This window comes from Pongo pygmaeus, chromosome 5 (genome assembly GCF_028885625.2).
Source record: "Pongo pygmaeus isolate AG05252 chromosome 5, NHGRI_mPonPyg2-v2.0_pri, whole genome shotgun sequence".
In the NCBI taxonomy this organism is placed as follows: Eukaryota; Metazoa; Chordata; class Mammalia; order Primates; family Hominidae; genus Pongo; species Pongo pygmaeus.
The window spans coordinates 40,148,438-40,436,795 of record NC_072378.2 but is presented as its reverse complement, the minus strand read 5'-3'; the positions used below and the strand labels follow the sequence as shown (position 1 = coordinate 40,436,795).

Genomic DNA, 288,358 nt, shown 5'->3' with positions numbered 1-288,358 from the left:
GACTCTTCTGAAATTCCCATGGTGTCACTGTTGTTGCAAACTAATTGGAAGGTGTTGCACTTCTACGCTTTTAACCAATTAGTCCAAAACCTCCTGAAATTTTGAAAGCCACTTTCTAACCTGCTTAAAACATCTAGATCTTAACATGCAGACATGAGACTCTTTAGACACTGTTCTCCAGAACACAATTACGATATTGGAAACATTTGAAAATCTGCTTTTATAATCTCTCCATAGTATGAATTTATTCTCAAAGCAGTTTTTTGCTTTATTGTTACTTTGCTTTTATCTTGAAGGGAAAGATTTCTCCAAGGATATCCAATTGTGTTAAGGTTAGCAAATATGGAATATTTGACACTTGAAAAGATAAATGCTTAACTTACCTTAATCTTTATTTTTAAGATAGGCCATAATGAAAAATTCTCGTACCACAGATATTCATTCTAATTGCAAAGAATCACAAGGCTTCTATGATCTAAAAATCTTTTTTTCACTAAATTAGGCCCCTCAATGACAACATCTAGTGCAATGTACACTGTTTTCAGCTTCTTCCTGTTTGCGAATGATGCAATGGATGAATTGCACATCCTGATACATCTGTAAACTCACCCTGGTATCAATAGTGATACTTACATTTTCCTTGAAGGGGTTATTTAATGTTGAATATGGCTCACAGAAGTAATTTTAGGTTTATATCATTTTTGAAGTAGAAACTGGCAGATACCACAATCTGAGACATGTTCAAAACATTTATACTTTCTTCCAACTGTATAGCAACCTCCCACACTATAATTTGTTCTAAACCTCATTTCTTCAAATCTTCAGTATTTGCTGTTTATCTGCCAACAGTGTTTGATATGTATGGTTCTATTGTTCCCAGTGTATTGTAGCAATTTCTATCATAGAACCAAGTGTTTCCTCAGTGGTAAATGGATCTTTATCTTTCACTCCTCAACATATCATTGCTAAATTAGTGAAGTCTTAGAGTATTGGAGTAAGAATTACGTAACTCTACAAGACACTGACAGAATTGTAGATACGTGCTCTGTGTACTTAGTGTGAAGTTATCAGGATTAGCAAGACGTCAAAAACATTAACATATCAAGTCATTGCGTATATACTTATGGAAGTAATTTTCTATGCTAATCTAGAAAATCTTACCCTAATAGTCTATAATTTCAATTAGTCCCTTGGCAGATTTATTGGGAGAGCTAATGTTTTACCTTATATGGCTATTGAAGAAACATACTAGAAGTAATTTGTCAGCTCTTGCTCTCAGGTGCTTATACTAGCTTCTTCAATCTGTAGTTTCACTGTAGCAGTATGTTTTTTGAGATGGGGGTCTCACTCTGTTGCCCAGGCTGGAGTGCAGTAGTATGATCATAGCTCACTGCAGCCTCAAACTCCTGGGCTGAAGTGATCCTCCCACCTTAGTCTCCCAAGTAGCTGGAACTACAGGTGCATGCCACCACACCTGGCTTCCCTGTAACAATCTTTCAATCACATGCTTTATTAGTCTGTTCCCACATTGCTATAAAAGAAATACCTGAAACTGGGTAATTTATAAAAGAAGTTTAACTGACTCACAGTTCTGCTGCAGGCTGTTCTGTAAAGGAAGTTTTGTAGAAGTAATAGTGGCTTCTACTTCTGGGGAGGCCTCAGGAAGCTTCCAATCATGGCAGAAGGTAAAGGTGGAGCAGGCCTTACATGGATGGAGCAGGAGCAGGAGAGAGAGGGGAGGTGCTATATACATTTAGAGGACCAGATCTCATGAGAACTCACTATCACAAGGATGGTACAAAGAGGATGGTGCAACACTTATTCATGAGAAACATCCCCCATGATCAAATCACCTCCCGCTAGGTTCCACCTTCAACATTAGGGATTACAATGGGACATAAGATTTGCACAGGGACACAGATCTAAACCATATTCTGCCCCTGGCCCCTCCCAAATCTCATGTCCCTCTCACATTACAAAGTACAATAATCCCTTCTCAACAGTCCCCCAAAGTCTTAACTCATTCCAGCATTAACTCAGAAGACCACAGTCCAAAGTCTCTTCTGAAACAAGTCCTTTCTACCTATGAGCCTGTAAAATCAAAAACAAATCAGTTACACTCAAAATACAAGGGGGTATAGGCATTAGGTAAATACTCCAGTTCCAAAAGGGAGAAATCAGCCAAAAGAAGGGGGTTACGGGCCCCATGCAAGTCAAACCCAGCAGGTCAGCCATTAAATCTTAAAGCTCTAAAATCTCCTTTGAATCCTTGTCCCACATCCTAGGTATGCTGGTATAAGGAGTGGGCTCCCAAGACCTTAGCCATCTCCACCCTGTGGCTTTGCAGGTTTGATCTCTATAGCTGCTCTCATAGGCTGCTATTGAGTATTTATGGTTTTTCCAAGCTCAGGGTGCAAGCTTTCAGTGTGGATCTATCATTCCAGGATCTGGAGGACAGTGGCCCTCTTTTTACAACTCCATTAGGCAGTACCCCAGTGGGTACTTGGGGGGAGGTGAGGCTCCAACCCCACATTTCCCCTCCACAGTGTCCTAGTTAGATATTCATGAGGTCTCTGCTCCTGCAGCAGGCTTCTGCCTGGACATCCGGGCATTTCCATACATCCTCTGAAATCTAGGAGGAGGCTTTCAAGCCTCAACTCTTGTAGTCTGTTCACCTGCAGGCTGAACAGTACACAGAAGCCACTAAGTATTAAGGCTACAGCCTTTGAAGCAGCAGTACAAAGTGTACCGGGGACCCTTTGAACCATGGCTGGGGCTGGAGCAGCTGGGACACAGGGAGCAGTGTCTGAGGACTGTGCAGGGTGACAGGGCCCTAGGTCTGGCCCAGAAAACCATTCAGTACTCATAGGCCTCTGGGCCTATGATGGGAGGGGCTGTTGATCTTCCAGAGGCAGCTGACAGTGTAACCTGCCCTGGCCTAAGCTCTGTGTCAAATCTTGAGTCTATGTGTATTTCAAAGTCAAGTAGTTGAGGGTCAGTAACCCATAAATGGAGTCTAAGAGGTAACCTCACATTCATGAGGGGAGGGGAAGTTCACTCCAAGTTCTCAGTGGAGTCTGAGACCTCACCTTCCCAAGGTGGGTGAGGAATACACTCCAAGTTCTTACTACAGCAAAACATACATTTGCTTAAGCTGTTTGGCATCCCTTCAAAGCTACATAACAGCCCATTCCCTCTGAAGCCAGAGGCAGGGATGTATGCTGAAAAAAGAGCTGATATAGTAGATTTGTTGTGGGAAGTCTGCAACAGCTGCTGTCTACAATAACACCATTAACAAAGGGTAAAAGTTTCCCCTCTGTTGCAAGATATTCACCTTGTCCCTCTAAGAACTAACTGGTTCATGGAAATCTGTTTGGAGAAGTCAAGAGGTCCTGAAACCAGGAAAGAATGGCAGAGGAAGGCTCTAGGCTCAATACAGGCAAACAGTTGCCCTCTTGCCCGAATACCAAAGGCCAAGGCACTTCCATCTTCCACTGAAGTTGCAAATGTTCTTTGCATATCTTAAATATACAAACTTTCAGGGCTAAAGAAAAACTGTCAAATGTCTCCCAACTGGATTAGTTATATATACATTTTTAAATGTCTTCATGATTTTAAAACTTGTGGTTTCATTTTATACAATTATTCACACATTTATATATAGCTTCAACATTGGCATTGTCATAGCTAGTGACAAGCTGAGTCACCTAAGTTTTCCAGAGCTTGTGTGCTCTTAGTCATATAACAGATATTAGTTAAATCAGATACAACTGCAGGAAACTTGAACCCAAACCACAAGGACCTTTTTTATGATACAAGTATCAGTCTTTACCCCTATTCCTCCAATGGTCATGGGTTTGTTTCCTACAGTGTAACTCCATTGCTTTAAAAAACCTATAAAAGACCTATTTGTAATAACATCTAAAATTTGACTGAGACATAGGGCATACCCTCAGAAACAACTACTGAGTTGGTGTTAATGTGAGAGAAACTGCTCACTTCCTGTATTAATGCAGTTGAGACCTATAGCACAGTCTTGAACCAGCGTTGATTGAGGTCTCTTCCAGTTAACATATCTTCCCCAAATGGCATTTTGTATTCTAAATTTATTGAGACTATACCAAAATGGAGTTTTTGTAAAGACTTTCACTTAATTTGGCTTTCTCTCTCCTGAGGGATGTTTTTTGAGGGAGAACTAATATCCAGGCATATGCCACATGTTCTTCATAATTCAGTCCAGGCAGCATGCTGCATGACACATGGCTAACTTTGAGCAATTAGTCACTACTGTAGTAGGGTCAAATGACAAATCCCTCCTTTATCTCTGCCATCCCCCAAGTTCCTGGGCCTATTCAGATTTGGGCATTCAGAAGAAAACACCAGAATGATGGAAGCTGTATTTAGAAAGAGAAGTTTGCAAGGAAAAAAACTATCACAGAATTTAAAAGGGGAAGAAATACTGGCAAGAATAAGTTTGAGGTAGAACAGAATTTCCGAGGAGCTTCCTCCTTTTGAAGAAAGGTGAAGGGTATCAGTGGGGAGAATGGTTAAGATCTTACCGAACAAAATACTTGTTTACTCTTTGAGATCTTACTAAGTTAAGAAAGCATAGTACTTGTGATGACTTGTCAGATTCTGCTCCTTTGAAAAGACTCAAGCAGAGATTGGACCCTGCAGGATTTATGTAACAGTAAGATTTATTGTCCATTGAACAGAAAGTCAATATACCAAAACACCAAGGTTGAAGTCAAGAAAACTTAATTGTAGAGCCACTAAATTAGGTGGGTGGAAACCTCAAATCTTACCTCCCCGAGAGGTTTGGAGAATAAGGTTAAGGGATCTAGTAGAAGGATGGTGGGATGGATGGCGGGCTGAGGTGTGAGGGGATTGCTGATTGGCCCTAGACGTGAAAGGTAAAGTCATGGGACAGAAAGATGAAAAAATGGCATTCTTATGCTGAGTCAGTTCCTTGGTTGGATTTTCAGATTGGTTGGCACCAGCCATCCTGCTGGAATTTGGAGGTCCTGAAAAACCAAGCAATGTTTGAGCAAAAGTCTTATTCTAGCCTGAGCAGAGATGCTATCTATAGGAACAATGAAGAAGCAAGTGATCAGCATATTACATGATTCTCAATTGGCAACTGCAAGGAAGAGGGTCAAAATACACCAGTGTGCCCTGGTTAATGCCTAACTATAATTCTGCCTAAAGCCTGGCTTGTTAGTGTTAACCCTGTGAGGGTGGTCTTGGTATCCCGCGACTCACTGATTTTCTGAATCCTGAGGCAGGAATCAATAAGGAAGGATTCAGGGTATGACTGCTGTCAGCTTCCTGCTGAATGGGATACACATGGAAGTATCATGATCAGGATTAGAGAAATGAAGCTGTTTTGCAATAGCCTATAGGTACTCGTGCATGCCAGGCCTGGGGCTCCCACCCTGCGTAATGAAAATAATAGTCCTCTCCTCTATAGTTTCAGCACAACATTTAATGGAATACTAAATTATGAGGTAAATTATGAGCCCTATTAGTGAAAAGGAAAGCTCTAATTTCAGGAGCTCTTGTAAAACTGATCACAAGGCCTGGGGCATTCATGAGAAGTCCAGAAAATCAATCAGGCAATTCTGGGGCTTCTGGAGAGAACTGCTGTAGCCAGGTGGCCTGTTGTCTAATCTTGTCCACATGGGTTTTGACTTCAGCTGAGGCACTGTATGTACACAAGTTGTATTAGCTATTGCAGACTCCACCCTGTCCTGCCAAGATAGTCAAGAGCAATCTCATCTAACAGAACCCAAGCCAATGGATTAACTTCTTTGGGTGGCTACTGCAGATGCAGTTTCATCAGCAAGAGTTCCTAAGGTAAGAGAGAGGTTTCTAATCACATTCATGGAACACTACTCCATACCAGAGTAACAGTCTGCCCAAAGAAATACTCGGCTCCATCTTTGTACCCAGGCAAGTTCTGGTTTATGAATCTCCAAAGCAATTATGAGGAACCTTTTAGTTCTAACAAATTTCAGGGCTAGTCTAGTGCTTAGTCTCAGCAGATCTACCTATAGAAAGAAACTAGCCCAATGGGCAAGTTCCTCATATATACCAGCTGTCAATGCATTTGTAAGCCCAGGGAGGGGATTCTCTGGGAACCCCCACAAACAATAGGCATACTGTAAGCACACAGGACCCTAGGCAAGTTGTGTAGGTTAAGCCTGGAGTCTTAAGCAGGGCTTTGGGGATTGGACTAAACCAAAGATTTGTAGCTAGTGAGTTTATTTCCAAGCACTGCTTTTTGTAGTAAGGAGCTACTGAATTTGACAAGACCTAAGGCAAGAGTTCAGAGGTATGACTGAGCAGGCCTTTAGGGGATGATAGAAATACAAGAATATGGGCTACTAATATTCCTGTCAAGCTGATAGTAAACTAAACAGTGGGAAAGGGTATAAGTATTTCCTTAGCAAAACTGATCAAGGTAGTTCCAAGAAGCAGGGGCATATAATGGTGCCTTCTTTCATATAGTATTTCTTTGGTGGGTCAGAAAAAAAAACAAATAGATGGTTAGTGATATCAACAGGCTTAGAACAGTTAATAACTTCGGGGTATAGAGAAAATCAACTCTTCAATAAAGGAGTTAGAAGCAATTGGAGAGAGAGCCTTGGATAAGCTACATTTACTAGATAGGTCACTTGATGGGGGTCTCTCATATTCTGTGACAAAGTTGGGAAAAGCCATGAAATTACAGGAATGACTAAAGGATTATTATGGTCATGAATCAAAAGATTTGGAATGATATCCAGCAGTCAGATTTCCCAAAGAGGCCAAAGTCTGGGAAATTCTAGTCGTGGGGTTATCTTCTCAAGCCAGCACAAGAGTCAAGAGTGATTAAAAACCAGAATCATGTTGATCCTTTTCCAGAAAGACAAGATAAAAAATGACATGTCCAATTCTATCCAGGCTATTAATCGAAGTTCTCATATCTTGAGTAAAATAAGGATAGCTAATGTGCTGAATGATTATTATAGCTCAGATACCAAAACATGATCCATAAAAGTTCAAAAAGTAACAAATTTTATTCCTAATAGCCATTTAAAAATTCAAACAAAGGGAGAAAGCATAAATCCAGACAAATTCAGGGAAACTGCTGCTCAAGCTCTGGTGTTTGCCTTTAAGGTAGTAAAGTACTTGACTCATCAAAGTAAAATAGCAATGTCCTCTGAAGAAAGTCATAACATATGGATGTCTAAACATAGGAATACATGGAACTACTTTAGCATGGCATAAAATATGTAAAATGCATGAGACTCCTGTCACTGTGATCAAAGGAATTATGAAATAAACATGCAATCTAGGCACTTAGCAAGGCAGAGATGGGTAACCTGTTTTTTTCCCCAAAGTCTAAAAATACTTTATTTTTTTACTTAAAGTTCAGGGGTACATGTGCAGGATATGCAGGGGTTTTTTTTACACAGGTAAATGGGTGTCATGGGGTTTTGTTATACAGATTATTTCATCACCTAGGTAATAAGCCTAGTATCCATTATCTTTTCTCCTCTCTCCTCCCAACCTCCACCCTCAAGTAGACTCCAGTGTATATTTCCTTCTTTGTGTTCTTAAATTCTCATCATTTAGCTCCCACTTATAAGTAAGAACATATGTGATAGTTGGTTTTCTGTTCCTGCATTAGTTTGCTAGGGATAATAGCCTTCAGCACTGTTCATGTCCCTGCAAAGGACATGATCTCATTCTTCTTTATGGCTGCGTAGTATTCCATGGTATCTATTTACCACACTTCCTTCACCCAGTCTATCATTGGGCATTTAGGTTGATTCCATGTTGTATTAGTCTATCACACTGTTATAAATACCCAAGACTGGGTAATCTATAAAGGAAAGAGGTTTAATTGACTCACAGTTCCACATGGCTGGGGAGGCCTCAGGAAACTTTCATGGCAGAAGGTGAAGGAGAAGCAAGGACCACCTTCACATGGCAGCAGGAGAGAGAATGAGGAGTGAAGCGGGAAAAGCCCCTTATGAAACCATCAGATCTCATGAGAACTCACTGTCAGGAGAACAGCATGGGGAAAACTGCCCCCATGATCCAGTTACCTCCACCTGGTCTCTCCCTTGACACATGAGAATTATGGGGATTATAACTTCGGATTTGGGTGGGGACACAGCCTAAACATATCACATGTCTTTGGTATTGTGAATAGTGCTGCAGTGAACACGTGTGTGTATGTGTCTTTATGACAGAATGACTTATGTTCCTCTGGGCATATACCCATATACCCAGTAGTAGGATTGCTAGGTGGAAGGGCAGTTCAGCTTCTAGCTCTTTGAAGAATCACTATACTGCTTTCAACAACGTTTGAACTAATTTACACTCCCACCAACATTATATAAGTGTTCCCTTTTCTCTGCAACCTCAAAAGCATCTGTTATTTTTTGACTTTTTAAATTAATAGCCATTTTGACTGGTGTGAGATGGTATCTCATTGTGGTTTTGATTTACATTTCTCTGATCACTAATAAGTCTTTTATGCTTGTTTGCCACGTGTGTATTTAGAAAAGTGTTCCTGTCCTTTGCCCACTTTTTAATGAGGTTTTTTCTCTTGTAAATTTAAGTTCCTTAGAGATGCTGAATGTTAGACCTTCGTCAGATGCATAGTTTACATTTTCTCCCGTTCTGTAGGTTGTGTACTGTAATTGTTTCTTTTGCTGTGCAGAAGCTATTTAGCTTAATTAGATCCCATTTGTCAATTTTTGCTTTTGTTGTAACTGTTTTTGGCATCTTCATCATGAAATCTTTGCCTGCGCCTATATCTGAATGGTATTGCCTAAGTTGTCTGCCAGGGTTTTTATAGTTTGGGGTTTTACATTTAAAGCTTTAATCTATCTTGAGTTGATTTTTGTATATGGTGTAAAGAAGAGGCCCACTTTCAATCTTCTGCATATGGCTAGGCAGTTATCCCAGAACCATTTATTGAATAGAGAATCCTTTCCCCATTGCTTGTTTTTGTCAGGCTTGTCGAAGATCAGATAGTGGTAGGGGTGTGGTCTTATTCCTGGGTTCTCTATTCTGTTCCATTGGTGTCTACGTGTCTGTTTCTGTACCAGTACCATGTTTTGGTTACTGTAGCCCTGTAGTATAGTTTGAAGCCAGGTAGCATGATGCCTCCAGCTCTGTTCTTTCACTCAGGATAGCCTTGGCCACTCGTGCTCTTTTATGGTTCCATATGAATTTTAAAATAGTTCTCTAGTTCTGTGAATGCCAATGGTAGTTAGATTGAAAACAGCATTAATATGTGGTGTTTGGTTTTTTGTTCTTGCGATAGTTTACTGAGAATGATTTCCAGTTTCATCCATGTCCCTACAAAGGACATGAACTCATCATTTTTTATGGCTGCATAGTATTCCATGGTATATATGTGCCACATTTTCTTAATCCAGTCTATCATTGTTGGACATTTGGGTTGGTTCCAAGTCTTTGCTATTGTGAATAGTGCCACAATAAACATACGTGTGCATGTGTCTTTATAGCAGCATGATTTATAGTCCTTTGGGGTATATAACCAGTAATGGGATGGCTGTGTCAAATGGTATTTCTAGTTCTAGATCCCTGAGGAATCGCCACACTGACTTCCACAATGGTTGAACTAGTTTACAGTCCCACCAACAGTGTAAAAGTGTTCCTATTTCTCTACATCCTCTCCAGCACCTGTTGTTTCCTGACTTTTTAATGATTGCCATTCTAACTGGTATGAGATGTTATCTCATTGTAGTTTTGATTTGCATTTCTCTGGCCAGTGATGGTGAGCATTTTTTCGTGTGTTTTTTGGCTGCATAAATGTCGTCTTTTGAGAAATGTCTGTTCATGTCTTTTGCCCACTTTTTGATGGGGTTGTTTGTTTTTTTCTTGTAAATTTGTTTGAGTTCATTGTATATTCTGGATATTAGCTCTTTGTCAGATGAGGAGGTTTCTACCAAACACCGCATATTCTCACTCATAGGTGGGAATTGAACAATGAGAACACATGGACACAGGAAGGGGAACATCACACTCTGGGGACTGTTGTGGGGTGGGGGAGGGGGAAGGGATAGGTTTAGGAGATATACCTAATGCTAAATGACGAGTTAATGGGTGCAGCACACCAGCATGGCACATGTATACATATGTAACTAACCTGCACATTGTGCACATGTACCTTAAAACTTAAAGTATAATAATAATAAAAAATAAAGAAAATAGCATTAAATCTTCAAATTGCTTTGGGCAGCATGACCATTTTAACGATATTCTTCCTATCCATGAGCACTCAATGTTTTTTGTTTGTGTAATCTGATTTATTTGAACAGTGGTTTGTAGTTCTCCTTGTAGAGATCTTTCACCTCCTTTCTTAGCTGTATTCCTAGGTGTTTTATTATTTTTGTGGCAATCGTGAATTAAAGTCCGTTTATGATTTGGTTCATTGCTTGACTATTGTTGGTATATAAGAATGCTGTTGATTTTTGCCCATTGATTTTTGTATCCTGTGACTTTGCTGAAGTTATCAGCTTAAGCTTTTGGGCTGAAATGATGGTTTTCTGGATACAGGATCATGTCATCTGCAAACACGGATAGTCTGACTTCTTCTCTTACTATTTGGATGCCTTTTATTTCTTTCTCTTGCCTGATTGCCCTGGCCAGCCAGAGTGCTAATTTGGCCAAAACTTCCAATACTTTGACTAGGAGTGGTGAGAGAGGGGCATCTTTCTCTTTTCAGTATTTAAGGGGAATGCTTCCAGCTTTTGTCCATTCATTATGATGTTGGCTGTAGGTTTGTCATATATGGCTCTCATTATTTTGAGGTATGTTCCTTTAATATCTAGTTTGAGAGTTCTTAACATGAAGGGGTATTGAATTTTATTGAAGCCTTTTCTGCATCTATTGAGATAATGTGGTTTTTGTCTTTAGTTCTGTTTATGTGATCATGTTCTCCAAGATTGAAATCAATCCAGATACTACTTTTGCTTTTCCTATGGTCTTCACAACCCACAGACCAGGAGATTTCCCCCGGGTGCCTATGCCACCAGGGCCCTGGGTTTCAAGCACAAAACTGGGCAGCAGTTTGGGCAGACACTGAGCTAGCTGCAGGAGTTGTTTTCATACGCCAGTGGTGCCTGGAACACCAGCAAGGCAGAACCGTTCACTCCCCTGGAAAAGGGATTGAAGCCAGGGAGCCCAGTGGTCTAGCTAGCTCAGCAGATCCCACTCTCATGGAGCCCAGCAAGCTAAGATCAACTGGCTTGAAATTCTCGCTGGCAACACAGCAGTCTGAAGTTGTCCTGGGATGCTCAAGCTTGGTTGGGGGAGAGGCGTCTGCCATTACTGAGGCTTGAAGAGGAGGTTTTCCCCTCACAGTGTAAACAAAGCTGTGGGGAAGTTCCAACTGGGTGGAGCCCTCTGTAGTTCAGCAAAGCTGCTGTAGCCAGACTGCCCATCTAGATTTCTCCTCTCTGGGCAAGGCATCTCTGAAAAAAAGGCATCAGCCCCAGTCGGGGGCTTATAGATAAAACTCCCATCTCCCTGGGACAGAGCACCTGGGGGAAGGGGTGGCTGTGGGTGCAACTTCAGCAGACTTAAACATCCCTGCCTGCCAGCTCTGTGCAACGGATCTCCCATCACTGCATTCAAGCTCTGCTAAGGGTCAGACTGCCTCCTTAAGTGGGTCCCTGGCCTCCATGTCTCCTGACTGGGAGACACCTCCCAGCAGGGGCTGACAGACACCTCATATAAGAAAGCGGTGGCTGGCATCTGGTGGGTGCCCCTCTGGGACAAAGCTTCCAAAGGAAACAGGCAGAAATCTTTGCTGTTCTGCAGCCTCTGCTGGTGATAGCCAGGCAAACAGGGTCTGGAGTGGATCTCCAGCAAACTTCAGTAGACCTGCAGCAGAAGGGACTGACTATTAGAAGGAGAACTAACAAACGTAAACGAATAGCATCAACATCAACAAAAAGGTTGTCTACTCAAACCCCATCCGAAGGTCACCAACATCAAAGACCAAAGGTAGATAAATCTACGAAGATGGGGAGAAACCAGCACAAAAAGGCTGAAAAGTTCAAAAACCAGAATGCCTCTTCTCTACCCTCAATCGTTAAGGTTGTTGACCTTTGAGTGGGTTCCTTAACAGTCTGGCAACTTTTCCATAGGGCTGCTGTGTTTTCCTGGGGGTCTGTTCCAGTCCCTAGTCATCTTAGATTTTCTAGTACCTAAAGGTATCACCACTGAAGGCTGTGAAACAGCAAAGATGGCAGCCTTGCCCCTTTCTCTGGAAGCTTAGGCCTGGGGGGTTACAGACCTGTTGCTGGCCCAAACACACCTGTAGGAGGTAGCTGGAGACCCTGGTTTGAAGGTCTCACCCAGCCAGGAGGAATGGGATTGGGGATTCAAGCAGTTCAGTCACACTTTCATAGAGCAACTGTGCTGTTCTGGGGTACTGCTTCCACCCCTAAGTGCCTCAGATAACTCCAAAGCCCACAGATAGGAATGTCTAAGTTGCGCAAACAGCAAATATGGCATCCCACCTCTCCCTCTGGGGGCTCCATCCCAGGGAGAATTCAAATCTCTGTCCACCAGAGAACACGGGCAGGCATGGCTGGAGGCCCCAGTTGGGAAGTCCTGCCCAGTAAAGAGGAAAGGATCAGGGATCTGCTTAAAGAAGCAGTGTCTGGCCACATTTTGGTAGAGTAGCTATGCTGGGGGATTTCTTTCACTCCCAGTCAGTGTGGACTCTTCAAAGCCCACAGGCTGAAACAGTTGAGTTGCCCAAACAGCAAAGATAGTGGCCTGCCCCCCTCCCCACCTCCCTGGGAACTCCGTTCCGTCCCAGGTAGGTGTTGTAACACCGTTGCCAGTGGCTGGCTGGAATTCCAAACCGGTAGGTCTTATCCTGTGAGGCGCCATGGAAGTGGGGCCTGCAGACCATCGCTACTCAGCCCCCTTCCTAGGGGTACGTACAGAGGTCCAACCTCCTGCCTTGCCTGAGTTGCGGTTGCCTTTGCCGGGGAGCCCAGAGCTGGAATATGTAAAGCTTCTGGGTCTTCATGCTTGCCTGAGGAGCTGTTCTTTCAAGATTCCACACAGCTCTGTGTGTCAGACCAAAGGCCCTGGTGGAGTGGGTTCATGAAGGGATTGCCTGACCCGAAAATTGCAAAACTGTGGGAGAAGTATGGGTTCCCGGGGTTGTACATTCACTCACTTGAGGGGAGTTTCCCTTGGCTCTGTTACTCCTGGGTGGGCCATCATCCTTCCCTGCTTTTCTCTATTCTCCATGGGTCAAGCTGTTTGTCTGAGCAGTCCCGCTGCAAGTACCTGGATGTTTCAGTTGAAGATGCCATATTTACTTGCCCCTTTTTTCCTCTCTGTGAGAGCTACATACTGTAGCTGTTTCTAGTCAGCCATCTTGGCCCCCTCACCTAACTTCTTACATAGGATAACAGTAATGAATCCAAAAACAGTATAATCAAGGTATAAGAGGTTAGGCTATTAGCAGAAAACAGATGGAAAGCTTAGGCTCTGAAGTCTGGTATTTTCTAGTTAGTTGTTTTTCTTAGAAAAACTTGAGGTCAATCAGACTTGCTCATCCATTAGGTAGTGTTTAGCAGCCTTTGGATGACTCAGCTCTGAATGTGGGTCAGATGGGACAAGCTCTGCACAGCTGTGGTAAACTCAAGCCTTAATTCCCACACATTTCATGGAGGAGCAAGTCACCAGCAACACTTCATATGGTCCATTCTATTAGGGCTTCAGCTGATCATCAGGGTGCTGGTTTCTAAACAACCTGCTAGAAGACTTATGGCAGTCAAACCTAAGGATTGCACATACCTGACAGTGTCTAGCTCTTCTACACATATGCTTTTGCAGCCTTTCAGTTTAGAGAAGCACAGGAAGTTTCTCCCATATAAGATTTCAAAAGGGCTCTGTTTGGACCCAATTGTAGGGACCACTCTTACTCTGATCAGGGCAAAAGGCAAAGCCTTATTCCAGGTCAGGTTGATTCCTGACAAATCTTAGCCTTTTTCAAGGTATGACTCATCTTTTCAGTGTTTCCTCTGTACCAGGGCCTTCAAGCAGTGTAGTTTCCAAGTTGCGCCAAGGTCTTCATAAACATCCTGAGTTACTTTGTCCACAGAGGCAGCACCACTGTTAGAGCAGAAATGGGCAGGCCAAACTGCTGAGGGACAACTTTGAGTAAGCCTTAATAACTTTTTTCCACAAGGGAATGCTTGAATCCATCCTGAAAGTGTCTATAAACATAAGCAGATAGTTTCCCATGACCCTTAGCATCATGGTGAAGTAAATCTGCTAATCTTCAGTTGGCCTTTCATCTCACACCTGGACTCCTTGCACCAAGAGTAGAGGATTAGTTTTGAAGTTGTTTCAGGCACAAATACACTTTGAACAGCGATATTCATATGTGGGCTAAGATATTTCTGAATCCATTGGAGAGTGACATCCCAGTCATATGATGTCATGAATGTCCAATGCCATCTGTGAGTTGTCCAGGACTATTCTCTTTTATATATCTATCTGTCCTAGGTTTGTTGATTGGGGTTAACCCCAATCAAGTGCTCTTTTCAGATCATTCCAATACAGTATATAGGTGATTCAAGGTCTATTTCAGGCATTAATAAAGTTTTGGACCTTTTCTCTTGCTGCTGTCTTTGCAGCCTTGTGTGCCCAATTGTCTTTTACCACCAAACTGTCAACTGATGCCCAAGGCAATGAACTATTGCTACTCCTTTAGGGACCAGGGCCACCTTCAACAGAGTTTAAAATTCTTAGCATGTTTAATTTGTTATCAGAGGTTAAAAATCCCCTTTCCTTCCAAATGGCTCCATGAGCATGAACCACAGAAAAGGCTAATCTTGAATCAGTATAGATTGTGGCTCATGGGTGTTCATCTAGTTGAAGCACCCAGGTCAGGGTGATGAGTTTGATGGCTGCTGTGAAACCTTGGTGGTTCTTAGTTTATGAGAATCTAAACAAGTCATACAGCAAAGGAAATGCAACATAGAGTAATTTATTGCAAAGGAGAAAGAATATGTTGAAAGTTAGGTGCAGAACGGGTAGTATACCCTGAGATTCAGGGTAGGATGCTCATAAGGATGAGACAGCAAAGACTGGCACTAGACTCCCTTTATGGGAGTCTTACATGATTATTCATAAAGGGGTGGGAAGAGCTATTGGTAAACATGTTCTGGGTGGTTCTTTGCACACGTGCAGTAGTGGTACCTGCTTGTTCAAAACATATGTCACATTAGCACCTTAAATATCCACCCAGGGGTGTGTTTTTTACTATTAAAATGAGCAAAGAGCCAGTCTGAGGACAGGTAAAAATGCATGTTCTCTACAGGGGAAATTGCCTACTGGAGATAGCTGTGCTTGAATAAGCTTGACTACAATGTGAATGCTGGGGCTTATTGTGTTAACTGTACAGAAGCCATGTCCCAAGGACATGGTTACCACCATGACTACCCATCCTGCCTCAAGTTCATCTTTCCATCCTTACTTCCCATAAGGAAGTATTTCAGCTTCTAAAACTGGCCAGTGTGTTATTGCAGCATATACAGCTTTCTGCTGTCCCTGGTCCATGAAGCTTCCATCTGTGAACATATCTCAATTGATCTTCCAAGGGTATGTTGGCAAAATATGGTTGGCTCAAATAAACTTGTTCCATAATTTGCAAACAGTCACCTGTAGGTTCAGATGCTATCTGCGGGAGTAAAGTAGCAGGGGTTAAGGTAGAAACAGCTCTTAATATCACATTTGGGTCATCCTGAAGTATAGCCTAGCCTTCCAGAGGTCAGCCAATAGCCTTTCTATTCCAATAAAAGTACACAGTAAAGGGTATACACTGTGGTAAGCTGGCCCTGGGTCCCCAAAGTAGATCACAGGTGACAACAACTGCCCAAAGGCAAGGTGGCCATCCCTTGGTGATGTCCAACTACTTTTGAAAAGTAAGCAACTAGCCTCTTGGTGTTCCCCATGTCCTACATCAGCAGTCCTAAACCAACTTTGCCTTTCATATACAAAATAGGTCAAATGGCTTCCCTTGAGTCAGGGAGCAGGTTTTTCTGTCCTTGAGAGTTAAATCTAAGATATCTAACCAAGGGCTGAGATTTGAGCCTTTTTCTTGGATGTTTTATAAACCCCATTTAGCCAGAAAATTTCAGTATGGTGTTTGGATTGGAAGCCTCTCTGGTTGCACTAGTAACTAGTGTCATGAACATATTGGAGCAGAGCCTCATCTTTTAATTGCTAACCCTGGAGGTCCTTAGGGAAAACTTCCCCAATAGTGGTTGGAGTTCATAAAGCCCTGGATGACAAATGACAATATTGTTGTTTTCTCCTTAGTTATATGGATCTTCCTTCCAAATGATTCTTTGGATTCTGGACTTGGAATGCAAACGAAAGCATCTTTCATATCTAAGACTATAAACCAGCAAAGCTCACCAATTAAGGTTGTGAGTAATGTATAAGGCTGGAGACCACTGGATAAATGCCTTCTATAACTTGATGAACGACTTTCAAATCCTGAACAAACGTATATTCTTTGGTCCAGAGTTTCTGAACTGGGAGGATAGGTTATTAGACTTTGCCAGTCCCCATATAAGTTCAACCTGTAGGAAAGTGGAGAGCAAATGGTGAATAGTTCATCATGCTTGTTCTCTCAAAGGGTGTTTCAGATTGAGTGGTACCATCTCTGTGTACACCTTTACCTATACTAAGGTTGTGGAGTTGGCCCTCCTTGGCCTCCCATCTGCCCATGTATCAGGATTCATCTCTTATGGCAATTCTTCAGAAATAGGCACAGGCTTTTAAGCTGCTTATAACAACGAAGCTTGCAAAGGTGCAAGCTTGACCTGTGAGCATTCTGATACTCAGCCATCCGAGAGAAAATGTAACCTTTGCATTCAGTTTAGTCAAGAGATAAAATCTCAAAATAGGTCATTCAGGCACATATAAGCTGTTTTTAACTGGACTTGTCCCAGTTGATCCAAGGGTTGGAGGAATGGTCTTCAGGGTCTCCCCTGAGGCCCTAGTCACTTTCATAGTTTCTAACAACAGTTTGGATATGCATGTACTTAATGCCAAATAGGTGACACCACTATCTACTAGAAAGTCCAAAAGTTGATTTTCCATGGTCATAGGTGACCCAAGGTTCCATGTGGGAAATATGGAGTATATTAGTTGGGTTGGAGGGAGACCTTGTACTGTCATTTCTAACCCTCAAAATCTTCAGCCCTCTAGACCCTTCAGCTATTTTGGGTATCTGTTGAACAGGAGACTGATTCCCTTCTTAACCCCCTATACCCCACCCCCCACCCCCATATTGGCCCTTTTGAAGTATAGGTAATCTTTTTTCCAATGGACCCTCCTGTCTGCAATAGACCCAGTGGTTAGGACCGCCAGTGGGGTGCTTCTTTTTGTGGGGAGCATGGGGCCCAGGAAGGCCCTACCTTAAGTGGAATTCCTGTGGAGTACCCTCAGGGTGGTCTAGAGTTTCCTTGAGTCAGAGCAGCTACCAGCATGGTGGCTTGCTGTCGCATTTTTTCATTGTTCTGACATTGATCTTTGCTGATGAATACCTTGAAAACAATCTTCACCGATTGGGACAAAGACATGGCCAATGTTCCTTTTTGCACCTTCCTCTGAATATCAGAGGCACTTTTGCTAATAAACATCATGTATATTATCTTAATTTTCTGGTGCCTTAGTGTCAATACCAGTATATTGCCTGAGTGCTTAAAAAAAGTGTTCCAGGATTTCTGAGGGGTTCCACCTGGGTTCTTGTCCTACTTCTTGAAACTTAAGGCTTCTCTGCTTTGGTATTCCTTTATGGTGTCTAGCCAGAGTGAAATAATGAGCACAATAATGCCCAAGCTTATCCCTACCTCCGGTGTTAACATTCTACTTAGGGTTGGCTGTGGGTACTGTGACCTGGGCAGCTGCCCACACTGGGTTACTGGGGGAATCAGCATACTGGGGGGATCTACCTCTTCTCTAGCCTTTTCTAAGACCATTCTCTGTTCCTCAGAAGTTAAGTGTGTTTAACAAGCTTTAGACACCCTAGTGGGGTTATAAGTTGCAAAGATAAAGGGGAAATTTTTCATTTTGGATCATCCCAATAGGTAGGCATGTCATTTTTCCAATTAAGTCAGAAGTAGATAATGAGGAATAGACCCAAACAAGCCCTGTGGATTGCCCTGTGTCAGCATCAGTCCCTCCATGGGTAGCTATTAATGGGGGAATTGCTGTGCTAGAGCTAAAGTGGTGCCCTGGCCAAATTTGGTTCTCTGACAGTAGCAACAAGGGAAACCATTCCTGTAGCTCCAGGTTCCTGCCCTTTTGAAGGCAGGGAGTCTGATTCAAGTGCTTGTGGCATGGTCACATCTCTTCCATGAAGTGGGGGAGGTTGAAACCAATGGCTCATTCAACTGAACTAGCAAAGTATTGTCATCCTTCTCCTGTGATTCCACTAATATGAAATTGTTTGCATTAACATTCCATTGTACCATGATTTTGCATTTTTCTGTATCAGCTTTTGTCAAAGCAACACAAAACATTGTACATAAGGAATTTCATTCAATTTTTCTTTCTTACACAACAGGTGTAACTATAAGATGGTATTATAATTAAGGAAAACATTTTCTGGCCTCTTTCCCTGTATTCTAATGAGTACTGGGGCCAGGCTGTATTACAAAGTAAATCACTTTCTATGTGTTTGTAGGTAAGAAACCCAATTTTGGAGGATACAGCCCAATGGACTGCTTGGGGGGAATCAAATTAGCATTTTCCATATCAACCAAGACAAAACTCCACTGTACACACAACAAACATGAGCTGTTCTGCTCAATGCTGGAGTTCAACCTGGCAAGGCTCACACTTGCCCCAGCTAGTACCTGACACTATTGATCCATACGAGGTGGGGGAGACATGACCCCCAGCCAGTAATCTAGCAAATGGTCATTCAGTGTGATAGAGAAGATGGCCACCCTGAGTTAGGCTACCAAGCTGCTGACTACTCCGGGACTCACTAACTGCAAGTAGTAAGACAGAACAGGTTCCAAGTCAGGCCAACTGAGCTTTCACCAGCAACTCCTTCGTGGTTTTCATACAAACAAGACACGACGAAACATAAGGTCTCACAAGTTGGTTCCGTAATTTGATTTTGAAACTAAGACCTAGACAAGTCTAAGAGTACCTCTCCCAGAGAGGATCCTTTATTCCCTTTTTGGTTGGAATAAGTCCCACCCACCCACCCACCCTCACCCCCAACAAGGCTTTTCCTAGTGATAAGGGAGGGTCAACAAGACCTCTGGAGAGGCTACAGGACCTCCAAGGAGATAAACAAGTTAGAAGGAAAAGTGGGTTCTTCCAGGTCCAGATACCATATTTGTGCTGGAAACAAGTGTATGCACCAATGCTGAGCAATGCCCAGCCAGCAGGGAAGGCTTCAGGAGCCAGATGACCTCTTGAGTTTGTCTCTGAGCAGACTGAAATGACAAGTAGGGAAACCGAGCCATGGACAGATTCCCACAAGGGGTCTCCTGACTAGATTGCCACTAAATAACATAATTGTAACAGATTCATTGCCTGATGCCTGGCAAGTCAATATACTGAGACATTGAGGGTTGCAGTAGTGTTTAATCACAGGGCCACCCAAATGGGAAAGAAGGAAACCTCAAATCCACCTCCCTGAGAAGTTTCGAAATAGAGCTTTTAAGGACTCTGGACAGATGGCAGGCTGAGGTGTGGGGGATCACTGACTTGTCCTGAAAATGAGAAGTTAAGTCATGTGACAAGGAGATGAAGAAATGGCATCCTTGAGCTGAGTCAGTTTCTCAGATGGTCTTCAGTCTGGTTGACACCAGATATTCTGCTGGAATTTGGGGTTCTGGAAGCAACTTAAGCAATGTTTGAGCAAAAGTCTTATTCTAGCATTAGAGAACCTAATGTACAGGAACAATGGAGAAGCAAGTAGTCAGCATGCTACGTGACTCAGTTGGCAGCTGCAAAGAAAGTGGGTCAAAATGTGCCAACACACCTTAATGCCTAACTATAATTCTACCTAAAGCCTGGCTTGTGCTTCTTGTCAACCCTGTGAGGGCAGTTCCACATGTTCTCTTTAGGGCTGTAATATCACCTGACAGCTCTATGTGCTTGACATAGTATGGTATAAATTAGATAATTGGTCTTTATTCCTGTTTTCTAATATACAGGTCCTAAAACTTCTGAAGTGATGCTAATTATGACTAGTGTCCCCTAGATAGCTTCAGGATGGGAGCTGGTCACTGGAAAGACTAAAGCATGATTAGAGGGTTGGGACTTGCAGCCCCACCCCACAACCTTTGGGTTGTCAGAAGAAAAGGCTAAAGGTTAAGTTGATCACCAGTGGTCAAAGATGTAATCAATCATGCCTATGTAATGAAACTTGCATAAAGTCCAAAAGGGCAGGTTCATAGCTTCTGGATAGCTGAACGCATTGATGTGCCTGGAAGGTGACATGCTGAAGAGGCCGTGGAAGCCCTGCAACCCTTTCCCACATGCCTTGCCCAATGAGTCTCTTCCATGAGGCTGTTCATATGTGTGTTTTGTAATAGTGTTTATAAAAAATGGGTAAACATAAGTAAAGTGCTTCTCTTCTGCATATGTATCCCGTAACTTAAAGTAAAAAAAAAAGTGCTTCTTTGAGTTCTGTGAGCCATCTAGCAAATTAAATGAACCCAAGGAGAAAGGCGGGTTGCAGAACCCTTGATATGTAGCTGGGAGTGGTACCTGCACTCCAAAAAGGGGGTCAGTGTCCTTGAGTGCTGGGGTTAAGGTTATCTGACCACCTTGTTGCGGGACAGACTAGAATACTAACCACTGAAAGTGCCTTTGTCCTGAACTTTGGCTACTTGTATAACTCAAATGAGTGTAAAACAGGCCTTATCAATTACTTCCTCTAATACTCGCTTTTGTTCCCTGTGTCCAATATCTACCTCTTGAAGATAATCCCCATGGCTCTCAAAATATGGGGCTATGTTTGGCCTTGGAGAAAGTTAGCCCTGTTTGACCTGTCCACTTCTGCTAGTTATTTCTACTGGCAGGGCGCTCTTAAACTATCCTTGATGCCTTTCAGTTCTACTGATCCAAATCCAGTCATACCTGCAATGGGATCCCACATTGGAGTAACAAAGTTACAGCTGACTAAAATTCAATTCCCCTGTTCACGGTTTCTAAAATACAATGTTCATGTTCAAAAGAGAACTCAGCATTCATTAAATGTTATTTTGACCCCAGACTATCAGCCCAAAATTCCCTTTCTCTGGGGAATCCTATTTCAGGGACTCTTTCCCCTTTTAACCTAGAGAACCAACAGTGCCATCGTAAGAAGTCCAGAGACTTCCAAATAGCTCACTCTTCTCTCTCAACTCTGCACACCAAGATAAGAGGTAATAGCTTTGCTAAGTCCCCATTGCAGGTTATTGTGTTACAAATGAATCCCACGGTAACAGTTGATTATTTGTCCTTAACCTTATTCTAAAAGGTGTTTTACAAGAAGTTTCTCCTTAGTGGACATTCTGTGCTCAATCTAGATCCTCCAATTTCTTTTAAATTGAGGTAAAATACACATTATCTTAACCACTTTAAGAAAACAGTTAATTATGTTCACGTTTACAACCTCCAGAATTCTACATCTTCCCAAACTGAAACTTATATACCCCTTTGTACCTTCCCCCACAGCTCCTGTAAGAACCATTTTATCTTTATGAATGTGATTATTGTAGGTACCTCATAAGTGGAATAATAAAGTATGTCAGTTTGTGATGGGCTTATTTTGCCTAGTGTAATGTCCTCAAGGCTCATTCACGTTGTGACATGAGCCAGTTTTCTTTTTAAGGCTGAACAATATTCCATTGTATGTGTATACATTTTGTTCATCTGTGGGACACTTGGGTTGCTTCTACCTGTCGGCTATTGAGAATAATGCTGCTACGAACATGGATATATAAACATCTGAGGCCCTGATTTTACCTCTTTGGGGTATATACCCAGAAGTAGAATTTCTGGTTCATATAATTCTAATTTTGATAAACTACCGTACTCTTTTTCATAGTGCCTGTACTATTGTATATTCCCACCAACAGGGCTTCCAATTTCTCCACATAGGGTTTTTTCCATGGTAGCCTTCCTAATGAGTGTTAGGGGGTATTTCATTGTGGCTTGGATTTGCATTTTGCCAATGATTAGTGGTGTTGAGCATCTCTTTGTGTGCTTTTTCACCATTTGAATAGACATCCCTCAGATGAGTCCACTGCCCACTTTTTTAGTTGCTGTTGAACTGCAAGAGTATCTGGCATATATTCTGGATATTAACCCCTTGTAAGATATGACTTGCAAATACTTTCTCCCATCCCACAGGTTGCCTCCTCGCTGTATTCATTGTGATCTTTGCAGGGGCATTTGTAACTTTATAGTCCAATGTATCTGTCTACTTTGGCCTATGCTTTTGTCATGTCCAAGAAACTATTGCCAAACTAAATGTCAAACTGGTTTTCTAAGTTCTATAGTTTTATGTAAGTCTTTGATCAGTTGATTGTTTATATATGGGATAAGCCTTATAAGGTAAAGTTCCAACTTTTCTTTTGCATGGGGATATCTAGTTTACTCAGTACCACTTTAAGAGGCTATTCTTTCCCCCATTGAATGGTTTTGGCATCCTTGTCAAATAACTTGACCATAATGATAGGATTTACTTCTGGAGTACTCTTCTATTCTATTGGTCTATGACTTTATGGCAGTATCTCAGTATCTAGATTATTGTAGCTTTATAACTTTGAAGTCAGGAAGTATAAGACTTCCAACTTTGTTCTTTTTCAAAATTGTTCTGGCTATTCTGGGTGTCTTGAAATTCCATATGAATTTAGTTAAAACTTTACTGTTTCTACAAAAAAAATTGAGACTGTGATGGAGGTGACACTAAATTTGTAGATAAATTTGGATAGTATTACCATTAATAACACTCCAATCCGCAAACATGGAATGTCTTTGTGTCACTGTCTCTCATTAGTGTTTAGTTTTCAGTGTGTAAGTCTTTCACTTTCTATGTTTATTCCTAAATATTCTTTGTGACTATAAGTTTTCCTTTTCTTAAAATTGCTGGTGTATGGAAACACAACTTATTTTTGTTTTCACATCCTGCAACTTAACTAAATTTGCTTATTTAAAAGGCTTTTTTTAAACTTAAAATTAAGTTCCGGAATACATGTACAGGATGTGAAAGTTTGTTACACAGGTAAACATGTGCCATGGTGGTTTGCTGCACAGATCAACCCATCACCTAGGTAATAAGCCCCACATGCATTAACTATTCATCCTGATGCTCTCCCTCCCCCTGCTCCCTGGACACGTCCCAGTGTGTTTTTCCCTTTCCTGTGTCCATGTGTTCTCATTGTTCAGGTCCCACTTATAAATGAGAACATGTGGTATTTGTCTGCTCCTGCATTAGTTTGCTGAGAATAATAGCTTCCAGCTCCATTCATGTCTGTGCAAATGACATGATTTCATTCCTTTTTATGGCTGCAATAGTATTCCACAATGTACATGTACCACATTTTCTTTATCTGGTCTATCACTTATGGCCATCTGGGTTGATCCCATGTCTTTCCTATTGTATATAGTGCTGCAATGAGCATACACATACATGTATCTTTATAATAGAATGGTTTATATCCCTTTTGGGTATATACCCAGTAATGGGATTGCTTGGTCAAATGGTATTCATTTCTAGGTCTTTGAGGAATCGCCACACTGTGTTCTGCAATGGTGGAACCAATTTACATTTCCACCAACAGTGTAAAGTGTTCCTATTTCTCCACAGCCTAACCAGTATCTGTGGCTTCTTGACTTTTTTTATAATTGCCATTCTGGCTGGTGTGGTTTTGATTTGCATTTCTCTAATCAGTGATGTTGAGCTTATTTTCATGTTGGTCGCAAAAATGTCGTCTTTTGAGAAGTGTCTGTTCATGTCCTTTGCCCACTTTTAGAATGGGGTTTAACAGGCATTTTTATGGAATCTTTAGGGTTTTCTACACGAAAGATCATGTCTGAACAGAGAATTATTTCCAATTTGGATGCCTTGTTACTATTTCTTCCCTAATTGCTCTAAGACATCCAGTAATATGTTAAATAGAAGTGGCAAAGACAAGGCATTCTTTAGCCTTTTCCAATCTTAGATCTGAGTTTCTAGTTTCTCACCACTGAGTATGATGGCTGTGGGCTTTTCATATGAGATATTTATGTTAAGATAGCTTCCCTCTATTCCTAGTTTGAGTGTCTTTAATTATGAACACGTAAATTGAAGTTCTTTCTCCACATCAATTTTGCTTTTCCTCCTTCATTCTGTTAATGTGGTACACTACATTGACTTTTCTCTTTCATATACAGAATCATCCTTGAATTCCAGGAATGGAGCCCACTTGGTCATGGTGTATGATCCTTCTAATGTGCTGTTAAATTGTTAGTATCTTGTCATAAATTTGTCTCAATATTTATCACTAATACTGGTCTGGTGTTTTTTGTCTTGCTTTAGTGTCAGGGTAATGTTGGCCTTATAGAATGTTTAGAAGTATTCCCTTTTCAATTTTCTGGAAGAGTTTTGGGAGGGTTATTAATTTTTCAACGTTTTAGAACATACCAGTGAAGCCATCTGTCCTGGGCTTTTAATTGTTTAGAGGTTTTAAATGACTGATTAAATCTCCTTGCTGGTTATAGGCCTGTTCAGATTTTCTTTCTTAATAAGTTGGTGTGTATGTTTCTAGGAATTTATCCATCTCATCTAGGTTATCCAATCCTTTAGCATACAATTATTCCTAGTATCCTCTTAATGTTTTTTGTTTTTGTAAAGGCAATTGTAATGTTTCATCTTTCATTTCTGATCTTAGTTATTTAATTCTAAATCTAGTTGTTGATTTTGTTTGCAAAGAACATAGTTTGATTTCTCTATCTCTACTCTAATTTTGATTTCTTTTGGTCTGCTTGCTTTTAGGTTTAATCCGTAACGTTTCTGTGTTTAGTTGTGAAGTTACGTTGTTGATTTGAGACCTGTCTTAAATGTTTACAGCTATAAATTTCCCTCTCAGCATTGCTTTCATTGCATCCCATAGGTTTTTATATATTCTCTATCTTGGTTTATCAAGATTTTCTATCATCCCTTGTGATTTCTTTGATTAAAGGGTGTATTATCTAATTTCTAGTTTTTCTTGTTTTCTAGTTTTATTCCATTGTGATCAGAAAAGATAACTGTATAATTCAATCCTCCTAAGTCTATTAAGACTTGTTTTTTGGACTAATATATGGGCTATCCTGAAGTATGTTCCGTATGCACTTGAAAAAAATGTGTATGCTGCTGAGAAGAATGTTCTGTACAGACAAGTTGTACCCAACAGACATGTAGTGGTGTTCAGGACCTATTTCCCTATTGGTCCTGTCTGGTTGTTATATCCACTATTGGAAGTAGGGTGTTAATTTGTGGTTGTGAAGTTGTCTATTTCTGTAATTTTGTCAATATTTGCTTCATATAATTAGGAGCTTTGATATGTGGTATGTTTCTCACTGTATGCACATTTACCTTTAAACATGTTAAGAGCCTCACCCCTACTTCTCAGGAGCTTTGTTCTATTGTGCCTCTCTTCGCAGAATCTCTCATCCTCAGGAGCCCATGGGTCTGCAGCCACCTGAATCTCATGCTACAGAACCTGCCACTGCTTTCAGGGGCTTCCAACCTGATATTCAAACTATGCTGCCACTCCTGTCAGTGCTCAGTCAAGTGACACAGAAACCAATCCTTCAGGTTTTTCACAGACAAGTCAGAAATTGGCAAGTTTCATCCTTTATGTGCCAAGGAAGGGGCCAGGATTTGGGCAGCTTTCTTCTAACCACCCACAGATGTGGTAAAGCAAGGCTGAGCAAAAATGCTGAGTAATTTCCTATCATTGAGTGTGGTTTCTTGGGTTGAGCATGAGCTTGATTGCTGCAGCTTCTAAATTGGTTTCTAGAGTTCTCACAATGCTACTCTGACCTGTGTACTTCATGTTTCCATGATGGGGGAATAAGCCAGTGTTTTCTATTCTGCCATCGTGCTGTCACTTCCTCAATTCCTTGTTACCTTTCCTGTGCATCTCTTCCTGGCTTTGTGTTTTTACTTCCAATAGCCTGTATATGTGCCTCTTCTTGGGAGAACTGACCTCAGGAATTGGGACCATCTCATATGTAGGCAGAGAAAACCAGACATCCCTGGGAGCTTGTCTTCCTGGAACAGTCCTTGGCCAGTGACTAGAATGAAAATTATGCCTCTGACTTTGGGTGCAGAGCCCTCCTGTGGGATCAGGCTGCAGCTGGTCTCCGGGACCTTGCCTAAATCATATCCTCACTTGATTGGCTTTCTTTTCCCTGTCCTGCTTTTGTGACTTCCTTACTAGATCCTCCTGGCAACCTTTCCTTAATCATTTGTACTTATCTTCACCTCAAGGTCTGTTTCTAGGATCTGTTTTGGGACTCTTCCTAAGACCCAAAGTACATACTGCATTTCTCTATGCAAACAGCAGCTTATAGCTTCTCAGGATTTCAAAAAAAAAAAAAAAAGGTATTCTTTTATACATGACTTTTCATAGTAGAAAAATAGATTTTTCCCTAAACCCCTATCTGACTTGTAGAAAAGTTGGATATTGTAAGGAATATGGGACAGGGGAGAACCAGCAAGGAGAACAAAATTATTTGATTACTGGTCCTATTGGGTCCTCAGAGAAAAGAGATGGCATAATTAATAGGCTTAGTGTTTAATAAAGGGACACTTTAAAGAAGTAGAGGCAGGGTGAAGGAAACTACCAACGGTGAAACACCAAAGGAATAGCAAAAGGAGCACTTACCGCCACCAGAACCTGGAGGGGTGTACAGGAGAAGCTGTTGCTAGAACCCAGTACAAGCTTCAGCCATGGGGTCTAGATCACCAAGCAGGAACTAAAGCTTTTGGTAAAGGAATACAACCCTGCCAAAGATGGCCTTATAGGGAAAGGAACAGAGGGAATAATACCCCATCCTGTTCTCCTCATCCTTGGCCTCTTGTGAGTGCCTTCTAGGGGCTGAGTTCACTAAAAGCCACAGGGCAAGTATAGAAGACACAACTGTGTCACTAAGATGCCCAACAAGAACAGGCTTGCTGCCCAGGTACAGGAAGCCACTTACCCAAGGTCATGAAGCCACCAGTGACTGAGGTGTGGCGGCAAAAGCCCAGGTGTGTCACCCACACACAGAACAAATGGAAAATATTTGCTTTGGAGCTCTCCATCAAGCTGGCCAAAGCTTTTCTTGGCCTGCCTAGCAGTCAGATTATTTTCTCTGCTTAATCCTGCTTCTTCCCCTTCCTTTCACTGGTGTCGATACCTAATAAACACCTTGCATCCCAAACTGTCCAACCTATAACAGCAAGAGAGATGAGTGATACAATCACACAGGTTAGCCTCCTGTGTGCAGAGCAAGACAGAATGGCTCTAGGGGGAAAACACGGAATAACCAGGAAGTCTACACTTAGAACAGTTGAGCACAGTGAGTGGCAGCTAACTCGTTAAAGGAAGAGAGGAAGTTAACCTGATGCCCTTCAATCTGAGGGCCTGGACCACTTGGGGACATATGTAGGAACCTGGGGAGCTATGATTATCAGGTGTGCATGCCTGTCACACAGCAGTGTGCAAGGCTGTCTGCATATGGCTGGTGCTGACTCCAGTGGTCTATGTGCATGTCGGCCCTGTGTGAGACTCCCCTGAGTGCTGTCAAGGAAAACTCTACAATGGTGCTAAATGATGCCGCTCTAAGTGGGATGATTAAACAGTTCAGTGACAGCATCCTCCCAGGGAGAAGAGCAACAGGAGGCTCCTGAGGACACACCTGAGTACATCACAACAGGGTTCCAGTGAAGGGAGCTGGCTAGCAGCACAGGAAGGTGGTGAATGCAACTTGTTCCAGGAGAAAGGTGACCTTGCCCTTTTTGGGGGAAAAGTCCCCTCTGCACCAAGGTGCTCTGCTCAGGGATGGTAGGGAGCTGCTGTTCTCCTCAGGCCAGAGCTAGGGAGCTGTTGGACTGACACAAGCTTAAGGCATAGTCAGTTGTCAGTACTGTGCCATTTGTTCTGAGTCCCCTCGGGCCCTCTTGTGTAATGCCGCATTTCATCCAGATTTTCTTGGATTTAAAGGATGCAGCTCTTCCATATGTTAAATTCCTCCCCATTACAGGGAGATTCCAGGACAGACTTTAGGGTGCAAGGTGTTGATTAGAGGTCAATGCCTATGAAAGCAGGGAGGAAGTAGAAAGGGGAATAGAAGTCGAATAATAATAATGCAAACTCAACAGAGCCTCAGCTGATCCCGTGGGGAACTCTGCAGCCACTCCTGCCCTCCAGTTTTGGGCCAAAATGAGCAGCCCTCTACACCTTACCCCTCTGTCACTGGGCACAAACTACCCAAGGAAGAGATGGGCTCAAGTCCTTTCTTGGTGGATCTGGATTGGCACATCTCCATGTTTAAAACACTTTCCCAGTTGTGGCTCTGGTAGCCTATAGGATGGGGCTGCTCTCTGACCAATGTACAGACCCCAGACTGTGGATGGAAAGGATGACAACCCCTGAATCCCTGTTAAGGTAGAATAGGAGCTACTCTTACATGAGACAATGGGGTTCTGTGATGGATCACAGTAGTTCCTGTTAGTCTGTAAAGTGCAATTTGAATTTGTTTCAGACGTTCAGCTTGAACCTACACTCAGCCTCCTTGGCACATCCTTGGTACATCCTTTGTGTCCCCTCCTCCCTAAGACAGCCAGACTCAGACTGAGGACACATAAGCCTACTATAGGTATCCTCCTTAGGCATGGGACTAGTGATTGCAGAGCAGGAAATACATTAAGAATCTGGATAATTAGATATACACTAGTACCTGAGTGTCAGCAAAACTGCCATTCCCTAAATAGAGTGCTTTCCCTCTCTTGGCCCCTGGTGTTCCCCTCTGTGATCATCTGAATGGTGCTTCTGCTTTGGAGGAACTGGATTATGCTGTCACCCTGAGCCCTTCTGATCAGGCTGCTCTCACCATCCCCCTGCTTCCTGTCATAGCCCCACAGACAAGGAATGGCTGTGTACTGAGCTCAGGAGAAGCGGCAGTCACCTCGGGGCTCCTGTAGTCTTTCACCAACTGCAGATGGGGATCTGCAGGCACTTATTCAAGATTGTGCTGTGTGTCAGGATGAGACTGAGGGCCTATTTGCTTTTGTCCCCAACCACCTGGTATACAGCTACCTGAGCACCATGTCACTTGTCTCCTTGAGCTGCAGTCTGGAAAGATGAGGCTTGCATTGCCTGCTTTTGCCCAGCTATAGTTGGGAGGGTAATCAGAAACGTGCCTGGGTAACCCTAGGACTGAGCTCTAAGCCCAGAGCCAGATCTCCCCAAGAATCAGGGTCCTGCCTAGCTGAAGATTCCAAGCCTCTGTGGCCTAGATATTGCCCCTGAGGCTTTTTCACAAAATCTGCAGTTTGCTGTACCATATGCCACTCCTGGGGCATAACCCAGTGGCAGGGGCTATTTTCAGGCACATTGATGCCAGGGATCACTGAGTGGCCTAAAATGTTGCTTCTAGGGCTATTTTTTCCATTCCTAGAGGCACCTGTCAGTTAAGTTGGGACCAACTCCCAAATCCCCCTGCCTCTGGAGGGGCTAGAGGGAGCTGTCTGCCAAGGGATGCTGCTGACACTGAGGCTGGCGGAGCTCCACAGTCACTCAGCTCTTGGGATCTGTCAAAGGGGCCCTGATAGGGAACTGATGGCTCAGTCAAATTTGAATCATTAAAAAAAAGTTGACTTCCAAAAGAGCTAACTTGGAAGCTGTGGGTCATAGAAGAACTGTCTTAGTCCATCTGAGCTTCTATAACAATACCATTAACTGTGTGGCTTATAAACAGAGGTCTATTTCACACAGTCCTGGAGGCTGGGAGGTCCAAGATCAATGTTCTGGCATATCTGGTATCTGGTGAGGACCTGGTTCATAGATGACACCTTTTGCTGTGTCTTCTAATGACAGAAGGGGTGAGAGAGCTCTCTGGGGTCTCTTTTATAAAGGCACTAATCCCATTCATGATAATTTTACTCCCATGACCTAATCACTTCCCAAAGGCTTCACCACCTAACACTGCCTTGAGGATTTAGGATTTCAACATGAATTTGGAAGAACACAAATATTCAGACCATAGCAGGAAGCACAAAGAATGATCAAAAACATCAATGAAGTTGTTACCACACCTGAGCCCAAAGGTATTGGGGGTGTCCAGCTGGGAAGGTCACCAGAACCCAGGGAGCCAGTTCAGAAGAAAATACAGCCTTGAGTGGAACAGTGACTTTTTGCCAAGGGTACACTCAGCTGGAGGTGACCCTCCTGCCCTTCCCTGCTATTCTTTCCAGTTTCCCCATTAACTGAAAACAGCCAGGAGACAGGGGAGGGAGCCCAACTGATGCCATTCACACAGCTCAGCCTTCCAAGGTAGAGCGGGGAAAGATGGAGAGTTTATCTGGAGCAAGTAGGACACATGGGTACAGAGTTTTAGCTTCCTCTTCAAGTGTGTGTATCCCTATCAAAGCTCATTCCCAAGAGCTGGCTAAAAGGCTGGTCTCTTATGTGCTTGTATTTATCTATTGCTGCATAACAAATTACCCTAAAACTTAGTGTCTTAAACATTTATGACCTGATGGTTTCTGTGGGTTGGGCATCTGGGACAGGGTATCTGAGGAGTTTCATCTGCAGGCTTGACTGGGACTGGATCATCTGCTTCCACAGTGGCTGATTCACACACTCCTAGCTCAGATGACCAACCCTTCCTGGTTTGCCCAGTATTGTTTGTTTATGGCAGCTGTGGCAAGCTACAACAGAAGAATTGACTAGTTGACAGACCACTTGGCCCTCTCATCCTGAATACTTAAGGTTTGGCACTTTCTGTAGTTTGCCAAACCTTGACATAGACTCATGCTGAGAATCAACTCCAGAGGAAAAAAAAGCTTCTTGGCCCCCACATTTGTAGCAGATGCTCTACCTTGGTGAATACACATCTGTAGATGCCACCTCAGGACTGAGCTAAGCCTGTCCCCACAGATATTAGGGCCAGAGTCTCAAGATCCCACCTGATTGGAGATTCCAAAGCTCTGAAGCGTGGATATCTTAACACCTATTTGAAGTGCATCACAACATGTTTATCAGTTTTGGCATTATGGGTGAGAAACTCATTTAAGTAAGACAGTGTTGGTGGCCTGCCCACATCCACTAGTTCTTACCACTTCAGTGCCCCCTAGCTCAACTACTGACTAGCATCTATGACTCTTCACCTGAGAGCTTTCTCTAGCTATTGAAATTTAGCACATGGCCGGTCAGAAGGCTAGGGAACTAACACCACTGAGAGAAGTCCTCAGCCAATGACTTACAGGAGCTGATGTATGAATACCCCAGCTGCCTCTTCCTTCCATGGCAACAACTCTGTCCTGTACTGGTTCTCAGAATTCCCCTGTAAAGGTGTGCTCCAGTTGCCCTTCGTGGTAATAAGCTTGCTAACACACCAATTGTTGACTATCTTCCCTTTGTCTCACTTCTTCCCTCCCTTTCCTTGGCTCCCCTCTAAATAACTTGCTCAAATCATGAGCTTGGGGCTCCTCTGTCAAAACCCAATTTAAGACACTGGACACTCAGACCTGAGGTGGCCTGAGGAAGCCCTCGATCTGGCTTAGATAGCTGATTCCAATGGCTCACTTGGCTGCTTACTTGCTGTATGACTTCCTGGTTTGAAAGCAGCATGACTCTGCCAAGTTTTCATCTATAAGATGGGAATGCCACATTCTTGATATCCTGATTGAGACTAATAAGAAATCCCCAAGAGCTCATTTGACATGAATCCTGAGTCATCGGAACGGAATGATTAGATGGAAATCTCTGCCTTTGCCCCTAGTGTGCGCACAATAATCACCACTCCTTTGGCCTTCTGCTATGAACAGTATGGTCAAGAGTGCTGCCCTACAGGTGATTCAGTGGATCAAACAAGAGTGGAAAATGAGGAAAGAGCCCCTGCGAGTGTCCTGCTCCCTGAGGAGCCTGAATGGGGCGGAGGCAGAAGCTTACTCACCTCACTGGGGCAAGTAGCTGGAACTGGTGGTATGCCATGGTCTGAATGTGTCCCCTAAATGTTCATTTGTTGGCAACTTGGTCTCCAATGTGGCAGTGTTGAGAGTTGGGACCTCTGGGAGGTGACTGAGTTGTGAGGTCTTGCCCTCATGAATAGATTAATCTGTTCATGGATTAATGGATTGGGTTCTTGAGGGGAATGGATCATGAGTGGGTCTGTCATAAGCCAGTTTGGCCTTCTCTCAGAAGCCCTTTCACCATGTGATGCCTTCTGCTATGGGATGATGCAGAAAGAAGACCTTTTTGCCAGATGCAGCCCCTCAGCCTTAGACTTCTCAGTTCCAGAATTGTATAAGAATTTTCTTTATAAATTATTCTAACCTTAAGTATTCTGTTAGTTACAGAAAATGGATTAAGACATGGCACATATGATGGCCCTCTTGGATTCAAGATATTAATGGGTTCAAGCGAGGTCCTTTTGGGTGCCCAAGCCTGAGGACAACTGTCTGCCAAATCTGTCAGTTTTCCATGGATGGCAATGCCAAATCTGATGTTGGCCCTTAGGAACAGGCATTCTATGGAATTTCAGAACACAATACATTACGAGCCAGGAAGTGGCACAGGAAGTATCTGGAATATAATGTATCTTAACTGAATTACTGAACTGTGGGAATCTTGATTTCACTGTATCAGTCGATTCACAGTACATGCTAACTTTATTTTGACAGATACTGATCTAATGTTGCTTATTTGCTTGGAGTCTGACAAAACTATTGTCTTGGTGCTGAAATTAACATCCCATCCCAGGGTGAGAGCAACAGGAATGTGTTGGGAGATAATGGTCTTTTATGATAGAGAATTTCAGAGCCAATATGGGAGGCAGGCTAATATTTTCAAAGGTAGTTGGATAAAGTAACATTCCAGATGATGATTCTAGATAGGGTATACTCCAAGAAAGACTTCTGGAGGTGAAGTACATTAAGCAAGACAGAGATAGATGGGATTGAGGGAGAAATGTAAGCTGGCTGGAAAAGGGGCTTATAAGAAAAAGCTTAAGAAATTGAAGCTTTCAGAAGAAGCTGGATGGTCGTGGAAGCCATCATATTGCCTTCAAGTCAATCTTGGGTTATAATTTAGCCTAACTACTTACAAGCTAAGAGCATTTGGGCAACTTTCATGATTTCCGCTCCAATCATCAGCTTTTTAGTATATAACATGCGGATTGACAACTATTTCCTAAGGGTGCTAAGAGGACTAAAGTACCGTGTTGGTAGAATGTCTAGCACACAGTAAATGGTCACCAAGTGGTAGTCACTGTCATCCCATTCTAACCTCAAGTATTCTGTTAGTTACATAAAATGGATTAAGACATGCAGAAGAGGGATATAAGTTGGACTATATGGCCCAGGAACTAGAAGTTACAGGGAGACACACTGGACGTTCGAAGTACTGTCTGAATAATAGTGGATGCCCTAGGAGTCAGCAGACTCTCCTGTACTGAGCAACAGCTGCTGCAGGGTCATTGCTTGGCTGGGCTGCTGTAAAGGGTTTTGAGACAGTCTTGGGTGGGTAGTCAGATAAGAAGGTTCTAAGGTCACCTCAAACCCTGTGAGGGATGTGCACTAATCTTGTTTTTCAGACCCACTAGACTTTGGGTGAACCTTGTTCTGACCAAAAACTCAGTTTTGTTTCCAAATCTCTTCTGTCAAAACCTTGTTGTATCTCACTGCCCAATCAGGGATTTTCATTAGTAGTGAGGTAGATAATAGGTATGGAAAATATTTTGACCTCCTTCAAATCTAAGAAAAATACAAATTACATTCCAGGAAATTTATTACAAATTGAGCTTCTGCACATAGCCATGCCCACCCTAGACAAGTTCTTGAACCTTATGCAGATTAAATCACTGTAAATGCACCAGGAGAAGCCTTGCTATTTAACCTGCATCACAGGATGATTCTCACGTTGGAGGATTCATGAGAGGAATGGATTTGTTTTTATTAAAGTGACTAGTGAAACCATTTTCCAATTACTACTTATCATAAAATGAGTTATGTTCTCAGAAGAATTTCTTGGATCATTGACTAAGTATGGGGGAAGAGTTTAAGGACCTATGCAAGTCCTATAGACCTCTGTCTTTGCTGTAGGCCTTGACCTTGCCTTTACCAGCCCTGCTTCTGGGACTCTTCTGGATGTATACGTGTGTGTGTGCATGTGTGTGTATATGTGTGTATATATGTGTGTATATGTGTATGTGTGTGTATGTGTATATGTGTATGTGTATATATGTATATATGTATATATGTATATATGTGTGTGTATATGTATATATAACTGGCTACACAGAATCTTAGTGACCCTCCTATTTTCCTTGGACTTTTTTAGAGTACTCAGGGCTGACTTTTGCCAGCATTTGCATCTGATAGCTTTTTTTCTGAAACTGTAAGGCAATTGACATTACCTTAGAGCTGCCCTCAACCAGTAACTGGCAAGAACATAAGTACCCCAACTTCCTCTTACACACACACCCGACCTGGGGGAGATAATTCTGAGACATTAACTCTGCACCAGTACCTAGGGTCTCCAAAAGGAAGTAAGTTCCTGTTGCCCTTCCTTTCTGTAGCTTTATTGGCCTCCTTCCCTTCTCTGTATCACTTCCTATGTCCCTACCAGTTCCTCTGCATCCCCCAAATAAACCTGCATTGAATCCTTTGAGGAAACATAAACTAAGTCTCTGGCTGTGTCAATCCCTTATGAGCCCTATTATAGATTGTTGAATACCAGGCCCCCTTCTCTGTGTGCACACCTATACTTTGTCTCCAAAGATCTCAAGGAGGAGCAGTGCAGCCCTCAAACTGTGCCATAGTGGGGTCATGGGATTTGGGACTGGGGACCTGTTCCAAGGAAAGTTGCCAAGGGTCCATTTGGCTATTTGTTGAAGACTCAAGTCCCAGAACCAGGGCACAGATTGCTGCAGGGAGCAAGGTATTCTTAATCACCTTATCCTGAAATACCCACCTCTTAGTCTTAGATAAATTGACTTTTCTAGATTCTTAAGATGAGTCTGGCATCTGTGTCCCTGAGAAGTCCATTTGAGGGGGAGCTGCTGTGTGGATGTCTGCCACTGCCCATTTGAGGAGAGTTTTCTTACCAGACAGTCCTGCCTTTCCTTCTACCCACAGGATCGGTGGGGAAGACGTGTTCTTGGTTAAAGGCTTAGCAAAGTTCTTGGCATCATGTGGTGGTGCAGGCTTGTAATCCCAGCTATTCCAGAGGCTGAGATGGGAAGACCGCTTGAGCCCAGGTGTTTGAGACCATCCTGATCAACAAAGCAAGATGCTTTCTCAAAACTAAAACAAAATACAACCAAGTGAAACACCACAAGATTTGTCAGGCACAGTGGCACATGACTGTAGTCCTAGCTACTTGGGAGGCTCAGGCGGGAGTATCCTTTAAGTCCAGGAGTTCAAGTCCAGCCTGGGCAACGTGGTAAGATCCCATCTCAAAGTTTAGCAAAACCCTGCCTACTTTTACTTTATCCGAATATCAACTTGAACAAAATATGCCTACTTTTATGCAATGATTTCCCCATGCCCCTACAAGGGGAGGATACAACCCATTGGGAAGATTTGAGGGAAACTGAGAACTACATCTTTGCGTAGAGGTTCTTATCAATGTCTTATGGCTACTGACCTTTTCATATATAAGGTACCCATTTCTGCAGTTTACTTTCTTTATTAATATTGATTCAGTTCATTATCTCTGTCCACAAACTAACTTGATCTCTTGATTCAAATTCAGAAGGCATGTTAATCGCTCCTATCTTAATAGAAGTAAAATTCCTTGAGTAGCAAAATCACAATTTCTGAGTAGGGCTCAGGTTGAAGTTCAGGCGGAAAAACCCAGGCTGGCTCACTGCCACTTCAGTCTGGGCCTGGCTGAGATTTCATAGTGTTGATGGATTCTCTACATCCCCTGCCCCTCATATTTCCTTCCATGAATATACTGCAGATAACCCAAGCGTATTTAGAATGTCATTGTTTTGGTGGAGGCGGGGAAGGTGCTTGTCCCCCAGGTGATGTGATAGGTCTGTTGCACAGGGCTCCTCCCTCTGTGTATAACCACTGATGCCAGACACATGGCAGTTCAGTGGAACTGAGCTGGTAAGAAGGAACAGAGGAGAGTCATGAGCGATGTTCACAAGGGAAACTCTGAATTTTTAATTTGAAAATGGTAACCAGTTTTTTATAGGTAAATATCATTTACAAATTGCTGCTACTGTATTAAATTACATCCAGTGGCATCACTTTTGTATCAGACCCATTAGCTTTCTGTTTATTGGTACATGGAATTACCACTCCACCTCCTCCCTCTGAGTTGGATGGGACCTTTAATAAGAGGTGGCACTTGAGGTGCCATCGTGGATAGGAAAGGAGCAAGGCAGATGCCAAGGTGGAGATACGTGGCACAGACGGGAGGTGCTAAGGGTGTGATAGGATTCCTTAAACTTAGAGCCCCTTAGGACATCTCCCTTAGTTCTTTGCCTAGATTACTAGACTCCTGTGACTTCTGTGTTTGTAATTCATCCCCAACTTAAATAACTTCACAGCAATAAGTGTCATCATGGGAAGAAAGAAAGAAGATCAACTTTGCTGAAGCTATACCTTGGGGACCTGAGAGTAAATTATATATGGGGACAAGGAGTTTACTGTTTTGCCCTAGAAAGGAATACAGATAATTCTTGGGGCACAAGGTGAATCTTTAGCATCGATGCCCTCATATGTCCCATTTCAGTAGAGCTGTGGTGAATCTTTGTGGGACCTAGTGAGAATGGCCAAATTTTGATAGAAAAGAGAACCAGAAAGCAGGCCGAGGTGGCAAATTTCAATGTAAGACTATAAGCTCCCTCAAGGGCAGGACTCTCATCTTTGGTCCCTAGTGACAAGCAAGATGTTTTGATAAATGTGATCCATGTTTGTGCTCAGAAAATGCATGTTTGAATGGAGGGACTCCTGGGAGCCATCTTGGCTGCTGGAGGTGAGCTTGAGCTCATAGTTGGGCTCTGTAAATGTCAGGGTCCTTAGAGGGGAGAAGCAATTACAGTTCTGACATTTGGAGCATAAGGCAGAGCTCGTGGAAAATGCCTGGCCCAGTGAACTATTATGGAAGCTGCTGAGTGGAATGGGCAGCAGATTTTATTGGGAAGGTTCGGGGGGAATTCTCTCATCTTCCTATTTATGCTGTTTTCCTCTCAGCTTTCCCACCCCTAGGATGGACCACAACACTGCTATACCATAAATACTTGTTAAAACCATGCTCTCTTCCTTCACAGGCTGCCTTGTTTGTGAAGGAAGAGTAGGGTGAATTCAAGGAACAGAACATTCAGGGTGGTTGGAGGGAGGCAGTCTAGTACAAAATAGGTGTATTAGTCAGGGTTCTCCAGAGAGACAGAACTAATAGGATATATGCATATATGAAAGGGAGTTTATTAAGAATCTACTCACATAATCACAAGGTGAAGTCCCAGGGACAGGCCATCTGCAAGTTGAACAAGGAAGCCTGTAGTGGTTCACTCCAAGTCCCGAAACATCAAAAACAGGGAAACCAACAGTGCAGCCTTCAGTCTGCAGTCGAAGGCCTGAGACTCCCTGGCAAACCACTGGTGTAAGTCCAAAAGCCAAAGAACCTGGAGTCTGATGCTCGAGGGAAGGAAGCACCCAGCATGGGAGAAAGATGAAGGCCAGAAGACTCAGCAAGTCAACTCATTCCACCTTCTTCCACCTGCTTTTTCTAGCAGTGCTGGCAGCTGATTGGGGCCCACCAAGACTGAGGGTGGGTCTTCCTCTCACAGTCCACTGACTCAAATGTAAATCTCTGGCACCCTCACAGACACACCCAGAAACAATACTTTGTATCCTTCAAGCAAGTTGACACTTAATATTAACCACCACAATGGGAATATTCACCACACACCTGAATGACTGTATAAAATTAATTAGGGTTACTTTTTCTTTTTTTTTTTTTCTGTCATAGCCTGTCATTTTTTATTTACAGTGTTACCAGCCTACAGCAAGAAGCTGTCTTTGCCTAGCTCCAGAAAGCTCAGGGCACTCGAGCTACCATTTTCTCTATTAGCAAGGATGAAGATGTTCCAATGTCTATTCTCCAAGGTCATCTTTGGGTAATTTACTAGATCCCTTATATACAGACTTATCTAAAACCTCCAACTCCCTCCCACCTCCAAATGAGGGACAGCTGGATAGTCTCCATCATAATCTTATCTCCAATGAGGTGGTTGGTGATCAGAGCTGCTTTTGTGCCTGAACCAGTTTTATAACAAAAAGGAATGGACTGAAGTTGTAGTAGGAGTGAACATACTACTTGAAACCCTAGGTCCCTGATTTTTTGATTCAGAAAATAGGGGCCAGTGTTAAAGCTACTTAGTCTGACATCTGGAATTCCATGAACTACCCCAGTCTTATCAACCCTAACTCCTGATGTCTGCATGGGCTTAAACCCTGAAATAATTTCTAGAAAGGGCTCCATCTGAAATTAAGGCAACCAAATAGTCTAAATTTTATAGGGCCGTCCTTCAGACTAGAAATGGTGATTTTTTAGCCAGAGTTTCTATTCCTACTGTGTACCCTCTTCCACCCCCACAGTGCTGGTATCACAGCTATGCCATAAATACTTGTTAAAATTACATTAGAAATCATAAGCCAAGAAAATAGTACATCTTAGAATTTTGTCCATTGTGGCACTTTTGTCAAAGTATCTGTTTTATGTTAAGAAGCAGGAGTCAAATCCTAACTAGTGTATCACCCAAGCCATTTCTTAAATGCCATGTGACTCTCAACACATTATGGTGATTTGTCTCCATTAGCCCCATTTGTCTCTTATTCCAGCTCTCTATCTGGGTTCTATGACTGGATCATAACTTAAAGTAGAAATGTTCCTGGGAGGGGCAAGGGATCAACCAAAACATTCTAGACATAAGGCTTTAGTTCATAGGTACAACTGTAAAGTGGAAAAATGAAGCATAGTCTAGGGCACGAATATGTGTATTTGAGGGTATGTGGAGGTACCAGAGGCTTTTCCCCCTATAAATTCCTAGCTCCTGAAAAATCTATCCCCAATGTCTGGCATTTAAAACCCAATTAACTGAATGAAATCTTATAGCATAACTGACTCCCAGTCAGTTGCTGCTAACCATAAATAGTTGGTCAAAAAAATGAATGATCCCCCAGAAAGTGATTTTTCTAACTCCCTACTTTCCTCCACCCTCACTGCTCTGTCCCACCTTGTGCCAGTTGCCCATGTTCCCTAGATCTGGTCTTGCTGACTTGATTGAGGAGGAGTTACAGCTGTGGCAGAGTCCACCAAAATACAAGTCTATTAAAAGCATCAGTTCATCAAAGTCCATGAAGTTAACTTGCTGGGTAAGGGGTCCCATTGGATTAGATTTTTAATTGATATGAAATGCAGCCCAGAAAACTGGGGTCTTGGGGAAATTTGATTCCTCAGCCTGGCAATAATTAACCAACCTCCTCCAGAGTTACTGCCCCCTGGAGTATTGGAGTTGTTAAATCACCAGGCAGGGGGAAATTCTATTATCTAGAAGCCTAACCCTTATGTATTCAGTTCTTTCCTCTACTCCCTTCCCATCTTACTGTTGTAAGTGAGCTATTTCTGACTCAAGGCTGCCAAGGAGACTCAGATCCTATAGAACCATAAGACAATGAGTGAATGCCTGTTCCTTTGGGTATCATCATCTCTAACCTGTTGTTTTCAGGGGCAAATACATAGGAATCAACGTGTTCAAACTGCTGTACCAGAATATCATAGGCAGAATGGCTTGTAAATGTATTTCTCACAGTTCTTGAGGCTGAGATGTTCAAGATCAAGATAATGGTAGGGGACTACTTCCTGGTTCATAGATGATGCCTTCTCACTGTATCCTCACATGATGGAAATGGCAAGGTAGATCTCTGGGGTCTCTTTTATAAGAGCATTAATCCCACTCATGAAGTCTCCATCCTCATGACCTAATCACCTCCCAAAGGGCTCTACCTTCTAATATCACATTGGTGATTGGGTGTCAACATACAAATTTGGGGAAAACAGATAGTATCCCACCCCTGGCCCTCTAAAACTTGTCCTTCTCACATTAGATATTCATTCATCTCAATAGTGCCAAAATTCTTAACTCATTCCAGTATCAACTTCAAAGTTGAAGTTCAAAGTCTCATCTAAATATTATCTAAATCAGATATGGATGAGACTCAAGGAATGATTCATCTTAGAACAAATTGCTCTCCAGCTGTGACCTATGAAATCAAACACATTATATGCACCCAAAACACACTGGAGGGATGGACAGAGGATAGACATTTCCATTTTAAAATAAGGAAATAGGGAAGAAAAGGATATTGGGGCCCAAGCAAGTCCAAAGCTCAACAGGGCAAACAACAAATCTTAAGGCTCCAGAATCTCTCTCTGACTTGATGTCCCACCTCTAGACCCACTAAGGTGGGAGTTGGACCCTCAGGGCCTTCAGTGGCACCACCCTCATGACTTTGCTAGGTACAGCCCATGCCACAGCTTTCATGGGTTATAGTGGGTGACTGGCTCTTCTAGGCTGGAACTACACACCAGTAGCTCTACCAGTTTTGTGGTCTTAGGAATGGCTTATCCCCCATGACTCTGCTGGGCATTGCCCTGGTAGGGGGCTTTCTATGATGGGCCCTACCCCACAGTTTTCTGGGGCATCCTTGGCAATCTTAGGTAGAGGCTGCCATACCTCCATAGCTTCTCCTGGTACAGTGCACACTGCACCTAGCATAGACAACGCGTGTGGCAATGGAGCTCAGGGAGTGGAGCCTGTGATGTGAGGTGGCACCACTATAGCAGCCCCTCCTTTAAAATCATCCTGGCTCATAGACGCTTGCATTCTGGGTCTGTGATTGGGTGGTACCCTGATTTCTGAATTGTCTTCAGGGCTTATCTTCCATTGCCTGGGACAGTAAGTCCTGGCTTCTCTTTAGATTACTGACTAATATCTTTATCAGATGGTCATCCCCTTGTTTTCTCCTAAACATGCTTTCTCATTCCTGATAATTTTCCAAACTTAAGTTCTGCTTTCCTTTTGATTACAAATTTCATCTTTAAATTGTTTTTGTGCATTTAAGCATTCAAGAGAAGCCAAGTCACACCTTTGACACTTTGCTTAGAAATTTCTTCAGCCAAATATCCTATTTCATTGTTTACAAATCCTACCTTCCACAAAACACTAGAAGATAAACATAATTCAGTCAAGTTCTTTGTGACTGATCGCTTTTCCTCCAGTTTCCAATAACATTTTCTGCATCTCACACCTCATCAGAATGGCCTTTACCATTAATATTTCTATCAGAATTCTGTTCATGAGCACATAAGTAGTCTCTAAGAAGACTGAGCCTTTCTCTATAGCTCTCCTACTCCTTACAAGCCCCCACCAGAATCACCCTTTACAGTCTATTCATGGCAATGCAGGCTTTCTCTAGCATGGACCTCAACTCTTCCTGTCTTTACCCACTATCTAGCGCCAAAGCTGCTTCCACATTTTAGGTATTTGTTGCAGGGACACCTAACCTACTTCTCAGCACCAATTTTGAGTCTATTCATTCTGATATAATAATACCTTAGACTAGATAGCTTATAAACAGAAATGTATTTCTCATAATTCTGGAGGCTGGGAAGTTCAAGATTAAGGCACCAGTATATTTGCTGTCTGACGTCCCATTTTCTGGCTTATAGATATACTTTCTCGCTGGTAGAAGAGGTGAGGCAGCTGTCTGGGGTTCTCTTGTAAGGGCAAAAATCTCATACATGAAGGTTCCACCCTCATGATCTCATCACCTACCAAAGGGCCCTACCTCCTAACAACTGATTGATAATTAGGGTTAAACATGAATTTTGGGAGGACACAAAAATTCTGATCATTGAAGAGCCCTTTAGACTGTCATTCCAGGGCTTAAGAGATTTTCTACTACCCTCTGTAAGCCTGTAAAGCCAAGATTGTGGAGCAGGGTCACAAACTGTGACAGTCATACAATGTAGAAAATAACAAAGGCAAACTGTGTCTTCCCTACAAGGAATAAAAACAAAATACAAAAATACAAACTAATAAATTGCCAGTCCATTTCATGTTGCTATAACAGAATATGTGAGACTGGGTAACTTTAGAGATTTATTACAGTTCTGGAGGCTGGGAAGTCTGTCAAGGGACCACATCTGGTGAAGGCTTCTTGCTGTGTCATAATGTGGAAAGCTTATGGCAAGAACATGGAAGGGAGATGGGAGGGGAGCATTAGGAAGGGGTCCAAACTAATCCTTTTCATCAGAAACACAATCCAGTGATAACCAACTCTATTCCATGACAATGGCATTAATGCATTCAAAAGGGCAGAGTCTTTGTGACCTAATCACCACTTAAGGGTCCCATCTCTCCCCAATGTTGCATTGGGGATTGTCTCCAACACAAACTGTGGAGGACACATTCAAATCATAGCAAGAACGGATACACGTGACAAGATGAATCTCAAAACTTTTTTTTTTTTTCCAGTGAAAGCCAGGCACAAAAGAGAAGCTGTGATTCTGTGTAAAGTTCAAGGACAGGCAAAACCTGTTGTGATAGAAATTAAAATAGGATTTGCCTATAAGGTGTCAGAATAGAAAATAACTACTAAGAGTGTGAGGGAGGTTTCCTGAGTAATAGAAATAGTCAAGTACCACATGATGTTTTGGTCAACGATGGACCAAATGAGTTGGTCATGTAAGATTGATTCCGTATCTTTTTCTATGTTTAGATACATTTAAATATACAAATACTTACCATTATGCTACAACTGCCTACAATATTCAGTAATATGCTGTATAGGTTTGTAGTCCAGAGCAATAAGCCGTGTCATATAGCCTAGGTGTGTAGTAGGCTTATACCATCTAGGTTTAAGTACTCTGTTCGCACAATGACTAAATTGCCTAATGCATTTCTCAGAACAAATCCCCATCATTAAGCCACACGTGGCTGTAGTTTATATATTGAGTGTTTGGTGCTTAAACAGGCATATACAGTTGTTAAAATTCATTAGGTTGTATGCAGAAGATCTATGCATTTCTCTATATGTAAATTTTACCCCAATAAAAGAGACTTGAAGGGAACAAATACACATACCTCCTTTAACTCAGCAAATTCTACTGAGAATTTCTCATGTCATTAAGCAAGTATATAAAAACTCATTGCAGTGCTTATAATAGAAAAATATAGAAATAGAACTTAAATGCTCAGCAGTATAGTTAAATTATGGTAGCTCAAAACAGAATGCTCTATGGCCATGAAAAAATAATGTTGAAATGTACTTTGACATGGGAAAATACAAAATGTGATGAATTATAAACATGAGTACAAATCCATTTTTGCAAACACTAAATATAACTGGCTTTTTTGTTTGGCTTAATTACAGGCAAAATTTATGCTTTTCTGAGTCCTATAAAGTATATAACAGTATATGTGTCTATAATTTGTGCAACTTAAATTTCTAGTTGTATTCTTACACATCTTTAATTAGATTTGGGACAGCTCCTACCACAGTGCCCAACTCTTAGAGTGCCAATGCTCATAGTCTGTTCTGTCTCCTCCATTTCTTTCTCTTCTACTCAGGCTCTCAATCTTATATTCCTTTTTTCTCTCTGGAATAAAATCTGGGAGCTTAGTTTTTCCATATCATTGATACACTGCCACCATTTAGTCCAGAGGAAGATACCCATTTCTTCTTTTGGACTTGAACTTTTCAGCCTCCTAGCAGTGGTCTGCTTCCACTCACAGCGATCTAGTCCACACTCCTAGGTTTGTGCACTCTGCTCTTTCATGAACGTGCAGAGTGACCTGGATGGGACCTATGTACCCTTGAGAGCTTCAAGGGCCAGTTTGTTGGTGCCTTGCTCCTACTTGCAGGCCCTGGCCTCAGGTTCCAGGTGAGGTATGCACACTTTGGGCATACCAGGCTGCTTCTCAGCCTCTGATTTTGGTCACATCCACACTGTTCCAGCTGTCTTGTCTTCCTCTAGCACTGTCTTTGGGCTCACACCTTCTTTTCACCTACCTTTTATTCTAGGTTTTCAGATCCTGAGACTCTCAGCTCAAAGTGCTTGGCTATTTTCATATTTTGTACAAAGAGGTAGTATAGTATAGATAAGTTTGAATAGTTCCCCCCCAAAAAAGTATGTAAAAGTCCTAACCCCCAGAACCCTGTGAATATGACCTTTTGGATATGGAATCTTTGAAAATTAGATGATATCATCCTGAATTTAGGATGGCCCCTAAATTTGATGACAAGCAGCCTTATAAGAAAAGTGAGATATCTGACACACAAAAGGCCATGTGAAGGTGGAGGCAGAGCTTGGAGTTATGCCGCAACAAGCCAGGGTACACCCGGAGTCATCAGAAGCTGGAAGAGGCAAGGAAATAATCCTCCCTGGAGCTTTGAGGAGGCATGGCCCTGGCCATCCCTCAATCTCAGACTTCTGGCCTCAACACTGATGGAATAAATTATTTTAAGCCACCCAATTTGTGGCGATGTACTCTAGCAGCCACAGGAAATGAACACAGGTAGTAACTGGCAAAGCATCTGTATCAGTCCTTCTCCTACCCCTACCACTTGACCTGGTAGGAGGAACTGTGGTCTATGCATTTAAGACATGCATGAAAGCCTGATGGTGAGGGCTGGTGTGGGTTCAATGCAGTCTGAGGAGTGATTCCAGGAAACTGAGTTTGGAAACAAATTAAGTGAAACCAGGAAGGAGGGAGGGGCATCCAAAATAAGTGTGTGTGTTGTAGCAAGCTTGTTACCACCGAGGACAAGAGAGGTATGTTTTTGCAGGGATTCTCCAGGAGCTGTAGCAGTTCCCACCTCCACCCCAGAATTGTCTGTTCAAGGGTCAGAAGAGGGGAATACTTACTTCCTGGCTCCCTTTCCTCGTTGGTCAAGTCACCTCGTTGGTCAAGTCACCTCGTTGGTCAAGTCACCTCGTTGGTCAAGTCACCTCGTTGGTCAAGCCACCTCGTTGGTCACTAACTGCTCATTGCTTGTGCTGCTTTCAGCTGTGCCTGCAAAAGCCAGAAGTGAAAGAAGGCCCTGGGCAGAATGTGAGATGTGCAGTGCCAGTGCTGGAGTTAGTATGACAGCTGTGGCTGGAGTAAAGGTGGGCTGGGAGTACCAAGGCGGGCCACCAGAGGTGTGACCTAGAGCACAGAAAGATGTGTCATCAGACTTGGATTGCAGTCTGTAACTTCAGGGAAATGCTCTCAAAACTCTCAGCATGCTTAATTTATAACTGATTTCCCAGATCCGATGAAGGTCTGATAAGAATGAATATGAAAGTGTTTCATAAACTGTAAAACACTAATGAATACCAACCAGTATTTCCCATTGTATATAATCCACCCAAACTGCAAGAGCCTATTTCTTCAAGTCTCAGAGTCTGTGCTCCATACTTCTCCACTCCCTCTCCACTCCCCGTCTCATTTCTGACAGATCTTGTTACATCTCCAGCCAGTGTCCTACCGAGGCTACCTGCAGATGCAGGTTAAGGGGCAATTAAGTCTCTCGGAAGATGCTGCCCAGTGGAGGGACTTGGAAGGGAGAGAATAGTCTCCCTGGATACAGAAGGAACTCACTCTCCTCAGAAGCATCTTTTCATATAAGACCTAATTGCATCTTTCCTACTTCTCTTGCAAATGAAATTTAAATATTTAACAAGCACCCTTTGGGTGGCTGCAGTTTCCCCAGATGAGATCTCAGAGGAAGGCACCTACCTGGAGCCCACACAGTTAGCAGATTCTGTTCCTCTCCTTCACATGCCCTCACTGACTGAGCACTCAGGGTGGGTGGCCTCGGCTGTGGCTGCTGTTTGGTGCCCTTGCCATACAGAGCCTGAATGGGGCTGCTGCCATAGGTGGGCCAGATCCTGGTGGTGCCATCAAACCATGGATGCAGATGGGCCAACCCCATGGTTGATGGGGTCTGGAGCCAGATCTGATGTAGCTACCTACCACCAGAAATGAATGTTTGCCCCCGGGAGTGGAGCCTAACAGGCCAAGTGGCTTCTTCTGTCTTCTTACTTTCTCTGATATGCTATGTCTGATCACAGGCCCCCTATTTTTCAGAAGAAATGCTATAGGAATAAAACATTAAACTAAAAATATATGTGTAACTCTATTTTAAGTATACTTAACTATTGTATAAACTACCATAACTATATAACACCTATATTTTATAAGCTAACTATATTATAACTATCATAAATATTAGTCAAAGTTTCAACTCACAGATAGCTCCCACATATTAGGAGAATTGGAGGAGGTTTATAAGGGGACCCTTTACAAAGCAAGGGTGAGGTGTGCTGAACTGTGATTAGCAGCAGTGGAGCTGTGATCCACCCTTAGGCCTGATGGAATGAGGAAAGGGACCCTGAAAGAATTGTAACCTACAGGCTGCCTGCAGAAATATCATATGAACGCACTTAGAGAATGCTACCATGCTAGGCACTGGCGATTTGAGAGATGAAGGGAGATTCCTTGTGTTTAAGAAATTCTTCTTAGAAAGTGAAGCAGTTACCAAAGGCCATACAATAGGACAGGTGTTCTACGTCTTACAGTTCAGATACCTGTAGTAGGAAAGAATAGTGCTCCCACTCTTGGAAAGCTGGCCAGAAAGGGATTACTAGAAGACTTCACAGATGATATCTGAAATGAATTTAGGAGGTGTTATTTAGATAAGCTTTAGGTAGAAGGAGCAGCATCTATGTACACTCAGTGGTATTTGGATTCCTGCCACATTTTGGGAATGGCTGGAGTTTTGACAGCTGGCAGTAGGGGTAGGAGAATAAAAGGAGGTACCCCATTCAGTGACTTTCCAAGACCTACCTCTCTGTTCCCACTTTAGTCAGATGCAGAGGATTAGGGGAAGCTACCAGTAAAGCCATTGTGAGGCTGGATACCCCATGCAGCTGATGGCCAACCCAAAAATTCTGAGTAAGCTGCTCAAAGCTGTGGTGTAGATCTACCAGCCCTCCTCCTGCTTCCTTCCGGGGGTCTCTCAAGGAGTACAGGCAGACCCGAAAAGCCTGAAGGTTTGTGCAGTATGGGACGAACAGCCTTGGGGTCTAGAAACGGGGAAGCCACATCATCTCTCTAGTTCTTGCCTGTGCTCAGACTTGTTCCTGCAGGCATGCTGAAGGCCCCAGAGGCCCTTCCTCCTGATCCCAATTATTAGGCTGTCTCTCCCATGCCAGTAGCATTTAAGAATCAATCCAAGGTCAAAAAAATCAATATCAATATTTAAAATGTACTCTCAGGTTATCTACCTATCTACCTCTTAATATTTCTACCACTCTTAAAGAATTTTGAAAGTCTTTTGACCAGATAACACCTGATAAAGTACCTATGTTGAAGGGGAAAGCTATTAACCTAGTATCTATTATACCTGGGAGTACAGATGTTTCCTTAAATCAAAGATGGAACCTGGGACTGATAAAATTTTGAAAAGGGAAGAGAAAAGATGGAAAGACATTAGGGTGTAAGATACTGAATTAGGGAGGACTCATGAGCTTTGAGGATTCTCTATGGACAGGAGAGATCATGCAGTGAAGACCAAGATCAGTTTGAATTCATCAAATAGTTACTTAATTCTTCCTGTCTTGGTTCCACTCTTATCTGGCTGGAACTAATACACATATTTCATTGGAAACCTACCTGGGGCAGAGCCCCATGGCGGTTACTCTGTACTCCATTTAGCCTGCTTGGGAAACGTAGTTAAAACTGTATGAAAAGTGGTATCATCTTGATAGCCATGGCAGGGTTCTTGATAAGAATATGGTTCCCTGCCAAGCCATTGTTTCTTTATCTTGGGGGATGGGTGGAAAAGTAGAAGGGAGGTGCTCAAGACCTTTGCAGGGTAGAATGTCAAGGAGGACTGGCTCAGACTTAAGTAGGACAGTCTGAGTGTGGAGGACGTTGTGGCCTTTGGGCTGGTCACTGAACCCCATAAGCCTTAATTTCTCGTATCTGAAGTTAGGTGAGTAATATCTAACCCTCTCATATAGGTTTGGAAGGAAGAGAGATGTTAAGCCAACAGGGCCTACCAAGGGGCTAAACTAACAGGTGTTCATTCCTTCCTACGAGATTAATACTATAAAAACAAGCAGGAAAATGTCAAAAGTGATGAAATTCTAAAGGGCAGAAGGGAGGAACTGTCAAAGTGTGCATGCTGTGGGAGAATAGAGGAGCACAAATAAGAGTATCTGTTTCATGACAAATGTGCAGCATCCTCACGATTAAAACCAGGGCAGTGCAGAAGCCCTGTGCTCATGAGAAACTGCAGAAAAATAGGGCACCAACTAAGGCAGCTGTTTCTAGAAAACTTCCTCTTAACTACCAGTACTGCTGCCTTTTTACTGTTTCCTTTGCTGTTCAGAAGGCTTTTAGTTTCATGCAGTTCTATTTGTCTATCCTTTTATGGTCTGTGCTTTTGATGTCTTAGCCTCCCAAAATATTATTCTACAGACCAATGTCACTGAGCTTTTTCCCCCATTTTCCTCTAGTAGTTTCAAGGTTATAGGTCTTCTAGTCTTTAATTCATTTTGGGTTTTTTTTAATGATATGAGAAAATGGCTTATTTACCTTCTTCTGGATGTGAATATCTTGTTTTCCCAAAACCATTTAAGATACTATTCATTTTCCATCGTGCATTCCTGGCACCTGACTATAACATCAAATATCAATTGACCGTAAACTCCCTCAGATTTTTTTGAGTCCTTATCTCTCTGTTTTTGAAGGACAGCTTTGCCAGGTGTAGTAGTCTTGGTTGACAGTTTTTTTTTTTTCTTTCGGCTCTTAGAATATATTCTATGACACTCTCCTGGCCTTGGAAGTATTCTGAGAAATTTGCTGATAGCTTTGAGATCTTCCTTGTATGAGATGATTCACTTTTTTCTTGCTGACTTCCAAACTTTTCTCTTTCACTTTTGATAACCCCAAAAGATTACATAGACATTATAGTTATGTTTGAAACTTCACGGGTATGAATGTCTATATTCCTCTCCAGATTTGGGAAGTTTTTAGCCATTTTTTAAAGCTTTTTGCCCCCTTTCTCTTCTCCCTTTTGAACTCCCCTAATGCATACATTGGTTCTCTTGATATTGTCCCATAAATCCTGTACACTTTTTCTTCTCCTCTGACTAGATAATTTTATATTACCAGTCTTCAAATTTGGATGCTTGCTTCTGCTTGATCAATTTTGTTGAAGCTCCCTCTCGCATTTCATTTCATCCATTGTATTCTCCAGCTCCAGAATGTTTATTTGGCATTAAAAATGATTTCTACTTATTGAACTTCTCATTTTATTCAAGTATTTTCCTGACTTTATTGAGTTGTCTTCTCTTGAAGCTCACTAAGCTTCCTTAAAACAATTATGAATATTTTCAGGCAACTAATAGATCCTCATTTTGAGAAGATTGGTTACTTGAGCTTTATTAGTTGCCTTCAGTGTCATATTCACTTGATCATGATTTATGTAGCCTTGTGTTGATGGCCTTGCATTTTAAGGAGCAAACACTTCTTCCTATCTTAACACACTGGCTTTGTCAGGTAAAGACCTTCTTCTGCCAGATCCCTGAATTGATGATACTGCCTCCAGGATCACAGTCAAGTGGGGCTAGAGCCCAGGACATCTGGCTGCTACTGGGTCTGCAGCTTGGTCCCTGGTTGACAGGCCTGTTAATGAACCATATGCGGGCCTCATTTCTGCTAGCTCCCCAGGTGAACAGGACTTCCTATACAGGACCATAGTTGAGTAGAAGGGTCAGGTCATGAAGCCACTTCTAGTTCCGAAGTTAACTCTGCAGATAGTAGCCCATTATAAAGAGTATGAACAAGTGTGCTCCTCCTGAGTAGATCCCTAGGAAATCCAGATGGGCTTTAAGATCAGAGTTGAGCTGGAGATAGGCTGCAGGGTTGCTTTTGAAGATCTACAGTTGGCTTAAGGTTGGTGGGCTTATTTACCAGAGCAGAAAAGCATGTCTCCTGCTAGACCCCTGGGTGGGAAGGACTGACTGTGGGTCATGGTAGAACAGAGCTGGAGCTAAGTCACTGGGTTACCTCAAAATTTATAGTTGGATCTGAGTTCAGTGAGCCTGCTACTAGGGACACAGATGAATGTGGCTACTCTGAAGTCCTCTGGCAGATGGGTGTGGTTATGGGACTGTGGCAAATGAGGCTGGGGATGAGTATCTAGCATGATGGGGATATCTTTGGTCTACAGCTAGTACCAAATTTGGCAAGCCTGCCTCTGGGGTATAATCAGGGTTTTGTAACCCTTACCTTTATTTCAATGATCCCACAAAGACACTTTTGTCCATAGTTTGCTGCTGATCATTGTTTGGGGGGAAGCAGGCTGGAGACCTCTTATTCCATCTGGATATTATTCAAGTCAAAAGCAGTTTTGGATGAAGCACTATACTTACAGAAAAATATATAAATCTAGGATATGCTACAAGAACAATGATCAGATGTGTTTTTTTCATCTTAGCTATTTTTTAAGACAATCTTAAATTTACAATAATCCAGAATTAAGTCTATAACATTAATCAGGAAGATGTGGGGGGGAGAGAAAGGATGTAAGATTATGCTAAATTTCTTGCCATGTTAAGAAGATAGATATTACATAAAAATAGGATTTAATACACTCAGTAAAAAGTGGGACAAGCTGAAAAGTTTTAAGGTATTAGAAAACAGAATAAGCATTCATTGTAATACATGTACAAAACTCACTAGAAGAATTATCGACAGATGGAGTTAAAATCAAATGAAAATGGAAACATAACCTGCTGGATACAGCAGAAGCAGTGCTAAGAGGGAAGTGTATGGCATTAAATGCCTTCATCAACAAAGGTGGGGCGGGTGGTGCGGGGTGGTTGGGCGGTGGAGTCTCTGTTGCCCAGGCTGGAGTGCAGTGGCACGATCTTGGCTCACTGCAACCTCTGCCTCCCAAGTTCAAGTGATTCTCCTGCTTCAGCTGGAAATTATAAATTAAGTGTAACAATGCAGCTTGAAGTAGAAAAGCGAGAAAATAAGACAACCCCCCCATTAGCAGAAGAGAAAAAGCTGAATCAAATGAAGACTAAAACTAACAGAAGAAAACAATTAAATGAAGACTTTAAAACATGAAATTATTAACAAGTCAGTTTATTAAAAAGGTAAAATTGATAAACTGCTAACTAGTCAAGGAGAGAAGACCCAAATCAGAAGTGAAAAGGACATTACAACTGATATGAAACATAACATCAGAGACCTGGAGACACAGCCTACCAAGACCAAATCAGGAAGTAGAAAACCTGAACAGACCAATAATGAGTAATGAGATTGAATCAGTAATAAGTCTTCCAACAAAGAAATGCCCAGGACTGGCTGGATTCATAGCTGAATTCTACAAAATGTACAAAGAACTAGTATCAGTGCTTTTGAAACTATTCAAAAAACCAAAGAGGAAGAAATTCTTCCTAACTCATTCTATGAGGGCAGCTTCACCCTGATACCAAACAAGGACACAAAACTACAGTCCAGTATCCTTGAACATTGTATTAGTCTGTTTTCATGCTGCTGATAAAGACATACCTGAGACTGGGCAACATACAAAATAAGGAAGTTTAATGGACTTAGTTCCACATGGCTGGAGAAGCTTCACAATCATGGCAGAAGGCAAGGAGAAACAAGTCATGTCTTACATGGATGGCAGCAGGCAAAGAGAGCTTGTGCAGAGGGATTCCTCTTTTTAAAACCATCAGCTCTCATGAGACTTATTCACTATCATGAGAACGGCAGGGGAAAGACTTGCCCCTATGATTCAATTACCTCCCACTAGGTCCCTCCCACAACATGTGGGAATTCAAGATAAGATTTGGGTGGGGATACAGCCAAAACATATCAAACATACATGCCAAAACCTGTAACAAGATACTAGCAAACTGAATCCAACAGCACATCAGAAAGATATAATCAAGTGGGACTTTTATACCAGGGATGAAAGGATGGTTCAATATATGCAAATAAATGTCACATCAACAGAATGACAGAAACTGTATGATCATGTCAAAAGACACAGAAAAAGAACTTGATAAAATTCAACATCCCTTCATAAAACTCAAACTAGGCATAGAATAAATAATAAAGACTATATACAACAAACCCACTGCTAACATACTAGACAGAGAAAAGTTGAGTCTTTCCTCTAAAAATTGGAATGAGACAAGGATGTGCATTCTTACCACTCCAATTCAACAGTACTGAAAGTCCTAACCAGGGCAATAAGGAAAGAGAAAAGGCATCCAAATTGGAAAAGAGGAATTCAAATTGTCCCTCTTTGCTTACATGATCTTATATCTAGAAAAACCTAATGACGTCACTAAAAAACTTAGATTTGATAAATTCAGTAATTTTGCAGGACAAAAACAAAGTCAACGTATAAAAATTCGTAGCCTTTCTATACACCAGTCTAGCTGAGAAAGAAATCAAGAAGGCAATCCCATTTACAACACTTAAAACAAAACAAAACAAAAAACTGGCCAGGGATGGTGGCTCACACCTGTAATCTCAGAACTTTGGGAGGCCAAAGCAAGTGGGTCACTTGAGGTCAGGAGTTTGAGACCAGCCTGGCCAACATGGTGAAACCCCGTCTCTACTAAAAATATTTGGGGCAAAAGTAATTGTGGATTTTGCCATTTAAAAAATGGCAAAAGTTAGCCTGGCATGGTGGCTGTACCCCTGTAATCCCAGCTACTCAGGAGGCTAAGGCATGAGAATCGCTTGAACCCAGGAGACAGAGGTTGCAGTGAGCCAAGATCGTGCTACTGCACTCTGGCCTGGGTGACAGAGCGAGACGCTATCTCAAATTAAAAAAAGACAACTAGAAACAAACTTAACCAAGAAAGTAAAAGATCCTTAAAATGAAGAAAACTACAAAAGACTCAAGAAATTGCAGGTGACATAAACACATGGAAAACATCTCATGCTCATGGATTGGAAGGATTAATATTGTTAAAACAACCATATTGCCCACAGCAATCTGCAGACTTACTGCAATTCCTTTCAAAACATTCTTCACGGAATTAGAAAAAAAGATCCTGTTTCATATGGAACCAAAAATGGGCCTGAATAGCCAAAGCAATCTTAAGCAAAACGAACAAAGTAGGAGGCATCACATTACTTTAAAAATGTATTACGTGGCTATAGTAAGCAAAATAGCATGCTTCTAGTACAAAAATACTGGAACAGAATACAGAACCCGGAAACAAAGCTACATATTTATAGCCATCTGATCTTTGACAAAGCTGACAATAACTTTACAGTGGGGAAAGGACTCTTCCCCTCTTCAAAAAATTGTGCTGGGAAAATTGGATAGCCACATGCAGAAGAGTGAAACAACCCCCATCTCTCACTATATAGAAAATCCAACTCAAAACAGACTAAAGTCTTAAATGTAACACCCGAACTATAAAAATGCTAGAAGAAAACCTATAGTAAACTCTCCTGGACACCAATCTAGGCAAAGAATTTATAACTAAGGCCTCAAAAGCACTGGCAACACAAAATAGATGGGACATAAACTATAACTTCTACACAGCAAAAGAAAACAATGAAGAGATGTTGAATGAGAAAAAATATTTGCAAACTATGCATCCAACAGAGAACTAATATCCAGAAGACATAAGAAATTCGGAACAGGAAAAACAATCCATTAAAAATTGGGCAAAGGACATGAACATCTCAAAAGATATGCAAATGTCCAATAGGAATATAAAAGAAATGTTCAACATCACTAATCAAAGAAAGGAAAATAAAACACTACAATGAGATCATCTTACCCCAGATAAATAGCAGCAATAAATTAAACTGAAGCTAAAAAACACAGCTCTATGAAATAATTGACTTTTTGAAAAGACAATTGAAATTTTCCCTAGAAAATCCAAATAAGTCAAATCAGAAAAAAGGAGACATAACAGACTACCAAAATACAAAGACTCATTAGACTATTATGAACAACTGTATATCAAATTGGAAAGCCTAGAAGAAATGGACAATTTCCTGAACATACACAACCTGCCAAGATAGAAGCACGTAGAAATAGAAAACCAGACCAATAACAAATAATGACACTGAAGCCATAAAGTCCCCCATCAAAGAAAGCCCAGGACCTGCTGGTTTCCCTGCTGAATTCTGAGCATTTGAAGAACTAAGACTTTAAGATCTGAAGCTATGAAACTACTAAAATAAAACATTGGGGAAATACTCTAATATCAGTCTCGGCAAAAACTGTGTAAGACCTCAAACGCAGGCAGCCAAAGCAAAAAGAGACCAAGTGGAATTACATCAAACTAAAAAGCTTCTGCATGCCAATCAACCAACAAAGTGAAAAGACAACCTACAGAATGGGAAAAAATACTCACATACCACCCATTGGTATATATTCTGGATTGGTAACTAGAATATATGAAGAGCTCAGACAACTCAGTAGGAAAAACTATTCTATTTGATTTTAAAATGGGCATCAGAATAGATAATTCTCAAGACGCGCAAATGGCCAACACATATGAAAAAATGTTCATCACTAATCATAAATGCAAACCAAAACCACAATGAGATACCATCTCATCCTCTTTAAGATGGCTTTTATGAAAAACATGGGAACACATCATTTCTTATGGCTGCATAGTATTCCATGGTGTAGATGTGCCACATTTTCTTAATCCAGTCTATCATTGTTGGACATTTGGGTTGGTTCCAAGTCTTTGCTATTGTGAATAATGCCGCAATAAACATACGTGTGCATGTGTCTTTATAGCAGCATGATTTATAGTCCTTTGGGTATATACCCAGTAATGGGATGGCTGGGTCGAATGGAATTTCTAGTTCTAGATCCCTGAGGAATTGCCACACTGACTTCCACAAGGGTTGAACTAGTTTACAGTCCCACCAACAGTGTAAAAGTGTTCCTATTTCTCCACATCCTCTCCAGCACCTGTTGTTTCCTGACTTTTTAATGATCGCCATTCTAACTGGTGTGAGATGAGTTCATGTCCTTTGTAGGGACATGGATGAAATTGGAAATCATCATTCTCAGTAAACTATCGCAAGAACAAAAAACCAAACACCGCATATTCTCACTCATAGGTGGGAATTGAACAATGAGAACACATGGACACAGGAAGGGGAACATCACACTTCAGGGACTGTTGTGGGTTGGGGGGAGGGGGGAGGGATAACATTGGGAGATATACCTAATGCTAGATGACGAGTTGGTGGGTGCAGTGCACCAGCATGGCACATGTATACATATGTAACTTACTGCACATTGGGCACATGTACCATAAAACCTAAAGTATAATAATAATAATAATAATAATAATAATTACAATAAAAGAAAAAAAAATAAAAATAAAAATAAAAAAAAAAAAAGAAAAACATGGGAACAATGGATACTGGTGAAGAGGTAGAGAAAGTGCAACACTCATAAGCTGTTGGTGGGAATGTAAATTAAGACAGCCACTACACAAAACTGTTTGGAGGTTCCACAAAACTGTTTGGAGGTTCCTCAAAACTAAAAATAGAACTACTGTATAATCCAGCAATTCCACTGAGTATACCCAAAAAGGAAATAAGTATAAAGCAATGTCTGCACTCCCATGTTTGTTGCAGTACTACTCACAACAGCCAAAATATGGAATCAATGTAAGTCTCCATAAATGGATGAACGGATAGTGTTGTATGTATACACAGTGGAATCTATTAAGTCATAAAGAATGAAATCGTCATTTTTAGCAACATGGAACTGGGGGCAATTTTGTTTAGTGAAATAAGCCAAGCACACACATGCACACACACACACAAATACTGTGTGTTCTCATATGTGGAGCTAAAAAGTGATCTCATGAAGATAGAATAGATAGGTAGTTACCAGAGGCCAGGAAGAGGGAAAGTGAGATTGATTCATGGGTAAAAATAAACATTCAACTAGAAGAAATAAGATCTAGTGTTTGATCAGTAGGGTGACTGTCAATCTATTATGTATTTCAAAATACAAAACAATTCAGATGCTCCTAACATAAAAAGATGAATATTTAAGTGCTAGATATCCCAATTACCCTGATTTGATCCTTACACATCATATGAATACAAAAAATATCACATGTACTCCCCAAATATGTACATATATTTTTCCATAAACAAAAAAATACTATAACTGAATGGTGACATATATTACAGCCTCTGTGATAAAGCTAATAGCTATTAGATACCTTTTAAAAACAAGAATGTTCAAAAGGTCAAGAACTTAACAAAATTAAAGAATAAATTCAAACATGAATTAAAAACAAATATTCAATAAGATAAGCTAAAGTGAGATTGATGAAATGAATAATATAATAGACACCTCTGATATGACTGGTCAAAAGAAGTAAGAGGCAGAACAAGATGGCCAAATAGAAGCCTCCACTGATCATCCTCCCTACAGGAACACCAAATTTAACATCTACACGAAAACGTACCTTCATAAGAACCAAAAACCAGGTGAGGGATCACAGTACCTGGTTTTAACTTCCTATCACTGAAAAGAGGCACTGAAGGGAATAGGAAAGACAGCCTTGAATTCCCAAGAGTAAAAGGGACTTTGTCTTGCAACATAGATACCAGCTCGGCCACAGTAGGGAAGAGCACATAGCCCTCTACTTCTATACCATGGCAGCAGCTACATGGCATAGAGAGATAATCTGCACTTGGGGGAGGGAAAATGCAGGATTGTGGGACTTTGCATTGGAACTCAGTACTGCTGACCCCAGGCAGAACTCAACTGGTGCCCAGACAGGGAGCATTTACCAACCTTAGCCAGAGTGAAATTACTCATTGCAGTGGTTGCAACTTGAGTTTCAGCAAATCTTCCTGTGGAAGGCTAAAGTCTTCGAGTTCTAAGTAAACTTGAAAGGCAGCCTGGGTCACAAGGACTGCAACCCCTAGGCAATTCCTAGTGCTGTGCTGGGCTCAGAACCAGTGGACTTGGGGAGCATGTGACCTGGTGAGATACCAGTCCAGGCAGCTAAGAAAGTGTTTGTGTCACCCTTTCTCCCAACCCCAGACAGCACAGCTCACAGCTCCAAATGAGACTTCTTTTGCTTGAGAGGAGAAGGAAAAGTAAAGAATATTTCATCTTGCAACCTGAATACAGCTCAGCCACAGTAGGATAAGGCACAAGGCAAAGTCATGAGGCCCCTGCCGTTCTAGGCCCTAGCTCCCAGATGACATTACTAGACATACCCTGGGCCATAAACAACCCACCATCTTAAAGAGAAGGGCCCAATCCTGGCAGGATTAATTATGTGCTGAGTAAAGAGCTCTTGGACCCTGAATAATCAGTCATAACCAAGTAGTACTTGCTATGGGCCTTGGGTGAGACTGAGACATTTCTCTAACCACGATGGAATAAAAGTAGAAATAAAGAAATTTTAGAAAGTACACAAAGACATTGAAATTAAATATACTTCTGGATGACCAGTGAGTGGATAGAGATTAAGAAAACTGAAGTTTCTCAAAACAAATAATGAATTGACATATCAAAACCTATGAGACAGTGAAACTTCAGAAAGTTTATAGCTATAAATGCCTACATCAAAAAAAATTTCAAATAAACTTAAAGCTGCATCTTAAAGAATGAGAAAAGCAGGAGCAAACCAAACCCAAAATTAGAAGAAATAGGGATGAGAGCAGAAATAAATGAAATTGAAACAAAACAGTGTAAAAGATCAACGAAACAAAGTAGGTTTTGTAGAAAGAAACAAAATTGACAAACCTTCAATCAGACTAAGATAAAAAGACGACCGAAATAAAATCAGATGAAAATAAAGACATCACAACTGATAGTGCAGAAATTCAAAGGATCGTTAGAGGCTACTATAAGCATCTATAGTAAACTTAGAAGAAATGTATAAATTTCTAGACATATAACCTACAAAGATTGAATCAAGAAATCCAAAACCTGAACAGACCAATAACAAATGAGATTAAACCTGTCATAAAGTCTTCCAACAAAGAAAAGCTTGAAACCTGATGGCTTCACTGCTGAATTTTACCAAACATTTAAAAGAACTAGTCAATCCTATTCAAACTATCCCAAAAATAGAGGGAGTATCTTCAAACTCATTCTGTGAGGCCAGAATTACCCTACCACCAAAACCAAAGATGCATCCAAAAAAAAAAAGTCAATATCCCTGATGAACATTGATGCAAAAATCCTTAAAATACTACCAAACCAAATTCAACTCATCAAAAAGATCATTCCTCCTGACCAAGTAGAATTTATTCCAGAGTTGCAAGTGTGGCTCAACAAATACCAATAAACGTGATACATCATGTAACAGAATGGAGGACATAAATCATAAAATCATTTCAATTAATGCAGGAAGAATATTTGATTAAAATTCAACATGTCTTCCTAATTCTTGAAACTGAGTATAAAAGGAATATACATCAACATAATAAAACTATATATGTCAGACCCACACAGCTAATATCATACTGAATGGGGAAAAATTTAAGTGTTTCTTCTAAGATCTAGAACATGACAAAGATGCCCATTTTCATCACTGTTGTTCAACATAGTACTAGAAGTCCTAGCTGGAACAATTGGACAAGAGAATGAAATGAAGGGCATCCAAATTGAAAGGGAAGAAATCAAATTCTTGTTTGAAGATACCTTCTTTGGAAAAACCTAAAGACTCCATCAAACTATTAGCATTGATAAATTCAGTAAAGTTGCAAGATACAAAATCAAAAATTAGTACCGCTTCTATGATAGTGGCAAGTAATCTGAAAAAAAAAATCAAAGTAATCCCATTTATAATCGCTAAAATAAAATTAAATGCCTAGGAATTAATTTAACCAAGGGAATGAAAGATATCTATAACTACAAAACATTGATGCAAGAAACTTGAGGACACAAAAAAGGAAAGATATTTCATGTTCATGGATTAGAAGAATTAATATTGTTAATGTTCCTAATACCCAAATCGATCTACAGATTCAATGCAATTCCTGTCAAAATACCAATAATGTTCTTCACAGAAATATAAAATACAATCTTAAAACTTATATGGAATCAGAAGAGACCCAGAATAGCCAAAGATATCCTGAGCAAAAAGAACAAACTTGGAGGAAAGAATCACATTATCTGACTTCAAGTTATGCTATAGAGCCATAGTAACCAAAACAGCATGGTAGTGGCATAAAAACAAACACATAGACTAATGGAACAGAATAGAAAATCCAGAAACAAATCCATATATCTACAGTGAACTCAATTTGACAAAGGTGCCAAGAACACACATTGGGGAAAGGACAGTCTCTTCAGTAAGTGCTGGGAAAATTGAATATCCATACACAGAAGAATGAAACTAGACTTGTATCTCTTGCCATATACTAAGACCAAATCAAAATGTATTAAAGACTCTGAGACCTCAAATCAAAACTAATAAAAAAAACATTTGGGAAACTCTCTTAGGATATTGGATGGGGCAAATATTTATTAAGCAATACCCCACAAGCACAGGCAACCAAAGCAAAACGGACAAATGGGACCACATCAAGTTAAAGCTCTAGCATGGCAAAGGAAACAGGAGACAACCCACAGAATGGGATAAAACATTTATAAACCATCCATCCAAGAAGGGATTGACAGCCAGAATATATAAGGAGCTCAAACAACTCAAAAGGGAAAAACCCTACTAATCCACTTTTAAAATGGGCGAAAGATCTGAACAGACATTTCTCAAGACATGCAAATGGGTATATGAAAAGGTGCTCAATGTAATTGATCATCAGAGAAATGCAAATCAAAACTACAATGAGATAATCTCATTGTAGCTTTGTGTAGTTAAAGTGGCTTTTATTTAAAAGACAGGCATTAACAAACGCTGGCAAGGATGTGGACAAAAAGGAACCCTCGGGTACTGTTGATGGAAATTTAGATTAGTACAACCACTATGGAAAATAGCTGGGAGGTTTCCCAAACTAAAACTAGAGCTACCATATGATCCAGCAATCCCACTGCTAGATATATATATCCAAAAGAAAGGAAATCAGTATTATTGAAGAGAGATCTGCACTACCATGTTTATTGCAGCACTGTTCACAATAGCCAAGGTTAGGAACCAACCTAAGTGTCCGTCAACAGGCAAATGGATAAAGAAAATGTACATATACACAATGGAGTACTAGTCACCCATAAAAATGAGATCCTGTCGTCTGCAGCAACATGGTTGGAACTAGGGGTCATTGCATTAATGTTCTCACTTATTTTGGGGAGCTAAATATTAAAACAATTGAATCATCCATGGAGACAGTAGAATGACAGTTACCAGAGGTTGAAGTATAGAAGGAGGGGGAAGTGAGGATGATTAATGGGTTTAAAAAATAGAATAAGGTCTAGTATTTGATAGAACAGCAGGGTGATTATGGTTAATTTGTATACACTTAAAAATAAGTATAACTTGATTGTAACACAGGTTAAATGCTTGAGGTGATGGATACCCCATTTACTGTGTGATTATGCATTGTATGCCTGTATCTAAACAGCTCATATACCCGGTAAATACATATACCTACTATGTACCACAAAAAATAAAATTTTTAAAAAGACAACGTACATAAAATAGCGGACATAGTTACACAGCAGAAGATCAAAAGACGATACATAAATACCATCAATTATATGCTGACAACTCTGCAAATTTAAAAAAAAGGGTAAATTCCTAGCAAAAGACAACTTAAAACTGAAACAAAAATAAAAAACTCATGTCTATTAAAAAAGGAGTCGAAAAAATCTCTCTAATAAAAAGACCTGTGTGGTTTTACTGACAAATTCTCTCAAATTGTCAAGGAACATATTCTATCTTATAGAATATAAGGCAATAGGAAAAGAGGCAGTATTTACCAGTCCTGATGCCAAATCTAGTGAAACATTATGCAAAAACAAAATTGTAGGCATATTACCCTTATAAACATAGATGCAAAAATCTTAATGTTAATAAATTAAATCTAAGAGTATATAAAAGTGCTTATTGAGGATATACAAAGTTCTTTTACTGTCAGAAAGCTCGTAAACATAATTTGCCACATCCAACAGATTAACAGAAAAACCAAATATTGAGAGAATTCTCCATAGATCTCGTTTCTGCACATCTTGTGAGCAGAAGCTCCCAAGGCATTTATTCCAAACTAACTTTTCAAGGATCACGTATAGAAAATAGCCTTCAAAGATAGTGTCTCCTTCTGAAGCAGATGGCATATTTTTTACAGTTCAGTATAATAAATATGATGTCTCACTTCAGGGCAAATGTTAGACAGGTCTGCTTCTTAAGCCCATTTTAAAAGATTCAGGATTCCCTTGTTGTGATACAATCCACTACATGTGCAGCATCCACCTAGCCTTCCCTTTATTGCTCTCATGGGGCATGAGGGGCAAAGGGAAGTGGTGTGAACATCAACATGTTGTTGCCTGCTGTGCCACAATAGTCCTTTTATCTCTTACCCATGAGTCTAATGTCTTCTGCCAACATCTATAAAACTATGGCAGGCTAACTTACTAAGAGTAAAATCTCAAACTTTTCGTTTCTTGACAACTATCATCTCAGAATGTATAGGATAAAGAATGTAATAATACTCTACAACTACTTGTGATAAAAGTTCTTATATAAGAAAACATTAAAAGCATTCTTTTTCAAATCAAGAGAAGAATTTTTACTATAATTCAATGTTGTATTGAAGATCCTAGCCAGTATAATAAAACAAAAATATAGGCATAAGGATTGGAAAGGAGGAACTAAAACTCATAACAAATTCAATCTACAGACAAATTATAAGAAAAAATACACATCAAGATGGCTATAAGAATAGCATTCAAATAGTATATTCAAATTTGGTTGTATATCCATATGCTAGTAGCAAATAATTTAAAAATGTAATCAAGACTGTTTAGAACACAAGAATAGAATATCAAGGATGTAAGAATAAATCCAACAAAAAATGTAAGACCTCTATAGGAAAAAAAAGCCCTAACTCTGAAATATCAAAAATGGAGAACTATAGCATGTTTATTAAAGGCTTATTGTTTAAATTTTTATAGAACTCAATACTGTCACAAACTTTATACTTAGAATATTTACTATTCTATATATAGTCCAATAAAAGAATAGTAGGAAGGGTACATTTCTGTATTAGAAAAAGATAACTATCATGCTATATTAAACTGGTTGATATTGATGGGGGTAGACAAATTGACCAATGTGATAGAATAGGGAGTCCCAGAAACAGACCCTGAAAGTGAGATGTCATGTCATGGGTGAGGGAATTTTTTCATATAGCTGGATTATTTTAACCTTATGAGAAACAATTTAATGCCTACCTCACACCACACCCAATAATGTCACATGAATTAATAATTCACCTATTTGCTACTGAGGGTTTAAGAAGCTTTATTTTTTGAGTCTGGGAGTTAAGAAAAACCTAAGACACAAAAATATTGACTGAAGGAAAATTAATAAACTTCATTAAAATTCACTTCATGAGCTGTCAAAAGTTAAGAGAAATTATGAATTGATATTTTTGCAATATATACTGAAAATAGTATTCAGAATATGCAAAGAAGTCCTACAAGTAAAGAGCAAATGGACAGAAGACACAAATGGGCATTTACTGAAGGTGAAACAAAACCAATAAAATATGAGATTTTTATTGGTGATAAAATGCCATCTCATTGTGATCTTGACTTGCATTTTGATATCCATTCAAATGGCAAAAACTTTTAAGTCTGACAATGCCAAGAGTTGGGGAAGCTGTGATTCTGTAAGATTTCTTATATCTTATGAACAATAACTTGAGAAGATAACATTAATACCATAACTTATGAAATACTTCACATGTATATATACAGGAGAAGAATTGTTAGATTATGAAGTGTTTTAATATTCAGCTTAAGGAGATGCAACCAAATTCTTTTCCAAATATATCTGATCTCCTCTCTTCTCATCAAATATACATCCTAGCCCCTTTTGCTTAGGTGGAGCAATAGGTCTAGTTTTGACCAATGCGTTGGGAGTAGAAGTGACACGTTTCTTCCATGCCAGGGCACTGAAATGTTGATTCCAGATTCTTCAGAGCTTTTTCCCTCTGGCAGCTGTCAACCTTTGAGATAGTGACTGTTCTGTCAGCCTAGGTCCTTGATTCAGTATAATACATGTTCTTTCCTGTTGAATACAAAGGACATACAGCATAAGTGAGAAATAAGTCTTTGTAGATTTAAGCTGCTGAGATTTTGAGGGTTGGTTTTTACTACAGAATACCATAACCTATTCTGATACATACACAATAGGAGACATGGACAGGACTGTTTTATAGCACCAGGGTTCACAATGGCTTTGGAAACAACCCAAATACCTGTTCCCTGAAGGAGGATGACTAAACTGCGGCATATTTACTCAGTAGGTTATTCAGCAGTGAGAGTAAAATAACTACAGTGACATGTAACAATACGTATGAGCTTTAGCAATGTAAATGAAGTGAAAGTAAATCCACAAGATAATTTATAAATATAATTAATATATATTTTCATATATATAACAAGATGCCCTTTTCAGAAAACTAAAATTCAAATACTAAGAATACATATAGGCATCATAAAATTATATAAAAAGGAAAGCAGAAAAGTGATAACCACAAGTTTCAGAATGATAGTTACCTGAGGTAGGAAGATCCAAGAGTGTAGGATGAAAACTGCATTGTTATACGTAGGCTATTATCAAGATCTCGATTTTTGAGGAGTAGCAGAAGTATTTTATAAGTGTGATATTAAAAATAGCTAAATGGCAGTTTATTCATGATTGAATGCTTTATGAACTAGAATCATAGCTAATTCGTATTATAAATCTATGTACCTGAGATAGCTATACATAATGATAGAACTGGTCCTATTGTCGCTATCTTTGCAGAAAGAAGAGCATATATGTGGATGGGTTCTCAGTAACCCAGAGTTCAGTTAGAATACAAATGTGCACCTTTTACCAGCATTAAGTTTTGAGAGTAGAGTGACCTGTGACCAAAAGGATCTCTTTTTGATAGTATCCAAATCTGCCTGAACATTCATATATCATATTTCTTCTATAAGGTTCTTAGTTATATAAGTTCTTAGTTAAAGGCTAAGCAGGAGGTAATTTCTGCATGAAACAGGAAAATTAACAATGTGGTAATTACTGGTTGACCATCTTACTCCTTTGTTCCTATTCTGCCAGGCATTGCTACAAAGACTGGGGATAGGATGGTACACCAGAGCTCTCAAGGCCGGGAAATCTGTTTGTTGGGATGTGCAGGCAAACAAAATGGGTGTTATGGAAAGTAAAGGAAGGTCCCTAATCTAGACTGCTAATGGGAGGAGAGGTGACCCCCACCACCATCACAGCTGAGGCCTAAGGTACAAATAAGATCTATCCAGGTAAAAGGTTGGGATGATGGAGGATTAAGGGTGGAAGATAAAAGAAAAAGAGGGGTATCTCAGGCAGAAAGCAGTATATGCAGCTTGAGGTTGCAGCAACAACCTTGAGGAGGTTTTGGTCAACTCTAAAGTTTAGTCTGGCTGGACAGAAAAGAACAAAGTGGAGAATGACAAGAGGAAATGTGAGAATAAACAGATTACGCAGGGTCTTGCATGAGTTGGATTTTAACCTGAGGGCAGTTAGTCACACTGGTGTGTGCTAATCAGAGGTGTGATGTCAGATTTGCATTTCAGAAAAGTGGCTCTGGGCTGATGTGTGTAAGGAGATCACTTAGAGGGTGGAGGAGGGTTCCCACAGGAAACAGCATACTTACGGGGTTCGATTGAAGAAAGTTTAGGGAAGAGCTACTTCTAAAAGTGTAGGCAGATCAAGGCAGCCACACAGGGGACAGTACAGCACCCAGGAAGTGGCAAGAGCAGAGCCTTTACCACACCAAGACCAGAGGGTCAAGGTAGCACAGCTGTGTACCAGGGTTTGGTGGAACCTGGAGCCAGGAAAGTGGCCACCTAACAAGCTGTGGCTCTTGAGGAATGACACTGCCAAAACCATGCCCAGAAGGAAAAGGGAGGGGTACCCCAACTGCCATGTCCTTCTAACCTCTGATTTCCTGCCCATGCCTCCCATTGGCCTAACCCAACCAGAAGACTGATGGCATGGTAGCCCAGATGATGCAAACTGTAAAGGTCAGCCTCCTGGACACAGGAGGATGTAGAGGAGAAAATGTGCACAGGAGGTTTGTTATGGACCACATGTTTGCATCCTCCACTCCCCAATTTATATTGAAGCCCTAACCCCCAATATGATGGTATTTGGAGGTAATTGGATTTAGATGAGGTCATGAGGGTGGAACCCATGATGGGATTAATATCCTTAGAGCAAGAGAGATTAGTCTCTTCCTCCCATGGGAGGAAAAAGCAACTTTGTAAGTTAGGAAGAGGGCCCTCACCAGGAAGAAAATCTGCTAGCACCTTGACTTTGGACTTCCCAGCCTCCAGAACTGAGACATAAATGTCCATTGTTTAAGCTACCCAGCCTATAGTATTTTGTTATGCCAGCTCAAGTTGACTAAGACAAATCTCTAGTGGTAATTCCAGCATTATGGTGGGCTGATGGCATAGCAGAGAAATGGGAAGATTTGAATGAGATTTAGTAAGTCCATCCAACTAGAGGACTTGTTTCCAAGGGGTGATGAGCACAGAAGTACTACAGACATGGTCCACAGAAGGGACCTCCTTTCCCCTCTATGTGGGAAAAAGAGAGCTCAGGAATATCTACCACCCTTTAGCACCCTCACTCCTTCTTAGGAGAGTAATGGTTAATGCAGTAGGTTAGAATATGACATTCACAGGGCCATGCTTCTCTGGTGGATAGGTACACGTGTCAGTGCTCTTAGGCAGAATGACTTTACCTCACTCTCTTCTTTTCAACCAGCATCCACATCCTATGATGGCCTTGACCATGGGTAGAATTAGTCAGCTGAGCCAGAGTCCCTCATATCCTCTGGCTGTATATCTCACCCAGTGATCCTGGGCATGTGCTTCTGCACTATAGGCCAGCTTTCCCCTCTAACGGCATAATGTTAGAGTTGCAGGGTTGTAGGAGGGGAGGATGTTTGGGAATTTGATCATGGCTTAGACCCAAGTCACATTTTTTGGGCCACCACCCCCAACAATAAAGTTTATAGCTTGATCTTGGCTGAGATGTCCCTGGTGTTTACCTTTCAATTAGTTCTGAGATAAGACAGGAAATAAAGAAATGAATATCTCCAAAGACCCCAGCTGTGGGTTTTCCACACATGCTATGTGATACCAGAGTCATATCGGCTTCTGACTGAACCTCCCAGAAGTTGAACATTTGTTCAACCAGCAAATGTTCACTAATGTCCTGCACAACAGGTAAGACTTCTAAATGGTAGTTGGGAAGCTGTCTTTTTATCCAAAAAGGAGAGCTACATTACTGGGGGCTGCCATTCTTTTCACAAAGTGTATCATCAAAGGGAAATGGTTGTGTTCCAAATCAGAAGTGTGTGGTTACCAAATTATATATGACTAGAATCATAAAAGCAGCTGAGTGTTAAATACATATTTGTGTGTGTAATCACTTGGATATGCAAAGTTTACCTTATACCTCTTTTCTTTACTGCAATAGAGAGGATCTAATACAGGCCTCTATGGGGTATGGAACAGCATGGGCCCAGAGGAAGATCAACAAATAATGTAGACCAGAATGGAGAAAAAGTCCAGTAAGGGATGCAGCAATTGACAACACAAAGTTCATGCCATGCGTCTGTAGCTTGAAATAATGTTTGTAAACTTAGCTTAATATAATAGCCTACCAGCCACTTTAAGTTTATCCATGCCTACTTGTTCCAAAAATGATTGAGTATGCATATCATACATTATTTGCAATTTATAACAACCATTCTCTTTATAAAGTCTAAAGGTCAAGAACCCTTTGAGTATTATTGACAATTACAGATGTTTAGTTCAGATATCTCAGCACCAGAACCTTCTCTGTAATGAAAGATGTATATTTCTATCTGAGAGCATCACATTTAAATATTCAGAAGTAGCTGATCTATAAACACTGGAGATTAGTTACAAGAAGCTAGCAATCCCAATGTCTTTGTCTTAGCATCTTTTTGTGAAGGAACTCAGAGTAAGATCTCAGTGCATGTAGTTTATTTTGGATGTGATCCCAGGAAACTGGTTGGGGAGTGAGACAAGGAAGGGAGCAGCCAACAAAGGCTACCTTACTCACCACTGTAGCTCCTGAAGCTTAATCCTGTTGAAGGATTCTGGGAGCCACAGTACGAAACAAGCTTTAGAGTTATCCCACCTAAAAGGCAAGGGAGCCAACGCCAACTCCCATCAGTCATTAGTTGAGGACTCCTAGTGTGTGTGTTTATCCACTGTTGCAGGATAGAGGAAGTCCTCAGGCTGAGAAGCAGGTGCTGGTGAATGGGAGTCAGGCCAGCATGCCCTGAAATGGAAGGGGCTGAAGAAGCCTGGGCAGGGTACCAGCAGCGTCTGCTACACGCAACCACAGACCTTTGGCCCTCTCTACCATTATTTAGAGGGCCTGGATGGAATGAGTGCCCTGGATGACACAGAAGGGCACTGGGTGATTATATTGGACCAGACCAGCAGGAGGACATAACTCACTGAGTATCCTGATATGAGTCAAGGACACTGCACTAGAGACTTTACAGCAAGATGTTACTGAGCACCTTACTTATGTTCAAATGTAAGAACTCAGGATTATGAAGAAGCAGGAAGCCAGAGCCCTAGACACTCTGGTCTGAGCCTGGTCTGTGGTCATGTTTAAGCAGTTCATACCTGAGTGTCTCTTTTACAGGGGATTTCATGTGTTTGGAAGGATTCTTTCTCCTAAGCCTGTTATCTTAAAAGTGTCTTGATTTCTCAAGCAAACCTCAATCCATAATATTTGGAAGGAAGGGCCTCTTGGTTCCTTATGCACTTCACCCTCCCAGTTTCCCAATGCTGGATCCTAATCTAGAGAATCTGTTCCTTGTAGTGCAAGTTAAATGAAACCATCCTTAAATGAATGCCCAAAGATTGGCAACCAAACAATGCTTCTCGAAGTGTGGTTCTGAGATCCCCTGCCCCAAGAGCTGGAGGAACTTGTTTAAAAGGTGGATTTGGGGACTCCATTCCACACCCATTGAATCTGAATCTGAGTCTCTGAGAGAATAGCTGCACCTATTTTTTTTTTTAAGAAATCCCATTTATTTTTGGCTATTGGGGCAATGTCATCTTTTCAGCAAGTTTAACACATTATAGAAATCTCAAATGTAGGATAGAACAAAACCAAGTGTAGGGGTAGGGGAAGCAACAGCAAAAAGAAGATATGAGATGTTGCAGAAAAGATGGAGGAGAGGGTTCCCCTCTCCTCTGGGGATTGATTCAAACACTGATGTGGCAGTATACACCATCACACATAGTCAGGGATGTTAATACCTTTTCAGGGTAAGAAAAGGTGGGGATTAAGACATTTCTGGAGGCTTAGGGACCAAGGATGGTCTCTTTTCCCCACTTGATCCCTTTCTCTGATCTGTGATGTACTTGAAGAGCTTCTGGATGACCATGTTATTGACAATACCAGTGAATGACATTTTCAGGCCACGAGATGGGATGTCAGACTGTTCTTGACGTTGTTGGAGATCCATTCCACAAAGTAGCTGCTGTCTTTGTTTTGCACATTTAACATTTCGTCATTGACGTCCTTCATGGATATCTGACCACTGAAGACAGCAGCCATGGTGAAGTATCAGCCATGGCGGGGTTCACAGGCAACTATCATGTTCTTGGCATTGAAGACATGCTGGGTGAATTCAGACACTGTGAGCTCAATACTGCTGGCTTCCACGGCTGGTGAGAAGGGAAGAGCCAGGCATAAAGAAATAGAGATGTGGGAAGGGGACCATGTTGACTGCCAACTTGTGGAGGTAGGCATTGAGCTGGCCAGGGAAGCAGAGGCAGGTGATGACACTGTTCATGGTGGCTGAGACGAGGGGGTTCATATCCCCGTAGGTTGGTGTGGTCCACTTCAGAGTGCGGGAGCAGATGTTATACAGGGCTTCATTGTCAATGGAATACATCTCATCAGTGTTCTCTACCAACTGATGGACAGAGAGGGTGGCACTGTAGGGCTCGACCTTGGTGTCACTTTGGGTGAAGGCACTACACTGAAGATGTTCACAATGCAATCAGGGTACTCTTCTCAGATCTTGCTAATGAGAGCACCCATTCCAGAGCCTGTGCCCCTGCCTAGTGAGTGGGTCACCTAGAAGATCTGCAGGCAGTCACAGTTCTCTGCCTCCTTCCATACTGAAAGAGAGAAAGAAAAGAAAATTTTGATTACCTAGAATTGCTGTTTAAGCTGAAATAGGCTTTTGATAACCGTACCCCCTAGCCCCCAAAGTTGAAGTTAAAGAATATTAACTGCTTCTCTGTGAAACATTAACCATATCTCTGCTCTGCATATTTTGTAAGCTCTGTAAGTTCCTGTTTTTCTTGCTGTGTAGCGCAAGGTCACAAGACAGATAAGCACGAGCTGCAAAACATATTTTCCTTTTCTAAGATTTAACACCTGTCACATGATTAATGGCTTTTGTTCTCACTTCTGTAAGCCTGCTTTCTGCTTCACGTTTTTCCTCCCTCAAGATGCTTAAAAGGGCCTGTGTCCCTCTTTGTTCAGGGCTCAGGCTTTCCGGATGTGAGTCCACTGAGCCAGTGTACACCTTAATCCTCCTGTAACCCTATCAGTCTCTCCAGTTCTGATTTCCCAATACATTTTATGGGGGCTCGTCCAGGATTGGAGATGGCAGATTTTCTCTCCTTTGCCTGTGGGATTGGAGCCTGGGCTGGGGGAGACCCAAGACCCTAGGCACCAATGGGAGAACTTCAGCCCAGAGAAGAGATTGACTGTCCTGCATCCTGGTGCCCTTCCCTGGCAGTGCAACAGAACCAGAAAAGGGGCTGCAGGATGATTCCAGGAGCAGCATGCATTCTTCAGAACCACAGTAAGGTTTGGGGCCCCAAGACGGGACCCCTTCCATAAAGACGGAAGGGGAGACTGAATGCCTCCCAGGGTGTAACTACTAGTTTGGCCCCAGAGGGGCTGAGGGCAGAGAAGGTGGCTCACCAATTCAGATGAAGTTAACACCCCCACTGACACAGGATGAGAGAGAGGCTCGCTAAGTTGGCTTAGGAAAGGAAACTAAAACTGAAGGTGGTGAGAATGGCTCACCACCCCAATTAAGGAACAGGTACTGGGGAGTGAGGAGGTGTGTGAAAGTGTGTGAAAGAGACAGTTCCAGGAGGGACCAATGTGGGGCATGATGTGGGGAGGCACAGATCTCTTAGTATTGGCATTGTGCTCCAAAGCAAGTGTGTGACTGATCAGGCCTAGGTCGATCCACATATGGCTGATAGGATCTGCCTTATGATTGCAGCAGTCATAACAGGAATAAAGTATTCTCCTAGCTAAGTGGTGCCTGAAACTCCCATAATAGGAACCGGTCTGGTCAGTCCAGCACAAAAGGCTGAGTGAGTGTGCATCGTAAAGGGAGGAATGGGAGGAAAATTGTCGAAACCCACTCCATTGGAGTACATGTTAAAGAATTTTAAGAAAGGTTTTGGAGGAGATTATGGAGTTAAACTGACCCCCAAAAGGTTGAGAACTCTGTAAATTAGAATGGCCTTCTTTGAATACAGAGTGGCCAGCTGAAGGAAAAATAGACAGGGAAGCAATTGGCCATGTATTTAGGGTGGTAAGTGGGGTCAAGGACAGCCTTGGCATCCAGATCAATTTACATACATTGACTCCCGATTGAACGTGGTCCAGACTTGCCCCAAATGGCTCTACAGCCTTGTTTGGCAATCTATTGTAAAGCCTTGGTGGCCCAGGCTGAGCTTAAGGTGATAGAAAAGCCAATTATGCCAGGGACCTCAGAGGAAAAGAAAAAGTAACAGGAGAGCCAGGAAAAGCCAGTCCTACAAGGACCTCCCAGAGGAAAGAGTTTTCTCCCTGTTATGTTCCAATATACCTGTCCTTGTCAGGGCTAGGACAGGGTACAGAGCAAATAGCCCTTGAGGAATCAGGCTCAGAGGAAAGCAAGTCTCAAGCATCTCCCCACAGGGGAGAGCCTGAACCCCTGCCCATGAAAGCTAAAGAGGAAAAGCAAGGCGATGTAGCAAGCCACCTCCAGTCTGGGCACACCCAAGCCTTACAAATGCCCCTCTGTGAGACTTCAGCACAAACTTATAATGAGCAAGGCCAGGTTGGGGGAGGGCCGTGGATTTTCATCTACCAGCCCTTCTCTATGACAGACAACCTAAATTGGAAACGACATACTCCCTCCCAAACAGAGAAGCCCGAGGCTCTCATAGACTTGATGAGGTCCATTTTTCTGACTCATAACCCCACCTGGCCAGACTGCCAGCAGCTCCTTCTGACACTGCTTAATACAGAAGAGCACTGGAGAGTGACCCAAGCAGCTCTCCAGTGGTTAGAGAACAATGTGCCAGATGGCACAAATGATGTCTGGCATTATGCCCAGGAGTGGCTCCCAGAGACAGATCCTAACCTGGACCCAAATGAGGCAGGGGAGCTCCAACACCTGCAAAGGTACCAAGAAGCACTCTTAAATGGAATGAAAGCCAGTGGGAAGAAGGCCATGACAATAGGAAAGATTTTAGAGGTCCTACAAAAGGCTAATGAAAGCCCAAGTCAGTTCTACAAGAGGCTCTGTGAGACATACTGGCTCTATACTCTATTTGATCTGGAGGCTGTTGAAAATCAGCACATGGTGAGTACCTCATTTGTTGGCCAGGTACAAGGTGACATTAAGCAAAACTTCAAAAATTGGAAGGTTTTGCAGGCATAAATGCTACTGAGCTTACAGAGGTGGCTACCAAGGTGTATGTCAACTGTGAGCAAGAGGAAAAGAAGGAAGCTGGGCAGAGGCTTAAGAAAAAGGCTGAGCTATTGGTGGCAGCCCTGGTTGAAAGAGAGACTGGCATTGTGAGGGGACGCAGTCATGGTCATGGAAGAGGTCAGGCTAGCCCAAGATTTGAAGGCCAGATTAGGCTGGAGAGGGATAAATGTGCACTATGCAAAAAGGACACTGGAAGGATGAATGTCCAGAGAAAGATAAAGGAAATAGCCATGACCAGGGAATTTGGCTTAGAGCCACCCGCTGCCAGCCATTGTGTTCTAAAACCAGATGCTGACCTGATCAGCCTAGCAAAGGCTGCAGGCAATGAGGACTGAGGCAGACCAGGCTCCATCTCTTCAGGCCCCCAGGAGCCTATGGTCTCAGTAGAGGTAGGGGACAAACAGATGGACTTTATGGTAGATACAGGAGCCAAAAACTCAGTAGTGACCTGACCTGTAGGGCCACTATCCAAGAATTATACAACTATTACTGGGGCAACCGGAATCTTTGAAAAAGAGGCCTTTCTGTCAAGGAGGTGCATTATTGGAGGATGGGAAGTCAGCATGAGTTTCTATACCTCCCAAACTGCTCAGTCCCCTTGCTAGAAAGAGACTTACTCCAAAAACTACAGGCACAAATTTCCTTCAGGCCACAAGGAAACATGTCCTTAAACTTCAGTCAGCCAAAGGCTGTGGTGTTAACCCTCACACTCCCAAAGGCCAAGGAGTGGAGGCTATATGCAGAAGTACCACTTAAGCCAGGACTGTCAGAACCTCTTGAAATATATGGGCTAATTGTCAAAATACCTGGAGTGTGGGCAAAGGAAAACCCACCTGGGCTGGCTGTAAATCAGGCACTAGTCCTAGCAGAGCTAAAACCGGGAGCCTCCCCAATATGAGTACGCTAATACCCAATTTTCATAGACGCCATCTGAGGTGTTCAAAAGCACGTAGACCAGCTTTCCAAGCACGGAATCATAGTTAAATGCAGATAACCTTGGAACATTCCTTCATTGCCAGTGCAGAAGCCATCTGGTAAATATAAGCCAGTGCAGAATTTGCATGCTATAAACTAGGTCATGGAGACAATCCACCCGGTAGTGCCCAACCCATACACCTTAATGGGACAAATACCAGCTAGTGCAGCCTGGCTTATTTGCTTAGACCTAAAAAATACATTCTTTTGTCTCCAGCTAGCACCAATAAGCCAGCTTATCTTTGCATTTCATTGGGATGAAACACAGCACACTTGGACAAGGCTCCCACAGGGGTTCAAGAATTCCCCTATGATCTTTCAAGAAGTGCTGGCATCAGATCTCAGCTTATGTCCCACCTAATGACAAATGCATCCTGCTGCAGTGCATAGACAGTCTCCTATTTGCAGCCCTTACTTGAGTGGACTGCCTACAGGGCACTAAGAAGTTCCTCCACCTTTTGTGGAAAGCAGAATATAAAGTATCTAAGAAAAAGGCACAAATCTGTTTAGAAGGAGTCAAATATCTAGGTTTTGAAATAAGTCATGAGAAACGTGAACTTCGCAGTGAACAAAAGCGGGCTGTGTGTGTACTTCCCACCCCAACCACCCAGTGTCAAATAAGTTTTTAAGAGTAGCAGATTTCTGCTGCATTTGGATTCTAAACTTCTCACTTATGGTAAAACCCCTATATGAGGCCACAAAAGGGGGAAAAGGGGAGCCCCTCCTTTGGGAGGCTGACCAAAAAAGGCTTTTAAGAAAATCAAAAAGGCCTTGATTCAGTCCCCAGGGTTAGGACTGCCAGATCAAACCAAGCGCTTCTTTCTGTATGTCCATGAATGGGAAGGAATGGCTATAGGGGTCCTAACTCAAATTATGCGGTCGTGGCATCGACCTGTGGCATACTTATCTAAACAACTAGACCTGTTGGCACTAGGCTGGCCTCCTTGTTTCAAAGCTTTAGCCACCATGGCTCTGCTGGCACAAGAGGCTAACAAATTGGCCCTAGGACAAAAATTGGTTATTCAAGTGCTACACACAGTTATCACCTTAATGGGTCAGAGAGAACATCATTAGGTATCATCAAACCCAAGAATGACTAGATATCAAGGACCCTTATGTGAAAATCCTCACATAATTATAAAGACTGTAAATACACTAAACCTAGCTGCTCCGCTGCCCATAGACCAAAAGACCCCCTACCTCAGCATTACTGTGTGGACGTAGATGAGGTATTCTCCAGCTGAAGGGACTTAAAAGACCAGCCCTTTGGTGGGCCAGATGTTGAGTATTTCATGGATGGAAGCAGATTTGTCTCAGAAGGGGTCCGGTGAGCACAGCATCTACCTTCTGGGACTTCAGCTCAAAAAGCAGAACTGATAACTCTAACAAGTGCCCTGCTGCTAACCAAAGGAAAAGTGGTCAATATTTATACTGACTCTATGCCTTTGCCACATTACATACCCATGGAGCTATATATTTTTTAAAAAGCTAAGAAAAGCATAACCACAAAAAAGGACACAAACATAAAAAAGGATATAGATATAGGAGACTGAAAAAATGAATGGCCTCCTGAGAGAATCAAGTACTATGGCTCAGCCATCTGGGCAGAGGATGAAACTTGGGGCTACTGTACCCCCATTTATGTGATAAATTTTATCATATGGTTACAGGCTGTTCTTGAAGTTATAACCAATGAAATATCAAGGGCCTTGAATTTGCTGGCCATGCAAGCCACACATATGAGAAATGCCCTTTATCAAAATAGTTTAGCACTAAACTACCTCCTGGCCTCAGAAGGAAGGAGTATGTGAGAAGTTTAACTTAAATTGCTGTCTAGAAATTGATGATAATGGATAAACTGTCATGGAAATAACTGCTAGTATGCAGAAATTAGCTCATGTTCCAGTCCAAACCTGAAAAGGTTTGTCTCCAGACTCCCTTTTCAGAAGATGGTTTTCATCTTTTGATGGATTTAAAACCTTAATAGGAGGGTTTATGCTTATCCTTGGCAGATGCCTAATTCTCCCTCATCTTCTGCCTCTTCTAATCAGGAGTAAACAGTCAACTATAGAAGCAATTGTGGCCAGACATACTACCACCCAAATAATGGCCTTAACTAAATATCAGCCTCTACCCAAGGAAAAATATGTGCCAACCAAGGAAGAAACAAATGATAGTGGTGACTTCTATTAAAATCCATTTATAAAAGGCACCAAAGAGGGGAATGAAATAGAGAAAAATATTATGATTACCTAAAATTGCTGTTTAAAGTTAGGCTGAAGTAGGTTTTTGGTAACCAGCGCCCTTGCCACCCACCAACCAAAGTTGAAGTTAAAGAATATTAACTGCCTCTCTCTGAAACATTAACCATATCTCCGTTCTGCTTATTTTGTAAGTTCTGTAAGTTCCTGTTTTTCTCGCTGAGCAGCTGCAAGGTCACAAGGCAGATAAGCATGAGCTGCAAAACATGTTTTCCTTTTCTAAGATGTAAGACCTGTCACATGATGATTAACTACTTTTGTTCTTTCTTCTGTAAGCCCACTTCCTGCTTCACATTTTTCTTACCTCAAACACTTAAAGGGGTCTGTCTGTCTTTGTTCGGGGCTCAGACTTTCTGGATGCGAGTCCCCTGAGCCATTGTACACCTTAATAAATCCTCCAGCAACCCTATCGTTCTCTCCAATTCTGATTTCCCGCTTACAGTACCACATCCAGGACAGAATCAACCAGCTCAGCCCCTTCTGTGTAGTGGCCTTTGGCCCAGTTGTTTCCAGCCCCAGACTGACCAGAAACAAAGTTGTCTCATCTAAAGATCTGGCCAAAAGGACCTCAGCAAACAGAGTCCATGGTCCCAGGTTCTAGATCCACCAGGATGGCACGAAGAACATGTTTGTCACCTGTGGCTTCATTGTAGTACATGGAGATGCAATCCAGCTACAGGTCGCTGTCCCCATGGTAGGTGATGGTGGGGTCAATGCCATGTTCATCACAGATTACTTCTGAGAATTTGGCACTGATCTGGTTGCCACAGTGACTGGCCTAGATATGCACGATTTCCCTCATGGTTAAAATTTAATTTTTTTGCTTACCTCAAGGTATCTATGGGGCAAGAAAACATGTAATTTTTTTCTCTGCTGGTCTCAGGTTGGAAGGCTGGAATGTGCCCCAGAGTCTGGAGCAGCAAGGTGAGAACACAGTGGCAGGAAGTTTGAGAGGGAGAAAGCAGCTGCACCTTTAAGATGCAACCTAGATGATTTTAATACATGAACCTAGACTTGTGGTTCTCAAATTTTGCTACACATTTGAATCACTTGGCGCACTCCTGAAACTCCCAATGTAAGGGCCACACCCAAAACCAATTAAACCTTCTGGCTAATGTCCAGATCTCACTCCTGGATTCTGGCTTAAGACTCCCCAGGTGATTTCAGTGTTTGGCCAACTTTGAGAAGTAGTGACCTATAGCTAGTAAAGATAAAGTGGTTACATGATTGACTTTGAGAACCTGGGTTTTCTCAGACATCAAAGAATTTTTAAAAACAGACCCTTGTTTCCTTCTGGCCTTAGAAATCTTAGATAAGATTTTCAATTTACAGGTGAGGAAGCTGAGTCCTAAAAGGTAAAAATGAAGTGGATGAACAGCTAATTAAATTGATATTTCTTTTTTTATTCAATATAATAAGTGTTCTTAAAAGTTTAGTGCCAATATTCAGTGTTTAAGTCATTGTCAAATGGAAAATCAGATTTATGTTACCCTAATATTCCAAGCATCTCCATTGCATGATTTAAAAAGTATTTTTAGGCCGGGCATGTTGGCTTATTAGCCAGGCATGACTGTGCATGCCTGTAATCCCACCTACTTGGGAGGCTGAGGCAGAAGAATTGCTTGAACGCAGGAGGTGGAGGTTGCAGTGAGCCAAGATAGCACCACTGCACTCTAGCCTGGGTGACAGAGCAAGACTGTCTCAAAAAATAGAGTATTTGTATGACTTTATTCTTGTACATTTTTCTCTTAATTTCTAAAAACATTTTAATATTTCAATGTCCTGACTAATCTCCTTAAACAATAACAGCAGAACTTTCGGCAAAAATTTGAAAAGACATATATAAAATCCACAAATAAGAGTTAAGTCCTCCAAACCATATAATAATAAAGCCACAGGCTGTTTATAATGAGCAAAATAAACACACACAAAATTTTGCATATACATACATAGTACAAGGCTGAAGTATTTTGACATTTATCTCAACATTTGCAAGTATATAAACTATTGGAAGCCCTGGCCAGGGAAATCAAGCAAGATAAAAGGCATCCGAATATAATAGGAAGAGAGGACGCCAAACTATCCCCATATGCAGATGATATTCTGTATCTAGAAAACCCCACAGTTTCAGCCCAAAAACTCCTTGAGCACATAAGCAACTTTAAAGTTTTGGGATATAATATCAACGTACAGAAATCAGTAGCATTCAGTTACCCTAATAGCACCCAAGCCAAGAGCCAAATCAGGAATGAAATCCTGTTCACGATTGCTACAAGGAGAATAAAATACCTAGGAATACAGCTAGCCAGGGAGGTGAAAGATCTCTACAATGGAGAACCACAAAACACTGTTCAAAGAAATCAGATGACACAAATGGAAGAAGATTTCATGCTCAGGGACAGTAAGAATCCATATTGTTAAAATGGCCATACTGCCCAAAGCAATGTAAAGATTTGATACTATTATCAATCTACCAATGACATTCTTGACAGAACTAGAAAAAACTATTCTAAAATTCATATGGAACCAAAAAGAGCCTGAATAGTCAAGGCAGTCCTAAGCAAAAAGGACAAGGCTGAAAGCATCATGCTATCTGACTTCAAACTATGCCAAAGGGCTACAGTAAACAAAACAGCATGGTACTGGTATAAAAATGGACACATAGACGAATGGAATGGAATATAGAGCCCAGAAATAAGGCCACACACCTACAACCATCTGATCTTTGACAAAACTGACAAAAACAAGCAATAGTGAAAGGACTTCCTATTCAGTAAATGATACTGGGATAATTGGCTAGCCACATGCAGAAAATTGAAACTGAACCTCCTTCCCTACACCATATACAAAAATCAACTCCATATATAAAAATCAACTCAAGCTGGATTACAGACCTAAATGTGAAACATAAAACTATAAAAACTGAGATAATCTAGGAAATACCACTTTGGACATAGTAATGGGCAAAGATTTCATGACAAAATGCCAAAGCAATTACAACAAAAGCAAAAATTGAGAAGTGGTTCCTAATTAAAGAACCTCCGTACAGCAAAAGAAACTATCAACAGAGTAAACAGGCAAGCTACAGAATGGGAGAAAATATTTACAAAGTATGCATCTGACAAAGATCTAATATCCAGAATCTACAAGGAACTTAAACATACAAGCAAAAAACAATCGCATTAATAAGTGGGCAAAAGAAAGAACTCTTCTCAAAAGACATACATGAAGCCAACAAGCATATGAAAAACTCCATATCACTGATCATTAGAGAAATGTAAATCAAAACTACAATGAGATACCATCTGACACCAGTCAAAATGGCTTTTTTTTTTTTTGAGACAGTGTCTCTGTCGCCCAGGCTGGAGTGCAGTGGCACGATCGCAGCTCACTGCAGCCTCCGCCTCCTGGATTCAGGCAATTCTCCTGCCTCAGCCTCCCAAGTGGTTGGAATTACAGGCATGTGCCACCATGCCCAGCTAATTTTTGTATTTTTAGTAGAGACGGGGTTTCACCATGTTGGCCAGGCTGGTCTTGAACTCCTGACCTCAGGTGATCCACCTGCCTAGGCCTCTGAAAATGCTGGGGTTACAGGTGTGAGCCACTGCACCCAGCCTTCAGCATGGCTATTATTAAAAAGTCAAAAAATAACAGATACTGGTGAGGTTGCAAAGAAAAGGGACTGCTTATACACTGCTGGTGGGAGCGTAAATTAGTTCAACCATGTGGAAAGTGGTGTGGTGGTTCCTCGAAGCACTGAGGACAGAACTACCACTTGACCCAGCAATCCCATTACAGGGTGTATACCCAAAGGAATATAAATTGTTCTACCATAAAGACATACACATGTATGTTCATTGCAGTAAAATTCACTGTAGCAAAGACATGGAATCAACCTAAATGCCCATCAGTCATAGGCTAGATAAATAAAATGTGGTACATTTACACCATAGAATACTATGTAGCCATAAAAGGAGGAGATTGTGTCCTTTGCAGGAACATGGATGGAGCTGGAGGCCTTTATCCTTAGCAAGCTGACACAGAAACAGAAAACCAAATACCTCATCTTCTCATTTATAAGTGAGAGCTAAATCATAACATGGACACATACAGGGGAACAACAGATACTAGGCCTATCAGAAAGGGCAGGGTAGGAGGAGAGAGGTTAAGAAAAAACAACTCATATACTATGCTTAGCATCTAGGTGATGGAATAATCTGTACCCAAAACCCCAAAGTCACAAGTTTACCTATATAACATGCACATGTACCCATGAACCTAAAATAAAAGTTAAAATATTTTTTAAAAAATTACTGACTATATTGCATACATTTTGGGATTTGTATGTTTATTACCATAGCTGTGTATATTTTCCCCACATGGAAATTTAAAAACTCTGGTTAATTTTTTTTTTGAGAAGCTCATATGCAATGGAATGTCATAAGGTAACTCTCAATAACTTTTTGTTTGCTTCCAGGAGATCTTGCTTATAGAAAATTGTTACAGTGAAATAACCTCAGTTATTTCCCTTCACTTCAGTGCATCACATCTTACCTGAAAATGAAGATGATCCCACTCCCAGGGAGGGGTGAGACCAACTCCTCCCTACAGGCAGCACAGACATGATTCTCCTCGTGTGCAATATGGCCACATTAGAAACCCAACAAAATCAGTATCATCCAATCAAATATACCAAGGAACCATAAATGGGTTTTAGTATTGGTATCTCATTTTCAACTTCAGATTTTAGAAAATTAACATGAAAGAAAAAACACCTTTTTAAAAAGAAAATGACAGCCTTCCTATAGGAGCTGTTTGCCAAAATGTAAAGGTGATTGAGTTGCGCTGAAACCAACCATTGCTTAGTTTGATTTTTCCTGGTGCCAAGAATTGTTTGCTTCATGCATTATAAGTTCTTATTTTTCTTTATGCTTCAAACCTCCCAGAAAAAGAAATTAAATACCCAAGGTGAGTCTGTATTATTTCCATAACATAGAATTGGCCTACCTTAAAGGAAACCCTCACCTGGGACATTGCTTGTAGAAATACTGAAGCAGGCAGGGCAAGGCATTCTTGCAAGTGTGCAGCACTTTCTGCCTAAAGTTCTGCTTTTCTGAAACCATCTCCCAATTCTGGCTCCTATACTCTGCCATGCAATGAGAGGGCTGATCTTTCAGACATATGCCTATGACTTGGAGTGGACCAGGTTGGAGACTCAGGACAGGTGGCTGGAAGCCCAGAACTATATGGCCGGTATGTGCTCCTGGTAAGATGTGAAAGTTATTTCAGTTTGATGCTACTTTATTCTAGAGTCTCATGTTTATTAGCTTCATTTTCCTCCTCCTCTGATTTCGTAGGCAATGGGGTCTGTGTCAACAAAGGTCCAGTCAGGAAAAAAAACACTCCAGGTACTTCAAGAGTGGGGATTTAACTTGGGGTGGTTCTCAGCTGCTTTGCTTCTGGGGACTTACGGTGTGGGGGGTGGTGGTAGGGCATGCCACCTCCTGAGGTATGCACCCAGGGCATGTATACTAGGTTTTCCATCCTAGAGATACCCAAGTTCCTGGATGCTAGCAGGAAGGGGAAGAAGAAAATCCTCCTCTCCAACCCCAGAACAGTTCTCCTGGGCCCAGAGGCTCAAGAGCCTTGCTCTGTGTATCAGTGTCTCCTGAAGAGCAGGTCTGACCTCTCTCTCTGTTGAGGCTGGACAGGACTTAGACCTCAGACTACCTTTGTTACACTTTCTTCCTGAAGAAGACCTCAGACTACCTTTGTTACTTTCTTTCCAACCCAACCAAAATTGCTCCCCCAAATTACAAAGCAAAAATTCCCATCTTGTATCTATCCATGTACATAGGTACATTTGGGAGAGACAGAGTGAGGCATTGTCTGTGCAATGGGCAAGGCCCAGCTCAAGCAACAACAAAAACAATACAGAAAAGATCAGTATTAGTATAGGTATATATAAAAATGAAAATCTCAAACCCCCTTCCCCTATCATAGATCTGTTTACATGCCCATTTTCTTCCTATTCTCTTGACCCCCTGCACCTAAAAAAGTTAAGCGGGCCATGCTTACTAGTCCCCAAGGCCATACCTCCCAATCCCAAATGCATAGCCAAGAGGCTGAATGTTGCTTCAAGCTCCAGTACAATAAAGCCATCAGAAGCTTGGGAAGGTCCCAGGATTCAAAGAGCCATTGGCCTTTTGTTATCTATTGCTATGAAAGAAAATTCTTCAACATTTAACAGGTTAAAACAACAAACATCACTATGTAGCCCATAAATATGTATAATTGTGTCCATTTAAAAAGTTTTGTTTTTTTTAGTTTCTAAGGATCAGAACTTCAGGAATAGCTAGTTTGGTCCTGGCTCTGGAGGCTGCTGTTGACTGGGACCAGACCTCAAGCATCCAGGCCTGGAGGATCTGTTCCAAGCTCACTCACACGGTTGTTGTCAGGCCAATGATCCAAGAGGGAGAGAGAACCCAAAACTGAAGCTGCAGCGTCTTTTATAACCTAATTTCGTAAGTGGAGTGCCATCACTTCTGCTGCTATTGGGGTTGCAGAACCAACCCCTGGTACAAAGCAAGAGGGGACTACACAAGAGCCTGAATACCAGTAAGTGGGGATCATTGAGGACCATCTTGAAAGCTGGCTGTCATGTCCTCTGATACCTCCTACCCAGCTTTTGCAAAGAGTAATACCAGAGCAGGGAGGTCCTATTCCACTTAACAATCAGCAGTAATTGCTTTTCATTCAGTTCCTGTTCCTTATCCTCCTCCAAGGATCATTGTGAACTAAAGGGATGACTGACATTCTTGGATCCCATGGAAATACCACCAAATGCTATTAACTATAATCATGGCAGATCAAGTGAGTACATGTGTAGAATTTGGGAGTTAAGCACTATATTGGAAAGTTGAGGTCTCTGACGTATAGCTGGTCTAGGATCATAAATTGAGTTTGGATCTTGGCCTGCATTGGAATTTTTAGGGCCAGGGGAGTCTCACTCTGGGACATTAGACTGGAAGTGGCTACACGTACAATGAGGCCTTGCATGCTAACCTCATTCCAGATAGAGAAGGGCAGGGCTCTCATCTGGGCCAGAGCAAGTGTAATTAAAAAGAAGTCCTTTAATCTTTGGTGGACGTAATGGCTTTTTGCTATCACAACTCCTCCTCCCTCCTGTCAAAAAAATATATATTCTCAAATGCTGCTCAGGAATTTTTTGCTTCTCCAGGGGAGCTATAGTTCTGATGTTGCAAGCAACATAGCAGAGGAAAGGGATTTTTATGCTTCCTTTGGAGTAGTAAAATCAACCAAGTCCTAGGGAATGCAAAGGCTAAAGTAAGACGAGATTTTGCAGCATGTGGAGCAAAGGTCCTGATGTATTTCACTTGGTTTCTGAAGCATGAACTAGGGGCAGTCTAAGATACCAGAAAAAGTCAAAAGTGTTTTTCCTATTCCTTTACTCGACAATCAACACAGAATACTTCACCTCTGGTCACTACAATGTGTGGGGATTTCTCCTCACACAAAACTAGTCAATTATCCAGCAGACACAGGCTGGGTGTCCTTTAATTCAATTCTGATGCTATCTATCTGGAGATAGCATCAGATACCACAGGCTGAGGGCTCAGTCCCACAAGACTGCCCCCGACTTCAGGTATCAGCTGCAAGTAGTAGGTTGCTGCCTACACTTCTGACCAACTGGCTATGTAGCAGGAGTTCTCATAAGCCCCTCCTTGGACTTGATTAATTTTCTAGAGTGGCTCATAGAACTCAGGGAAACACTTATATTTGCCCATTTATTATAAAGGATATCACACAGGGTACAGGTGAGCAGTCAGATGGAAGAGAGACACAAGGTAAGGCATGTGGGAAGGAGCTTCCATGCCCTCTCTGGGCAACATCTTCCAGACACCCTCATGTGTTGAGTTTAGCTATCCAGAAGCTACCTGAACTTAGTCCTTCTGGGTTGTTATGGAGGCTTCTTCACAAAGGCACGATTTATTACATCATTGTCCATTGCTGATCAACTCAACCTTCAGCCACGTTTCCCTCTCAGGAGGCTGGGGATGGAGCTAAAAGTTCCAACCCTCTAATCCTGTCATGGTCTTTCCAGTGACCAGCTCCCAACCTTGGAGCTACTTAAGTGACTCAGCCATCGGTCATCTCATTAGTATACCAAAGACGCTCCAGAAACTCTGGAGGTTCCAAGGATTTTAGAAGCTATAGATGTGTATGTATATGTCTGGAAACTGAGAAAAAGCTAAATATATATTTTACAGAATCACAGGTGGCTTCTGTAGTTATTCAAGTTGGCTTAAGAGAAGCAAATGGTAAAGGTCAATGAGGTTACTGGACTTCCGCTAGGTTAAAAAATATTTTATATCAGGATAGGCTAGATTGTACTGTAGTAACACAACCCCCAAATTTTGGTGGCTCAAAGGTTTATTTCTTTATCATGCTTCATGTCCATAAGGGGTTGGCCTGAGTGTTCTGCTCTTTATCACTCAGGCTGGTGAAGCATCCACCATTTTGAACTTGCCAGGTCATAATGCCCATAAAGAAAGAACACTCTGGAGAGCCTCCCACCAAAAACTAAATCCTCTGTCCCAAATAGACATTGTTTCCAGTCATTTCTGCTCACCATTTTGGACTTCATGAGTTATATGATCCAAACTAACCAGGAACCAGGAAATAGGTTTTTTTTAATATGTGCCTGGAGTGAAGAAGGTGAATATTGGTGAACAGCATTATTAAAGACCACGACTGTCATCCTATAAAAGTGAAGCCCAGATTTTCTCTTCTTTTGCTTTGTCTACTTCAATTCACCCAGATAGCACTGCATCTGTGTTAGTGTCTGTAGCTGGCAACAGCAATGTGAGGCTAGAGACAGTAATATATGCTGTGTTCTGGAAACATTATGCTTCTTTAGGAAATGCTATGGTTGTACCTAGGTGGTATGGGTCTAGAACTGGTGCTATGACATCCATAGGTTCTATCTACCATTTATTTGTAAGACTACCCTTAGGAAAAGTGGAACAGATGAGACTCAAGGTTGGAATTTAACAGTGAAAGTGCTAAAATAATTCCATCCCCTCCAGTGGAAGACATCCCAGGATGCTGCCATTGGAGAAGGGCCCACTCTTCCAAGGCTGCCTGGTGCCAGGTTCTTAGGGAGTATGAAGTCAAGCTCATGTCAGGAAAGAGAATGCAACTCAAATGGTTCAAAGGAAGAGGACTTAATGGAAGGATTTTCAGAGGTGTGGGCAGGATTAAGAGAATCAACCAGGTTGTTGAGGCACCCAAGGCTAGCATCTGTAGGAACCTGGTAATCCCTTGAATCATAAGAAAATGAAATAATGTTATCTTAGCTCATCAGAGCCAGAACTGGGGAATAGGGGCTGCTGAACAGATCCATGCTTATTCAAGTATAGACCCACTGCCAGAAATGTGGCCCAAAGCAGGAAGGAAGCTGGAAGAAATAGTTCATCTTTTCCCACCTGTCAGTCTCCTATCAGTGTCTCATTGGCTGAACCTGTTGAAAAAGAAGACAGCTAGGAAGGGGGCTCCAGTGATGCACTTCACAGGCACCAGCTTCCTGGGCAGAGAGGTGCAGGAAATGATCTGAGAAAGATGAGGAGTGGGACTGGGGCTAGGGGAGTAAGCAGACTCAAAACAGTGAGACTGTCCCTAGCTGAGGTTGAGCAAAATAAGAAAATTACAGTGACTTTTGGCCTTTAATTTATCTAGGATTTTAATTTTCCCAAGGGAAGGGAGATTTTATTTTCTCCATGGCAACAAATAAAGTGTTCATTACTGAAGCTTAAATATCTCTGACAGAATTTAATAAAGGGAGAAGATTCATGTGGTTTGTTTGGGACATTTTTCATACTGAGCATTCTATGTGTGCTACTTAAGTGCCCACTGTTCTAGTGAACCAGGTTTATCCATGGCAGGCAACAATTTGAGTTAAGAAACAAAATTGAGGTGTCAATATCTGACTATGTGCTTGGGCCAAATGTGTTGGTTTATCCATTTCAGAAGCTTCTAGACTAGAGCCAACAGAAGAACTGCCCATTTCTCTGGGTTCAGGAATTTATAAAAGTCAGTGGTACTAGGAAGCAGCCTTAAGTGTTTACCTTGAAGGGAGGAACTTGCCCAAGTGAAGGAGCAGGTCTCATTCCTGGTTGACTATAGCCTTGAGTGAGGACAATAAACCTGAGCTCACAGTTCTGCTAAAACACAAAGCAGGTAAATGTTGATGAGGAAACATTTCCACCACTCCCACCAACCAACCCTCTCCTTCTTAATTTCTACTCAACACACAAGGAAGACCTGTTACATCTAAAGATATTGCTGAGATGTTGGTTGGGTCTCATTTACTAGTTGATGAAGAACTAGGCCTATAAGGGGATCCCTGATTCAGTGCACTCATTCTGTCAACTGGAATGAGAGCTCTAGGAAGTTTTTCATGATCTTTATTATTTGAGTATCTTCATCAAATTCCTACTGCTTGCAGTTTGAAGCTCAGCTCTCTTTAGCTAAGTATCTTGGTTTCTAATCCATGGCTTTTGAGTGTGGAGGGTAGGTAGCAAGCTGTGCCAAAACCTCAAACCCCAGCCTTGTGTTTAATTCAGAGCTCTGTATTGAAGGTTACATGTCACTGACTGCTGTGGTTTGAATGTATCCCTCACAGTTCATGTGTTGGAAACTTAATCACCAATGCAACAGTGTTGGGAGGTAGGGTATAAACAGAGGTGACTAGGTCCTCAGGGCTTTGCCCTCATGAATAAACTAATTCCATTATCAGAGTGAGTTTCTGATAAAATGATGAGTTCTGCCCCCTTCTCTTCCTCTCTTTCCATGTGATGCCTTCTGGCATGGTATGATATAACAACGAGACCCTCACCAAATGCAAACCCTCAATCTTGGACTTCCCAGACTCTAGAATCATAAGAAATGAGTTTCTTTTCCCAGTTACCTAATCCATAGTATTCTCTTATGGCAATACAAAATGGACTAAGACACTGATCTGTCAAGTAATAAAGAGACACTTTGAGTTCTGACTTCATTTTTTATAAATGTCTCTTGGGGAGCAGAGGACTAGACATCCACTATTCCTTACCCAGTGAAAAGAAAAACTTTTTCTTTTGGTAAGAGCACTTTCCTTTTGGAAAACTCTTTTCTGACTTTAATCATGCAGTTTGAGTGAGATTGTCAATCACACTCTATAGGGTGGGCACGTGGCCCAAGATAAGCCAATCAGAGCAACAGTAATGATTGGTCCTGCTTTGAGCATATGCTCATCTTTTGCCAGTGTCAGTCCTTGTTGTTGTTAAACTGAATTCTGGTTGGAAAGAGTCTTTACCTTTCCTGTAGTGAAGTTGGTAAGAGATGAGCATAAAGCAGCCAGGACCCTATCTCCCACCAGAGAGAGTCAGTCTTTCACAAGAAAGAAAGAATTTGACATTCAAAGCAATAGAAAAATCGGTGAGAATGTTCCAGAAAACATAATCATCACTCATCCAGTCTTTCCCAGCTGTACCCATGCCCTCCCTGAGGCCAAAAACATTACCTTTTTGTCTAGAGTAGACTTAATTGGATTTCTGTCACAAGCAACAGAGTCCTGACTGATTTAGTAGAGAAGACGTGTGGTGGTTCTGGGTCCCTGGCCATCATACAACCTCTGACCTAAATCCTTCACAGTATAGATTAGGTAAAGGAATGCCACAAAGTCAACGGTGATCAAATCTCCATAAATAGGTCAGGTGATGCTTCCCAAAGAAGCAATGCCTATTAAAGGTATAGGTTTTCAGAACCCAAAAAGCACCATGGGAGAATTTAGGGAGCTTCAAGTAACAGACTAGTAAAAATAAGGAAATTCTGCAGCATGAAAAATGTCTCACAAGCCATGTTATGGTGTTTCAACTTTATCTCACAGGCGATGGGGAGCCACAGTGTCTACCATCTGAGACCCTTAACCTCTCTATTCCATCAAAACAACTAATAGGCCTCAGACTGGCACTTCTTGTTCTCAGTGGTAGAAGTAGAGATTAGAAGTTAAAAATAACTAGAAGCAGAATCTGAGCTCATTGCATTGTCCTTAGAAGTCTGAGACAAGGGAGAATGGGACAGTGCTATTCCTTGGTGATCTTGAACCAAGTTACTGCCTCCCTGACCACCAACCCTACCCCTTACTCCCCACCCCCATCTTCTTATCTGTGACAGTGGCATTTCCCATTCAGCCCTTAAAAAAAAAAAAAATCATTGAGAAACCTTTGCTGACTCATGTACTAACCAACACTTCCACCTAGTGGGAACCTTTGGAAATCATCTCACAGGATCAACACCCCTCTTCCCCGCCACCCACTGCACAGCTTCTATAAAAGACAGAAATGTCCCATTCTCTGCTTAGTCTCTCAGTGACTGTTCTTTGACCCCAGTCTTCCACTGCCATGCACATGAACATAGTTCCCTACATGGGAATAAGGCTTTGTAACCTGCAAGCAGTGCTCACATATCAGCCTCTGTGGCCCTCATCTAAAACAGTACATCCATGCTTCCTGGCTCTGTTCGTCATCTTGGTATAAACATAGGATGGCAATAGTGTCCAAACATGGCATTCCTCTGGATTTTTCACTGTCTATTTTGAGTGGCCTTCAGCCCCCTCATATTCCTCCCTAGTAATTTTAGAAATTGTCAGTGCCAGTTGACAACTCCAGTCATCTGGGTGACTGTAATGTATGCCATGTTTATTTTTTTATCAACTATATGTTCACTCACTGGAATGATGTGTTCTTTTGGCATTCATCTATAAATATTACAGCTCCTTGCTTAATGAGATACCAAAGCCCATGTAAGATACAGGGGATGCTGTTATCTATGCTGAAAAGGCCACCATCACCAGATGTCCTCTAGTGTCTGAGCTACTAGTGTCATTGTCAAGGGTATTGGCTATTACCATTACCAGGACATCATCCCCACCCCCCGCCCCTACCATCTCCCTTCACTATCAGCAGTTGTCATCAATTGGCTCTCTTACACATTCAATGTTCTATGAAGACAAAAGGTTTCTTCTCTACAGTCCAAAGGCTGATGAAATATTTCTATTGGAGAAAATTATCCGTACTTCTACTTCTACTTATTTCTATACCCCAACTTCTATCCACTTTTTTCAAACCTAGGGTCAGAAGAGCAATATTTCTATTGCAACTTTGGATGAAGTTCCACCAAAGTGAGTTGTGCTGCTTCTCTTTTCAAGTGCTTAACTCTGAGACATGGCCAGGTTTGAGGCTAGGTAGGAGAAAAACAACTAGAAAGCCAAGTCTCACTGCTTTGTTCCTCACTTTGAGAGAAGGGCAGATGATTCAGGATCCTCTGATCTGGACTGTGGGCATCATTCTTGATGGATTTCTAGACCCAGGAATTGCCTTGGACATCATCCACTTGCTGTATGCTATGTTCAGCCTGGAACATAACTGAGGGAGGAGGATGGGAGGGGAAGGAAGAGTGGGCAGAAGGGAGAAAGAGATAGAAACAAAAAGAATACAGTGAAAACTCCATGAAAAAGTAGAAAGTGTCCACATTTTTCAGGTCGCTTGGTGGACATGACTTCCTGTCTTTCGTGTAATATGGAATCAAAATTATTGAAATAGACTGATTTGGTCTCCCTTTAATTGTCAGAAGTGAAAGAGTAAAGGGATGTGTTTGTTTTGCTTTGGGTCTATTTTTGGTCATGAATTTTGCAAGATTGCCAAGGATTATGTTTATTCTCTTGTTGGCTGAAGATTTCACCCTGTTCTTCTGAGGGGCTGGGCTTGTCTTTTCCACCCATCTCCTGGGAAAGAACATAGAAAAGGGAGGGAGTTGAATGGCTTCTGCAGAGGCAAGACTTGAGCTGGCCTGAGAGGAGGCAATGGCTCAGGTCCACAGAGAAGAAGGCCTGGCTTTCAATTCTCTACTTGCGTCATGGTCCCTGTGTTAAACATTGCTAAGATGCAGACTTCATGCACCCAGCACAGGCCCTAGGACAGAGTAAGCATGCAATAAGAGCTTGCTGAATAGAACTGAACAGAGAATGTCAAGGTTATGGGGAGATACCTAGAGGGTTAATCTGGATCTTCTATGCAAAACTGTAGAAACAATGAAGGAGGAAGCTATTTAGTAGTTGAAAAGAAATAGCAGAAACTGGAAAGTGCAAATTCAAAAATAAGTCCTGCAGAGACATTTAGAATAAGTCTAAAATCTTAGTATCAGAAATTGAGAATTTGAGGAAATCTAGTTGAACCTACTATTATAACCAATAAAGTGGCCACAACTTGATCCTGCCACCAGTTTTTGGGCAACATCAGGCAAGGTTTTCTATCTCCCTCAGGTGGCCTGATTTGCATTGCCCAGATCCTGTAAGAGGAAGGGAGGTGTCCCCTGTGGCAATGAATGGAGGGGAAGCATTGACTGTGACAGGAACAGGGCATAAGAATAACATGTTCTCATTGCAGCATTTGGGAAATACAAGGAACCAGAATAAAACTGTGTCCCCAGAGTCTGGTGGAAATGGGGTTTCTTCATTTACCAATGGACTAACACTTTTTTGAGACAAGGTCTTACTCTGTTGCCCAGGCTGGAGTGCGATGACATGATTGCAGCTCACTGAAGCCTGACCACCATGGCTTAAGTGATCTTCCACCTCAGCTTCCCTAGTAGCTGAGACCATAGGCATGCACCACCATGCCTAATTTTTTCATTTGCAGAGACGGGGTCTTGCAATGTTGCCCAGGCTGGTCTCAAATTCCTGGGCTCAAGCAGTCTACCTGCCTCAGCCTCCCAAAGTACTGGGATTATGAGCATGAGCCACAGCACCCAGCTCACCAATGAATTATTGAGTGGTATGTGCCAAACTCAATACTGACCACAGAAGATAGATAGATGAGGAAAATGTCACTGTTCTGAGAAAATTCATAATCACTCAGTTGACTCATACCTCTTTTCTCTAGAATATCCAACTCCAGCATCCCTTTTACTACAAGTTCCTGTCTCCCATTCCTTCTGCTACACCCACTCATTGATTCCTTGACCCACCCCCACCACCACCCATCTCCCAGCTCCCAGCTTACTCAGCCTCCTTACCTCCCTACCTTCATATTTTCCTATGAATCCATGGCCAGCTATATTCTTAACAACTTCCTCATAACCCTGATGCCCTTGATCTTTCCACCTTGTCAAGTCCCAGTTTAAATGCAACCCATGCTTTTCATCCATTCCTTAAATATTCTTTAAATACCTGCCATGGGCCCCAGACACTCTTCTAGATGCTAAGCATACATTAGCGAGGAATAAAATTCCTTCTGGGGCCTGTGTTCTACAGGCAGTAGAAAATTTTCATATAAACAATAAATATACAGTAAAAAAATGCAATAAAATATCATAAGGGCTATGAAAACAAAGCAGAGTAATAAGAGGGGTCAGGGAAGGACTCTTTGACCTGAATGAAGTAAAAGAGTGAGCCAGGAGAATATCTTGAATAAGAAAACTCCAAGGGCCGGGCGGCCTGTAATCCCAGCACTCTGGGAAGCCGAGTTGGGCGGATCACAAGGTCAGGAGATCGAGACCATCCTGGCTAACACGGTGAAACCCCATCTCTACTAAAAATACAAAAAATTAGCTGGGCGTGGTGGTGGGCGCCTGTAGTCCCAGCTACTCTGGAGGCTGAGGCAGGAGAATGGCATGAACCTAGGAGGCGGAGCTTGTAGTGAGCTGAGATCACACCGCTGCACTCCAGCCTGGGTGACAGAGCAAGACCCCATCTCAAAAAAACTCCAGGAAGAGAAGCCCTGAGGTAGGAAGACAGTGTGGCTGTGTGAACTAACGGAGAGGAGGAGTGGTAGGAAGTGGAAAGCCAGGAATGGGTGCACATAGGGCCTCAGAGCTGTATTTGAATTCTAAGTGTAATGGGAAGCCATTGGAGAGGGAATATTTCAGCAGGAGTGATGTGATCACTAGAGAAAAGAGCCTCCAATGCAGATGCTGTTGCAGAAATCCTGGGGAGAAGTGGGGGTTCATGCGAGGAGGGTGGCAGTGATGAGAAGGGCTCAGGTGTTGGACATGGACTGTAGGTAGAACCCACAGAATCTGTGAAAGAACCGGGCATGAGTCACAGGGAATCATGAGACGAATCCAGAGTGACTCCAAAGTGAAGAGTGTTGCCATCTTAAGAGATGGAGGATTAAAGGAGTAGGTTGGCAGAGTGACAAGGAAATTAGAAGTTGTTTCCTAGACACATTTGAGATGTCTCTTAGACAGCCAAGTAAGCTATTAAGTAGGCAGTTTAATATACAATATAAACATGGGGTCAGGTGCAGTGGCTAATGCCTGTAATCCCAGCAGTTTGAGAGGCTGACACAGGTGGATCACCTGAGGTCAGGAGTTCAAGACCAGCCTGGCCAACATGGTGAAACCCCGACTCTACTAAAAATACAAAAAATTAGCTGGGCATGATGGCAGGCGCCTGTAATCCCAGCTACTCAGGAGGCTGAGGCAGGAGAATTGCTTGAACACAGGAGGCGGAGGTTGCAGTGAGCAACTCCAGCTACACTCCAGCCTGGGCAACAAGAGCGAAGCTCCATATCAACAAAAAGAAAAAAAAAAATGGGGTCATCAGATTACCAATAATGTCTGAAGCCACAGTGCCACATGAGATTTTCTAAGGAGTGGGCATAAATAAGAGGTATAAGAATGGAGCCCCGGGGACATCTTGATGTTTAGAGTCCAGAGGGGTAGGAAAACCCGCAAGGATGTTGAGACAAAGTCACCAGAAGAATAGAGGGAAACCTCGAAGAACCAACTTCCTGGAGGCGAAGGAAGCATGTCAGAAGGAGCCCTATGACTGTCTCCATGTGCCTGGCTGTCACTAAGATGGCCTAGGGAGCGTGCTTACCCTGCATATCCATACTTTCCATCCCAAGAGGGTCTTGGGGCTGCTGGGTCCTCCGCTTAGCCTTTACGGGGTAGTTTCCTTGACCAGGTCCCACAGTATTTCTTTTGCTTTCCCCATTCCTGACCCCTTCACATCCTACAAACAGCTTTTCCTTTATTAGAAAATGAGAGAACTTCCTTTCCTTCACATCAGAATGACTTCCATTCTCTTTTTCTGTCAGAGGAGCAGAGGTGGAGCTTTGGTTTCCTTCTCTGGGCAGAGTGCCACATTTGCCGTCTGGATTCTCAGTATCCCAGACTCCCTGTGGACAAAAACCTGCACAGATCACCAACTACTCATCCTGCCCTCAATGGGCTGCCTAATCCCAGCCTTGGAAACAGAAAGACTGTCTCATCTCTAATGTGGACAGGCTCCTAGCTTCCTCACTTTTAATTTGCCTTCCACCTTATCAAACTCAGATCTGGTGGTCATAGTGTTTCCCTGTTCATAGACTTCAGAGGCTTATTCTGGAGAAAGTCCACATTTATTGCAGGGCATTTAAGTAAGACCCACTGCAGTCTGACTCCTCAGTCCTCCAACTTGTCTCCTGCTCTACACCAATGCTCCACTATGTATGGGGAACATAACCCTCCCCAAAATACTGTGTACATTCTTGGCCACAGGCCAAACTTAATCCCTATGCCTGGATTTTACCATGAAGGCTTCAACATGTCAGCTCAAACGCTATCGCCTTTGATGTTTTCTAGACCATCTCCTCCCTGCCCCAGTTCCTCTACCAATCAGAATTCATTGCTGTCTCCTCTCTCTACAGAGACTTTGTTCCTCTATTGTTGTGCCTGTCATTACAGTGCCCTTGTCTGTCACTCACACTAGACTCACAGCTAGTTCACTAGTGGTCATGTTCACTTCTGCTTACCCCACAGGGCCTTACCCTTATAAGGGGCTCAAAACTGGAATTGGGATTTAAGCTGGGCTGGGGGTTGGCTGCCAGTTGCAGGAGGGATTTTACAACTAAGGAAATGCTTCGAGCTGGAGCCTTGGGTACAGATGGGTCTGGAATGTTTGGTAAATGATGGGCAGGCCAGTGTGGCTGGAACTGATAGTTCTGATGATGCTAGGAAGACTAAGTTGTTCGGGTCAAGGATTTCAAAGGACACTGGTGGTCAGGCTCAAGGGTCTTGACCTCATCCTTTAGGCAGTACCCAGTGTTTTCCCAAGTTCTGTCTATTTCAAATGTCTATTTTTCTGTCAGACCATTCACTGCAAGTATCTTTCCAGAAATCATGGTTCTGTGGCAAAGTGATTCTGAGTAGGGTTGTGACGTGGAGAAAGGGGTGATTGAAGAAGCATGTATGCCACCATGAGTTGTGGAGGGGGATGACATTGGATGTTTGGCAGGGAGGCTGTTAGTGCAATGGAGGTGAGGGAAGGAGGGCCAGGACCAAGATACTCGAAGTGGGGACAGGAAGAAAGCAGCCCTGGGAAATCCTGCACTTCACAGGAAGAGGGAAGCATCAGATCCACCCCTTGGGCAGAAAAATGAGAGGTCTAAGAGCCTTGAAGGGAAACAAGTTGCCTAAGCTCCAGCATTAAAACTCATTTCATAGCTCCTGGTCCAGTGCTCCTTTCCCCTCCTGTGAGTGGAATGAGAGGCTATCAGTGAGAATGGGGCTCAGGAGATCCCAGTTGAGACCCAAGAACTGTTTTCACAGTTCTTAGTGATATGTGCAAATTTAGTGCTAAAATAACCCTGGACCACATATACATACTAGCTTTGCCTCTAGCATCCCAATAAACAGGGGTTGACTGGCACATTCTCTCTGAGGTCTGCCTTTTCTGAGCTGGCTCTTCTGGGTACGCACCTCTCCTTTGCCATCACAGGTGGCCTGCTCTGCTCCAGACTCTGGGCTCACTGGGTCCTAGAAAAGGGGCAGCCAGGGTGAGTTTTGAATACAGTGAATTTTCCCCATTATACAATTGCATATTCTCATCACTGTAAATCCAGAGAATAAAGACAATTTGTACCGAAACAAATGACCCATGACCACAAAGGGCATCAGCACTTTTCTAAGCACAGAGCCTCACCTGGCAAGAATCCATAGCCACATGCACCTGGCCTGGATCTGCTTTCCTGTGGCTCTCCCGGGACTTCTCCTCCCAGGAAATCCTGCTCTGGTTCTACAACCTGCTCTGGCCTGCTCATATTTCTACCACTAACTACCACAAAAAACAAAATGTAACTCTTTCTCCAAAACATGTAGTTCTGGAGTTTTAAACATGAAGGAGTTTAAAACTGAGGCAGTTTTAATAGAAGTCAAAGAGAACAGAATGGAAAAACAGTGGAACAAGAGGAAAGGAAATATTAAGATAATCACTAAGAATATGTCTTCAAAAGAGCCCATCAAGTATTGAACTTCTAAGTTGACATACACGTAGATATATACTGGTAACATTTCTGTACCTCAAAGATAAAGAGAATTTTAAAAGCTTTCAGAGATGCAAAAAATTTGTCCACAAAGGAACAAGAATCAAAAAGACATAAGACCTCATCCAATTCTGGAAGCTAAATGACAGTGGAACAATGCCCTCAAAAATCTGAGAGAAATGGCTATAGAATCCCTGGGACAAAAATATCAAATCAAGTATAAGGAAGTATAAAGATGATGTGCTAGGGTAGGTCCTTTGAGAAACATTACAAGACAGGTTTATGTGTGCAAGAAATTTATTAGAACAAATACCTGTAAAGACACGAGGCCAGGATAGGCTCAGCAAGCTGTCAGTCAGCAATAATGATCTGACCCCCTATAAAGGAGAGAGTGAAGGAAGACAGGGCAGGTGGGCATATTTAGACTGCACTGCAGTCTTAGAGTTAGAAAAGTCTGCGGGGAGTCCTCAAGCCCCCGGGGAGTATTGTCTCCCTGCTCAGTCTTTGGATGGGAATAGCCTCTCAGAAGCCCCAGTGTGGATGTGCTGATGGATTTCAGAGGCAGCACCAGAGTCTGTGGGTCAATTATACTCCCTGCAGTGGAACTTCTGAGGGACACATTCTCACAGCAGCCACAGATGTCTTCTGATTTACAAAGATTCAGAAAGTTTACAACCAACTAACCTTGTGTGTTAAAAATGAAGGATATACTTCATCCCAAAAGAAACACATCCCAAAAGAAGAGAGAGGGAAACCTGAGAAATCATAGGCACTGAGTTCACCCTAGAACAGCAAAGGAAGCTGGAAAATTATGAAAGAAAGCCTATGTAACCTCAATGCCTAGCGCAGTGCCCTTAGGGTGGCACAGGCTAAAAAGCATCACACTTCCTTCCACTAAGGGTTCAATAACCCCACTTGGAATTCACTACAAATAAAAGCCAAATAATCATAATCATAAACAGTTTTTGCTTCTTACAGAATTAATCTGTAGAGAAGCACAGTAGTCATTTTAGTTGAAGGACACAACAGCAACAAAACTATCCTTTTCACTTCGTTAAAATTTAATACAGTGAGTCAGATGGGGGAAGGGGAGAAGGAAAGTGGAAAGAAGTAGCAGCTCACTAATTTTCTCACCTTTCATGACATAGGTATGTCTAAATGTGAGCAGGTGGGAATACAATTCAAGATGAGATTTGGGTGGGGACACAGAGCCAAACCATATCATTCTGCCCCTGGCCCCTCCAAATTTCATGTCCTCACATTGCAAAACCAATCATGATTTCCCAATAGTTCCCCAAAGTCTTAACTCATTTCAGCATTAACCCAAAAGTCCATAGTCCAAAGTCTCATCTGAGACAAGGCTAGTCCCTTCTGCCTATGAGCCTGTAAAATCAAAAGCAAGCTAGTTACTTCCTAGATACAATGGGGGTACAGGTATTGGGTAAATACAGCTGTTCCAAATGGGAGAAATTGGCAAAACAAAGGGGTTACAGGGACCATGAAAGTCTGAAATCCAGCAGGGCAGGCAAATTTTAGAGCTCCAAAATGATCTCCTTTGACTCCAGGTCTCACATTCAGATCACACTGATGCAGGAGGGTGAGTTCCCATGGTCTTAGGCAGCTATGCCCCTGTGGCTTTGCACAGTATAGCCTCCCTCCTTGCTGCTTTCATGGGCTGGTGTTGAGTGTCTGTGGCTTTTCCAGGTACACGGTGCAAGCTGTAGGTGTATCTACCATTCTGGGGTCTGGAAGATGGTGGCCCTCTTCTCACAGCTCCACTAGGCAGTGCCCCAGTAGGGACTCCATGTAGGAGCTCCAACCCCACATTTCCCTTCTGCACTCCCCTAGCAGAGGTTCTCCGTGAGATCCCTGGCCCTGCAGCAAACGTCTGCCTGGGCACCCAGGTGTTTCCATACATCTTCTGAAATCTAGGAGGAGGTTCCCAAACTCCAATTCTTCACTTCTGTGCACCTGCAGGCTCAACATCACATGGAAGCTGCCAAGGCTTGGGGATTGCACCCTCTGAAGTCATGGCGCAAGCTCTACACTGGCCCCTTTCAGCCACAGCTGGAGTAGCTGGGATACAGGGGACCAAGTCCCTAGACTGCACATAACACAGGGACCCTGGGCCTGCCCACAATACCATTTTTCCTCCTAGATCTCCAGGTCTGTGAATGGGAGAGGCTGCAGCAAATGTCTCTGACATGCCCTGGAGATAGTTTCCCCATTGTCTTGGGGATTAACATTAGGTTCCTCACTACTTACGCAAATATCTGAAGCTAGCTTGAATTTCTCCTCGGAAAATGAGATTTTGTTTTCTATCAAACTGTCAGGCTGAAAACTTTCCAAATTTTGATGCTGTTTCCCTTTTAAAACTGAATGCCTTTAACAGCACCCAAGTCACCTTTTGAATGTTTTGCTGCTTAGAAATTTCTTCTATCAGGTACCCTAAATCATCTCTCTCAAGTTCAACATTCCACAAATCTGTAGGGTAGGGGCAAAATGCTGCCAGTCTCTTTACTAAGACATAACAAGAGTCACCTTTGCTCCAGTTCCCAACAAGTTCCTCATCTCCATCTGAGACCACCTCAGCCTGGACATCATTGTCCATATCACTATCAGGATTTTGGTCAGCCATTCAACAAGTCTTTAAGTTCCAAACTTTCCCATATTTTCCTGTCTTCTTCTGAGCCCTTCAAACGGTTCCAACCTCTGCCTGTTGCCCAGTTCCAAAGTTGCTTCCACATTTTCAGGTATCTTTTCAGCAGCGCCCCTCTACTGGTACCAATGTCCGGTATTAGCCCATTTTCATGCTGTTGATAAAGACATACTCGAGATGGGGAAGGAAAAGAGGTTTAATTGGAGTTACAGTTCCACATGGCTGGGGAGGCCTCAAAATCATGGCAGGAGGTGAAAGGCACTTTTTACATGGCAGCAACAAAAGAAAATGAGGAAGATGCAAAAGCGGAAACCCTTGATAAAACCATCAGATCTCATGAGACTTAGTCACTACCAGGAGAACAGTATGGGGAAAACTGCCCCCATGATTCAAATCATCTCCCACCAGGTCCCTCCCACAACATGTGGGAATTATGGGAGTACAATTCAAGATGGGATTTGGGTGGAGACACAGAGCCAAACCATATCAGTGTGATTTAAATAGATGTTTATGAGTAACTTTATCTGCCTCTGAATTGTTTGTTCTTAGCCAGTTTGCTTCTGATTCCCTGCCAGTAATTCTTGGAATATGTATACAGAGGACAGTCACATAAAGAACCTTCTGGCCTGTTTTTATCTAATGCTGGTAGCAGAATCCTAAAAAATAATCACAGATTAAAGCCAAAACTCATTCCCAGATATAAGCACCAAGTAAAGTGTCATTCTAGAAAACAAAAAAACTTTAGATTATGAAGTTTTATCTATTTTGATTGCTTTGTCTGAAGGACAGAGCCATGACCAAATGATATAGAGTGGACACTGCTGTCAATCATCCAAGGGCATAAAAGGAGGAGAAGGGGATGAACCAACACTGAATGCTATTCTTTTAGAGTAGTTGTATTGGGTTGTCTATGTATTGGGTAGGTCAGCCATGCAAGCAAATATATGAAGGCTTAGGATCAAAACCTGAGCTGTTAATAAAAAATGCATCTATTCGAGGGGAGGAAAAAAAGGGATAGAAGGAAGGTGGGCCCTCCTTCTATAGAAGGAGGGTAGGGGCTCTCAGGACTGAGAAGGGGATGGTTTGGCCAGAACCTAGAGGAGACCTCTTGTGAATGCACACAGACTTCAGATTCTAGAAGCAATGATATACAGTATCCAATATCAATTTTTTTCCTTTCTGCTTTATGACCATCTTCTATTACTCTAAAGCTTTCAGTAAGATACACCATAGCCTAAGTCTAACTGTAAGAAGGAAAGATGCAGTGGCCAGACTTGGCCAAAACGAGTGTGATAAGAGCAGCAACAGCCAGTAGAAGCAATGTGTAGATAGCACAAAATGACTTAAAGAATTTTGGACCTGCATCATTTGTACAGGGATTCTGTGAAATTTTGTGAAGAGCAGATAACTTGATTAGAAGAATGGACTTCCCATGGCCAGTTGGAAAGGTTTTATACCCTTCTCTCTAAAAGGGAAGGCTGGCTACTTATGAGTGGAGAAATCAGGGATATTGGGATTAAAGATTTTTTCTGCAAGTAACCATTAATTTTTACATGTAATCTTTAGCTTCTCTTGAGTTTTTAATGAGGACAGTTATATGCAATTAGTGAAAGCTTTGCTTTTATCTTTCCAATGTTATTTCTTTTATTTATTTTTTATTGCACTGCCTAGGATTTCCAGTTCAGGGTTAAATAGTTAATAGTGGTAATGGGCATCCTTATCTTGTTCCTGATTTTAAAAGAATACTCATTATGAAGTATGTTACTTCCTATGGGTTTTTGGAAGGTACACTTTGTTGGATTAAGCAGTTGCCTTGTATTCCTTGTTAGCTGAGAATTTCATAGAATGGCATCCATTGAGATATATCATTTATCTCCTTTAATCTGTTTGTATAGTTCTCTATACTGTTCCATTGATCTCTGCCAATATCACAGACTTGATTACTATCACTATATAAGGTCTTAAAGTTGGATAGACAGATTCCTTCCATTTCATTTTTTTATAAAATCAAATCATTCCAATTACTTTGCCTTCCTGTCTAAATTTTGGAACAACTTTGATAGAAATTCGTTTAAACCTGGGGAAATTTATATATTAACTATTGACATCTTCTAATGCATGAACAGTGTATCTCAATTCATTTCTTTGATTTATTTAATCAGTGTTTGTTTTCAGCATACAAATCCTGTATATGGTTTGTTGGATACTATTTCATTACCTTCTGAGAATGTCTTGATTTACCCTTCATTCTTGAAGAATATATTGGTTGAATGTAGAATTCTTGGCTGACAATTATTTTCTTTCCTACTTGAAAAATATTGTGCCAGACAGTTCTTTTCTTTCATACTTGAAACATGTGCCATTTCCTTCTGGCCTCCAGAGCTTCTCATGGGAAATCACTGCCATTGAAGTTGGTTTTCTCATATAGTTAACGTATCATTTCTCTTGCTGTTTTCAAGAGGTTTTTTTTGTTTTCTCTCTCTCTCCTTCTATAGTTTTTACAAGTTAGAGTATATATGACTTGGTGTGGATTTCTTTGGGTTTACCCTGTTTGGAGTTTTCTTAGCTACCTGAATCTGTAGTTTTATGTCTTTTGCCAAATTTGAGGAGTTTGTAGCCGCTATTTTTTCAAGAACATTTTCAGACTCACCTTCCTTCTCCTCTCTATTTGGGACACCAGTGATATAAATGTTAGATTTTTTTAATATATTTCCACAAATCCCTGAGGTTCTGTTAATTATTTTTGGTCTACTTTCTGTCTGTTCACACTGCATAATTTCTATCTTAAAGTTCACTGATTATTTCTTCAATTTTGCAAGAAATAATTCAGACTTCAGATTCTAGAAGCAATGATATTCAGTATCATCCCTTAAGGGTTTTCTTTCTGACTACAAAGACCCAGAAGAGAGAGTTTTAAAAAACTATTTAACTAATTGTATTTTTACTTCTAAAATTGTAACTTGATTCTTATATCTTCTATGTCTTTGAGACTTTTTTTATTTGTTTCAAATATGGTCATAATTGCGCCTTGATTTTTTTTCTTTTTTTTTTTATTTTATTTTATTTTTTATTTTGAGACAGAGTCTTGCTCTGTTGCCCAGGTTGGAGTGCAGTGGCGCAATCTCAGCTCACTGCAACCTCCGCCTCCTAGGTTCAAGCAATTCTCCTGCCTCGGCCTCCTGAGTAGCTGGGATTACAGGTGTATGCCACCATGCCTGTTAATTTTTGTATTTTTAGTGGATGGGGATTCACCATGTTGATCAGGCTGGTCTTGAATTCCTGACCTCAGGTGATCCACCCACCTTGGCCCCCCAAAGTGCTGGGATTACAGGCGTGAGCCACCGTGCCCGGCCTTTTCTATTTTTTTATTGTACTAAAATACCCATAATGTAAAATTTGTCATCTTAATCATTAAGCGTATAGTTCAGTGGTATTAAGTACATTCATATTGTTACACAACTCTCATCACTATCCATCTCTTTTCCAACTCAAACTGTCTATCCCCATTAAACAATAATGTCCCATCCTCTCTCCTCCCAGCCCTTGGCAACCACCATTCTACTTTGTCTCCCTAGTTTTGACCATTCTACCTCATACATGGAGTCATATAGAATTTGATATTTTTGTGACTGCAGCAAAATGTCCTCAAGGTTCATCCACATTGTAGCATGTGTTAGAATTTCCTTCTCTTTGGAGGCAGAATAATATTCCATTATATGATATACCACATTTTGCTTGTTCATCTGTTGATGGACATTTGGGTTGCATCCACATTTTAGTTATTGTGAATAATGCTGCTATGAATATGGGCATAAGATATCTCTCTTAGATCGTGCTTTCCGTTTTTGGGTGAAAGTGGAATTGCTACATCATATGGTAATTATATCTTCAATTTTTTGAGGACCCACCCTACTGGCTTTCACAGTAGTAGTACCATTTATATTCCCACCAACAGCGTGTAAAGATTCCAATTTCTCCACATCCTCACCAACGCTGTTATTATTTTTTTTTTTTACAGTAGCCGTCCTAATGGGTGTAAGGTATTATCTCATTGTGGTTTTAATTTTCATTTCCCTAATGTTTAGTGATGTCGATCATCTCTTTAGGTGCTTACTGGCCATTTGTATATCTTCTTTGGAGAAATGTCTATTCAAATCTTTTGCCTATTTTTAAAAATCTGGTTGTTTTTCATTGATTTTCATTGATTTTTATGATGACTATCTTAAACTATTTGTCAGATCATTCTAACGTCTCTGTCATATTGGTATGAGCATTTATTACCTCTTTTCACTCAGTTTGAGATCTTGGTGGTTGGTATGATGAGTGATTTGTGATTGAACCCTCGAAATTTGGGGTATTATGTCATGAGAGTCTGATCTTATTTAAACTTTCTGTTCTAACTGGCTTCCTCTGACACTGCACTGATAAGGGAAGGGGGGTTCCACTGCCAGGTGGGGCTGGAAGTCCAGGTTTCCCACTTGGCCTTTATTAACACCTGAGAGAGAGAACTCCTTGTTACTGCTGGGCAGGGGTGCAAGTTCCGGCCCCCATCTAGGCCTCCCTGGTTGAGGGGAGGGGTAGGAGTGTCTCATGAGTGTTCTCCAGATAGCCTCCACTGACACCATAGGGGTAGAGGGTAGCCTCATTATGGCTGGGTGGTGGCAAAAGGCCCAGCTCTCCATAGGCTTCCTGACACCCACCCTCCAGCAGGAGGGGAGAGATGTTTTATTACTGCCAAGGGGCCATGGAAATCGAGGCTCCCACGTGGGTGCAGGATGCCTGGTACTGCCAGGAAGGATGAATATTCTCACTTGGTCTTCTTTGATACCAGTTTTTGGAGGACAGGAGATTTTGGTGCTTCTTTACAGTCTGGCCAAGTCTTCCTACTTGGCCTCTGCTGGCCTGGGGACCACCAAAACTCTGCTTTAGCCAATGGAATGTGGGTAAATTTGATAGGAGCAGGAGACTTAAATATGTTAGCGCAGTTTCGTTTAAATTTTTTTTTTTTTTTTTTTTTTTTTTTTTTTTTTTGTGAGATGGAGTCTTGCTGTCACCCAGGCTGAAGGGCAGTGGCACAATCCGGGCTCAGTGCAACCTCCGCCTCCCAGGTTAAAGCGATTCTACTGCCTCAGCCTCCCAAGTAGCTGGGATTACAGGCACTTGCCACTACACCCTACTGTTTTTGTATTTTTTTAGTAGAGATGGAGTTTTGCCATTTTGACCAGGCTGGTCTCAAACTCCTGACCTCAGGTGATCTGATGCCTGCATCGGTCCCCCAGAGTGCTGGGATTACAGGTGTGAGCCACCGTGCCCGGCCTAGTTTAATCTGTTGCTTGCCTGCCATTCACTAAGAGAAGAATGTGCTCCAGGTTTAAGGACCTGAACACAACCTGCAACTTGGAGGCTGAAGCCCAGATTTTAGCCTATCCCAGCTGACTCATACACCCTGCAGTAAGAAATCAATGCTTGTTGCTTAAATACTGAGTTTTGGTGGTCCTGAGGCCAGCAGAGGCCAAGTGGGAAGCCTTGGCCTTGAGAGTGCAGCCCTTTTTCAGTGGGGCAGGGAACTATATCTGCCCGGTAACTTTACAGTGTCTTTCCATTGTACATAGAGGATATGGATGTATAATCCTATTATAGTAGAGTAAAAAAACTGAGTCCAATGCAAGATATTACAATTAATTGCTGATCTTATCTTTATTGTCCTCCATTTAATTACTTTGGACTCTGTTCTTTTTCTAATTTCTTGAGTTGGATGATTAACTCACAGATTTTCAGACTTTGAGCATATGAGGCTGTAAATTTCTCTAAAGGTAGCTTTAGCTATACCGCATGAGTTTCAATACATAGATTTTCATTATTATTCAGTTGAAATGCTTCTTTATATCTCTTACAATATTGTCTTTGACCCAAAAACTACGTTTGAAAATTTCCAAATGTATTTTTATAATGTTTTTGTTACTGCTGTCTAAGTTAATTATACTGTGGTTGGATAATATAATCTATATGACATGGATTCCTTCAGTATTTGTAAGGTTTGTTTTATGTCTTAATATGTGGCTAATTTTCATAAATGTTCCATGAGTGTAAGAGTATAAATTTTTTTAAATTTGTGATATAGGGTTCATTATATGTTCATTATATCATAGTCATTATGTTAACATCTGCTAAACATTTATTAATTTTTTATTTATTTGATCTGTCAGTACTAGATTGTTTTGGAGTTGCCTGGAGTTGGCCTTTTCCTTGTACTTCTCTTTTTGCTTTCTATGTTTTTAGGCTCTTTCTATGTTTCCTTGTACTTCTCTTTTTGCTTTCCATGTTTTTAGGCTGTTTTAGGCACATAATATTTAGAAATATCACATCTTCCTTAGGAATTGAAATTTTACAACTATGGAGAAGCTCTCCTTAAAGCAAAAAAGCATTTCTAGAGGTATTTTGAGATACCTACACCAGCTTTTTAGTTAATATTTGCCTGATACTATCTTTTTTCCATTCTTCTATGTGTGACCTTTGTGTTCTTTCATGTTTGAAGCATCCCTTAATGATGGCATTGAGCTAATTTTAAAAATATCCAATTGGACAATCTGATCTTTCAAATGACTTAGCCCCTTCATATAATGATTATTGAATACTTATATATTTCTAGAATCTTTTTGGTGCTGCCAAAATATATACATTTTCCCCATGTTGCAATATCTTTGAAATTAAAGTGTTTCTTACAATTCATGTTGTAGTTAGCAGATTTTTTTAACTTAGTAGCATGTAAAATTTAAGTACATTTTACAACTGATGTCATCCTAGATTTCTTAGATACTAAGAAATACAATATTTACTCAGATTTTCTTAACTTTCTCTTCCCCTTCCACCCCTTTTATCTTTGACTTAAGGTTTTTCATTTCCTTTTCTCCCTATACTTGGAATTTTCACATTCTATCTGTATGGTTTTAGTGATTACTCTTAAAACTGTAGCAAGCATGCTTTAGTTAAATTCTAAAGCTAATCGGTGTCTTATTCAGATTCTTCCAGAAGCTGCCCTTGAGACAAGAACTTGAGTATAGGCATTTGGAAGTAAAACCAGGAAGCACAAGTGAATGAATGGGACAGTGAGATGGGGAAGAGAGAGAAGCCAATATAGGAAGCCCTCATGAGCAGGTAACTTGTGGATAACATGCTCAAACCCTCTGAATAAGCAAATGGAATGTGTCTGACAATTTTCCCACCAGAGGATAAGGAGGTCAGGACATTATCTGACCCCTCTATTGGTTGAATGTTATCCATGGGTGTTAACTTCCCTAAACTTCCGGGTTACAGGTGCTTAAGGCAGAGCACGTTTCTATGGTTCAGGAGAAAGACATTGGGCATAGGAGAGAGACATGTGCTTGAGCAGGAGCTGTCAGCCTGTTAAACTGTCTACAACAGTTGCAAATGAACTTGGGTGGGCATAAAGGATACTGGGGAAACCGGTATCAACAGTGCCTGCTACGATTAGTATATTTCTAATCTCCTGCCTATTGCCAAAACCTTGAACTTTTCATTTCAATTACCAATTCTACTTCATATATTAATCAGTACATATTTTATTTCCACTATTTTGTATACCTCCTAAAACAAAGATTATTTGTATTATTTCAAACAATGGTCATTTAGCTTTACCCATATGTTAATCAGTTTCCTTGCTCATCTTTCCTTCTTGAGAATCTCACTTTTTTTTGTGGGTTTAATTTTTCTTTAGTTATGTTTTCCTCACCATCTGAACTTTCTGGTTCCTAGGTTTGGATAACGAATTTGGATACTGACACTGTAAAGTATATCATGTTATGCAAGTCTATTTCGTTCCTGCATTTTAGATAGCAAATAGCAAGTGTTTTCATAGAGTGGAATTTATGTAGTTTAACTTTTTTTTTTCCAGAAACAGTCTGTTAGGGAATTTAGTCTTTGTCTTTGTGAAAATGACTTTTTTTCCTCAGTCCTGAATGATAGTTTGACTAGGTATAAAATTGTAGGTTCATTCTTACCTTCTCTCAGCACTTAAAAATACAAGGGGACCTCAAAATTTCATGGAAACTGGAATTAAAAGATAAAAATAAAACATTTTATTTCTCAACATAAACTCTATTAGTTCAAGACACTTTTGAAAGCAATGATACCAGCCATTTAGTCCATCCATAAAAAACTGAGGGTCTTGGGAATTTAACCATGTCAGTGCAACCTTTTTTACATTACTAGGTGAAGAAAAATGGGTGCCCTTTAAAGATTTTGTAAGATGAGGAAACAAAAGTAATCAGAAGGAGCCAAATCAGAACTGTAAGGTGGATGCCTAATTTTCCATCAAATCTCATGAAATTGCCCTTGTTTAAGAGGAATAAGCAGGAGCATTGTCATAGTGAAAGACTCTCTAGCAGTCTTCCTGAATATTTTTCTCATAAAACTTGGCTAACTTTCTCAAAACACTCATAATAAACAGATGATATCATTCTTCAGCCCCCCAGAAAGTAAACAAGAAAAATGCCTTGAGCATTCCAAGAAACTTTTGCCATGATCTTTGCTCTTCACTGGTCTGCTTTTGCTTTGACTGGGCCACTTCCATCTCTTGGTAGCCATTGCTTCTGATTCCACTTCAATGTGTCTAATGTATACCTACTTTTATTTATACCATTCAGGGGTGTTGTGACCATAGAGCTAGGTAAAGAAAAGAGAGGAGCAGAGTCTGCCAATACCAGACTCTTGGTAGCCATGAAAAATACATAGTTTAGTCAAGTAGTGATGACATTAGTGAACAAAATCAGCTGAAATTTGGTTGGAGATTGTAGAATTCAGATGATTCAAATTAAGTAATAAAACTGAAAGATTACAAAAAGTATTGTATAACTTTTCAGGTGTATAACTGAAACAGTAGGTACCAACCCTACCTGAAAGGTCCCTAACAATCTAGAGATTATTAAAACTGGACTCAGTACATCCATCTGTGATGCATGAAGCCACACTTGACACAGGCAGTTCCAAGTCAGGTATCCCTGGGCCAAATGTCTCTATGTCTCTGTCCAGTTGCAACTCCAACTTGCCTTGGGTGACAATCACATCATGAATTGTCTCAGTAACCTAAAATAACACTGAAGGTTAGTGGGTTAAGTGTCTTTTAACCCCAGAAATATAGAAATTATGAAGTGCATCAAACCCATGACATTAGTTTATGTTACAGTCAAGATAATCTGAGTGGTGGGTATCTAAAATGCTCGTAAAATATAATTGAATGTGGCATATTAAAGTAAATGACAAATTGGCCTGTCATTCCAAATTAAATGTGCATTGGATTTGAGATTGGGTGGTATAAGAGGAAGTGACTTAACTTATAAAGAGTGTTAGGATAGTTAAAAGAACTGTAGCTGCTTAATAATGAGGGAAGGATTCATTTGTTAGGTCATGAGATTGTTGAGTTTAGACTTCTAATTTCTTAAAGAAAATGAAATATATTAAATTTGTAAATGTTAAAGTGCTTACAGAAAACTAGTCTGTTCAATTCAAGTTTACTTAACATTAATCAAAATCAAACTCCCTTAAGTAATCAGTCCAATTTAATAAGGCTCCCTGAAAATAATTATTTTATATAAAACTTACTGGGTTTAAAACAGTGTAATACAATTTATAAGATAAATTTAGAGGTTTAGGGAAAACTGTTTACATTTATAATTTTAGTAAACAAAACTTTATTTTTATTTATTTGGGTTTGATTTTTAATCTATGTGCACAAAAGCTGCCCTTGGACTTAAAAAAAATTATCACATAGAAACTGAATCTAAAGATTCATATTCTTTACCAATGTAGTCTCTTGCTGATTCTCTCTAATCTCACCTTCTGAAATTTGTACTGAGTATAAATTGAACCTTTTCACTCTGTCTCTCATGCCTTTCATTTTTTAATGTTTCCTTACCCAAAATGTAGCAAAGAGAAATCCCTTCTCTTCCAGTTCCCAATTCTCTTCATCTGGATCTGATTAATCTTTCCACTGGGAATTTTTCCTTAATTTCAATGGCTCTATTTCTCATTTCACATCAGACACAAACCTTGTGTACTTTCTCAGAGCCAAACTGCCTCCCTTGTTCTCAAAATTCCTCCTATTTGAGATAACTCACTGGAGTAAACAGGCGCACTGCCGCCTCTACTCAGCTTCCCAGACTGGCTGGGGGCCTGAGATTGCACGGACCTCACATCTCACATGCCATGCCTGTCTGCAACAAGTCGCTCCTCCACTTATGGACATAGGATCTGGCTTCCTGAGTGACATCAAAGGATGAATAATGCAATAATTATGAGTTAGGTCTCCATGGTGTGAAATTTGAGCAATGGAAAATAAGAAACAGGAAGGAGCTGGGCAGAGAAATTCTCCTTGTTTTCTCCCTTCTAATCAGAGGTGGTGTTTCTTTTTTAAAACTTTCCAGAAAGGTACTGTGTGCTAAGCAAATATACCTTCTGTGTGACTAGCTGTGTTTCTTCATGGCTTCTCAAGAACCAGTGGCTAGTGCAGTAATGCATCATATTACATTGCTTCACATCTTTCTTTGCCCCACTTCCCCATTTTCTCCCTCACCTCCCTCACCTCCCTCACATTCATGTTACTGGGCTTGTAATTTCTAAATAAAATATCTCCATCTTCATCCTTGTCTCAAGCTCTGCTTTCTAGAGAACTTAAACTAAGAGAGTCTTTAACACTTTTATTTGATTTTGAGAATTTAGCCTTCTCTTATATTTAAAAAAAAAAACTATTAATGTAACTTCCAGTCAGACACTGTAAAAGATGTTTAACGATATTGATTCCCTGTGGAATACTATGCAGTCATAAAAAAGAACAAGGTCATGTTCTTTGCAGAGACATGGATGGAGCTGTAGGCCATTATTCTTAGCAAACTAACACAGGAACAGAAAATCAAACGCTGCATGTTCTCACAAGTGGGAGCTAAATGATAAGAACACATGGACACGTAGAGGGAAACAACACACACTGGGGCCTATCAGAGGGTGGAGTGTGGGAGGAGAGAGGGGATCAGGAAAAATAATAGGTACTAGGCTTCATAACTGGGTGAAATAATCTGTGCAAAAAACCCCATGACACAAGTTTACCTGTGTAACAAATCTGCCCATGTACCACTTAACTTAAAAGTTTAAAAAATGCTTACAATTACTATCTTTTAAATTTGAGACTCTAATCCCACTTTTAATATTGACAACTCTCACTCATGGTGAATTCTTTTCTTATGTGTTTTGTGATTGTGGATTGTGAGTTCACCTTTAGCAGGGCTGTATTGAAGGGAACTCTGAGAAAACTTAGATAAGGTTTTGTCCCACCAGAGAGGACTTACGTTCATTTTGTTACAGATATTACGAGCTTGGGAGTTCTCAGCCACATAAGAGACATAAATGTGAAACTCTGCCTTCAAGGAGAGCAGGTGTCTGGGGGAATCCTATCCCTTTATTCAAATACAAGTAAAAACAGACAAGCTTCCTTGATATCCCTCTTTGCTGAAGGGTTGATCTTGTTTTTAGTTGCTGCCCTTATTCTGAAAATATAGTAGTAGTTCTTTGATAGTTTTCGGCTTTATGTGCAAAGCCTCCATCATGATCTCCGAGGTAGACAAACCTAAGGACAGCTGCAATGTGAACTGAAGAATACTTCTGGTTTTCAATTCTCTATTCATTTTTGCTCCAGGATTTATGTTATTATAAGCTCAGCTATGCATTTAGAAGACTATTTTCTGTATTTAATCATACTTTCATGGTATTTTATAATGAAAAGGTTTTTGGATGATCTAATCTGCTACAATGCTACAGCATTTCTGTAATACTAGAAACGTGAGATGGGGTCTACCTTTAATAATCAAAATGGACTGAGTTATTACTATTTCTTAAGTATGGCTATTACCATATTAAATGAATTAACTAATCTTCTCAACTCTGTGAGGTGTAGGTACTACTTACTGTCTCCACTGTTAGTCTAGGTCCTCCAAGACAAAGGTGACAAGACCAGAATAAATGTGCAAGTATGTTCAGGGAAATGCCTTTGAAAAAGAAATGGGGGAAAGAGGGTAAAGGCTGGGAGAATCATTATATCATAACCCAAGATTGACTCTGAGTGAAGGAGAAAGGGAGAAAAGGCTGGGTAGAAATATCTTAGACTACACAGCAGTTTCGGAAATGTTCAGCAAAGTCTTTGGAGAGTCTTTGAGCCACAGTTGCTTAAGAAAGGAGTCCCGTGTCTCTCGGGAATAGATGTACCTTAGTATCCCTGCCATTTTCAGTCATTACTGGGGAGCAGCCCGGAAGAGATGTGACCCTGGCACACATGCCATGATGGATTCCAAACTGCAGCAACTGGGACCCTTGGCTAGTTATGTCCTCTGTACTGGAAGGTCTGCCAGGTGCATTTTAATGCCACCACACCCACTCTATGCATGAGTAAGCAAACACAAAGAGGTTGACCAACATGCTCAAGAACACACAGCTGGCACATAGTGGAAACGGGATTCCAACCTGGGTACTTTGACTCTGGGACACAACTTCTTAACAACTATGTCATGCTTTTTTGTTGTTAAATAAGATTTTATTGCATTGAAAATTCACATTCTTTGTACAGAAAGAATATTAAGTTAAACAATTGTGCATATAGTTTGTATTCTTTCAGGGTGAAAGTTATAAATTAATTGGATTCATGGGCCTGTACAAGAGAGAAAATCACACTTAAAAAGGCCTTAAGGTGCTTTCTTCTTCTTTCTGGCATTGAAGACGTTGAAGCGAGGATGTGGTGGGTCCTCTGGTGCGAAATTCCGGATTTCCTTGGGTCTTCTGGTAGGAGCTGCGATCAATTGTGCTGACAACACAGGAGCCAAAAACCTGTATATCATCTCCGTGAAAGGGGATCAAGGGATGGCTGAACAGACTTCCCGCTGCTGGTGTGGGTGACATGGTGATGGCCACAGTCAAGAAAGGCAAACCAGAGCTCAGAAAAAAGGTACATCCAGCAGTGGTCATTCGACAACGAAAGTCATACCGTAGAAAAGATGGCTTGTTTCTTTATTTTGAAGATAATGCAGGGGTCACAGTGAACAATAAAGGCAAGATGAAAGGTTCTGCCATTACAGGACCAGTAGCAAAGGAGTGTGCAGACTTGTGGCCCCGGATTGTGTCCAATGCTGGCAGCATTGCATGATTCTCCAGTATATTTGTAAAAAATAAAAAAACTTTAAACCCATTAAAAAAAAAGGCCTTAAGGTGTGGGGCACTTCAAAGGCAGGGGCCTATGGATTTGCCAGTGACCTTTAAAATGTGACTGTATTGCTGAGAGTTCAATGATTATTGATGTATATTCCCTTTCTCCTCAGTCTACTTAGTTACACATTAATATTGTCTCTTCCCTTGTAGGCTGTCTTTATCTTTCCCTCTGTGACACAGACATCTAGCTGCCTACCCAGTATCCAGTATTCCTTCATAACTACTAATTGCCAGTCCCTAAAAAGCCAACAACAATAATATACCATCTACATATCCCTACCTCTCTTATTCAGGATGGCCATCTGACTAACTTCTGAGTAAAAAATGGCGGGCAGAGCTTTCAGGAAACTCTAAAAGGGGCTGACTCAACTAATCTGTACCTTGTGTCCTCAGGGTCCCAGCAAAGAAACGGATGTCACACTGAACTTAGTAAAACTTAGGATGGTGTTATATGTGGGACTACTGACAAATGTGGGCAGAATATATGAAAATCATGAAGAACAGCATAGAAACACAATATTAGAGTCAGCTGAGCTGTTATCTCTAAACCTGAACAGGTAAGAAGAGAGACAGGTACAGCAGACTATCTTGAGAAGGGTGACCTTCAAGTCAAGAGATACAGCCAGCAAGAGATGACTCTTTCGGAAGGGAGTTTGGGGGAGTAGGGGGAGATATACTTCTTAGGTGCAAAGTTCTACAAATTATTAAAAATGTATGAAGTTGTGTATCTATCACTGAAATGAAGAGATAGAGTATTTTTTAAGTTTTCTCATGCCCTTTATAGTCAATCCCATACCATACTACCAGCCCCTGGCAACTACTGATCTGTTTTCTATCTCTACTATTTTGCCTTTTCTATAACGTCATGCCGCATTTTGAATCTGGCTTCTTTCACTTAGCATAATACCTCTGCATTTATGACTAGTTCATTCCTTTTTATTGTTGAGTAGTATTCCATTGTGCCGATATACCGTAACTTGTTTATCCATTCATAGTAGAACAATATTTGGATTGTTTCCAGTTTTGGGCAATTATGAATAAAACTGTAAATATTTAGGTACAGTAGTCCCCCTTTTTTCACGGGGGATACATTCCGAGATTCCTGGTGGATGCCCGAAACTGCAGATAGTACTAAATCCTATGCCATATACTATTGTTTTTTGATCTGATAACTACTATGTGACTAATGAGGAGATAGCACAGACAGTGTGAATACACTGTACAAGGGGATGATTCACATCCCAGGCAGGACTGAGCAGGACAGCAAGATATTTCACCAAGCTGATCTCAACTGCATGAAACTCAAAACTTATGAATTATTTCTGGAATTTTCTATTTTCAGACTCTGGTTAACTGTATGTAACTGAAACCATGGGAAACAAGACCATGGATAAGAAGAGACTCCTGTATAGGTTTTTGTGTGAATACACAGTTTCATTTCTCATGGGTATACACTTAGCAATAGGATTACCGGGTCACACGGTAAATGTAGATTTAGCGTTTTAAGAAACTGCTGAACTGTTCTCCAATGTGTCTATACCATTTTACATTCCCACCAGCAATGAATGAAAGTTCCAGTTACTCTGCAACATCACCAGCACTTAGTATGATCAGCTTTTAAAAATTGTCATTGTAGTAGTTTGTGGTGATATCTTATCGTGGTTTTAATTTGCATTTTCCCATTGGCAAATTATGTTGGGCATCTTTTCGTGAGCTTATTTGCTACCCATGTCTTTGAAATAGCTGTTCAAGTCATTCATAATTGGATTGTTTTTGTTTCTATTACTTAGTTATGAGAGTTCTTTATATATTCTGGGTATTCCTGATCAGGTATATGTTTTGCAAATATTCTCTCAATCTTTTTTTATTTTTATGGTGTTTTTCAAAGAGCAAAATAGTTAAATGTATAAAGTACAATTTGTCAAGTTTCTTCTATGGCTCACGTTTTTTATGTCCTATCTTAGAAATCTTTGTGAAGCCCAAGGTCACAAAGATCATCCCCTATATTTTCTTGTAGAAATTTTATGGTTTTTAGACTTTTACAATTGCGTCAATAATCCATTTCAAGTTCATGTGTGTATGTGGTACAAGAGATGGGTTAACATTTGTTACCAATTATTTCATTACCATTTGTTGAAAAGACTATTCTTTCTCTGTTGAATTCAACCTTTATTGAAAATCAGTTGACCATATAAGTGTGGGTTTATTCTGTTCCTCTGATCTATTTCTCTGTCCTTTTGCCAATTTCATGCTGTCTTCATTACTACAGCTTCATAGCAAACTTGGAAATCAAGTGGTATAAGTCCTCCAACTTTCTTCTTGTTTCTCAAAATTGTTTTGACTATTCCTGTCATTGCTTTTCCATATAAATTTTAGAATCAGCTTTTCTGTTTCTACAAAAACCTTTCTAGGATCTGGGGATTGTGTTAAACTTATAAAAAGATGTCAATTCTTCCCAAATTGGTTTATGTTTGTTTTGGGTTTTGGGTGTTTTTTGAGGTTGGGAGGGTTTGGTTTTTTGTGTTTGGTTTTTTTTAACTTCAGGTGTACATGTGCAGGATGTACAGGTTTGTTACATACATAAACTTGTGTCATGGGGGTTTGTCGTACAGATTATTTCATCACCCAGGTGTTAAGCCTAGTATCCACTAGTTAGTTTTCTTGATCTTCCCCCTCCTCCCACCCTCTTCCCTCTGATAGGCCCCAATGTGTCGTTCCCCTCTATGTGTCCATGTGTTTTCATCATTTAGCTCCTATATATAAGTGATAACTTGTGATATTTGGTTTTCTGTTCCTGCATTAGTTTGCTAAGGATAATGGCCTCCAGCTCCATCCATGTCCCTGCAAAGGACAAGATCTCGTTCTTTTTGGTGGCTGCATAGTATTCCATGGAGTATTTGTACCACATTTTCTTTACCCAGTCTATCATTGATAGGCATTTGGGTTGATTCCATGTCTTTACTATTGTGAATGGTGCTGCAGTGAACATACATGTGCACAGATCTTTATAACAGAACAATGTATATTCCTTTGGGTATACACCCAGTAATGGGATTGCTGAGTTGAATGGTATTTCTGTCTTTAGGTCTCTGAAGAATCACCACACTGTCTCCCACAATGGTTCCACTAATTTACACTCCCACCAACAGTGTGGAAGTGTTCCTTTGAGAATTGACATCTTAACAATATTGAGTCTTCCAATCTAGAAGACAGTATGTCTATTTATTTAGGTCTTTGATTTCTCTCACTGTTTTAATAATTTTCAGCATAAGCCTTGCACATATTTTGATTTATCTCTAAATATTTTGTGAGCTTTTTTGGTGCTAGTATACATGGCATTTCTCTTTAAATTTAAATTTATAATTGTTCATTGCTAGTATGCAGAAATTGACTTTTGTACATTCACCTTGTATTCTGCAACCAGGATAAGCTCAACAGTAGCTTTTATTTTATATTTTTTAGGACATCCTGGGTAAATAATCATGTTGCCTGCAACTAGTTTTATTTATTCCTTTCCAATTCATATAACTTTTATTTCTTTTTTTTCTTGCCTTATTGTGCTGGCTAGACTCCCCAGTATAATGTTGAATAGAAACAGGTATTTCTCTTATATATGTACATGATTGATATATGATAAATCTGTCTAAGCATAAAAAGCTGGCCATGGTGGCTCATGCCTGTAATCCCAGCACTTTGGGAGGCTGAGGTAGTAGGATCATTTGAGCCTAGCTGTTCAAGACCAGCCTGGGCAACATAGTGAGACCTATTCTCTACAAATAATTAAAAAAAAAAAAAATAGCCAGGCATGGTAGCACATGCCTGTAGTCCTAGCTACTCTGGAGGTTAGGGCAGGAGGATTGCTTGAGCCCTGGAGGTCGAGGCTGCAATGAGCCATGATTGTGCCACTGCACTCCAGCCTGGGTGACAGAGCTGAGTCCCCATCTCTGAAAAAATAAATAAATAAAAAGCATAAAAGAGCTCTTTCAATATACAATAAAAAAATCAAAACAACAGAAGAGCATTTTGTCATAGTTTAATTGGAAGTTTCTTTTTTATATCTGTTACACCTAAAGTAAAGGTGTGTTTTACTATTGAGGGTGTTAGATATGATGAAATCTTATAATAGTTAGAGCAGCTACATTTCATATTCATAGACTATGATATGAACAGAGCACCTGGAGTTGTACAATGTGGAGGCCTTGGTATTATGTTACATGTGCCTGGGGGCTTCATAATTTACACTGTTATTACTTATTTCATTTAACCAAAGATGAAATGTCAGTTTAAGCCTGCTACTTGGGATCCTGGAAAGCTAAAAATGGTTGGCTAGCCAGAAACATTTACTAAATGTTGACCATGATAAACTTGAACTGGTAACCCTCAAAAACTGTAATGGATCTGAGGCTTTACTTGCAAGCTAATAGGTTAGCCTGGCACTGTTTCATGGGTGCTTCCAGAAGACACAGAATGTCTAGGCAAAAGAGAAGGATTTCATGACTGGTAGCACAGCAGGCAGCATAGGTTTTGTGTTTGTGTTGGTTCTTCTTGCCTACCAAGGATTGTGGGGCAAGGGCTGGGTGCAGATGGATGCTGAGCATATTATGGTTTAGGGTCACCCTTAAGAAACCTCAAACTTAGGAAACTTCAATCTAAACAAGGTTGGTAAGCAAACCTGTCTAAACTTTTTCCCAGAGAGAGATAATATCTTTATTATCCTGGACATCAAACTGCCCTCTGCTCCAAAGGGAGACACTATTTCCATCTTCCAATACCGTTTGTAATACAAACATCCATGAAAAGATAACCCAGAGTGTCGTCAGTGCCTCTTCTCAGAAGATGCTATCCACAGGGAGTTTTTTGTTTGTTTGTTTTTGTTTTGTTTTTTTCCCAACAGTAACATAGCCTCTATGGTCAACTGGGAAAAGTAATTCTGAGTAGGGCATACCTGTCACTTAGTTTGTCCCCAGTTATGGCAGTCTGCCCACATGTTCAATAAATCTGTTTCTTCTTTATCTAGATCTGCAGTTAGACCACATCTCCCAAACTCTTTTGCAGTTAAATATGGCCACATGGCTCAATTGGACAACAAAACAGATGGAAGTCACACTGTCATCTCCAGGCCTGGCCTATAAAATGTCCCCCACACAATCCTCTCTGTCTCCTCTCCTCATCCTTTTCCTGCTCTGGTTAAATGCAAAAAAAAGACAAATTCCTAAAAGATGGTAGAATCATGTGATGGAAGAAGATTGGGTCTTTGAATAGTTGCATGGAGCAGTGATTCTCTTTCTTCTCCCAAGGTGCATAGAACTATGATATAAATAAAAAAATCAGTCAAGTTTTAGTGGTCTGACAATAAGTGTATCAATTATAGTATCTAGCATTAAGTAGTCTAATACATCAGCCTTACTGCTATTCTACCCCAAACTTAAATATCTCCCCCCATTACATTTGACCTCATTTATGTTTGTTTTTTGTAGCTTTGTTAGATGTTAACAACACAAATAAGAGAGACTTTCAACTCCATTTGCTATGAATATGGTGTAATTTGTATGATTTTTGGCAGTTCAAGATGCCACCACCCAGTGGTGCACAGCAGCACTGGGGAAGCAACTAACTCTGGAAGGTGGAAGCAGGGCTAAGGGTCTTCCACTTGGCAGAGTAGGTCATGGCCACTAACATCATGTGAAGGTAGGGGGCTGGAAGATGAGCAAGGAAAACATAGTATCTGTTGTACTTACTGGCATTATTATCATCTTTGAAACATCTACTGGTCCTGTCGAATACGTGGGTGAGAGGTCAGCTTAGTGCACAGGGGTGATTAGTCTCATTAGTGACCAAAGCTATGGCAAAAGGACTCCACGAACACAGGCTACATGATCCTCCCCACAGCCCTTTGCTTCAGGGGGTCAAATCCTTCCTGCCATCTATTTTTGCAAGTACAGTTTTATGGGAATACAGCCATGCTCATTTGGTTAGGGATTGTCTTTGGCTGCTTTCTCACTCCAACCACAGAATCGGTAGTTGCAACAGAGGCCAGATGGCTTGCCAAGCCTAAAATATTTTCTCTCTGGGCCTTTACAGAAAAAGTTTGCTGACCCATGGTTCAGAGACTGTTATACTCGTTGTATGTATGTATAAACTGCACCTCTGCTGATTTAGATCACTTAATTCAATTCACAGAGTATGTTAGTAGTCAAGCCAATCATTCAGTCTAGGCCTGTAGATTCCTTCTCCAACTTCTTTGCCTGCTCATTCTATAGAAATTCTACTGGGCACGATTTGAGTTGAGGGTAATAGAGTGCTTAAAGTGATGGATGGAGGAGGAAGGGAATTTGGAAAGGAGTCAATGGATTAAGATAAAATGGAATGGGTTCAGGGACTGGATGTTCATATGAACTCAGAAGGTTGGCTTCTGGGAAGCAGGGAAGCATGAGTGCATGCACGTGACAGCCAGCTAGAGAGAGCGTGAACAAGAAAACTCAGAGTGGGTAAGGGTAAGACATTGCCTTTCTCCTTACAGAATGTGTACCTGGCAAGCCTCCAAATTTAGACCCATTCAATCATGTGTATGTATCTCCTTAACCCAGAAAAAGAATCTGATTAAAAAATAATAAAAGGTGGTTAGAATATATCTGTTCCTAGCATCTTCCCTTTCCATTCTTTTCTGTTCCAAGAACCTAAGTGGCCTGACACATCTTCGGAAGAAAAAGACAAGATAACAACCAAACCTTTTTGCAGAGCCCTTAGACAAAAGAAAAGTGAGATGTGGTCTCAGAGTCCTAAGGACTCCATTTTGAAGGCAAAGGGATGGCCAGTAGCCTCCAGCTTCTTTGTCCCAAAGAACCCAGCTGAACTGATATTTGTGGGAATGACACCCAGGCAGGAGGAACAGCAGGGATATGGCTCCCATTTCTGAGGCTGGTTTAGGCTTGAAGACACCTGTTGTGTTATCAAGCCCACTGTAACTTGCCAAACGTGTCATGATGTCTTCATTTAGAAAATAGAACCCAGGAAGCCCTTGCTGTCACTGACTCCCTCTGAATGTTAAATGGCAATGTCTTACCCTTTCTCACGTGTTTTCTCTCACTCACACGCTCCCTAGCTCGCAGTATCTCACTGGCTGTCTTACGTGTATGCACTCATCCTTTCTCCCTCCCCTCAAGCCAGCCTTCTGAGTTCATCTGAAAGTTCAGTCCTTGAACACAGTCCATTTTATCCCAATCTATCAACTCTCTTCCAAATTCCATTCTTCCTCCATCCATCACTTCAAGCACTCTATTACCCTCAACACACGTTTTGCTCAGTTCTCCCTATACAATATACACCTGGCAAACCTCCAACTTTGGATCAATCCAATCATTTACCTTCTCCACTCCTACAACCCCCCTACTTAGGCTGCTGGGACAATCATAGAGCAAGGAAGGTGGGAGCCACTACAAATTTCTCTCCTGCACACTCATCAGAACCTCTACTTCAGCATTATCACACCTTAACAAATCTTTCAACAGCTGCTTCTCACCATTTCCTCAGAAACTAACTATGGGTGGGCATTTATTGGTTGACTTCCCAGTATTCATTCTTCCCTTTTCTTCCCAACAGCACCCAGATTTTCCCTCGAGGAGGTGTACCTCTCCCATTCCTAATCATGCTGTTTGGGTGGGCTTGACCTCATTCCATCTCCAGGAGTAGGCACTGATGGGCTTCAGCAAATCAGCTCTCCCATTTCTGTGGTCACCTGATGGGTGCATCACAGATGAGCACACCACCCAGATGGGTTGATGAGACAAGAGGAGATGACCATAAGGGCTTCTGAGAAATATACTTCCCCTGTCTTCTTCTGGAGCCCCAGAGGAGACTCTCTCTGGGTGTTGCAATGTGGGTGTAATGTCTTACTGCTGGAGCTCATAAGGTAGAACCAGGAGCAAGAGAATCATAGGAGCTAGAGTCCTGATATCTTGAGCTACTGGATAAAACTGTGCCAACACCCTGGTCTGCCTTTAGACTTTCAAGAATAACAGTCAATAAATCTTACTTGCTTTTTAAGCCAGTTTCTATTGAGCTTTCCATGCTTGCATCCTCACTGATGCCCCCTTCCAAAATTTTACCTCTTACCCTCAAATCTTACATTTTGCTACAGCAAATGATCTTGCCTCCCAGTTGAGGGAAGAATGAAAGTCATCTGGCAAGAACTCTATCACCTGCTTCTCTGACACTGTTAAGTACTTCTGAATCTGAACTTGTCTTCCTCCTTCCTTAAAGCCTTTCCCCTCTACCTTCTCAGAAACTTGGCTTCTCATGTGTCTCTGCCTTTCTGCCTTCTTACCGTTGTTTTGTTTTGAGACAGAGTCTCACTCTGTCACCAGGGATGGAGTGCAATGGTGCTATCTCAGTTCACTGCAACTTCTGCCTCCCGGGTTCGAGCTATTCACGTGCCTCAATCTCCTGAGTAGCTGGGACTACACAGGCACCTGCCACCATGCCTGGCTAATTTTTTAGTAGAGATAGGGTTTTACCATGTTGGCCAGGCTGGTCTCGAACTCTCGACCTCAGGTGATCTGCCCACCTCGGCCTCCCAAAGTGCTGGAATTACAGGTGTGAGCCACCATGCCTGGTCTCTTACTGTTCTTATGGAACAGTCCATAACTCTTCTCAACCTCACCACCTCATCTTCTTGCCTCTCTTCTATTCTTCTCTGCCAAATTTCTTGGGAAAAAGTGCTCTACCACAGAAATTTTATCTAGGGGGCATGCTTGGGGAAGGCTCCATGGAGTGTTCAGGGTCTCTACCTAGTAGACAGTTGAACATAGAAGGGGGAGCTCAAAACAGAAGCCTGGGTGGAAGACAGATTGGCGTATCACTGGCATTTGTTATCATGGAAGCCACTGAAGTTGAGGCTGCCTAGTGAGTGTGGGGAGTGTGAATAGAAGAGGGCTCAGGTGGAGCTTTAGGGGACATGGGACACTTAAGGGGGAAGTGGAAAGAGGCATCTCTGAATGGCAGAAAGCTTAATGGAAAGGGGAAATCTAGGAGAAAAGACTGTCTTTGGGAACAAAGAGAAGTGTGCTCCAAGGAGGCGATGGTTGGTCAACTGCTACCTAGAGGTCAAGTATGATTGGGCAAAATCACTGGATTGGACAGTATGGGGAATTTCAGGGTGACAGGGCCAGAAGCTAGCTTTCAGTGGGTAGGAGAGTAAATTTAAGCTAAGAAAGAAGAGGTGAGAGCCACTGTAGAATTTTTCTTCCTTTCCAACTATCTTCGTTTAGATTTTCTCCAAAAGCAGACCCTAGACCAGTACTTGGGTACAGCTAATTTAATTGGGAAGTAAACCACAAAATTCCAAGTGAAGTGTAGGGTAAGAGAGATAGGAAGAAAGAAAAAGCAGGGAAACAGGGCACTTATGGGCAAGACTCGTGCACTGAGGCACAGCCCTTCTGGGGCTCCCAGGAAACTGTGAATCAGGACTCAATAGTTCCCATGGACCACATATTCACTGACTCCCATGCCTTGTTGATAGACGGCTGTAGCTGGAGCGTCCTTCCCAACAACACTCATCCCCTCACAGTTTGCCCAGCAAGCTCCTGTGGCTCTGAGAACACCCTCAGTGCAGGTGGGAAGAGTTCCGCATGCTGGAGCTATCAGCGCAACTGCCTTGAACTCTGGAAAGCTCAGGAAGTGTGGGGTAGGGCATCAGCCTGGTGTCTGCCACAGGCAGGACCCCTTAACTACCTCACCAAGTCACATGGCTAAGGTCACAGCAGGGGCCTTTCAAAATGTAACTCAAGGCAGGCATGATAGAGACTTTAGCATAATGAGCGGATGATAATGCAATGTACTCACAGGACATTAAGTCTCACAGAAATTGGAGAGGTCCAATTGAGCAATAGATAACTTTTCTCAGCCCCACATTCTCTTCCTGAAATGGGAGCTAGAATTAAGGGCAGGAGCAGGCAGAGGTGCAGATTTCATCACCGTGCTCTACCCTTTGACCCTTTGTTTCGAAAGCATAAGAAGGTATGTAGCCAGTGCCTTGTTAGGTCATGTTTCGTTCCTTTCCACAACTGCACTCTGTACCCTCTATGTTAAAATAGAGAACCCAGTGACTTGACTTTTCTTGCATATATCAGGTTGGTGCAGAATTAATTGCAGTTCTTGTCATTGAAAGTGGCAAAAAGCCACAATGACTTTTGTAGCAACCTAATATCTGTACCATCATTGTTCCTCAAAGTTTATTGATCGTGCACCATACACCAGGAGTTGAAGAAAACATTTGCCCTAAAGGTGAGCAATGAACCTCAGACCAAGTCAGGAAATGGTGGTTATTGTATAGGAGTACAGCAGCATAGTCCTGCAATGAGCATGGAAACAGCAGGCAAGAACTACTCCCACCTCCCTCCCTACACCCATCCCTTTCTCCAGAGGTCAAAGCTAGAAGAAAAACAAGGTGTGGCTGGGGAAAGAGTGAAACGGAGAGCACTGGAAGAGGCTGGCAGTACTAAACACTGAGCTGAAGCTTGGTAGCATTGTGGATCTCCTGATCACAGTCTCCAGCTGCACTGTGAGGTCTTCCTTCTTTTGTAATGCAGAGGCAGAACGGTGAGAACACATCTCAGCCAGGGACCTTCTGAATACACACTCTGGGGGAGAAGGAACAGCAAAAACTGGGAGAGCTGGGCAACCTAGGAGTAGACTCTTAGGAAGAGTGATCCCTGTGGTGGCTGACTGTGACAAGCCGGCTGAACAACTGCACACCTGCGATCCTGGGTTTAATCTCACCTTTGATATCCTTGCCTGATCACCAGTCTCCTCACACATTTCTAAGAGCCCTCCTTGTGTCTGAAACAGAAAAAAAGTTCTGCATTAGTAACAACACGTTGAGAAGCATGCGTACATACGATGTTTCAAATCCTGGGAAACAAGAAAGGAGAATTAAATGCATTTAGGAGGAAGTGACTGTAAACTGCTTTAGAAGTGGAATGGAAGGTTTTACCAGGCCTAAGGTCTGTGATTAGAGTTGGAGTAAACATTTTAGTTACTGTCAAACTGTCACACTCATAACTGAGATGGTACCACTCACTGCTCAAAGTCATGCATCTCTCCTTCCTTAATTCTCCAATGGAAGCCCCTCCTCCTCTTCATCTTTCTTTCTCCAAGGAGCTATCATATAGCCTTTGCTCAGGTGTTGCCTTTGTGTCTTTGCCTAGCTTCTCCCTAGGCTTACCTGTTCTGCTCCTAGTTTTCTAAGTCCCCTGCCTGTCTTCATGAAGAAAGCCAAATTGCAGCTCTAGGAAATTATCCTTGATTGATTAGCAAAATGAGATGGGAATGTGCAAAATGTTATTTAGAGAAACAAATTATTTATCCCTGCTCTTTGACTCCTCAGGGATGGAGAACAGTTTTACCCTCTCTATCAGCTCATTTGAGGTCTCCATTACTTTTTATATTCTCTCTGGTTTCTGATTCCCACACAGGAAATGTCCATTTTTATAACTCACAAGTGTGAAATTACAGAGCTCTTCTCCTAGAGGCCACCTGGCCCTCCCTAGGTGCCGACTGTGTGTTATAGGGATGTCACTAAGGGGTCTGGTGGTGCCTGACAGGGATGTTAATGAAAGCCCAAAAGACTGACAGCAGACAGACTCATGTCAGAGGTAGGATGGGGTGACTGAAAGGCCGGGCCCAGATGTACTTACTTAGAGAATACAGAAAGAAGCCAGCGGCCAGGACACAGCAGCAAGGTCAGCAGCCAGCTCCAATAAGGACCTTGATGCATTCAGGCTGCTATTTAAAAACAAACAAACCCTCAGAATGGGTAATTTATAAACAATAGAAGGTTATGGCTCACAATTCTGAAGGCTAAGATGCTCAAGATCAAGCTGCCACTAGATCCGATGTCTGAGAGCCTGTTCTTCATAGCTCAAATGATGGAAGAGCAAAAGGGCATCTCCATCCTCTTTTTATAAAGAGCTAATCCCATTCATAAGAGAGGAGGCTTCATGACTCAGTCCTTTCCCAGATGCCTCCCCTCTACCACTGAACTGTGGATTTCATTTCAACATACGAAATTTGAGGAAACACAAACATTCCCACCATAGCAGTAGGTGACAATACTAAGCATTCCAATATGCCAGGCATAGCTCTGAGACTAAATGCTGACTTATCTGACCTTTCATGTACCCATAGAAAGTTGATAGTATTGTCCCCTTCTAATTATGAAGAAACTGAGGAACAAGGGGACATGACTTGCTAAGGTCACACAACTGGGTAAGGCTAGAGACAGGATCTAACCCCAGGCATCCTGGCTCCAGAGCCCATGCTCATAACCACTGGACTATACTCCCCTTCCATCTTGAGAGGTCTGTGGGCTCCCTGGTCCACAAGGCTTCACCAGGAGTCAGAGGCCTCTTAAGGCTTCTGAAAGCACAAGTCATTCCCTTCCATGGCCCCACCTTATACACATCAGGCCGGGCCAGTCTTTGTACTCCTGTAACCTATGTATGTGCTGCAGAACTCCTCCCCTGGGCTAGGCATGTCTTATCTTGCTTAGGCTGTTCAAGTATACGGTGTAATTGCTGGGGGGCTCTGCATAGGTAGGACACCACCCCCATGCTCTAATAGTACAGCCTGGTCCAGTGCAACTTTCTAGCACTCAGAGCTGTTGACGCAGACCAAGAGTCAGTTGCCCAGATGTTTTCTAGAGTCATGGCAGCAAGCCCCCAGGCTCACTGTGCACCATGCCTGTATTTGACTTTGTTCTAGAAAGAATTTAAAACAGACCACACATGGAATAAGTTTATTCACACTCACAAAATTGAGTTTATAATTTTTCCATAAAATACTCTTTAATAAATGGTTTTATAAAATACTATTTCCATATTAACTGTCTACCAAATTACCACTTGGAAGCAATATTTAAATAAATTTAATCATAGGCACAGATTGGTCCAACTCTTATTACTTTTTAATTGATCTTGGCTTTCGTACCAGTCAATGTCCTGTCAGGACCACACTCAAGTTGGGAGTTTAATAAAGTAATATTTATAAAGGTCTGGGCTGGGTGCAAGGAAACCACAAGAGAAAGTGTGGTATTCTGGAGCTAGTGGTGTGGGTTTGGGTGTGTATTGAGGGGAGTGGTGGAGGGTGTCCCACTCCTAGGCCTGAAGAAGCATGATGAAGAGAGAGAACTACATGGGGAGGATCACCCTCAGAAGCTATAACTGCAGTTGAGGGACACAGCTGTCCCAAGGCAGCCACTAAGGGAAGCAGCCAAGGGCCTGATACCCTCACACACTCTTCTCCCTCTCTCTGGCCTCCTGCCAGGGCTCCCCACTGGACAGGCCCCATCAGAACCAGATGGGGAGGGTCAGTCCTGCAGGTCAGCCTTCTGAGGCCAGAGCAAGGTGCTGAAGATGGAGGGGAGGCCTGGTGGTGCAAACGGAAAACATCCCCATGTCAAAAGCAAAATCTCTGATTACTTTCTTAGGATCAGTGTTTCATGGTTTGACGTGGCTAGTAGGGACTGTTCCAATCTACCAAACTTCAATTGACTTGAGGAGGGAACAAAGCTGTAAAATGTGGTTCTCCTTCCTGGAGAGGTAACTAGAACTAGAAAAGGAAAGTGTGTAATCTTCTCAGTAATGAAACAGAGTTTATCTTGATTACCCTTGGCCCAATTCTATATTACCTCAAGTCTATTATCCCTTATGTGTAATTCCAAAATTAAACTACTTCCGTACACTGAAAATTTTTCCATACTTCATCTGTCAACAAAACATGGCCGTGTGATGTGAACTATTTATAACTATTACCCTACTTCGCGTGAATATTTTCTTGCAGAAAAATTGCTTGGTTACTGGGGGCTTTCCTAGCCCCTGTCTTATGTTCTATATTCATATGCTTTTACATATACATACAAAATGTATATAATGTACAGTGAATGACATTTCAAACCCCAAACATTCCTAAATTCCAAAATCCATCTGGCCCCTCAGCCTTCAGAAAAGAGACTTTGAACTTATATTCTGATTCACATCAACTCCATAATATTCTTTAGAAAAGGGATAGGGACCACCATGCCTGGCTAATTTTTGTATTAGTAGAGACAGGGTTTCACCATGTTGGCCAGGCTGGTCTTGAACCCCTGACCTCAAGTGATCCACCCAACTTGGCCTCCCAAAGTGCTGGGATTACAGGCATGAGCCACTGGGAGGCTGAGGCAGGAGAATCACTTGAACACAGGAGGTGGAGGTTTCAGCGAGCCGAGGTTGTGACGTTGCACTCAAGCCTGGGCTGACAAGGGCGAAACTCTGTCTCAAAAAAACAAAAAAATGGGGGGTCAGGCATGGTGGCTTTTGCGTGTAATCCCAGCACTTTGGGAGGCCGAGGCAGGCAGATCACCTTAGGTCAGGAGTTCAACCCCAGCCTGGCCAACATGGTGAAACCCCGTGTCCATAAAAAATACAAAAAAATTAGCTGGGTGTGGTGGCAGGCACCTGTAATCCTAGCTACTCGGGAGGCCGAGGCAGGAGGATCACTTGAACCCAGGAGGTAGAGGTTGCAGTGAACCAAGATCATGCCATTGTACTCTAGCCTGGGCGACAAAAGCGATACTCCTCTTCAAAAAAAAAAAAAGAAAAAGATAGGGAAAGTTATGTTTTACATTTATAAATTTATGATTGATAGACTTTCTCTACTTAGAATGTGGCTTTATAAATTGAACTTTACAACATGTGAAGTTCTTTTTTAACTCAAGCTTAGTTTTTTAAGTATTCCTCTGCCCCTTTTGAATATTATGAGATTGTGGAAGACAATCAAGTATAGTACAGGATTGTAGCAGGAAGGAAAGGGGAAGCCAAAGGGACACTCAGAATGTACTAAAGGGACTGCTTGCAGGGATGTGGTCAGGGTCAAAGACACAAAGGATAGGGCTTCAGAGCGTGGATTTGGGAGCCGGACATGTTAACCCCCCTGGTTCTCAGCTTCACCCCTTATTAGCTATGCATCACTGGGCTGGTTACTTCACCTCTTTGTGCTTCATCTTATATTTTAATAATATAGCAAAATCCTCTCTAATTGATTTCTCGCAACCACCACCCTGTGAAGTAGATAAGACAGGCAGTTTCCCCTCTGACATACGATGAAACCAGAGAAATGAAGTAATTGGCCCAAGGTTAAGTAGGGAATTTGTGCCAAGTGAGGACTGGCAGTCAGATCGCCCCCACTGCTGAGCCAGGGCTCTTTCCAAGCCATCACCTGCCTTACTCACAGAGGCTTGCCCTTCTCTGACTGCCTCAGGAGGAAACATGTCAGGTGGCATTCTCAGCTGGGCCAATTCTCATGAGCGTGAGGACTTCTGAGGTGTTTCCAAAAATGTCAGCCTTTGATACTTCTTGTTTTATATCTCCACCCCAATAATTACCCCAACTCAATTTAACAAACAGCCACTGTGTAATCCAGACAGTACAACCCGATCTTGCTTGCAGAGGAATTAGGCCTGAGTTTAGTGGATTTGATTGTCTTAGGGGGATTAAAGGTTATTTTCTAGTTCAAAGGTAGAGCCACGCGTGAGTTGCTTTTCTTCTAAATGCATGGGCCTTAACACAGTGAACTCTAACTCTGCAGGTGTGAGTAGAACAAAGTCAGGTGTAAAGTCATCTCTTGCCTCCCTCGGCTGGTAGAAAAGAATGCAGAGTTGGCGGGGAGGAGTTGCCCATGCCCAGATCTCTCTCCCATGCTGTCCTCTGCTCCCCTCCCAGTCCCTTCCGTGAATGGACTCTAAACAGAAGCCTGAAGGCAAGGGGGTCCATGGGATCAACCTCCTGGGGCAGAGAACAGGGGGCAAAGACAGGTGGAGAATGGATCCCAGGGAAGGGTGGGGCACATGGAGAACAAACGGCCCAGAATGCCACCAATACAGTTACAGACATAAACAGCATCTCTTTCCTGTGATGGCAACAGGCAATATAGTTAAATAGCAACTCACTGTAGGAATTCACACACAACTTTTAAATTTTCTATTGCTGTGTAACAAGTTACTCCAAAATGTAACGGCTGAAAACGACCAGTATTTATCTCACCCAGTTTCTAAGGGGCAGGAACCTGGGAGTGGCTTGGCTGGATGTTTCTGCTTCAGGATATCTTGTGAGACTGCAGTGAAGATCTCAGCAAGGGCTGCAGGTACATGAAGCTGTGACTAGGGCTGGAGGAGTCCTATCCAAGATGGTTACCATACATGGCTGTTGGCTGGAGGCCTTCGTTTCTAACTGGCTGTTGGCAGGAGGTTTCAGTTTTCGTCAAATGGGCATCTCCAGAGAACTGCTCACAACATGGCCGCTGGCTTCTCCCAGAGGGAGCAAGGAGGAAACCACGTGGTCTTTTACCGACTACCCTCAGGAGCCTAACACCATCACTTCTGCTACATTCGATTTGCTAGAGATCATAAGTTCAGCCCACATTTAAGGTGAGGGGAACTAGGCTCCACCTTTTAAAGTGAGGAATATTTAAGAATTTATGGACCTGTTTAAAACCACCATACACTAAGAAGGTCATCAGTAGGAGAAAACAGTTCAGGATGATTTCATAACAAGGATGATGGTCTGGCCTGTAAAATACTGGGGAATACCTTAGAAGAAAGTTCTCAGAGTCCTCCGAGGCCCTCCTCTTCTCCCACACACCAAGGGTCTCAGGACTCCCTGAGAGTTGGGGCCCATCCTTCTTGGTAATCCCTGTGCCTTATTTTTGCCTAACTCATTATCATACCTACCCTACTTCCCATTATTGCTCTTGGCTACCTACTCTTGGAAAACAGTTAAACTATTTTGAGCTGAGTTATATACATGGTTTATAATGAACCCACCATCCCTTACGGGGGTTACTTAATTCTAATAAGTGCTTTCCTGTAGGCTCAATACATCCAAAAGAGCTAATCTCTTTAATCTCTTTCATGTGAGAAAGGATGGCTTCAGTAACATGAGTAAGGCCCTCCTTGCCCTAAAACAATATCATAAAAACAACAGAGGACTTGCTTAAGCATTCCATGACTCAAGTCTCACAACAAAGCTGAAGACCAGTTTTTTATTTCCAGTCAATGAGGAGACTAAACTAGTAGAGAGAAAGTGACTCTATGGCAGAGGTTGGATGTGAAATGTGGAGCTGATTCCCAGTGTAGGGCTTCTGTCAAACCTCAGGATGAGGACCCTGAAAGCAATCCCATCATCAACTCCATAGGAAAACAGCTCACTCCAGGAGCTCAGGGAAATGGGGGATAGGCAAGAGTTTATTCTATATTCTTCTCAATGGTTTGGGGAGGATGCTATGGACACACCAGTTTTAAAGAATAATTAGGATGTCTCTAGAGGATGAAAGATTGTGTATTAAGGCAGCAATTCTCAAACTGTTTGTCTCAGGAACTCTTTATACTCTAAAGCAGGGGTTCCCAACCCCCAGGCCTTGGACTGGTACCGGTCTGTAGCTTGTTAGGAACTGAGCCACACAGCAGAAAGTGAGTAGCAAGCAAGCGAGCATGACCGCCTGAGCTCTGCCTCCTGTCAGATCAGCAGCAGCATTAGATTCTCAGAGGAGCTCAAACCCTATTGTGAACTGCGCCTGCAAGGGATCCATCTGGGTTACGTGTTTCTTCTGAGAATCTAATGCCTGATGATCTCAGGGGGAACAGTTCCATCCTGAAACCATTCCTCCACCACTGCCCCCATGGAAAAACTGTCTTCCATGAAACTGGTCCCTGGTGCCGAAAGGGTTGTGGATCGCTGCTCTAAAGTATCAAACATCCCAAAAGAGCTTATTTGTTTATTTGTGTTATATCTACTTAATACCTATTTTTAACTTATTTAAATTGACAGAAATAGTATATATCACGTACAATGTTTTGAAATATACATTATGAAATGGCTACATTGAGCTAATTAACATTAACACTTGCATTTCCTCACTTTTTTGTGTGGTGAGAACACTTAAAATCTCTTAGCAATTTTCAAGATACAATATATTGTTATCAACCACAGTCACCATGTTGTACAACAGATCTTTTGAAAGATTTAATTTCTATTTACTATATCAATTTACTTGATTGATAGTTATATTAGAAATTCAAACTCAGAAAATCTTAAAACATTTAACTCACTGAAAAATAACAATGTCCATAATACCTATTACATGTTAACATAATGCTTTATGAAAACAACAATAATTTCCAAAACAAAAACAGGGGAAAAAAAGTGGCCTTGTGCTACATTTTGCCAACTTGCTTTCATGTCTGGCTTAGTAGAAGGCAACTGGATTCTCATATCTGCTTCTGCGTTCAATCTGTGAAATCACACATAGAAAACTCCTCTATATGGTCATAGGAGCATGAGAGTGGAAAAGACAATTTCTTTTTTTTTTTTTTATTTTTGAGATGGAGTCTCACATTGTTGCCCAGGCTGGAGTGCAGTAGTGTGATCTCGGCTCATTGCAAGCTCCGCCTCCCAGGTTCACGCCATTCTCCTGCCTCAGCCTCCTGAGTAGCTGGGACTACAGGCTCCCGCCACCACACCTGGCTAATTTTTTGTATTTTTAGAGAGATGGGGTTTCACCGTGTTAGCCAGGATGGTCTGGATCTCCTGACCTCGTGATCTGCCTGCCTCGGCCTCCCAAAGTGCTGGGATTACAGGCAGGAGCCACCGCGCCTGGCACGATTTCTTAATATTACTATGAAACCAGTGTTGACCTCTGAAATCCACACTTTGAAAACAATCGAATTAAAGAGGTATTACAAACTCTCCTCTTAGTTTTGTTGATGACAGAATCTAAACAAGAGACTCCTAGTCAGCACCTCATGGCTCTGAGGGTATGTATGATACATGTAGATGCGTGAGGCTGCCATGGCTGGTTTCAGTATGCAAGGGGAGTGATAGGTGCGAAGAAGTGGAAGAGTTGAATGGAAAAACTGGATGATACATAAGAGAGCAAGGGGAAGTTTGTTCCTGCAGTAAGGTTATTTTACTGTTCACCAGCATCTGCGTTCCCTCCCTGAGGGAGGATTAAGCAGCTCTTCCCTTTGAAATTAGATACAGCCATGTGACTTGCTTCAAGCAGAGTGATATGTGACACTTCCAGGAAGAAGCTGTAAGAGCCAGTTTGCTGTTTGCCACACTCTTTTTCCCTCTTGGTAACCACGAATGTTCTATGTGGATATTCGCTGCCCTATCAGGCCGGGACCCAGAGTGAGGGCAACATTGACCGGAAACAAAGCTCAGAGCTAACTCTTGGATATAGTTTGGATGTTTGTCCTCTCCAGATCTCATGTTGAAATTTGATCCCCAGTGTTGGAGGGTGGGGCCTGGTGGGAGGTGTTTGGGCTAAGGGAAGAAATCCCTCATGAATGGGTTGGTGTCATCCCCTAGGTGACAAGTGAGTTTTTACTCCATTAGCTTCTGCAAGAGCTCATTGTTTAAAGTGACTTCCCTCCTCTCCCTATGTCATGCCTGCTTCCCTCTGCCTTCTACCATAATTGGAAGCTTCCTGAAGCCTTCACCAGAAACAGACGCTGGTACAATGCTTCTTATATACATACCCACAGAACCATGAGCCAAGTGAACCTATTTTCTTTATAAATTACCTAGTCTCTATTATTCCTTTATAGCAATGTAAAGCAGACAAATACACCTTTGCTGGACATGTAGCCCAAATGAGAGAATAAACACTTGTGATTTTCAGCCTTTGAGATATTAGAGTTATTTGTTACAACAGTACAATCTAGCCCAGGCTGACTGACACAGCTGTCTTAGTCTGTTTTGTACTTCTATAGAAGGAATACCTGGGGCTGGGCAATTGATAAGAGGTTTATTTATCTCATTACAAGAAGCATGACATTAGCATCTGCTCAGCCTCTGGTGAGGGCTTTTGTGCTATGTCAAGATATGGTGGAGAAGATCAAAGGGGAAGCTAGCATCAGTACAGAAAGGCCAAAGTGGACAAGTGTCCTGGCTTTATAACAACATACTTTCATGGGAACTAATCCATTCCCCTGGGAACTTACTCACTAGCATGAAAACGGCACCAAGCCATTCATGAGGGATCTACCCCCATGACCCACACCTCCCACCACTGCCACACTGGGGATCAAATTTCAACATGAGATTTGGTGGAGACAAACAAATCATATCCAAACCATAACAGCCATCTTACTGACAGGCAAATCAAGGATATGGAATCTGCCATTTAATGTACTTATTGTGAGCCTATTGTGCATTAAATACCACGCTAGGTGGTATGATTGCAAATGATTTAGATTTGGCAACAGCCCTCAGAGGGTTTGTAGTGCAGAAGGCATATAAAAACAATGTCACTCTGTTGTAATTGCCACTATTAACAAACGGTACTATGGAAGGGAGGAGTCCACGAATCCTGTATCAGGGAACCAGCAAGAAACAGCATACTCAGCTAAAATTTTTGAAGGGATATTTTAATGAAGTTTTAATAAAAAAGTAACTGCTGCTCTTTATCATTAAGAGAGACTATTTTGGAAGTGTGGGCAAGGTTAAGGCGGGCGGGCTGAGGGGGGCAACAGGAATGCTGAGGCATCCAAGGACAATCAGCAGAAGAAAGCCAATCCCACCCCAGTCTGAAGTGAAGAAACAAGTGTTAGAAATAGTGTTACTGGACTAAGTGGGAGGTGGAATCATGGCAGAGAGGCCAGATGACACCAACTACAGCTGTAGCCAGAGCAAAACGGGGGGGATCAGGAAGAATAGATATTCCAGCTTTTCTCTTCTCCTGCTCTCTGATCTCCTGCCATGCTCCCTATTGGCAAGATCCACCTGGAAACCAGAGGTCGGAGCACCCGGATGATGCCATCAATGCAGTTGGTAGAAGTCAACCTCCTGGTCCTCAGAGGAGGGTGGAGAAGGATCTGGAGGGGCAAATAAAGACTATCCTGAACAAGGTCCTCAAAAGAGAAATGATAGGAATAGTTGATACAATATTTTTGGAAACTTTATTGCTTCATTAAAATGCTTAAAATTGCAAGGAGAGTCCACAGTTACTGATAGAATAGGGGATAGGTTTGAATGAATATTCAGATGACTGGACACTTGAGGCTCCTATTAGAAGAGACAATGGACATATGGCTGGAAATCACATCCTGGCTCTTTTTTTGAGGGGGAATTGGGAGATGAAAGTCAAGTGCGGAGAAAATGGGTGGGGAATAAGGAGAAACATATCTTCCTGTCAGCTGGAGAACAGACCACTAGAGATAAATTGTAAGGTGGGAATTGCATCATATTTTTCTGACCTAGTCTCAAAAGCCATGCAGTATCACTTTCACACTGTTACAAACAAGTTACAAACTGACCCAGATGCAAAGGAAGGAAAGTTAATTCCACCCGTTCTGGAGAAAGCAAAGTTCTATCATAGTGCTGAATAATACAGTAGCCAGTAGCCACACTTGGCTGTTTACACTTCAATTAATGACAATTTAATAAAATTAGAAATCCAATTCTCAGTCGCACTAGCCACATTTCATGCGTTCAATAGCTATGTCAGGACATGGAATATCTCCATTATTGCAGAAGTTTCTATTGGACAACACAGCTCTAGAACATACGAGACAGGAAATATTGTTGCAGCCGTCTTGCAAATACAGTCTGCCACCAGGACCTAGGCAAACCAAATTGTATTAGAGAAGATGGTGCAGTGGCTCACAAGACATTGTGTACAAGGGTTGGCAATAACTGCTGCTGTTTATCATTAAGAGAGTACTTGGGTTAAAGTCTCAAAGAGAGGATGTATATGCCCAGGGGGCTAAAACTAGGGCCAATAGGAGGGTATCACAAAAGAGAGATTTCTAGGACAGTATGTTCCATGAGGCTCTTTGAGCATGTGACAAAAAACCACCTCTCCCCAGGAAAAAAAACATACAGTATTATGCATTCAAGTTCAGGGGTCCAGAGAACCCTCCAAATCAATCCATGGACTTGCCACATCAGAGCCCTACTGCAGGCTGTGAGCCCTTGAAAGTATTTCCTTATTCTCAGCCATTAGCAGAGGATGTGGCCCTGATGACACTTAATCACCATATGTTGACAGAAAGGGGCACTTTTTTGCTGAATACAAGTAAGAACTTTAATAGGCGGAGAGACATTTAAGTGGACCGGACAACATCGGGAAGCCAGAAAGTTTCCCAGCACTAGAGGAGTCCAAGTAGATGTATGATAATATGGAGAGGATTTCAGCCTTCAAACAGAACTGAGTAAGCCTTAGGTCTTGCCTTGGAGACCCAAGTTCTATAAAAGATGACAGTAAAGCCCAAGTGAAGGGATGATCACATACAATTTGTATGAAGAGAGTGGAATCTAGAGAGGCTCCATGGAGCTGGTGACATTCTTGGATCAAGTTCGTATGTCAGATGGCTTCTTCCCTGAGGTTGAGTCCTCTCTAGAAGGCTCTTCAAGACTCATACCTACCAAAAAAAAAAAAAAAAGTTTTTATCCTTCTCTCCCCCATACCCAGTTTCCCTGATAAATCCAGACATACCTAAACTTAGCAGTGGACAGAGCTTGAACAGTCCTCAGTTGGTCTTCAGGCCCCTTGCAAACAGACCTCTGGCATACTTGTCGCATCAGTTTCAAACATACCCCAGATACACTTTCATCCCCCACGATGTATTTTCTGAATTTTGAGTATCATTGTGAGAAACTCACATTGAATCTAAGGCTAAAATCATCTCAGCTTTTCTGACAGTCTCACTGCATTTGTAAAAGTCAGTTATATTCAGTTATTCTTTCCTCTCCCACTATTCGGTCAATTCTTCAAGATCAGGAGCTATATTCCCACTTCCTAAGCATACACTTGGCAGCTGTATGTTCCAGCCGGTGTTTTATTCTTGCAATTCCACAGGGATAGGGTTTTGGATACAACAGGCTGGTTTGAGCATAATTATTCTTAGTACATAAGCTCATTATTGTGTGTGTTATCCAAAATCTTAAAGGACTACAGGACTCTGCTTTTTATAGAGAGGAAGAGGCACACCCCACCATTCCCAACACATACTGAATCTTGACTGAATGACTGTAGAAAGCAGATTGCCCTGGGTTTGAAACCCACTATCAGCTGTGTGACTTCGAGAAAATTACCTGGTCTCTCTAAGCCTCAATGTCCTCAGTTGCAAAATGGACATTCTATTCATACCAGGATTGTTTTAAATAACATTTAGCATGGTGCTTGGTGTATAAGAAGCATTTCAAAAATGTTGTCCACTCATTCTGTGACTTCTCATATACTCTTTTTTTTTTTTTTTTTCGTGGAGAAGGCAAGATTGTTAATATCCTTCTGGGGCACAACTGGAGAAGTGTATCTTGAAAGACCTAACTGACTGTTTTAGAACCACAATCTGCAGTGTGGTGCACTGAGTGACGTGAGTCATGCAAGTGTAGGATCGATCTTTTTATTTAGAATGTTGATATTTCACGGACTTTTGAAAATTTATTACGACTTTTTGAAATATTACATTGAAAAATTACTTACTTTGATAACGGGAGTTTTCCTGGCACCCTCTTAAATTTTGCACCCAAGGCAGTGCCTCATTCGTTCGGCCCTTGCCCTGTCCTGCCTACTGTCACAACACGACCTAAATCTGAGACTAGAGCAGCCAGAAAAACTGGAAGGAAAAGAACCCCGTTCCCTACCGGAGTTTACCTTTCTGCCCTAGAGCGCTACCCCGGCCCAGGAAAGTGGGCACAGGGAGCGTACTACAACTCCCACAAGGCCACGCGGGACTGCGTCCTCGCCTATTGGCTGTGCGGGTCCTGCCCTCCCCCTGTCCCTCCCCGCCCTTGCTGGGATGACCCCGGGGGCGAGTGCCCGGCCAGTGTACTCCCGAAGCGGGCTGCGGTTCCGCTCTGATCAGGCTTCATGGCGGCGCGGCCACTGTCCCGGATGCTGTGGCGGCTCCTGAGGTCCAGCGCCCGGAGCTGCAGCTCAGGGGCTCCGGTGACACAGCCCCGCCCCGGGGAGTCCGCGCGAGCTGCCTCGGAGGTGAGCCCACCCCGCCTGCGTCCACAGCTTCCCGGGGCAGGAGTGGCCCGGGCACACTGCCCTTTTCCCCCAGTAGCTCCCGGCCTATCTGCTTGACCGCTTCTGGGAGGGACCCATTGGCAGTCCTCAGTGGAGCGATGTTCTCCAGATGGACCGCCTGGTCTCACCCGCTAGCCCAGCGGGAGAGGCTCCTGGGAGTCCCGCTTCAGAACCTCCCTGCCCCCTAGCCACGCCACCCCTTCCAGCCCTGAGCTTGGCCAGAAATTGGGGTAAGCAGAGGACTGGGACTTTGGGTCCAGTGAGGTGTCTTAGTACCTTTCAGCCTTGCCTTGCACCCACCCTCTTTCTTAAACATTTTCCCTCCCTAACCCCAGAGCTCAGAGATCAGGTGTCCCTGTGACACCTGCTTCATAGTGTGACTGACTAAACATGTCACCTCGGTGTCGCCAACAGTGAGTTGTTACTGTAGTCCCAGGGCTCTGTAACCCATCCTTTGCTGACTCCTTGTCTTTTTTATTAACCTTGGGAGGGTTCAGCCTTATCCTAGAGCAGAACAGGGCAGGACATGGCCTCTTCCGGGTGAGAAATTAATTCCTCTGTCTTTAGGGTTTTGGGTAAGATCCCTCAGTCCTTGCCAGCACCCCTCAGAGTGTTTCAAGTCATGAAAAGTTATAGGTTTTGATTGTTCTTCTGCTCAGGTGGTTAGGGAATAATTTGGGGGGAAAAGCAACTCTTTTCATTTAGTGAAACCTCTTTTCGATACCTATCTAGGCATTTTTTTCCCCGTCTCCCAGAACTAGGCTTCCTGTCCTGGGATTCATAAGATCACTGTTCCCTTCTCCCCCATATTGCTCAATGACTTCCGCCAAATTTGCTTTCCCCATATCTAAGCCCCTCTGGGATCCTCAGATAAGCAGGCCCATGGTTGGGAAGTGAAGACTTTTTAGTATCCTCGAACCCTGAACATCATTGAGGAAGAGATAGGAAAGCAAAGATGGCTGAGAGATCTTTAAAGAATTCAAGAAAAGGGACGTTTCTTCTCCACCCCCCCTACCCCCTACCCCCCACCCCCCAGTTTATTTTGTACTGGTCTTTCATGAGAGAACCTGTGTTGAGTGACTCACATGTGGAAGCATTTAGTCCTCACTAAGCCATGTGAGGTGAGTAGAGTTTGTATGTTCAGATGAGGGTGCTAATCGAAGTTAACTCCTCCAGTCGCAGAGCTGTAAAGTAGAGGGCAGGAACTCAACTCTAATGCTTTTCCGTCCTCCCTGTGTGGAGGCCAGGGAGAGAGCCTGCTCCTGTCCATCCCTTTACACTGTGAAGGGAGGGGTAATGTGGCAGAAAGGACATAGACTCTGGGGCAGCCACATCCCTTATTAGGGATTCACCAAGTCCCCTTACCTCTCAGTGTCTGTTTTCTCATCTGCAAAGTGAGAATAAAAGTGTCTACTTCATAGGATGTCACAGGGATTAAAAGAGTTAACATATGTTAACGTATATACTTAGAACAAAGCTTAGCCCATGTAAGTGCTGTGTTATGTAAATGTTGGTGGTAATTACTATTATCCATGCTGCCACTGGCACATGCTGTGTCCTGTGAGTCCCCTCCCATCTGGACTTGTTGGATAGCTATTCTGTCAACTCACATTGAATCCTGGACATCTCATTAGGATTATCTTCATCAGACTGGGAGTTCCTGAGGGCTGGGTGCACCTCCGCCTTTATATACCCACAAGCGCTTAAGGCAGGGTTGTGCAGGCAGTGGATTCAGCCAATAATTGTAGCTGCTTGAAACTTAACTAGTGAGGAGTGATGTGGCGTAGTAGACCACACTGGACACGGAGTCCCATGTTTTCACCCGCCAGTTTCGCCTCCAATTTCACCTGGCTCCTGGGGCTGTCACTTCCCTTTGCTTCATGTTTATAAAATGAGAGGGCTGGGCCAGCCCATCATAAGATGGGGGAGGACACAGAAACCTGTCTTGAGGAGACTCTAAGGGGAGATGAGTCTGGAAATGGATATGTTCTGCTTATCTCCAGAGCTTGCCAGTTGGGGTGGGGACACCTTGAACCCCTTCTTGCAGGGTCTGTCCTCCCCCAACACACCCACACAGGGCTCTGGTAGTCTGGTTTGGGATGGGAGGTGCTTAGAGAGCTAGGATGGAAAGCCACTGGGCGTTGTTTTTGTGGCAAGGTGAGGGTGTGCGGGAGAGAAGTGAGGTGTAAGTGGGAGCTGGCTGTGAGGATTGTGGAAAGGGGGCTGTGGGCTGAGTCCAAGAACAGGTCGAGTAGCTTCTAGATATGGAAAGGGGTAGAGTGTGGGTCAATGGGGAAGTGGGTGGGGGAGACACAGCAATCTGCCAGCCTGTGTCTGGGGTGGCCCAGACAATCTTTGCAGGGTTCAGCCTAGCCTGGGAGTGCTGCATCCCTCTTTCTCCCTCTTGAGGCTCCATGCAGGCTTTGTTGGGCAACAATGAAGCCTGCTGCCTGTGGCGGGGGAAGCAGGGAGGGTGTGTCTAGACAAGGCAAAGGCACCCATCTGTTCAGGGGGCCAGAAAAAACAAATGCTGGCTAGGGGTTAGGCTGCAAGGAAGTGGGTGTGGGTGAAGGTAGAAGGAGTACAGCAGGGCCTGGTGAGGGAGAATGAGGGGGAGGAGGGAAAGAGGGCTTTCAGGGGGTCATCTCGACTTCCAATCTGCCCAGCTCCTCAAAATCCATGTTTCAGCGAAGTGTGACTGTCCTTGTCAGAAGCCATAGGTGTAAAGACCTCACACTTAGGGTGGGAATGAGGGGAGGGGGAAGGAGAATCAAGCTAGGCTAGGCTCTTTGTTGGATCCTTTCATTTAAAAGAGATTAATTTTAAGAGACCCTTAGTATACATCATCCCAATAGCAGGGTAAATCAGGGCCACTGATACTTAGATTTGGAATGTGCTTTTTTTTTTTCTCCTGAATAACCCTGCTGCTCTGTTTAGAGTTTGGAGCTATTTGAGGGTTAGCCTTTAGCAGTCAAATCAGATGCCTAAGATGAGTGACTAGTAGAGGAAGGCACCTTGAGGGCAGGGTCCCGCTTTAACTCCTTTGTCCCACCCTTCCCCACCCCCTTCACCACCCCCCTCACCACCCCCCTCACCCCAATCTGCATTGAGTAGACATGAGATGACCAGTAGTGTCTGGCAGGCTGCCTGGTGCCTGCTGATGCGCACCAGTATTGGTGGTCCTGGGGATGCTCAGACCCCACTTGGGTGGTGTGGCAGCAGCTTTGAAATCCCACCTCTGGCCATCTGCTGTTAGTAGGGTTGGAAGGCCAGGGTCTTGGAAGGGAAGGGAAGCTGACAAACTAGAAAAACTGATCACAGCACACAACAGTGTTCCTCCACGGATCACTGAATGAAAACCTCTGTGCCAGGAACTCCTCCAATTGAGTTAGGTTGGATTACTATTTCCACTGCATAGATGACGAAACTAAGGTTTCGAGAATTTAGGTGACTTGCTCAACAGCTAGAGCCAGGCTTGTAATATAGGCTCACCTACTCCAAATCCTGTGCTCAGAACCACAACAACTCACCCTGGATTAAAATAGCATCTGGCACCTGGTATCACTAGGCCGATGGTTCTCAGCCCTGGCTGCACAGCTGAGGCACTAGATTGAGCTAGAATCTTTGGGACACGGCTCTGTCATCAGTCCTTCTTGAAGCTCCTTGAGTGATTTTGATGTGCTGCCAGGGTTTCGAACCACTATACCAGGTTAAACCATTTTGACAGTAGAGACCAGCCGGGAAATGATTACCCCCATGTGACTGGCTTTTGCATATACGACCTTTCTGTTTACATTAGGGACAGGACTGTTTGTTCATGTGATTCAAAATGTACCAATATCCTGTGCTAAACACTGGGGATACTGAATCAGGCAGAATGACTTCTCACAGAGGGGAAACAGCCCGGGCTAGCCTGGGACCCTGGGAATATGATCCGTTGAGTGCTTCCTACTACCTCTGACATGTCCGCCCTCCTGAGCAAGCAGGGTTGCTGTCTACTCTGTCCTATAATTCCCTCTGAATCTTGGGCTCCTTTGACTGGTGCTGATATTTTTTTCCTCCAGGAGATTTAAGGGACAGGGAAAAAAGTAGAAGAATGAAAGTAGGGCATGCAGTGTTAGAGGAGAGAAGATGCAGGAATGGGGCTCGTTAATATCTAAGTAATGAGTTTGCATTGCTGGCAGGGTGAGAGTGTGTGTGTTTAGGAGGCTGGGTTCAGAACTGGTGGTGCAGTCTGCATAAGTCTAGATAAGGTCACAAAAGTTCTTAAAAGTGAAATCTGACCAGCCTCTCTCATTGCCAGAACAAAAGCACCAAATTCCATTCTTTTTTTTTTTTTTTTTTTTTTTGAGAGAGTCTCGCTCTGTTGCCCAGGCTGGAGTACAGTGGTGCAATCTTGGCTGACTGCCACATCTGCCTTCTGGGTTCAAGCGATCTCTTGCCTCAGCCTCCCGAGTAGCTGGGATTACAGACTCGCGCCACCACAGCCAGCTAACTTTTGTATTTTTTAGTAGAGACGGGGTTTCACCATGTTGCCCAGGCTGGTCTCGTACTCCTGGCCTCAAGTGATCTGCCCTCCTCGGCCTCCCAAAGTGCTGGGATTCCTGGAATTCCAGGTGTAAACAACCACACCCAGCCCCTAATTCCATTCTTGATTGCTCCATCACACTGCTTGCTCTCAGGTTTCTACTGAATCGTGTTCCTTGGTCCTCTCAACTTCCAATTCTTTGACTTATTTTGACTCCTCCCCCATCCAGCCACCCCATCCCCCCAACATGTTAAGACTGGGTTGAGGGGGGTATCTTGGCAAGTGAAGAGGCAGAATCTGGGGTGACTAACATGACTGACTTGCAAATAGCTGTTGATGAAAAAGAGGGCACAGCACTGCAATATATCCAGATTCCCATGTATCTCATCTGGACTTTGGTGGCTGATGGGATTCTTGATTATGGAGTGCCCCCCGCCCCACCCTTGAGGCTGTCTATGGAAAGGCAATGGGGTGAGTTTGAGTTTTCTCCGTCACACCGCAGGGAGGGAGGAAGTGACTGTTGTGATTATAGCAGACTGCAGTTAGAGAAGTGACTGCTGCTTACTCCCCACAGGATGGTGAGCACGGCTTCTCAGAGGAGATGGGAAATTCTCCCGCGGTGGGTAGAGTGAGGAATGTTTTATGGGCCCAGAAAATCGAGAGCAGCCTCACACACACTCTCATGTCTCTTATCTTTGAACCACTCAGCGGCTCTTGACCCAGTCAAGGGCTGCGGATGAGAATTACCTGAAGAGATTGAAAACATAACAGCTTCAGAGATCCAGATTTAGTTGGTCTCCACTGGAATCTTTTTTTAAAGTTCTCCAGATGGTTCTAATGTGCAGCTGGAGCTGAGGAACTTACTGAAGCAAATGCTTCTTCCTCCTAATGTAGGCATAGTTGCGCTAGACCTTTGGAGGGCCTGAGGCCTTCTGCTCTCCCTCATAATTTTAAGTGTTCACCTACCGTCTTCTGATACCACCACTACCACCCGACCCCTGTCTTTACTCCTAGCAAGGCAACCTTAGCCTGTAGCTGTATTCTTATTTTACAACTGGGAAAGCAGGCCTGGAGAAGTTAAGGGACTTTCACAGTGTGCCAGGTCATACCTGCCACAGAAACCAGGGGTTCTTATTCCCATTCCAGAACCTTGTCTGTAGATCTCATGCATGACTTCCAGGGTCGTGATTTTTTTGTCTGAAATATTCTAGAGAAGTGACTTCTACCCACCCTAGTTGTCATCCTCCCTATCTTCTTGGACTCTCTCTGTGTGATAGAAGGGAGTAATTTAGAACCTGGAATCAGGGTCAGGCGTTGTGGCTCACACCTGTAATCCCAGCACTTTGGGGGGCCAAGGCAGGTGGATCACGAGGTCAGGAGATCGAGACCATCCTGGCTAACACAGCAAAACCCCGTCTCTACTAAAAATACAAAAAAATTAGCCAGGTGCAGTGGCGGGTGCCTGTAGTCCCAGCTACTCAGAAGGCTGAGGCAGGAGAATGGTGTGAACCCAGGAGGCGGAGTTTGCAGTGAGCCAAGATCGCGCCACTGCACTCCAGCCTGGGCAAAAGAGTGAGACTCCATCTCAAAAAAAAAAAAAAAAAAAAAAAAAGAACCTGGAATCAGAAGACCTGGATTTGAATCCTGCTTCTGCCAAGGGTGTTCTTGGACCCCATCCAAGCCTTAGTTATAATAATCCCTTGTGGAGTGGGTGTGGGAATGAAACAGAACGTTCTTTGGAAACTTTAAGATGCTTGGTAAATGTTACTTCCTTGGAGCAATTATCTCATCAGCATCTGTCGGGACCCAGGTTGTACTCTCCAAGGACCGATACATCAGGGGGAGACGGATCAGACTAGATCAGACTTGTACATGGGAAAGGGTGAAGCTGGCTCCCTCCTTTCTCTCTGCAGGACGGGTTTGGGCCTTGCTTGTGGCCTTCAGCAGTCTCTTCTCATTTATGCCTGAGACCATGGGTGCCCAATCCTTTTTTTTTTGGCACTGGCTAGAGTGAAAAATAAGGGCTAAGAGATTCCCCCACGCCCTTGCCTCCACCTTGCCGCCCAGCCAGAAATCCTCCCAGCAGAGATCACCAGCCCCCGCACCCCACCCCACCCCGACCCCCGAGCTGAATACTTAAGGGGTGGGTCTTTCTCATCAAGCTCATTTCTCAATGAGACGGACAATCCCAGCTTCCCCAACATTGCAGAGCCCAAACATGTGGAAGAGTTGGAAGCTCCGTACAGATGTCAGAGTAAGGGAGGGGGCAGGCGGTTCTCCCTGTGCCTCTTCCCAGCCCGGTAGCAGGGGCCCATGCTTCCTCCCTGGCCTGTCCTTGCAGGAGCTGTCCAGGCGGAGGCAGTTCCTGCGGGAGCATGCGGCCCCTTTCTCCGCCTTCCTCACAGACAGCTTCGGCCGGCAGCACAGCTACCTGCGGATCTCCCTCACAGAGAAGTGCAACCTCAGATGTGAGTCACCTTCCTGGGCCCTCTCTGGGCTGGTGTCCGTCTGCTGAAGCAGCCTCTGAAATCTCCCTGTGCCTGGAAATCCTCCTGTGTCCTTCAATTCTCCTTTCTAATTTCCTCACCCGCTACCCCTTGCTTACCGGGCCAGGTGGGCTTCAGGGGCAAGATAGGGGTCAAGGCTGAGTTGTATGATTGTAGAAGCTGTGTCCTACTTGGGATTAGATTTGAAAACATAAATGCAGTTGCATTTAGAATTAAGATTGGGTCCTGGACCTCTCAGTCTTCAGGGGTCCTTCCTCCTGTTTCCCTGTAGTTCCCGAAGTCCAGGACATGGCCAGGGGTGGGGTGGTGGACATTATAAACATGTGAAGTAGACAGCCATGCCCATGCCAGCACTGCTGACTGTGGAGGTGCCCCAGTTCCGTGACAAATCAGCTGGGGCCAGGCTAATAACAAAGAGGCCTCATTTCATAATCCTCGCAGAGTGCTCTGGATCTGTAGCCACTGCTGGAGGGACTTCTAAAGTTGATCTTCCTTCCCCTCTTTTCCTTCCTTCTGCCTCTCCTCACTCTTTTCTCCTCCCCCTCCCCCTCCCCCTCGTTTCCCCTCCCCCCTCGTTTCCCCTCCCCCTCCCCCTCTTTCCCCCTGCACCCTCCCCTTCCCCCCTCCCCCTCCCCCTTTCCCCTCTCCCCCTTCCCCTCTCCCCCTTCCCCTCTCCCCCTTCCCCTCTCCCCCTTCCCCTCTCCCCCTTCCCCTCTCCCCCTTCCCCTCTCCCCCTTCCCCTCTCCCCCTTCTTTCCCCTTCCCCCTCCCCACTCCTCCCTCTTTCCCCTTCCCTTCTTTCCCCCTCCCCCTCCCCCTCCCCCTCCCCACTCCTCCCTCCCCACTCCTCCCTCTTTCCCCTTCCCCCTCCCCCTCCCCCCTCCCCCTCCCCACTCCCCCTCCCCACTCCTCCCTCTTTCCCCTTTCCCCTCCCCACTCCTCCCTCTTTCCCCTTTCCCCTCCCCCTCCCCACTCCTCCCTCTTTCCCCTTTCCCCCTCCCCTCCCCACTCCTCCCTCTTTCCCCTTCCCCCTTCCCCCTCCCCACTCCCCCTCCCCACTCCTTCCTCTTTCCCCTTCCCCCCTCCCCATCCCCACTCCCCTTCCCCACTCCTCCCTCTTTCCCCTTCCCCCTCCCCCTCCCCACTCCCCTTCCCCACTCCTCCCTCTTTCCCCTTCCCCCTCCCCCTCCCCACTCCTCCCTCTTTCCCCTTCCCCCCCACTCCTCCCTCTTTCCCCTTCCCCCCCACTCCTCCCTCTTTCCCCTTCCCCCCACCTTCCCCCCTCTTTCCCCTTCCCCCCTCCTTTCCCCCTCCTTCCCCCCTCCTTTCCCCCTCCTTCCCCCACTCCCCCCTCCTTTCCCCCTCCTTCCCCCACTCCTCCCTCCTTCCCCCCTCCTTTCCCCCACTCCTCCCTCCTTCCCCCCTCCTTTCCCCCACTCCTCCCTCCTTCCCCCCTCCTTCCCCCCACTCCTCCCTCCTTCCCCCCACTCCTCCCTCCTTCCCCCCACTCCTCCCTCCTTCCCCCCACTCCTCCCTCCTTCCCCCCACTCCTCCCTCCTCTCTCCTTCCCCCTCCCCTCCCCTTTCTCCCTCCTTCCCCCTTCCCCTCCCCTCTTCCCCCTCCCCTCTTCCCCCTCCCCTCTTCCCCCTCCCCCTTCCCCCCTCCTTCCCCCTTCCCCTCTTCCCCTCCCCCTTCCCCCCTCCTTCCCCCCTTCCCCTCTTCCCCCCTCCTTCCCCCCTTCCCCTCTTCCCCCCTCCTTCCCCCCTTCCCCTCTTCCCCCCTCCTTCCCCATTCCCCTGTCCCCCTTCCCCCCTTCCCCTGTCCCCCTTCCCCTCTTCCCCCCTCCTTCCCCATTCCCCTGTCCCCCTTCCCCCCTTCCCCTGTCCCCCTTCCCCCCTTCCCCCCTCCCCCCTTCCCCCCTTCCCCCTTCCCCCCTTCCCCCCTTCCCCCTTCCCCCCTTCCCCCTTCCCCCTTCCCCCCTTCCCCCTTCCCCCCTTCCCCCCTTCCCCTGTCCCCCTTCCCCCCTTCCCCTGTCCCCCTTCCCCCCTTCCCCTGTCCCCCTTCCCCCCTTCCCCTGTCCCCCTTCCCCCCTTCCCCTGTCCCCCTTCCCCCTCCTTCCCCCTTCCCCCTCCTTCCTCCTTCCCCCTTCCCCCTCCTTCCCCCTTCCCCCTCCTTCCCCCTTCCCCCTCCTTCCTCCTTCCCCCTTCCCCCTCCTTCCCCCTTCCCCCTCCTTCCTCCTTCCCCCTTCCCCCTCCTTCCCCCTTCCCCCTCCTTCCCCCTTCCCCCTCCTTCCCCCTTCCCCCTCCTTCCCCCTTCCCCCTTCCCCCTTCCCCCTCCTTCCCCCTTCCCCCTTCCCCCTCCTTCCCGCTTCCTGCCTCCTTCCCCTTCCTTCCCCCTCCTTCCCCCTCCTTCCCCCTCCTTCCCCCTCCTTCCCCCTCCTTCCCCCTCCTTCCCTCTCCTTCCCCCTCCTTCCCTCTCCTTCCCCCTTCCTGCCTCCTTCCCCCTCCTTCCCCCCTCCCGCCTCCTTCCCCCCTGCCCCCTCCTTCCCCCCTCCCCTCTTCCCCCCCTTCCCCCTCCCCGTCCCCCTTCCCCCTCCCCGTCCCCCTTCCCCCTCCCCCTTCCCCTTCCCCTCCCCCTTCCCCCTCCCCCTTCCCCCTCCCCCTCCCCCTCCCCCCTCCCCCTCCCCCTCCCCCTCCCCCTCCCCCTCCCCCTCCCCCTCCCCCCTTCCCCCTCCCCCTTCCCCCTCCCCCTTCCCCCTCCCCCTTCCCCCTCCCCCTTCCCCCTCCCCCTTCCCCCTCCCCTGTTCCCCCCTTTCCCCCTCCCCTTCTCCCCCCTCCCCCCTCCCCTTCCCCTTCCCCCCTCCCCCTTCCCCTTCCCCCCTCCCCTCTTCCCCCCTTTCCCCCTCCCCCTTCCCCTTCCCCCCTCCCCTCTTCCCCCCTTTCCCCCTCTCCTTCTCCCCCTTCCCCCCTCTCCTTCTCCCCCTTCCCCCCCTTCCCCCCTCCCCTTTTCCCCCCTTCCCCTTTCCCCCTCTTCTCCCCTTCCCCCTTTCCCCCCTCTTCTCTCCTCCCCGTCCCCTCCTCTTCTCTCCTCCCCTTCCCCTCCTCTTCTCTCCCCCCCTTCCCCTCCTCTTCTCTCCCCCCCTTCCCCTCCTCCCCTTCCCCTCCTCCCCTTCCCCTCCTCCCCTTCCCCTCCTCCCCTTCCCCTCCTCCCCTTCCCCTCCTCTCCCCCTTCCCCTCCTCCCCTTCCCCTCCTCTCCCCCTTCCCCTCCTCCCCTTCCCCTCCTCCCCTTCCCCTCCTCCCCTTCCCCTCCTCCCCTTCCCCTCCTCTCCCCCTTCCCCTCCTCCCCTTCCCCTCCTCCCCTTCCCCTCCTCCCCCCCTTCCTCTCCTCCCCCCTTCCCCGTTTCCCCCCTCACCTTCCCCTCCTCTCCCCCTCTCCCCCTCCTCTCCCCCTCCTCTCCCCCTTCCCCTTCCCCTTCCCCTTCCCCTTCCCCCATCCGCCTCCTTCCTCCCCTTCTGCCTCCTCCCCCTCCTTCCCCTCCCCCTCCCCCTCCTTCCCCTCCCCCTCCCCCTCCTTCCCCTCCCCCCTCCCCCTCCTTCCCCTCCCCCCTCCCCCTCCCCCTCCTTCCCCTCCCCCCTCCCCCTCCTTCCCCTCCCCCCTCCCCCTCCTTCCCCTCCCCCTCCCCCTCCTTCCCCTCCCCCTCCCCCCTCTTCCCTCCTTCCCCTCCCCCCTCCTCCCTCCTTCCCCTCCCCCCTCTTCCCTCCTTCCCCTCCCCCCTCCTCCCTCCTTCCCCTCCCCCCTCCCCCCTGCTTCCCCTCCCCCCTCCCCCCTGCTTCCCTTCCCCCCTCCCCCCTGCTTCCCTTCCCCCCTCCCCCCTCCTTCCTCTTCCCCCTCCTTCCCCTTCCTTCCCCTTCCCCTTCCTTCCCCTTCCCCCTCCTTCCCCTTCCCCCTTCCCTTGTTTTCCCCCATTTTACCCCGTTTCCCCCCTTCTCCCTTTCCCCTTTCCCCTTTCCCCTTTCCCCCTTTCCCACCTTCCCCCTTCCCCCTTTCCCACCTTCCCCATTTCCCCCCTTCCCCACCTTCCCCATTTCCCCCCTTCCCCATTTCCCCCCTTCCCCCTCCTTCCCCCTTCCCCCTCCTTCCCCCTTCCCCCTTTTCCCGCCTTCCCCCTTCCCCCTTTTCCCGCCTTCCCCCCTTCCCCCTTTTCCCGCCTTCCCCCTTCCCCCTTTTTCCGCCTTCCCCCTTCCCCCTTTTCCCGCCTTCCCCCTTCCCCCTTTTCCCGCCTTCCCCCTTCCCCCTTTTCCCCCCTTCCCCACTTACCCCTTTTCCCCCTTCCCCTCTTTCCCCCCTTTCCCACTTACCCCTTTTCCCCCCTTCCCCCATTCCCCCTTTTCCCCTTTTCCCCCCTTCCCCCTTTTCCCCTTTTCCCCCCTCCCCCTTTTCCCCTTTTCCCCCCTTCCCCCCTTCCCCCCTTCCCCCTTTTCCCCTTTTCCCCCCTTCCCCCCTTCCCCCTTTTCCCCTTTTCCCCCCTTCCCCCTTCCCACCTTCCTCCCTTCCCCCCTTCCCCCTTCCCCCCTCCTTCCCCCTCCTTCCCCCTCCTTCCCCCTCTTTCCCCCTCCTTCCCCCTCCTTCCCCCTCCTTCCCCCTCCTTCCCCCTCCTTCCCCCCTCTCTCCTCCCTTCTTTTCCTCCCCACTTTCTTCCTTTCACTATACCTCACAATAAGAAATAAAGTTACTTCATGGCCCAATAAATGCATGCAAGTATGTTTAGTAAATGTTTAACCAAACAAGATGTACTATATGCTTTACATTCTGGTAGTCTTGCTTATTCTCTTAAGTCTCAAAGGACTGGTTCTGGACCCAACTGAGTAATTTGCCTTCAGGACTCTCTAACAGATCTTGACCCAAACCTTAATGAAACTGCACCACAGGAAGTGACGGTGGAGGATGGTGGCCCTTCCACGGCCTGCCGCTACTCACCTCATTTACCCCATTTACCCTATTCACCCCATTCACCCCATTCTGATACCTCACCATGAACAAGTAATATCTCAGTTTTCCAACATATAAAATGGGTCTGACGATAACCTGAAATAGATAGAGTGGATTTGAGAATGCTTGTAGCTACAGAGGATGGCAGCTTTTGCCAGGCCAGAGAGTACCTCTCTCTCACCCCATGACACGCAGAGAGAAAGCTACCTGTTTGCCATAGCCAGTGAAATGCAGGAGGATGGGCAACAATACCAGGAGGAACGCCCCTGCCCAGGCGCCCTCAGCCCAGGAAGTCAGGCCAGGTTCTGCCCTCAGCCTACTTCATCTCTAACCCATGCCCTTGGCCTCCCACTGAGGGATGTTATGGCCAGATTGTGTGTGTTGGGCATAGGGAAATGTGTTAATGTTTCAGAAATGAGAAAGATGAGGCCTGGGGAGATGCTGGCCTGGGGTTTTTCCACCTCAGGTTTAGTGAGGTCTCCGCTCACATCCAGGTGGGTTTGAGAAGCCTTTGGCCTGATGGAGAGTTGGGGAGCGGAGGCATCACGGGGCTGTGGCCGTGCCTCTTTCCTCCCTCCACGTTCCCATTCATCCTTCCCTCAGGTCAGTACTGCATGCCCGAGGAGGGGGTCCCGCTGACCCCCAAAGCCAACCTGCTGACCACAGAGGAGATCCTGACCCTCGCCCGGCTCTTTGTGAAGGAAGGCGTCGACAAGATCCGGCTCACAGGCGGAGAGCCGCTCATCCGGCCGGACGTGGTAGACATTGTGGGTGAGTTGGAGGAAAGTCATCGCCACTTCTCCCAGCACCGCCTCATCTGGCTGGACACTGATGCCGATGTTAACATTGGCAGCTGACATTCATTTAGTGCATGACGCTTTCTTGGTCCTACAACACCTGCTGAGACAGGTGCTATTATTCTTTCCATTTTTGATGAGAAAATGAGGCTTAGGTTGGATAACTTGCCCAAGGTCATGAAGCTCGCAAATGCCAGACGTCAGTAGCTTGCTGTCACATTGAGACCAAGGTCCTCTCCAGCAGGCCCACATGACCTGGCTCTTGCTGACCTCCAAAACCCTCATGGGCTTCTCCACCTTCCCCCTCCTTCCCATTCACACGGCCGGGCCTTGACACGTGCTGTTCCCCTTTGCTAGGAGCTCAGGGCGCTCTCCTCGACCTCATTCAGGTCTCTGTTCACATGTCATCTTCTCAGCAAGGCCTTCCTCAACCATCCTGTCTAAAGTGCATCCTCGTGTACTCACACCAGCCACTCTTTCCCAGAAATTGGCAAGTTATAGCAGCCAAATCTGGGCCGACATGTGTTTTTGTCTAACTTGCAAACTGAGTGTTGTTTGTTTGTTTGTTTTTGAGATACAGTCTCGCTCTGTCGCCCAGGCTAGAGTGCAGTGGCACGATCTTGGCTCACTGCAACCTCCACCTCCCAGGTTCAAGTGACTCTCCTTCCTCAGCCTCCTGAGTAGCTGGGATTACAGGCACACACTGCTATGCCTGGCTAATTTTTTGTGTTTTTAGCAGAGACAGGGTTTCACCATGTTGGCTAAGCTGGTCTCGAAACCCTGACCTCAAGTGATCCACCCCCCTCAGCCTCCCAAAGTGCTGAGCCACTGCATCATGCCATGGTTTTTATATTCCTAAATAATGGGGAAAAAAATCAAAAGAATAACATTTTCTACCACACGAAAATTATAAAATCCTAAATGTTCAGTGTCTATTAATGGAGTCTTATTGGAATATAGCCATGCCCATTCATTTACATATTGCCCATGGCTGCTTTGGCAGAGTTGTGTGGTGGTGACAAAGACTGTGTTGCAAAGCTGGCCAGCCAAGTAGAAAATATTTACTATCTGGACTTCCACAGAAAAAGTGTGGTAACCCCTGCCCTACCCACTTACCCTACTTTGTTTTGCTTCATAGCATTTATCTCATCCTGGCACTGTGTGATTGGGTTGTGTGTTTGGTTTCTTTAATTGTCTGTCTCCCCATTCACTGGTGTGAAAGCTCTCGGATTGCTGAGCAGGTTTTGTTTTTGGCATCCAGTACCATGCCTGACACATGGTTGGTGCTCCCTGAGATTCGCTGAATGAATGGAGACTGGGTCAGAGTACAGTCTCTGCAGTACGGCATACTCCTATTTGAGTCTCCACTGTGCCTCTTACAAGCAGCGTACCTTGGGCAACTTTTAAAATCTGTTCTAAGCCTTGAGGCAGTAATAGTACCTACCTTATAGGGTTGACCTGAGGAGGGAATGAGAATGAAATGCCCAGCCTGTGGCAAGTGCTCTGTAAAGGTAGCTCTAATGGGCCTCTTGCCATAAGCTTCTAAACCCCAAGATCAGGAAAGAGACCTTTGCTCATGTAATTATAGGTGATGAAATCGGGGCTATGAGGTTCCATGTTCTTGATTGCTGCCCTGTCCAGCTGCTTTGGACAGGACCCCCCACGCCTCAGCTCTCTGGTTCAGTAATTGTTCACTGGATTACCATCTTATGTGCCTCCTACTGTGCTGGGCACACGAAGATGAATGAGCACCAACCCTGCTGTTGAGGACCCATGGCCCACTGGAGGAAGCAGCTGCTGTATAAGGGGAGCCTAGGTGCTGTGAGGGTCCCAAGGAGGAGCCCGGGTCCCCCTGACAGCCCTCTTCTCCCTCCTGCCTCATGGCCAGCTCCCTTCAGCCCTGACTGGTCACTTGGCCTGGGAACCTTCGTCATCCTGTGCTGGCTGAGCTGGCCCAGGCAACCTGACCCCATGTTCCAGGCAGCTCCTCAGGGCTGAAAGGCAAGCTGGCTACCAGGAAAGGGCTGAACCTGCTGAACCAGCTGCTTGCCAGGCCCAGCCCCCCCCCCCCATCCAGGCCACTTCCTCTGCCTGGCACCCGCGGGCATGGGCCGCCTTGTGCCAGGACCTGTGAGAGAGCAGAGGGGGTGAGGATCACTCACTGGTCAGAGAGGTACAGGATGGCTAAACCACCGGTATGAGGACTCAGGGCTCTCCCCGGAAACCTCAGCATGCACAGTGGGAAGAATGGGAGCCAGGAAAGTTCGTAGCTCTGTCCCCATTCTGCCACTCTCTGGCTGGGTGAACTTGTGCAGGTTCCTTCCCCACCCAGGGCCTCAGTTTCCTCAGCTGTGGATGAGCCACTTTAAGGATGTTTTCTGCTGTGATATTCTGTGGTTATTGGTCCTGGCTGATGGAATGGGGTGGGCAAGGGGTGATCGCCACGTGGATGCTAGTTAGGACAAGGCCCCACCTGCAGTGACCTGCTTCTGAGGATTTACCTCCTGCCTCCCAGGGGGTGGGGGTGGGTGAAACACCTCACCCTGCCCCTCCCCCAGTGCTTCAAAAAGAATGGCGGCTGCACCCCCTGACTTCCTGTGGCGCTGTGCCTGTGAGCACTCTGACATCTCTCAGGGGCTAGCCTCTGATCTTCCCCAGAGGAGCTGCTTCAGAGCAAAGCAGCCTTGAAGGGCAGGGCAGATGGGTGCTGGTGGAGGAAGGAGGGACAGGGGAAGAGAGGGAACAGAAGTCAGGCCCAGGATGTTCACGAACACTTGTGCCTACCCTCTCACATGAAGGTTTTGAGGGGCCCCCACCTGGAGGCAGAGCAAAAGGATTGCAGGTTACAGTTTCTGCTGAGCCTGAGGTCCCATTCACCTCAGGTCCATGTCTGAAGCTCTGTCAGCCTTTGAGAGGTGCTGCAGAACACCCCACGGGAAGGGTTTGGGCCCCTCAGCTCTCTCTGGCTCCCTCTGCCAACCCCTTGCCTCTCCAGCACTTCTCCACCCTGCTTCATGTGTAGACAAAGTCCCACGCCCCTTCTTTTCAGCTGAGATGGGTTTAAAGCATTATCTTGGTGCAAAAGTTATGGCAGGTTTTGCCATGAATAGCACTGTCTCATAGAGCATGGGTGTCCTATCTTTTGGCTTCCCTGGGCCACAGTGGAAGAAGAATCGAGGCCACACATAAAATACACGAACACTAACAATAGCTGATGAGCTAAAAATTTACCAAAAAATCTAATGTTTTTAGAAAATTTACAAATTTGTGTTGGGCCACATTCAAACCCATCCTAGGCCATGTGCAGCCCGTAGGGCACAGGTTGGACAAGCTTGCCATAGAGCTTCCCAAGATGATGGAATGTTCTGCATCTGTGTTGTCTGATACAGTAGCCACTCGTAGCTCTTGAGGGCCTGACATGTGGCTAATGTAATCGAGAAACTGAATTTGTATTTTATGACTTTTTCATTCATTTAAGTAGCCTCATGTGGCCAGCAGCTGCCATGTTGGACTGTGAAAGTTAGGGTCTTCCAAAGGAAGGAAGAAGGAACTAAGTGCACAAGTACTGTGAGAGTGTTGGAGGAGTTTGCAGGGCCCTTGTTTTCCATCCTAACTTCCTGAACGACTGGCCACTGCCAGATGAACTGGACTTAGCTTAAGAATCACTCATTGGGGAACAGCAGACACTGGGACCTACTTGAGGGTGGAGGGTGGGAAAAGGGAGAGGAGCAGAAAAAATAACTATTGAGTGCTAGGCTTAGTACCTGGATGACGAAGTAATCTGTACAACAAACCCCCATGACACAAGTTAACCCATGTAACAAACCTGCACATGTACCCCTAAACGTAAAAAAAAAAGTTGAAAAAAAGTCACTCATTGCTGCAGCTTCTTCCTTTCCTTTTTCTTTCCTTCCTTCTTTCCTTCCCTTCCTCGCTCCCTCCATTCCTTCCTGCCTTTCTTATAGAGTATAGCTTGATTTCACAGCTTAAGGTAATGGAAAGCCAATGACAGACTGTGAAAAGGGGTAAAGCATTTTGTTTTATTTTTGATGGGCTCCAGTTGCATAGAATTAGGTTAAATCATAATCCTTGGTTCATGAGATATTCTCATCATTGGTCCATGTATGACTTGCTTTACTTTATTCATGTTAATAATGTTAGTGGTTCCTAAGGAAACCCACTATACCACCAATTTTTTGGCAATAAGTTGTTGTTGTTGTTGTTGTTGTTTTTTAATTAGACGGAGTCTTGCTCTGTCGCCCAGGTTGGAGTGCAGTGGCGCGATCTGAGCTCACTGCAACCTCTGCCTCCCGGGTTCACACCATTCTCCCACCTCAGACTCCCGAGTAGCTGGGACTACAGGCACCTACCACCATGCCTGGCTAATTTTTTATATTTTTAGTAGAGATGGGGTTTCACCATGTTAGCCAGGATGATCTCGATCTCCTGACCTCGTGATCCACCCGCCTCGGCCTCCCAAAGTGCTGGGATTACAGGTGTGAGCCACTGCGCCCGGCCATTTGGCAATAACTTTTAGCTACCTATGGGGCCTTCCCTATCCTGTACCCTGCCCCCACCCCACTGCCTCCTAAGGTAAGCATTCCTCAATTTTCTATTTATCATTTCCTTGCTGCCCTGTCCCCCTTTTTTTTTTTTTGGAGACTGGATCTAGCTCTGTTGCCCAGGCTGGAGTGCAGTGGCACGACAGCTCACTGCAGCCTCAACCTCCTGGGTTCAAGCGATCCTCCCACCTCAGCCTCTAGAGTAGTTGGGACTACAGGCGCACACTGTCACACCCAGCTAATTTTTGTATTTTTTGTAGAGACAGTGTTTTGCCATGTTACCCAGGCTGGTCTTGCACTCCTGGGCTCAAGTGATCCTCCTGCCCTGGCCTCCCAAAGTGCTGGGATTACAGGCATGAGCCACCACACCTGGCCTATTCCCTTACTTTTTAAAAAGTAGATATAGCGTTTTGAAGTTTGTGAGTGTCATGCTGTGTGTAGTCTTTCAGGGCTTATTGTTTTTGACTCAAGTAAAATGCATAATGTTATACAGAGTTGTAGTTCTTTTTTCCTCTGTGGTTTACTGTTACATTATGTGAATGTACCCTATTTTTTCCTTTTAGTGAGCATTTGAATTGGTTCCAGCTTTTTCGTTGTGGATGGTGCCACTTTGAACATTCTTGTTTTCATTAACATATCTTGGTGTACAATTTCTCTAGCGGTGGAATTGCTGGATCATAAAATAGGTGAATGTTTAACTCTGGAAAACAATGTGGCATTACTTAATAACATGGTTGTGCCAAATACACTTTCACTAGCGCTATGTAAGAGATCCTGCCAAATGACCTCCCAACACTCAGTATTATTCTTGATATTTGCCAGTTGAACAAGTGTAAAATTATATTTCATTGTGGTCTTAATTTGTATTTTCATGTTTAAGAATGAAGTTGGCATCTCTTCACATGTTAATTAGCTATACATATATAAAAAATATCTTTTACTGTGTAATTCCTGGTCATGTCTTTTGCCCATTTTTCTATTTGGTTCTTTGTCTTTTCATATTTATTTGGTACAGGTTCCTTATATATGTTGCGAATATCTCCTCCCAGTCTGAAAAAACAAATTACACCATGTGTAATGATTGTTTTTGATCAGTAGCAGTTCTTGAATTTATCAGCGTTTTTTTCTTTTATGGTTAGTGTTTTCATATCTTGTTAATGAAACACCTAACCCGAGATCAGATCACCTACCTTCGTTCTTCACTAAAAATTTTAAATTTTGCATATAGGTCCTTAGTTCATCTGTAAATGATTTTTGGGAATTCAATGTAATTTTTTTCCACATGGATAGCCATTTTTTTATAGTTCTTTATATTAAACAATCCTTACTTCCTCCATAAATCTGCCATTCTGAACTTGATCTGTTTCAAGTTCTACTTTGTTCTGTTGGTCCATTTGTTAGTCTCTGTGCCAATATCAACTGTCTTAATCACTGTAGCTTCATCAGTCAATTATCTGGTAGGGCAAGTTCTTTTTATTCTTTTTCAACAGTGTTTTACATATACTAAGGCTTGACCATGTAAATTTTAAAATCAGCTTATCAAGTTTTTTTTTGTTGTTGCTGTTTTTTGTTTTTGAGACAGAGTCTTACTCTGTCACCCAGGCTGGAGTGCAATGACACGATCTCGGCTCACTGCCACCTTCACCTCCCGGGTTCAAGCGATTCTCCTGCTTTGGCTTCCCAAGCAGCTGGGATTACAGGCATGTGCCACCACCACACCTGGCTAATTTTTGTATTTTTGGTAGAAACAGGGTTTTACTATGTTGGGCAGGCTGGTCTCGAACTCCTGACCTCAAGTGATCCACCTGCCTTGGCCTCCCAAAGTGCTGGGATTACAGGCATCAGCCACCGTGCCTGGCCTCCAGTTGACTTTTAAGCTAGTTCTTTGGGCAGTTGCCGCTGATTTCTTCAGTAAGGGGATAATCAGTGATGGTGCTGAGTTCTCAGTGGGCAAGGGAAAGAATATAGCTTGACCTGCTTCATTTTCCTTTATCTACTCACATTCTTTGCTCGTCTTCATCCCCTAACACATACCATTTCAGAACAACTAGCCTTCTTAAGGACTTAGATTGTTAAGTTCTTAGATTCCTAGATTGTGTTTCTCCAGGGTTGATTTGGCAGAAGTGAACAACCACTGCTAATTTTCCTTATTGATAGAGCCAGAGTGAAACTCTTTCCTTTTTCAAACAGCTCTTATTTGTAAACTTTATTATTATTTTTTTTTACAAAAGTAATTTATGTTTATTTCAGAAAAGCAGAAAGAATGTCATTACTGCCTGTTTGTAACCACTGTTGACATTTTGGTTTGATGACCCGCCTGCCATTTTTTCTCTGCATCTTGTGTTTACTATTTTTTGTGTTTACTGCATCTCTTGTCACTGTTCTCTCTACGTAATATAGTGCGTGCATTTCCCTACACCCTAATGTATGATTTTACAGAGTCATTTTGGGTTGCACAATGTTCCGTCATCCAGAGAAAACATAATTTAACCAGTGTGCTATTGTTGGCTCTCTAGATTATTTCCCACTTTCCTTAATTATGCATTACTCCGTGATGAACATCCTTGTAGGTAAATGTTATTCACATCCATGATTATTTCCTTACATTCTTAGTGGAATTTCAGGTCAAAGTCTTTAAAAGTTCATGTACAACTTCTCTCCAGAAAGATTATATGATTTTATTCTTACACTATGAATGTGTGCATTCCCATGCACCCCTACCTTAAACTGATGATGAATTTTGTAATATTCTGCCTTTTCTAATATTTGGCTCTCTTGCAGCGCTGAGCTGGGTCTTCCTAGAGACATACATTTACATAGCTTCTTGGAAACAACTGGTCTGGTGGCTGGAAGGGTGTAGTCAGTGGCACTGTCCGTGTAGCAAAGGTCAGCTAAAATTCAGGGGGAGGGGTGTATATGTGTGTCACCCACATTATAAAGAAAACGTGTTCATTATAGAAAGAAATTTTACCTATAAATAAATATAAAAATCACCTATGATCTACTGATCAAAGATAACTACTGTGTACATTTTGATAGCTTATCTTTTCTCTAGATCTTCTTGGATTTGAATGTGAGCAGGTGTGTTTCCTCAGACTCATTCTTTTCATTCTTTGGTCTTTTGTATCCAGCTCTTCAAGAATGCCTTTGCTGAATTTTCCAGTTTGCTCATTCATTCCTGTGTCCATTCTGCTTCTCAAGTTTTTTTTTTTTTGTAACTATATATTGTTTAATTTTCAAGAGCCCTAATTAGGGTTTTTTCCTGGTTTATTTTCAAGATTGAATATTTATCCCAATGAGGATATTCCCTCTGCTTTTTAAAAGAATTGTCTTCTGTTATCACTGTTCCTTCTCCTCCTCCTGTCATTCTTCTATTTGGGGAACTAGTTATCTTTCTTTCATGCTTCTTCCTTAAATGTTTGTTGATTCTTGGCGGTGTACTCATCTTAGTGCCTGAGGTCTCTGTTGGCCTGCCTGGCAATGTTGTTTGCGTTTCTGTGGGTTGCTCCAAGGTTGTGGAGAAGGGGTGTGAGGTACTGCTGAGTGTCACCAGGACTCAGGCCTTGCCCCTGAAATGGTTTGGCTGTGTCCCCACCCAAATCTCTTCTTGAACTGTAGTTCCCATAATCCCCACGTGTCATGGGAGGGACCCAGTAGGAGGTAATTTAATAATGGGGGTGGTTACCCTCATGCTGTTCTCATGATAGTGAGTTTTGACGAGATCTGATGATTTTTATAAGGGGCTTTTCCTGTTTTGCTCTACATTTCTTGCTGCCGCCATGTGAAGAATGTGTTTGCTTCCTCTTCTGCCATGATTGTAAGTTTCCTGAGGCCTCCCTAACCATGCTGAACTGTGAGTCAATGAAACCTCTTTTCTTTATAAATTACCCAGTCTCAGGTATTTATTTATTAGCAACGTGAGAAGGAACTAATACAGCCCCATGGCTGGCTTAAGTGTCTGCACTGCTGCTCTATCCTTGAGGCAAATGCTTCTGCTGCCTTCCCCTGCCAACAGGGAAGGATGAGGCCAACCTGTCCAGCTCCTTCAAATATAACTCCCCTCTTAGACAAACTCCCTGACATGCAGTAGGACCCCTCTGCTCCTGTACATGTGACTACTAAGCTGCGTGCACACTAGTCTCTCCCTGTTTTTACAGAACCTTCTCCTGGGTGCACTTTGAGCTGTGGTCTCTATCCGTCTGGTCGGTCCCATCTGCTTTCTCTCTTTCAGAACTAATTTCCCTTTCTGGGCTATCTACGGCATTCTTTCTTACCTTCCAATGCTATTATGGATTTTTAAAATCCTTCCATTATTTCTAGGGATATTTGGTAGAATGGAGCTGTCAAATAGCACTTAACTCAAACACTTTTATGTTTCCATTATACAGAATATCAAGACCTGTGTAGTACTTGGTTGTTAAGAGCAGAGTCCTGAGTCAAGTACACATGGATTTAAATGCCAACTCTTCTTACTGTGTGACATTAAGCAATTTTCATAATCTTTCAGAGCACCTCTTTCCTTATCTACTAAATGAGATAATTGTTATTGTGAGGCTTCAGTGAGCTAATGTATGCAAAGCCCTCAGCAGAGCACCTAGCACAGAGCACTCAATGCTTAATCTTTTGGTTATTTTTGTCAGTTTTGATTCTTTGCTTTCTTTTTAGGTTAGGCCTGATTAATATAGGTCTGCAGAGAGCCTCTTTTCCATCCATCTTGTCTGGACAAAGAGTTTTGCCTTCCAGCACTTTTCCCGGCCTCACCAAGAACAAGCAATCAGTCTGACACCCTTTCTGTTGTCCTTACAGCCCAGCTCCAGCGGCTGGAAGGGCTGAGGACCATAGGTGTTACCACCAACGGCATCAACCTGGCCCGGCTGCTGCCCCAGCTTCAGAAGGCTGGTCTCAGTGCCATCAACATCAGCCTGGACACCCTGGTGCCTGCCAAGTTTGAGTTCATCGTCCGCAGGAAAGGTGAGTGGATGTGGATGGGGTGAGTGTCCCTCCCAGGGCCTGCACATAGCTGGGGAGGGCGTGGCCATTGCCGAGCGGGGGGCCTGGTCACTTCCTCTTGGTGTCTGGGCTATCAGTAAGTCAAAGCACTTATTTCTCACCCCTCATCCTTGCCAAATGTATGTCAGGGACTTTGGGGGTCAGACGCTAATGACCTAGGGTGACCAACCTCCCCACCACCCCAGCCCCAGTTTGCCCAGGACTTGAGGGGGTTTTAGAATGAAGGACTTGAAGTTTTAAAACCAAGACAGTCTGTGGCAAACTGGGCCGAGTTGGTCATTCTACGATGAGCTCTGAAGAAACATGGGACAGCCCAGGGTGGAAGTAGCCGCCCTGGGATGCCAGGGTCTGGGTGTATGCTGCCAGGTGGGAGTCCCCCAGCAGGCCCCCATGATTGTCTCTGTGCCCACCTGGGTATAAGCCCCTCCTATGCACCCCCTACTACAGACACACCCATACCTTCCACTCACCTGCCTCAGGAGGCCCAAGGTAGACAGGTGGAGCCAGCCTCGAGCTCTGGGTCGCAGTAGACCAGTGCCTGGCTTCCCTTTGGCATGGACCTCATGTTGGAGCAAAGGCTCTTCAGGTTTGGATACCCTTTGATATGTGGGAGGGGGTACATGACTGAGGATTCTGGAGGATCAGAGGGATGGCAGGGAGACCCAGATCTCCTTCCTCTTCCTTGGAAACAGCTTCAAGATCAGCCCCACCACCTTCTTTCCTTCCTTTTCTTAAACAGGGTGTGATCCCTTGCTTAATACCCTCCATGTGCTGAGGAAGCACTCACGGTGTCTCGTTCCTCTATGGAGGCCTGCTCCAGGTGCTGTGGAGGGGACAGAAGACACATAAGACATTGCCCTGGCCTTACAGGCTGCTAAGGGCCAAAAGATGTCATTCCATGGGACAGCCTTTGCTTGTCTTGTGGTATTGATTAAAGCATTACAGAGAGGAAGAAAGAACTCTTAGCAGGAGAGAACTAGGAGGGCTTCAAGGAGGATGCATGTATGCTGGCCTTGAGGAACAGGAGGGTTTGAATCAATGGCACATACTCTGAGGGGGAGCAGGAGTACAGAACCTGCAAGGGCTCTACAGTGGGAAAGTAGGAGGTGGATCTGTGGGCTGTACTGCCTGCATACACGTTCTCCCTTTTTGTCTCTCATTTCCTGGTACATGGATTGGAGACATCGGATCTTCCTTCCCATTCATACTCTTTTGTCCACCTCCTGCCTTTGGAGGGGAGTGTTTTACAGAAAAGAAAACTTATAGTTCTAGGTTATCCTAGCAGCATTATTTTTTTCAAAGCTACACATTTTTCCCTTTACCCTCTCACTGAGCAGTCTGAAAATGCTGCAAGGAAAGCATGGAGGCCATCTCTAGGCACCCTGTCTCACAGGTGACCCCCCAGGCTGTGCAGGCTGGGGGTGCTGGAGGGGGCCAGGATGCAGTAGGTGATCAAGTGATTGGATGCATGAGAGAACTGGGCAGTGAGAAGTCAGCCTGGGGTCACATTGACTGTGGTTTATGATTGTTGAGACAATAATTGCTTACCAGCCCTGGAACGGCACCTGTGCATAGTAGGTGCTCAGAGAGTATGTGTTGAGTGAATAATTGATGGACTGTTGAGGAAAAAACACTGAAACGGGAGTGGAAAACCTGCATTCTGAAAGATGGTGCCATGGGGCTTTGAGCAGAGCATTGCCTCACTCTGGGTCTTGGTTTCCTCCTGTAGACTACAAGAGGGTTCAACTAGATCCAGGGTCAGCATGCTATGGCCCACAGGCCACATCTAGCCCCCTGCCTGTTTTCATGTAGCCTTTGAGCCAAGAATGCATTTTACAGATAACATTCAAAATCAGTTAATGATAGGAAATATTAACTATGAACCCCATTTAAGCAAAATATTGACCCTGCAAAAAGAATTGCATTATTGTATCCCATTTGTAGATCTGTTTTACAAAACACTGTAGTCAGTTATTACTATTACATTTTGAATTTAGCCAACACTTCGTGACATATACTTACACGGATGCTCAATTTTGCCTCTTGGCTTGCAAAGCCTACGATATTACTCTGGCCTGTTTTAGAAAACGTTTGCCAATCTCCAGACTAGATGGGCTCTGGTGCTTTTCTGTGAGGGTCTGGGGGAAGAGGAGAGAGGACAGAAGTTCCTGAATCCTTGTTTCTCCCTCCCAGGCTTCCACAAGGTCATGGAGGGCATCCACAAGGCCATCGAGCTGGGCTACAACCCTGTGAAGGTGAGGCCGTACCCCTGCCGTAGATTCCCGACTTCCCTCCACACTGCCCTGGCCAGCATGGCTGAAGTACATGCACCCTCCCACCTCTTCTCTCCCTGCTGGTCCAGCCCTGCCCACCCTCGAGAGAAACGAGAAAATCAGTGACCCCAAGGAATCCCGTAACTTAGAGAACTGAGTGGGAGAAGCAAGGAATGGGTCCCTGAGTGGAAGGCCTCAGTGAATGCCAGGCCCCCAAGATTCATCTCCACAAAAGAATGCAGGGGGCACAGCCCTCATGATCCCATTGTCCCCCGGCCAGGTGAACTGTGTGGTGATGCGAGGCCTTAACGAGGATGAACTCCTGGACTTTGCGGCCTTGACCGAGGGCCTCCCCCTGGACGTGCGCTTCATAGAGTACATGCCCTTTGATGGTCAGTGACCAGGGATGGGTTGAGGGAGGGAGGAAGGGATTGGGCCTGCAGGTCACGTGGAGTGGCTCACCCACTGGGTATGGCTGACCTCAGGGGCAGTGAGTCTAGGATTATGATGGGCTGTTGGTGGCTTCTCGGAGCCCACTGTGGATGTGATTCAATTCACCAGTTTTAGGCAGGGCCCTCATCCCTCCCTTCCAAGAGGCTGGAGAACTGATTGCTATGCTATGGCAGGGGATGGACTCAAAGACCCCGGGGCCCTTTCAGCTCTGATTCAGAAGCTCCCCTTGCCTTCCCCCAACCCGAATACAGGCAACAAGTGGAACTTCAAGAAGATGGTCAGCTATAAGGAGATGCTAGACACTGTCCGGCAGCAGTGGCCAGAGCTGGAGAAGCTGCCAGAGGAGGAATCCAGCACTGCCAAGGTTAGGGAGCAGGAGGGTGTGGGGCAGGCCTGGAGGAAGGTCGTGCCTCCACCCTAGGATGGAGAGCTAGCAGGGGGCTGCACTGTGGTGGGGATGCTGTGATGTGGGATGGTACCATTTAAGCAGGAAGCATCAGTGCTATCACAACCACCTCCCTGTTTCATGGATGAAGATGTGGGCTTGGCTAGGGTGGGGGGCTCAGTAACATGTCAGAGGACACACTCCAGGAGGTGGCAGAGAGGGGTGCTCATCCCTCTTCCACACAGACTTTTCTAAACATGCTGCCCACAGGTCCCTGCCTTAGCAGCTTTTATCTAGGGCAAGCCAGGCATAGGTCAACCCATGGGTCATCCATCCTACCAGAGTCATCTATCACCTGAGGGCATTGGGTGGAGCTTCACATGGGGCCCTCTGGGAGAGGGTTGAGGAGTGGAGGTTCTGATGTCATGGAGTGAGAGACTGGGCTCAGCAGCCCGTCTCCTCCGCTGCCCTTTTGCTCCCACTCTCCCCCGCCCAGGCCTTTAAAATTCCTGGCTTCCAAGGCCAGATCAGCTTCATCACATCCATGTCTCAGCATTTCTGTGGGACCTGCAACCGCCTGCGAATCACAGCTGATGGGAACCTCAAGGTGAGCATCCCCTCCTCCACAGGGACCCCTTGCCACCTCTGTGTTCTCATGTCTCCTCCCACCTGTGCTCCCTGATTGGAGAGGAGGCTGGCAGGGCACAGTGTGGGGGGAGGTGGTTGGTGCAATAATGTCAGGTTTGGGGGCATGATGGGAGCAGCAGGTGAGGGTGAACTCATGGCCCCTCTGGAAATGTCACCCTGATTCCTTCCTTCCTTCTGTGGGGCGCTGAAGTAGCTTCTGGTTTATTGGGAGCTCCTTTCCAGCTCTCATGGGGCTGCAGGATCAGTGTGCATTTTGCCTGGCCCCCACCATGGTTAGCCCCTTCCACCAGGCCAGGGGCTCAGCTCTGAAACCGGAAATGGATGTTACTCATATCTAACAAGCATGTCCTGTGCATTCGGCCCTGTGGGGGATGTCGGGACCCCTTCTCATCAGGGCTATGCAGACTCACAGGCAAGACCAAACAGAGGCAATGTGTGGCAGCACGAGAGTCCTTGCCACACGCGTGGCTGGATAGGCTGTGAGGGTGCGGGCCATCAAGAGCACTACAGACCTCGGTGAGCCTTGAAGAATGGGTGGGGCAGAAGTGGGGAGAGGAGGGTGCACACATAGGGTTCATACTGGTTGGGCGGGCTAGGGCAGATTAAAGTCAGCTATGGGAAGACTACATTGTAGAGGGCTTTGGTTCCGAATGTGATCTGTGGACAATAGTGTGCTGCGTAAGGTTCCTGAACAGGGGAGACATCCCCCATGTATGTTTTATAAGCCACAGGCTGGGTGTGATGACAGGAAGACCAATTAGGTGGCCATTCAGTGGTTCTCCAAATATGTTAGAATGTGAATTGAAGGGAAGGAAGACTCAGAGAGCTTGGTAATGTTTGCAGAAGGAGGGGAGGAAGGCATCAAGGGAGCTGGAAGGCCTTGGGATCTTTTACAATTGTGGGAGGGTGATGATGGTGGGTTGGGTTTAGATGCATCCAATTTGAATCCAAAAGGAACCATCCAGCAGGTTGCTGAAAAGCTTGGGGGTTTTTCTCAGCTGAAAATACGGAATTGACTTGGACTAGAGGTGGGATTCTGAAGAGAATGTAATGAAGAAACTATTTATAACATATAAGATTAAGGGAACCAATAAAGGATATTGAGGTACTTGGGACCAGCAGCAGCAAAGTGCTGTTCCCATTTAGGAAGGGCAAGGGGGAGGCACTGATGTCACTGGGGCCCAGGAAGGGCTGGAAGCCTTAGAGGAGAGGCCACCTCATTGGCACTTGAGGTGTGCAGAGAAGCGGCTGCTGCCAGATACATCAAAGCAGGGAGGAAGCAGGGGAGAAATGCCTCAAGCTTGTTCTTTCCCTTTACCCATTGATCTCCCAGGCAGGAGCCAGCTGGGGGCGGGGAGTCGGGGGGCACCAGGTGAAGTCCACAGGAGGAACCTCTTTGTTGCAGAGAAGGGAACCTAGAGGCTGGTTGGGGAGCAAGGCATGAGGAATAACGGGCACGGTGAAGCAGTTAGACCTATCCCAGATTTCACTGGTATCTTCTCCAGTGGTCTCTGCCTGCAGAAGCTTCTCAGACCTTCTTTCTCTGTGGCCACAGTGCCTTGTGCAGAGCTGGCACAGAGTAGATGCTTTATAAGTTTTGGTGGAAGGATGGTAGGTATATTGATTTCTGGGGCTGTCTCATCCATCCCTCTTACAGAAGCTGAGAAGCATTGAGTGAAGTTTGACCTTAAGTTGTCATGCCCAGCAACCCTCACCTGAAGCTTCCAAGCAGTGATCACAGACTCAAATAGGTACAGGGCAGGCAGGTGATGTCCACAAGGGACTTGGAGGGGCTGAGGTGAAATGGGATGTGTGTGGCACAACAGGGGTAGGAGACTTCCAGGACACACACAGCTCCAACTGGTTGGGGGCCATTCTCATGGTGATAAAGTGGCCATTCCAGCAAGTGTCTCAGAAGGTAGAGATCTGGATTTTTACATGCTATCTCTGTTGGCATCTACTTAGTTTTTTAAAAATACACTGAGGGAAGTATGATTGTAACTCACATATAGGTATTGGGAAGTCGAATTTTGCATCTTGCTCTTCTAGCCTCTCTGACCTCCCTACAGCACCTCTGTCTCTTACTGCTGGGGGCCCTGCCATGGGAGGCCTGGGCCCTGGTGCTCCTCCCGGAGGGAGAACCAGGGAAGGAGTTAGCTCCTCAGAGGCCAGGAGGCCAAGGCTCAGGGGTAAGGAAGGCATATTGTCCTCACCCACATGTAGGTCTGCCTCTTTGGAAACTCTGAGGTATCCCTGCGGGATCACCTGCGAGCTGGAGCCTCCGAGCAGGAGCTGCTGAGAATCATTGGGGCTGCTGTGGGCAGGAAGAAGCGGCAGCATGCAGGTAAGGGCAGGGTGAGGAGGGCTGGCCTGGATGGTGAGTGGGTCTTGTCCCCGGGAGGGAGGTGTGGAGTTGTGGGGTGAGATGACCAAGGAACACCTAGGGGGAAGCTGGTGAGAGTCAGCATCATCCCCACTACCACTCACTCCTGTTGGCCCTCTGGACTCAGGGTACAGTGTTGCTTCTCCTTCCATGGGGAAATGTCATAGCAGAGGCTGCACAGGAGAGGGGACCCCAAATTCTCTTGGGCTGTTTTACTGGGTGGGGAGAAGAGGGTGTCATTGCTTCTTTCTCATCCCACACGTGGCCTTCTGTTTAGGGAGGGCAGGGTCCTGATGTCCACAGACTGTTCTTTGGGCTCAGCCTTGAGCGACCTCACAGTGCACTTGTGGGGGGCCTTTCGTCAGGGCGCATATAACTGAGTGCATGTGCTCGGGGGCTGTCAAGCGCGTTTGTTTCAGTGAACTCTCCTCTCCCCGCCCTCTCCCTCTCCCCCTCCCCTGCTTTCCTCTCCCTCTCCCCCTCCCCTGCTTTCCTCTCCCTCTCCCCCTCCCCTGCTTTCCTCTCCCTCTCCCCCTCCCCTGCTTTCCTCTCCCTCTCCCCCTCCCCTGCTTTCCTCTCCCCCTCCCCCTCCCCTGCTTTCCTCTCCCCCTCCCCCTCCCCTGCTTTCCTCTCCCTCTCCCCCTCCCCTGCTTTCCTCTCCCTCTCCCCCTCCCCTGCTTTCCTCTCCCTCTCCCCCTCCCCTGCTTTCCTCTCCCTCTCCCCCTCCCCTGCTTTCCTCTCCCTCCCCATCTTTCCCTCACCCCAGGCATGTTCAGTATTTCCCAGATGAAGAACCGGCCCATGATCCTCATCGGTGGGTGACCCATCAGTACGTAACCACTCACCCTTGTCATTTGGGGATCCCATGGGGTGGGAGCCGTGCCACAGGCACCCCCAGCTCCTGCATTTCATGCTGATTTCTCATCCTTGTTTTTCTTCTATATCTCCTTCATCTCTTCTTAACCTTCAAGGTTTTACTGTTTCTTCCCCCACTGTTCATGATCCCCCTTACTATACCTGCCACAGAAATGATCCTTCTGTCTCACCAGACATCGGAGCAGGGGGATGGTCTGACAGATTTAATGATCACTAAGTTAGTGGCTCCCTGAGAATTGAAATCCTGGTTAAAACAGAGGCCTTTTCCTTGGCTCTAAAATCTCCCATTTGGATAATGTGACAGGTGTCCTCTGTAGTACACACTGATCCATGCACAGTGTATCTGGACCATGAGCCCCCACTGGTGGATGTGTGGCCACACATCTGTGCTGGGCAGATCTTGAGGCAGCAAGTTAATAATGTTACTCACATGTAACATGATGTAATGATGGCCAAGACCTCAACTTCCCAGTTCCTTAACTCTCAGGAACATCTGCATAGGATGTATCATTGTGTGTGTAGGATGCTTCAAACAAAAGCCCCGTGGTTTTAAGTCCTTATGTGGTCTCCTACCCCTGGGGGCTGGGCTGGTCACTGAGGAGCTATAGGGTGGCTGTTGCCCCTCTGTCATGGTGCCCAGATTATAGCAGGTGAGGCCTTAACCCTTTGCTCACAGTCAGTTCTGAGCCCCCTGAACTGTGCCACTAGGAAAGAAAAAGCAGGGGGGGCAAAAAGGTGAGAGGAAAGATCCTTTCTTTAGAGGTTGGAGCAGAGGGAGCTCAGTGGCCCAGAGGGGAGGGCAGGCTAGAGACAGCCCAAGGACCATCTTTGCCCACTGGCTGCCCGGGAAAGCAAAGGTAGCTCGCCACTGGGAAGAAGACTCTCATCTCCTCTCCTCCCACCCCCAGCATCCAAGTCCTCTTGTTGGGGCCTGACCCATGCTGAGGCACCTTCATGGCCTTGATGGCATCTCCCCCAGAAGGGAGACTGCCCCTCTGACATTGACAAGTCTGGGGCTTAGAGTATGATGCGAAGTGGGAAGCTGGGGGAGCATTTGCTTCATACTTTCAGAGATATTGGGTAACCAGTCTGTTTTCTGTACAACCAAGAGTTGCCTAGGACAGGGCCTCTCAGAATTTCACGTGCATGTGAATCACTGGGGATTTTGTCCTTTTGGATTGACTTGGAAGGTCTAGGGTGGGATTCTGCATCCCTTGTGAGTTCTCAGGTGGTGCTGGTGCTGCTGGTCCATAAGCCAACCACCCTTTGAGTAACAAGAGCCTGCACCATTCCCTAGGCCCTCTGCACCATCTGAATTAGCCCATCAGTTTGTATGTGCTTTTGATGTGCTTCAGGGGACTTGAAAAACATTTAAGTAGATCACATATTCCCCTTATTATCTTGTCTGTAAACTAAGTGGTTATATTAACTCTTCATGGAGAATGTGAAGATAAAAATAAGTGTAATTGGTAATTTAGAGTGAGACCTAGCTCTAGTTTTAAGAAAATGAAGGGACATTCAGAGGTCATATGATCCAGGCCTCAGCTTGGTGCTGCTTGAGAGAACTTGGGAATTGAGAAGGTTTTCATGAGGAGGGAACCCTGTGCCACGGTGGCACAGCAGTTTCTAGGAGGGCTGTTACCCTGTGCATCACTGGGTGAGAAGGGCTGTGAACTTGGACTCTGGGTGCCATCTATCTGTGGATCTTCTGCTTTGTCTTGTCCCACTACGCTTTTTGTTCTTCATTCCTCTTTCCCCAGTGTGAAAGAGAACTTGAGGTGGGATAGGGAGAGGGTTGGGGAGTGGAGGTGGGAAAAAGAATTGCCTTTTGGACTTAGTCTTTCTCTTTTCTTCTTGCCTTGCAGAGTTATTTTTGATGTTCCACGATTCCCCACCAGGCAATCCAAGCATTTCCTCCTGGGACCCCCTCCATGTTCAGGGTCTAAGACCCAGAATGAGTTTTTCCAGCCAGGTGGCCACTTTATGGAAAGGATACAGAGTCCCCCAGACCCCTCCTCTAGCCCAGCAGCGGCTGGGGTCTGGCTCCTTTCAGAGACACTACACTTCCCATGCAGACTCAGATGCCAACTCAAAGTGCCTTAGCCCAGGTTCCTGGGCTCCTGCTGCCCCCTCAGGACCCCAGCTAACCTCAGAACAACTAACTCATGTGGACTCGGAAGGACGGGCAGCTATGGTAGATGTGGGCAGGAAGCCAGACACAGAGCGGGTGGCTGTGGCTTCAGCCGTGGTCCTCCTGGGACCTGTAGCCTTCAAGCTTGTCCAGCAGAACCAGCTCAAGAAAGGAGATGCCCTGGTGGTGGCCCAGCTGGCTGGAGTCCAGGCAGCCAAGGTGACCAGCCAGCTGATCCCTCTGTGCCACCACGTGGCTCTGAGCCACGTCCAGGTGCAGCTGGAGCTGGACAGCACACGCCATGCCGTGAAGATCCAGGCATCTTGCCGGGCTCGGGGCCCCACCGGGGTGGAGATGGAGGCCCTGACCTCTGCTGCAGTGACCGCCCTCACCCTGTATGACATGTGCAAGGCTGTCAGCAGGGACATCGTGTTGGAGGAGATCAAGCTCATTAGCAAGACTGGCGGTCAGCGGGGGGACTTCCATCGGGCTTAGCACCTGCCCTTCTCACCCATGGCCCACCCAGGCCTGCAGCTGGGATGCAATGTAGGCTGAGGGAAAGACGTCAGGTTCCTTTAATCACAGTCACTGTTTACCTTGAGCAGTGAACCCGAAGTCAGCCTGCTCTACTACTAACAGGCCTGCTGCTAGATGATCTCTAATGACCAATGGGGCTTCCTTTCTATAGGGAGGATACCAGCAGGCCCTTAAGCCTTCCAGGACACTAAGGTCATGGGAGCAGGACTGCAACAAGCAATGTCAGATAACTGAGAAATCATGTTCTTTGTGGACTATTTCAGACAACCAGGTTTTGACAGTCCAGCCCAGAACTTTTCCTTCTCATTTTGGGTTTTCTCTTCTCCTACTTTCCTGGGGAGAGATTAAGGGCTCATTAAGCAGAGGAGCCCATTTTGAGGAGAGCAAAGCACAAGCTTGCCTGAAGACTGGATCCCAACTTCTCCCCAGCAGCTCTGCCTCCCTAAGTCTGTGAAGCCGCAGCCCTGCCCTGTCCTGACTTCATCTCTCCTCCTGCCCAAGTCTGTGTCCCATCAGACTTGCAGCCTTTCAGCTTAACAGTTGCCTGGTCCTGCTGGCCCCTTTTCCTCAGCCCACCCTCCTCCTCTGAAACAGGATGTGCACACGTGGGCCATAGCCCTAAGGACTCCTGCCGGACCACACAGCCCATACCTGGCCCTGTTCACGGCTGTTCCACCTACCCCTCTTTATTCTGGAGCATATCAGGGAAAGAAGAGTTGATGATTGCCTTCACCCTCACAGCGCACAAATAAAGCTACGATGTCAACTTTGCAGATGCAAGAATGAAGACACTGTGGGTAGGGCACTGGGCTGCTGCAGTTTCATAGGGAAGGCTGCACCTATCAACCCTATCCCAAGACACAGTCCCCTGAGGGAAGGAGGGACCTGGAAAGGCCTAAGGGCGTATTCTCTGTCTAGCCCCACTATGGGAGAATAAAGTGGAGTAGGGGGCATAGAAATGCACCATCTAAGGGAAATTTTTTGTCAGGTGGTGGCCAGGGGTGTTCAAAGCTCATTGCTTGCATCACCAGCTATTAGAGATCAGAGAGGGCAATTAGAGGCGCTTGGTTCTCACATCCCAAACACACACAGTTCTGGCCTGCTGGGCTCTCTAACTTGGATGTCTTTGAGTCCTCAGTGGTGCCCCGTGCCTGCCTCCCCTCTGCCCTATGCCAAGGTGTGCTGGCAAATATTTAACAACCAGCTCTCTGGAAAAGACAATTTCTGTGATATAATTTCAAGCTACCAGTATGTCAAATGGCTTGCAAAATTCCTGAAGATGTAAACAATTGGTTCTCACAGAGCTGGTACAAGCTGGCTCCAGCACACCACTCAGCCCACCCCAGATCCCCTCATAGGAAGAAGGCACAAGTTTAAAGGCAGACTGGGTAGGGATGGTATGAATTTAATATTTTTTAGTATTACAATATATTCTTATAAAAAAAAGGTGCAAGTGAAAAAGGACACTGTAGATTATGTCCATTAGCCTCATTTGTCATCTGAGGCAGCTGGTGAGAACAGCCTTGGCGTGAAGGCATCCCTGGTAGAGGTCGGGGGAGATAGTCACAGCGCCCCAGTTGGTGGAAATGGGATGGGAGTAGGGAGAGGCTGGACCAGACCCTTCCCCATTCACCTGGAGAATTTTCTCCTCCCACTGCCCTAAACACTTTATTTCCATCACAGGGGAGAAATGCTGCTGAGAAGGTTGTGTTAGGTTGATGATGAATTTTACATTGGCCACAAAATTAGCTGGAGAAACTTATCTAAAGCTGGCAGGAGCGGTGGGGAGGGCATGAAAAAAGCAAGACGAAGAAACATTAAGAGGCTAAAACATTTAACATATTAAGGACCAGCTCAGCCACCCCGACTGGGCACCAGCCCCTTCTTACTCAGTTGAGTATGAGTCCATGGTCCAAGGCACTGTTGGAGATCTGGCTACAGCGGCATCTAGCACCAGAGCCACTGGCCAGATCTAGAAAATAAATAGAAAAATATATTTTAGAGTGAGAAGGCTGGGCTCTGGAACAACATATTTGTGTCCTCTGTCAACAGTTGAACCAAATTCTGCTTTTCTGAAGATCAAATGTGTCTTGAACAGCTTCCATAGTCCTTTTCTTTCCAGGTGCGTATCCAGTCTTCCATGGTGGGTGGGAATGCCAGACACGCTTGGGGAGCCCTCCCCTGTTCCCTGCCCCTGAGGGGGTTAGGTTGACATCAGCCTGGTCAGTTTGGGAGAGGACCTTTAGAGGCCTCACCCACAACCTCCCATCTTCCCCAACACTTGTCTTGCAGTGGGAGCTCTTGGGGCTGCAGATGAGTATAGCCAAACTCTCTGCAGCTGTTCTGCCTGGAAGCCTTCATCTTGCCCTCACCTGGGTTCCAGGATGGCCTCTTCACACCTGTGTCAGCCAGGCTTGCACTTGCTCAGATCCCTCCCACTAGAACACACACGCCGCCCGCCCCCTCAAACCAACGCACATGCTGGGCTCACCAACCCTGTGTTTCTTCCCCCCGCAGCTACTACGGTCCCAGCCCCAGGAGTTGGATGCAAGTGAAAGGCAGAAGATAGGCAGCTGAGAGTAGGCCCAGCTCACCGGTCTCCACTGGCAATAACCCTGAGCCAGGGATGAAGTTGGAAAGTGAGAAACACAGGGAAGGGCAGAAGGGCCAAGAGCTGGTTGATGGTAGAGGTTAGGCAGGGCCAGTCTCAAAGAGGATGAAAGGCCAACTCGGAATGTGGTATTGAATAAGAGCCTTGATGGAGTTTTAGAAAAATTTTGTCTAGATACAGCCATCCCATCCACCAAGGCCAGCATGAGATGGACAAAATGGAAGGTGGGAGTGAATGGGAGGACCAGAAGGAGCCCCTTGCAAGTCGGGCTGAAGAACCAAATTGGGTACCAGAGGTAGGGTGGCCCCCCTCTCAGCCTTCCTCCTTGGTACCTTCAGGTGATGTGCTCCCCAGAGGATGTCAGCCTTCCTCCTCCATCCCCATCTCCCCAGTTTCCCTTGCCTGCTCTGCTGTTCACCCCATCCGAACGCCTGAGAGGAGGGGCCACCCTTAGAGATAGCATGTTAATGCGGAGGGCAGCTCTGGCCCTCAGACCTCTCAGGAACCAACTCCAACGCCAGTGGACACATGGTTCCAAGTGGCCACCTGTAGGCTGGACAGAGGCCGCTGTGGCTTCTGCCTTGAGGCTAGTATTAGAGAAGGGGTGGGAGGGCCTGAGCTATTTATATGAAGTAGAGAGCTGTGGGATGGAGCTAAGCATTCAAGTGCTGCCCTCTGCTGAGGGGCTATAGGGGACTCCAAGGCAACATTTGAGGTCACTGTCTGGCTTCACAACAATGGCCAGGTGTCCAGGAGATGGGGACATGGGAGATGCCCAAAAGGCATGAGGTGTGGTGATGAATGAGGTCTGTCTTGAGCCCCTCGCCAGATTCATCAAGCACCTGGTAGTGAGCCATAGCTGTGGAAACCCAAGGTGAGTCTTCTAGGACTGCGAATTAGTAGACAGGATGGAGGTGAGGGTAGAGAAGGAAGGGAAAGATACTTAAGACATGCAGGGAGAGGCCAGAGGACCTGTGACATGGGAAACAGACACTGCTGCTCTGTCCTGATGGCTTTGGTCCCTGCATCATCCTTCCAACACTGACTGTTTTCTGGAACCTACCAGAGCTGATCTAACTAGAATATATAATGCCTCCTCTGTTTCCATTCAAGAGGAAAGTCTGCCCCCAGGTCAAAGTTCTGTTGAGCCTCCCCTTGAGAGAAGGGAGTCTGGATTCCCTCACCAGATTCCCTCTCAAGGGCTCCCTCCATCATTGCTCCCCGTGCTACACAGGAAATCTGGATAAGGCTGTGGACCTCTCCAGTCTAGATCTAGAACTGTTCTGTGCCAGCACATGGGTGCCCATGGTAGGGGATGGGGAGCAGGGCCCCTTCAGCCTGGGGTTACCTGGCCTGAAGCCATCCAAGACAGCCTCAGAAAAATCCCTGGGGCCAGGGCACAGAAGGAATCGTGTGAAGGGGAGATAAGAGGAGCCCCTTAAGGTAAGCGTGGGGAGACACCTGGTCCAGCCACACACAGCCCCCCATCCCAGGACCCAGCCCAGGGCTCTAAACCAAGCACCAAATGGTTTAAATATCACTACCTCCTCCACTCAGCCCCATTCTCACCAGTCCCTGTCTCCCGGCCTCCTGTGTGGCTAGTTCCCCAGGTCAATAATTTAGCCGGTTTATTGCCCGCTCCCGGGTGACTTCCAGGGCCTGGCTCCCTGATCGCTTGCGGCTGCGCTTGAGCTTGCATAAGTCCTTGTCAAAGACCTCCCCAGAGCGCAGGGCCGACACCAGGTCATCGAACTCGCCTCCCTCTTCCAGCGAGCTGCCCGCAGCCAGGACCTTCCGCTGCCGCTGCCACCGCTCACGTTCCCTCTGCTCCTTCAGCTGCGGGCAGGGGGCCAGAGATAGGAACCCTCTCAGGGAGAGGCACTGAGGCCAGGGCAGCCCCCCAGCCCCGGGCTAACTCCTAGGCCGTGGTCATGCTGCCTGCCGGTATCTGTTGGCCCCACTTTCCTCCTGCCTAGGACATACAGGCTCCCAGCTTCACACCACTCTCTTCCCTCAGGCTGGGAAGAAGTTTCTCTCTCCTGGGGCTGACATCCAACCCCTATGGTGTTCCTCAGTTCCTCAGTCTCTGCCCTCCTCCCACACACCCCAGTTTGGGGGTGTTCTCCCCAAGTAGCACCCCTGTCTCCCCTCAGTCCCAGGCCTTGCACGGCCCCTCACCATGGCTTCCATGCGCGCCCGCCGCTCCTCCTCCTCCTTCCTCCTCCTCATGGCCTCTAGATCCTGCCGGGCCTCTGAGAAGGCCTGCAAGAAGGTATCAAAGATGCCAAAGAATTCGTCCGGCTGCATCTTGCTGTCATGCTCCCCGAAGTGCATCAAGGCCTTGGCGAACTGTCAAGGGAGAGAACAGGATTGGTGGAGAGTGCCCTGGAGCATCCTGGGCTCAGCCCCTGAGGTTAGCTGGGTTCTAACCAGAGTAGAGCCCAGTGCAAGGCTGGGGACTGTTGGCACAGGGGACAGGGCTGGAAGAGGTGAGAAGACACCCCCATCATCATCGGGATCAGAGACAAGGCTAAGGAGAGGCAGGTAAAGAGTTGGGCTCACTCAGTCCACCTTAGAGTCACCCCTGGGCCTGTAAGGGGTAGGCAGGAGATCAGGGGTATAGACCTTGGGAAGCCCTTCCTGAGGTCAAGAAGAGGCTGGCAGAACTCAGAACTTCAGAGATCCTCTAGTTATGTTAATAACCACTCTGTGCCTCAGCTTCCTCCTCTGTCAAATGGGAATAATAGAATCTACATCATAGTGGTGTTGGGGGGTTAGATGAGTTGGTGGCTATGAAACAGTGGCTATACTTATATATGCCAGGCACTGTTCTTACTTACTGAGAGCTACCATTGTTAATTCAACCCACTCAGTATCCTCTAAGAAAGATCTCACTACTCAAAGTGCTTCATGGACTAGCAGCAGGTTCACCTCCTGTTAGAAATGCAGAATCTCAGACCCCAGGCCTCCTAAATGAGAATCCATGTTTTAATAAGACCCCCATACATGAGGTCTATGGACAAGTTAGTGTGAGAAGCAGATAGAGGCATGGTAATCATGCCCACTGCTGAGCTGTGGTGTCAGATTCTAACCCAGTTCTATCACTTACAGCTGGGCAATCTTGGGCAAGTTACTTAGCATCTCTGATTTTAGCGTTCATATCTGTCAAGTGGGAAATAACCTTTCAACAAACCCATAAGGTAGGTAGGTGGTGACAAATCATTAAAACACTTAACATGGTGCCTGATATCTGATAAATGGACCATGATCTTTGTGGTATGTGGTTATCATTGCTTGTCTTGTTAAGAGTGAGGAAATTGTTTTCTCTCAAAGCTCTGTAACTCTGGGTTTGTCCCTCCTGGGCTGTCTATGGTAGGAATGGGTGAAGGAACTTGTTTAGATAAGGCTGGGTTGGCAAGCAGTGGGGGTTTGGGCACCCTTACCTTGTCCCTGGCTTCATTTAGCTGGTCCTCCAGCTCGGAGAAGCTGAAGCTGGACACCGTGATGAAGTCGCTCATGACAGGGACAAACTTGTCACTGGGCTCCCGTACCTGGCGCCTCTGATACTCCAGCTCCTGAGGAGGGAGGGTGAAGTGCTGCTTAGACTGGTGCCAAGATGAGAGTCAGGGGTGCAGGGGTCACATCTCCCCTCCTTGTCACTCACAGGACATTGAGCCCTTTGGAAGAGGGAACACCCTGCATCTCAAAGTTCTAAGGATGGCAAAGACTATGAGCTAACATTAGCAGCCAGCCCACCCTGCCATCTTTCTTTCTCTAGAGCACTGAGACCCAACATGTGACCTGGGGCCAGCAGCATCACCTGGGAAATTATGAGAAATACAGACTTTCAGACCCACAGGATCAGAAGCTGCATTTTAACAAGACTTATCTTTACAAGACTCCAGGTAACTCATGCACAAATTAAAGAGACATTTTTCTAAAGCTCCCAGCTGATTCAGAAGCTGCTGGTCCATGTACCGCACTTTGAGTAGCACTTAACAGGACTATAAAATTGTAAATTTGGAAATCATCTTCCCCCACCATAGTGGCAACAAAATGTTCTTTGTCATCCTTAATCTCAGTCTCTAAAGTCCATTCTCCCCTTACCCACTGCCTCTCTCCACAGTGAAGACGGGAAGGGTCCCTTGTTCCTAGGTGTGGGGGACAAGACTTAGAGACATCCCCATACTGGGCCAGTCTGGCTCACTTCCCCACTCCTCTACTGGTGTTTTCTGGAAGGCTAGGGCCAGAGATAGCATCAGCCAAGAAGCCATCGGAACAAGAATGGTGGGAACAAGAAACCTGGGTCCTCCGCTGGCCCAGGAAACAGGCAGAGAGACATAAGGAAGAGCCTTCTGGGGACATCGGTCCCACTGCCACATTGCATGCTTCCTGCCCTTAGCGGGCAGTCGAGGGATGAGGATTCTTTTTCCCATGCACTTGAATCCAATGTAGGCATGGGTCAGATGTATGGTTCCTTCCGCTCCACTGCCAAATAGATACCAAGCTGGACAGTAACATGGGTATAGTCTTAGGTAACCCCTTTTAAAAGGCTCAAACTTAAGCCCCAGTAATCCAGTTATCCTTTGGGAGGGCTGACCCTGTGCTAGAGGCTGTACCCATTGTGCCCGTTGTTTTTTTGCCCCTGTGTAGGAGCTTAGGGTGCAGTGATGAACAGTGTTTGCTGACAGCAGCCCTCACCCAGGTAGGCATTGACGAGGTACTCACCACCTCCACCGCTCTCAGGCCCCTCCTGAGGTTGCCCACCTCCTTCTCCAGCTCTGCTAGGCTGTGAGGAGACACAGAGGGAAGGGAATGAGGACCATCAGCTCCCGCCTTGAGCTGCTAAGGCTGGTTCAGGGAGAGGGCAGAGCCAAGCACAGTGGCCTCGGAGTCGGTGAGCCTGGGTTCCAGCCCTGGTGTGGCCATTGATGTTGGCCCTGACAAAGCACCTCCCCTTCATGCCTCTGTCTGTGCATCCATAAATTAACAAGGTGAAACCTGCATTCTATAGATCTTTCCAGGTCAGAAACGTCATGCTGCAATATCAGAAGATTTCCAGCCTGTGGCCTCTGGCTTAGACCTATTTATTTTTATTACTACCAGGTAATGCTTATAAACTCTTTATGTGATCCTGCAAGCAATAGCATTCGATACCAGTGAGCCATTTACCACTGTTTCTGGTTTTTCTGGAGATGACATCTGTCAGCCTAGATGTTCATGTCTGATTTCTTGCCTAGCAGATGCTGTTGGTGCCCCACCCACATTTCCTTGGACCATCCATTGTAGGCCATGGCCCCAACTCTTCCAACTGTATGCACACTCTTTGAGGCCAAGCTCTTTCCACCTGTACCTGTGGCCAGAGGGTTATTCCCTGCAGAGCCCCCCAGCCAATTACTGAGAGGAGATGCTCTCTGATTGCCCCAGCAACCTTGCCCTTTGGGTGGGAAAACTGAAGTAAGTATTCCACACTGTTTCCCAGAATTCCTCATGTGGTTAAGCACCAATTGCCTGTGAGTGGTAACTGGCTTAATAATGTTTGTTACTGGCATTCTTTCTATCTCTGGCTCACTTCCCAATTCTTCTACTGGTATTTTCTGGAAGCATCTCTGAAATAAGGATTTAAGAGCAAATTATCTTTGTTTTGTTTTCCCAGAAGCAGACCCTGAGACATGGCCCATTCCTACTCAGCCTGAGGCAGGATAGGTAGTCAAGGAAGTGAGCACTTCTCAGAACACAGCAGCTGTGGTGGTGCCCATACAGTCAACACAATAAACCTCAGCATTCGCATTGTAATTGAGCTCATTCAAGCAAAGCTATCTGCAGTAAGGACTTTCCCCTCTAGAAAGCATGCGCATTTTGATTTTACCTATCCTCAAACTGGCCCTTTGCTCATTACGTAATAGTAAAAAAACACACCCCTAGGTGGAGATTTAAGATGCTAATGAGACATGCGATGTATGAAAAAGCACACACAGCTACTACACATGTGCACCCAGAGGACCACTCAGAGCCTGCTTCCTAATAACACCTCTTCCCCCCTCTTTATGAATAATCGTGTAAGTCTCCCATAATGGGAGTCTTCCTAGTGCCAGTCTTGGCTGTCTCATCCTTACAAGCAGCCCGCCCTGAATCTCTCTCTCAGGGTGTACTGTCTATTCTGCACCTAACTTACAAGATATTCTTCTTCTTTTGCAATACATTGTTCTATGCTAAACCCCCTTTGCTGTGTGTCTGTTTAAATTCTTTTGAACTCAGAAGACAAGAATCGAGGTCTCACACCAGCCATCATCAAGCCCAGAGTAGACCCCAAAAGAGGAAAGTAAGACAAGAATGAGGGTCATCATGGGGCGAAGGAAGTCTTGGAGAGAACCCTCACTTGACTTTGGCGGCTTCTGGAAGATGCTGCAGCTCTGAAGGCATGTTCAGAATATCAGGAAAATGTTTCTCCAGGATCATGATCAGGTAATGGAGCAGAGAGATGTTTCTGTGGACGAAAGTCAGGTCAGTGGTAAGTGACAGAGGAAACTGGGCACGAGGGTCAGAGGGAAACTAGGATGGAGTCAAGAGAAAGGGGTGATGAGTCTTAGGATGTTCCCGTCCTAATAGAGGGAGGATGTGAGAGGCCAGGGTAGGGTGAGATAGAGGCCAAGGAAGTGGCCGGGAAGGGAGGTCCTTACCTGTCGATGCTGGACTTGGTGTCAGCGATCTTGTTGAGGCTGGCCACCCGGAACCCGTAGGCGCCCCCACGCTGCCCTTTGTTCATGAAGTTGCCTATGGCTAGGATGACCTCTAGCATCTGTCTAAGACGCTTGCTGCGGACCAGCTCCCGGGAGGCCAACAGGATGGCTGGGAGAGGAGGCACAGGTCAGAGCCCTGCATGGGCTAGGCAGGGCAGCAGTTCCCATTGCACCCCAGGAAGATGCCACCGCAAAGTTCAGAAAAGGGGCTGTCAAATGTCTTCAACTCTCAGTGAGGCAGAGATTATACCCACTCCTCAGCAGACCCATCGATTTCACATTCACCCACCTCCAGGGGAAGCAGACACATTCACCAAGGCCAATTCACCAGACACCCCATTTGTAGGACATGCCAGCTCTTCCCAAGAAGACAATTTCAGAAGATCTCTTCTTACATGTATTTAAAGATTATTAAGAAGGCCGGTTGCGGTGGCTCACACCTGTAATCCCAGCACTTTGGGAGGCCGAGGCGGGGAGATCACTTGAGTCAGGAGTTCGAGACCAGCCTGGCCAACATGGTGAAACCCCGTCTCTACTAAAAATACAAAAAATTAGTCAGGTGTGGTGGCACATGCCTATAATCTCAGCTGCTTGGGAAGCCAAAGCAAAAGAGTCCCTTGAACCCAGGAGGCTGAGGCTGCAGTGAGCCAAGATTGCCTCACTGCACTCCAGCCTGGGCAACAGCATGAGACTCTGTATCAAAAAGAAAAAAGAAAAAAAGATTATTCAGATATTCTTTCCATGAATATACTCATGAATATGACACTTTTACTTTTCTAAACCTAGCACTTAACTTCAGCATTTTACCTATTATGGGATTGCTTCTGCCTGTCTTGAAATGCTATATTCTATTGGTTTTTTGGAAAGAAAAAAAAATAATCAATTAAATAACATATCCTCAATTATAAAATTCTATTGTTTTTGTTCTATAAAATAATGGCATGCTTTTCAGTTGATAGTGTCTAAGATTTGATGAAATAAGCTGCTTGACATCCTGTTGAATGTCATTTTTAAGATTTTTCCAACCTTTGGGCACCTTAACCATTTTCCCCCAATGCTCTAAATGTTATCTTTGCCAGAAATACAAACTAAGCTAACAGTAACCAAAACTTCAGTAATTCATTCTTCTGTGTATGCTCTGGCCCTTCCTCAGCTATGATGTCTTTATGGTGGGTGCGCAGAAGGGGGACACAAATCCTAAACTGAGATTTTGTCTACTAGTTATGGAAGATGATTTTTGAATATTCAGTGTGGCAACAAAAAGACCAGATTATCCTGTGATCTATGGCTTATGCCAAACTGAACATTCTTTAAGATGCTGCTAGGAAGATAAAATGAAAACGACTTTGCTAAAAGTTTGTAGAAAGCTTCGAACACAGTTAGAAATAAGTAACTGTTAAAAAGAAGCTATACCAGCACTTTGGGAGGCCGAGGCAGGCGGATCACCTGAGGTCAGGAGTTCGAGACCAGCCTGGACGACACGGTGAAACTCCGTCTCTACTAAAAATACAAAAATTAGCCAGTCGTGGTGGTGCACACCTGTAACCCCAGTTACTTGGGAAGCTGAGACAGGAGAATTGCTTGAACCCGGGAGACAGAGGTTGCAGTGAGCCGAGATCACACCACCGCACTCCAGCCTGGGTGACAGAGTGAGGCTCCGTCTCAAAAAATAAATAAATTAATTAATTAATTAAAAAGTTGTGAAAATGAATAGTAAGGTTTGTCAGTAGCTTTTAAGTTGAACACGTACATATTCTATAACCTAAAAGCCACATTATTCTTGGTGGGTATTTGGGTTGTTTCTAGGTTTTTAAAATTCCAAATAGAATGGGTAAATTATGGTGTATTCATAAAATGGAATAAAATGCAGAGCTGAAAATGAATAACCCACTGCTACATGTAACAGTAGGGACAACTCACAACCCTAATGTTGAGCAAAAGTCACCAGCCTAAAATTATTCATACTCTATCATTCCTTTCATATGAAGTTCAAAACAGGCCAGGCGTGGTAGCTCATGCCTACAATCCCAGCACTTTGGGAGGCCAAGGTGGGCAGATCACTTGGGCCCAGGAGTCTAAGACCAGCCTAGGCAACATGGTGAAACCCTGTCTCTACAAAAATACAAAAATTAGCCAGGCTGGCGGCATGTGCCTGTAGTGCCAGCTACTTGGGAGGCTGAGATGGGAGGATACCTTGAGCCCAGGAGGCAGAGGTTGCAGTGAGCCAAGATCACACCACTGCACTCCAGCCTGGGTGACAGGGCAGGACCCTGTCTCAAAAAGAAAATAGGTAAAAATTGGGGGAGGAGCCAAGATGGCCGAATAGGAACAGCTCCGGTCTACAGCTCCCAGCGCGAGCGACGCAGAAGACGGGTGATTTCTGCATTTCCATCTGAGGGGCAGACTGACACCTCACACGGCCGGCCAGGTACTCCAACAGACCTGCAGCTGAGGGTTCTGTCTGTTAGAAGGAAAACTAACAGAAAGGACATCCACACCAAAAACCCATCTGTACATCACCATCATCAAAGACCAAAAGTAGATAAAACCACAAAGATGGGGAAAAAACAGACCAGAAAAACCGGAAACTCTAAAAACCAGAGTAGCTCTCCTCCTCCAAAGGAACGCAGTTCCTCACCAGCAACGGAACAAAGCTGGACGGAGAATGACTTTGACGAGCTGAGAGAAGAAGGCTTCAGACGATCAAATTACTCCGAGCTACGGGAGGGTATTCAAACCAAAGGCAAAGAAGTTGAAAACTTTGAAAAAAATTTAGAAGAATGTATAACTAGAATAACCAATACAGAGAAGTGCTTAAAGGAGCTGATGGAGCTGAAAACCAAGGCTCGAGAACTACGTGAAGAATGCAGAAGCCTCAGGAGCCGATGCGATCAAATGGAAGAAAGGGTATCAGCCCTGGAAGATGAAATGAATGAAATGAAGCGAGAAGGGAAGTTTAGAGAAAAAAGAATAAAAAGAAACGAGCAAAGCCTCCAAGAAATGTGGGACTATGTGAAAAGACCAAATCTACGTCTGATTGGTGTACCTGAAAGTGACGGGGAGAATGGAAACAAGTTGGAAAACACTCTGCAGGATATTATCCAGGAGAACTTCCCCAATCTAGCAAGGCAGGCCAACATTCAGATTCAGGAAATACAGAGAACGCCACAAAGATACTCCTCGAGAAGAGCAACTCCAAGACACATAATTGTCAGATTCACCAAAGTTGAAATGAAGGAAAAAATGTTAAGGGCAGCCAGAGAGAAAGGTCGGGTTACCATCAAAGGGAAGCCCATCAGACTAACAGCGGATCTCTCGGCAGAAACCCTACAAGCCAGAAGAGAGTGGGGGCCAATATTCAACATTCTTAAAGAAAAGAATTTTCAACCCAGAATTTCATATCCTGCCAAACTAAGCTTCATAAGTGAAGGAGAAATAAAATACTTTACAGACAAGCAAATGCTGAGAGATTTTGTCACCACCAGGCCTGCCCTAAAAGAGCTCCTGAAGGAAGCGCTAAACATGGAAAGGCACAACCGGTACCAGCCACTGCAAAATCATACCGAAATGTAAAGACCATCGAGACTAGGAAGAGACTGCATCAACAAACGAGAAAAATATCCAGCTAACATCATAATGACAGGATCAGATTCACACATAACAATATTAACTTTAAATGTAAATGGACTAAATGCTCCAATTAAAAGACACAGACTGGCAAATTGGATAAAGACTCAAGACCCCTCAGTGTGCTGTATTCAGGAAACCCATCTCACGTGCAGAGACACACATAGGCTCAAAATAAAAGGATGGAGGAAGATCTACCAAGCAAATGGAAAACAAAAAAAGGCAGGGGTTGCAATCCTAGTCTCTGATAAAACAGACTTTAAACCAACAAAGATCAAAAGAGACAAAGAAGGCCATTACATAATGGTAAAGGGATTAATTCAACAAGAAGAGCTAACTATCCTAAATATATATGCACCCAATACAGGAGCACCCAGATTCATAAAGCAAGTCCTGAGTGACCTACAAAGAGACTTAGACTCCCACACATTAATAATGGGAGACTTTAACACCCCACTGTCAACATTAGACAGATCAACGAGACAGAAAGTCAACAAGGATACCCAGGAATTGAACTCAGCTCTGCACCAAGCAGACCTAATAGACATCTACAGAACTCTCCACCCCAAATCAACAGAATATACATTTTTTTCAGCACCACACCACACCTATTCCAAAATTGACCATATACTTGGAAGTAAAGCTCTCCTCAATAAATGTAAAACAACAGAAATTGTAACAAACTGTCTCTCAGATCACAGTGCAATCAAGCTAGAACTCAGGATTAAGAATCTCACTCAAAACCGCTCAACTACGTGGAAACTGAACAACCTGCTCCTGAATGACTACTGGGTACATAACGAAATGAAGGCAGAAATAAAGATGTTCTTTGAAACCAACGAGAACCAAGACACAACATACCAGAATCTCTGGGATGCATTCAAAGCAGTGGGTAGAGGGAAATTTATAGCACTAAATGCCCACAAGAGAAAGCAGGAAACATCCAAAATTGACACCCTAACATCACAATTAAAAGAACTAGAAAAGCAAGAGCAAACACATTCAAAAGCTAGCAGAAGGCAAGAAATAACTAAAATCAGAGCAGAACTGAAGGAAATAGAGACACAAAAAACCCTTCAAAAAATAAATGAATCCAGGAGCTGGTTTTTTGAAAGGATCAACAAAATTGATAGACCGCTAGCAAGATTAATAAAGAAAAAAAGAGAGAAGAATCAAATAGATGCAATAAAAAATGATAAAGGGGATATCACCACCGATCCCACAGAAATACAAACTACCATCAGAGAATATTACAAACACCTCTATGCAAATAAACTAGAAAATCTAGAAGAAATGGATAAATTCCTCAACACATACACCCTCCCAAGACTAAACCAGGAAGAAGTTGAATCTCTGAATAGACCAATAACAGGAGCTGAAATTGTGGCAATAATCAATAGCTTACCAACCAAAAAAAGTCCAGGACCAGATGGGTTCACAGCCGAATTCTACCAGAGGTATAAGGAGGAGCTGGTACCATTCCTTCTGAAACTATTCCAATCAATAGAAAAAGAGGGAATCCTCCCTAACTCATTTTATGAGGCCAGCATCATCCTGATACCAAAGCCTGGCAGAGACACAACAAAAAAAGAGAATTTTAGACCAATATCCTTGATGAACATTGATGCAAAAATCCTCAATAAGATACTGGCAAACAGAATCCAGCAGCACATCAAAAAGCTTATCCACCATGATCAAGTGGGCTTCATCCCTGGGATGCAAGGCTGGTTCAATATACGCAAATCAATAAATGTAATCCAGCATATAAACAGAACCAAAGACAAAAACCACATGATTATCTCAATAGATGCAGAAAAGGCCTTTGACAAAATTCAACAACCCTTCATGCTAAAAACTCTCAATAAATTAGGAATTGATGGGACGTATCTCAAAATAATAAGAGCTATTTATGACAAACCCACAGCCAATATCATACTGAATGGGCAAAAACTGGAAGCATTCCCTTTGAAAACTGGCACAAGACAAGGATGCCCTCTCTCGCCACTTCTATTCAACATAGTGTTGGAAGTTCTGGCCAGGGCAATTAGGCAGGAGAAGGAAATAAAGGGTATTCAATTAGGAAAAGAGGAAGTCAAATTGTCCTTGTTTGCAGATGACATGATAGTATATCTAGAAAACCCCATTGTCTCAGCCCAAAATCTCCTTAAGCTGATAAGCAACTTCAGCAAAGTCTCAGGATACAAAATCAATGTGCAAAAATCACAAGCATTCTTATACATCAATAACAGACAAACAGAGAGCCAAATCATGAGTGAACTCCCATTCACAATTGCTTCAAAGAGAATAAAATACCTAGGAATCCAACTTACAAGGGATGTGAAAGACCTCTTCAAGGAGAACTACAAACCACTGCTCAAGGAAATAAAAGAGGATACAAACAAATGGAAGAACATTCCATGCTCATGGGTAGGAAGAATCAATATCATGAAAATGGCCATCCTTCCCAAGGTAATTTACAGATTCAATGCCATCCCCATCAAGCTACCAATGACTTTCTTCACAGAATTGGAAAAAACTACTTTAAAGTTCATATGGAACCAAAAAAGAGCCCGCATCGCCAAGTCAATCCTAAGCCAAAAGAACAAAGCTGGAGGCATCACACTACCTGACTTCAAACTATACTACAAGGCTACAGTAACCAAAACAGCATGGTACTGGTACCAAAACAGAGATATAGATCAATGGAACAGAACAGAGCCGTCAGAAATAATGCCACATATCTACAAGTATCTGATCTTTGACAAACCTGAGAAAAACAAGAAATGGGGAAAGGATTCCCTATTTAATAAATGGTGCTGGGAAAACTGGCTAGCCATATGTAGAAAGCTGAAACTGGATCCCTTCCTTACACCTTATACAAAAATCAATTCAAGATGGATTAAAGACTTAAATGTTAGACCTAAAACCATAAAAACCCTAGAAGAAAACCTTGGCATTACCATTCAGGACATAGGCATGGGCAAGGACTTCATGTCTAAAACACCAAAAGCAATGGCAACAAAAGCCAAAATTGACAAATGGGATCTAATTAAACTAAAGAGCTTCTGCACAGCAAAGGAAACTACCATCAGAGTGAACAGGCAACCTACAAAATGGGAGAACATTTTCGCAACCAACTCATCTGACAAAGGGCTAATATCCAGAATCTACAATGAACTCCAACAAATTTACAAGAAAAAAACAAACAACCCCATCAAAAAGTGGGCGAAGGACATGAACAGACACTTCTCAAAAGAAGACATTTATGCAGCCAAAAAACACATGAAAAAATGCTCACCATCACTGGCCATCAGAGAAATGCAAATCAAAACCACAATGAGATACCATCTCACACCAGTTAGAATGGCAATCATTAAAAAGTCAGGAAACAACAGGTGCTGGAGAGGATGTGGAGAAATAGGAACACTTTTACACTGTTGGTGGGACTGTAAACTAGTTCAACCCTTGTGGAAGTCAGTGTGGCGATTCCTCAGGGATCTAGAACTAGAAATTCCATTCGACCCAGCCATCCCATTACTGGGTATATACCCAAAGGACTATAAATCATGCTGCTATAAAGACACATGCACACGTATGTTTATTGCGGCATTATTCACAATAGCAAAGACTTGGAACCAACCCAAATGTCCAACAATGATAGACTGGATTAAGAAAATGTGGCACATATACACCATGGAATACTATGCAGCCATAAAAAATGATGAGTTCACGTCCTTTGTAGGGACATGGATGAAACTGGAAATCATCATTCTCAGTAAACTATCGCAAGAACAAAAAACCAAACACCGCATATTCTCACTCATAGGTGGGAATTGAACAATGAGAACACATGGACACAGGAAGGGGAACATCACACTTCGGGGACTGTTGTGGGGTGGGGGGAGGGGGGAGGGATAGCATTGGGAGATATACCTAATGCTAGATGACAAGTTGGTGGGTGCAGCGCACCAGCATGGCACATGTATACATATGTAACTTACCTGCACATTGCGCACATGTACCATAAAACCTAAAGTATAATAATGATAATAATAATAATAATAATAAAAGAAAAAAAAATAAATAAAAAAAAATAAAAACTGAAAAAAAAAAAAAAAAAAAAAAGAAAATAGGTAAAAATTTTAAAAATAAAGTTCAAAACCGATAAAACTAATCTGGCAGTCAAGATGGGTTTGACCTTTAGAGAGGAGGGAGGGGGATAAAGTTTGGGAGGGGGACATGAAGAAGGCTCTGGGGGGCTGGAAGCTGTATTTCTTGACCTGGGTGTTGATTACACATGTGGTTCCCTTTTTTAATTCCTCAAGTAGGATTCTTACGATTTGTGTACTTTTCTATATGCATATTATGTTTCAAAAAAAGTTTATTTAAAAAGAATACTTGGGAAAGTTTCTGGCAATTTATATTGGTTGGGATGTTTTTTCTAAGGTTTATATGCTATTTGGAAAATCTGCAAAGGAATCCTCCTAAAAATGCGAAAATGTTGGCAAAACAGAAAATGACAAGAGTTCAAAGGAAATCAGTGTAAATGGGAAAATGCCCAGATGCAGTTCTGACATTTTAGATATATTCACAAGAATAATATATTCATGAATATATTCATAAGAATATTACATTTGCAACCATATTCATCTTGACTATATTCGGTGAATGTATTTATAATAAGAATCGGTGAATGTGGTATATTCAGCAATAAATATATTCATAAGAAGAATATATTCAAGAATTATAAGTTCATGAATATATTCATAGAAGAACTGGTAAATTTGTCAAATTTTGTGAACTGGCTTTTGGCAAATGGACTCAGAGCCCCTGCTGGGGCTAGGAGGGCAGGTGTCAACAGCTCATCACCTAGCTGGGATAGGCTAAATCTTAGCTCTTCCAGGAATACTTCCTGGGAGAACTGGAAGGAAGAATAAGAATCCCATCTTTGCACAATCCTCTTTTGTCCACTTACAGTCACACACACTGATCTGATTCTATAATACACAACTTTAGGCATATCTTTCCTATCTAGCTCTTAGAGGAAAGAGACCTATGTCTGGTCTATACAAGGACAGCAGCCATTGCTATACAGAGCAATTATTATAGAGCAGAGCTATAGAAGAGTAGCTTTCCCCAGCAGATCTTGCTATCCCAAACACATCTTACTCGGCTTAGCTTGATATCAAATGGAGACTCTTTCTTGAGTATCCACTGACTAATTCTTTTTTTTTTTTTTCTTCTTTTTTGAGACAGAGTCTCGCTCTGTTGCCCAGGCTGGAGTGCAGTGGCGCCATGTCAGCTCACTGCAAGCTCCGCCTCCTGGGTTCATGCCATTCTCCTGCCTCAGCCTCCTGAATAGCTGGGACTACAGGTGCCCACCACCACGCCCGGCTAATTTTTTTGTATTTTTTAGTAGAGACGAGGTTTCACCGTGTTAGCCAGAGTGGTCTCGATCTCCTGACCTTGTGATCTGCCCGCCTTGGCCTCCCAAAGTGCTGGGATTACAGGCGTCAGCCACCGCACCCAGCCTCCATTGACTAATTCTTAGGCTCCTGGGAGCAGGAAACTGAGATTAAACCTTTCTGGTGGCTAAGCTACTCTGGTTCCAAATCTCCAAATGGCAATTGCTCACATTTGTTCCACTGACCCAAGACATACAAATAGTTGTGCACACATGTCTTGGGCTGAACCCCTTACTTGTGCTGCATGCTCCAAAGGCAGTCTGCAGCAGGATGAAAGAAAGTTGTGAAGAAGATAAGGATTCACCCATCATCAGGGCAGGAGATATGGTCAGACCTTAGAAATAGAGAGTCACTGCTGCTCTCTTTCCCTCTTGACTGATTATCTATGCTTACCACCTGCCGGTCCCTTGCTGTATGTGTGTGTAGTGTGAAGGGGAACGAGATCTGATTACAGAAAATGTCTGCCTTAGCTCTGCATGCTCCACCCTATCCATAGACTCTCCCTGAAGCATCTCAATGGATTTCAGGAAGGGCTGCTCTCTGGACTGGGCATCTCAGGGAGTACTAACTGGCCCTGGTGTCCAGCAGGGGGTGCCCATGCTCTGTTCTGCCCCCAGCCTGGTAACCTCAACATCCTGGAAACAGGCTTTCTTGCTCCACTCTGCTGACCCTGTCCTCCCCACAAATGAGCCTCCCAGCCTCTCCTGCTTATTGCCTCCTGAGTCCGCATGTCTCTGCCCACCGTCCTGACCTCCTGCCTCTCCTGACAACTCCACGCCCCTCCCTACTCTGCCATCAGCACAGGCAGCCCCTGGGGAGTACTAGGGGACAAGAGGGAAGGGACTGATTTTGAAGATCAGCATCTGCATTCCTACCCTGGTTCCACCACTCACCAGTGTCGTAGCCTCGGGACATTAACACAGCCCCACTTTAGAAAGGAGAGAATGGAGGCACACGGAAATTAATAATAGCACCCACCCGTGGGATTGCTGTGATGACCAAATGAGGACCAGCCAAGCAGAGTGCTTCACACAGTGCTTGGCGCATGGTTCTCATTGAACTACAAATTTCTCATCTGGAAATGGCCTGTGTTGGAGGTGTTCCTGACTCAGAAAATCAGATGCCTCTAGAAATCAGCTTGTGCAATTTCCTACTTTCTGAATGGCTCACACTTAAACTAACGTGCCCAGAAGTCTTCTATGAGCCTAGTACCTCTCAAGTAGGGTAAAGACTGATGAGCTCAGTCCCAGCCAGGCACTGTTGTAGGTGTGGCTATTATTATCTTTTCTACCTTTCCATCCCATGCTGGGGCAGATATCAACAGACGCCCCACCTTGGAGAGCTTGCATGCTGAGGCATAAGGAACATGTCACAAGGTTGGCACATGTGCTAATATAAGCAAGTGCATATTTTTATAATAATCATCATTTTACATTTTGTCTTTGACTTTTTGCTTTTGTTTTTGGATTGAGAATAAGAAAGGGGTTTCCCTCTGCCCCTGTTCACTGGCTCCCACCCACCCTGCCTTTCTCAGATGCCTCTCCACTCTAAGCCTCCTGCAACCCTCAGCTCTACCTTCCACTTTGGGCTTTGCCTCAGCCAGCCGCTCCTGGAATTTCTTCTTGAAGAAGAGGGCTTGCAGTCGCTGCTGGTAGTGGTCGATCCTGTAGACAAGGTGAGCCATATCTTGAGGTATCCCACCCCTATCCTGGCCAGCCCCAGCTCCCGGAGCCAGCTCCAGCCTCCTCTCGAGCCTGCCCACCTCCATCCCCTTCCTCTTGGCAGAGCCCCACCTGCCCCACCTGCCAGAACCCCACCTGCTCGTATCCCCGCCATGCCCACGGCCCCAACCTGCTCATTTCATAGAGGAAGCGGTCAGCACGGGCCATCCGCTCGATTTCATGCTTGTGCTCCTCCAGGAGGTCAATGTCACTCTTCTCCGGGATGAACTTGAGGAGCTGCAAAGAGCAGGTGCAAGTCACACAAGCAACTGGTGAGCAGCAGACATGGGGTGTGGGGTGCGAGAAGCTGTACTGACTTGGGTCAAGATGGGGAGGGTGCCTTGAAAGAGAGAGGCACCCTCGTGTGGACAGATTTGTTTCATCTGCCTGAAGGGGATGACAGGGCACCCAGCTCTGAAATTCTTTTTTCTTTTTTAAAATTGAGATGTAACTGATATACAGTATTTCTTTCTTTCTTTTTTTTTTAAATAGGGTCTCACTCTGTCACTCAGGCTAGAATGCAGTGGTATGATCATAGCTCACTGCAGCCGTGACCTCCTGGGCTGAAGCAATCCTCCTACCTCAGGTCCTGAGTAGCTGGGAATAGGCATGTAGCACATACTGGGTTAATTATTTTTTATTTTTTTATTTTGTAAAGACAGGACCTCACTGTGTAGCCCTGGCTGGTCTTTACCTCCCGAGCTCAAGCAATCCTCTCACTTCAGCCTCCAAAAGTGCTGAGATTATAGGTAGGAGCCACCACATCTGGCCTAAAGTACACTATTCTTCAATGTACAGCTCAATGATTTTTCTTTCCTTTTAAACAAACTTGAGGTATAATCTACATAAAATAAAATGCACCCATTTTAAATGTGCAGTTCAGTGATTTTTGTCAAATCTCCATCCATTGAATCACCATTCAGATTAAGATAGAGAACATTTCCATCCCCCAGGAAAGTTATTTTGTATCACTTCAGTAAGCCATTCAAGTGAATATAGGCTCTCAACTGAATTCTAGGACCTTAGCCAGATTTGCCTGTCCTTGAACTCATGCTGTATTCTCTCTTTTATGTCTGACTTCTCCCCAGCATAATGTCTAAGGTTCATCCATCTCATGGTAGTTTATTTATTGCTGAGTAGGATTCTACTGTATGAATATACCACAGTCTACTTATTCACTTTCCTATTGATGGACAGTTGGGTTGTTCACAGTTCGGGGAATTTATAAATAAAGTTGCTATAAATAGAGTTGGCCCCTGAATAACACAGGGTTGAACTGTGCAGGACCACTTGTATGTGGATTTTCTTCCGCCTCTACTGTCCCTGAGACAGCAAGACCAACCATTCCTCTTCTTCCTCCTCAGCGTGAAGACAATGAGGATAAAGACCTTTATGATGATCCACCTCCACTCAATGAACAGTATCTTTTAATGATTTTCTCTCTTTTTTTTTTTTCTTTTTTTGATGGAGTCTCACTCTGTTGCCCAGGCTGGAGTGCAATGGCACCATCTCAGCTCACTGCAACCTCCGCCTCCTGGGTTCAAGTGATTCTCCTGCCTCAGCCTCCCAAGTAGCTGGGACTACAGGCACACGCCATCACACCTGGCTAATTTTTGTATTTTTAGTAAAGATAGGGTCTCACCATGCTGGCCAGGCTGGTCTTGAACTCCTGACCTCAAGTAATTTGTCCGCCTCAACCTCCCAAAGTGCTGGGATTACAGGCATGAGCCACCGTGCCCAGACTTCCTTCTAATAATTTTGTTAATAACGTTTTCTTTTCTCTAAGCTTACTGTGTTATAAAAATACAGAATACATATAACATAAAAATATGTTAATTGGTTGTTTATCTTATCAGTTAGGCTTCTGGTCAACAGTAGGCAATTAGTGGCTAAGTTGTTGGGAAGTCAGAAGTTATATGTGGATTTTTGACTGCGTGGAGGGTCAGTGCCTCCAGCCCCCACATTATTAAGGGTCAACTATATTCCTGTGTATTTATTTTAGTCAGTATTTGTACTCGTTTCCCTGGAGTTATACCTAAAAGTGGGATTACTAGGCAATAGGGCGGGTGTATGTTTAGCTGTAGAGTGCACTTCCAAGTAGTTTTCCAAAATAATTGTGCCAGATGAGAATTCCAATTGCTTCACATCCTCGCCAGCACATGCCATTGTCAGTCTTTTTAATTTTAGCTACTCTAGTGGGTGTATGGTGCCCCCTTATTGTGTTTGACTGTATTTCTCTGATAACTAATCATATTGAACACCTTTTCATATGCTTATTGTCTATTTGGAAATCCTCTTTCATGAAGCACCCCTTCAAGTCTTTTGCTCATTTTTAAGTTGATTTCATCATTTTCTCATTGATTTGTAGAGTTCTTTGTTCTGAATATGATCTTTGTTATATGTATGTATAGCAAATATCTTCTTCTAAGGTTTGTCTTCTTTTCATTCAGTAACCATGCCCTTGATGAACAGAAGTTCTTAATTGTAATGAAGTCCAATTGATGATGTTTCTTAGTGTGTGTGTTTTCTAGGTTTCCCAAAGGATCCAAAAAACTGACAGGGAAGAGATTTGGGGAAGATATCACTATTCCTCATCTGACTTTGCCTTGGAGTCAGATGGGAGAACGACTCCTGGAGAACACTTAGCCTTTTCCGGCTTTCCCCGAGAAAGGCTGGCCCAGGGAGGCTTCTAGAAACCTTCTCCCTAACTCTTCCAGCCTGATTTCTCCTTGACCCAAGAATCGCAGCCTCTCTGGGGGCTGTTGGGAAGGAGCATGGCTGCCCCCTGGGTTCAGTTCCCCTTCCTTCCCATGAGGGTCCTCACCTGCTCCAGCATGTCCTTAGCGAGGTCCTCCTGCTCATCCATCTTCAAGATGGCCTGCCGGATCTCCTCGTTAGAAAGCTTCAACCTAAGGCAAAACCCCACCTCAATCCAGGACAGTCCTCAAACCTTCTTCTCCAAAAGGTATCACCTCTGCCTTCCCTCATTCCCTAACAGGACTTGGGAATATATTTAATAGTATTCCCCCCACACCTCCTCTACAAAGCCTTCGTAGACTAGACTAGTATGATTCAGTCCATAAACTTGATAATGAGCATTTTAGTGTCAAAATAGAGACGTGAGGGTCTCTGTTCTCTTGATAATCCATCAGAGCTGATGGGGCATTTGGGAGTAAAAGAGATGTCTTCAATGTAGACCAAAGGGACAGGGCAAAGGGTTCCTGATCCTTCTCCTCCTCCTCCTCATGCCTAAAAAATGCACAGCATCTCCACAGGAGGACAGGATTATCGGCAAGCCACTAAGAGGGCAATTTCCTGCTGCCTTCATTCTCAGAACACAGAATCGCTCTCAGTCTTCTGACAGCGCCTTAGCTCCCACACAGCTGTCCCAATCAGTCTTGCTGTCTGGGAGAGGGAGAAGCCACACACCCCCATAGCCCTTCCCTGTCCCCTCCACATGCACCCCCATTAGGAACCCTAGGGATTCAGAACTCTTTCCACCATCAAGTGGGGGAAACTGAGGCCTGGGGGCTTGTGAGAAGAAAGGGAGGAGGATGTCTCAGAGGCGGCTGGGGCAGCACTAAGAATAGTATGGGAGGTGGTGCCCTCTGACCCTGGCTCAGGCAGGAGGCCCCCCGTACAGAAGCTGTGCTGTTAGTGCAGATACTGCCCTGTTTGTTCGGCAGCCGCGGGAAATGCTTAGGGGCTGAGATCATGCTGCTCCATGGCCTGAGCCAAGCGAGGCCCTCCGTGGGCTTAGAGCAACTCAGCTGCCAGACGCTGACCAGGCTGGGCAAGGGCCTCGTGACTGGGCAGTTTCCTGCCTGCAGAGCCCCAAACTGCTGCTCAAGGCAGGTTCCCAGGAGACAGTTCCAGATCAATGCCTGCCCTTCCCAGTGGACAGCAGAAAGGCAGGGGCCCGAGACTGCCACCACTCCATTCCTCCACCCCCTTTGTCCCCCAGGCATCCAACTCAACCACCTTCTTTTGCACATACTTGGAAAGAAGGATGATGCAGTTTTGGGCCCTCCGGCCATCAATGACCGACAGCTCTTTGACCTTGCGGGAAGCCAGGTAGATGTCCTCAGTGGAGCCCAGCTCTTTCTGCAACCAACAAGTCAAGTGGACAGTTGAGGTGTGTGTTCCCTAATCCTCCTCTTACCCACCCCGCAAGAGCCACCTCCTACCAATCCAGGAATGCTCCTGGTGTGAGGGGAAGGGGGAAGAAAAAGACAGGAGACAGAGGAGGGTGGCTAATAGCTAACTTTAAGAGAAGGTATCTGGGACTTTTCCATAGGCTCCAATGGGTTGGGGAAGGACACTGAGGAGCCCCTCTACCTATTTTTTTTTTTTCAGAAATTTTCTTTAGAAATTATCCACTCTGGGCAACGAGGGAAGGGGCTATGCCAGTGGGTCAGGGTATGACTGATCCCTGTGGCTTTGGGCAATGTGACATAACCTACCATGTCTCCCACAGAATCAACTCCCACTCCCACTGCCCAACCCAGAGGCCCTCCTCAGGCTTATGCTGAGAACCTGGTTGCAAACCCCCCTAGGGAACAGTTGCTGACTCCTAGGGACTTCAGGCACAGCCCAAGATGCCCAGGGTAGAGAGCATCCACAAGTTCAGAGGTATGGAAACTGAGGCAGAACTCTCTCCTCTGAGTCCCAGCAGGCAGATTCCAGAGAAATCATTGATCCCGCCCCACTCCTTCTCTTGGGCCCCTGGCGAGGTAGACAGGAGGCTGTCTAGTGTGCTGTTCTTCCTCTGGGAGGTCCCTCTTGCACAACTTCAGGGGCCGCCTCGCATGGTTATCTTTGTGAATTGTGTCATGCCTACCCTGTGTGTCCTTACAGGAAAGGCTCTCCTTTGGCCTGGTGGGTAAGACAGCAGACCTAGAAGCCTTCTCCTCATTCCAGGAGACATTGACCTCCACTGCTGCCAGGGGTCTATTTGATTACCTCCCTCTGCTACATTTCTTCTTTCTCTTTGGGGGCCCTCTCCCATACTACCCTGTATGAATGGGGAATAAGGTAGAAAGTGGAATGGACAAGTCCTCTCTGTCAGGCCCAGTACAGAGCAGCAGCCCGGGACAGCAGTTAAAAGTTGGAGTGGTCAGAGCCCCGAGAGTAACTCACCTGCTGAGAAGGATTAGTTATCAGCTCCTAGGCAGCAGCCACAGCCAACAGAGAATTAAACATGCACAACATTAGCCAAGACATTTGGGGACCCAGAAATAGCATGACAGACACGGGGATCCCTCAGCATCTACACTGTCCACTTCATCCCAGTGAGACCCATGGTTGTAGACAGGCACCCATAAGTGGCACTAGACAGGAGCTGCTTCTAGCAGACATGCACTCACGGAGAAGCCAAACGAAGTGGAGATCAGGCAGTTCCTCCCATCTGCCCAGTGCGACCACCACTCCCCAGTCAGGGCAGACCAAACCCCTGAGTTCTCCCACCCCAGGCTTTGCTGCCTGTTCTTCCTTTTCCTCTGCTGAAAACCTGCGGAGAGGGTGGAGGACATTCCTCCATCCTGGGATGAGTTCACCTTTCTAACTAGGGGAGGAGTCACAAATGAACTCGATCTGGAAGCTCCAGAAAGTTGTGTTTATTGAGGCAGAGAAAAGCAAGTGTCCTTGAATTTGCTCACTGCCCCTCATCTGTCCTTTGATGTGCAAGGGGAACTGAAGAGGCACAGCCCGCACCTCTGTTCTCCCTGATGCTGATGGAGTGGAAGCTACCAACTCAAAACCTGCATGGGGCACAGAGAAGACCATGACTCCCAGGACCTCCCCTGCCCCACAACCGAGAGAAGAGGCAACAAGGTTAATACAGCCTCCAGGATCTCTCCAGTCCTGCTGCTGGGATTTCGGTCCCAGAGACTAGACGGCCCACTGAGTGAGGGGAGGCAGGTGACTGAACTGTGTGGGCTCAGAGAGGTGAAGGGGACAGGACAGGGGGTCTTTCAGTCTTAACTTTTCTCAACTCACCAAGCTGGGAGGCCCCAAACCCAGTTTGTACAAAATCCATAACCTTCTTTCCTGACTGGCCCCATCCCAGCCTCACGTCAGGGCCCTGGAGCCTAGGTAGGCTGTGCCAGAGCCCTGTCCTGCAGAAAGATTCTCAAATGAGGAGGTGGCCTGTGATCACCAAGCCTGGTACGCTTGCCACACACTCCTCTGTCCTCAGCCCCACTCGTGGAGAATTGGCTCACAGGAACCAGTGCTCATAAGAGTTCCTTTCAGCTCTAGCAGCCTTAGCTGCCAGCCTGACATGGGCATGGGGTTAAAAATGTCTCCTGGAATTAGGGGTAGAGAATCCGATGCTGTGGGCACCCACATTTAAATTAAATAAACAATCATCTGGCCAGAGCCCTAGGAGCGGCTGCATGTGTCCTTGGTCATCCACAGATCAGGGCTGGGCAGAAAGTGAGCTACGGCACCCTCACCAGCTCAGTGGGGAGCCAGGCCACAACAGCCAGCCATTGCCAGGACCCACTCATTGGCACCCAGGGAAAGCCTCAAGACTGAGGTCCTAGGCTAAGTAAAGAAAACAAGGAAGATGGTAGCCCAGCCCCAAGAGGGAGAAGTCCCTCTGGGGCGGGCCAGAGAGAAAGCAATTCCCTGAGGCTTCTAAGCTGGTCATTCCCCAAATGGACTTAGAGGGAAGGCCCCCAGCTGCTAGTTACCATGCGGATTCCTGGGCCCCAACTCATCTCCTGAATCACATTCGAGGATGAGGTCTGAGAAGCAACCCTTTTGGCAATCCCCACAGGTACTCGGCACAGTTTCAGATTCCCACCTCAGGAACACCCTGCGCTCTGCCACCAACTCATCCCCTACTTTCTCTGTGACTGGAAGACCAGACTTGCTGGTAGCCACCTGCACATAGAGCCTTGAGAGCAATATCCAACGCCTCCCCGGGCCTTCCCAGGCCCAGCCCCAGACTCAGCCTCAGCCCCCTGAGTGACATGGAGCAGCACCTTCTGCCTTCCTTGCAAGGCAGCATCCCCTGCTCGGTCTCATAGAGGTGTTGACAGACAAAATGTGGTGGAAAAGTGGTTTGAGAAGTTATTATGCCTTCTAAGCCTAGTCCCTAAATCCTGGGCCAAAGACAGCAAGGGTCCACAGTGGTCAGGCCTTGCGACTCTACCTCCGATGCTCCAAGATGGAAGAGAGAAATGGACAAAACACCATTTTAATACTTGGTGTATAAATATGAACCATAATACAAGGATGTTTCCCCCTATGGTCTGTGCACCTCTACTTCATACCTACATCCTCAGCAAGAATAAAATCATCACCTTATAAAGAATAAAATCATTCAGTATACATGTGAGGAAGGAAGGAAAGAAGGAAGGTAAGGGGAAGGGGAAGAGGGAGGAACGGAAGGAAGGAAAGGAAAGGAAAGGCAGGCAGGCAGAAAGGAAAGGAAGGCAGGCAGGCAGAAAGAAAAGGAGAAGCTGAGGTTTGGATTCAAGGGTATGGTCCAAGAGGCCAGAGGGTATGGGGTCTTACCTGGTGCCTCTGGTAGGCTGAAAACATTTTTTCAAAATCCTCTAGGTCCAGAATCCGAAATACCTGCATGTCATCAATCTCATTCCATACGGTGCCAGGGACACGCTCCTAAGATTCAGGGTAGGGAGAAGATCCCATGGTTGGCCCAACTCCATCATGAAGATGCCCCATGCCTCCCTAACCCCACTTATCTCCCAACTGCAAATACTAAGACGACCAGGATTTCAGACCTTCAGAAGGCAGTCGGTTGCTCCCCTCAACCTCCAACTCTCTTGAATACTCTGCTCCAGGGTAGAGGCCAGAGACAACCCCCTTCTCCTCCCTTGTGCATGGAGCCACATGTAAGCATGTTCTAGAAATCATGGGGGGTGCTGGGGGGATGGGTAGGCAGTAGGAAAGGGGGTGCACCTCACTTTTTCCAAAAGCAAAGTCAGAAGCTGCACTCTCAGGGTACTTCACACAGGCCCACTCCCCCTAAAGGGCAGGGTACCTGGGAGTCACTCCTGTCCTTGGCTGCCATCATTGGAAGATTAAAGCCATACATATTTTGGATCCTCAAAGCTGCAGCATGGACTGTATTTATGTATCTCAGATGGTTTTCTTTCCTAAGGGTCTTCCTCCCACTTTCCCAGATTCTCAGAAAGTGGACAAATACCAAAGTTTGGGACCTGGCACCTGTAGTGACACTGCTGAGACCAGAAAGACTCTGCCACAATTTCCCTTTGGTCAGACCCAGGGAAGGTGTTACCATCCTTTACAACTGGGATATGTCCAGGGTTTTACATTCCAAGGTCTCTCCATTTAGGCCTTGCCCCATCTCTGTATAGGACCCTTGCACTAGGGTCTGGATCCTGACTGTTAGTCAAGCCAAAAAAAAAAAGCCCTAGCAGTCTTGTAGCACCCTGCTGATGGTCCAGAGCACAGCCAGCCAAGCTCCTGACAGGGTGTTCTAACCATCTCCTCTCAGGAATCCCCACCTCATCTAGAGCTTTGCTGTCCTTCAGCATAGAATCTCTCTGCCTTCCTCTACCTAGAGCGCAGCTGGGGAACCTTGTTTAATGCCTCCTCTTCTCCCTACAACTCTCCCTCAGAAAGACTTGGAGAGAGAAACATACCTTTCACTCACTGTTATTTTCTTAAACTCTGGAAAGGGGAGGCTAGGCCAGAGTCAGGGGGTGGGGACATTCCTGTGGCCTTCTGAAGGCCAGGGACCCTCTTGTGGAATGCTGGCTGGGAAGCTTGGAGCAGCAAGGGATACAGGCAGCTGGCCAACCCCAACACAGATGCATTCTTTTCATGGCAGAAACAACCACTGTGTATGAGTGTATGAGTGTGTGTGTGTGTGTGTGTGTGTGTGTGCACGCACGCTCACAGAAGCACATGTGGGATAGGGGAAGGAACTAGGAGAGGAGTCGGGCTTCTGGAAAGGGGTGTGGGAGGCAGAGAGATGAGAAGGGAATGGAATCAGCGAAGGCAGGGACGGAGCTGGCTGAAGCAGTGTGCAGCCAGAGTCTAATCTGCAGGGAGGCCTCCCTCTGCAGCTAGGACCAACGTGGAGGTAGGGGAGAGAGAAGCCTGCGGAGGTAAAGCTCCCCATCCTTCTCTATTCTTGGTGAGGCCGGGGTGAGAAGAAACGGGCTGGAGCGAGAGAGCTGGCTGCTTCACACTGGAAGAATTTCCCATGAGACAGCTGACTAAGCTCGGGCTCTTTCTCTCTCTCTTTCACTTCTTCCCAAACACTGCCCAGCCCACCCCCAGCTTCCAGCATCTGCCAGAAGGACTTGAAGCTGTTCAAGGAGGTATAACTGAGGTCTGGAGCCAGAGAGCGGTAAGTCTGTTCCTAATATTCCCTACATGTTGACACCCACCGCGTCGCCCTGATGTGCCCACCTTGCATAATTCTCAAATTTAATTTTCCCACCACTCTGGCCAAGAGCCCATCATCTCTAGTCTAGAGTCCTGGGACTTCTGCCCGCTGGAGATATCCTTCACATGCCAGGGAAAGCTTTCTCAAAAGCATGTTTCGTTATGTTTCCCCCATGGTGCACTGCCTTTGGGGTCAGGCGGGCCTAGCTGGCTGACGCTCCCAGCCCTGCCATTTTGTGGGACTGTGGGAAGACGGAGGGATGAGATTTTTCTCCCATGTCACATAAAAGGAAACTGAGTCTCCATGATGTTTTTTTACCTCACCGAGTTGATGTGAGAATTAAGTGAGATAACATACTTCAAACATACATGGTAGGGCCACTAATAATAATCTATTTATTATATGAAGACTTTCTATATGTCAGTCACTGTTCCAAGTACTTTGTATGTAGGAAGTCAACTAATCCTCACAGCAATCTCTTTTTTTTTCGAGACAGAGTCTTGCTCTGTTGCCCAGGTGGAGTGCAGCATGTAGCAGTGCAATCTTGGTTCACTACAACCTCCGCCCCCCAGGTTTAATTCTCCTGCCTCAGCCTCCAGAGTAGCTGGGATTACAGGCGTGCACCACCACACCTGGCTAATTTTTGTATTTTTAGTAAAATGGGGTTTCACCATGTTGGCCAGTCTGGTCTCGAACTCCTGACCTTGTGATCTGCCTGCCTTGGTCTCCCCAAGTGCTGGGATTACAGGCGTGAGCCACCGCACCCAGCTGCAATCTCTTGAGATGGACATTATTATTGCCCCACTTACAGATCAGGAACCTGAAGTCCAAATGATTCCATAACCTGCCCGTCACACAATTAAAAGCTTGGCATTGGGGTGATAAGTTCTCAAATGTTATTCAAAGACCTTTCACCTTGCCCTGCTTCTCCAAATGTCCCCCACTGTCTATTCCAACAAACCCACACTCTCCAGTCTAGAAATGAAACTCTGGCCTGCTCTGGGCCCCTGGGCAATCTGTATAGACCTTACTATTACTGGACCTAGAGAAGCTCCTGAGCACACAGCTTCATTTGATGAAAATGTTGCAAAAATATTACTTGCTTTGGCTGTCTTCCTTCATCATTGATGTGCATAACTTTTTATTACATCTTTAAAATCTTACATTATAAATTTTGACAATAGGAGACAGAATGTTATTTCTCTTTTTACCACAATACAAAATGTTATTTTCTGACCGTGAACAATGAACCTTTCTGCACGTTCTGCAGAGTGGTTGGCCTACTCATGTGCAGTTTGTCTTTCTGGCTCACCTCATGGCCACAGAGTACCCACAGGGCACAACTGTGCAGTGCACCTGTCACCAACCTCAACAATCTTGCTTTGAATGCTGCTAACAGGTGGCTCTAAAGCGTAAGTAACTCAGATTGGAGATGTTATCAGAGGCCCAGGAAACTACAAATGGGCTGTGTTCATGCTTCATCTTTCCACCTAGATTATAAAGCCAGAGGCAGAGGGAATTTTCGAGATCATCTCACACATGAGCAAACTGAGTTACAGACAAGTTGAGTGATTTACAGAGGTTGTACCACTAAAGCTACACCTGGTTTGGTTAGAACCTCACCCTTAACTCATCCCAGGCTCTCTAGGTGTTTCTTTGAACACGTTTCCTAATTTGGCAGATCCTAAGATCTGAGAGGACAATGTCATTTTATTACTATCCATCATAGCCCCCAGCACAAAGCTTTACAAAAACAGACCTCAGATTGACAGGCTAGCTGGTCTACCATTAGGAGAAGACCCCTAGCAGATAGCTGACCACCTACTTAGCAATCTCACATCTCTTCCCACTTGACTCTGAATTTGAGCTCACTGAAGCTCAAACACAATGGTACAGTTATGAGTTCCCCAAGAGTTAGTCCAACAGGCCCATAGGATAAAGGTCAGTGTGGAATCCATTCATCCCAGCTTCAAATCCCAGGGAGCCAACCTAACGGAAACCAGTTACCATGCAGGTCTTTACCTCAAGGACAAAGCTCCTAGAACTGGCCTTCAATTGCTAGAGGTCTAATGCAACCAAGGGCATCTCTACTCTATGCTCATGAGAGTCCCATAGAGGAATCAACCCCTACCTGTGGTTCTGGGATTGGTGATTATTAGTGGATAATACTCATGAGGATCTCTCACTGCTGGTCCAGACATGAGGCCAGTGTGTGCAACTTGCCCCAGGAAGATGCCAAAATAGCTATGTCTTGCCATCAAACTCTTTAGTCCTTTGTATACATTGCCCTGATCTTTACCAAAACCTAGATGCTGGCCCAAGCTCTTTGCTTATTTTTCCATCCTTTCCTTCAAATGGACCCTGTCCTTGAATTCTACTCAGTGTTTGTCTTGCCTGTGACTCCATTAACCCTGGGCAAACACAAATTCCATTTGTAGATGACTTTGTCAACGTGAGCATTGCCCCATGTCAAGCGTCTCTCCCAGGGTAGGTGTTCTGACTGTGAGCTGCCTGGCACAGCAAATCCACTTTGTACATCCACATGACTGCCCTTACCCCCCACCAAAGAAAGGACCCGGAGTGGAGATCTACAAACAAGGGGCGGGCGGTCCCTGAGGCTGACTGCCCTGCTGTAGAAGAATGGGCCCGCCAGCCCCTTCCCAGATGCTCACCTCATTCAGCTTCACCCAGTTGAAGGACTTCAGTGGGTGAGAAGGCTGTGGGACACGCTTTTTCCTGAGTGGGACGTCACTGCTGGGGTAGGGGTCCTGAGGGAGGGGCAGGCCCATGCCGAGGCAAGGTGGGGCACCTGGGGGAGTCGGGGGTCCCCCAGGAGGAAGGGGTGGTGGTGGGGGAGGGGGACAACAGGCGAAGGGCAGAGGAGGAGGGGGTGGAGGCAGGTCATTGGTTGTCATTGAGGAAGACAAGGTGAGTGGGCCCCCAGGGGGTGGTGGGGAAGATACAGGGCCTGTCTGTGAGGAAACAGAAAAATTGCAAGGACAAAGCCATCAGCACCAATGCCATTCAGGTCTCCCACCATGATTCCTCTCCTTACTCCTAGTTTATTTCTATACTAGACCCCAAATCCTACCCTTATCTTCTACACACATTTGGCCCCATTTTCTCTCTCTGCATCCAAACATCTAACACATGCAAACACACACACACCACCACCACAGACAGACACACACAAGTCATGCACATGGACACTGGACAATCAGAGTCATAGCCATCACAATGCAACAGCAGGATTGATCTATGCAGTTGTGTAGGTTACTGACTGCACAAGGTCTCCAGCTGAGAGAGGGATGTGGATCCAATTCCAGCTGCACTCTGCTGTCCAAGGTGTGCTTCCTGGGACAGTGTCACCCAGAGGAAGGTACATTATTTTTCTAACACAAAGATGCCACCTGTACAGCCTCAAGGTCTCTTCTATCCTGGCCCAAGGTCTCCATCTCTCTTCTCCCTCATGCTGGAGTCCTTGGCCTCTCCCACACCTGCTCTGCCCACCCTGTCCTGAAGCCCAGGGTCTTGGCTCAACTATGTAAAGGGGGAGATGCTTGCGTACTGAGAGTTCACTGAGCTGGGCTACCAGCTCTGCCACTTGTCCCCGAGCCTGGCGCAGCTCCTGAGACTCCCGGGCCAGCTTGTCCTTCATTTTGTTCAGCGTTCGCATCATCTCTTCCTTCTCCAACGTCTTTGTCTCGCATTCCCGCTCCTTCCTCTCCAGACGGCTCACAAGCTCCATATGTTCTGGAATGGGGGTGGGATGGGAGAGGAAACAGAAGGAGAGAATGTGAGTAATGTGGCCCCCTGCCCGGAAGGACATGGAGTTACGGGCTGGGCAGGGGAAGGGCATGTGGAGTGCACAGCAGGCTTAAGCAGAGACCCTCACCTTTCCGGAACTTCTCTGCCTGGTCTCGCCACTGTTTCACTTCATTCTCGTTGATGAGCCTGGCAGGGCATAGAGGGAAGGGGCAATGTGATTGTTGACCATTGACTCACAGCTTCCCAGGAGACATCATCTCTCTACCCTCCAGGTGGGGACCCTGGTCTCCAATCTGTCCAGCCACATCAAGGGGGCTAGGATTTAGACTTCCCAGGTGTCTCTCCAGGTCCCCTGCCCCGTTCACATTATGTGTCTGTGGAGACCGTGAGAGAAAAGACCTTTACATACCTTATAACCCAGCCCCTTTGTGATACAGCTGGAGCCACTGAGGCTCAGAGAACAGGGATAGGGCAAGAGCTAATTAATGGTAGAACTAGGACTGAACCTCAGGCTCCCAAGAATTATATCATGACTTGCACCTCCTTGTAAAATAGGTTTTACCTTTACAAGAGATCAAAATATTGGCCCTACCATGGTCCAGGTTTCCAAAGACCAATGTGTAAGAGCAAGAGACATCACCCACACCAGCAATACAGACTGAGTGTGTTCAGGGTAACACAGAGGACAGCCTTGTTCATGCCAAGCTCTTGAAACTGTGTTCAAATTTAGCTTTTACCTTGACACCAAGGCCTAACAGAGGTGAAATCCCAAAGCGAGATCCCAAGAATCCTTTCCTTTATAAATCTGAGAATGTGGAAGAGTTAGACCCATGACTTTTGGCCTCTTCAGCCACATCAAGGACATAGAGAACAGAGTATGGAAAGGGAGAGTATTTCGTGAAGACATTTCTTTGAAGAGGGCCACTGCTGTTATCCCCAAGATGCTACCTCCTTCACCACCACCCAAGGAAGGGGTTTCTTCGGGCCTTCCGCAAGAGTTTTGACTCATGTTCCCTGAAGTTGGCAGGGAGGCAAGGTAGACTGGGGCCCTACTTGGAACCAAGCAAAGCCCTGGGAGCAAAACAAGGAGAACACTGCTGTGCAGGGCCCTGCCAGCACTCCTAGAGTTTGTTGGCACAAGAGATTGCGTGAGGGTTGCCCATGGGTCAGATATAAGCCTCGTGGAGGAACTGGGGTGCAGCTATCACAGTCCTGTGCAAGGGGAGCTGTTTCCACCTGAGCGAAAAGTGGGAAGATCCACACCATAAGTCTACAGGCAGTGGACTGCCAGGGAACCAGGGGCAGATGGAAGGGCTGGAAGCAGCCAGCCAGCTGGAACAAAAATCTTGCATGGCCAGCGAGCTGGGTTTTGTAGTGAGAGGCACCCAGCAAGGAACTTCTGAAGATTCCAGGAACACACTGACGTCTTTACCCATATGCCAAAAAGGCGAGAGAGCAGGGAGCCTGTTTACTAAATTATCTTATCAAGTAAGACCTTTTCCCTTTTTCCTTCCTGTCCCCAGGCTGCCTCTTCAGAGGGTCAGACTGGTTCGTAGAAAGGAGGGGTGGGAGATAGAAGGGGTTACAGGGTAAATAGAACAGAGAAAAGAAGGCAAATATCACACACAGACATATGTGCACACATATGTACATATACACACATGCACACACACACACACACACGCCCTTCCCATTCCAGTTTCCTGGCCCCAGCTGGTGGAGAAAGATTTAAGGCTAAATCATGTCTAGAATGTCATGATTTTAGTCCTCCTAGTTGTAGATTTCAGACTATGTTGCACTTGAAAGTGATCTTAGGACTTCTGTTACCCAAGAAGGGGTAAAAGCTTCATTGGACCTGAGGAGTTTTTATCCTCTGGCAGTGGAAAAGATTGCCTGCTAAATAGTGTAATGAATTGGTAGGAAATAAAACTAAAGTTACCTTTTGATCACTTTCCCAGTTGCACTTGTCCAACATACCAATTAGGATTTTAACTACATCAATATCTGACTATGCAAATGAAAACAGTAGCAAGAATACCTGGAAAATAATTGTGTACTTGGCTTTGGAATGCAACATAATGAATCATTGACAGCCAATTTATCTCCTTAAGGGCAAGTGGCTCAAACTCATACTGAAAGTTAAGTAAAAGCTTAAAATTAAAAATTAGTATGTTAATGTAAGGCCTTATTATTAATTGATGTAAATTTAAATGTTTCTCTGTGTTTCTCTATCCAAGATCAATAAAATATGGTAAACGAGAAGGCCTTAGGCTCTGATAACCTTATCCAGCAACCTCATGATCAAATGGTCAGGCTCTACGTCAGTGGTCAGCAAACTTTCTATAAACGGCCAGAGTAAATATTTTAGGTTTTACACACCATGCACAGTCTCTGTCACTTATACTTTGTGTATGTTGTTTAAAATGTAAAAATTATTAGTTCATGGGCCATACACAATAAGCTGGAGGACTGGAGTCAGCCCATGCACCCATAGTTTGCTGACCCTTGTTCTAGTTAATGTGTTTAAATTCCCCATCTATCCAACCCATGCAGTGGATCGTGGAGAGTTGAGAACATGCCCAATACACCTGTGCTGGCTGTCCAAGAGTGTAATCACTAGCCACGTGTCATGTGGCTATTTCAATTTAAATGAAACAACCTTTAAGATTCAGTTCCTTGGTCATACTAGCCGTGTGTCAAGTACTCCATAGCTACATTTGGCTGCCACGTTGAACAGTAGAGAAATGCACTTTTTTCATTAGCTTAGAGAGTTCTGTTGGACCATGCTGCCCAAGACTCATTTCAGGATGACTGGGTTGCGAAAGGGAGCTGAGGTTTTGCTGGTGAGACCAGAGTGGGAGAGTGATGAGGAAGGTGGAGGAAGACAGGGCAAAGGCTGGCCACTGCTCACATGTTGACGATGTTCTTGACATTGAAGTTCTCCAAGGGAGCCAGGTCAGGGTCCACACCCCGCTCATCCTGGAGGACAATCTGCTGGAGGATGCGGTCCAGGAGCTGCCACTGCTGGAAGTAGCCACCGTTCCGTTTGTCTGAGGGATGACAGGTATCATATCTTTCCTGAGTCCTGGAGTCCCCTTTGGGCCCCATCCTAGAGTTGCTGCCTGGGGTCTGGCTGGTGAGGCATGCCCTTCTCCACCCATGGTAAGCTCCCAGTCTAGAAGAAGAGGCAATGCCATTGCTGATAATGGCAACTCACTGATTCAGTCATCTCTTGATTATCGGCAACTAGACTTCTACGGATGTGTCAGCCACCTCCCCAATATATTTCTCTACTCCCTGAAATACTTTCTGGCTGCCATTCTTTCTTCTTTGGACCCTGGGCATACTATGCCCAGGAAATGCAGATTGCTTTTTATATTATCTATAAAAACCACCTGCTCCAAAATATTACATGCTGAATAATGAGGTCTCCAGGGAAGTTTTTTTTAAAAAAGATTTTAGGATTATCCACATTATTACTCCACAGAGAAAGATGAAGGGAAACTGATTGCAGGTGTGCACTGAGAGTCAAAATGGGTTAAAGAAGTGCTTAATGGAATTCGAGAAAATTTCTTGTGGAAGTGACCTTGAACTATGAAGGTAAAGGCATAGTGTGTTGTGTGTGATCTCATAGAGTCTCACTCTCATCCCCTCTAATGACAGTCATCTGGCTGGACATGGACTTCCTTTTTATGTAATAACCACAAACTCTCTTTCCTTCGTCCTTGATCCCTAGCACTTTATTGACCATCATAAAAAGCCAACAAGTTCAGTCGTGACATCAAAGCAAACCACAATGCCTACAAGGTAGAATATCGAGTCTGCAAAGCCCCATTTTGGGGCAGAGTAGAAGAACCCATTCACATTGCCCATGGAACAGGAAACACAGGAATCCCTGGGAGCACAAGAAGTCAGGTTTCCCAGAGATTTCTATGCCCTTCATGAAGACCTTCTGCAATGAGCTTTGGAGAACTGATAGCTTCTTAATTCAGGTCACTGCATCTGTCCTGTCCACCAGTCTACTGACACATGCATTGCAAAGTGGTATCATTTACCATCTACCTTTCACCCAGCAAAATCGTGTAAAGCCAGGTCACTAGCTCACAGAGGCAGAACATGTTTTATCTCAACCCTTGACCCCGCAGAAAACAAAATTCTTTCTATATGTAAATATCTCGCTGAGCCTCAGGTTCATTCACTATTCAAATGGACATAATAATGTGTATTCCTTAGGTCATTCTAAGGTTCAGAGACAATGTGCTAAAGGACCTCACGTCATGCCTGGCCAGAGTTGGCACACAATAAGTCACAGTTGTCATCACTGTCACTATGATTGCTGAGACCGCCAACATCAACCATTATGGTGGGCCACACTGGTTTTCAAACTATTCTCTTTTGTGAAGAGTTTAAGTACCAAGGGGTACAGTTAAAGCTCATTTCAAATTGCATTCTGGAGTGGCTATTAGCAATTATGTACAATTTATTCAATCACTGTGCACACCTGAATCTTAAGAACTTAGCCATCTGCTCCCATAGATGCTGACATTTGGTATTTGTAGGCAGAAGCAGGGGAAAGAGTGCAAGAGTGGAAGCCAACAAGGACTAGATGAAGGAGTTGATAAAACCTTAAGGAAAAAAACAACCATGTTCATTCCACATCTGTGCTACTCCCCCAAGCACAAAACTTTTTGGAACTCCCCAACATGACTGATCTCTCCCCCATCATGAGCTGAAAACTGAGCTATTTAATTTTGCAGTGATCAAGCTACTGTTTTTGGACTAGGATGTTGGAGTTGCTCAGGGCGAAGTCCCCAGCTCCTTCCCCAGATGACACTGAAGACCTGACCCCAAGGAGGGAAGGAAAAGCAGGGGCCTCCGTCGTGGGGCCTGGCCTCCCAAAAGCAAGTGCACAGGGAGACATGGTCAGACTCTCCAATCCAGGGAGATCCCAAAGTCTTGTCTAAACCTGCCCCAAGTCAAGGCTCAGGCCAGCCGAGGGAAACAGCAAGTGCAGGGTATTTACAGGGCATCTGCAGGCAGTGGTGCAGCACAGAGAGCAGGCAGGGGTAGGCCTCCGTGTACTTCAGCTTCTTGTGGATCAGCTCGAACATCTGGGAAGCACTCTTGGTGTCGATGTGGACCTGGGAGAGAAGAGGGCACAGTGATTGGGGGGTAGGCAGCAGAGGAAGTCAGCAGGGGAGAGAAGACCCTGCTTCCATCCACTACGCCCTGTCTCATAGGAAAGATTTTCTTCCCCTGCCTCTGGCCCAGGCTTAAAAAGAAAGAGGCAAAAGGAAGAGGGAGATAGTCAATTTTATAAACTAGAGTTTCTCAGTCTCAACACTATTGGCATCTTGGGTCAGATAATTACTCATTGTGGGGGCTGCCCTGAACATTGTAGGTTGTGTATCAGCACCCCAGCCTCTCCTTAGCAGATGCCAGTGGCACCCCCTTACACAGGTCAAAATGTCCCCAGACATTGCAAATGTCCCCAGGGGGAGAGGAGAGCAAAATCGTCCCTGCTTGAGAACTACTGATCCAAACTCAGGGAAGGGAGCAGGGGCATAGAGGATTCAAAGTAGCAGGTGGCATGTGGCGCAGGTCCACCACCTGGGTTCAAACCCCAGATCTACGCTTTAGTTGTGTGATGACAGGCAAGCTGCTTATCCTCTCTAACCTCTGTTTCTGTATCTATAAATCCAGGGCTTTTGTGAAAATATAATGGATGCACTCAGTGACTGTAAAACACCACCCAAAAGTAGCTTTCTATTTGGATAGGGATTTTATAATACAATAAAGCAGAGTTGTGTGCTTTCAGGGTTGCTGAGGTTAAAATGAAAATACAATTTAGTTTGCTAAGCATGATCTGGTTAGGGATGGGGAGAGGGGACTCAGAAAGTTGCTGGAAGGCAGGGGAAAAGTCAGCCCAGGAACGGTATTTGAGACTAATCACATGCAATAACTTGCTCCCTTTCCTTTGGGGGTTTCAGTCTCCTCCTAGGCCGATGCCTTCCCAGGGGAGGCTTCCACAGCCAGCATACTACCAAGGCTCTGGAAGTGAGACGTGATGGTTCATTTTAGGTGTCAACTTGACTGGATCAAGGGATACTCAGATAGCTGGTCAAGAATTCTTTCTGGGTGTGTCTGTGAGGGTGTTTCCCAAAGAGACTGGCATTTGAATCAGATGACTGGGTAAGGAAGATCCCACACCAGCTCCACCACAGCACAGGGCCTGGAGAAATGGCTGTGGGGCCACCTAGAACCCTACTACCATGCTGCGATCACTCCACCCTGTGGGCTTCTCACCATCCAATCAGCTTAGGGTCTGGAGAGAACAAAAAGGCCAAGGAAAGGTGAATTTTCTGTCTCCCTCTTTTGGAGCCAGGACACCCTTCTTTTCCTGCCCTTGGACATCAGAACTGCAGGCTCTCCAGCTTTTGGATTCCAGAACTTGCTCCAGTGGCCCCTTATGTTCTCAGGCCCTTGGCCTTGGACTGAGCCATGCTACTGGCTTCCCTGTTTCTCCATGCAATAACTCCGGCCTGTCATGGGACTTCTCAGCCTCCATAGTTGTGTGAGCCAATTTGCCTAATAAATGCCCTCTCATCTGTCTATCTCTATATATGTATCCTATTGGTTGTGTTTCTATGGAGAACTATGACTGATCACAGGACCTGGCCACGGGGGTGTCCACCAGGGAACCAGCCCACACCAGCCCTGCCACAGCACAGGGTCTAGAAAAGTGGCTGTGGGGCCACCAGGAACCTACTATCCCATTGCAATCGCTCCACCCTGCTGGCTCCTCACCATGTCAAACCTCCTGGCTAGCTCCAAGTCATCCTCATTCCGCACCATCTCGAAGAAGTCTAAATGTCTAGACAGAATGGGGAGACAGAGAGAGTAGACATTACAGCCAGGACACACCCTTGGTTGAGGGTTACAGCCCCTTCAAGCCCCCCACTGGCTAAATCTGAAAGCTTCATTCAAGCAAGGTGAAAGCAAAATGGGAAAGAAGCCACTGTTTGTAGGACACCCATTGTCTGCCTTTTATAAGATCCCATGACCTTCCTTCAGGGAGGCCAATCCAGGGTCCCTTCATCTTAGAATGGGCTTCTATACTTCGGCACTACTGACATTTTAGGCTCGCTTATCTTTGGTTGTGGGAGGCTGATCTGTGAGGATGTTTAGCAGCATCCCTAGCCTCTACCCACTAGATGCCAGCAGCACCCCCCAGTGTGACAACCAAGAATGTAATGTCTGCAGGCATCGCCCAATGTCTCTCAATTGAGGACATCAGCCCTGTGTCTATTTTCCCCAGTACTTTCATAGGGTCTCCAAGTCAGCCCTCAAAACTAATCTCTCCCTCATTTTTCTATCCTCATGCACACATCCACTCATTCCACCTCAAAAGGATCCATCCTCTGTCCCTTAAAACCTAGTGTAATAAAATAGCCTAAACTAATGGGACAGAACCAGAGGGGCCTCACTGGTATCACATGGGAACATAATTGTGCCCTTGGATCAACAAGGGCTTTATAGCAAGCATTTTGGGTGGGACATTTCTTTGTTGAGCAGAAAGGTAATGCAGGACATTTAGCATTCCTGGCCCCCAACAACCAATACCAGTGTTGCCCACCATCAACCAGTTTAAAAACCAAAGAATACCCTCATATATTTCCACATGCTCCCCAGGGGGCAGTACTGCAATGGTTGAGGGCTACTGGGTTCACCTGTCTATAACATCAGAGATGAGACAAGCAGGTCAGCAAAGAGGACAGGCAAGGGCACCCCTTCCCCCCACAGAGCTGATTCTGAATCTACGCTGGGAATGGCGGCTGGTCTCCAGGGGGAAGGGCAGCCTTCACAAAGGTCCCAACCATCCCCATCTGAGGCACTATCCCCACAGGTTTGCAATGGAGACAGGTGCTTGGACCTTACTTGTCCAGGATGGCATTTTCATGTTGCCGGAGCTTGTCAATCACAGGCTGTATCCCCAGCATCAGGAATTCATACCGTAGATGTAGGCGGAACTCCAGATTATCCTGGGGGTCACCAAGGGAGGGCCAGACTCATTGGCAGATCTCAATTTCCACAACATCCCCAGTGGAGCCCTCATCACCACCCTAGCCACAGACCCAACACATCTCCCACAGCTAACTCACCTGGAGCTGCTTCAAGTCCCAGAGTTCCAAGAAAGAATGGAGACCTTATTTCTTAGTTTAAAGCAAGCCCGCTGCCCAGCTTCTTTTAGGTCTCCTGCCCCACTTCCTTCAAGCCCCTTGCCAGTTCTAGCCTTCAGCACCAAAGAGCAGTGTTGTAGAGTGACATGGAGCACAAGCTTTGGAATCAGACAGATCTTGGATCTGGTTTTGTGACCTTGGGAAAACTTTTAGTTTCCCCATTTGTGAAATGGTCATAGCATAACTAATCTACAGGGATGACACTTGTTATAATTACCTGATGAGGTGTGGTTACCAGCTAATCAGAGCACATGCCAGCCATGAAAAGGTGGTACCAACAAAGGTGATGTTAGCATCTGAGGGACAGATTATTCCCCCAACCGGCCTTCCCTAACCCAGGGCATAAAGACAAATTGTTGTTGTTGTTTTTTTTTTTAAAAAGTATGCTGGCAGAAAAGAGGGGAAAGTAAAGATCATTAAATTGCTCCCTTTGCCCCTTCTGTCCTTCAAGTTAACCTTGACCAGGGCATCTGATTGCCTTAGAATTTGGAATGTTCACCTGCTCTTCAAGTTCTTCTATTGTTGCTTTTTTTTTCTTTCTTTAAGATGGAGTTTTGCTCTTGTTCCCTAGGCTAGAGTGCAATGATGGTGCAATCTCGGCTCACTGCAACCTCCACCTCCCAGGTTCAAGTGATTCTCCTGCCTCAGCCTCCCAAATAGTTGAGATTACAGGTGCGCACCACCACACTCAGCTCATTTTTATATTTTTTTAGTGGAGACGGGCTTTCACCCTGTTGACCAGACTGGTCTCAAACTCCTGACCTCAGGTGATCCACCCATCTAGGCCTCTCAAAGTGCTGGGATTACAGGCGTGAGCCACCACGCCCGGCCTGTTGCTATTTTTATACTTCAAGAATCCCATTCTGACCTCAAAGGAAAGGAAACCAGAAGGCACTAGAAGAACATGACCAGCCAACCAGAAAACAGTCCAGAAACAGCTCTCCACAAACAAGGGCCCAAACTCGCCCTCCTCCCACCAATGATTCTCTGCCACCCTGAGCCATCATCAGCCAGCTCAGCTCTGGGTCTGTCCACAGTGCATGATGCTATCTATGTAGGCAACTCCCCAGGAGCCCTCCCAGGTTTAATAGCAAAAACAATTATTGGGGAAGCAACACACTCACACACTCTACCCCAGGTCCAGAAAGTCAGGGAACAGCAAGGGCAAGGAGAAGGCACCCCACCTCTCCAGCTCCAGCATTGAGGACAGCATTGATGAAGGACATGATGGCTGTTTTCAGATTCACTTCATCCCGGTACCGGCCCAGACTTCGGTCTAGCTCATTCAGCAGGGTCTAGGTGGAAATGCAGGACAGAGCAGGAGGAGAGGGCTGAGTCCCCAACAGGTGTGGCCTTTGCACCTTTACTCCTGTCACCTCCACTACCTAGAATGCCCCATCTGCTCTCTCCACCCAATCAGGTCTGTCCAATTTACTCTGAGCTGCGCCAAACCTCACCTCTGCCTGGAGAATTCCCTTGCCTCTCACCTCAGTGGCAGTGCTGCCTCACTTCCTCTCCACTCAGCCTTTGGCGCTTGGTCTACATGGTTGAGCAGTGCTTCAGTGCTGCTTTATCATCGTGCTCCAGCTGTTTACAGCTCATATGTATTCCCTGCCTAGCTCTTTTATGGTATGGACACTGCTTTTATCTCTTTTCCATCTTCTGCAAAGAGTCAGGACCCAGTTTTTGGCAATAAACCATGGGGTTTGTAACATCAGTTCACGTCTCTATGGACTTACTCTGTGCCAGGCACTGTGCTAAGACACTTCATATTTACTGTTCATCTCATTGATACTTTTCTGGGCAGGTCAGGGAAAGAAAAGAGAATAGCATGGCTGAAGCTCCCAGGGATGGTCCCAGTGTCCCACATTAGGCACTGGCCCAAGTATAGGACCTAAAATCTCAATCTCAGCAATTGAACTCAATTCAATAATTCTTGACTGAGCCCCTATCATGAGCCAGGTGTTGAGGTTGGAGATGCAGAGCCACAAAAATAATACAGGCCAATATTCCAGCTTCCAGGAACCCACTGACTAATAAGGAGGACAAGTCCATTTCCCAGCCAAACTCATAACTCTTAAGGCCCTGCATGTGTTTTTATGCAAGCCTTCCAGGTCCCAGTACTCTTCACCTGTTACCCTCCAGGAGCAGGCATGCAGACCACATTACCTTCCTTTTCCCCTAGTTTCTTTTGCAAAGAATCTTCAGGCTCTCACTCACATGTGACATCCTCTGCCCCACCCAGCTGGCATCCCGCCTCCAGCCAGGCCCCTCACCTGGAAGCGGGTTCGCTCTGCTGCGTACACCTGGTAGTGCAGCATGGCTTGCAGCACCTTCTTGTGGCCGCCAGGCACGAGGCACACAGCACCCAGGATCTCCAGCACAGCCACCTTGGTCTTGCTGTTCTCTGTGCGTAGGCTCTGGGCTATGGTACTAATGGCCTCAGGCTGTGCCAGCACATGTGCCCGCCCCTGGGAGTTGTTCATCAATGCTTTGATGCAGCCGATGAGTGAGGTGTGGATGCGGCTCTCACAGGTGGCGTGGTCCATGCTCCGGAGGAAATTTAGCAGACAGGTCAAGCCCTCCAGCTCAATGAAGCGAGTCACAAACCTACAAATGAGAGCCATTAACAAATATATATTTGCATATGATTCTGTGTACACTTTGCAAATAGTTACCCCCTTACCTGTGTACCACCATGCACCTTGTCCCACCTACAGTAGCCACTTGGTTTATTCGTAGTTTATCTAAAGCACTGAAATCCTATCATCTTCACAAAAGACTTGTGTCTTATTTGCATTTTAAATACTGTGTATTTGCATATCATTGTCAGTTGCATAGCTAAAATTGGTACGAATCATGAAGGGGATGATCATGATAATTATCAGAGCTGTTAAACCTGAACACTCCTCTCCAGTGAGGATGGAGATTAAGAGAATTACAGTCAGATAACGAAGAGGGCTTCCAGATAGGAAGGCCATCGGAATCATCAAGTCATGGGGTTAAGCCTAGGAAAGCTACATTTCAAGGGATCCTAAAGAAAATAGCAGAGTTATCTATCTTGAATGTTAGCAAAAAAACATTAAAACCCATTTAGTTCAGGGGTTCTTAATTTGGAGTCTGTGTTCTGCTGAAGAATCTATGGATAGCATTCACAGATCCAAGGACTTGGGTGGGAAAAGAAAATTACATTTTTATTTTTGGTAACTTATATAGCATTTTCCTCAATGATGAATGCCAGCAATAAATGACAGTAGTATTAGCATAATTTGTGACTTTGTCACCCCAAGAAATCACAGCTATGTTCATACCAAATTACAGTTGTACCAGGTATCTCAAAATACCATTTACACTCCTCAGTACTTCAAAATTATGATGGTTATCAGACTCACAGCTAGCTCTTGCTATTTAAGGTGTAAAGAAGCAGAATTCATTGCTGTCTCATTTTTATGATTTGTAGCTGTATTTTGATTGATTTGTTATTCCTATCTTTTTATCTATTATTTAAAACATTTCTGAGAAGCAGTCCATAAGTTTCACCTGGGCACTGGATGTCCATGGCACGCCCACACACACAGGCACCCTTGATTTAGTAAAATAATTAATGATCTAAGAAAATTATTATAAATAACATTACTTATCCCAGGTGTATTTGTGTTTATGTTATTGTACAAATACGCCTAGAAAATAAAATAATGTGCTCTCAAACTAAGTTAACAATAGGTATTTTTTACTTTTTTCTATTTTATGCTTGTCTGCATTCCATAAAATTTCCACAATGACAATGTGTAACTTTTGTTAGCAGAATATTATTAAGGGAAATTACAATAAATTGGGGTAGGAGACAAACCTGGCAACTTCCCCTCAACCCCTTTATTTCCTGACTACCTCATCCTTTCCTCTATCCCCTTCCCATTCCAGAACCCCACCACTACCAGAATGACAAGAGACAATTAGGATGCTCCCATTCTTCTTGAGGCTGTTTCTAGTCTCCTGGGGAGAGAGCTCAGCTCAGACAACATACACACCCCCATGCAATGGATGGCTAGCTTTTCGCCAGGGGAAGGGTGGAGGGTGGCTCCTGATTGTTTGCTCATTTCCATGGTGTAAATGCTCCCAGCATAGCCAATTTCAAGCTACAGATGTGATGTCATTGAATGCAGAGTTGGGAAGAGATGCATATTTCATAGTGTTTCCATGCACATACAATGCATGTAAACTCAAAAGTATACCTTATAGTAAAATGTAGAAAAATAATTAGGTAATTTGCGAATGAAGAGTTTCAACTATTACCTTTGTTTTGATATAACTTATTGAATCTTAAATTTATACAATCGAAATTTTAATCATAGCTACGTTTAACAACCAGCTTACAAAATTGCTGAAAATTTGACACTTGGCATTCGCCAGCTGGTACTAGCCAGTTCCAGCACACCACGGGGCAGACCCAAACACAAGGAGACCCACTTTGGGCCCCACACGTTGTGGCCTGGGAAGGGAAAGGGGTCCTCCTGTGGCTCCAGGACTTCTACCCCCTTTTCCATGCCTGCAACGTTGCTCCCATTCTAGATGGCAAATCCCATCCAGGGACACCACACCGCCCCCTAGTGGTTGGAGTACTTCTCTACCCGTGCGTCCCTCCTTTCCTGGATGGGGCACTCACCCTGCCCCCTCATCCTCACAAGGCTCTTTCTTTTGTACCTTGTCCATTTGGTCACCCTCCTATTCTATTCCCTTACCAAAAATAAATCAATAAATTTTAAAAAGCACTTGCCCTCGATTCCTCTTTAGAGAGCTCCTCAGGACCTGAGGTTTATCCCACTTTCCCAGGTTTCTCTCCCCTCCTCCCAAGCCCTGGCAGCTTCCCAGGAGAGGAGTAGGGGCTGGGAAGTGAAGTCAGGTGAGGCGGAGTTGGCCAAGAGGACCGGCATGGGAGCAGAGCACTGCACAGGGCTTCGGGAAGGCAAGGAGACCAACTGTGAAGGGACTCGGCAGGAAGCAAGAGGGGGAAACTGAATTACCTCATAGGCTGTGTCCGGAGGGCTGTCTTCAGGTCTTCCACGACTTGGTTCCTCATCTCCGTCTCCTCCTCATCAAACGCGTACAGACTCTGCATCTGAGGGCCAGCAGGTAGAAAGGGGCTGCCTGTCTCCCAACCCTCTGCACTCCAGCTCAGGTGTGACCCAGGGGCCATGCTTGCCTCAGAAAGGGTGAGGCCTCAGGGAATGGTTTACTGAGACCGCGTGTCGGCCCCTGGGAAGACCTAGGTTGTGGGCTGGGACTTCACTTTCCTCATGTGTGAAATGGGGAGAAGTACTGGCCCAGTTTATTTCCCAAGTTTGTGTGATGCCCAAATGGATTTTAAAATGTTTAAATGGTTGGGGTACTCTGAGATTGCCCAGAGGAAGGGTTAATTACCTTAAAATTTCATGAATAACTGGAAAGCTGCTGAACTCCAGTGAGTGGGCAGTGGGGCGTTGAGGAGCAGTAAAAGGCAGTTTGGTGTGTTGGGGGTGGGGGCTGGGGGAATCACTCCCTGCCGTAGCCTTTCCCGGTGGGGGCAGGGCAGGAGAGGGGCAGCCACTCACCGCGGCCATGGAGTTGATGCGGTCGATGTAATAGTCAGGCCAGCTGGTCGCCAGCTTGTTGGGGTCCTCCTGCTCCTGAAACAAGAAAAAGGACAGCATGGACCAACAGGCAAGACAGGCCCGTGGCCTGAGATCCTGAGCTTCATTCAGTGTCAGCAGAGGGATTCATTTCCCAGCTCTGCCCATGTGGGGTGGGTTGGAGGAAATTACTCTCTCCCCCAGGCTTCCATTTCTCCCTTGGTGAAATACGGATGATGAACATTGACTCTCATGGCCAGCCAACGACACGGGCAGAAACTATGCAGGTGTGTGTACTTTCAGTGAACAACGTGCACCATTTTTTAAAAATTCTTTTCTCCTGTTTGCTCAGCTTGTATTTAATGAAATATAATTTCCTGGCTGTTGAACCTAATTCAAATTCCTGTTTATTTTTATGCATCTTTTTACTTTTTCTGATAATCTCATTCTCATATTTCACAAAAGTATTGGTCTGTGACAGTTTGGAAATTTAAAAACTTAAGTCTTTCAGGTAGTTCTAGAACACTAATAGAAAACACTTAGCACATAGTAGGCACTCACTAAATAGTAACTTTAGAAAAAGAGAGAAATTTCCAAGGCCTTGGGCTTTGAAAAGACTCAGGAGAGACCCCCTTAGGCCTGTGATTTAATTCCTGGCAAACTCCTGAATGAGGGGGATGTGCAGCGGGGAGGCAGAGCCCAGATTCGAGGACCTTTGGCCCAGTGCTCAGCCCTCAAGAGACAGGCTCGACTCTACCCCAAGTATGGGCAAGAATGATGGGAGTTAAAGAAATATTAATGTTGACTGAAAATCCAGCCTTCTCCAGCCAAATGGATCTGCTTCTGGGCCTCACACCCATCCTGCTCATTCCTGTTCCTGTGCTCCAGGTCACTTTGGAGGCTCCTCCCCATCTGCTTTCTCCACTCTCCTGCTTCCAAATCCGCATGAAAACTTAACCTCCTCCAGACCCTCCCTGACAAAACACCTCTCTGCCAGCTGCCAGCGGGCCCTGCAGCTCTCAGCTCCATCCACTCGATGTTTTCTATTTTGTTTCACAAAATACAAATCTTAGACCAGTAGAAAAGCTGCTTTGTTTGGGTCTTTATGACTTCACATGGTTAAATGTTAAATTTAATTATGGTTACACGTGTTAAATTCTCCATGACTGAAGGCCAAACATTCTGCCTTCTGCCTTGGGGAGGGGAATCAGCACCAAAAACAATTGCGTCGGCAAACACATCCTTTCCTGCACTTGCTGGCTCATCACTTACCCATATGCCATATGCACTGAATGGGGACCTACTAGATGCCAGTCACCATGCTGAGCTCTGAAAGTACGGAGTAAAGAGTCATGGTCTCTGCCTTCCATGTAACAGTCCAGTGCCAGAGAAAGGGCGGTAAATGTTCTATGGTAGAGCCACCAACAGCAGACCTTGGGGGGTGATCCATCCAACACAGAAGGCTGTAGGGGGTTGGCATAGTGGTCTAAGAACACTGGGCTATTAAAGAGCATTACAGCTAAGACAGGTGGGGAGGGTGTTATAGACAGAGGAAGTGCCATGTGGGAAGGTGGAAGGGTGTGAAAGTGTGTGGGGAAATTACAATTTGGTTTGGAAGGCAGTGAGAGATGCCTTCTATTTTAATAAATCTTTATTTTTTTTTTTTTTTGGAGATGGAGTTTCACTCTTGTTGCCCAGGCTGGAGTGCAATGGCATGATCTCAGCTAACCACAATCTCCACCTCCCAGGTTCAAGTGATTCTCCTGCCTCAGCCTCCCGAGTAGCTGGGATTACAGGCATGTGCCACCCCGCCTGGCTAGTTTTGTATTTTTTTTTTAGTAGAAATGGGGTTTCTCCATGTTGGTCAGGCTGGTCTCGAACTCCCAACCTCAGATGATCCGCACACCTCAGCCTCCCAAAGTGCTGGGATTACAGGCGTAAGCCACCATGCCTGGCCTTTTTTTTTTTTTTTTTTTAGCAGCTGTAGAAGAGACCAACTCAAGGGAACTCCATAGTAAATCAATTTGGAAAATGGAGAATCATGAGATATGATTAATTGCACCTGAAATTTCTGTCCTTCCTTCCTTCTTTCCATGATTTGAGCTTTTTAAAGACCTGCTTTTCTCACAATGAGATGCATAAACACAGAGTGTTATATTCTGCAGGTGCTTAATAAGCATGCATCAAGTATACTAGACAATGGCTTATAGTGTGTGCAGCCCATGCCTCTTGTCACAGGTCCTCAGCCTCTAGCACTATTTTACCCAGCAGTCTCGGGTTCTAGCAATGGGCAGTCACTTCCCATAACGGACTGGGTGGGCTGTGGGTGAGTTTTGCCTCTCTAGGCCTTCTTGGCCTCATTTGTAGAATAAAGAATGAGACTGTGGTGGCACTGTGTTGTTTTCCAGGTTCCTGCAACTCTGAAATGGTGTATATTTCAATCCTCCAATGTTACAAGGTCAGTCTGGCTCAGTGTGGAGACCTGGGAACGGGATAAAGGTCTTCAGCAGGAAGAGTGAGAGAAGAGCTATGAGCAGGCACAGGAGCACAGAGGAGACATGGCTCAGACTCCGCCCAGACCTTCCTGTCTCCTCCCAGGAGGGAGGGAGCCTAAGCCTCAGGCGTGGGAATAGCTAGGCTCTGGTCCCCAAACACCAAAGCAATGTAGAAGGGAAGAATAACAAGTTTTAGACTTGGGACTCAAGTCTGAAAACTGGGAGGGTGGAGGGGAGAGAAGGAAAGTAGGCCATGAAAAGAAAATTCAGGAGTAAAAGAAATAGACTAAAATAGAAAGGGGGCAAGAGCGAGACGTAGAGACAGAGGCAAGCTGAAGAAACACGGAGATGGAGACAGTAGAGAGAAGAAAGCATAGCCGCTGGGAAAGCAGAAGGGAGGACATCAAGTCCAATTAAGCCCGACTGGAGCTCAGCATACCCCTTCTAGGGAGGGCCATAGCAGGAGGCTAACAGCATCTTTTAATAAGCAAGAAGAGAGGGAGGATATGCTGAGGAGAACATGGACGGATGTGTGAGCCCTAGCCTGGGACAGAGTAGAGGCTAAAGATCCAAAAGAGGACACCCCTGCCCCCCAAACTGATTTCTTATAGCAAAGCTGCTCTAGGTATGGTCCATGATGCCCACCCTCCATGCCTGGGAGCAGGCACGAGAGAGTCCAGACTCTGCTTCTTTGTCTCTCTCCCAGCCAGCTCCAGTCCTGGGATGCAGCAGGTCCTGCTTTAAGCGTTTTTGAAAAAGAGAATCCTATTTCTTTGAGTGTAAGCTCCAGGAGAGCAGAATTTCCTTTTTCTATTTTATTCACTGTTGCTCCTCCAACACCTAGAATGGTGCTGGCACATAATAAACATCAGGTGAACGCATGAGCAGGCAAGGCAGCAAGAGCCACCCCATGCCATGAACCCTGAGATGTTGCCAGAGGGGTCAGAGAGGGCACCTTCTTCTTGCTGCAGTAGATCTGCCATTTCTTCTCAGGGGGCAGTGCAAACATAGCCTCTCGGTTTTTGTCAGTGAGATCCAATTCATCCTGGAAAGACAATAAGAAAAAATATGTCTGACACTAGGAATGGTTGAGATTAGAATAGTCAGCCCTGCAGGAAATTATAATTCCCCCAAATCAGTTCCTCAGCCTACTATCTTCCTCCCGAAGAGCACCAAAGATATGATAGGGCATTTCTTTTTCTATGAGAAATACAGCCCCATCCCCTTGCCTCAACCAACCCTATGTGTCTTCTATTGCACTCCCTTTACTTCCTGTCCACCTCCAACCTTGTCTCTGCAAATCCACCCTCCTGCTTCAGGTCACCCTGTTCCTTGCCCATCTCCTGCATTGCTTTGCTAGCTCCTGATCCTCTTGCCCCGGGGTTTCTTGTCTTCCATCCCTTGTCATTCTTAAGCTTGTGGACACCATAATACAAAGCCTAACAAAGAAGGGAATTGTCTACAGATCTAGTTCGGCCTCTCTCAGATTCTTGCCCCCTCCTTCACGTCTACCTGCCCTTCGAATCTCTCCCCTAGACATTCTCTGGCTCCCCCAAACTCAGCATGGGCTCTAGCACAGGCTGGAGAGAGCTGGTGAGGACAAGGGGCTGATCAGAGTAGGATGGGCGAGCCATGCCCAGGGAGGCATTGATCTGCTTCCGAGGGAGGTAGTGCCTGCTGGAGGCAGCCCCTCCCACTGCAGGACCACCAAAAGAAGGCGCAGGGCTCCATCAGGCTAGTCCAAACTTTCCAAGGAGCTAACTGGAACTTTATGAGGTCATATTTGGGGTAACTCCATAGGTATTTTAGGGTGAATTTGAAGGTTTTGCTGTGCTACACGGCCCCTGAAAAGCTCTCTTTTTGAAGCTGCCTCTCCTGTCATTCATGAGCAATGCCAGGGCTAATCAAAGGACTAGTTAATGGGCCATGGAGAACATAGTGTGCTTTTTTTAAAATCGAAAGCAAAACTTGCATTAAGCATAACAAAGCATAATATTACTAATCTTTATATTTTCAAATACAATAAACAGTGAAAACAATATCTAAGGAAGTATAATAGTCTTAAATTTTGATATATGTAAACTTTTCCCTATACTTTTATTCAAGGGATAATATTAAGACTTTATTCTCTCACCTAGATCAGAACTGCCTAATAGAAAGATAACATGGGCGACATGTATTTTCCATTTTTTCTAGTCACATTAAAAAATTTAAAAGAAATAGGTGAAGTCAATTTTAATAATACATTTTAAACCAGTAAATCTAAAATATAATCATTTAAACATATAATCATGTAGAACATGAATAATGAGATATTTTACATTCCTTTTTTCACACTAAGTCTTCAAAATCTGGTGTGCATTTTACAGTTACAGTTCATCTCAATTCAGATGAGCCAGTAGCCCCACGTGGCCAGGGACTGCCATTCAGACAGCACAGACAAGGATTATTTGAAATAATATCCATCAGTTCACCTGCCTCTGGAACTAAAGACTTGCAGATTTAATCCCAAACAAAAGTTCTTCCCTAGAACTGCTCTCTATATATCCCAGGAAGTTCTTTGTCAAAATTCCCAGAATGCTGTTTGAGGTTTCTTTCCCACGATCAACATCAGAAATAAATGAAAAAGGAGAGTTATGTGCACCTTACATTTCCCAATACAAACTCTGTACCTCTTCAACCTCTGTGCCTTTGTTTATACAGTGAGTCCTACCTGGACAGGGCTCCGCACCCACTCACACTAAGGACCTGGTCTAATTTCTAGGGCACGTTGTCAGCCTCCTCCCGCAAGTCTTCAGTAGACCTTCCCAGGTAAGAAGAATCTCTCCCTTCCTGAACTACAGAGCAGTTCCACGTGAGCTTGTATTCAGATTACTAATGCACTTGTCTTTTCCAGCCAGTGGTCTCTATACCTCTAAGTCAATGGTAGTTTTGCTCAGCCTAGGCAGCACATGACTGACTGCTGACTGCTCGCTCCTTATTAAACCTCACTTCCCTGGTTTCTTTAGCAACTACCCTCCTGAGCAGTCTCTCCTGCTTCACCCTATGTTCCTGCGTGGGCTTCCTTGATGACTTCTCCTCTTTTATCCTACCTTTAAATGTAGAAGTCCCTCAGGGCACCATCCTCCCTCACCTGTTCCCCAGGACTCAGTTATTATCTCAAACTCTCTCAAACTTGTACCCCTAGGCCAACAGTTTCCTGAGCTCCAGACCCTGGGGCCCAACTGTCTCCGGTACATCTCTACTCTGATGTACTTACGTAGAGTTACTATGTCCCAGGCACTGTTCTAAGTGTGTGATGTTTATTCATAAATAAATAACAACTTATAACAACTCATTTTACAGATAAGGAAACTGATACACAGAAAGAATGTGTGAATTGAGTTCATCATCCCAGCCCCCTCAACTTGAATCTCCTCCAGTATATCCTATCCTGTCCAGGTCCCCAACATCCATCCAACACTTCATGTCAGAAACCAGGGTGTTCTTTGATTCCTACTCACTCTTTGATCATACCAAGACCTATTATCTTTCCTCCTAAACAGCTCTTGAATCTGTCCACTTCTCTCCATCCTCACTGCTAATACTTTAGTCTAAGGCACCCTTCTCTCTAACCTGTATGATTAGGAGGCAAAAGCCTCCAAATGGTCAACCCAGAACCCTTCTTTAGCAGAGCACCTTGTGTGGTCTGTTAGAAAAGCAGATCAGATCACCTCAAATCCCTACTTAAAATCTTCCATGGCTTTCCACTGCCCTTAGGGTTTAATCCAAAAACTTTAGTTCTTCTGGTCTTCACTGTGTACCCCAAAAGGACCCAGCTCCTTTCTGACTTGAGACTCACATATGCCGTTTCTTCTGCAGGAGACCCTCTGTCATTGTCCCGAACCTCATTCACTGATCTAATCATCTCAGTGGAAATGTCACTGCTCACAGAGACCATTGCGACTTCTCCCAGTCTAGAATACAGCTCCCTGCTAGACATTCCCATGCCCCCACCTCCCGAATGCTCCCTGTCCTAGCACTCATCACACTTGTCACTGCTTCTCAAGATCAGTCTTCCCTACTAGGCTTTCACATTCTTGGAGGCAAAGGAGGTCTCTGGTGGCTCATCACTACATCCCTAGGACCCCCATACAGCCCAGCACCCAGCAGGCTCTCCAAGAAATACTGTTCACTTGTTTGAGAGATACATGATGCTATTCTTCTTGCAGGCAAGACTTGTCTGACTCACCCTTGTTTTTGCTAAAGTGCCATGCAAGGGTCCCTGTCCTGAAGATGCTCAGTAAATATTTGTCGAATAAAAGAGCCAAAGAAAGGAACACTGCCTATCATGTCCTTCTTTCAAAACTCACTCTACTCAAGAAAATATCCCTAACACTAATCAGGCTCCAGATATTATTCTACACTAGCAAACGCTTTGCCCCCACTACATGCCCCATCCAGAGGAAAGCTAAAAAATCGGGAAACAGTTGAGTTTTCCTAAACCTAATGTGACAAGGAAGCTGGACACCTTTCTCATATAACCTGCATAATCTCATCTTACAGGGACCCTGTTATTTAAAGAGCTGGATTGGCTTAACCAGGTGTATCTATTAGCAAATACAAGTATAAAACCGCATTCCAACCACATGGCCTTGTTTCTTTACTGGCTTTACTAATGGCCCACCACAGAATGAGTGACCAAGAGCTAATGGTAGATGAACGTGTACTTCTGGCTCTTTACCAGGCCTGGGACCTCCCTTGGTGTGCAGACTTTGTCTCACCACCAGACCTCCAAAGAGAGAAGGAATCATGCTTCTTTCCTAGCCTGTCTATTTGTGGCCAGGGTATAAAGCTGCACACAGGACTTATCACAAGGGCAGTCTGAAGGCTGGTCTGGGCGGGCATTGCAGAATCAGCACAGGCTGGTCCGGGTGTGAATGGCAGAGCTTCCGCCTGCCCCTTGCTAAGCACAGCATATAATCATCCCAGGCCTGAACTGGGACCCCAGGCATGACATAGGCATTTCCACCTCCAGGTTCCTAGCCAATCATCCCCTGTTCTGAGGTGCACAGTGTCTGCCCACAGAATCCCACTCTGTCCCTTCTTTGTGCCTCAGACATTAAAAGATCCCAGGGAAACTCCAAGGAGCAGAAGAGAGAAAGGCATCAAATGTTCTGATGTTCTTTGAGATGTCTCACCATCTTATTTTGCAAAACCCAGAGCTGCTCCTTCCTATGATAACCTAATTACTGCACCATGTGATCTACAATCCAATGCAGAGAGGAGGTAGGACCATTCTTCTGGGGACACACTTTATGCTGTCCATCCCAGTGAGAGACTCTGGTTCCCCAACATAGCTGAGGTGTCCTGGGGGCCTACCTCCTCCTAAGAGGAGTTTTGAGAGATGGAGACCCCAGCACAGGGGCCCTGCCCTCTGTCCAGTTCTGCCTCTCCATCCACCCTCCTCCCCATTGTCACTGTCTCTCCCCACCCTCTCACTGACCACCAGCTCTGCAAAGCGGATGTTGAGCTCCTCTGCGTTCGGGATGGGGCTGGAGAACTCCATGAACTGCAGAGGGTGGTTGTCCCGGAGGTTGATTTCGGGGATGTCACTGCCCCCGAAGCAGCACAGGAAGCCCAGGCCATGGCGGCTCCTCTTGCGGGGGGCCATGGTCACTGCAGGCCAGGGGGCGTCAGCAGGCAGATGCCCTAGGTCCTCATTGTGATCTGGACAGGAGGAGAGAACATAGGGTGGTCAGGCATACAGTCAGATAGGCCAGGGCAGAGGTCACTCTGCCTTCATAACCTCTGTCCCACAGGCTGCTGGGAGCCCTCAACCCAATAGCAAAGCCCCCCGCCCTCCCGCCCTTCCTCCCACAGCATCCCTCTCTTCCCTCCAGCTCTTCCCACCTGGAGGCATTTACATATCCTCCCCAACATGTCCTCTGAGTGTTACCTGCCAAGACACTTTCATATTCCCCTTCCTTGCCCTCAGAGAATAACAAAGGCTGGGGTCACTGAATGTGACTTCCATGTGGCCACAGCTGACTTTCCATAAATGTGCAGATGGGATCCTATTCCCTGTCTTCTATAAGATCAGCTTCCAGCAAGGCTCCCTTACTCACTTGATTTATTTCTGGGTCTGGGGATAACTGATTTAAAGGCATGGACCAATGGGGAGGAAAGAGTTAAAGAATGCTGGCAGAGGGAACACTGAGCTAATGATGTGGCATAGCTCCTAGCACCTGGGTCTCCAGAGCAGGAGAGGACGGAAGACTACAGAGGCTTGTACAGTTTTCTGCTCAGTTTTCTGTACAGGCATGTTTGGATGAATGTTAAATAGCAACAAGCAGTGGTTCACTGATCCTTCTAGAAGGAGGCGGCCAGTTGTCCTCAGAGAGTTACCCAGGGGAGTCAGAGCAAAGCCTGGGTACAGAAATAGGACTGATCATTGGAATGGTATTTGACATCTGCTCAGATTTTCGGAAGAAATCTGCTCAGATTTTCTTTTCAGACCAACCGACCATAGAGAACACTGTTCTGTCCAGAGACCAGAACTGATGGACATTTAACAGCTAAGTAGTCTTTGGAACAGAAAGGGTCAAGGCTTTGGCTCACCACGAGGAAAGCCTAGGTCAATGATGACCAGCTTGAGAAAGAACACTACCCCTGTCATTGGTGCCACATGGCCTCTAGATCAATTCAATCCAACAACCGGTACACATGCCTCCTGAGAGGCAGAACCATCCTCAACCACCAGTTCCTGACAACCTAGGGGGGTTCAGTAGAGAGACCATAGCTTATGTACCAAACTGCTACCCAGCCAGATTCTCCCCATCCTATACTTATAGATCTTAATTTTTTGGCCATAAAATGGAATTCTGTTTTTATCCCTGTTGAGTATCATTGGTTTGCAGTCAAGATATTCTAGAATTCTGATTCTTAGCTATTTCTCCTGGACTCAGATTAACAGATTAGAATGCCTCTGTAGTCATCATGCACATCATTGCTAAAAATGTTGACCACATCAAGGACACAGACCCTAATGACACAAAAACCTGATCCAGGAATGCCAGGGAACTTTCATCAATACTCTCAGGGGACAGTCCTTCAACCAGCTCTAAATCTATGTAACTATGCTCTCATCTAGCCCTCTTTTCTATAAAGTCAACATGAGAGATTTCCCCTAAAGCCCTGTAGAACACAAGATATGCTAAATCTATGACACTTCTTTGAACCAAGCTCTAGAATCTTATCAAAAGAGAGAACAAGATAAATGTGGCATAATTTGTTCCTAGTGAACTCAGGGTAACTTCTAGAGAACACTGCTGTATTTCCTAAGTCCTAGCTAATAATTTAGTATAATCTCATCTGGCCTCTCATACATCATGCTCTATTTTAACTGTCATTCTAGAATTTTTTACCAGCTCCATTTTATCTTTCTTTATAAACTTTGTGACAGAATTTTTAATAGGCCCAGAAAAGCCTCAAATAACACATTATGAAAGATTGCCCTTGTATTACCGGTTATCTTTTTGCTACTGGCTCTCACAAATATAGTGAGGGCTCCTGGAGGGCAGGGGCTGTGTCTCCTGCTTCTTTGACAGCCATCCCCATTTCTATAGCCAATAAAAGCCTTGTGCTTCATGGGGGTTCAATAAATATTTCTTGACCATTTGGGAAGTGACCTATTCTCACGGAAAAGGAGGAAAGAGGGGTCCTTATTAATCAGTCAAAAAATACTGATGGAAATCTTGACTACTAGCAATTAATAAGCAATCAACAACCTTTGTAAGGAAAAAGAGAACCGTCCTAGAGGCTGAGGGTAGCAGAAGCAGCCAGCAGGCTAGCACAGCAATCCAGGGAAATGGCAGCAAAGACCTGGAGTAGGTTAGCATTAGAGTAAAACAGAGAGGAAGGGGGACTTTGGGGTTCCCCTGGGACTTGACAGCCAATGGCAAAGAGTGGGCAAGACAAAGCCCTGGTCTCTGACCATTAGGGTTAGTAAAGCACCAACTCTGCAGGCAGGTAGGGGTGGAATCCCTGGGGTCCCCTGCCCATTGTGTGGGATGATCACATGGAATACAGACCAGATCCCCTTGGTTCCATCAGCCTCCAGAACGCAGCTGTAGCTGGCAAGCAAGACTGCTTTGTTCAGGGCACAAGGCATGGGAAGGGGGCTCCGAGTGGCAGCAGAGAGGCTGGGGTGACAGCACCACGGGGTTCTAGGGAGGGACAAGGAGAACCTGTGACCCCTCTTCCTGCCTTTACTTCCCCAGCCTCTTGTTCCCTAGTCTCCCTCTTACCTTTCTTGGCTCTACTAGAGGAATCAGACATGGCGGCAGGGGTGGTGGCATATAGCTGGTGTACCTTGGCGCAGTCTCACACCAGCTGTTTACAGCCATGATTGCTCTGACTGGCCAGGGCCTGTGCCATACCTGTTGTTAAATATTAGAGCATCTCCCCTGAGTACAGGGAGTGAGGCACAGTGGCCCTCAGGAGAGGAGAAGTAGACACAGACCCTGCGAACAGGAATTACCATCCCCCGAGAGAAGGACCTCGTGCATTCAGGGGGCTGCTGCATATGCGTCTTTTTGAGGGACTGCGTGTATGACAGCTCCCAAGTATGTTTATGTTCCTGAGGACAATGCCCTCCCAACCAAACCCTAAGTCTTTCCTTGCCTCTCTTTCTTAAGGCCCCATCTGAACATCCAAGACTAAAATCACAGGTTCTTTGCCAAAAGAGACCTCAGAAATCATGTCACTTCATGGTAGAGATCCGAAAATGAAGGTCCAAAGAGGAACTGTCTTATCTGAGGTCACACGCCTAGGAACAGAGCTGAGATTAAAACCCAGGACTCCAGCAGCCAGGCTGTGGTCCGGTCACTGCCCCAGCAGACCTTGTCTTCCCTGTCAATGGGCTTTTTTTCTTACCTTGCCTTCAGCTCCCCCATAGCCATAGCCTCCCTCCGCTAGAGCAGATCAATCTCTACAGCTTAGTTTAGAAATCCCTCTAGAGAGCAGGAGAGGTTTATAGAGGCTCCAAATGCTGCCTCCTTCTCCTCATCAGTAGGAGCTGCTTCCATCATCTGAACCCTAATTCCTCACCCGCTCCTGCTCTGACACCTCTTTCACTCTAGCTTCCTAGTGGCAAGGCAGGGTGGGGAGCAGAGGCTTTGAAGTCAGGAGACTGGGATTCCCCTACCTTTGTTTTCTCAGCTAGTGCCTATGAGTACTCTTCACCTCTGAAGCCCCAGGTTCCTCATCTGTGACACCCTGATCACATCACAGGGTCTTCCTCGCTGGGTTTCAGTGAGGAGTACAGGAAGTAACAGAAGTGAAATGCCTGGAGCACACTGGGTGACACTAGAGAAAGTGCCACCCTGCAGCAGGCCTCCATTCCCATCATCGCCAGCAAGGTGAGACTCGCCCTGCCCAGAGCCTGCAAGCCTCAGCACTTCTCCAGGCAATGATGGGGTGACCAAGGCCTGGCATTCTGGGAATTTGCCTGGCCAGATTTATGAAGTCACCCAGCTCCACCTTCCTCTAGGCCAGGGGAGCTGTGCTTTTCCCTGGGCTCTGAGCTATCTCTAGGTAGAAAGATAAGCAAATCTTCATCACTAGCCCTGGACAGGGAGAGGAGAAGGTGAAGTGGCCATAGGAATTCATTTCTGCAAAATCTCTTTAGAAGACGAACAATGAGGTTTCTACCTCGGAGGAGAACTGAGAAGCAATTTGGAGAAAAGGGGATGCAAAGACAGAAGGAAACCCAGTGGACTTGAACTCAGGCCAGAGAGATTTCAACTGCCCCCACCTCCACCCACTTTTCTCTCCATGAAAACTTCCCCAGCAACAGCAGCTCCCTGCCCTCCACATCCTGTCTCCTTGCTCCCTCCCCTCTTCCTGTGGGGACAAGGTCTCCTCAGGACTGTTAGTCCCCAAGCACAGACCAACTGGCCTAAGACACCAAACCATAGGTCACAGCCAGTTAAGCAACACTTCTCGTGGCTCCAGCCTGACTGCATCCATCACCGTCACAGTCTCTCTACACTGTAGTGAAAGCACATTGCCTGTCCCAGTTTTGTCACTCACCAGCGGGGGTTCAGCAGGCCATGGTGTTAGTCTCTTTGGGCCTCAGTTTCCTTTCTGTGCAATGGCAGGGTTTGACTAAAGACCTCCAAGGACTTTACCAGCTCTGACCTTTCATACTGCCCGCGCAATCCTATTCCCAAAGGCTTCCCAAGGGGCTGTCCTCTGCCTGTACTGAGCACTTCCCCCACATTGCTCTCCGAGCCAGGAAGGACTTCCTACCACTTGAGCTGATTCCTTCCATTTGGTTGGTAAAAATGCAATCCTAGCCCTTACCCTCAAACCCTAACCCCTAGCCACTGCACACACCAGCTTTTACATTTCAGGACTTCAAAAGCCCCATATCATCAGTGTTTATCCCTCAGTCTTACATAGAAGCAGAATAATACTAACACTTGAGACTTTCCTATGTGCCAGACACTGGCTATGTGGACATTTTATTCCCTCAACAACTCTCTGAGATAATTGGCTTCATTTTATAGAACTTATGGAGAAAAAACCAAAAATGCAACAACAAAAACAAAAGCCACAAAAACTGTGGTTCAGAGTGGTTAAGTAGCTTGCCTAAGGTCACACAGCTAGTTAGGGACATAGCTAGGATTCAAACCCAGGACTGTCTGACTCTAAAGCGGTAAGCCACTAAGCCATAAGGCACATGTCCAGAAAGTATCCTAAGCTGAGATCTGCTCAGAGTTTTCTCAAGTGTTACACAGATTCATATTCAATAATTCATGATTCTGCATTTCCTGTGAGCTGGGCCAGGTGTTCTCACAGCTGGGCAATCTCATTTCAGCTTCACAATGACCTTGTAAGGTGGTTATTATTATCCCCTCTTACAGATAAAAATATTGAGGCTTCAGGAGCTGTTACATGGCTTGGTCTATGACACCCAGCTGCTAAGAGATAGAGCTAGGACTCACAAGTATTCTTACTCTAAGCCTAATGGTCTTGTCACAGAACCAAAGCTGACTCATGAGCCCCTCCTCTAGCTCTTGGGGACAATGCTGTTGCTTTGGGACATTCAAATTCCCTCCTATCAAACTGCCTCCTTTCCTACCTTCAGACACAGGGGTAACAGGACAAGGACATGGTATTGACTATCCCTGGCCACTTTCAAGGTACCTACTGAGAACCAGGTACTATACTGATAATTTTCTGCATTATCTCATTTATTCTCCCAACCCTACAATGATATCATGATCCCTTCTTACTGATGATGACATTAAGAGTCTCAAAGGTCAGGCAAGTTGCCCAAAGACCAAGTTTTAGAAGTGAAAGGGCTGGGTTTGAGGACAGTACTGTCTCATTCAAACAAATGTGCTTTTGGCCAGCTTCTAGCCATGTGTTGAACACTGACCTGTGATGAAGACCCAGGAGTAAACAAGGTGTGATCCCTTTCCTAAAGGTGTCCTCCTAGTGGGGGAGCAATGGGAGTCCAGGCAGTGACAACGAAGAGAGTTAGAGAGCAAGGTGTTTGGGCAGCCCTGAGAAGGAGGACCTGGTCCAGCCTGGGGGGTGGGGGGTAAAAGGGAAGTCAGGGCAGGCTTCCAGGAGGAGCAGACATTGAGCCAGCCTTGAAAGAGAGGAGAGAATCAAGGAGGGGTGCAAGGGGGGGAAAAGGGCACTCCAGGCAAGGAAAACGGCATAAGCAGAGGCACAGAAGGAAGAGCACGGCATGTGTGAGCCCAGAGTCCTGACCAGTGGCTTCATCCTTTGGTTGCTAAATCAACAGGCAAAGCAAATGGAAAGGGTATGTGAGTACCCTGGTTTGATGGCAGAGCTGCGGGCATCCTGTGGAGCCTGTTCCTTTGCCCTCCTCTCCCCACCAGGTCCCCTGGGGCTGGGGCTGGGGCTGGGGCTGGGAATGGGGCTCAGAGCTTCCCAGAGCTGCTACATGGAACATAAGGAATGTAAACAATTTCCTGCTCCACAGGCGGACATTGCTCCCTATACGCTGACCCTCCACGTGCCATGTGCCGCTGGGAGTCACCCAGGAAATGGCCCCAGGCCCAGCTTGGGGCCTGGCTCCCAAAGGAAGAATCTATGCTTTTCCATCCCGTGTCCCAAGTGACACTACCAGACTCTCTGCCCACCCATCTCCCCACTGCCCACCTACGCCACACCTGCTTCCACCCCAAGCCTCTGCAGACCGTCTCCTCAAGCTGGTGGACAGCAAGCAGGCCTGGGGATTCCTCTTAGCTCTAATCCATCCACTTCCTCCCTGAAGCTGTTGAATTACCATCACCCAACTCTACCCTACACACTCAGCTGAATTCTGTTCAATTGCCATCAACTCTAACCAGGTGACTTCAAACAAGTTACTTGGCCTCTCTGAGCCTCAGTTTCTTCAGCCATAAAATAGGGGAAATATAATAGTACATAATTCATAGGGTTGTCAGGAGGATTAAATTAGTTAATATTTGTAAAGCATTTGGAATAGAGCCTAGTAAAAGTAAAGACTATTAATAGCTACACAGATAAGCTGCTGTTCTACTTGTGAAGATACCTGAATGTTGACGGTATTACAGAGAGTTTTCTTTCTGTAATTTCATTAGTTTTACATATTACTATAGGGCTTGGCAGATATTACAGGGGCCACGTTCAGCCCACAGGCTGTTTTTGTAAATACAGTTTTACTGGAACAGTCATGCACATTCATTTAAGTATTGTCTATGGCTACTACCATGCAACAGAGACCGTATGGCCCACAAAGCCAAAAACCCTTACTATCTGGCCCGTTATAGAAAGACTGCCAACTCCTGGATTATTGGATTGATTCCTATGCAACAGACAATATCCCATTATTTTTAGCCCATAAAAACACCGATTTCCTATGATTCCACTTAATATATCGTACTGGCTCCTCACTTGTACTATATGACCCATTGAGAGCGTTGCCCTCTAAATCCAGTGATTTCAACCATAATAAAGATATAATTATTTATTGAGCACCTACCATGTTCGAGGTTTATCTCAAACTTTCATCTTCCCTTTTTACAGATGAAGAAACTTGAGGCTCAGAAGGACGCTAGGTATGAACCTAGGAACTCAAACCAGGTCTCCAGACACCACTGCTTCCCTGAACAATCTGACTGACTTGTACTGTGAGCCTCGGGCAGGGCTGGGGGAGACACAAGGAGCACTTTCAAAAATAAGCACACACTCTTTCCAGGATTGGGGGAGCTATTCTTAGCAGCCGCCTAAATTACGGTTTCCCCCTATGCTCTGGAAAAGGCAAAGAAAGCAAAAGTAAATTATCTCAGCCCTTGAGTCGCCTCTGTGCAGGCCTAGGGGTGGGAGACACAGGGAGGCATCGCTGAGACCCGAGAAGAGGAAGGAGAGAAAGGACCGTCTTTCTGGAAAAGTGAAACTGAAAATCCCTCAGAGTGGCATTTCTCAAACTTGGGGGTGATGGTGGGAGGTGAGGATTTTCCAACTGTTTTTCTCATTTTGAGAAATGGTAAAGAGAATAAAGGTTTCTTTGACTCACTAGGGCACTAAACAAGCAGATGATAGTTCTCCAAGGTCATGGTCAAATATCCATTCATTCATTCATTCATTTATCCATTTATCCATTCATCCACCCACCCACCCACCGAGTAAATGCCATGTATAAAGCAATGTTCTGGGTGTCTTAGATGAGCCTGACATCAGATCCTAGGATGTAAGGGAGGCAAGGAGGTACGGCTCCAGGCCCTGGGACTGTAGGTGGGGAAGAGTGACTTCTGGCTGGAAGGATCTGGAACATTCACCAGAGGAAGTGTCAACAAAGCTGGGCCTCAGAAGAAGAGAGGGCGTCAGCACATGCCAGGGGCTCAGGGGGTGTCCAGGAAAGCATTCTCAACAAGTGGCATGCCAGAGTGAGAACGTGGCACCAACGACAGCCCAAATGAATGAGAAGCTCTACCAGGGTGGTTCCACTGCACCTCTCAGGGCTCAAAGAGGTGCAGTGGGAACCAAAACTACAGCCAGAAAAAGGAGGGCCTTGAGTGCCAGGGGAAGGGGGAAGAAGGAAGAAGCCATTGGAGAGTGTGCGGCTTGTTGCTGATTAGTTCTTTGGCTTATGGTAGAGGAGAGAGTTTGTGAGGTCTGAGATTAGAAGAGACATTTCTGGTGGCACTGTATGGGGTGGGAAGACAGGAGGGAGAAGTGGAAGACGGGAAGAGTTAGGAGGCAAGTCTGTGTGTCTGGGTAGAAGGAAATGAGACCCTGAACCGCCAAGAATAGAGAGGAAGGGGTGGATGCTGGTGGTGCCATGGAGGGGTGCCGGCACGTGAGTGAGAAGATGAGGGGTTGGACACACAGAGCAAGGACCTGGGCTGACTATGAACCTGGGGAGCATGGAGAGCTCTCTGGGCAACAGCTATGAAGTGAAAGAGAAGGAATTTTAGCGCCCATGTCTCTGCTACCCATTAGCGCCGTAAGTCTGGGGCTCCTGGCCAAAGGGAAATCACCCTACACAGGAGAACCCGAGGCCTCGCCCCCTCTGCTTCCAGAAGCCAAGCCCCTCCTCTGGCTCACACAGACGAGGCTGCTGTTACTGAAAGGCGCAGGGAAAGGAGCCTCCAGCTTTCTTCTGTGCTCCACTCCCAGCTCTCCCACCAGAGCAACCCATCACTGAGGCCTCAGCACCGATCTACAGCCCAGGACTAGGAGAAGCCCCCACTGGCTACTATTCCTGATCCTCTCTCCCAGGGTCCCAGCACAAAAAGCATTCTGTCACTCTTGAGGGAAGGACCTCGAGGTTCTGTCAGGCCAACTCTGCCCTAGAAACCCAGCGAGGCCTGTGCACATGGCCCCACCTGGCCCCCGGGGCTGCACCTTCTGCAGTACAAGGTGACCTTCCTGCCTTTCTACCAGAACGGCCTCTGCTCCTGCCTCAGGACCCACAGGCACAGTCCATCTCCTCAGGGAGGGCAGACTGGGATGGGGCAGTAACTAGGGAGTAGGATGGGAGCTGAGCTGGCCCCTGAAAGGCAAATGTGGTTGAAAATGTAGATCCAGGGTGACTCCTTTCCTCCTCCTAAATGTTGTGTGTACAATTTCACCACTTTATTCATTCTTTCAAACAAATATTTGTTGGGCCCCTAAGTACCGTGCTAAGAGCTGTAAAAATGTATAAGCATGAGTTCAGTTTGGTTGGGAAGGGAGACAAATAAATATAATAAAGTGTGGACATGGTTATGATAAGGGAAGTACAAAGGTTTGAGTCTGAGGAATGTCTGCAGAACTGTATCCCAGCGGGGGTTCTAGTCCACCCTAAACCCTCTGCTCATAAACATGGTTTAGAGGGTTCATCGTAGAGTGGAACGAGAGCTGGGAATACTCAGAGATGCTACCAAAGATCAAGAACAGAAGTCCAATCTAGGGTTACTGATGCCACAGGAGATTGAAAACACCTTGGGCAAGAGAACATGAGTATTTTGGGCCTTGTCTGGTAAATGAGCCAGTCAAACTACATATTGTCTAGGAGTTTCTTCTACCTCTGTCACTAGGATGTGTGTCAGACAGTACATGAGGTGTTAAATGATGCTGTTTGAATTGAATCCTATCCCATGAGCTCCCTTTAGTTCATCATTCACTCATTTGCTCATTCATTCATCCAACCACCATTGATTTTTAGCATCTACCCTATGCCCAGCACTGCTCTTGGGGCTGGGCACATGCAGGTAAACTCATCAGACACAGCTCCTACCCTTACAGACCTATAGTCTCCCAAGCTCAGAGTCCCTTTTGTCCTTTGTCTTCAACCCCTAATGCCCCATCCTGTGAATGATTCTCACCACCTTTTTCTAAAATGCCTTGGATGCATTTGTTTCATTCCCAAATACCAGGCTCCAAACCAGCCCCACGTGATCCTGTGCTAAGACCAGGGCCAACCTCTCTCACTTCCCCCTTTCCTAGCCACCCTGCAAACAGCTCTCTGAATGATGTGCTTCTCAAGTTATTCTGCATTCCTGGGTTCAGCTGAACTGACAGCAGCCTAGGGCCCTAGGTGGATAAGAACAGGGCACTCACAGCCCAGGTCACACTCCAGAAATTTATTAGAGGCAGACAAGATGGCAAAGAGGACTGGGAATGGGAGCCATGAAATGGAGCTTTCAGGACAAAGCATCAGGAGGGATGTGGATTGAGTGAGGTCCAGGAGGGACCCTGAGTCCTTGTGCACTGGACAAACAAGTATAGGAGATGCTCACTAAAGACGGGAGGAGAGAGGGAGGAGGAGAGAGAAGACATGAATGCATGTCTTCGACTCTCTGGGTGAAGAGGTGGGGAGTGGTATGTGTGTGTGGTATGTATTTATGTGTGTATGTGGTATGGTGTATGTTTATGTATGTGTAGGTAGTATATGTGTGGTATGTATACTTGGTGTATGTGCATGTGTGGTATATGTGCATGTGGTGTGGTACATATATTTGTGGTATGTGTGTGGTGTGTGCGGTGAGTGTGTGGTGTGTGTAGGTGGGGAATGTGTATGTGTGGTGTGTATATATGCATATGTGTGGTGTGGTGGGTATATGTGTGGTATGTGTGGTGTGTGTGTAGGTAGGGTATGACTGTATGTGGTATGTGCACATAGTTGGTGTACGTGCACGTATGGTGTGTGTATATGTATGTGAGGTGTGTGTATATGTGATGTGTGGTGTGTGTGGTGTATATGTGATGTACGCATGCATGTATAAGTGGTGTGTGGGGGGTGTGTATGTTTAGGTTGTATATGTGTGGTGTGTGTATATGTGGTATGGTGTATGTATGTGTAGTATGTGTGTGGTGGGGTAGGTGTGTGTGATGTGTATAGGCAGTATATGTGCATGTGTGTTGTGATATGGTATGTATGTGTGATGTGTGTGGGGTGTGTGTGGTCACATAGTATGTGTGTAGATAGGGTATATGTGTGGTGTGTGTGTGGCATATGTGTATGTGTGGTATGTAAGAGGTATATGTTCATGTGTGGTGTGTGTGTGTAGATGGGGTTTATATGTGGGTGGTATGTATCTGAAGTGTGTGTATGTGTGGTGTGATATTGTATGTGTATGTGTATTTGTGGTATGTTTGTGTAGTGTGTGGTGTGTATGTAGATGGGGGGTGTGTATGTAGTGTATGTGTGGTATGTGGCACGTGTGTGGGTGGCATATGTGTAGGTGTGTAGGTGGTATATGTTCATAGGTGGTATATGTATAGATGGGATTTATGTGCATGTGGTATGTGTCTGTGGTGTGTGTGTATGTATAGTGTGATGTGGTATGTCTGTGGTATGTTTGTGTAGTGTATGTGGTATGTATGTAGATGGGATGTGTGTGTGGTGTGTGTACTGGATGTGTGGTGTATGTGGTGGGTACGTGTGGTGTGTGTGTGTTCAGGTGTGGTATGTATGGTGTGTGCATATACGCATGGTGTGTGTGTGGTGTATGTGGGGTATGTGTAGTACGTGTGTAGCATATATGTAAGTGGGGTATGTGTATGTTTGGTGTGTGTGTAGGTGGTATATGTACATGTGTGGTGTGTGCATATGTATATGTGTGGTGTGATATGGTATGTATGTGTGATATGTGTGTGGTGTGTGTGGTGTGCATAGGCAGAGTATGTGTGTGGTGTGTGTGTAGGTGGTGTGTATATGTATGTGTGTGTATATGTATGTTTGGTGCGTGTCTACACGTATCTGTGCTGTGCTGTGTTGTGTAGTATGTGTATGTGTGGTGCATATGTGTGGTGTGTGTGTAGGTGGTGTATGTGTATGTGCATGTGTGGTATGTGTACATGTGTATGTATGGTGTGTGTGACGTGTATTGTGGTGTATATATGTGGTATGTGTATGGCATTTGTCAGGGTGGGATATGGGGATATGGGTATGTGTGGGGTGTGTGTGTGTGGTATGTGTATATGTGGTGTTTATGTGTAGAATATGTGTAGATTGGGTTTGTGTACATGTGGTGTGTGTGTTGTACGTGTGGTGTGTGTGGTGTGTGTTATGTAGGGGGTGTGTGCAGGTTGCATGTGTGGCGTGTATATGTGTATGTGTGGTCTATGTGGTATGTGTATGCTGTGTGTGTAGATGGGGTTTGTGTGTGTGGTATATGTGTGGTGTGGTGTATATGTGTAGTATGTGCAGTGTGTGTGATATGTGTATGTGTGGCAGGGTATGTTTAGGTGGCATGTGTGTATGTGTGATGAGTGTATACGTGCATGTGGGGTGTGTATGTGGTGTGTATGTGATGTGTGTATGGTGTGTGGTATGTGTGTGGTGTGCCTATGTCTGGTGTATACACGTGGTATATGTGTGATGTGTGTGTAGATGGGGTTTGTGCATGTGTGATGTGTATGGGATGTGTACGGGATGTGTATGTGTGGTGTATACACGTGGTATCTGTGTGATGTGTGTATAGATGGGGTTTGTGTATGTGTGGTGTGTATGTGTGATATGCGTGTAATGTGGTATGAGTATGTGTGGATGTGTGTGTAGATGGTTTATGTGCATGTGTGGTGTATGTGTATGTGTGTGGTGTGTGTATGTGTGGTGTATATGTGTGGTGTGTGCAGTGTGTGTAGATGGGGTTTGGGTACATATGGTATGTGTGTATGGTATATATGTGTGGTATATGTATGTGTGGTAAGGGTATAGGTGATGTATATGTGCATGTGTGGTGTATGTATATGTGTGTGGGGGTGTGTATGTGTGGTGTGTGTAGTGTGTGTGATGGGGTTTGTGTACATGTGTGTGTATGGGGTATATGTGTGGTGTGTGTGGTGTATGTATGTGTGGTGGGGGGTGTAGGTGACATATGTGTGCATGTATGGTATGCATATATGTGTGTTCATCTCCAAAAAGCAAACACACATGCTTGTACCGACTTCCAAATCTAAGTAGAAAGAACTCCCAGGCAACTCCCCAAAGTATATGAGCAGAGGAAACAGTAAGATCACTGGAAATCAGCCCCTGTGCCAATTTCTGATCAGCCCGCTCTTCGTTTATAAAGGAGTTGCCCAAGCATATTTAGGAAATGTTACTATTGAGAAGGCAATCTCTTTTCTTCTTTTTCCCATGAACCACACTATGGCCTGGGAGCACAGACTCATTCAAAAGACGCTTACATCCGCCGTAGACTGGAGACTGAGTATCCACACATGCATCTCATTTAATCTCACAACAACCCAGAGAGGTCAGAATTTTTGACCAATGAGGACCCTGAGGTTCAAAACCAGGAGACGATGCCCAAACTAGGGCTCTTCCTGTAACACAGTATCGCATTCCAACCCAGCTTCAATTTAGCTCTGGGTGTTGTGTGTGTGTCTGTGTGTGTGTGTGTGTGTGTGTGTGTGTGTGTGTATGTAACTGCATTTCCCTTGGGTGTATATTACAATGGGGCATACCTCCCCTCATCCCTCGCCTCTGCTATTTGAAATCAGGGTAGTAGGTTTTAGCTGCATCCCCATTGAACTTGAAATAGAAAAAGCAAGTTGCTGACAATAATGTATCCCAAACTATTCCATGCTCCACACTTTAAAACATAAATATTTCACACATTTCTAGAAAAGAGAATACTAGTATTTATTAAAAGCTAGGCTAGGCTCAAAATTTCACACCTATTATTTAAGTATGCCAGCATCCTGCAAAAGCAGTAATATGATCTCCATTTTCACATATAGGGAAATTAAGGCTCGGAGAAGATCAGTAACCTGCCCAAGTTAGTAAAGTTGATAAAACATGTGACCTCAGTCTGACTGATTCCAACATTCAGATACAGCCTTCCCACTGCAAGCAGAACACAGCTGGTAAATGGCAGCATCACGGTACACCACACGCATCCCCACAGCCACAGCACCTCCTATGGTGCACTTCCCATCTCTTCCCCATCTCCCCATCCCAGCTCACAGGAAAGAACTCAGTGCTTGCATGACGAAACCCTGTCCCTGGTCACAGACAGCGATTGGGCCCCATCCTCTCACCACACACTTAGTCACAGAAAGGTCCAGGCTGTCCCACCTTCAGGATCGGCCTCTTGGGCATGTGAGCTGGGCACACTCAGAAGGGGCCTGCGCTTGGTTTACAGCTCTGCTGTTGCCGTCTTGAAACTTTTAGTAATTTTTGAACAAGGAGTCCTGCATTTTCATTTTGTGCTGGGCCCGCAAATCATGCAGCTGGCCCTGCCCGTCTTCTCCAGCAGCCAGCGCAGGCAGCCTTGCCCAGGAAGAGCGGCCTGGCTGGCCACTCCCTGCGTGTTTCCAAAAATGTCACCCACAGTCCCTGAATGGTCAGGACTGAACAGAGACAAGTTACTTTAATCTGGGTTGGCTTCCTGTTCAAGTGGCGTTGATCTACATCTCAGTAACTGCTGGACTACTCCCCACCCTGATCTTTCTTCCCCATCCCACCCCACTCCTCGACTCCCCACTCCCTGGTTTCCGACCACGTTGTCCCACTCATTCCTCCTTAAATGCACCATTGCTCAAGGGACTGAAATTCCTTGAGGGCAAAGACATTTTTATCTCCAACTCCCCCGACAGTGCTCTTTCCATACACACAGCAGGAACTTGATAAGAGCTAAAGGATTAAATGAATTGCTACAATGGTATCTGTCAATTTAAAAAATAAAGTTTTTAAAAAATTGGTATGATAAAAAATAAATTGGTATATTTCCTGAATTCTTCACCCTATCAATTATAAGACATATCATCAGTGTGATGACATGACATTAAGCATACACGAAGCTTGTACATCCTTCTGAAATTAAATAAATAATAAAAGCAGGAGACCATTTTAGCTTTGAAACATAGTATAGACTTACTCGTTCCGCATGTGGATTCTCAACATTACCCCTCACCCCAATCTCATGCCTACCTCCCCTGCTTCCTCCCCCTCTTCTCTCATCCATCCCCACTGCAGATGCCACCTTCCCCAAGCAGCCTTCCTAACCACTCCAACCTACCTGCATTCTCCTAAATAAACTCAGAGCACTTTTGTCTGCTGTTTATAGGACACTTCATTATATACTTCATTATATACGTTATTTAATATCTTGTATTCATTGATTTTATTTTTATTTATTTATTTTTTTGAGACGGAGTCTCTGTCTGTTGCCCCAGCTGGAGTACAGTGGCACAGTCTCAGCTCACTGCAACCTCCGCCTCCCGGGTTCAAGCGATTCTCCTGCCTCAGCCTCCCAAGTAGCTGGGTTTACAGGCATGCACCACCACGCCTGGCAAATTTTTTATATTTTTAGTAGAGACGGGATTTCACCATGTTGGCCAGGCTGGTCTCCAACTCCTGAGCTCAAGTGATCTACCCACCTTGGCCTCCCAAAGTGCTAGGATTACACGCATGAGCCACCTCACCTGGCCATGTGTATGTTTTTTATACCAATTAACTTCTCCCCCATCTAGACTCTGAGTCCATGAGAATAGCTCCTGGCGCAGTGGAATGTGTGCAGCAGGTCCTCCAGTCCTCCGTGAGCGCTTCCTGAAGGAACGACATCTAACAGCAGTGTGTGGGGAGAGGCAGAGTGAAGAAAGTGGTTAACACCCCAGGAACGAACCTTCATGGCCCACGCAATGACTCAGGTCCTTCAATCCGTGAAGGCATCCAGGCCTTGGCCAGGCACCCTCAATAGGTGTCTCAAGTGACCCTCAGCAAGTGGCAAAAGAATGCTTCTTTATAAACCTGCATGGTTAAATCAGGTCTTGGAATTCTCAGATAAATGCAGGATGTTTTCATTTGTTTGTTTCATTTCTGTTTTTAATTTCCCCCTCCTCCCTGTCAACAAAAGGCATCTTGCATGTAAAAGGTATGAGATATTTTTCGTCTCTGTGCTTTGAGGGATGCTTTCTCTGACGGAAATGAGACTCTGGCTCCAGGACTTCAGGCTACAGAAGCTGAGATTTCCTCTGAGAACACAGGCCAATCCTCAAGCCCTGAGAACAGTCCTTGAATGGACTCCCCATTTCTAAATTGCCTTTTTTCAACCCAGACATCCTTGCAAGCTCTACCCTGATTATTGCCACTGAAGGGATCCGCCTCCTCAGTGCCCAGTGTTGAAGCCATTTACCCACCTCATGCTGGAAAGTGCCTGCTGTGTGTCGCCTTTTTCCATCCTGTCACCCCTTCAGAAGCCTTTTCTCAGTTCTCCCTCCTCAAGTTGTGAACGATGTGAAATCTGATCCACCTGCCCTGAGAACGCCAAGCTCTCTCTAGCCTCTTTGATTCAGCCGAAGTCACTCAGGTCAGAGCTCCTCCCAGGAATCCCTCCATGTAGAGGCCCTCCCGCTGGAGTCCCTCCCCCTAGAAGCCCCTTCCCCACCTTTCCCCAAGGAGTTCCCTGCCCCCTGGAACCCTCCCCCTGGAGCCCCTCCTCCCAGAGCCCCTCTCCCTGGAACCCTGCTGCCCCTGGAGCTTCTCCCCATGGAACCCTCCCCCTGGGACTCCCTCCCCCTGGAGCCTCTCCCCCTGGAACCCTCGCCCTAGAAGCCCCTCCCCAACCCTTCCCCAAGGAGTTCCCTCTACCCTGGAACCCATCCCCCTGGAGCCCCTCTTCCCAGAACCGCTCCCCCTGGAACCCTGCCCCTGGAGCTTCCCCCCATGGAACCCTCCCTGTGGGACCCCACCCCCCAGATCCCCTCCTCCTGGAGCCCCTCCCCTGGAACCTCAGCCGGAACACCTAGCAAGCCTCACTTCCTGCTGGAAGCCGACCCGGCCACCCTTCCTCCTCCTTAGCATCCTGTGTTTCTCCCATAATCAAACATCAGGCAGATCTATTGTTTCCTGAATTACAGCCACTCTTCCTGGGTTGTGATCTTCTTAGGTCAGGGACAGTGTCACACAGTGTAATGGGAACCCTGGTGCTCAGCACAGAGCCTGGCACATAGTAGATAGACCAGGGCTTTGCCAAGGTGCAGACCCTAGATGTCTGGCCTTCTCCTGTATCCTCTCCCCTCCAAAACTCCCCTCCATCTCCTTCCTTCAGACTAATTCACCAATGGTCACTCCAAAATTCTCCTTTCCCTCATCTCCAGCTCCATATTTCCAACAATCTACATTTCTATTCAGATGTGCCGATGCTGGTGCCACCAACTACACCTACAACTAACCTCTCCTTCCCTTCCCCCTTTGGACCACCCCGAACTTCAAAGACAGAGAAGCATCTTTAACTCTTCCTTTGTCTTAAATACTGCTATATGCCAGGTATTTTATATGTACTCTCTCACTTAATTCTCACAAGAAACTCTGAAATGTGGGTATTAGCATCCCAATTTTAAGGATAAGGAAACCAATGTTCAGTGAAGTGAAGCAACCTTCCCAAGGTCACAAGCACAAAACTGACTGAGCCAGGATTAGAGGCAGGTTCTGACCTAGCTATTTATTTATTTATTTATTTATTTATTTATTTATTTATTTATTTATTTTTTGAGATGTTGTCTCACTCTATTGCCCAGGCTGGAGTGCTGTGGTGCAATCTTCGCTCACTGCAATCTCCACCTCCCAGACTCAAGCGATCCTCCTGCCTCAGCCTCCCAAGTAGCTGGGACTATAGCCATGCACCGTAACACCTGGCTAATGTTTGGATTTTGTGTAGAGACAGGGTTTCACCATGTTGCCCAGGCTGGTATCGAACTCCTGGCCTCCAGTGATCTGCCTGCCTCAGCCTCCCAAAGTGCTGGGATTATGAGTGTGAGCTACTGTGTCTGGCCATGACCCAGCTGTCTTAAACTCCCATTCTTCTCCCGCAACACACAGATGCTCCCGCACCCACACACAGTTCTCTCTTTTATAGATTATCCAGTTTTCATATCCAGTCTACTGGGTTCTACTTAGAAATGCTTCCTGCATCATGTCTGTGCTCACCTGTGTGAACACTGGGATCCCCTCACTGGCCTCTGGGAGGCTGGCTGTCTAGAGCCTACTGCGATTTGCTGGCAGTGTGGACTCACCCCATACTTGCTCTGTGAGCCTGCACATGCTCTAAGCTTGGAACCATTTCTCTCAGGCATTGTCCTTTCTTGCCAGTTTGGCTGACCTCCAGCCCAGGCTGAGGCTGACCCCTTTCTTCTGGACTCCATCTGCACCCTTCTCATTCTTCCTTTTGGCTTCAGGTCCTGAGCTTGGTTCTCGGGTCAGAACCACTCAACAGACTACCTGATTAAACAATATCCTGAGTTTCCCAGCTCTCTTCTCCCAATTTAATTCCTGTTTTTTCCACTTTCAACAGAACATCTCAAACTAAGTGCACATTTTGAGTCTACCTAGTACACTTACAAAAGATGCAGATTCCAGGGCCCTACCCTCAGAGTTTCTAAGTAAACAGATCTGGGGGGAAGACCTAGGAATCTGCATTTTAACAAGTTCGCCAGGTGATTTGGATGCAGGCAGTTTAATTTACTGCTGTTTCTCTTTCCTCTTTTCTCAACAGAATTTTTACAAACCTTTTAACAATTCACACTTTCTATCCAAAGTTATGAGCGGATCCCTCAGGTCTTCCTGCCTGGCTGCAAAGTAGAATCACGGGGCATTTAAAAAAAAACAAAAACAAAAAAACAAAAAAAATGATGCCTAGCCTAGACCCAACCTGAACCAATTAAAACAATCTCTGTGGGAGGAGAGAGAGGGGGAGACACTAGGGTGAACAGTTCATCGTGGTTTGTCCAAGATCGCCCTAGTTTTAAAACTGAAAGTCCCGGCCAGGCACGGTGGCTCATGCCTGTAATCCCAGCACTTTGGGAGGCCGAGGTGGGTGGATCACTTGAGGTCAGGAGTTTGAGACCAGCCTGGCCAACATGGTGAAACCCTGTCTCTACTAAAAATACAAAAATTAGCTAGGTGTGGTAGTGTGTGCCTGTAATCTCAGCTACTCAGGAGGCGGAGGCAGGAGAACCACTTGAACACAGGAGGTGGAGGTTGTAGTGAGCCGAGATTACACCACTGCACTCCAGCCTGGGTGACAGCGCAAGACTCCATCTCAAAAAAGAAAAAGACAAAAGAAAAAAGAAAGTCCCAAATCACAGGAACCTTCTCAGTCTCAGGCAAACTGGGATGGTTGGTCACTCTTCTGGGCTCTGACAGTTGTAAAATCTCTCCAGGTGACACTAATTTGTAGGCAAGTTTACCAAACACTGAACTGCATCCAGATCAGGCAAGGCCTCAACCAACCAGCCCACTCTCCCTACAATTCCCAAAAGTCAGAGCTCACCTGCATTTTGTTTTCATCGAGCGCTGGTTATCTTAAAATTTGTCCCTGGGCCAGCAGCATCAGCATCACCTGGGAATTTGTTTGAAAAGGTGGCACCGTCTTCAATAATAATAGCAATAATAATCCACATCTACAATTTATCCACGTTTCTTCTATGGGCCATGCACCTCCTTGGATACCTTATGTGTCCTCCTTCAACTCACAAGAAAAACGTGAGGTCATTGTTACGGTGATCTCTGTTGACAAATGAAGACATTGGGCCCCAGAGAGGCTGAGGGAACCAGGTGAGGTCAGACTGCTAGTTGCTGGCAACACTGTGCCTAGAGCCCAGACATGCTTAACTCAACAGCCCCATGCTACTCTCTCACCTGCAGATCTTCTGCAAATCCCTACCAGAAGGCATCCGCGTGGACTGACTTGAGTGAAGCGGTGATTAGGGAATTATCTGTCAGCCATGAGCAGGTGGTACAGGTGGTTTGAGGCTGGGAGGTCCATCCCACAGGGAGAGTGTAGGGCTGATCAGAGGTGGCCTGTTTTGATTCTGGTGCAGCAAACATTTACTGACCACCAACTAACTAGCTGGCTTGAATATGCCATCTCATTAAATTCAGCGATAACTCTGTAAAATATATGGCATTGGGGTTTTGTAGGAGCCATACATAAAAGTTTCCCCTTCATGCTCAAGTTCAGGACCAATTGAGAAATAGACACATGAAGCCCCTGATAAAGGTCAAAATAGCAGCCATTTCTTCTTTTTTTTTTTTTGAGATGGAGTTTCGCTCTTGTTGCCCAGGCTGGAGCGCAATGGTGCGATCTCGGCTTACCGCAACCTCTGCCTCCCGGGTTCAAGCGATTCTCCTGTCTCAGCCTCCCAAGTAGCTGGGATTACAGGCGCATGCCACCACCCCTATCTAATTTTTGTATTTTTAGTAGAGACGGGGTTTCATCATATTGGTCAGCACTTTGGGAGGCTGAGGTGGGTGGATCACCTGAGGTCAGGAGTTCGAGAATAGCAGCTATGTTTATGATAGAGCTGTTGGGAGGATGTGGCTTTACTGGCCAAATGCACTCCTAATATTCCACCCATGAATGAGGCCAATTCACACATCCAATCACCGGCATAGGATGGGGACTATGGACCTCCCCATAGGAGCAAGCTCCTGACCCCACTGCCAAGATGCACCCACCCTGCAGGTAGCAGATCCAAGAGAGATGGGGGAGGCAGTTGGCAGGCCCAGCTCATACTTCTTCAAGAGTCACCAGTTGGAGATGCCTTGGCTCTTCCCTTGAGGAAGTGATAGGGAGGGAGAAGCCTGAGAATGGGCAGCAGGGTTCTCCACCCACATGCATATCAGAGCTACTCATGCCCCAGGCCCACTCCCAGAGATGTTGACTTAGTCTGGGAAGGGAGGGAGTGGGCATTAATATTTTGTAAAAGTTCCCCAGGTGATACTAAGGTGCTGAGTATTGACAGCCACTCACAGATCTTCTCTTGGAAACCAGAAACCAGGGCAGTGCCTTTGGAAGAGTTGGAATTGTTCCTATTTGACAACCATGGAAACAAGTGCTCGGGAAACTTGAGTATCTTGCCCTAAGTCCAGAGCTAGTAAGTAGAATAGTAAGGATGAGTAATGGCAGTTAACAAATGGGCTTTCCCCCAATTTAGGGTGGACTTGGAGGTTTGCAGCCAGGTTGGAGCCAGATCAGCCAAACCAGCCATTCTCAAGCTTTATCCTGCATCAGAATTTTGTGGCGGGCTTGTTAAAATGCAGATTGCTGGGCCCCACCCCAGAGTTTCTGATTTAGAGAGAAGGCTCTGTAGCTGTGAGAAGAGATGACAATGGAGCTTTGGAGTTAGGCATACCTGGGTTCTAGGCACAGCTTTGCCACCAACTAACAATATGACCTTGCCTGTTTTACTTGACCTCTCATGGGCTCAGTGTCATTTGTCAACTAGAGATCACAGTAATGATGACCTCACGTTTTTCTTGTGAGTTGAAGAAGGACACATAAGGCACCCATGGTGGTGCAGGGCCATAGTAGAAATGTGGATAAACTGTAAATGTCATTTTCGCTGCTGTTATTTAGGGATGCCTTCTTTAAGAAGGCTGGAAGGCTGGGGGGAGGTTTTAGATGCAGGCAAGAATACCAAGAGATAGAACACGAAAGTATGAATGAACTAAGTCTTAAAGGATGCAGCGACGTAAGCCAAAATGGAGCCAAAGCCAGGGCACAGAACTGAGAATGAGGGAATCTTCTACACAGGGGGGAGGTCTGCTGCAAATCTGGCCGGCAGAGGGGCTGGGATTTAAAGTCACCCAAAATAGAACTTCCTTCTCTCCAAGCTTGCAATCTATGTTTCCCCTCCTCCTCTTTTCTCTGGGCCACACTCCACATGCCTCTGTCTAGACTAATTTGTTAGAACTGCCCCCCACCACCACCCCAGCCCCAACCCTGCCCTAGGGATTCAAGGAATCTTAGCAATGTCTCCAAGTTCTGGAGGAAAGGAAGCAGAATATATAAGGGGGAAGCCCTCTCTGGGCCTGTGTCTTTGTATGACTTCCCTCAGTTCCACACCCTCCCTTCTCCCAAGACAGGGCCCTTCCATGTCAGCATCAGCCTGGCCATCTCATTAGGGTAGGCAGCAAGAGGGGCACCAACAGCCTTCTTCCAACCACTCAACCACAGAGTCCTCTCTGCATCTTTGCCAACCCATGCCCCTGTCTCTTTCATAGCTACGCTCAATGCGCATCCCCCTCAAGCCCTCCCTGATGAATCTCACTGGATGGCAAGAGTTCCTTCCTCCATATGTTTGTTCATTCATTCAGCCACTCATTCCACAAATCTTCTCTGAGCACCAACTCTGTGACCTGGCACCAATACAAAAAAAGACACAGTCCCTGCCCTCCTGCAGGCTAAAGAAAAGAGCACTAGATTTGGAGTCCAGAGTTGGGAGCTCACATTGTCATAAGGAAAAAATAGAGCCCCAGCTCATGTTCATCAAGTCTCTTCTAACATGAGAAGAGATCTCCCAGCCACTGGTGAGACACAGTCAAATCTTCCTGCTCTCTCTCTTGCACACAGAAAATACATAAAATAAAACACATTGTATCAGACATGGATAACACACTTCATGACTCCATGCTGTTCTCCACTCTGCAGACTTTAGAAATTTGTCTGAGTCTCAATGCATGCCATCTTCAGTCACTACCTGGACCCCTATGTCCAGCATCTTAGCTTAATGACTATGTCAACCAGCATTTCTTGGCTTGTTCAGATGTGCCAGGCACCGGAGATAAAGAGATGAACAAAATACATTCCTGAGCACCTGGAGCTCACAGTCCAGTGGGAGAGTCATGCACATAGACAGACAGTCATGACACAATGTGGGGAGCGCACAGTGACCTAAGTAAGGCATTGTGGTGTGGGTGGAGAGAGGCACCTAATACAGCTGGCTATTGACAAGGAGGACACCAGGTAAGGCTTCCTGGAGAAGATAATGCCAGAGCTCAGTCTTCAGGGAAAGTGAGTCTGAAACTGAGCCTGTGCATTGGCTTGACTCCTGCCACTTCAGGTCACCTTAATCACCTCTCATTGATTTTGCTCCCTTCCTTTCCCTGCCCTCCATCTCAGAATTCCCAGGGCATTGGAGCTTTTGGAAATGTGAATCCAAATGCATGTGGTGTGATTATGGCTGGATTTTCTCCTTCCTCTTATATAGAGTTAATATAACACCAACAGCATGATGCTGATTATGTAATAAAAGCTTAGAACATAAAGTGAGAGTTAATTTCCCCCTGACTATTTTCAGGTGGTGCCCAGATACCCCCTTGGCCTTTCAACTCCAGTGCAAGTGAAGCCAGAGCTGAGTTTTCAAATGTCACACATGATCCTCAACAGCTACTAGCAGACAGAAAAGGGCAGGGCTTTGGCCAACTTGAGCACTGAGAGTCAGGGCTGTACCAGGCTCGGCAAACAGGAGCTACAGCTGCAAATCAAAGGCCTCTTTCACTAGGGAAGCAGAGTGGAGTTGAAGGATGTCCACATCACACTTTTTCTCCAGTGCAGTCACCCAAACAGTTAGAGAAAAATCATAGTCAAAATGAGTGAAAAAAGAAGGATGTAGGTAGTCACATGCATACAAATGGGGGAATTTGAAAACCAGCAAGCCCCTCTCTAAATCGGAAGTGAGATATCCTATGACAATGTAAGAGATATGCCCTTATATTTACCCTTGGTGGAGCCAACTGAAACCCATCCCCATTTCTCTGGGAGATGTTGTACATTATTCAAAGAGCTACATCACATGTCACTGAGTGCTAAAGAGCCATTACCCCAAGACTCATTTCTGAGAAGCAGCAAAAGCCTCAGGCATACAACGGGGTCAAGAATCCAGAATTTTTAGATTCTAAACTTGGCTCTGCCACTAACAAGCTGCAAGACTTTGGGAAAGTTGCTTGACTTCTCTAAGCCTTACCTCCTTCATCTGTAGAGACTATGACAGGACCTAACCCCAAGGTAGTGGTGAGGACTGAGTGAGAATTTAGGCATAGCACTGCTTGTCAGATACAGAGGATTTCACAAGGAAAATATTTAAAATATTTCCCAACTTATTTGCCTCTGGAAAATGCCAGTGTTTCATTTTTTTCCTTTTCTTTCTTTTCTTGTACACTTCTAATATCAGAGCTAAGCCAGGACCTTGTTTTCCCTGGGAAAAAAAGACTGGTAGCTTCCAGAACAAAATGGTACATAGAGGGAGGAACAATTGATATGAGGTAATGATGTCTCCTCTAGACAGGACAGGGCAATAGAAAACCTTTATAGGCCATGCATGGTAGCTCAAGCCTGTAATCCCAGCACTTTGGGAGGCTGAAGCAGGTGGATCACTTGAGGTCAGGAGTTCAAGACCAGCCTGGCCAACATGGTGAAACTCTGTCTCTAATAAAAATATGAAAAAACTTAGCCAGGTGTGGTAGTGCACACTCATAATCTCAGCTACTTGGGAGGCTGAGGCAGAAGAATAGCTTGAACCTGGGAGGCAGAGGTTGCAGTGAGCCAAGATCACACCACTGCATTCCAGCCTGGGCGACAGAGCGAGACTCCCATCAGGTAGGAAGGGAAGGAAGGAAAGGAAGGAAGGAAGGAGGGAAGAAGGGAGGGAGGGAGCAAAGCAAAGCAAAAGAAAAGGAAAAGAAAAGAAAAAGGAAAAGAAAAAAGAAAAGAAAAGAAAAAGAAAATCTTTCTAGTACTAGGAGGAAAAGAAAGTAAATGCCCAGGATTCCACTTCCTTCCCCACCTCCAGAGAAGAGAGGAGGGGGTGGTTTTCAGTGTCATTAGAAATAACTCAGTGACTTGGAGAATTTCAGAATGGGGTGCAGGGTTGGGGAAAGGTCACGTGGAGAAACCCTGCCTAAACCCAGCTCTGAGAAAACGTGGCTGGCGACAGCTGAGGAAGTTACCTGGGGGCTGCCCTTGGGCCCACCCATTTAGAACCCTCACATCCCAGAGCAGCCACTGGACACCTGGGCCCTCCAGGGGTGGGTGGATGTCCTGGCAGAGCCAGGAGCCTGAGGAAGCCCTAAGCTTCAGCAGTGGGTGCCAAGTCTACCCTCAGAGGCCCTGGGGACCAGACCAGACCTGGCCCCTTCAATGGAGTTCAGCACAGAGGCCCAAGCAGCAGAGAGAGCAAGGTACAGCTCCGTGGAGATCTGCAGAAACCCTGCAGCCCCCAGGCCCTTCCCTGGTCACCAGGAAAATACTGGAGCTTCCCCAGGAAGCCAGACCATTCAGGGGAGGGGCACTGGGAGCTGCCCTCACAGGAAGTTTGAATTTCGACTTGATGGGACCTTGCTCCAAAGCAACTCATTTAAATCAGAGACTAAAGTACCTTTATTTTTCACACTAAGTTTTTCATTGAAAATTATCCATTATAAGAATCAATTACTTTTTCCTGCACAGCTGAGTGTCATTATTCATTTTCGCTGCCCAGTTTAGTAAGTCTTCAATAAATATGAGCTGCTATTATGTCATCATCATCATCATCACCACTAAGTGGGTTATTCCCAGATAGACAAAAGGAAGGGAAGAAGAGGACAAGAGCAAAAAATAGTCCCACTTTTGTTTCAGATCTGAGTCCTCGGAGGGCTCAGGGAGGCTGGCTGGCATAGGAGGAGAGGGGAGAAGGGGAGCCTCTGGGACCCCCTCACTGGGGAGTTCATCTTCTCCTTATTCGACACAAACTAGTCAAGCCCCACTTTCACCCAGGTTTAAGTGCAACTGACCTGTCGGCCCCTCTACCCTTTCCTCACCAAGGGAGCTGCAGAGGAGTGAGCACTAGTGCACCTGCCTCCCTAGTGTACCTGTCCCCCCAGTACACCTGTTCCCCCAGTGCACCTACTCCCTCAGTACACCTGTCCTTGCAGTGTACCTGTGCTCCCAGTGCACCTGTCCCCCCAGTATACCTGCCCCCCAGTATACCTGCCTCCCCAGTGCACCTACCCCCAGTGCACCTACCCCCCAGTGCACCTACCTCCCAGTGCTCCGGTCCCTTGCACTGCATCTGCCCCTTTGGTGCACCTGCCCCCCAGTATACCTGCCCCCTCAGTACACCTGCCTCCCCAGTGCACCTACCCCCCAGTGCTCCGGTCCCTGCACTGCATCTGCCCCCTCAGTGCACCTGCCCCCCAGTGCACCTGCCCCCTCAGTACACCTGCCTCCCCAGTGCTCCTGTCCCCACAGTGCACCTGCCCCCTAGTGCACCTGTCCCTCAGCATGCCTGCCCCCCAGGCCACAGACCTGGACTGTTCAGGTGGGGTCTTACAAGTCTCTTGACCTTCCCACCCATTTACTGTCTTTGTGCCCTGGCAGTAACACACAGAGGTTAAGAGCCAGAACTCAGGAGTTAGACTTCCTGGGTGCAAATCCTAGAGCTGCTTCTTATCTGCTGTGTCATCTTTGGCAAGTTACTTAACCGCCCTGTGCCTCAGTTTCCCCATGTGAAAATGAGAATAATAATAGTAATCTGCCTCAAATATTGTGGGGATTAATTGTGGGGATTAATTTAGTGAGTCAGGTACAGTGATTAGGGTAGCACCAGGCACCTATTCAGCACTAAGTGTGAATAACTCACACCCTCTCAATAAGGTCTTTCAAGGGCATCTGAAATAGCAGCCCTGCTCCCAGCACTTCCCATCTCCCTTCCGTTCATTTTCCATGTAGACTTATCACCATCTGAGAGACTATACATCCCATGTATTCATTATCCCTCCCATAAGAATGTATATTCCATGGGGCATTTTTGTCTATCATTCATTGCTGTATCTGCAGTGACTAGAATTACTACCTGGTGCATAATAGGCCCTTGTAATAAAGAAGGAATATATGAAACTTACTGTGTAGACTTAGGCAAGTTACATAACTCCCCACATGCCTTAGTTTACTCATCTGAGAAATGGAGATGATGCCCACACCCTCACATTGATGTGAAGATTAAATGAGGCAACATTTGTAAATATGCCCACTCCAGTCCTTGGTACATGGTTGACCCGAGAGGACCAGTCTCTGCCTGATGGAGGAAGGGCCTGAAATGGTTAATCCCTGACTCTCCTCCCCCATGCAAAGCTGGTCCGGGCTGCAGGGCCACTGGCAGCTATCCAGGTGGAGGCTAAATGTCAGAGGTGTGTGCCTGCAGAGCTGCCCTGGTCCTGATGCAGTCTTGACCCAGGCAGCTGGAGCCCCTCGCCACCCCCTCCTGCTAAGCAATGCTGCCTGGGCCTGGAGCATTTGGGAGTGCAGGAGCAGAGCGGTGGGAACCTCCGCAGGCCTGGGTCCCACGCCACATCCTGGCCTTGGGGGAGGTGGGCCCAAGGCCTGGACTTGCTTCCCAGCTATTCCCAGGCGGCCGGCTCTCCTGCTGGCCCAGCTGCGCTGCCTGAGCTGGAGGGCTGCAGGGGTAGGTCTGTCTGTCAGCATCACTTGTCCCCACTCACGACAAAGAAGATGTGGGCCTCAGCACAAGCACAGTCTGGACTCAGAGCCCCACTCTGTCAACCCTGAAGCCCACCTGCCTCCCTCCCTGAGAGGGAGTGTGTAGAATGACAGCCACAGAGGACTCACCGGAGCCCTGGGATTCCAGCCTGTGGCTTCCCAGATTTCTCCAATTTCTCACAATGCCCCAGCTTTTCAGCAACTTCTCTGAGAGTCATGCCTCTCCATGACGGACCCAGAAAGACGAAAATAGACACAGGCTTCAGTGTGAATGCTGAAGATGAAATAAATGCAGTCCAGCATTGCCGCATGGGCATCCACTCCACAACCATCTATAAACCCCCACTCTGGGCCAGACACTGTGCACTGTAGGATGCGGCAGTGAATAAAACACAGACCTGATTGTCAAAAAGCTCCCAGTCGGAAACGGGGTACAACTGTGAGCAGGCCGGGGTAGTAGGCAGAAGTATCTTGGTGGAGCTGTACAGGGAATGACGAGACTATGGATGAGGGGTCTCTAACTCAGCGTGGGGAAGGAGGGAGCATGAGAAATCTAGAAGGGTGGTACCAAGGTGCTTCTGGCCAGCAACAACTTGGGGGAGAATAGAGGAGCTAATGAATGGAGAAATGATATTTCCCACCAAGGGGCTGGCTCAGAACGGCTCTGGGGAGGGTGCCAGCTTCAGCTCCCATCCTCCCAAACTTCAAGCACTTTTACCAGAAACTAAGCCCTCTGAGGGCAGGGACCAGGCTCAGTCTGCATCCCTAGAATGAGGACAGGCATATATGGCAGGCACTGAGTAGAAATGTCTGAGTGTGCCAATGAATAAACAAACCCCTGAAGGTAAGATCACTACTGACCCAGGGACGTGTTGCTTTTTTGTTATCCCACAGACATTAACATAAATTTCTATTGCCCAATTTCCTCTTGGTAAGTGTAAGAACCTTCACAGGCTATAAACTCTCCAACTGGTGCCAAACAAGGTATCACTCAGCCTCCAACACAGGCCTCTTTAGAGGGAACCAACCATGGGGTTCTGTCCATCACCCTGAGTGCTGCCAGCCTCCCCATCGATGGTCACCAGAGTCACACTCCTTTGGTACACCCTGGGAAAAGCCGCAAGAATCACACACCACTGAGGATAATGGCCAGAAAGTCACTGCCAATGTTTGTGGCTCGGTATTTACAGAAAAACAGGATCATTCTGTGCTTGCTACCCACAACCAGTCATAGGCGCATGTGTAGGCTCATCCACACACCCTGTGTGGAACACGCAGCCCACTCCCCAGGCCCCTGCCATCGACAAAAGTATACAAGGAAGAGATGCCAATTGGATTTATCTGTTTAAACAGCATCCCGTGAAGCTGGGCCCTGGGTGAATTATCCAAACAGTAACCATTCTTGCTTCCTTCTTAAAGAAAAACTGTAGAGAGCATAAATTCTCCTTGCATCTCTGCTATTCATTCATGCAGCCAATATTTAATAAGGACCTACTATGCGTTAGCCCCTGCTAGTGGAACTGCGCTATGGTTTGCATGTCTGTGTTCCCTCCAAAATGCATATGTTGAAACTTAATCTTTGTTGTAATAATATTAAGGGTGGGGCCTTTTGGGAAGTGATTAAGTCATGATGGCTCTACCTTCATGAATGAATTAGTGCATTATAAAAGGGCGGGAGGCAGAGGCGGGCAGATCACAAGGTCAGGAGATCGACACCATTCAGGCCAACATGGTGAAACCCCGTCTCTACCAAAAATACAAAAATTAGCCGGGCATGGTGGCACGTACCTGTAGTCCCAGCTACCTGGGAGGCTGAGGAAGGAGAATCGCTCGAACCCGGGAGGCGGAGGCTGCAGTGAGCCGAGATCGCACCATTGCACTCCAGCCTGGCGACAGAGCAAGAATCCGTCTCAAAAAAAAAAAAAAAAAAAAGACAGAGGGGGCTGGAGGTAATTAGCTTAGGCCCTTTTAGCCCTTCCATTCCTTCTGTCATGTAAGGACACAGTGTTCTTCCCCTCCAGAGGGAGGAAAGGAACACAGACATACAAACTATAGCATAGTTCCACTGGCAAGGGCTAATGCATAGTAGGTCCTTATTAAATATTGGCTGCATGAATGAATAGCAAAAATGCAAGGAGTACCTATGCTCTTTACAGTTTTTCATTAAGAAGCAACAAAACACCACCTTAGGAGCAGAGGGCAGCCCTCACCAGACACCAACTCTGCTGGCACCTTGATCTTGCACTTCCCAAAGTCCAGAACCATGAGAAATGTTGTTTTGGTTTATAAATTACCCAGTGTGTGGAATATTGGCACAAATGGACTAAGACATACTAGAAATGCAAAACTGAACCAGTCAGAGCTTTGCATTCTGGAAGCTAATAGTCTAGCGAGAGTCAGGACAGTGGTTTTCAAACATTGTGCTCAGTGCTTCATCAGGGACAGGCCTGTGGGAGCACAGGTAAGAGGGAACCCTACTACCTGAAATTGGTGGGGAGGAGGAGGGGTTAGAGAGACTTTACAGGTGTGGTGATTTTTGGACTGAGTCTCAAAGGACAGCGAGGCGTTCCCCAGGTATGACCCTTCAGGTAATAGGGAGGGCAGGAGTTAGAAGTGTGAGCGGCAGGGCAGGCAGAGCTTGGGCAGCTGGCAAGGAGATGACCTGAGAAGTAGTCCAGGGCTCAGACATGAAGGGACTATACCCCTTGAATTCTGAAACCGGGTTTGGGATTTTCCAGATTCCCCTTTGGTCCATTAAGAGAGTCCATTCTCAGACCAAGGGGGTCAAGGGTTACCACACTTCACACAAAGACAGAGACCCTGAAGAGTAATCCGGGCATGAGGACCCCAAGGAAAAGAGTCGGGGAGAATCCTCCAGCCACTGTTTCTGAAGCCCAGGCCCCCACATCCTACCAGGCCCGGGGGCACCTCCATGAGCCCACACACACAGAGCCAAGGCGTGAGTGAGGGCCACCATTCCCTGGGGTGACCAAGCACCATTCCACAAACCCAGACCCAATAAGCAGACTCTGAAAAAGACTAGCCCCCGCCACTTCAGCTGCTGGATAGCTGTGCCTTCCCCTCTTGAGATGTCACACTCCCCATCTGTGTGTGAATGGACTCAACTCCTCCCTTCTCCGACATGATCTGCAGGAGGACTCTCATACAGCTGCTGGCATGCACAAGATGTTGACAATGAAGGTGACTACCATTTCAAGACCCTTTTACAGGCGAGAAAGCTGAGGCCCAAGAAGCAGGCTACTTGCCTCAGGACCCACAGCAAACTCATGCCACAGCCATGTCTAGAACCCAATTATCGAATTCACAGCACAGAACTCTTCTCTCCCACTATAGAACAGTCACAGACAAATCCTGCTTTGCTTCCTGGTTTCCCCTGAGTTTCTACTGAAGTGGAAACAATAACTACAAAAATGCAATATAAAAACAAAAATTAAAAATTCCAAAAATCTTAGCCAAGATTCATTCATGAATATTTCCCCTAAATATTGTGAGCCCTGCTAGGATCCAAGATACACAGCCTCTCTCTTTAAATATTCCCAAATACTCCAGGAAACTGATTCCCAACTTCTCCTGATTTCCTCAACTCAGATTTTCTCTTTGAAGCCTGAAGGGTACTTAGAAACTTCTCTTTAAAAAGAGAAGGTGCTCCTGACAGTCATTCCAAGGGATTTGGATTTGCCAAGTTGAAGTTACAGAAACCTGTGACTATGCATACTAATTATTATTATTTGCCTACCATTAGTATGCTTTCTCACATTTCACATCTGATTTTTTATGTACATTTTTCTCAATTTTTGTGTGCAAACAGTCCTAACATGAAGTGAAAAAAATCATTGGCAAAAGGAGAAAAGCAAACAAACCAGCCTGGTGTCCAGGGATTCGAGAATTTCAGGAGGATCAGGAGGCAAATTGGATATGTTCTCCAGGAAAGGGGAGCTATTGGGCATATCAGCTACACAACCGATCACCTGAGGATTCCACTGGAAATGAAAAAGAGAGAAAGAGAAGGAGTCGAGAGTCCCCCAAAACCCTAAGTGGCTTCTCCCCAGCTTTAGAACACCACAGGGATGCCCACCTTTTAAGAGACTTGCTTTCCTAGAATAGCCCCAGCCCCTCGCTGTGGGCTTGTGCTGTGAATGACAAAGTACACATGGCAGGGAGGCCTGAGAGTTCCAGCAGGTAAGGAGAAGACCCTCAAAAGTAAAATAAAATTTAAAAAAATCTGCTACTAACTGGTAGTTATTTGAACTAGTTATACCAGAGACCAGGAGAAGGCCGTACAATCACTTCTTCCCCAGGGCTCTTCTCCTGAGCTGAGCAGACGCCAGCCGTGTGTTTATCATTTCTCCCCACTATCTTTTAAGGCAGCCACATCCCAAGCCAGCAGGCAGAAGCTGGACCAAGACACATGTCCAATGGGGAAGGAGGCCAGGTTCATTGCACCAGGCATGAAATACGCCTTATCTCTTATTTGCCAACACACCTGCACCATGGGGACCATAAAATGTGAACCTCATCCCCATTTCCCATTATAAATTAGAGGTTCACAAAGCCCAAATAATGTGTGCTGGGCCATTTAGCAATGATAGAGCAGGACTGGGTCTCCCTCCAATTCCATGCTACCCAAGAGGTACCAGGACCACTGCATGTAGTGTGCAGGCTGTGAACTGCAAGAGAATCCCACATCCAAGGAGATACATGAACCCACCCTGCCTGCAGGGCTTGTACACCTGGGAGAGAGTACACTCAGTACACTCAGTACAGATATCGGAGTGCAGAAAGCCAGTCCCACTTATGCTCCCTCCACTCCCCTCCATTCCCACCTGCCCAATCACAGCCATAGTGGGAGCAGGGGAAGGGCATATCTTATCCCTGGTACAACACAGAGGGTGTGTGATCAGGTGAGAGGGTGATTCTGTGAGTGAATGCACAGCCAGGCTCAGGAAAGTGCCCCCCAACACACACACACTGGCAGAGCTGGGCTACTTTACAGGAGTATGCTTAACTATGTTTCCTTCAAGAAACAAAGGCCTCCCCACCCACCGACCTTGTTTTTTGTTGTTGTTGCTTTTTAAACAGAGTGCTTTTTAAACAGAGTCACGCGGCTGGAGTGCAGTGGCGCAATCTCAGCTCGCTGCAACCTCCACCTCCCGGGTTCAAGCATTATCCTGCCTCAGCCTTCCGAGTAGCTGAGACTACAGGCGCACACCACCATGCCTGGTTCATTTTTGTATTTTTAGTAGAGAGAGAGTTTCCCCATGTCCACCAGGCTGGTTTCAGACTCCTGACCTCAAGGGATCTTCCCGCCTTGGCCTCCCAAAGTGCTGAGATTACAGGCGTGAGCCACCGCACCCAGCCTGACAAAGACCCTTCTTAAATTCACACCCAGGCCCTGCATGGCTAAGCAGCCTCTCTGATCAGGCTCCCCCTTGGCAGCTGGCAGGTCAGCTACCTGGGCCCCTCTGAAGCCACCCCAGGTCACCTCTCATCATTCTCCTCCAGGAGCTAGACAGTTGGGATAACCTGGCTCTGGAGAGGAAGACTGGCAAGTCCCAAGAAAGTATTTGTGTCTCCCCCTGCTATTCTCATCCAGCTGGCCTTTCTCCATGGCCCTCACCCATGATAAATGCACCCTGGAGGGGGAAAGAGGAACAGAAATTCCATGCTCTGGACCTTGCCTGGAGCTGGCTTCCCAATCACGCGACTTCCGCGGCACCTGCTCTTGCTGGGAAGGCACCAGTGGGTCCTCTCCAGCTCAAACATCTGCCTCCCTCAGCTTGTCCTGCCTGCAGGAGCTGGCCAGCTTCTCCTGCATGCTATGCTGACGCAAAGTTCTCTGTCCTGAATCGGCAGAACCGCCTCTGTCAGGGATGTGGGGTTTGTTTTCTTAATTAACTGAAAATGCTAACATGGGAGCCCGGGAGCTGGCAGGGGCCTGGCCTTCAACGGCTGCTAGAAAAATTCTTGCTTTGAAATCTGGATCTCTAATGCCCCACATGGGATGTCAAAACAAACAGGGACACTTGATCCTGGAGCACAGGGCCTGGGGCAGGTTCAGGTTACAGGGCCAGAGATGGATTTAGCTACAGGATGCCACAGCAACCAACAGGTGACCAGATCCTGATTTCCCAAAATGGTATAGCTAGACCCCAAGATGCCCCTTGCTGGGGCACGGGCTCTAGGGGGATGGGGAGAGGTCATTGGGATTTTTGCCAGCAATACTTCCTGAGTGCCTACTGCCCAGCAGGCACGGAGCTGGGGGCGGGGGAGGCTGCAGAGATAGCCAAGTTCTATTGACTCCTGCGCTTGAGGAGATAAAATTAGGAACAAATTACTAATGTGTAGCACAGAAGGCCCCCAGAGCTGAAATATTTACTATCAAGACCTTTGCAGATAATGTTCACTGACTCCTAATGTACAAGACAGAAAAGGGTAGAGTGGAGTCTGGAGAAAAGATGACCAGAATGACCACCCAGAGCCCAGCTGAGGGAGAGTAACCAGAGAGTGGAGATACAATGGAGCATCATTCAAAAGCAGAGATGACAGCAAGACCCAAAACCCCAGCAGGGGGAGGAGGGAAAGGAGGTGGAAGAGGATGGAGAGGCAGGGGTCCGGAGTCTCCTGCCTCCGGCCTCCAAGACTGGCAGGACATCCGATCCAGAAAGGATGCTGATTGCCCAGCCCCATCTAAGGGCCATGGCACCAGGCTAGCATGATACAGCCCTGGATGCCCCCAGGGTGATGAGGCACAAGTCACATACACAGTTCTGTACACCAGGGATCATGCAATGGCCTTCTCACCTAACAGCTGGGCCTCAGGAGAGGTCAGAAGTTCTGAATGACCAGAAAACATCCCTCTCTGGGAGGAAGTCACACAGTGTTCCAGGGAGGCCCCACACTTCCCCCTTCCTGGCACAAGTCGTCCCATCTGCAAAGGCCCAGAAAGGAGCAAGTTTGCTTGAGGTCAGAGATGCTATGTCAGAGCAGAGCACACCAATCTGAACTCAAGAGTCTTCCTTTTTCCTGACTTGCCTGTTCCTCTCTGAGTCTCTGGCCTAGGTCCATCCTGAGCTTGGAGACCAGCAGGTTGGAAGATTCAGAACCCCCAAGCTGCTTTGCCCCAACCTGAACTCCTCAGTTTTCTTCACCCCCCAGGAGAGGGGGATGTTGAACCATTTCCTCTTGGGACACCCATACTGCACATCTCCCTTCCTGCAGTAGAATCTGTCGATGTAGCCTTCCTTAATCTTTGGGCCTTTGAAGCACACAGTGTAGAGCCCAGTTTGAGAAACAAAGCATTAAAAGTTAAAAACTATCATTTTAGGAAACCACTCGGTGCCAACTTGCACAGAAACACAAACCTGGGGACTAAAATCGCATGCCAATAATAGGTTATATGGTGGTCATTCAGATGATACAGAATAAATGCCTCCACTTTTTAGAGTATTATTATTAAAATGAAAACAAAGAAACATTTCTCAAGGAAAAGCACATTCTCAAGCAGAGTCTCACACCTTGGAGAAAACAATCACACAATGTTCCCAGGGGTCTCTGGGGCCCAGTGTGAAGGGCTCTGGCTGGGGGTGAGGACCCAGGCTATGGAGTTAGGCTGCCGTGGACCCTTCCCTGTCCCAGCTGTGTCCTGAGTGCCCTCCACAATGGCTGTCACACAGTAGGCCAGCAATTCAACTTTGTTGAATACACAAATGAATGAATGGTTAGATGAATTAAGAGGTTCATCCTGGCTTTTCCATTTACCAGCCCTGCATCTTTAAGGAAAGGTCCTTAATCTCTGAGCCTTAGTTTCTTCATCTGTGAAATCTACAAAATTAGTCACAAGTCAATAAACTACTGCAAGAATTAAAGGAGATGCAGCCTTTAGCAGAGTGATTGCTGCATTCAAGGTACAGAATAAACGTTTTTGTTACCTTTCAAAAATGGCTTTAATCTCACATCCAAAATATCTTTCCAGCTGTGCACACCTTCCCAATTCCATCATGCCATATTATATTTTGGTAAATCCCCAGCACAAAGCCTGGCACAAGTAGGAACACAGAAAACATCTGTTGAAGCATAATTTAGCAGAAAGTGTCTCTGATTTGGAAACCCTGGCCTCGGATGAGTGCCAGGGGCTGAGGCTTCTTACATTTCCTGCCTCCTCCATGGGAGGCCACCTCTTTGTAACAGACCCCAGCCCTCCAAACTGTACCTGAGCATTCAATGCCAGGAAGCTCACCTGTGTCCATGCCACAGGAAATGGGGCAGGGGGGCATTTGCTCTGCAGAGGGTGGGGATGCTGGCTGAGCCCATCCCCCTGCTGCATAGACTTCTCCTCCCATTCCTTCTCACTCCAGCTCTGGGGAGCGTGGGCCTCCCCCCAGGCAGCGTTCCCAGGCTTCAGCAGTAACAGGCCCTTCATTCTTCCCTGCCCTTGGCAGACCTGCCTCCTCCCACTAAGACACTGTCCACTGCTGCTCACGGGCAGCTGCCTCAATCCAAGGAAACAACGCAGACTTCTTGGGGCCCAGGCCTGGTCTGTCCCCTGACCCTATAGGAAGAAGAGGAATTGGTCCGAGTCTCCTGCTGAGATAGACTCACAGGGTCACTCATTTCACCCTCAGGCTGCAAATGTCACTGGTCTCTGGCATCTTCACAAACAGCACTCACTGACCACACTTTGTTTTTCCCAAATGAGGGAGAAATCTGACATCTGCCCCTCCCGGATCTTCACTCCTTGGGCCAGGCTCCAGCTATGTTCAGATGTCAACCCCCAGCTCCCTGCCTCAAGGTTGACAACCACCAGGAGAAGGTGGGGGGGCTATCCCCAAGTTCAAGACTCGCTACCCACTGGGGATCCCAGTCCCCACCTCTGTCTCCTCCTTCTCACATTTGCCCATCGGATACTATTGGCAAGAGTCACCAGAACTCAACCCAAACTCTGCAATCCACAATCCAAGGAAGAGGATGTAACGCGGCTTTCTTTCACTTACCAAGTTTATCCAGCTATTTTCCAACTTTCTTTTTAGGGATCCTGAGCTCAGTCCTCAAAAATTATCTTCTGATGTCCCAGCACAGAGCTGGGTGCTGGGAGCCCAGGGCCACAGCAGGGGGCTGCAGACAGGGAGTCCTTCTGTGGGCATGGATTCCTGGGGTGGGGTGTGCTTGATTTGAAGCAGTGGCCCCTCCTCTGGAGGCTTCAGTACTAAAATCCAGCCCAGGAGTGTCCCAACCACAGCCCAGCAAGGTATCCAGCAAGGGAGGCAGGACCACTGTCAGGAGCAGAATGTACGGCTGTCTTTCTTAAAGGGACAGCCTACCCCAAGAGCCCGAGGTGGGTGGAAATGCTAGAAAGGAAGGAGCAAGGGAGGATGAGCTAGCATCCTCTAGGGAAAAAATCTGAACACACACCAGTCTGTGACTCGGCACTAGCCTCATCCTGTGGTATGACAAGCTTCTCCACTTTCCTGATGTGGAACTTGGAGGCAGAAAGACCCTTCCCCAGGGGAAGGTGTCCTCCTGTAGCTCCAACTCTAGGGCTGAACTCACCCAGAGGGTGTTGCAATAACCCATAAGAAATATTAATTATTTACTATGTACACAGCACTTTCCTAAGTGCTTTGCATGAAGAAACTGATTTAGTCCCCATAGGAACTTTAGGAGGTAGGTATTGTGATTATTATTCCCATTTTACAGATGAGGAAACTGAGGCCTGGAGATAGAAAATTGCCAAGATCTTACAGGTAATATGTGAAAAAGTTAGGATTTGAACAAAACTGATTCTACTGGAGCTCAACCACTCATCCTCTACCAACCTTGTCTGGAGGGTAAATTTCTTTTTTCATCTTTATAGTTTTTTGTATTGTCCACATTCTAAAATAAGCGTTATTCTGTATAAAGAGAAAAAAAATAAAGATCCCACTTTCTATCTCTCACTCCAATATTTCAACCAAGACGAGACTAGAGCGAGAAGATAAATGTATTCTACATGGAAACTCTAAGAGGAAGGAGAGTAGCAAAATTAACAGGACAGTGCAGCAAGGCTATGATTAAATCTATTTAAGTTTTGCCTATTATAGATCCACAGGCAGGTTTTAAATAAAATTAAAGCAATAGCTTCTTCTTTCAGCCAAAAACTGAAATAAAAAGTTTCTTAAAACCTGGTAATTGAAAAATTCAGTGAAGTCCAGGCTCCTCATAGATTATCCAAGACCTTTCCTAATTTGATCATCAGCTCCCTCCGCAGCTTCCCCCACATGCTCCCACACACCCCACCCAGCCACCAGGCCAGATTACCAGAGGTTTCCATAAGCCTCTCCAGCACGCTGCCACTCGCTCAGGCTAGGATGCCCATTCCCTCCGCCTGTGCAGTCTTTGCCGTCTTTCCATACCAGGTTAAACTGTCAGTGCTGCTATGGAGGCTTCCACCCCCACGAGCAGAGTGTTGAACGTTAAAAACTCCCTCCTCTGCGCTCCCACAAGCTTTGCCCATTGCTATGGACTGAATGTGTGTGTCCTCTCAAAATTCATAGGTTGAGGCAGAATTCCCTATCTGATGCTATGTGTAGGCGGGGACTTTGGGATATGATTAGGTCATGAGGGTGGAGCTCCCCTGAACAGGATTCATGCCCTTATAAAAGAGACCCCAGAGAGCTGTCTCATCCCATCTGCCATGTGAGGACACAGTGAGAAGGCTGAACCATCAGACATCAAATCTGCCGGTGCCTGGATCTTGACTTTCCGGCCTCCAGAACCGTGAGAAATAAGTGTTTGCTGTGTAAGTCACCCATGTGAGGACACAGTGAGAAGGCTGAACCACCAGACATCAAATCTGCTGGTGCCTGGATCTTGACTTTCCAGCCTCCAGAACTGTGAGAAATAAGCGTTTGCTGTGTAAGTCACCCAATCTATGGTATTTTGTTAGAGCAGCTTGAACTAAGACATCATCCAAAGTCTATTGTTAGAGGTGGCATCACATTGTATGCTAATTAACTGAGCATCATTTTTTCACTTTTCTGTCCCTAGCACCTAGCACTAAAATCTTGTGGAGTCAGGCAGCTCGTGATAGTAATTCTTATTGTTTGAGAGTGTGTTTAGTTTTGCGGGCACTTCCTCATGAGTTACCTCATTTGAACTTCACAACAATGAATAGGCGTTAGATGTGTCAAATGTTAGTACTGGAGGACATAAGTAGCATTTGAGGTCCTTGTAACTCTGCCCTTTGAAGACGAGGTTTGCCCAGATGGACCTGAAGGATGGGCCAGACTCCACCCCGTCCCTGCCTTCCACAGGCCTCCCCGTGCTCCAACCTAACATCCTCTTGTCCTCAGCTTCCCTCCAGCCAAGCAGAAAGCCAGTGGGCATAGAGATGATGATGATGCTCACCAGCTGGGGTGTAGCCCGCATTCTCTGTGAGCTAGCGCATGCAAAATGGCCAAAGCACTGATGAGGGGCCACATTTTCAAATAAGAACCCAGAACAATTCTGCCAGTTTTGTGGAGGAAAACCCTGTTACACATCCCTGAGGCTGTACCCCCTGGCACTGGCATCACTGAGAGAGGGTGTGGAACAAAGGCACACAGAATGTCAGAGCCAGAAGGAACCTTAGAAATCACATTGCTCAACCCCACTCTAGACAGGGAAATGAGGGCCCAAACTCGGGAGGGACTTGTCAGAAACACAGTGACTCAGTAGCAAAAAACACAGAGCGACAGCTGGCTCCTGAGCCCTTTCAGATGATTCTGATCCAAGCAAGAAAAAGGAACCTAAAGAATTTATACTAAAAGGAGGTCACAAAGGCCAAATTAATTGCAAGGCATTCTTCAATCACACAGCACACAAATGGGCTTTAAATGCAACATCACACACAGAAAACATGTTATAAAGAAAACAATACAGAAGAATAACAGGACAATGTTCAGTAACAGTGTTCAAATTTAGTGACCCTGGAGGCCAGGCCATGCTACAACCCATTTTCTTCCATGACTCCCCTACGAATGAATTGAGCAGGTAGAGCTAAGTCTAACACTATTTCTTCATTGTGTTAGTAGAATGCATTAACGTCAAAATACCACAGATTAATACTTTCTTTCATCCTCAGATAAAATAATTTATAGTTGTTCTAGTTGTTGGCCCTTAGTCAAATATTGTTGGTCCCCACCCCTGATTGCACACAGAGGATTGTATTTCCTGGGTCCTTGTGTTGGGTGGGGCCATGTGGCTAATTTTGGCCCATTCGCTGAAAATAGAAGGTGAGTGTCATAAGGGTTAATTTTATGTGTCAACTTGGCCATGGGACCAGGTATTTGGTCAAACACCAGTATAAAGGTTGCTGTGGGGTTTTTTTGTTTTGGTTTGGTTTTTTGTTTTTTTGAGACGGATTTTCACTTTGTCACCCAGGCTGGAGTGCAGTGGTGTGATCTCGGCTCACTGCCTCTGCCTCCCGGGTTCAAGTGTTTCTCCTGCCTCAGCCTCCCAAATAGCTGGGACTACAGGCATGCGCCACCATGCCTGGCTAATTTTTGTACTTTTAGTAGAGATGGGGTTTCACCATGTTGGCCAAGCTGGTCTCAAACTCCTGACCTCAGGTGATCCACCTGCCCTGGCCTCCCAAAGTGCTGGGATTACAGGTATAAGCCACCATGCCCAGCCAGATTTTTTTTTTAAAACACTTAATCAGTCGACTCTGAGTAAAGTAGATTACCCTCCATAATGTGGATAGGCCTCATTTGATCAGTTGGAGGCCTTCAGAGAAAATGACCGAGGTCCCCCAATAAAGGGAACTCTACCCCGAGACTGCCTTCAGTCTTGAGCTGCAACATCAGCTCTTTCCTGGGTCTCCAGCCTGCTGGCCTACCCTGCAGATTTTGGACTTGTTAGTTCCACAACCATGGGAGCCCATTCCTTAAAACAAATCCAGATACATGTAGAGAGAGATCCTATTGGTTGTTTCACTGTAGAACGCTGACGAACACAGGCATCATTAGTGGTCTAGAGCTTTTAATTGTGAGGACCAGACTCCTTTTCCTTTAGAACAGCAACTATCAACACTGAAGACAGGGCCTGTTCTGCCAGCCTCAGTTCCTGAGGGACTATAACAAGCAGAGCCCCTCTGTTGATCCACTACAGACAGATAACATGAGTAAGAAATATACCTTTGTTGTTTTAAGTCACTGAAATTTGGAGATTGTGTGTTATTACGCATAATCTTTTACTGACTGAAGCGCTCATTGTTTATCTTAGATTTAAGACATTAGGGGGCAAGGAGAGAAACCCAGAAAAGTAATAGAACCATAAAAGGATTTTGATCCTGGCCTCCCAGAAAGACTCCCAGACACATGGCCCCTTCCTCCAGCTGCATAGTTTCCCTGTTGTGTATGTTGGGATCCTGGGAGTCTTAACCCAGAATCCAACCACGGTTGTGTAAGTGCATCAAAGGTACGATCTCACTGCTGAAACTTCCCTAGAAAATGTTCAGAGCTCTGCTGAGGAATCTGACCTGGGCCTAGGATGGGAAGCCCTCCAAAGAACAAAAGTTTCCACTACGGCAACAAGAATGTTAAACATGATTTTGAAAAAGTTCTCAGTAATAGAAATGTGATGATGAGTATTTATAAGCCAAAAACCAAAGGCCATTCCCTAGTTCCTGTGAGGTTTCCCGCCACACGGGGAGGGTTAACAGGACTAGAGACGGTACTGGAAACAGACCTGGATGTCCTTGGCTCCACTGTAGATGGGTTAAGTGTGGAGCCTTTGAGAAAAAGCCGTCACAAAGTGTTGATGATTCTCCTTGGAAATCAAGGGTGATCCAGAGGCTGCTGGGACTCCTCCATACCTTTCTTCTCAATGAATAAATCCAGGCCCCTGAACTTAAATACAGAGATAAAGTGTGGGGTAGAATAAGATATAATGGACTTGAACTATTACAGGAACTATTTAGCTTAGACCAGCAGCTCTCAAAACTGGGGGTGGCTACTCATCACACCCCCTGCTCCCAGAGACATTTGGCAATGTCTGGAGAAGTTTTGTGGTTCTTGTAACTAGTAAATGTTACTGAGATCTACTGGGTAGAGGCTAGGGGTGTTAATAAGCCTCCTATAATACAAAAGATAGCCCCCCACAACCAAGAATTATGTGGCCTAGTATCAAGGTTGAGAACCTGTGGTTGCGATCAAATCCCTAGTTATGAGGGTGTGAAGATTTAGAACAAGAGCAGAAGGAACATTTATAGAGCAATATGCCCCATTGCAGAAAAATATATTGCAGTCAAACTGTGGGACCTCAGATCAGCAGTATCAGCATTACCTGTGAACATGTTAGAAATGCACAGCCTTGGGCTCTGCCCCAGACTCCTGGATCAAATTCTTTCTCAAGTATTTATTAGAAAAAATACAACGTGTGATTCATATACCTATAGAGAAAAACCAAAACTGACTATCACTAAAGCATCCTGAGAGGTAGCACAGTTCATGTCAGTAGGAAAAATAAATCTTCATTGCTACTCTCTTCTCCCTATGAGGGAGGAATCCAGCATGAGAATCAGGGTAGAAGGTCCATTCTTTAGAAGTTGTCTTTGGATTTGCAAAGTGAACTGAGGAGCAAAGTTGAGGAGTGGGGCTGGAGAGTAAAGACAGCTGAATTATTCAACATAATAAAGAGAGGGACCTGTTTGAGTGAGTTGCTGGTGAGCACCAAGGGAGGGAGGAGGAAGACCAAATGATGTAACCTTTGGCCAATCTATTTTAGAATAAGCTTATCCAGTATTCAATTCTAAATTGTTGTAATACAAATACCCTTGGTCTCCCCAGACCTCCTTAAAGTTCACCGCATTCATGAAGCCTTGTGTAAATGGTGTGTGTGTGTGTGTGTGTGTGTGTGTGTGTAAACCAGGGGTATGGGAGTAATTCCACATCTGGGTCAACACAGTGCAGAAGAGTTCGTGGTTTGCATGAAACCAATGAGAGTTAATGTTTCCTGTGAGCTTACTATGTGCAAGGCACTGTTTAAGTATTTAATACTAAACAGACACAGTCTCACTGAATGCTCACAGCTGCCCTATGGGGAATACCACTGTTATTTCATATTAGGGATAAGAGGTCTGCAGCAGAGGGAATTTATGCCACTCGCTCAGGGACACCCATACAATGAGTGAGCCTTAGAGACAGAACTGAAATCTCAGCAGTCTGGCTGCAGAGTTCAAGTTAATTTCTGGGCCACCATGCTTGTCACCTAGGGGTAGTTAATAATCTTAGCGAATTCAATGGAAATAGGAACTCAGAGCCAGAGGTGATGTGAAAAATATAAGCCACCACCACTTATTTTGGAATCTCCAGACCAGCAGTTCCCAGGCTTCAGTGTGCACCAGGATCACCACTTGAGCTTGGTAAGACACAAACTGCTGGGCTGCACCCCTAGAGCTTGATCCAGAAGCCTTGGGCAGAGCCCAGGGATGTGCATTTCTAACAAGTTCACTGGTGATTCTGATACTGCTGGTCTAAGGTCCCACAATTTGAGAACCACTGCCCTCTGTTTGTGGCAGTGAGATTCAGCTAATTTATTCTGAATCTCAAAGACAGGGCTCCTCGGGTGACATCTGGTCACAATATCAATGACTTAGTGGCTCTGAATTGAATCAGGCTAATACTGAAGAGAATGGAGGAGGAGAGGGATGAGTGTCCAGTGGAATTCAACCTGGAAAACTTCCTGGAGGAAGAGCCACGTGGTGAGAACAGATGCTGAGGTTACTTATTTCCTCAAATCTTCTTGATACACACTCCATACAGCAGGGCTCGGGCATTTGAGTTCCATAGAAATGGTGGGAGGGCACCCCTTGTTCTTTGGTGAGTCAATCCAGAAAGGCTTAGCAGAAAGTGAGGAATTGGGAGACATTCTCTTCCATGGAACTAGAAGCTGCCTAGGACAGTGGTTAGGAGAAAGATGAACACGTTTGAATTGCAGCTCTGCTGCTGTGCCACATGGATCTTACTCCAGGTCCTTAGCTGTTCTAAACTTTAGTTTCCAAATCTGTAAAACAGACAATCAGTTGTGTGTGAAGTGCTCACCACAGTGCTCACTCAACGCCAACGCCAACGCCAACCCCAACAAAGGCATCAGAGCTCCATCTGTGGCCAGAGAAACCAAGCCAAGGTCAAAGGGAAGGCTGGCTTTGTTACTGCTCCCAACCACATAGGAGCTGGGAGGTTGAGGTTTAGATGCTCTTCATCTTCTATCATTTAAAACAGGGCATCCAATCTTTTGGCTTCCCTGGGCCACACTGGAAGAAGAAGAATTGTCTTGGGCCACACATAAAATACACTAGCACTAACGATAGCTGATGAGAAAAAAAAGAGAAAAAGAAAAATTTTAAAAAAATGAAATCTTGCAAAAATCTCATAACGTTTTAAGAAATTTTATGAATTTTTGTTGGCCCTCATTCAAAGCCATCCTGGGCCGCATGCAGCCCATGGGCCACGGGTTGAACAAGCTTGATTTAAAAGATCCTCCATCCCACAGGGTATCAGCTGGTCTTTTAGGGCCCCTTTTCCCCAGTTCTCAGTTTCCTCTCTACCAAACAGTGGCCATGACCCTTTTCCACACCTCACTGGACTTATCTCCTCATTTACAAAGTTGGTAATACTAAGCAGAGGATAAAACCACAATACAAAACTGTCTAACATCTGCACATATAACATGTACTCAACCATGCTTTTACAATGTATGTGGAGAGAAAAGACTGGAAACATTAATTGCCAAATGTTAAGTAAACTGGGAAGGCAGATTCTCCAAGTGTGGTTTGTGGCCAGGTGGGAAGCTGCGAGAAAGCGGGCAGAGGAACAGAAAGATCAAAGTCTCTTTTCAGTGCCCCGTGATGGGCTCATAAACTAATTTTATTTTTGTCTTCTGCTTCTATGTATTTTGTATAACAAATCCATGTTTCTTTTATAATAAAGGAGAGAAATTTTTTTTTAAAAAAAAGCAACTTCATATCCTCCTAAAGCTTTTCTTGATTATAACCCACTCCACACGCACTCTGCTCACTCAGCTCACGTGCTTCCTCTTGGCGCCTGTCCTGTTCCTGGCCTATGAATTTGCATAACACAGCCATAAGAGGTTGCTTTCTAAATGCTTTCGAGCAGATTTCCTATTCATTTACCTTAGATCTTCTGGTAAGCTGAGCTGCCCCAAAGTGGAGGGAGATGCTTCCTCCTAGTGGAAGAGCAGCCAGACTCATTGTCTATGATTCACCCCCACCCCAAAAACTCACTAGAGGGCTCTTCATACAGTAAGTGGTCCATGCCAAAAGGAACTGCAAAGAAAGTGGCCTGTAGGTGAGGAGAACTGTGTACACACACACACACACACACACACACACACACACACACACACAATCTGCCTCTTCTTTCCTTCTCTCTCCAGAGGAAAATGTCATCCGGTTAGTGCCCTCAGATGAACTGGGAAGGCAAGCTCCCCGGTTGTGGTTTGTGAGGGGTGGGTGGCTGGGGAGGGGAGGTGTCAGGGAGAGCCAATCCACTTCCATCTGGCACTGAAATCTACACTTATTTTCCTGGACTGGACTACGATCCCCCTTCCCAATGTGAGGAATTGTGCTTTCTTGGTGACACACACTTTCCCCCAAGAATGCTTGGCTTTTCAATGAGGAATTCTTGTATATTTGGGATTCTTGGAAACAGGACAAAGACTAATGAATTGCTGGCTCTATCCTAGGTTTGGAAACCCTCTAGAACTCACAGGAGCTGGAGGAGGACAGAGGCAGGCAGGAAAAGGGAGTTGAGGGTGTGTTTGCAACAGAGGGGAGGGTGGCAGGATTGAGATGTCAGATTAAATTGTTCGAGTTACAGGCACTCCAAAAGCTACCTGCTGACCCCACAGTCAGAGGTCACCATCTACACTAAGAATAGAAGGCTGACAGGGGCAGGGTGTGGAGGCAGGGGATACTGAGTGTTTGTGGAGGCTAGAGAGTTATAACAAAGCAGAATTCAGGTATAGTCGATTGTCAAGTACATCATGAAGTGAAATGGTTGAGGTACGGCACAGAAAGCACGGGTCTTAGGGTCAGGCACACCTTACTTGGAATCCCCTCTGTGCCACAAACTAGATGTGCAACTTCAGGCAAGTTGACTAAATTCTCAGAACCTCAGTTTCCTCTTCTATAAAATAGGATAATACCCACTTTGCAAAGCTGTTAGAATGAGATGTGTTGAAATGTGCAAGGGCTTAGCCCAGTGTCTGGCACCTAGTGGGCCCTCCATACATGGTAGGTATTATTTAGAGAATTTGAATTTGAAGAGTAGGAGTGTATAAAGCCCTTCATAGGAGAACAGCTGCAGAAGGTCTGACCGCTGTGGGTCTGGCCAGGAAGTGGGAAGACCTAGCTCCCGGGGTCCGCAGCAACTAGGCTTATATTCCCCTCCTAACACGCTCTTTGGGGGCCTTTGTTAGTTCTGGCAGGTTTGGGCTATGCACCCTGCCCTATGCCCCGGATACAAATCCTCTGTAGCCTCAGTGCTTAAGTCCAAGGAGTAAATGTCCAGGTCATCAGAATGAAATCACAGAGGGTCTACAGGGGCCCTGCATCCTCAGTTCCCTCAATTATCAGGAAGGGGACTGGCTTCTCAGTAAACATTAGGCAAACCATCCAACCCTGGTGTCTAAGGAGCTCCATGAGTTCTCAAGCCATCCTGGAGAAAGCCAGGGGCAGAGTTCCTGCCAACCTCCTCAGATCCCCCCACCAACATCCCCTGCCAAGAGCTCTAGTAACCTGGGCAAACAGACCATGGCCCCCAGGGTGTTCTCAGCCTAACAGAGAAGGCCAAACTCAGACATAAAAGACTTCAGAATACAGAAAAACAAGGGAGAAAGAAAACAGTTTTCTTTCAAAGGAGCTTATATGCAGAGGGATCATGAGGTGATTTAAGGAATCCACATTCCATGGGGTAAATCCAGGCAGACGTTCCAGACAGGAGGGTGCCAGGTGGGGTTGCCATTTGGTGTTGCCCACGAGCTCTCCCCAAAAGTCCCCTCCTTTACTCTGTGGCCTGCCTGAAGGAGAATGGGCACTTTGTCCTGAAATAGTCAATGTACGCAACCCCTCCATCGCAGGGATGCTCAGGGTGGCTCTAGTTACAACAATAAGGGTTTAACAACTGGAGTGCTTGCAATGGCGAAGACAGAGAAAGAAAACAAAACAACATCCACATGAGGTTTTCATTTTCTTTAGCCACGTGAGAATGGCCCTGAAGATCCAGCTATAAATACCCAGCTGTCATTGCCACAAGATGGAAAATCACACACACACACACACACACACACACTCCCTTCAGTTTACACGCTTACAAATGCAAATCAAAGTTTCTAAGAATATCTGCCTTGAGAAGAGACAATGCTGGACCCCCTGTGCTAAATGCCTTGTCAGGAGGCCTCCTCAAACATATCTGAGGACTTGGCAAGGAGCGTTCCCACAGCCATCATCACGGTGGAATGAGGAGCTGCCTCCACAACACCCAGGCCAAGCAAGCCAAAGCCCACCAGTGGCCACAAACTGGGCTGAGGGGAAGGGTTTTAGATCCCTTCCCTTAGGGTGTAATAAAGAACAGCCTGCTTTACCCAGGACATTTTAGATTGGGTTCCCTAGAAGCAGAGCCTCGGACAGGATGGGTGTATGTGTGATTTGGTGAAACTGAGCTCTCAGGAAGAATCAGAAAGGGAATGAAGGAAATAGGAAAAGGCAGGGGAGGGATCTGGGAAAGAATGTGGTTTCGGGTGAGGTCTAACTTCAGCCTCATGCTGTGAGGAACTCTGAAGGGTGACTTGGACCGAGACACATTTGTCCCCCTAAGGGGCAAGGAAATGGGGCTTTTCCCCTTTCCTAGTGAGTCACTGGTCACAGGATACAGGGGAGAGGTGGGCTGGGGTAGGGCAGGTGGGTGTAACTTCCAGGTACCTCTGGGTAGAGGGGGATGACAACCCAAGGGCAGTCCACACAGGTGTGAACCCTTAGCTGGAGCACCCACAGCAACTGGGGATCTGGGCAGCACACCAATAGTATTTTCCACAGACTCTGCCATACCAAGCGGCTTGTTGCTTCAAATTTGTTTTTTCTATTGATTACATAGGTTTTTGTTTGTTTTTATTTTGTTTTACCTGGGAAGATTTTAGAATCAGCCTGCTGAAGACAGAAACAAAGGTTTGATCGATGTGATACATGATGCTCATTGTTCACCTAATGTCTGGTCTCTTCTTCTTTTCTTCCTATGAATGGGTCCCTGCTTTTGTTTGCAGCAGCAACAGGCCCAATTAAAAAATGTTCGGCTTCCCCCCAGACTCCATTGCAGTTTGGGACCTCTATTCAACAGAATTTTGACGTGTATGGACAGGACTTTCAGAGAAGCTTATTAAAGAGACTGGAAGTAGCTGGCATGCACTTTTTATGCATTGTCATTTTCTTTCTTCCTGCCTGGAATGCAGATTGAAGATGGAGGTGATGCAGCCACATTGTAACCATGAGGCAATGAGCACAAAGACAAAGGTTCCATTCTAAAGAAGGCTGAAGAAGAGAGAAAGTGAGGGAGCCTGGGTCCCTGATGGCACTGTGGAACCACCCTACCAACTCTGGAGTGTGTCTGCTGAACTGGTTGTGTAAGAAAAATAAAGAACCCCAGTTGACAGAACAACTCTAGCCAGGTTTCTGTTCCATGTGGCTATAGCTGAATATAAATTCTGATACAAACCTCAAAACACTCGTTCTGTGGGGTATACCATGGAAAAAGTCCCTTTAGATAAAGTGAGAAGTGCTAGTTTAGACATCGTAAAACTAGGGTGTTTTTTGTTTTTGTTTTTTTACTGCAGTGCTTCTCTGAGCATTGTGGCTCTCTAGGGGGAAAAGTAGGGGAGATGGAAAAGGGCTACTTAAATTTCTTTAACCACAGAACTTTCTTTTTCCCTAGGACAACCATTGTGAGAACTTAGTGTTCTATCAAAGGCAGTTTGGGAAATGCTACAATAGATGACCTCTTCAGATTTCTTTCCTCCTGAACATTTCACCATTCCCCAGCTAGAAGAAACCAAGCAGATAGCCAGGTCTACAAGCAGCCCTGGCACGTGACTTTAATGAGACATGAATGAGAGCCAAAGAACTGAGGCCTGTGAGGTTGGTCAGGGAAGAGAAATGACTAAGGTAAATTAAACTCAGGGAGGTGCCAACTCCCCTGAAATTTTGGAGTGCCCACTCCCCCATTCCCTTTCTGCTAAGCCATGAGTCTGGCAGAGGCTGTGTCCCTCTGGGTCCACAGCTCCTGCCAAGTGGTCTCTCCTGCACAGCTCCAGCAGGCAGAGCTCTGGCGACGCCACTCCTTGCTCTCACACCTTCAGGTGGAGGAGCACTAACAGCTTCCTGGTGCTGCTCCTTCCTGAGTGCGTCACCATCTCTCTACTCCCACCTCTGTAAATAGCCTTCTCATTAAACTCTTATCCATCAAACCCTTTTGGGAGTGCCAACTGCTTCCTGCCTGGAGCCTGACAGAGACAACAATACACATTCTTAGAGCAACCACGCTCCCACGATTTGCTCAAACAAGTCCCAATTTCATGATTTTTGTCTTTTAATTAAGGTGAATTATACGATGTATAAATAAGCAGGATGCAGAGAGGAAAGCCACCCCCAACTTTAGTCCCCAGTGCAAGCACCATGCCAACCCGATAAGGGGTTCACTTCTGCTGAACTGAGAGTTAAGGTTCACGGACTGGGTCAAGGACAAAGGCCACATAACAAGGACAAGGGCCCTCAGGGCCAACACAGTGTATGTCACTTGGATTGGGCTCAGACCAGATTTCAAGGGAAGGAAGCTATCATAAAAAGTAAGGGACATGAAAAAGCTGAATCGACTGCATTTCAATAAGACACCAGAGAAGAAGTCAGCATGGCTTCATTGTCAAGTAAAAGAAAGTGAAGCAATTCCCAGCGGTGGGTACTTTCCCACCTCAGGCTGGGGTGTTCGCAAAAGGAACAGAGCAATGGCTGTATATGAATGAAAATCAGAAGGGAAGGAGGACTTCATGGAGACAAGGCAGTGATGGTGGAAAGAGGAAAATGCTTTCACCCTGTGGCAATGAGAAGCACTTGACATTATCTGGTCCCATGTCCTTATCAAAAGGACAGCGTGTGGTCACTTTCTAGCACTTGCAAGAAATCCCAGTAGCTCTCAAGGAAAGGATGGGAGAAAGAAGGCTCCAGCAATCTGCTGTGTGGGAATGAGCCAGAGAGTTGCTGTTTGGTTTCTATTAGGTTGGTGCAAAAGTAATCGTGGTTTTTGCCATTACTTTTACTATGTTACTATGACCCTATTTGGCATCTCCACCAGTATATCAAAATATGATCCCAACAAATCCACAAATTAGAAAAAAAAGTCAAAAACAGTGATTACCATGTGCACATGAGATATAGATGTTTGGAGAACAGCCTATTTGGAGATGTCACGTCTACCTGAAATTTTCCAGATGGACCTACAGCCAATAGGAGACAGCTTCCTGTTCACTCTTCAGCATAACTACTTACCAATGGTCAAGGGAGACGAACTAGGAGTCTGTGCCTTGTTTTTAATATTAGCTTTGCTTAAACCAAAAAATATTTTAGATATCTAAAAAATATAAATAATAATAAAATAGGCCTGGTGCAGTGGCTCAAGCCTATAATCCCAGCACTTTGGGAGGCCGAGGTGGGTGGGTCACTTGAGGTCAGGAGTTCGAGATCAGCTTGGCCAACATGGCAGAACCCCATCTCTAGCAAAAATACAAAAATCAGCCAAGCGTAGTTGTGCTCGCCTGTAATCCCAGCTACTCAGGAGGCTGAGGTGGGAGAATCACTTGAATCCCGGAGGTGGAGGTTGCAGTGAAAGGAGGTCATGCCATTGCACTCCTGTCTGGGTGACAGAGTGAGACTCTGTCTCAAAAATAAAATAAACATTTGTATACCCACCCTTCAGTCTAAGAAATAAAATATTACAGATATAAATGGAGCCCCTACGTGCTTCTCCCCTGGTCTGCCTTACTGCCTTTCCTAGAAGGAGCCACTTCTCTGAATTTCATGGTTGTTCACAAACATAATTTTATGCTTTAATTATACATACAAATGTTTGTAAATAAAAGAGTATTTTTTATATGATTTTAACTTACTAGCAATGGCATCCTTCTGCAACTTACTTAATATTGTTTCCACATCATATCGTTTCTGAGATTATATGTCACTAGTATCTGTCTTTAACAATGTCTAGCACTCCTTTTTCTTTTTGCTGTGTTCTATAGTATTCCACTGTATGTATGTATCCAATTATTTAACCAGTCTTCTGGTTGATAATAGGTATATGGGTTGTTTTTTATTTCTTAAAAACCATGCTGTAGTGAATATTCCTGAACATATCTTCTTTCCATATGTATTAGACTTTGTCTGGACTTACCTAGGAGTGAAATTGCTGGGTCTTAGGGTAAGTGCATCTTCAGTTTTACCAGATAGTGTCAAATTGCCCTTTGAAGTGTTCCTATCAGTTTAATTCCACCCTTAGTGAAGAGGAGTTATTTTTGGCTCCACATCCAGTATGATGAGCATGATTTTTTTTTTTTTTTTTTTTTTTTTGCCAATCTGATGAGTATAAAACAGAGTCTCCTTGTGATTTTAATTTATGTATTTCCCTGATTCCAAGTAAGGTTAAGCATCTTTTCGTATGTTTATGATTCTATGGCATCATTTTAATGTTAGCATTACATTTACATGCTTTAAGAAACTAAAGGATTTTTTATTTTAATTCCTCACTGGAAAACTTGCAGAGGAAAGAAAGGTTGAGGATGGAGGCAGAGGGAAGACTTCCTTTTGCATCCTGGCTATGAGACAGGGATTTTTTTTTAATAAGCCATAATATTAGAGATAAATCACATGAAGCAGAAATTCCAGCCATTCCTGGGCAATGTGGGGAATGCATTTTTTAGACCTTGTTGTCATTGTCTAGGAGCAGTTCTGAATGATTTCATCATACCTTTCACCTGCAAGGCACATAGCTCTATGGGTATAGCAGATAGGCTGGAGGAATCAAAGGAACCATTTGTCCATCTTCCTACTGCAAGAAGCACCATATATTGACCATATCAACAGATGAAATGGCTCCTCTAATAACATACCTGGAAGGAGACTCCACAATGTCCTTCTACTCCCAAATACTCTTAAATGAGAAAGAGGCATCCTAAGGTATTTTTCTAGTATCTTTTACATCCTGAGCAAGATGGACTTGTTTAATTTCCATCCACTTTGAGCATCTCCCTCTTATAGCAATAATCTTCACTTCTAGATCCTTCCCCCATGACATTGCTGAGTACCTTGAGGACTCATCTATATGTCCCCTATCTCTGGCTCAAGGATGGTGGCAAAATAGATCAACTAGTTTAGAAATGCTTGAGAGTAAGGACCACATGTTATTCAACTTCAAAGTTTCAGGAGGCATTTGATTTATGTTTCTTAAGGGAAGGAAATTCTTCCACATTGAATTTTCTCTGAGCTTTAAGAACAGAGTAATGGTAGAAATAAACAAGCCAGTCTTGTTCAGGTTATAAAAGATACCTTAAAAATACCTTAGGGGCTGGGCGCGGTGGCTCACTCCTGTGATCCCAGCACTTTGGGAGGCCGAGGCGGGTGGATCACGAGGTCAGGAGATGGAGACCATCCTGGCCAACATGGTGAAACCCCATCTCTACTAAAATACAAAAAATTACCCAGGTGTGGTGGTGGGTGCCTGTAGTCCCAGCTACTCTAGAGGCTGAGGCAGGGAAATCACTTGAACCCAGGAGGCGGAGGTTGCAGTGACCCGAGATTGCGCCACTGCACTCCAGCCTGGGCAACAGAGCGAGACTCTGTCTCAAAAAAAAAAAAAAAAAAAAAAAAAAAACCTTAGGATACTTCATTCCCATGAAACCTTCCCTGACTTCCCCCAGCTCAGAATGATCTTTCCTCATCCATGTGTTGCAGTAACACCATATAGTATAATACTTAGCGTTCCAATGGAAAGAAAACTATGTGGCAAATAATAATAAATATTTATGGAGTACATACTATGTTCCAGGCACTGTTCTAAGTATTTTACATATATTAATTTTATCCTCATTTGGGAGTAGGTATCATTACCATCACCATTTTACAGACGAGGAAACTGAGGCTTGGTTTCCAAGACTACACTCCTAGCAAGTGGTGAAATTTGAATTTAAGTCCCACTAGTTTGACTCCCGGAATCTGCACTAGAAATCACTGTGCTATACCAAAACTTCTCCTGGAAACACACAAGCCCTTAGATGCTTCTTGCTGTTGTTCTGGTGAAAATGCAGCTGTGGGCTTAATAAGAAAGTAATTATCCTTTGCATCCTTATCTTGGAAACCCACATCAAATCCTTAAGGCCTTAGAGGAATTTGCTAATTCCTTTCTTATTAATAAAAATTCCCAGTCACAGGGGTTTGCCTCATATGCAATCAACCTCACTTTAACAGACTGGAGCTCTGGAGGTGGGTGGGAATTTTGCTCACCAGAATTCACTCCACAACACCTGACTCAGCACACAGTGTCTCATACCAGGCAGCTTCCCAGATATTTGTTGAATGACCACAAGCATTAACAAATAAGACTTACACAGCACTTTGCAGTGTGCCAAGGACTTTTCATATACTTTACGCCATTCCGGCTCACTTCAGTCTGGTACCACCAGTGTTACTGTCATTTCCATTTCACACATGACTAAAACTGAGGCTCAGAAATGCTCAGAAGCTCATCTAAGGCGGTGCAGCTAATTAGTGGAAGGCTGGAATTCAAACCTAAGTCCTGACACCAAGTCCCATGATACCACATCTTTTGTTACTAATTAAGTTGATCCCTTTTATTCTTTGTCCTCTGTATGTGTATGTGTGCATGCATGCATACACAGAGAGAGAGAGAGAGAGAGAGAGAGAGAGAGAACTGATCACTCTTTCTGGACCAGTGGAATAGGCATCAGCTCAGAAAAAAAGGAAAGAATCTAAACCAAGTTCTTGTTTATGGACTATGAATGAATGAGTTAGCTAGTGACTGAGTAAATGAATATACACATGGATAATTGATACATACAGTCAACAAGTATCCGCTGAGCGCTAACTCTGTGTCTGCCACCAGACACTGCAAACACTGCAGTGACTTAGGCAGAGTCCTAGCCTTCTAGGAGTATCAAATCTGTTGACAGAAGAGTCTCAATAGCAACTAAATCTGAGAAAAGAAGCTCACCTTGTCAGAGCCCCATTTGAACAGGAAATGGTATGGAAAGGGGAAGAAAAAAGCCAGGCTCCGCCAGACTCTTCCCATAAACAGAGGAGGCTGGGGAGGATGCCACTTCAGGCCAAACTCCAGACAGTGCTCTGAGAGAGTTAAAAATAACCCACACAGCCCCACTGACCAGGACAGCAATGCCCACAGACTTCCAGAGGGTTAGCATTGTCCCAGGCTACCCAGGACAGTCTCAGTCTGTGACTATTCCCTCCAGTGTCCCATCCAGTTAATGCCCCTTTCACTCTTGAGAGTCCTGGTTTAGAAAGTAAATTATATGGTCGCCTTTGCCTTCCAGGAAATTCATGACTCTCCAGCAGCCCCTGGGCAGGAAAACAGTTTGGCTTCCCAAGGTCACTGAGTTGCTTATGTCTGCTCCTCTTTACAGGACTTCTCCTCACAGCCCCCACCCCACAGCCTGCACAGGTTCTAGGGAGACAGCACCCAAGTCTGTGTCTGTGTTTCCTTCCAGTGTTAGCACTGAGGCTAAAGTGAGTCACCATGGGATCCAATACGCATGAGCTTCAGATTCAGGCATCCCTGTTTTATATCCTAACCCTGCCAGTTTCTGCTTCTAACATCTTAGGCAAGTCACTCAAGTTTCCTCATCTGAGCCTCAGTCTCCTCATCTGTGAAAACGGAGTGATACTCCCACTCCCCACCTGATGGGATTGCTGTGAGGATTTGGTCAAACAGTGTAAGTGAAAATGCCTGGCACACTGCCTGCTTCTTAGAAGACTGCCTACCCCAGCAGACTTTCTAGAACATGTGAACTCTCAGCTAGAAAGAACCTGGGAGCTGTGAACGTCTCAGGAACCCCCATATATCACTGTCAAGCCTCTGCACTATTGAGTTGGAACAGCTTCTTCATCTGTCAAGAGTATGCAAAACATGGCACAACTCCTTTATAAAACTTTGGCCATACCTCCTAAAGCTGGACATATGCATGCTGAATGCTCTCGCAGTTCTACTCCCAGGAATATACCAAGAGAAATGCATTCATGTGTTCACCTAAAAGCGCACAAATGTTCACAGCAAGGCTACTCACAACAGTCCCAGACTTGACACCACCCAAATGCCCATCGACAGAAAAATGGAAAAAGTGTGTTATATTCACATAATGGACTACTACACAACAATGAGAATGATCTACACAACGACAAAATGCTGAGCAAATGAAGCCTACACAAATAAGCACCCACTGTATGATTCCATTTATATGAAGTGCAGCAAAAGGCAAAACTAATCTATGATGCTAGAAGTCAGGATAACGGAAGGGTAGTAACCAGAGACGGACACGAGGGGGCTTCTTGGGCAGGGCTGGGGTGGTGGATATTCAGTTTATGGAACTATATTGAGCTACATCCTCAAAAATTGTGTATTTTTTCTGATTTATGTTGGGCTTCAATAAAAAGTTAAGACAAAATAAAAATTTTTAATGGAGAGTATATTTCTTTCTTTGGTAGAGAGTTGAGTGGACCAGGTAGGCAGTAGACAGCAAAAGGCACTGAGATGTATTATTTAATAAATGTTTGTTGAGCCCTAACTCTGTGCCAGACACTATGCAGGATGCTGGGGAAACAGCTAATGAGATGCGGTCTCTGTTCTCTACTATCTTCACCACCACCACCACCATCATCATCTTCATCCTCACTAACATTTCTTAGTGCTTACTATGTGCCATACATGATTTCAAGGGCTTTTTTTTCTTCTTTTTTTTTAACCAAGTAATGTATTAACTTTACCTCCAAAACAATCTGCTTTGCAGATGAGGAAACTACGGCACAGAGAGATAAAATAACTTGTGCAAGGTCACACAACTAGCAAGAAGTGGAGCCAGAATCAGAATCCAGGCCATCTGAATCCAGGGCCTGTGCTCTGAAAAACAGCCTTATGCTGCCTCTAACAGTTAAGAAACCTGGTCTGTTTATCAGCTGTCAGCTTCAGCTTCCATTTAGGCAGCCACAGACATCAATAACATTACCTCTGTTCAGGGCAGCGAGGATGGTAACTTATTGACTTTGTGTCTTGGAAGGGCCGAGCAGTTCCTAACTGTATCTCTGGGCAGCTGCTAGTGCAATGCTTCCTGGTGGGGAACAGTCTGATTAATACACTGACAGAGATTACAAAAGAAATAGAGAGTTATAATGGCTTGATCCTTCTGCAGCCCAAAGTCCACAGAAACTCTGAATCTGTTTCAAAATAACTTCAGAGCTGCCTCTGGCACTGTGAAAATATTGACGTATCTCCCCACTGACCTGGAATCACTTTCTCCCCTCCCTGCCCTGGTCAAGAGAACTTGGAGGCAGGGGGCTCTGGTGTCTGGGAGGAAACAAGGAAGGGAGTGTTGACACTGACCCCCCGGGAATGTGGTCAGACATGAGCTGTGAGTCTGGATCCCAGAGTCTGGCAGATCAAGCATTCATCATACAGGCAAGCTCTGCTTTGGCATTCAGGATGGACAACGGGTGTACATAACCTGAAAGGCGGAATGTTCAAAGCACAGCACCAAAGACCGCCTGTGCTTGGGACAAAGGAGCAAGAAACAAACACCCATAGGGAGGAATCAGATTTGGCAGACAGCCATGCAGTCATGACATGAATAAGCACGCAGGCAGGATGGCGGCTCCCAGTGGGCCAGCAGGGTCCCTTGGGACCACCCCCTTCATACTGCAGAAGCACAGGTGAGGTAGAGAGGAATTCCCAAAAGTCAACTTGTCCAGCCCTTTGTCTCCAGGCAGGTTGGCAACAAGGCCATCTCATTATGCTTCCACCCAGATACATCCACACCCCTCAGATTAGCATGGGGTTGGGGAACAAAAGCCAATTTGCCAATAAAAGTAAGACATTCACTCAGTCTGCCCAGTTTTGCCACAACTCTATTTGTAGAGAAATCAGTTGAGGGTCACCTAAAAACCACACAAAGCACAGGGGGAAAAATGTACTTTTTCATATCCTGACATAGCTACCAACAATTACCTAGAAAATAATGGACTCCTCTAAAACAATTTCATATAAAATTGCTAAAACTTGTAGCATTTTTCCAGGTGCTGTGCTAGGAACTTAACATGCATCTTCCCATTTAATTGTCTCAACAACCCCATGAGGAAGGAAATGTTATTATCTCCATCTGACAGATAAGAAAACTGAAGCCCAGATAAGGTTCATAACTTGTTGGGCAAGTTATTAAATGGCAAAGTAGGTAGGGTTTCTTCTTGGGAGGCAGACTCTGGGATGGAGTACAGTGGGCAGCAGGCTTGTTAGGAAGGGCTCCTCGATTCAAGTCCTCCAGGCAGGAGGGCTAGTTGGAGGCAGCACTGGGTAGAGGGAGAAATGGAGCTGTGATGTAGCCTCAGCTAAGGCCTCAGCCAAACCCACAGGGAGCCCTGAAGCTGGCACGCCCGTTAGAATTGTCCCACATTGCGGCAGAGGGGCCAGGTAGTCACAGCTCCCCACCACCATTGGTTTCAGGGTGACCCAGGAGAGGAGCATGGGCAGGAGTGCCTGACACAGCAAGTCTCTTTAGCCGGGGCTGTTCCAAAAAGGCTAACCACGTCCAGCACTCCCTGCAGCTGGGGACTCAGTACTCAAGAGGGTCAGAGAGCACAGTCCAGTGTCCACTACACAGGGATGTGGACCCAGCCAGGCGAGTTAAGTGCAGGGCCCACATGCTTGGCCATTATACTATGCTACCTGATTTGCTCCATCAAAACTGTTCTCCAATCTCATTGATCAGCCTACTATGTTTCCTGCATATTCAGTAATTAAGGAGCTCCAAGGAGGTAAGCCTAACTCTGATAAGCAGGGAGGGCAGTCATAGGGGCCTGATGCTTGATAGCTACCCCAGACCCAGGAGACAGGAGGAGGCCATGCACACCAGGCAGTCACACCCCAGGGTGGTCAGCAGGCTGTGTACATCCATCACGCAGCCTGAAAGCCAAAGCAAAGCTTGCCTGGGTGATGGATGATGCTTGATCTGGCAGCTCAGGGACCCAAACCAGTGATCATCCAGAATGAAACCACACTTAATAGCTGACTGATGACAAAATGAACACCTCACCAGGAACAATGTGATCCCAAATATGTAAAGCTGTGTAAGTCTAGGCATAAAGAAGTCAGAAAAAATAAAAATGAGTTACATCCAGTGTAGGGATAACCTTGACATATGGTCAAGGGAAAGAAAAGTATGCTACAGAGTAACATGTACTATAAGATTCCCTTTCAGTGAAAAATACTCAGGCAAAACACCTCCATCCTGTAGACACAGTAGGTATTTGTATGGACAAATGAAGTTACAGCAGGATATATTACTAGGCTATTAACATTAATTACCAGGGTGTAGAGGGGGGTGAATACATTTCTACTTGTCTTTATGTATCTTTGCATGATATTAATTCACTTGCTTAAGCAAGAAAGAATTACCTTCATAATATGGAAAAATCAAATGAAGAATATATTTTTAAAAATGACCTGCCTAGTGTCATGTGCATAGTGGAGCATATAGATAAATAGTATTTCATTTCCTCTCCTCCTGCCCCTCTTAGGAGGCAGCTCCCAATCGTTCATTTGGGGAGGATCAAAAGAAATATTTAACTCAAGGTGAAGAGTTTTCTGTGCCCTCCCCTTCACCATCAGAATAGAACTTCATTTTTACATTATTCCACACACAATACGTATCTGCCACCAAAACAAGTCTGCCACTAAAGTCTATAAAAATTATGCAACACATTCTGTAGTCAAACAGCAAAACTGTGCATTATTTGTTTGCTATTATTTGTGGCCATATTTCTATTACAGTGCTAACAAAAGAGCCAAATCCCAATTCTCCTGGCACATACCAAACCAACTCCCAATTATCTTGGCACATATCCATGAAAAGCCTAAAGAAGACAAAACCCGACTTTTCACCACATCTGCTGACAAGAAATCAAAGAGTTGGTTTTAAGTTTCTTCCATCTTTCCCTGTCTCTGGCTACCCCCTAGAAGTGTTGTGGAGGGCAGGAGCCACCAAACAGTGGGGAGATGAGAACACAAAGTATCCACATAGTTGATAAACTGGGTAGCTCCTGTCCCTCTGGTTATGGAGATTAGCTCTTGCAAGCCCATCACACCTGGGCAAGTCCTACTCATTCCTCAAACTCAGACATGATTGCCTTGGATTAAGGGCCTAATTGACATGGTTTAGCTTACAGGCGTCGATTCTACAATGCAATTTGACTTTTATGAGCTGCAAACATGTAGAAAGCATGAAGGAGACTTGGTCCTTCCTCGACGGTAATGCAATGTGTTCAATGTGATGACAGAGTTGTGTGCCAGGTTCACGAAAATAAGGAGGAAAAGGGGGATGGAATGAGCCTTGCAGAGGGAATTTGAGAAAAAAAAGGGACACCTGAGCAGCCCTTGGAGGATGAGTAGATCAGGAAGACCAGGACTGAGGAAAGGACTTCCAGGTAAAAAGAACTATGTATACAGGTGCACTGTTCTAGAGACTAGATTTGGTGCAATAAAACTTCAGTTAACCCTTGAGGACTGATGTGGATTGCTGGTCGACACAGCAATTGGTCATACAAAAGCAGCTCACTCACACCTCCTGGGGCCTGATCTGTGTTGTCTTAAAAGGACACCGTTTATCTCAGAAACCTCACATTAGTGTTTCTTCACACAAACTTACTGCCTATTTTTTCCTACTTCATCCCTTGATCTACCTTGTGATATTGGATTTAGATTTTGACTTTTGCCTAGTTTATTCTCTATGTGGCTGATTGCTAGTAACTACAGCAACCACCATAGCTATAGCTAATGTTACTCTCCGCCAGGGGCTGACAACCCTCACAGTCATCCTATGAGGGAGGTATTTTATTATCATCCCCACTTTTCAGATGAGAAAACTGAGAATCAGAAAGGTGAAATAATTTGCAGGCTCTTTAATAGGTAAGTGTTCCAGGAATCATACATAGGTTTATCTGATTCTAGAACCCATATTCTTAACGACCATGCAGTAATGACCTTCCCTAAGCTACTATACTTGCTCTGTCATGTCTGGGATCCAGAGCAGGAGCCAGCAAATCTTTTCTGTGAAATGCTAGATGGTAAATGTTTTCAGCTTTGTAGGCCATGCAGTCTCTGTCACATCTACTCAACTCTGCCATTGCAGCACGAAAGCAGCCATAGGCAAAGCACAAATGAACAGACATGGCTGTGTTCCAATAAAACTTTATCTATAAAACAAGATGACAAGCTGGGTTTCACTTTTGAAATTGACAACTTCTAATCTATGGTATCTTGTTCATTTGTTCATCTACCCAATGTTTATTGAGCACTTACCTTGTAGCTGGCACCCTCCTAGGCTCCAGGGATACAGGGAGAACTATACGAAGTCTGCACCCTCATACGGCTTAAATCTAGCAAAGTCTTGGCTGTTTCTTTTTCCCATGCCTGGTATCGTGGGTCCTAACTTTGGTGCTTTTCACTCCTCTTAGACCAGTGATTCTCAGCTTAGACTTCAGATCACCTGGGAAGCTTACAGAACTATGGACACCTAGGTTCCATTCCCAGGGAGTCTAATTAAATTGATCTGGGGTGGGCCCAAGTATTGATACTTTTACAAGCTCCCCCAAGTGGTTCTAATTATAAATGTGCAGCCAGTGTTGAGACCCACTGCTTGGGGAACAGTTTGTTTTCTGTTTATTCCACTTACTTAATGTGTGAAATATGGTAAGTTTTTTAAGTCCTCAGAATTTGGGCTGTGAAATGTGGTTAATACCAATCTCATACGATTGTCAATGATGTTTAAATGAGACAATGTACCTTTCAAATGGTACAATGTTATATAAATTTAAAGTACTGCTGTCATTGTGACATCATTATTAGATTTTAATGTTAGGTACTGCCTCAATGATTTCTTTCCTCAGTTTTGACCTTGATTCTCAGGACAGTGTTTGAGCTTTTTAAACAAGCTCTATGGAGAGCTCACTAAATAGCCCAAATTCATGGGTGAGTGAGCTAGTGGCCTTTCCTTTATTCCAATAGAGGGTCACATGGGGCTGCCATTTGCTTGGCATGGGGAGCACTATTCTGTGCGCCACTTTTGTATAAAGGGTCTCCATCTCCAGGCTATCTGACCTCTGAGCACAGTTGTTAATCCTTGAATAAGTGGCTTATTTACTTTGACCTGTGGAAAAATGTCTAAACCCATGTACTTTCATGAACTTAGAACTGGAGAGGGGAATGGCATTAACATTTTACTGAGCAGTTTGCTAGCTTCTTCCCATGTATCATTCCATTTCATTTTCAGAACAACCCTGGGGAATGAGAATAGTTATTGTTCTCATTTAACAGATAAAGAAGACTCAGAGAGGTTAGCAAGCTTGTGACCTGGTGGTGCCAGAACTCAAATCTCTGTCTGCTTGATTCTAAAGCTCTTCCTTGGAACCACAGGACGTACCACAAATAATTCAGCTCCTCTTTGGCCAGGATTGAAAGAGACATCAAACTGCCTAAAGTTCATTTTTTTACAGGTTCTTTTTTTTTTTGGAGGGTGAACTCAGAAAGAAACCCATAACACCTATTAATAACCATAGTCTGATAAGTCTTGGCCAGTGCTAGCATAACGCTGCACAGGTTCCAAGAACAGGCACTTACTTCCTCCCCCCACAGCATCTTGACTGTGCAGTTTTAGAACCTCATAATGAAACAAAAAAACAAACCAAAAAATGTGGAGAGAGTTGGAGAAATAGATGCTGCCAAGAGCGAGGAATTCACTGACCCCCGCTCTGGGCCATCTCAAGAGAAGTTGGCCACTGGTTGAACATCTTAAAAGCTTAAAAGTCATCCCAGGCCATGGTTAAAGAGGGAGCTTGAACAAAACAAAAACAAATGTGATCTTCAAAGTCTTAAATGTCAACTTGAAGGATAACTTACAAGCTTTGAGATGGGCCAAGAGGACCTGCAGCTGCTCTCTAACATCAGATGCTCCTTTGTTCCTTTGGAGTAGTCACTCCCTTGGATAATGTATCAATCAGGGTTCGGGGGGCAGCCTCCCACCCCATACCCACTGGAGATGTTTGCAATGACTAAAGCTTTCATTCTTTACAATCCATCAGATTCCCCCATTACTCTGACCTGAGCACCCTTGACAAGGATTGGCTGCCTACCCGCTCTCTGACCTCAGGCTTGTCCTTCAAGATTCAATTGGTCCTTGACCCTCCTGCCCTACCTCCACCTCCCTACCTTTCCCCTCCCCACCATACTTATACAACCTGCTCTTCTATCCTTCTCCCTCCCTAAAGAGCACAAACACAAGAGTGATTTCTAGGCCAGACATCCAGGATCCCTGGTTTCTTCTCCCACCCCTCAGGATAATGGACCAGGGATGCTCATGGAAAATCTTCACTGGTCATCTTTTCTAGAGGAAGGAAGTAAGGGTGAGCAGAGCCCTAGAAACTCCACCCACTGGCCTTCAATCATGGAAAATATGTAGCTAGATTTGGGGAGAGGTTCTTTCCAAGCAATACTGGCTCGTGATGGCTGAAAACCTGAAAAATAAAAATACCGCACTCCCTTTATTAAGGGTCTTACAACATTCTGAGCTCTGTTCTTAGTTCTTGTGCATAAATGTTTTCATAATAACCTGGGGAGGGAAATACTATCCTTATTTTACAGATGAGGAAGCTGAAGCTCAGAAGGAATAAGTCATGTAGCCCAGGTTACTAATTCATATTTAGGTCACAGTTCTCTCTCTCCAGGCAGCTGATCAGAAATCTGCACTCTTTCCATTGTTGTCAGGCTGCCTCTGAAGTCCAGGGCTGAATGACACAGGATCCTCGACACAGAGTTGAGATCTAGAGGGTCATCTGCTATCAAAGCCAAGGATATCCTTCAACTTGTTCTTTCTGCCAGCTGTGTTTGCCCTCTGGACCTTCAAGGATGTCTTGGAATGCATCCCATCTAATTAATCTAATCTCAAAGATGACCAAAGAGCTGGCCAGAAGATTGAACTGACAGAATGAGCCATGAGAAGGCTTCAATGTCAGCCTAGGCATCCATGGCCTGGGAATTCATCCTAGCCATAGTGAAATGTCTCCTAGTACAAGCCCAGAAGCATCAGCACTCCACTGATCCCACACGCAGCACTCCCAGAAACCCCACATGTAGAAAGAGTTGAAAGCCCAGTTCTTGCCCCTCACCTGTCCCTGAGGAGTTGTATGCTGGGATAAGAGTATTTCTGGGAATCCTGCTCCGAGGGGTCCCTTCTGTCCCTGGGTAGTCTTCTATGTTTAAATAATGGAAATGAATGAAATCATTTAAACTTGTTACTTCCATTGGCTCTACTAAAATCAAATAAGAAAGCCTCATCTTTCATTATCTCTATGCCTTCTCTACTGCCTGTACTTGCCCTTTATCTTCATTCTTTACACCTGGATCCAAGGCTATTTAGTAATGGGGAGTTTAACCTGTTTTGCATCAAAAACTTTGGAGACAGTCGGGAAAGAAGACTGGGGAGAGAACATGTTCTCACAGCAAGCAGTAGTATTTCAACTTCCTCCACGCTCACCAAAAACAAAATCATTTACCGGCCTTCCTATTGGTCCTGCCTGCACAGCCTCCGCCTTCTTGAGCCCCTGACTCTCTAAGTTCTAATGCCCAGGAGAATGTTCTCTCCTCTTTTTGTCCTGATGGGGGCACGAGTATTCCCTCAGCATCCGAGGCGCTGGAGGAAAAGCTCTGAAAACTCAGCTGGGAGTTAGGAGCAAGAGTTTGCAACTACCAGGGAGCAAGACAATAATAGCACAGTTGTTTGCATAAAGGAAGAAATGGGGGTTAGATGCAGTTCCCAGCACAGATGAAGAAATAGACCATTTATCTTCCCATGCCTAAGGCCATGGCCATCACCACACAGTCACGTATGTGTAAATACACGCAGGCATGTGCATCTCATGGGGACCAGTGACTCCTGTTTACATGCACCCTTGTTTACGTTGTCTATGGGATGATTTCCTCCCCCTTCATTACACTTCAGTCGACAACGTACTCCTGAAGTTAAATGAGTCTGTTTCTGACATTGCTGCCTGCTCCATCTTTTATGGAACGTCCCTGGGGGTCAATTTATATAATTTCTAAAATCCTTCCTGAATCTTAACTTCCTGTGGGTCTGTTTTTACATCCAGATTTCCTCCCTGTCCCTTCATTCTCTCATTTTTCTAGCACAGAGGGAGAGTCCAGTAATCTTCCTCCCACCCAGACACTGTAGGTTGGCTCTATTGCAAAATACAAAACCAGAGACCTGGCTAGCTCAAAGCTGAAAATTCAGGCTGTCTGTGGTCACTCCTTTGTGGAACCCAGCTATTGACAGGCAGTGCCTGGCACTGTGCTACTCAGGGATGATGGATCCATACAGCCCCACTGCTACTTTTTTCCCCTACTCACCGTAGAGCACACTTTCCGCCCTAGGCCCTAGGGAAAATCCATCCCCCGCTTCAGTTGGTTTTGCAAAGAAACTCAGGAAACTAACACCAAACTCAGAAGGGGGAAAACACAAGACTTTGAACTTTTTAAAGATGGGAAGCTGCTTTCATTCCCACGTGGGCATCAAGGAAAACCTATGGGGACTCTTTTCCGGAGAGGTGTGATTTTCCTCTAACCCTCTGAGAAACGTTCCAAATCCACTCCAAAACTGTGGAGAAGTGGCCGAGGCAGAGAGAGAAGAGTTAAATCAAGCCCAGACCTCAGCAATCTGTGTTCAATTTTGATAAAAATCTCTCTCCCTCTCCCCCACCGCCCCCCTTCCTCCACCCCACAGCTCAGACACGTCTCTTTATGTTAGGAGCTTGCATCTTGTTTGGGGCACCACACGCGGCACTCCCAGAGAACCTGGCACGTACCTCACCGTGGCCATGTGGCAGAACCATCCATCCCACTCCCAAGCTACGGCTGGACACAGGGCCACAGCGTCCTGGCCATCACCACCACCTCTCCCTCTTCTTTCTCATTCTCTTCACAAAATTACCTGCCGCCAGACCAAGTCCCTCATTCCCCGGTTAAGTCAGAGTCCCGACGCCTGGTAAAGTCAGGGCATGAGGTTGGTTTGCGACCGCAGGTGCTGAGAGCCCCAGAGTCCAGGGACCCCTTTCCTGAGATGCCCCTTCCCCCGCCCAGGGTCCCACTGCCACTGAGAACAAGAACTTCACGGCTGCCCTGCCCGCTGGCCAGAGGCCAGGCCTGCAAGTGGGAGCTGGGGGCTTGTGAAGACTTCAGCCCAGCCGAGTGAAGGTTCAAGCTGAACCCGGAAAAGCCACCACCAAAAAGTTGTCAGTTTTGCGGGGGTATCTTCTGTGTTTGTCCACTTGTGACAACCAACAGTCAGGTTTCAAAGCCGCAAGAAAACATTTTTAAAAAGTTTTCCAAAGACATTTCCTATGTCCAGATGTGCCACTACAGACAGACGCAATCACACTCATACACACACACACACACACAACTCACACACAGAGAGGCCCTGGGAGCCCACTCCGGGGTCGGCGGCTCCTGCAAACACTTTGGAGAAACAAAACCGCCAGCCTGCGGAGCCGCTGCCTCCCCAAGCCCCGCGGGGCATGCTAAAGAAAGCAGAGGGGAGAGAAGTGTAGGAGCCCAGCGGAGAGGGCTCCCCGCGGCCCCGGCCCCAAGACGGGGAGCTCCAGGGCCGGCCGCACTTACTCCGAGGACCCCAGGGCGCCCGCGCTCCCGCAGCCCGAGGTCCGACGCCGCCGCCCACGCTCCGCTCGCTCCTGCGTGCTCCGCGCTATCCCCGGGAAGCCGCGGCTGCCGCCCCTCCAGGCCCGGCCTCGCGCCCGTCCGCCCGCCCCGCTCTGACGTCAGGCGTCTTGGAGCGGGATATTTATGGCAAGGATACTCTGAATTTTCCCTAGGTAGAGTTCTGATTGCAGTTTCTTGGGATTTGTAATTTTCACACTTTCAGACCGAACGGAGGCGGGGGGAGGGCGCCGCCGGCAGGGCGAGGCGTACAATGAGGGTAGCTGTTCCCTACTTTGGCAGGGAGCCTTCTCAGGGCCCCTTCTGTTTTGGAAACATGG

At 45.2% G+C, this 288,358-nt stretch overlaps 2 protein-coding genes and 2 pseudogenes across 7 annotated transcripts; 2 read left to right on the top strand and 2 right to left on the bottom strand.

The window, feature by feature from the left end:
- Positions 1-68,904: 68,904 nt before the first annotated feature.
- Positions 68,905-76,398, bottom strand: LOC129039030 (tubulin beta chain-like; annotated as a pseudogene).
- A 32,819-nt stretch (positions 76,399-109,217) lies between these two features.
- On the top strand, positions 109,218-110,845 carry LOC129039029 (large ribosomal subunit protein uL14-like; annotated as a pseudogene).
- Positions 110,846-134,695: 23,850 nt separating this feature from the next.
- On the top strand, positions 134,696-167,992 carry MOCS1 (molybdenum cofactor synthesis 1). 3 transcript variants are annotated; one of them, XM_054490879.2, is made up of 11 exons: positions 134,700-134,915; positions 141,824-141,950; positions 147,582-147,749; positions 157,144-157,308; positions 159,541-159,602; positions 159,901-160,012; positions 160,325-160,437; positions 160,955-161,065; positions 163,330-163,450; positions 164,256-164,303; positions 166,231-167,992. In XM_054490879.2, the coding sequence occupies exons 1-11, from the start codon at positions 134,793-134,795 to the stop codon at positions 166,989-166,991; spliced, it is 1,911 nt and encodes a 636-aa protein (XP_054346854.1). In that variant the 5' UTR covers positions 134,700-134,792; the 3' UTR covers positions 166,992-167,992. The 3 variants fall into 3 exon arrangements, with proteins under 3 accessions (XP_054346855.1, XP_054346854.1, XP_063522256.1); XM_063666186.1 differs by having other exon boundaries at positions 134,733-134,915; positions 164,256-164,318; positions 166,231-166,369; XM_054490880.2 differs by lacking the exon at positions 164,256-164,303 and having other exon boundaries at positions 134,696-134,915.
- A 426-nt stretch (positions 167,993-168,418) lies between these two features.
- On the bottom strand, positions 168,419-288,135 carry DAAM2 (dishevelled associated activator of morphogenesis 2). 4 transcript variants are annotated; one of them, XM_063666185.1, is made up of 27 exons: positions 287,982-288,128; positions 229,725-229,889; positions 222,183-222,406; positions 217,653-217,742; positions 214,185-214,259; positions 213,618-213,712; positions 210,873-211,206; positions 209,781-209,891; positions 208,295-208,398; positions 207,164-207,230; positions 205,380-205,497; positions 203,268-203,406; positions 200,484-200,542; positions 200,157-200,341; positions 199,261-199,560; positions 194,722-194,829; positions 192,337-192,363; positions 191,195-191,301; positions 190,022-190,106; positions 187,328-187,434; positions 187,052-187,140; positions 176,325-176,493; positions 176,024-176,131; positions 174,373-174,433; positions 173,088-173,219; positions 171,823-171,993; positions 168,419-171,480 (listed from the first exon to the last, which is right to left on the bottom strand). In XM_063666185.1, exons 3-27 carry the CDS (start codon positions 222,348-222,350, stop codon positions 171,256-171,258), a joined length of 3,234 nt encoding a protein of 1,077 aa, XP_063522255.1. In that variant the 5' UTR covers positions 222,351-222,406; positions 229,725-229,889; positions 287,982-288,128; the 3' UTR covers positions 168,419-171,255. The 4 variants fall into 4 exon arrangements, with proteins under 4 accessions (XP_063522255.1, XP_054346851.1, XP_054346847.1 ...); XM_054490876.2 differs by lacking the exons at positions 229,725-229,889; positions 287,982-288,128 and adding exons at positions 263,656-263,816; positions 265,639-265,861; XM_054490872.2 differs by lacking the exon at positions 229,725-229,889 and having other exon boundaries at positions 287,982-288,135.
- Positions 288,136-288,358: the final 223 nt, after the last annotated feature.

What these genes read in the sequence shown, in the direction of transcription:
- DAAM2 (XM_054490872.2), bottom strand. Translation starts at nt 222,350, where the DNA reads ATGGCCCCCCGCAAGAGGAGCCGCCATGGCCTGGGCTTCCTGTGCTGC. An exon ending in TCTACTGCAGCAAGAAGAAG is followed by an intron (nt 214,260 to 217,652) that starts GTGCCCTCTCTG and finishes TTCTTGTTTCAG; the next exon opens with GAGCAGGAGGACCCCAACAA. An exon ending in TAAATGAAGCCAGGGACAAG is followed by an intron (nt 171,994 to 173,087) that starts GTAAGGGTGCCC and finishes CTCCCTTGACAG; the next exon opens with TTCGCCAAGGCCTTGATGCA.
- MOCS1 (XM_054490879.2), top strand. Translation starts at nt 134,793, where the DNA reads ATGGCGGCGCGGCCACTGTCCCGGATGCTGTGGCGGCTCCTGAGGTCC. An exon ending in GGACGTGGTAGACATTGTGG is followed by an intron (nt 147,750 to 157,143) that starts GTGAGTTGGAGG and finishes TTGTCCTTACAG; the next exon opens with CCCAGCTCCAGCGGCTGGAA. An exon ending in GAAGAAGCGGCAGCATGCAG is followed by an intron (nt 163,451 to 164,255) that starts GTAAGGGCAGGG and finishes CCCTCACCCCAG; the next exon opens with GCATGTTCAGTATTTCCCAG.